Raw genomic sequence first — 288,358 nt, 5'->3', positions numbered from 1 at the left:
GCGTGGCTCTCTGCTGAGGGTGTCTGTGCTCTGAGGTGCAGCAGGGTTTCTGCTGAGCACATCTGGCCACTGGGCTCATTTATATTCCTCATATTCCCTTCAAAAATGAACAGCAACTTCTGACAGATCACTGGGAAAGGGAAGAAGATTCTCCCTGGGAAGACCCAGCACTGGTCCTGGCACGGGTTTTTCCTTTCTCCCCCTTTCCGAGGGGAGCTGGAAGTGATGCCTTGGTTTGCAGAGCACAGGGAGGAGGTTTGGGGAGTTGTATGGAAGCCTGAGGATGAGCAGAGGGCAGCCAAGCCTCCACCCCTCTCCTCATCTGTCAGCAGAGGATCCTCTGTGTGTGCTGTCAGGAGCACATCTGAGTAAGCATGACGAGGAAATTACCCTCTGGAAGGCATTCTTCTGAAAATTTCCCTGCTCTGCAAAGCAGACAAGGAGCAGATGCAGAGGTTGTCATCCAGCCCTGGGCTCACACCAGGCACCAGAGCTTCAGGTGCTTGGTCTGTCTTATGGCACAGGAGAGGAACCCAAAGCCTGTGCTGTACCTGGGGTGCAAATTCTCTGCGGGGTGTTGGGGAAGATGAAACAGGAAAGCTTTATAAATATGATTGTCTGGCAAAAGATTTTGAGAATATGGAAACTATAAGTGAGATTGAAATGAAAGCAGCTTTGAGATACCTCAGTTACTGAACAACTGGAAAACAATGGCATGGCCAGCTGAAGGTGATCCCCTTTTGATGGAACAACACCCTCTGCTTGCAGACAGGCCCAAGGGTCAGAGCAGACCCTACAGCTTGGCAGAAGGGGCCCAAAGAGGAGTTTTTAGGGTTTAAAATATAACACAGTGTGGTAATGTAATGATTCTTATAGGCTGTATGGAAATGCTGTAGGATTTGTATATTGTACTGGATTGGTTAGTGAGAATTAGGATATTCAACACAGAAGAAGATTTATTGTATTGTAATGGGAACCTCACTCTCTTACCCTTTGCTCTCTTACCCTTTTACACTCTTACCCTCTCATCCTCCCAGACAAGGAGCAGATGCAGGAATTGTCACCCAGCCCTGGGCTCACACCAGGCACCAGAGCTTCAGGTGCTTTCCGTCAGGTGCTCGGTCTGTCTTGTGGCACAGGAGAGGAACACAAAGCCTGTGCTCTACCTGGGGTGCAAATTCTCTGCTGGCTAACTGCAGTGTTATTTAGGGAGCTGGATAAAAGCTGAGGATTATGTATCTGGATTTCAGCGTGCTTACAGTGGGAGCTCTAGTTCAGATAAATCTCTAATTAAAGCCCAAGGATGAAAGCACTCCTCCAGGAAGGTATTACACTGTTAATTCTGTTCCTTGCTCAGTTGCACGAGAGAGATGATAGATTGAGCTTGCAGATAGTTTATACTTGTGGCATATGGGTTGTTTGTTTTTTGCAGCTGAGCAGCGTGGCAGCTCTGGGCTTGCTGCTGTGCCGAGTGTTATAGATTGCATTCACGATTCCTCCATCATTCCCCATTTGCATGGACATTTTAGTGCCTCTGGACCTTTGCAGAATTATCTCCCAGGATTATTAATCAAGTCCCAAAACATTAACACATCCAATCAAGTTAATTGAAAGAGATAGGTTTTATTAAAAAGAAATCTAGCGAGGCCTGTAGCCTATATAATAAGAATGTTCTATAGAATCTGATGCAAAAGGAAAACCTCTTATGTGTGATACAAAGCAACTGGAGCAAAAATAGCTGCTACAACAGAGATCTTGCTGTGTTTGGCTAACCTGTGGCTTTACAGCAAATAGCAAGGAATGTCTTGAATAGTTTAATTTTCCCGTCATTTAAAGCATAAGTTCTGTGTGCAATGCAAAGTTATGTAATGCCATCCACAGGGCATCTTCCTAGCAGTTTTCAGGGGCTTTGTATATTTATACACTTTGTGTATCTCCAGCATGAAGGGATGGCTGGGGTGGCTGCATTAATGAAACAGAACCTCCATCCCAGCAACTCAGGGAGAGCCAGCAAATTTATTCACCATCCATTTGCCAGCTGAAGTGTGGGTAATACAACGACAGCTATTTGTGCTGTGATTCCAGCAGTGGTGAAGGCAGTGCCCTCGTTGTCCCCCCTGATTGTGTGCTGATTCAATTCACAGCTTTGCTTTCCTGTGCACCAACAGCCTCAGGCAACGTGTCCCAACCTCTAATGGAGATAAAAGGGCTGGGACAGTGATAAGTCCTGAACCACACGCTTGGTGGGCATGTTTGGTTGAGGGGAGCAGATTAAATCTAATCCCCAGTGAATGCCTGAAATATATATATCTATATATAGTGTAGGCATAGGAGCCTCAGTACGTGATGTGATCTAATTATTTACTTCTGCTGTGTGAATTTACTTGGTAATGTGGATGTAGCAGTGAGACTACAGTGAAGAAGTTGAGTTGGTGGCTGTGGGTGTAGTAGCTAATCTGTTGTCACCTGAAGTTTCCTTCCACATCTAGAATTGTATATTGAACTGAACTGGTGAATAATTTGTGCGCCTGTATCTGATTTCCTTTTTTGAAGTCTCACCAAAGATGCCACAGTTTTGCCACAGTATAGCTCAAGACAGTTGTGTGGAAGGTGGAGAGAAAGCAAAGCAAGTGTGTGTTACTGGTCTAGACTTGTTATTGCATTCTGCCAAGGAGACCCTGAGAAGACCCTGACCAAAACCTGTCTTGTTCCAAAACCACTGTAAGTTACATAAAATGATGTAAAGCACCAGTGTAGACAACATCCCAAACTCCTTCTGCACCATCTTGCATTACTAATGCCAAAGAACATTACATTACATTTTGACCCTTGTGCTGTTTCCTGTTCAAGTATTATTACTTAATTCTCTGATTTCTCATCTAGTAATGCCCTGCTGCAGTCACTGCAAAGAAATACTACATCTAAAGCTTTTATTTTTTTCTTGTTTTGACTGCTTATTTATGACCATTCTTTTACCTTTTAAACTTCACGCTCAGGAATCTAAATTTGGGACCCAAATGAGCTGGAACTATACCCTTAAAGAGAAAAAAGAAAGCCCCAAACCTTTAATAAAGTTACCCTGGCATTGCTGTGTCAGCATCTGTGTGATTAACCTGCCATACAAATGTGGGTGCTACAAAATGAACCTGCTCCAAGGCAGCTTTGATTTGCATGCTCAACACTTTCCAAGTGTTGCATTCATAAATCAGTAAGGTTTTTTTGTGTGTGTCTCTTCTGGGTAAGTGTTTTTCCTTCATTCTCCCCTCTGTCCTGCAGCCCAAACTGTATATCATGGCCAGAGGAGACCTGACTAGCATGTAGATTTAAAGACTGATTTCAAGCCTTAGGTACAACCTATTGCTCAAGCTTTCTAAAGGAAATTTATTTAATATTAATAGCTTGTGGGAAAATAGTTTAAAAAAAAAACAAAAAAAGGAGAAAGTGACCTGCCAGTGCATTATCAGGAAATGCAGCATTAGAGCAGATGCTTGTTTCTGCCCATTGCAGCATGTGGCATCTGAGTTCATATAAGCAGAACCATTAGCAGAATATACCTAAATCCCCTTTTATTTGCAATTTTGCATTTATTTCAGAGGAGCTGAGCTGTTGCTGTTTCAAACAAACATTGTCCCAGGTCTTTCCCTTCCAGATCATTCTGTTTTCTTGGGACTGCCTTGCTGGGGTGCAGGGTTTCTCAGCAAACAATCCTGGTTGTTTGTGGTGGGGAGCATGCTGGCTCTGCCCAAACACTCTTGATGCCAAATTCATTTAAATTGCATGAAGTTAATTGACTCTTTGTTGTGGAGTGGGAATTCACCCCTCCCTTATCGCAGTGCAATGTCCTCATTTGATTATATTGATTAATAGATTTTGAGTTCCTGCAGATCAACTTTCTAAGCAACTTAAAAAGTGGAAGGATCTATTTTGAGAGAGGCTGATCTGAAGCAACAGTGCATTTTCCTATAATTTATCCATATTACAAGTATAGAAACCATGGGAGGGGAACACTGGGACAGCAACTTGGGTCCAGATTCCTTAATCGACATTTTTGGACTGACAAGATCAAGTTCCAGGACAAAGAGTCTGGAAAGCAATATTTTGTAGGTTCCACATCCTGTACAGACTGCAAACTTTAAAGGTGGCTTTAAATGTGAGACATTTGAATTAGAATATGCCTTTTAGTTCCTGAATTACCTAAGGAAAGATGTTGAGCTTTGGGAATTGGCTGGCATTTGATAGCTACAGGTCTGCTTCTCTTCAGGCTCTTCTAAAAGGGGAGGAGACAGAGAATGCATCACATTATGTGTATATATCTATATCTATATCTATATCTATATCTATATCTATATCTATATCTATATCTATATCATCTATATCTATATCTATATATCTATATCTATATCTATATCTATATCTATATCTATATCATCTATATCTATATCTATATCTATATACTTTCTTACTTAGAGCATTGTTTCAGAACAGACAGGAGACAAACTAGGTAAGGTGGTCTAATTAGGCTTGAAACAGGAAAAAGGAGAATATGAAATTTATTTTCTTTTTGTCTTTCACATCTTCCCTTTGCTTTTTTTACCTTTATTTTTCACAATGGGCATTGCCCCATCATGACCTGCAGCTCTGCATATCAACACAGGAAGTGTTACATGGGAAATAGTAAAGCAAGACCAATATTTAGTGCACCAAAGATACAGATTTGCTTTGTTGGATTTTTTTTTTTTTGTGTGTATGTGTGGTTGTTCTTCTAATATTGCTGACTTGTCTCTAGGCAAGGAAGCAATTCTCTCTTTGCCTCAGAAACATGTGGTATAACCTCCTGTCTCACTGGCAGGGGATTTAAAACAACCACTATAATTTACATGATAATTGTGTCACATTTTTTTTACTTCCCATGCAAGTTCCTCCTCATTTTAGATTGTTCTGTCCTTTAGCAAATAGTGCACTTACAGTTGCCTCTGCAGGGAGCTCTTGGCAATCTTGAGTCAGAAATATAATGGAAAAATGGCTCACCTGATGATTTCAAGGGGATTACAGATTTGGGGAAAATAATCTGGTGGATGGGAAAGGGAGGAGAATTCCACCAAGCACGGCTGGAGCAGAACAAGAATTGAACTCTGCCATTGTTGGCTTGCCTGTCTTTTCAGCACATCTTTTCTGCACAGTGCTGCAGAGAGCAGGGAGGCTGGAGGGATGTTTGGTGTTGTCTGAGAGGGAAGGGGGCTGGAGGAATTTTGGGATTGCCTAAGAGAGAAGGATATTTGGGATTGCTTGAGAGAGAAGGAGGTTGGAGGGATATTTGGGTTTGCCTGAGAGGGAGGATATTTGGGATTGCCTGAGAGGGAAGGAGGTTGGAGGGATATTTGGGATTGCCTGAGAGGGAAGGAGGCTGGAGGGACATTTAGGATGCACCTGGTCTGAAGGTGCACAGACAAACTGAGATGTCCCCTGTGCTCTCAGCAGGCTGCCAGCACTTTTCACATCCCAAGTCCACCTTGCTCCAGGCTTTATGGGGAATTACCAGGTTAAAGGGGAGCTCTCCCAACTTGTCCTGAATGGGATTTTTCCCAAGTTGAGCCCTGAGAAGATGCCCCTTGTCAATAGCTGAGCACTTGTCCTGCCTGCAGAGATCAATCACTCTGCCCTGTCCCGGCTCCACTCTTTGCCATCCAGCTTGTCCCCTTTGAAATACAAATGATAGGGATTAGGATATTAGCAGGAGAGCACAGGATGTAATTGTGTGTTGACTGAAATGTTTCTGATGGATGGACCTGGCGAGGTGACACCTCTTATTTATGGAGAGGAGAGCACAGGTACTTGATAGATTTGACAAGAGCACAGTGGCAAAACAAAATAACACTGAGGCAGAATGAGAATATATTTGCTAATGGCCTCCCTCGCAGCTGTATACACTGATTTAATCTCTCCAAAACACTCTGTTGTTTATGAGGCCTGTGGGTACAATTTTATGCCTGACTGAAGAGGTTGCTAATAGCTGCCATATTTGTGTTTAAGGACCTGCAAAGGATTAAGCTAAGTATTTTAAAGCAATGAGCCATAAAAAAGTAATAATATATTGAAAATAATAAACAGTCTTTTTTTTTCAATAATTGGCTGCAAAACTGGTGAACTTTAAATGACAAAACTACTAATTATAAATGCAATTGCTAATCATATATTCATTGGGGAATGCAAATTAAAACCATGGCATAAAGTCTCTAAGGCAGAGACAATAAGGCGCAGAGCAGAACAGCAGGCACCTTTAAAAAAACATGAAACCCTCAAAAAACTTCACAAGGGAAGCCAAAAACATCCCTGTAGGAACAAGTTGTGGTGATTACTCAGGGTTGCTTTGACCAGGACAAAGCTGTTGCATGAGGGGAGAATTTTCTGTTCTCAGTGCCCAGGTGTGAGTCCCACTGGGGACATTTTGTGTCTCAGTCAGAATTAAATAATCTGCAATCCACAATCAGTACTGGGGCTTTCCTTTTCCCGCTTTTGAAGGCTGATACTCTTTCATCCCAGTAACTTTTTCCTCTTCCCTTCTCTCGGAGCTGTAGTTCTTGTGGTTGCCGTCCTTCAAAGCACAGCATCACACTCAGGGTCTCCTCTCTTCTTGAATATCTTTTTAATGGGACAGGTCTGGCAGAGAGGATCTGAACAGATGATGAGAGGAGGAGGTTCCTGAAAGCCTCAATGCTGAGTTATTTTGTGCTTTTCTTACCAACATGTGCCTGGTTGGAGCTTACCAGGGTCCAGACCCCCAGACTCATTGCCTCCTTCCTGCCTTGGTGTGGGGCAGATTGGGAGGTTCTGGAGGAAATCTCTTTGCAGACAGACAATTTCTGGGTATGAACAGTGTCATGTTACTGAATCCAGTGTGAATCCAGTGTAGCTGCATGCTGGTGCACAGAAATACAGGTACAGAAGCTGTCTGAGCAGAGATCCTGCTAAGGGCACAGAACATTCCTGGAGCTCAGAACTGGCTCACACAGAGCCTGCTCTGCTGCTCACATAATCAACATTTCACACAGCTTGTTGATAAAATCTTAGCCTGAACCTACCCCTCAGTGCTGAAGTGTAATTCAAGTTTTGCAGGTCAGGAAGTGACTGCAAGGTCTGTGAACCTAGAACTCATGGAGATGCTGAGGATAAGCCCTGATCACATGTTCAAGGGCAGGAGCCTTTCTCAGGCCACTTCCAAGCCAAAAGTCATCATCTCTGTCCCTGTGCCACCTGCCCAGCCCCAGCCTGATAACAGAGAGCAGCTGATACTGTTTGCAGTTCAATGTTCTGCATGAAATAAATCTGCTGGCTCTGATTTTGAGAGAATCCTGCTTCTCCCTATATCTGTGTGTGGGTATTTCCATGGAAATCCCAGTAATGGCTGGAATTCTGGGGCTTTGGGGCAGGGAGTCTCCCCAGGATTTCAGGTGATGTTAAAAGGAGACAGATCAAACTTTCCCAGTGCTGAAGGCAATGGGGCTCAGCAGCACCCAAAATCCCTGCTGGATTCTCTGTGGGACTTGCACAGGACTCTGTGTCTGACAGGGTGAAAAATCTGGAGGCATTTCTGAATCTGAGTCTCCACCAGGAACATTTGGCTTCCAGCAGAACCTCTATACATGGCTGCACAGGCACATTTCCCTTCCTTGATGAATTTATAAAATATATATGTCTATTAATTTGCTCTTAGGAGCCCTCAGGTTTCCATTAATGACTTGTGTCCCTCAAGAACCTGGCAAAGGCAAGTTTTATATAGAGATGCCAAGTAATAGCCTAAGGACAAGCCAGCACCTCACATGGTTGATCTCCTCCAGGAGATCATAGGGATGGACATTTCTGACGGTGTTCACAGGGGTTCTTGGATGAGGGAAGAGATGAGGATCCAACTCCATGTTTCAGAAGGTTTGATTTATTATTTTGTGATATATATTACATTAAAACTACACTAAAAGAATAGAAGAAATGATTTCATCAGAAGGCTGGCTAAGAATAGAATAGCAAAGAATGATCACAAAGGTTTGTGGCTTGGCTCTCTGTCCGAGCCAGCTGACTGTGATTGGCCATTAATCACAAACAACCAACATGGGCCCAATCTCAGATGCACCTGTTGCATTCCACAGCAGCAGATAATCAATGTTTACATTTTGTTCCTGAGGCTTCTCAGCTTCTCAGGAGGAAAAATCCTAAGGAAAGGATTTTCCATAAAAGATTTCTGCAACATATATTAACAGTCCAAGTGTCTTGGCAGGTCAGTGAGTCAGTGGCTCCTCCTGTGCAGCCCCAAGTGCAGATTCTCCCAGTCCAGCAGCCAAGAAAGACACATCTATTTGTAGTGAAAATCTCTTGGTGTTACATGGTGCTGACAGTGTTGAAAAATGGATCAGGTGCTTAGACACTTGTGTATGAATTTTGGGTCCTTGCCTTAAATATCTACATCAGAAATCCTTCAGAAGAATAAAACCATACATTTCCAGGCAAGACATAGTTGGAAGTGATAATTTTTATTAATGCTTCCTATAGATTGTATTTTGGTATCATTTTTTTATTTCTTAGGAATCACCAGTCTGGGTTACTTATGCCTTTGTAGCTAAAAAGTATTGAAACCCCATCTGGTTTAAATGAAGGTTGGACCACCTTTAGAAGACATAATCAGAAGTCAGGATGGATGCATAGGTAGCAGCTGAGCTTTCAGCACAGCTTAAGGCAGATTTTGTGAGGTGATTTGGGAATCTGGAAGATGTTTCCTGCGTGGCCGCATGTACCTGAGCAGGATTGTGCAGAGCAGAGGCCTCTGGCTCATCCCATCCCAAGGAAGGAGAACAGGAGCAGATGGAGCTGGGGGGCCTGGAGCCAGCAGCACAGAGCTGCAGAAAGTTAATTTTTCAGTGACCACAGGAGAAACACAAGTTTTTTTGTTGTTGTTAATTTGTTAGTGTTACAATTTAGCCTTCAGAGAAGCAATCCAGGGATGTGGATTTGTTTGGCTACAAAGCTCATTAGTGTAGCTCCACTGCACTCCATTGCTAAAGAGTTTCCGAGCAAAACAAAGCAAGTGGAGAAAAAGAAACAGTAAATCCATGAACATTGTAACTCATTAAAAGACAATTTATGGACAGTGGAGGGGTTGAAGGCATTGAATAAATTATTGTAATTGAAATTATTCAGGCCTGTTTAAATTATGGAAGATGTTAGGAGGTTGTTGTCTCAAGCCATCATGCATAGTTTATGTGCAGTGGTTTCTGAGCCCCTCTGAGGTCTCTTACACTGAGCTAAACTGTTGGCTGCACCTTTGTAAACATTTTCAGTCTGTCCACAAGAACATCCTCTTGTGAGGAGGGTTTCTCTCAAAGTGACACACTGGAGGAATCAGTGCAGGGTTTGGTGGCTGTGGCTCTCCAGACCAACTGGAGGAGGAGATCTGTTGCCATCCTACTGCAGGGGTTCCATGCTGGTGTCTCCTTATCACAAAATTTTCATTCCTTCTTGGGGTTTCTCATGGGCATCTCCTCAGAGCACTGCCTCTTTCCCCTTCACAACACAGCCAACTGATCCCAATTCCATTCTCAAAGGGCCACCCCACTCTTTTATAGCACTCTTCTTCTCATTGGTCTCAGCTGTGGCCTGTTAAACTCAGGCCTGCTCCTAATCTTTGATAATTGGTCCAGCTGTAACTCCTTAGGGGTAAGATTACTTTCTACCCTATCTTTATTTTCTTATCCCCCTACACTTGCTTGCTGTAGCATCATAACTTTTTCTACTTTCAGACTTTGCATCTGCAGCTAGTTATCTGTTCATTCTGTTTCTAAGGCCTGCTTTCCAAAAATCTTCTTACCTTTACTATTTCCCACAGTTTTGAGGAGTGGTTGTGCTCACTTGGTTTGCTCGGCCTGGAGGAGAGGGCACTGAGGAGAGACCTCATGGGGGTGTGCACAGAGGGGCACTGAACACAGGTGGTAACAACTGTGCAGGCAATAAAGACACAGGTGATAAGGACACAGGTGATAAAGACACAGGTGATAAGGACACAGGTGATAAGGACACAGGTGATAAGGACACAATTGTCGATCGTTTTCAAGCACAGGCACGGAGTCAGGTGTGTGTGATCTCAATGTCCTGCTGGGGATGGCACAGCCTTGTTGAGGGCTCTGTGGCTGCTGCAGGTCTTCAACCACACCTGGGCATCTCCCAATCCTGCTGGGATTGCCCAGCTGGAGCACATTGGAGAAGGAGGAGCTTTCCCAGCTCCTCCCTAAATGCTGCCTTGTTTGAAGCATGTCTGGTGTTGCTGCTGGATTATTTGGGGTTACAATGATTTTTTTTTTTGGTCTTTTTTTCCTTCATTGAGTTACTGGATCATTTGGATGCCCCGAGTGTGAGCAGCTCTGCAGTGTAAAAAGGTACTTCTGTTTATTTAAATTACGTGTTTTCTTGGAGCACAGTGATATAGAAATGCTATGTTGGATAAAACCAGAGCAGGTGTGCAATTCTGTTGGTTTGGAGGCATTGTGGAAGTATTTGCATATACGCTTACATGAGTCACTCTGTGACAAAGGTGTTTTTAGCAACAGTTCAGCTGCTGTCTGTGTTTTAAGACCTGAATCCCTGAAGTTTAGCTGGCTTCCTCACCCCTGTGGGCAGGGCCAGGGCTGGGGGTCAGTTGGGAGTAAATGTTGGTGGAAGAATGCACAAAATGCAAGGATGTGCTGAGGGAGCTGAAGCTCAGAGTCCTGAAAGTAGGATTAAAGTTGCTCTGTGTTTTTGTAGTCTGTACAGCTCTATTTTCCCCCTGTTCCAGGTTATTCTGTAAATTTTGTGTCCCTGAGATCTTGCACTGTGTATTTTTTGAAGAGGAACGTGTGTTCACCATGTCATTGCCTTTGGGGACCAGTGTGGGGAGTTTCTCTCTGGATTTTTGAGGGGTTTTTTTGCTGCTGCTTTTGCTTTGTGGTGGCTTGGCATCCCCAGACCATGGATGTGTATGTCACCATACTGTTATGTTTAATTTTGCTGTGGTTTGGGGATGCTTAATAAACTTACAAGCAGAGGTGCTGGGAGTGTCATGAAAAAGATGGGTTTAATAACCACTTGTAGAGAAAAAAACCAAAGCAGCTCCAGTGACATCCCTGGCAATTCCCACCTTGATTATTGCTGGCAGAAGGCACAGGGATAAAAACAAGGCTGACACTAATGTACAACCAATGCTGATGTCCCCGAGGAAATGTCACCAATTAGCAGGAAAGCTGCTGCAGTTATCAGCTTAGACAAGATTTGGCTGTGTGAAGTAGGAGGTTTTAAGATGAGCCTGTGACTCCTTCTCCCAAATACTTTTCTCTTCACATGTGGGGATTGGTGAGACAGCACAAGTGAACTTCTTGGTTGCCCTCATGGCCTGGCAAAGCGCTTTGCTACTCTGGGAGCAGCTGTTAAGTGAGTTAACACTTTGTTCTGGTGGAAACAAATCCATTTGTTTTTATATTATAGTATAAAATTACATCTAGGAAATCTCACTTTATGGGTAATTATATGTGGTTCTCTCTCTCTATATATATATGTATATAATGAGATTGAATGACAAAGTCCAACACTGGAAAAGTCTTTAAAAGCCAACATGAAAACCCTGGGAGATGGAGGATAGCAGGAGAAGGATGTGATTTCCTTCACTTTGCATAAACTGCCCAATACCCCATGTTTAATCTGAAACTGGACAGGGAAGAATAGGAGGGAGGGAAGCTGCCATGCCATCTGTAAAAACTGCCATGATAATTTAAGCAGCATTAAAAACCTTTCCCTGAAGCTGTGCTTTAATAAGACTCTCAGTCAGAAGTCAAACCCTGCTTAGTAATTCATTCTAAACTCTCATAATGCATTTATTAGGGTGGAAATGGCAGAAGTGAAGTGACCACACTTGAGGTTCATGTTCAGAATTAGCAAAATTTACTGTCATTCCTAGTTAAAAAGGAAGGAAAATGAGCACAGGAACAGGCAGTGAGTGATATATTTTGTATTTGCAGGTAGCTAAATGGACATTGTTTGAGACATTTTTTGGGCTTCCTTAAAACAGATGCTCAGTGTGAAAAGTTGGCGTTTTTTATCTCAAGATAAAGTTATCAAAATGAGAAATGTTCCATTATAATGGAATTTCTTGGAAGACAGGGGTATGTTTTATCATATTATAGCTCTTGCATCATATTAGATGCTACTTATGTGCTTTATTGAAATCCAAACCTCTTGCTTAATGTTTCTTTTCCAACAATATAAAAGGTTATGATTCACAGCCTCTTGCATAATAGATAAATTAATGAGTTTCTGCATATTTTATTGCTTTGTACTTTCCTAAAAGCCACTAATCTATTTTTCTTGATTATTGGTTATGACAAAAACACTATAATTTTTCTCTGAGTTTCATGGCTGCCAAATTCAGGGCTTTCAAAACTAATTTCTTTAGCTACCTGTTGGACTCAGCCTCATTCTTTTCTCCTTCCTTTTTTCCTGTAAAAACTCTGCCCAGCCAAAAAAATAGTGTATTTTTGTCTGAGTACAGGAGGATAAATTCTGCTTTGGGGTACTTGTGTGTTCTTCCATTCAAGCAGATTTAGAGTTGTGCATATGAATCTCAGGCTCTTAATTACGTTTCTAATAATAGCAACTCCTTGCTATAAATACCCAACTCCTTGAAATTATTCCGGTGTGTTGGGGCTGCAGATGTGACTCCTGCATCTCATTAACCTCCCAATTCCCCACTGGAGATATGGAAATGTTGGGTGATTAGCAGAGGGCAAGGGGAGGAAAAGGTTATTTGTCACTTCTCAGGGGGGATAAAGCACAAATAACAAACTGAGGGAGCAAGTGAGGATGGCTTCAAGCTGTCCTTGTGTCCCCCCTGTCCTGCACAGGTTTGGGGGAGCAAACCCTGCTGGAAATCAGGAGAGGTTTCTGAGCTGGGGCCTCCTCATGTGGTGCAGTTTTGAGTCCAGGTTGTGCTTCAAACTTTATATTTTTTTGTCTCTTCTTTGTTTTGATTTGTTTGCTGAAGAAGAGGGAGATTAGATGGAAAAAAAAAAAGTTGAAATTTCTATTTTTGGTGTTATATGGAGTCATTTAGGCTAGATATTTAAATTACTTGGGTTTTAAGTTAGTTATTTGGAAAAGTTTGGCGTTTCCCAGGGATCTATGTGGTTCACAGGCACATAACAGGCAGTTTTGCACTTTGTGCCAGGAATGTGATTTTAGTAAGGATTGGTGTCTGCACTAGTCTGAACAGTGCTTTCCATGAGTGAAAAGCTACCATAACATTATAAACTCCATTTTTGATACTACTACTTCCTTAAGTTTCTTCTGTTTTCTTTTCTTCCTCAATGGCTTTAGTTCCTATCAAAACAGGGCAGTGATGTGTAAATAAAAACACCATCTTACCCATGGCTGGCAAAAACATATTTCCACTGTGCAGAAGCAGCTATGTGGGCCCTGGATCACTGCATTCCCCACACCAGCTTAAGATGGGATTTAAGAAATGCACAGGTCATGTGCTGTCCTGTGTCACCCATGGGGAAAAATCCTTGGGTTTGATTAGTAAATATGAGATGGGAAGACAAACTCTTGTTGTACCCTGGCAATTATATATTGATTCCATGGCCTCAGAGTGACTGAGCATTTTTATTTCTATGTCCAGCAACAAGTTGTTTCCATGGCAACATCAGCTTTGGGCACCACTGGCATGCCACCCTCATCCCCAAGTGAAGCCCAGTAGGTTCTGAAAGTCCTTAGAAATTATTGCAGCAATAAATTTTTAAAGTTAATTTGTACTTCTTGCCTCCTTTCCTGTGGGAAGGATAATTTATGTTCCAGGAAGGTAATGCATGAATCTGCTGCATCTTCTGCTGCTGTGCCTGCATGGAGCAAAGTTCTACACTCCCTACAAAAAGAGCTGAAAAACTTCATTTTTGTTCACTTTGATGCTTTCCCTCCTGTTTTCTTTAGGAAGAGGGGAATAAACCCAACCAGCCTCATCCCTTCCTGCAGTTGCACCCTTGCTAAACTATTTTTGAAATCTGCAACCTGTTTCTACTCCTCTTGAAGCCAATACTGCAGTTTACAAAGCCGAGTCCCTGTGTTTGCAGGGTGCCAGGGCAGGGCGCAGATAACATCTCTTCTGTTTGCTGTGTGCAGTGGAGATGCTTTCCATCCTGCTGGGTCCTTGTTTCATGGGAAATCTTCATCTCTCCTCACCAGAAATGAGCTGACCAGGCTTATTCCTAAGGCTGCAGTTCCTTTTTTTAATCTCTTGCAGTCAGTTCTGCTTTTACTGCTGAACTTCCAGGCTGTGCTCTTACAGCACCCAGACCGTGCTGTGACTGAGATCTTTCTCTGCATATCAGAGTCCTGCTGCAGAGAGCCTGTAGTCTACATCTAAGAGCTTTATCCCACTGATTGCTGACCTGCTGCCATCTCTGATCCTTCAAGGATGCAAATTTGGGCTTCACAGGTTATGCCTTTTTTACTACAGAATGATTTGGGTTGGAAGTGACCTTAAAGATCATCTCGTTGCAACCTCCGCGCCATGAGCAGGGACATTTTGTACTGTTCTTCTGACCCCATAAAGGCTGCTTCTTTCCTTGATGGGATGGGTGAACAAGCATCATGATTTTTTCCCCAGTGCGCTGCCAAATGCAGCAAGAGAATCCCCATTTTGGTGCCCCTATTTCTAGTGTTGACTGCCTGGAATTATTTACCATTAATGAGTGAGCAGGTATTTGAACAACCTTTCCCTTTTTTCCCCTTTTCTGCCTTTTTGCAATTTTAAACATAATTAAAAGGAGATAAAGGAAACTTGATTTTTCAGTCAATCTGTGGGTGACCCAGCAAAGCACATCTTTTTAATTTCATGCATCAATGAGATGGTACGTCATGCTTTGTACAGCACGACAGCTTGCTACATTGCATAACTCAACATGCTGATGCAACCAGGCATGCAAAATGAACCTGATCCTCAAACCCAGGGAGTTTAAGACAACAAGATCCTCCTCTGCAGCCTGCCTTGTTCAACAAACCTCATTATTCCCTGCCGTCCTTCTTGTTCTTCTTCTGTACAAATGATGGGAGTGGGGAATTTTGAAAGAGATGTTTGGGTAATGGCTGTGGAATGTGAATAATTCCAGGCAGGATTGGGGTTGAACTGATGCAGTTGGGCTGCTCAGAAGAGTGGGGTTGTTTTGGGCTGCTCAGAATACTGGGTCTCTGTGGTTTTGGGTTCCCTTGGGAAGGAGTGGCTGGTTGGTGTTTCCAGAGCTGTGCCAAGCTTGCTTTCAACAGTGGGGAGAGGCTGCAGTTTCCACAGCTCCTTGCACTTCATTTAGCAGCTCTCAGGACTCCTCCAGTCCTACAGAGAGGTTGTGGGTTCAACAAACATCACCTGAATGTCCCTTTCTCCACTGCCCCACCACTCACTGTGTGGCACCAGCTGCCACCTGGCCTTTGTGGCTGAATTCTTTGGTGGAGTGACACAGAGAGGGACATTGCTGCAGCTCTTCTCCTTTTCTGACACCCTTTGATCCACTCAGGTCATCTCATCTGTTCCCATCCAGGGAGGAGAACAGGAATTTTGCTTGGCTGCTTTGCGGGACCCTCTGCAGCCACCCTGAAAGCTGCCAGCACCAAATGCTTGCATTCAGTGCCTGAGTGAAGCACAATCATGAACTTCAGGGAGAAGAAAAGGCAGATGCTGGGCATGAACATCTCCAGTCCCAGGCTGTGACAGGCCATGTGTAAGCCTAAGCATCCAGTGCTTTGCTTGGGGCAAAATTTTTGCTTAATATCTGACGTCTGTCAGTGGCTCCCTGTGTGTTCCTGGGTGAAGTAAAACAGATTCTTCAGGCACTTCTTGCATGGCTGCAACAGTGGCAAGCCCTGAGAGGCTGCTCATGATGACCACGCTTAAAAGTGTGGAAAATGGGGAGGATTCTCTGTTCAGCTTCACCCTCCTGCTTGTGGTCACCGTCACGGCAGCTCAGGGGAGGCCATGGTGACAAGTGGCATTTGCTTATTTGAGGAGTGACAATCAAACCAAGGTTGTGCTTGGTGGCAAAAATTTGCAGTGGTGTGGTTAGGTCTTGGTGGTGGGACCATGACGAAATGCCTGCAATTTAACATAGCCAGGGTGGGGTTTGGGTGACCAGGTGTGTCCAGGTGCTGCTGTTCTGGCAGGAATAAATAAATCCCTTTGCAGCAAGAGCTCCATCTGTTTGTGTAGTACCCATTGAAATTCCATGGAATTGGGATCTTTTCCCTGTCCCTTTAATTTCCATGTATAACAAAAAATAAAGGGGAAATGAGCTGTCTGAAACCCATTTCTCACCTGAAGCTCTGCAACAGCAAATGGGCTCCTCTGCATCACCAGGAATCAGAGAGTCTGGGAGAGGTACAGCAGGACCAAGGCAGCTCAGAGTCCACAGATATTGCTCTTGCTTGAGTTGCTTTGCGTTTTCTCCGAGTGTACAGTGCCCTGTGGCACAATATCCATCCCCACTGCATCTCTAAGTGCTGAGACTTCACATCTTAATTCTGTGTGAGTGGTTTTCTCTCCAGGCTGTGATGCCTCTGCAGAGCAGGAGCCTGATAGCAGCACTGAGAAGGTTACACATTATGCAGGGAAATGTTGATGGTGTATTAAAAAATATTTCCACTAATGGCTTTTTATTTTTGTTGTCTTGTACAATCATTTGAAGCACATCCACTCTGGGGTTCAGTGAGGAAATGCCTGTTTATTTGAAGCTGATGGAGATACTTGAATGGAGGATAACTGGGATCTAGGGCTCTGGGATAAATTGCTCCACTTGTATTTTCTTTTTCTTTTAATCTGGGATGCACATAAGCCACACAGCAATATTATCATCACTTTGCACTTTCCTTAGGAAGTATCTTAATATTCTATAATCCTCTTTGCTACAGAATGGGGACTGAACTAAGATGGAATTATATTTTAATGTAATTCCTCCTGAAACAAAGGGGGACCATGTTCAGAAGCTGGCTAGATGTATGGCAAATGGGAACCAGACAAGCTGTGTAACATCATGACCAGTTTCTATGGCAACAAAAATGTCAGCTATCCTTTTGGCTGATTCTATTAATCCGTGGTAGAGGCACTGATAGTGACACATTTGGAATTTATTTAAACAAGAAGGTGAAAAGATAACCCCAGCACAGCTTATAAACAAGGGGGAAGTTAAGCCACTGCCATAATGCCACCTGACATGGATAGAAGGGAGAAGCAGGCAGTCCAAGGCAGCCACTCAGGATTTTGTCAGAGGAGTGATTAAGCCTTTTATTGAGAGGAGTTTCCCACTATTGTCTGATATTTGATGAAATTTCATTTTCCTCTCCAGGGCTGCCATACCCCAAAGTGCTGCCCCGCGTTCGTCCCTGTGCTGTGGTCCTGTGGCCAGGTAGCCCTAAACTCTCCAAATGGGATGAGCACCTGGGACAGCCTAACCTGGCTGCCTGGTTTGGGGTTTTTCCCCCCAAAAAAACCCCAAACCAAGCTTCTGTCCTGCTTTTATCCACATAGTGGCTGCCTGATGGAGAGAGCTGTAGCGCTCAGTGATTAAAATGCACGGTCTGGCCACTGGAAAATGGAAAAAGCAGTTGCAAGGAGGCAAACCACATTCTGTATTCCCCCTATGTGGGTCAGATATTTTCCTAGGGATACTCAGAAATGCTTGCACTGTGCTATTTCTGCTGGGTACTTTATCCTTTATTCTCCCCTCATTGAGAGAGCTAAATGTTTTCCCACTTCCCAATGTACCATGACAATACAAACTGTATGGTGATGTCGGAGCACAAAATAAATATGGATGCAGATACTTGTCATTATGATAAAACAACATCTTTTCATCTTTATCTTGGAATTACAGGCTCCTCGGGAAGATGACAGTGTCTTGTTATGGAAAATGAATTTTCGGTAGTAGAAAGATATCTTTTAACTTATTCTTGAATTCTTCCTGTTTGCCAGAGGCATGTAGAAAAATTAGCTTCTTTCCCAATTCTTTTGCTGGTTTTATTAAAATTCATAGTACAAAAAGTGCCATATAAAAGTGCTTGGTGTGTGAGAAAAAGAAGAGCTGGAAAATGCAGAGCTGAATTTATTATAAGATTATTAGCTGGCTGCTGGCTGGATTTTTATTTTTTAGTTAGTTAAAAAACAAAGCCATCAATATTTTTTGCCCATTTCTTTTTAAGCTTGTAATGTACTGAAGAGACTACAATATGTATTAATGTACTTCTGATTAAAAAAAAAAAAAAAAAACAAAAAACAAACATTCCCTAATAGAAAAACTGTCAGAATTTTAACTACAATATAGCTCCTGGAAACAGAGTTCATGTGAACTTTTGAACTTCCTCAGATTCAGAAGAGCTTTCTGGAGGGGCATAAATTGTCAAATTTATCCCATACTTCTGATAAATTGTCAAATTTATCCCATACTCCTACCTCTAGCTCTGCCTCACGCACCCCTGTGTCCACTGGCTTTGTTCAGCAGGCTTTGTGTCAAAATTGCACAAATGTGTGATGCTTCCAGCTTTTGAGAAGTTAAAAAGATAAGCAGTGATAACATATCTGGTATAGTGGGAAGCTTGGGTGGTTTGGGACTAGAAACATGTGTAATTATTATCAGCAGTTTACCAAGTTGTGCCTCTTGCTCCCAGGGGCATTTTCAGTGTTCTAGGCAGGTTTTTTTCCCATATTTTTGATGCAGCAGTAGGGGAAGGGAGGTGATGTCACTTGGCATTACAGAAAATGAAGCAGATGTGTCTTAGACTGAACCTGAGAGCTTGAAATAGCTCAGCTTTGTCCTCAGCCAGGGCAGGTGAGGATGGAGCAGCTCAGTGGAAAATTCCGCTCCCTCCTGAGCCCCCGAGCGGTTTCACCTGGGCAGGAGCTTTTTCTGAGCGTGGTATTGATCATTTTGCTTCCTTTTCCCATGGATAACTTCAACAAACTGTACAGTAGGGGAGGTTTTTCTAGTCCTGGTAGCTGTGAAGGAGAAGTGCCTCTCACGGAATGCTTTCCACTCTGCCCATCTCTTCTGCTGGAGACTCTTCCTTGGCACCTCCTCACTGCTCCCACAGCTTGGACAGTATCCTGCCCCCAGGAACATCACTAATCTGTTTTTTTTTAGGATAAACATGGCATTATTTTATGGGATCTAGAGACCAACACTCTAAACCTCTTAAATAACTAAAATTATTCATGATATTCATCCTGGATTAATTGTTACAGCAACACCAGACCTCGTCCTTCAAAGAAGGTGAAGTCTCCAGTGAGGAGGGTGAAGGCACAGGAGTAGAAATTCTTCATTTTTTGTTCTTAAGCAGCACTGACACAGCTGATGTCACAAACATGAGCGTCTCCTAACCCAGGTGGAAAGCAGTTCCAGGGACAGTGGTGGGAAGGATGCAGTGCCTCCTCCTGAAGCCACTGACTTGGAAAACTCGCACACTCACAAAGGCTGACCTTTCGAGGAGTCACAGACATTAAATACAGGACTTAATCAAAAGTTAATTTCACTGAGCATCTAACCTGAGGGCAGGCTCCAGCTCACTGTACTTTGAAGTCAAATGCCTGGCTGGTCCTCTGGTGATCAAAACATGTTTTGAGCCCTAGGTATTAGCAAGGGAAATAGCTGTGGTGCAAAAGCAGATAAATCTTGATTTCAGTCCTTCCTGTACAATTTTGAAGGCATTGTTTGGGATCTCTCCTTTAGTGTTCTTAAAAATAAAGACCCTTGGTTATTCTCTTTGTCAATAACCATAATTCTGATGTGGTAGGAAAAAGTAACTCTGTTTCCATTGCTTGAGTTGTCAGGGTTGGACTGACTCTGTGTTAGTGCACTTGGGATTCCTTGTCTGCCTTGCTCCTGCTCTTCAAGTTGATGAGAAATGGTTTTAAATTTTTTTAGGGCATATTGATGTACATATACACATATGTGTATGTATATAAAATGTATATATGTATATAATGTAAAGTTATAGCTGCCTAGAAATTATATATAATGTTGTAATGGTATATTTTGAGTATCAGGCATTGTTTCAAATCCAGACATTGCTCCTCAATGACCTGGCAGTGGTCAGCCAGATGCATGTCCGATGAGCCAAATGTTGATAGAGGAGCTCTTCAACACACTCTGCCAAAGGACTGGAAATCTGCTCATAAAACAAGGGGTAAACCATTCAAATCTCATGGGAAGAGGCAGAGAAGCATGCTCTTCATGCTCTCTTTTCCTTCTACCTCACAGCATTTTTCTTCCCTTCCTCACACCTACCCAGCTTTAAAAATCAGCATGAAGGAAGCCTTTGCTATGTCAGGCTGGAGACTTGGACTCTTCTTGAGTTGTCCTGAGCTTGTAGTGAGGGTGTTTAAATGGGTTTATTATGGAATAATATAAATGTATTATATAAATAATATAATCTAAAGATTGGATGCCTGTTGCAGTTGCCCTTGTTCAGGCTCTCAGCCCAGCTCTGTTGCACAGGGTGCAATGCATTTACTCAAGCAGTTGATAAAGATGTTTTTCTAAGGCAGGCAGGCACAGGTGTGAGGGCCCTGTGCACACAGATGCTTTGTGTGCGTGTTGGCCAACAAGGAGTTGAATCACAGCAATGTGGTGATGGCTTGCAGCAGCCTGTGCCTCCTTGGAGGAACAAAACCTGTCTTCTCCTCACAGCCAGAAAGGTCTGATCAGCAGGGAAAGCCATTAAATTCAGAGCTGCTACATGCTCACTCCAAAATATGCTCCCTGTTGAATTTCCCTCTGCTAAAGAGAAGCAAGTCGGCTGCGACCAGTCAATAATTTCTCCAAAACTCCTGCTCTTTTGCTGGTACACGAGATACAGCATTTAATGATCACAAAACCCTCCTCAGATATGCTGTTTGGACGCTCCCCTTGGCATCAGCACATTCCTGGGATGGGTGAACACTGGAGGTTTCCTTCCCTCCCAGCACAGCAGGAGATTCACCCCGATCAATGTCTTACCTTTGTGTGGTGCTTAAGGAACTACTGAAACACACTGAAATGAGAGAACTCTGCCTTTAATCAGAGCATGTGCTGGATCCTCATAGGAAATGGGGCAGGATTGGAGCCCCTCCTGTGCCAGCTCTGGGGATTCAGCACAGTGGGAGCAGACGTGCTGATTCACCCTTCCCCGCGCGCGGCGTTAGCGCCCGGCCTCCTCACCAGACTAAAAATGTCTGAGACCACGCAAGACTGCGATACTTCGCATTTTTAGGCAATTGCTGTTTTTGTCAAAACTGTCTGTAGCTTCTCTTCCCCGGTGCAATATGGTGAGTAATGAGCTATTGGAGTAATGTCTGTTTGAAACATCCGTAGCCATATGGCAATGTGGGAGGCGAGGATAAAACAGGGATCAGTCACAAGTGTTTACTTTGAAGCGCAGCTAAAAAGGCAAGTTTTGTGCTGTGACTCAGTTACGTGTTGGATCAGGTACTGGAAACAGTAGTTTTTAATTATTTCTGTGTTTAGTGGACTTTAAAATCCCGAGCACTGAAATTCAGTGTGTGTTAGTCCTCCTGATTGCTCTCTTCAAATCTGCTCTGTGAAACAACCAGACAAACGGGTGCTGCATTTGAGCCAAACCACAGCCACCTAATCCATGGAGTCATTAAAGATTATTTTCAGCACTGCTATGGGCTGTGTGTGGATAAAATGGGGGAAATGTTGCTGAGGAAGGTTAACAAAACTGCCTGGCTGCACTGGAGGTTTTGGGTTGTTCAGATTGAGATGCTCTGGCAAGCGCTTGGCTGAAATTTTAAAGAGCTTAATAACTTGGGCTCCTTGCTGGGGTGAGGCACAGCTGCTCCACAGAAGTGGAGTCCTGGGAGAGTAGGTGGGTTATTTTAGGAACTGAAATGTTTGTAAAAATATCCCTCTGGAGATAAATCCTTATTTGGAATCGGGGAACCTGTACTGCTCACTTTTGTTGAGCTCTGAACCTGCCCTGTCCTCTCTGGGAGTCCTGGACCTCATCTGTCCCCTCCATCACAGGGGTCCCATATTGGAAACCCTTTGGGGGATTAGGGAAAACAACACCTGACAATGAGGCCTTTGGAATCACAGAACCATGGAGTGGTTTGTGTTGGAAGGGACCTTTAAAGGTCTTCTGGTCTAACTCCTTTGCAGTGAGTAAGGACACACCTTCCACTAGATCCCTGCCCAGCCTGACCTTAAAGACTTCCAGGCACGGGGCATCCACCACCTCTCTGGGTCACTTGTGCCAGTTTTACCGCTTCCAAAAAAGTAGTAAAGTAGAAGTCCAAAAAAACTTCTTCTCTATATCAAATCTAAATGAACCCTCCTTCAGTTTAAAACCACAACCTCCTTTCTTATTGCAACAGGTCCTTAGTGGTAGCAAGAAAATATTTTGGTTCAACAAAGAAAACATCCTGTGGTCTGAGTGTATTTCATGTTTAAAATACCTTAGCAGATGAATTAGATTGATGAGCCTGCTGGGCAGGATGAAGGTGAACATGTAGGTGAAGGGAGAAATTTACTGCAGCAATATGGTCTGGCAATTTCCTCTGTGAATATGTTATCAACTGAAGGGATACATGTTGGTTTTTAAAAGGAGATTTTGTAAAAGTGGAACGTTTTCTTTAATGGAATGCTAGAATCCCAGAATGGTTTGGGTTGGAAGGAACCTTAAAGCTCATCTGGTTCCAAGCCCCTGCCATGGGCTGGGACACCTCCTGCTATCCCAGGCTCCTCAAACCTCTTTGCAGAATTGAAGCACAGAAGAGGGGGGAAAAAACCATTAATCTACAATTTCTCTAATACTGTGTGGGCTTTGATTAGAGAGCACTCTGTGTGCTAATTGAATGTTGTCTTCTATTAGCATAATCTTGGGGTTATGTCTGGTCACTGTTAATGATAAGTGACAGAGATGAGTTTCAGAAACTGTTTCATCAGTTGGGAATTGCACCCTGTAAATGCAAGCCCTGATCATAATATTTCATCTGTGTTGACTTATCCCAGTCTTAAACTATTTATGTCAATTTGCTACTGGAAAACATATGGAGTAGTTTAGGTTGGAAAAGGCCTTTGAAATCATCAAGTCCAACCATTAGGATCCTCTTGCATGTGATCTAATTGCACACATATAGTGCAGACATTATGCACTGTGCATTATATAAATATATAAAAAATTAAGGCTTTTTGAAACATAACCAGATTCTAAAATCAGTTTTGATATAAAATTACTTTGTAAAGGAAGCATATTGTATAGATTCTTATATGTACAACATATACATATGTTTTTATAAACTTTAGAACCATGTTTAATGTGTGTGCTTTAAACTTGTAGGACCATATTGCTGGGAGACATTTGCCTGTAATTGTTCACAGGATAAGTGTTTGTGCTCAAAAATCACAGCAATTATAATTATTGTAAGTAGCTGTGCTTCAAAAAGAGCATTTAGGAGAGAAATGGGCTTTTTCCATGTAAGCACCATCTTTATATACATTAAAAAAACCTGGGAGAAGTGGCTTTGTTCTACCAGCACCCAGGTAACTTCAGGAAAAGAAGCAGGAACAAACCCTGCATCTCCCCATCACTCAGTGCTGCACACAAATGTCTTCACAGCTATTTGCACTTGAAATGCTTCATTTGCCAGCTCCAATGTGGCATTTGCAAATGCAGATTAGTGACAGGAGCGCTGTTGGCTGCTGCTTCTTCCTCCTTTCAGATGTGGCTCTTACTGGACATTTCCTGCCCAGACTTGCAGGCAGCAAACATATGGTCTGGTAGATAGTTTATGGAATAACTTGCTGGGAGTTCTTTGACTGTTCCAGAAATCTCTCAGGCAAAGATGCCCAGTTTTCAACATAACATTCCTCTGAAATGCCAGAGTTAAGATATTCATTTGCTCACTGGTGGTGTTGCATTTCATAACGAGAGCTCAGATGGGGATAAACTGTGGGTTAAATTCACAGATAAATATCTCTGCCTTTATGAGCTGTTTGTTTGAAATGCAATTGCTTTCAGGGCCTGTATTACATGAAAAATTACTATATCTGATTAGCAGATGAATTCCACAGCATCAGTAGCAAGAAACAGAGGGTTTGTCCATCAGCCTGAGATTCCAATTCCTGCCTCCACACTGTACTTCTATCAAATGCATTCAGTGCTTGCCACCACGAGGGGAACTAATTCTTCTTGGTGCTTCTGAACTGTGTCAAATGCTCTGAGCATGTTTTCCTACAATTTGAGGTTTTCATAGCCTATAGAAATGTGTAGCACACTGATTTTCTTCTTTTTGTGTTTCCTCTGGCATCTTTTTCATACCCACCCTGGTACATGGGGCCAGGATTCAGTTGATGTCACTGTAGCAGAGCTTGATTTTGCCTGGCACTGTGTATTTATATCAATTCTAGATAAGGATCTGGATTCAAGCTGTGCCTGAATATTACATTTTTTCAATGGAAACACAGCTTCAGGTTTCTCTTCCTCTTCCCTTCTGTTCTTTGGAGCTAGACACTTGCTTTTGTAGGAGGATCAGGTGGTGGACCCGAGTGAGGAGCAGGCCCACAATTAATTTTGGAGTTAATCACAGTAAATTGGTGAATTTTCTGCCTTTCAAGTTTTCACCAAACCAGTTTTTTTGATCTGTCTGGCCCTGTGGGTGCAGAGGGGGCTGGCTGAGTGGTGGGGCTCAGTCTTTGCTGTTTGCAAATCAAAAGGGAAAATGAGACCATAATTTGGAAAATCATTTTGGCCCCATGTCTGTGATCCCGGAGGTCCCAGCACTCCTGCTCTCTTGGCAGCTGCACTTGCCCAGGTGCCAAACTGAGCAAAACATGCATTTTCTGGTGGCTGCCTTATTAATGGGATTTTTTAAAATATGATCTCTTTGCCTGTGTTTCTTGTAATACACCTGGAGCTGGTCCAGGATCACACCTGTGGCTGCCTTTGCTGGCTCTCTGCTTGTTTGATCAGCCCACTGCTGATTCCTGTGGAATATTTCCCAATAAAAACCCTCATGCTCCCTACAGCTCCCTGACAGGAGGGTGGAGCCAGGTGGGGGTCAGTCTCTTCTCACATTTAACAAATGAGGGAGCAAGAAGAAACAACCCCAATTTGTGCCAGAGGAGGTTTAGATTGGAGAGCCAGGAAAATTTAGTTACCACAGGGAAACCCACTTTTATCACCTTTTTTTTTTTTTTAAACATAGTTTTTCAGGGCTCAAGAGAGGTGGAATTTTGAGCATTTTCACTTGCCTGGCATGGCACATGCTGTTGTGGAGAGTTTTGTTTCTGTACCATTCACTTTCCTATTGTTCACCCAGAGAAATCATGGTGCCAGCTCCAGGCTGGGCATCCATCCCTCTGTGTCCAGCCCCTGGCACAGCTGATTGACAAAGGTTTCCCACCTTTCTAAATTAGGCCCTTCCAGCTCCAAATAAAACATTATCAAGCTTTGCATTTCTTTTTCACCATTTACATCCCAAGAAAAGCAGCGAGGAAAATCAGAACCTATTCAGTGTTGTAAATACAGCAGATTATTTCCCTAATATGTTATCCAGCAGTTACCAGCTAAATAATTCAGCACAATTTCAGGTCTCTATTCAAACTGATGAGCTAAAATAAAAAGTGTTGATTAAGGCAAGCACATACCTCAGTGTTGATTGATTCTGCTGGTTTGTTTGGTTTGGCTTTTTCCAAGTAGGGAAGGACTCTGATATATATAAATACACCACTGTTCTTGTAAGCTACATTTCTTTGTGTTGTGTTGGTTTTTTCTTTCCCTGTCATTTTGGTATGATCACTTTAAACCCACGTTGCAAAACCAGGGTTTTCTATCACGAGCTTGTGTGCTCATGATGGGTTTTATTTTAAATCCTACCTTGCTGCTGGAGTTCAAGCATCACATAAAGCAAACCTGGCTGCAGGACAACGATAAAGCACAAGTGTCAGCTCCTTGTATTTTTCTAAAAGTGTTTTGTAATTGAGAATGAAATGTTTTTACTTTCCCTCTGCTGCTACCCCTGTCAAAGGCTGAGGTTTCCAGAAAATGCAGTGTAATCATCACACTTGAGTGACACCTCTGTATTTAACACTCAGTCCCTTGGAGAGCTTGTGAAAGGGGGCATGGCTTTCACAGAATCCCTAAATTATTTGCGTTGGAAGGGAACTTAAAGCTCATCCAATTTCACCCCTGCCATGGGCAGGGACACTTTCCACCATCCCAGGTTGCTCCAAGCCCTGTCCAACCTGGCCTTGGGCACTGCCAGGGATGGGGAAATTCCCAACTTCCCTGGGCACCTTGTGCCAGAGCCTCCTCATCCTCACAGGGAGGAATTCCTTCCCAAAATCCCCTCTAACCCTGCCCTTTGTTTGAAGCCATCCCCTCTTGCTCTGTGCTTGCAAAAAAAGCCAGAAATGTGTTCTCATGGCACACAGCACCTGTGAGGTGTTTGAAGGTGGCTGTGCTGCCTTTGTGGTGTGTCACTGTGCCAAATTAGTGGGGTTTGGGGAAAAGAAACTCTTTCCTGTGATCCTGGATGGCTTCATCATGAACAGCCAACATCCTGGGATCATCCCATTAGCAGACCAGTTTGCAGGGATATAATTGCACCTATTGAACCAGTATTTTTTACTCTTCTGATGAACTGTTCAGGTAATAAAGGTGGTTTTTTTTTTTTTCATTTGCACTGAGATGCTTATTCCAAGAAGCCCTGAGCAGGTAGAATCCAGGTGTAGTTATTGTATTTGTATGTGGAAATGCATGGTTGAAGCACCAGGTCATGGTTAGAACTGAACTGTGTGGTGTCATGCCTTCCCATAACCTGCCTGTTAAATTCCCAAATTAAAGCTTTTATAGAGGTAAAAACTCCCCCAAACCTCAAGGTTTTTAGATATAATCCATGGAGAAGATGTAGGTAAAGTTAAATGGCAATCTGCTTTAAGCACTGTGATCCAGGACTCTGTAATTGTTTCTTTGGGAAGCTTATTTTATGTGGAAAAAGAAAGGAATAACACTGCTCCTTCTGAAATGAGCTATCATTGGTTCCGTAATTAGCCCAATGTTAATCATTAGACAAGAGTTCATCCTAATTTGGGAAAAAAGTCATGTTTTGGAGGCTCAGTTCCCAGAAAATTGATTGAAAAAATTTAAGACTTGTAACCAAGTATTGAGATAAATTTCATTGGTGTTTGCCTAAATTAGAGAGAAAGTAAAATGTAAAAAAATTGAAGTGTTAGGAAAGCCCCACACATGTTCAGTTTAATATTTCTTCATTTTATTTATAGATATAAATGCTTGAAGAATAAAATTAGCAGGTTTTGGTCAGTGTTTTTGTTGTGGAAGCTCTGTCAGTGGAGCTATTTCTGACTGGCACCATTTCAATCAAGTTCAGGAAGCTGATTTTTCCCTGTCAGCACAGATATAGGAAAAAAAAAAGCTGCTACAAAATGATCCCTTTTAATCCTGTGCCATTTTTATGTGCTGATTAGAATCAGGGTAATTTCAGCCTGTGTTGAAGGAGTTAATCTTCCTGATGGAGATGTGAAAAGTCAGAGCCATCTTAAATCTCAATACCACATGCTGCCTTAGGGATCACACTGTGCTAAAACCCCAGATAAAAAGGCCTGACAAAGATTATTGACGGTTTACCTTTTAATGAGCAGCTTGGATTGATTTTCATTTCCCTCCAGGGCTGCTTGCTTTGCCCTGTTTCCACCCATGATGTCATGATTAACAAAAACAACAACAAAGTTAAGGCTTCATATCTGAATAATTGTAGGGAAATAAAGAGTGGCCGTGGCTTTTAAGGGGAAGCTGTGCCAAATCCCATTGAATGTTCAGGAAAAGCCAGGGAGATTTCAGTGAATGGTTGGTGCCTCTCCCAGCAGAGGGAATGCACCTTCTACCAAACAACACCTCAGTTCCTCAGCTGTTTTATATATTTTAAATAACACATCAATCTGCAGATCAGCAGCAACACAAGAACTCCAAATAAAGAGAAAATGCCTTCAAATATGTATGTTATTGTTGAAAAAAGCCATGATTTCTCTTTTGTTTGCCAAGCCCCCACCCCTCTAAAGCCAACACTGAAGGAACTGCCTCTGGCTACGTTCCCATAGTTTTGTTCAAATCCTTAAGCTTCAAAAAAGAGCAGCTCTGCCACCACAAAACTATCATCCCAAAAGCTCTTAAGCTCTGACATCATCTATTCTGTTTGAGTCCTTCCATACAGACCTTGCCAGAAAATGGAAATCCCTTTTCCATGTGGGAGAATGGGAATTTTTAAAAAAACCAAATTCACATTCTCATCAGTATTAAAAATTAAAAAAAAAAAGGAGAGAGAGAGAGAGAAGGAAAAGGGTGTTTTTCCCCAGGCTTTGCAGAACAAAAACCCTGTTTTCCAGGAACAGGATGGAGTGAAGGCTTCCAGGCAGGCAGATGGGAAGCCGGCGGCGCAGAGCTCTGCTCAGTGGAAGCTTTCCATGGAAGAATCCTGATTTCCAAGGGCAGGGGAGCCTTGTGCCTTCTGAGCCTGGTGGGGACGGGGCTGCAGCCCCTGGGCAGGGCTGGACACCCTGCAGGCAGCTCTGGGAGCAAAGTGACACTCTGTGTGTGTGTGTGTGTGGCCATTCTGAGAGCTGGAAGATGGGAATCCAAGCCAGGAGTGAAGGAGCCTGCAGAGAGAGAGGGGTGGTGCTGATCTGGAGAGTTCCACAGGGTGGGCAATCAGAGATGTGGTGGGTAAGAGCTCTTGAGGAGTGGTACTTGTGTGGAGCTGGAGGATGTGGAGCCTCATTGCTCAATGCGCTTGGTCTGTGCATCAGGGAGGATGCTGGATAGAAGATGGAGAGGGGAAAACTGCAGGTTAAACCACTTGAACTATCACTAAAATCCTCATCTCAAACTGTGTTGTGTTTTTCTTGTTAGATTTTTTTTCCTTTTTTTTTTTTTTTTTTTTCTCCTTCAGAAGAAGTTACATTGAATAACTCTGGGCTGTTCTCAGCAGTGTAAAATTGCAATTCCTTAAAGCACATCCTTTACCTATCAAATTGGCAGGCTGGAGGAACAGTTATTCTGCTGCAACTTCAAATCACAGCTCCCAAAATTGATCTGGGCTTAGGTATGTCTTTGTGTGTCCACGCTTATTAGCTTCATCTTGTGATTAACTTAATGGGCTATGGAATTTTACTCTATGCAAATGCAACTGCAAAACCAATTATTGAAAAGTGAAAAATGAACTCTAGGAGACAGTCATTAGACTATTAGAATCCCCCAGTTCCTTTGGAAACGGTGTTTGGGTAATACGTGGTTTTAATACTGAATTTCAAGCTCAGAAAAAAAGCTATTTGGCAATTACATTTTTTTTTTTTTTTCAGGCAGTATGGAAACATTTTGACAGGCCTGCCTGCCTGGTCTACTAAGACCCACTGGGTTTTACGAGTTGGAAAATTAGTCATGGCTTCAATGAAACGTTGTAGTCCACTTAGTAGCCTATTTTCAGGGTCCTTAGATGTACAAGCATCCGTGAATTCAGTTTGGATGGCTGGTGAGTGTAATCCAAATTAGCTGGGCTGGATCCAGCAGCAAGATGCTCCCTGGCTCCATCCTTGCAGGACTAGCTTCCAGTCAAGGTGTTTTGTGTGGGTAGATGGTGATGAAAACCTCCTCTAAACCTGATGAATTAATTTATGTGCACATGGATGGGCTGTGGCTGCATCTATTGGCGCAGCAAGTACATCCCCGCAACTGCTAACTGCAAAATGATGCTGATGAGCCCCCAAACCCCCCAAAACAACTGGATTTGGTCCAGGGACCCCCAGGGAGACTGGAGCCCAATTCTGGTCTTTGTTCATCTCACTTTGTGTGCTGTAAATCACCCTTGGGACAGGGTGGGAGCCCTTGTGTGAGAATGGGGCACCCCAGGAGCTGAGCAAACAAATCAGGGTCACACCTGACCTTTCATTTTCCACAGTGCCTGTGCACAACTGGGTGAGGTGAGAGGGTATCCAAAGGATGCTGGCTGTAATTTAATCAGTTGACATTTAGATGTGCAGTAATGAGTGCCTGTGAATGCATTGGGTGGGTGAATACAAGATACACATCCTAATTTGTCTTCCTTTTGGTTGTAAATTCCCCAGAAAAGAGTCTGGAAGTATGGATGAGCAGGACTGAGATGTGGTAAATACAACAGAGAAGCTCAGGGCTGCTGGACATAGTGTCTTATGTTGAACTGCTTTGAGTTTATTCCATCAGGTAGCTTAAAGCCATTTAAAATATCTTCTATGCAAATGAAGAAGGGAAAAATAAGAATAATCACAGAGCAGATAAAGCATGTATCAAGAATAAAAGGCACTGATAAGGAAGATTACGAAGCAAAGAGGAGGAATAAATATGAGGTGGAAAGCAGATGTGGAGACTGAAGGGGAGGTGAATAAAAGATAGATGGAAATATTAAGACATTTGTCAAATCCTTGAATGTGAAATGTCAGGGCTTCAAGAACTTGTAAAGGTTATTTACTAACTAAGGCCAGAGTGAAATAGTGTGTAACTACATTGATGCAACACAGACATGTGCATGTTCTCTTTGCAGAGTGGGGCTGGTTTGATTGCTTAGTGCCTAAATAAAAAACAATAGTTCTTTGGCTCTTTGTTGCCAGGGAAATGGGAGATGTGTGCCATAAGAAACAGATGTAAATTTCTAAGCTTTTAAAAGAAAGAAAGAAAGCAGGGTAGAGTGGGAGAAATCACAGCAGAAATTACAGTCCTGAAGTATTGAAATATATACTGGAAAACTTAAGAGATAAATTAATGTAAATGACTTGGATTGAGGAAACTGTAGAATTGCATTGTTTTAGGTGTGGGAAGGCTGAAATTGATAAATTTTCAGAGACCCTTAGGCAATAACATTTATAAACAGGCTCTAGAAAAAATCTGCTTTTAAATCTGACTTTGGAATGGGAATGGGAGACTTAAAGAAAACCCCTGAGAGCCTCATAAGATATTATATGGGAAACTGGTTTGAGTTGGAATAATTGAATATCCATTCAGAATTACATAATCACATGCAGTGTTGAATGAATTCTTTTTAGGAATCTGTGTCAGAAGCTAGAAGGGAGTCTAAATGTGTTGGGAGTTTGGTGAAACATCTTTAGACCCAGTAACACTTAGAGGGTGATCCTCCCTGGGCAGGTGTCTTTAACCTGTACTTCAGAGATTAGGATTTCCTTTGGAAGTCTTGAAACAATATAAAATTATTGGTGTAGAGAAGGAATAGCAAAAGTTCCATATATATATATATATACGCACACATATATATACAAAATGTATGTGTATATATATATTCACTATATATGTATATATACATATATGTATATACATGTACATGTATGTAGATATATACACACTATATATCACTATGTATGTGTATACATACATATATCTACATATATATGCTTACATATATACATATATATGTGTCTATGTACATGTAGATATATATATTTATCTATATCTATATATATGTATCTATGTACATGTAGATAGATATATATATCTATCTATATCTATATATGTGTATGTATATATATAGTGATCCAGAACTGGGAAACAAAGCGTTGGATCTGAGGAGGTAAGTAACTTAAAATGCTTTGGGATCCATCCCATAGATTGAGAGCACAGACAGATAAGCAGGCTGCATAATTTATGGTAAAGCAAGATAAGCCTATGGACAGACAAAGAATGAAGTGTAAAAAAATACAGGAAAAAATCTCCATGGCTGTGCAGTGAGGAGATGGAAAAGGAGAAGATGAGCAAGGGATGAGCTGGATGATGTTGCCTCCACCAGAAATGGGATCATCAGTGCATTACAGCAAACAATAAATCAAAGCACGTGTAGCAGAGTGACATTTAAATCAGCTGGAATAATCTGACACCAGCCAAGGACCAAGAGACCTCTGCAGTCACATTTTGGCTGGTGTTGTTCTTGGCCACAGGCCCAGCAGTGTGTGGCAGAGGCAACCACGATGTTCTCCTGAGCTCTAGGAGCCCTTTCCATGTCCTGCCTCACACTGATGTGTGCTGTGGTGCTGGATATTCATTAAAATTAGCCAATTTGTTGTGATGGCTTTGGTTACCCACACACAATTGCCATGGTCCTGCAAAGGGAGAGGGAATCAAGAAGAAATTCTATAATTACACTCCAGACTCTTAGAATGAGATTTCTGTAGTGGCCGAATGTAAATTCATCCCCCAGATGGTTTCTCTCAGCTATTTATCCTCTGAGAATATATTAGCTGTTGCTGTTGCTGTGTGGGGAGTGGGATGACTGTTTATAAAGCACCGTGCAGATAAATCAATAACATTTGCAAATCTGATGAACTCGGCTGTGCTGCAGGTTGCTGTGACCAGGCTGCTCCGTGGTTCAGCACCCCTCACCTGCCTCACAGCCTGCTCCCAGGTGCACAAGGGAGGCTTTGTCCTCTCAGTGATCTTTGATTTCTTTTATTTTTTTATTTAATTTTTAAAGTTAATTTTTTAGTTTTATTTTTAAAGTTTTGATTTCGTTTCATTTTTTTATTTTTGTTTCATTTTATTTTTATTTATTTTATTTTGGTTTTGATTTCTTTTTATTTTATTTTTGTTTTAGTTTGGTGGTCTTTTGTTTTCTTTTTGGATCTTTTGTTTTGGTTTTTTGGGTTTATTTGTTTTGGGTTTTTTTGGTTTTTGGGTTTTTTGTTGGGATTTTGAGGGTTTTTTGTTTGTTTTGGGGGTTTCTTTTGGCTTTTTTTCTTTTGTTTTTGTTTTGGGGGTTTTTGGGGTGTTTTTTGGTTTTTTTTTTGTTTTTTTGGGTTTTTTTGTTTTTTGGGTTTTTTTGTTTTTTGGGGTTTTTTTAGGTCTGGCTTTGTTTTTTTGTTTTGTTTTTGTTTTGTGGTTTTTTGGGGGTTTTTTGTTTTGGTTTTTTGGGTTTGTTTTTGTTTTGGGTTTCTTTTTTGTTTGTTTTGGGGTTTTTTTGTTTTGTTTTTTGGAGGGGTTTGTTTTTTGCTTTATTTTTTGGTTTTTTTTGCTTTATTTTTTTTGTTTTTTGCTTTATTTTGGGGTTTTTGTTTGTTTTTTGTTTTTTTGCTTTATTTTTTGTTTTTTTGCTTTATTTTTGGGGTTTTTTGTTTTATTTTTGGGGGGTTTTTTGTTTTTGTTTTATTTTTATTTTTTATTTAATTGTTTATTTTTACTCTTTAATTTTTATTTTAATTTTGTATCTTATTTATTTATTTATTTAGTTTTTTCTTTATTTTATTGTTTTTAATGTTCTTATCTTTTAATTTGTTTTTAAAAATTTTTTAAATTATTTTATTTTATTTTTTCAGCGTTCTATTATCCCTTTCCTTTTTGGTGAAGCAGCTGCCCAGTACGGCCCAACTCCAACCTGCAGCAGGGTGAATTCCCGTGCTCAGCTTCTCACCTCTGTCCCCTTGTGACAGGTGACAAGGAGGCAGAGCCCTGGCCGTGCCATGAGGGTGACAGTGCATTTCCCTCTGCTAAACACCCATGTGCCTGGTGCCTTCCTTGCCAGGCCCCTCAGATCCTAAAAATAATAAATAAATAAAACTCTGGCCGTGCCATGAGGGTGACAGTGCATTTCCCTCTGGCTGTGCCATGAGGGTGACAGTGCATTTCCCTCTGGCCATGCCATGAGGGTGACAGTGCATTTCCCTCTGCTAAACACCCGTGTGCCTGGTGCCTTCCTTGCCAGGCCCCTCAGATCCTGAACTCTGGCCGTGCCATGAGGGGGACAGTGCATTTCCCTCTGCTAAACACCTGTGTGCCTGGTGCCTTCCTTGCCAGGCCCCTCAGATCCTAAAAATAATAAATAAAACTCTGGCCGTGCCATGAGGGTGACAGTGCATTTCCCTCTGGCCGTGCCATGAGGGTGGCAGTGCATTTCCCTCTGCTAAACACCCATGTGCCTGGTGCCTTCCTTGCCAGGCCCCTCAGATCCTAAAAATAATAAATAAATAAAACTCTGGCCGTGCCATGAGGGTGACAGTGCATTTCCCTCTGGCCGTGCCATGAGGGTGACAGTGCATTTCCCTCTGGCCATGCCATGAGGGTGACAGTGCATTTCCCTCTGCTAAACACCCGTGTGCCTGGTGCCTTCCTTGCCAGGGCCCTCAGATCCTAAAAATAATAAATAAAACTCTGGCTGTGCCATGAGGGTGACAGTGCATTTCCCTCTGGCCATGCCATGAGGGTGACAGTGCATTTCCCTCTGCTAAACACCCGTGTGCCTGGTGCCTTCCTTGCCAGGCCCCTCAGATCCTGAACTCTGGCCGTGCCATGAGGGGGACAGTGCATTTCCCTCTGCTAAACACCTGTGTGCCTGGTGCCTTCCTTGCCAGGCCCCTCAGATCCTAAAAATAATAAATAAAACTCTGGCCGTGCCATGAGGGTGACAGTGCATTTCCCTCTGGCCGTGCCATGAGGGTGGCAGTGCATTTCCCTCTGCTAAACACCCATGTGCCTGGTGCCTTCCTTGCCAGGCCCCTCAGATCCTAAAAATAATAAATAAATAAAACTCTGGCCGTGCCATGAGGGTGACAGTGCATTTCCCTCTGGCCGTGCCATGAGGGTGACAGTGCATTTCCCTCTGGCCATGCCATGAGGGTGACAGTGCATTTCCCTCTGGCCATGCCATGAGGGTGACATTGCATTGCCCTCTGCTAAACACCCGTGTGCCTGGTGCCTTCCTTGCCAGGGCCCTCAGATCCTAAAAATAATAAATAAAACTCTGGCCGTGCCATGAGGGTGACAGTGCATTTCCCTCTGGCCATGCCATGAGGGTGACATTGCATTGCCCTCTGCTAAACACCTGTGTGCCTGGTGCCTTCCTTGCCAGGCCCCTCAGATCCTGAACTCTGGCCGTGCCATGAGGGGGACAGTGCATTTCCCTCTGGCCGTGCCATGAGGGTGACAGTGCATTGCCCTCTGCTAAACACCCTTGTGCCTGGTGCCTTCCTTGCCAGGTCCCTCAGATCCCCAACTCCCAAACTCCTCCCCAGATGGGTGATGGGCAGCAGGTGCAATCCTCTCTGCATCCTGCTGCCTTTCTTGCCAGCTCAAAGGCATCAGGTGCATCCTTCAGACAGCCTGTGCTGCTCCTGAGGTGAATTGTGCTTTTCCAGTTGTTGTGACACAGCTGCACAGTCTGTGGTGTTCACATCTTTGAACCAAGAGCAGCCCAGTTCAATTTGAAGCTCATGGGCTAAATTATGAGTCCTCTAAATGTGACTTGTGTAGGCAGAAATACTCCTCGTTTCTGGGTGTCTGACACACTGGATTATTGGGAAAAGGTTGCTGCACCCACACAGATCAATGGACTGGAGGCAGCGTGTGACTCTGGTGTGACCCACCGTGGATGTGCTGTCTTCAGATCTGAAATCTGCTCCTTGGGGGATGTTTGGGTCTCTGGCTGCATTGCAGTGAGCATCAAGAGCACAGCAGCTCTTTCCTAAATCCTTCACAATGTGCTGGAACACATCTAAAGTGACCCCAGAAGAATTCCTCTGTAGTTTCCTTTAGTCACACACTTTGAATTTAACAGCAGCTCCTAATCTCACAGCGCTGGGGGCGTTCAGTGGGTCAGAGCAGTAGTGGCTCTGTGTGTTCTCCTGGTTGCATTTGCTCTATCAGCAGGGAAGAAAAGTCTTTACTCACCAGAAGATCAATGATTAAATTCCAATTTGCAGTGTTTGGAGCTGATCCAGCGTAGAACTTCTCCAATATTTATGGTGTTCAGCTCCAGGATTTTCTAATTTAAGCTTTTCTGTAGTCTAAGGAGAGTTATTGAGTGTTAAAGCAAACTCTCACAACACTTACCTTGCCCTAAGAGGAATAATCCACGCAATAATATAAATAGTTGTAACCTATGCACGTTGTTTAGTGGTATGACAATCTCTGAAGATGTCCCATTTAATTTGGAGTTAATTCCACCTTCATTGCTCCATGGATGCACTTGAGGTACTCTGTGGAGTTTAATTTGGGTTTTTCTGAATGCCAGATGCAGAGAATTAGAGTAATTATAGAGTGTAACTCTGCTTTTAAAGGCTGTTTCCTTTTTAGAGAGCATAAAGAGTATATAAATTGTTTTAAATGTTTTAGTGGGTATTGATGGCCTGAAAGATTATCCCGCTGGAAACAGACTGCAAGATCTTTGTGTTTCTCTTTGCAAAGATAACATCACCATTACTGAGTCCTTTCTTGAGGAAAAATAAAACAACCAACAAAAAACCCAAACCTTTCTGTGGGTTGGAAATAACATGTATGGTGTTCTTTGGGGAAAATACCATCACCTTGATAGAAATCAAATTCATGCAGTCACAGGAAGGGTTCAGGTTGGAAGGGACCACTGGAGGTGAAGTAGTCTGACCCCCTGCTCAAGCAGGGTTACAAGGCCACATCACTCAGGATTGTGGCTTTCCATGTGCATCTGCAAAAGGACCTGTCATTTCCCTTCTGAAAACTGACATTTGTGCCCACAACATCTCAATAAATGTTGGTTTTCCTGCATTCTGCTGCCTGCTGTGGAATCTTGCTCCACCTGCTCTTAGGTTCCTCCTGAGCAGCAGTGTCAGGGCAAGGACTTTGTTCTGTGTTAGTGCAGCACTGGGCACAAACAGGCAGGAAAGTAAAGCTGGTACTCTTGAATTAGCACAAGAAAAACAGAGAAAGAGGGGAAAAAAGAAAGTTGAGGTACCCAGGTCCATTGGGGTGAACTTTTCAGCCATTCTGCAAGTCAGCTGCCATTTAAATCTGGGCCCACTGCCTGCAGATTTCTTAAATTCTTTAGGTGTGCTGAAGTTTCAAAAGCATTATAGTAAATGGTGGCAAAATACATAAATGATTGAGTTCTCTCCTTTTGGTGCAGTTGAGACTGCAGGGTTTTAGTCCAGAATAAAGGCAGTGGGCAGGAGTTTTTCTTTCCTACAGCTGAATTAATCCTACAGGTGTCTGTGGTGCCTGGGTTTTTGGCAGTGGGTCTGGGGTGTGCAGAGCCTGCTTGCACCCACTGGCCCCAGAGGGTGAGGAGCAGCTGCCATGGGGATCAGGGGGAATTCCTGCACCAAAGAACTGGCTTTCAGGAGCAGCCTGAGGTTTTCTGCACATGTAATCAGCTCCTCTTGGTTTTAGGTGGAGAATAAACCAGAAGGAATACGTATTCCTAAACCTAAATCAAATTTCCTGTGTGAATGTGAGCCTGACACTTGGGTATGATGTGTTTCATAATTCACCTGGGCAAAACCTGGTCCTGGAGCTGCCTCACACAATGCATGAGCTGTGATGAGATGCAGCATCTCCAACAGGGGATTGCCAGGCACTGCCTGCAATGGGAATTGTGTCTGACAGCTTGATATTTCAGTTGCAACTGGCCATACTTACAGTAAAGAGTATGTAATTATTTTTTTTTTTTAGCCTGATTAGAGCCACAAACATATGGCACAGTAGCAGAAGAAATTATTTTGGGTAGTAATCCTTAAATATTTTTTGGCAATCAAATGATTAGGCCTTTCCCAGGGGAAACAGAAACTCCCATTAAAGCACTTTGCTGGCAAGGATTTGTTACTGCTCTGCCACCCAAGACAAGCCCAACCTCCTCCCATCTTCTACTTGGCTGCATGTCTGGGCAATATATTCAGTGTTAGCAGTGCTTGCTGTCACCTGGAGGAAAGTGCAGCACTGTCTTTTTCTCTGCTAAGTGAAGGGGTTGACAGAATTACTTTGGGGTTGACTTACCTATTTTTAAAAAATTATTATTTTATTTTATTTTACCCCCCTTGAAAAATGACTGTACCAATGTTTGTCATCAGCAAAGAGGGAGTGGTGGATTTTTGGCGTGTCAGTAAAGTTTTATAGATCTCTTTTGAAGAAACTGTGAATAGCATGTGGATGTTTATGGATGCAGCTCCTGGACATTGCAGATTAACAGCAGTGTTGTGTTTTTCTGCTCACCCTTGTGCCCAAGGCTCTGTGCCATGCAATACCCTGTTGTTCTGCGGAGATGGGAAGTTCCAGTGGGGCATCCCATGATGATTCTGTCTGTTTGTCCCTAAGGCAGGTGACACATGTGTCACTCCCTCATTATCATGGGCAGCATTGCCAAAAAGGGCGAGCACATGTCTGTGGTCCCAGGTTCTGCAGGGTGGCCACTCTTGCTCCCTGTCACAGGACGATCTCTGTGATGGGCACAGGCAGCTTTGTGTCCTGATGCTGCCTGAAGGAGCTGCTTTATCCCAGAGCAGCAGGGATCTGATCTGAGGTGAAAGATCCAAGTCCAGCGACCCCAAATATCCATGTCGACATTCACAGGGCTGTGAGTAAATTACCTCAGCATCGCAGGAGCCTTTGTAGGGGGAAAACAAATCTAGGATGAGTGGTCCTCCAGCCAACCTTATTTTCCTTCCTTGCTGGCACAGAGCACATTCCCAGTGTTTCCAATGTAAAAGGCTTGCTTTGAAGGGGAGACCTCTGACCTTGCTCTGTAATGCACCGAGCCCTGGAAGCCGTGTTTTGCTGAAAGCTTTTGCTTTTGAAGAAGAAAAAGAGCAAACAAAGATGGCCTGTGGAGTAAAAGCTAAAAAAAAATAAGAAAAGAATTACCTGTCTTTAATGTTTGCTCTTAGAAGTTTTAGAGGAATTTAGGGTCCAAAATTAGGGGTTGAAGGGTTAGTTTGGGGAGAACTGGTGCCTTACAGATGCATGGGTGTTATATCCAGATGTTGTCCCTTCCTGCAGCATTCCCAGCCCTGATCCCTGCTCTGAGCTCCTTATTTACATTTATTCCATGGAAGCTGGAGGCAATTTCACTTTCCATGCCCTGCCAAAGCCTGGCTGGAAAAGGCAGAGCTGGAGCCACTGCAGGAGCTGCTGTGATGGAGGAATTGAGGCCTTGAGGCCTCTTGGGAAGAGCAGGGAAACGAAGCCACATTTATTTGGGCACATGGTGAAGTCTCCAGGCTTTTCTCCTGAAGGTGCTCTGGTTGTGTCCTTAATCTGTAGTGCTAATGAGGGGAAGAGTACAAAGCACAGGCAGATTAGTTGATTGCATTCCCAGGAGTTAGAAGGCTGTGGAGACAAGCCAGGTATCAAAGTTGCTTTGATTTTTCTAACTCATGAAAATGACAGAAGGATTTGTCTTTGCTGATAATTGACCTCAAGCCTGGATCTCTTTCAGGCAAGGAAGGTGCCTTTTTTCCCTCCTCTTTGAGGATAAGGCAGCCATAGTCAAACCATTTGTTTCTTGACAGGCAGAATGGAAGAGGGGGGTATCAAGGTGGGAAAACTCCAACATGTACTTTTCCATCTTTTAACTGGAAACCTCTAAACAAATGCACATGTTCTTATTTTTAATCCATTCTGTGGAAAGGCTAAATGATAAGTTAGATATTAGCAGTACAAAAAGGCATCTCTTCCTCTGAACTGATTTATCATGTGATATTACAGAAAACTCATCACGGGGCATGGTGATTTCACACAGTTGAATGCCAGGACTCATTCTGGAGGAGATTGTGTTCTCCTCAGCTCCTGGCTTGGCAGAGGGTGCTACCCCACAGATGTGATGCAGTGCTTTGGGAAGCTGGATCCCAAATTTAGCCAGCTCTGTGACACTATTTCGCACTTTGGTTCTTAAACAGGAGCTGGGATCAGCTCTCAGAGGCTGTCTTGGGGTAGTTTTCTCCCATGTGTTCAGCAATTTGCTAATCATGGCATTCTTTGGTTCTTGAGTGGGAAGGACAATACCTTTATTGGGCAATGTAAAGTAAAACAGGCTCAGAAGAACACATTGTGCAGGTGTTTATATGGTACTTTCCAGTATGGGGAACGGCAGGACTGCAGAGAATTTTCTTCATTGGCCTTTTCCTCATGTTAAGTAGCTCGCTTGTTGAGTGGGGGAAAGAGACTTGAGATTGGGAAAATGGGGGGGGAAAAACCTCCCAAAGGGCTGCCCAAACCCTTGGATGCAGGAATGGCTCTGAGTGAATGCTGAGGATGATCTGCCAAAGGCAGAGGATGCTTCCTTCCTGTGGCAGCACTAAAATAATGAGCAGCGTTTTCAGAAATGAAGATGTCCAAAGGCTCTCTGTGCTTTGCTAGGAAAGTGCCTGTGAACTAATTTAACTCAATTAATGTTGTCTTGCTCCTTCCCCTCTGCTGCAAATTGGTGACATTTAATTCTTCTTTAGGCTGTGGGAAACACTCACAGTCTGTGGGCAGGACAGATGGGGAGTCAGAACTGGAAACAGCAGGAGGAGCAGAAGCCCTTTGTCCTTGTCAGGACTGGCCTGTTCCTGAGGGTATCCACTCATCCATGGGAAATGAACCTTGATCTTGCCACTGGTCCCAAGAAAACACAAGCTTCTTGCAAGCTAGGAGCAATACACACGTTTTAAATAGGAATGATGATGGAAATTAGCACCTCCACCTACTTTAGGGGGTGATGTTCTCTGTCAGTGACTATTGTCAAGTCCTGTGTCCTACTGGCTGCAGAGCAGGAGAGGTGCTCCAGTTCAGGTTTTATCACCTACACAATTTCAGGTGAGGCAGAGGAAATGTTATTGTCTTACCAACCCAAAATGTGTCCTAGAGTTAGTGGAGTTCTAAAAAAAAACCCCAAAAATTAATTTCTGGATGTTGTAGGGAGTCTCAGCTGGATGATGACAAAAGAGATGCTGATGGCAATGCTATGATCCCTCTTAAATCAAAAGCTGTAAGAGTGGAAAGCGCAGTGACTCACTGGCACTTGCCACCAGGGCCAGGAGCTGCTGCTTCCTTTGGGATGTGGGTGACAAAGAGCACAAATAAATCAACAAGGCTGCATCTTTCTGACGTGTTTCTAAATGCTTCCTGGCTTTCTTCACTTTCTTATTAAGGGAGTGAAGCTGCAGCTCACCCCTGTTCAGGAGGCCACTGTGAGGCCCCTCCTGTCTGCCCTTCTGACCCTCGGGGCATTTTGGTGGGCATCAGGTTAGTGGGGTGGGAAACGATGGCAGGAGCAGCCTGGTTTAGATTATTAACATGTCTTGAACAAAAGAGGGAGGAAAAAAGAAGAGACTCTTCCACCATTTACAGCTCCTGAAATATCACTAATTAGTGTCTGAGGAATACAGACTGCGTGGGAAGTTAGACATTCACCAGGCTGTTCATCTGGGAGCCGTCTGAGGAGCAGCTCCTGCGTGCCGGACATCTGCAGGATTAAAAAAAAAAAAATAAAAGAGAAAGGAAAAGACACAGTTCATTAACCACCAACAACATTCCCCGGGAAGCAACTGGGGGAGCTGATCACTGCCACTAACTCTCACTCTGTTTACCATCAATTAATATTTAGCCTCCCAAATTTGGAGCTCTTTTGTCGGCGCGCCTCGCGGAGCTGCCCGGAATCCGGGAGCTGTGGCTGGCTCTGGTTTGCGTCAGAGAGCCCCAGGAGCTGTGGGCTCGCTGCTAAAGCCTTCAGGGGGCCACTCTATTAAAGAGATAATAGTGCAGATTTGAAAGCTTCAGCTGATTAATTAAATGCAAACACAAGATTGTACTCGCAGGCTCTTTCAAAGGACTCCGAGTCCTTTCCTTAAGTCGGTTCAACCTTGACCTGAGTCAGCGCTTGTATAAAAGATTAAAGGTGACCCATAAAGAGAGAAGCTGGATTTGCATTGTTTTAAACTTGGGTTTCTGTGTTGTTGGAGAGGAGATTTTTTTCCCACTGCGCACACGTGCCAGCTCCCTCCCTTAGGAATGTGTGGAAAATGGCATTTTGTGGTCCTGTTGATGCAGGGGGTTTGGGCAGTGCATCAAATGGAAGTGGGATGAGATAAATTCTCAGCCTGGGCAGTGCAAGAGCTTGACACAAACTGTGCTTTTGGTGATCCAAAATGGCTAAAGCATTAGGTCAGGTTTGCCATGATGTTGAGGGTGGAACACCCCAGAAAAATGGGAATAGCCCCAAAACCACAAGGGCTGTGCCCGTCTGCTTGGGAAACACATTGCCAGCCTATTCATTTGTGTGGAGTTTAATCTTGGAAAATGCTCCATTAAAACTACTTGAGTCTCTTCTGGGACCAGTCAGAGCAGAGTATTGCAGGAAATGTTAATATACTTGGGGCTTCTTCAGACAGAGTTTCATTTGTTTTGTTTTACTGTTTAATTCTGGTTGTGCTCCTTACTTGAAAGGGCTGAGCTCCACATTTTGCATTTGCTGAACAACATGACAGCCTGTGAAGTATGTGACAACGTAGCTTGAGCAAAATGCAGTGGACATCCTAAATTACTGCTTCAGTTATATTTCTGAAGCTTTTTGAACAACTGAGATTTGATCCTTTCTAACTTGAGTTGAACCTTATGAATTGCAGATTACTATTATTTTTTGATCAGAACAGAAAAGGTTTTCATTTTCAGGCCTCGTACATGTTATTTTAGCAGCTATTTCCTAATCTCTAGTTGTTGTAACCCCTTGGACTGTTTAATTGGGTGTTGCCAGGGAGTGCATGGAATTATAGCATTACCAGTCACTGTACTATGTTACAAAGCTGAGTTCATCAGAATGTCCAATTTTTTCCTCACTAAGTTTGTCCCTAAAGACTTCTCTTGAAATTTAACACTTGTCCTTGAGAGTGTGCATGGAACAGAAGTGGTAGAAAGGACCAGATGTAGTGCTATGGAGCTTCTTTGTTCTCCCCTTCATGATAAAGCACAAAAATCCTACATAGTTTAACAAAACTCTGGTATCTGGTCCTAATTGCTGTAAGTAAAGCCCGTGTGATCTAAATGTTAATCAGACTTCTGCATTTAATGAGGGAAAAAGCATCTATTATATGAGAAATGCTCAGGAGCAGGAGCTGCTCATGTTCCAATCAGTTGATTGTGTATTTGAATAGTATTTCCATTTAAATAGCTTTATCGCCCCGCTGATTCCTAAGCACTGAGTCAAAACAAAAACTAACAGCTAAATTGATATTATTACTAAGGAGGAATGAGTAATAGGCAGTAATTCCATACCTGCTGGGAATCCTCAGTGTGCTCATGGGCTGTATAGGTGTAAGGGTGTGCACCAACTCTGTGGAGCTGTTGTGTTTCCAGAGGAGCATCACAGGGATCTAATTCCACCCTACTGAGTCTGTGGCACAATCCCATTAAATTTTCTCTCTGCTGGTTTTCCTGTTGATTCCATGAAACTCTTGGTTGTGCAGTGGGCTCCCTTCCCAGTTCCCCAGGGTTTGGAGAAGCCAAGCCTTTCAAGCAGGCAGGTTGAAATCACAAAGATCCTGCAGGACATGAGCTCGTTTCCCCAAATCCCCTTCACACCCAGAGCCTTTCCTGGGACATCAGCAGGGCTCCCTTGCTCTGGCCACCCATATCTCCTAATGCTCCTGAAAGGATTATTTCATAATCTTAGCCTGTGAATGCAACAGCTGTAAGCCCAGATAAATGGCATTCCTCTAGGGAAAGTCAGTTGGGACTCGTTTTAAGTGCATCCCAGTGGAACTGCATCATCTGTGATGTTAAATGGCATTTGTCTAGCTGGGATTGTGGTGGATTCAATGGAAGTGCCACCTTAGGATCCCACGGCCTCTCTTGATTTATATAAAACAGGCTGAGGCTGAAACCAAGCCACAAGCTTGTGTGTATTTCAAATAATGGCCTTTGGGAGAGTGCCATGAGAAGCACATTTTATTCTAGATATGGCTGCTTCTTTCCAGAACGTGCAGCTGCCAGGTGAGATTGGATACAGATCCAGTTAGGCCTCAGGAATGTTCAGGACCTCTAGGTCTTTCAGGCTGTGCTTTGCAGCTCCCCAGATGGTAAAAGCCAGCTGAGTTATACCATGATCAGCATCCAGTCCAGCCTGGGCCAGAGGATGTCACTCTGCAGCCTTTTCAGCAGGCTCTGTGCTTTGTACTTGAACCAGAGCACTCCTTGCAGGAACACACCCAGGCTTCTGTGAAATGATGGGGAATCCAGCTGCTCCTGCCTATCAAAAATAAAAAATCAGGGACAAAACCTGCTTTTTCTCCCAGATGGGAGCTCCTTCTGTGACATCTGGTGTCCCTGCCCATGTAGGTGGGTTGGAACTAGATTTCTCTACGTTCCCTCCAATCCAAACCATTCTGATCTGATCAGAAGATGTGATACTGAAAGGGATCCATACCAGTGAGATTCAGAGCATGTGAACTTTGCTCCCTGTGCAGAGACCAGTCCTCACTTGCTTTTAGCTGCTGAGGTATTTCACAGGATCTCTCATCATGGCTGCTTAAGAATCTGCTCACATTTTGATACCTCTCCTTGTTAATTCTTCTTCTCTCCCAGCTCCCTCTGGGCCTGCTAAGCAGAGAGCTCCTGTTTGTGTGATACTTCTCTGTTCTCGATGTTTCTGCTCCAATCACCCTCTGCTTTCACAGAACCGTGTTCTCAAAAGTTCAGCCCCCCTGTGCATACTTACTAAGTGGTTGAACACTTATACCATGTTTTAGGTAGTTAATTAATAGTGGCTAAAGAGTAGATATTTCTTCTTCAGGCTATTTCAGCTCTTCAGCAGAAGGGTAACTTGCTTTTAAAAAACTTTTCTTGTTCTCTGGTCAAAAATCATAGAAAGTCCAAAGAAAAAGCATCTGTAGAATCCCAGTTGCAGGTGATGCTGTAAGAGGATGAGTGTTTTGTATGGGGAAAAGGTCTCCAAAAACATTAAATCCTGATTCAGTGTTTTCGACACAGTTTTCCCCTTATCTCCTAGTGTGTGTAGAGCTATAATAATTGCATGGCAAATAAAAAACTTCATATGAATGTTGGTTACTTAAGAAAAAAGATTGTGTTTGAAAATGTGGTTGAAGGTGTCAAAGATGAAGAGAGCACAGCCAGGAATCAATCATAAATGCAGATAGCAGTTCAATGAGAAATAAGTACAGTCATAGGCAAATATCTATATTGTTGGGCTATTTTTCTGACTGGATATTAGAATTTCACTTTGAACTTGGTAGAGAGAAACATTTGCTTTAAATGCTACAACTTAACACCTGAAAATCAATTCTTATACACAACCTCTTTTAAAATGCTAAATGGAAAATATTTTCCTGACATCTCTGAGAGCCACACTTTCAGCAGTAAAGATTGGAAACATTCACTAGGAATTAAATCAGTGGTGAAGTCTAGAGAACAGATTTGTTTGCAGGTTTGAGATCTGAGATGGAAGCTTTGTTATTCTTCTGTTACTAATGATTGCATTAGGAAAGAAAGAAATCCATCTGGGGGCCATACAGGGGAAGGGGAATAAAATGACAGAATGGTTGGCAAAAAACTTCACAACAGCACAAGAAGCTGCAGAGATCCTTTGCACAAGAAGCAAAGAGCAAACAAAGTGTTTGCATGATGACACTGCAGAATTCCCCAGCTGGGGGCTTTCTGCTGCCCTAGCTCAGCTCATCCTTGGGAGCACTTGAAGGTTCCCCTCCAGTGTCAGGCTTAGCACAAAAACTCCCAGACTGACTCAAGAGTGCTGAATTGCATTTAGCTTTATGTTGAAGTGACAATTTTTGCATAGTTTTAATGAGCAGCAGCCCTGGGCCACAAAACTTCAGGCTGGGATGCTTCTTGCTTGCTGCCCTAGTTTGTTTTCATGCCTCTCACCTGAGAGCCGCGTCCTGGAGCGCATTGAACAGCAGGACTGGCATCCATCATGTGGAGTTTATCCTGTCATCTCTCCCCAGGAAGAGAAGTGTGAGCAATGGGGTGTTTTATTTTAATAGCATTGTTGTTTGCTTGGCGGTGTTGTCGTGGGAGTCCCTCCTGAGGCACAGAGAATTGTTTTTTGGATTTTAACACTTCGGTTTCTGCGTCCTGAAGTTGAGATGGGGAGAATTGAGGCTTGGATGCTGCATCTGGAGTAGGTGGGTGTGAATTTTCTCCTGAGCTTTGCAGTTGATTCCACAGCCTTATACTTGCCTTGGAGGACTGTTACCCTGGTTTTTTAAGATTTTCTAAGCCTTCTGATGTTGACATTCTTGTAGTGAACTTTCTCACACACTTTCTGTAAATAACTCATTGTTTTGCATTCCTTTATGGAAGAGGAGAAAGTTGATGGACTGTTGGGTTGACCAGTGTCATTGGAGAGGTGGCACTGTCACCCTCCAATCCGCTGTCACTCTTGGAAAACTATAAATGCTAGAGTCAGAACATAAACTTCCCTTTTTCCCTTCACCTTGAGAACAGCAGTGTGAGCTTGTGTTTTTTTGTGTCCTATAGCGACAGAGACCCTGTGTCTTCTGCTGGGGTGAGCTCTGGTTCTTGGTGGCACATGCAGCCTGCACGGCCACCCTGGGGAGCTCACATCAAGGGAGACACTGAGTCACACATGGATTTGGGCAGGCAGCCACCAGCCCAGCAGTTTGCCTTCATTCCAGACTTCAGGGCATCTTTTAAATACCCCAGGCCAAGCTCGCGGCTTGCTGGGATAGGCAGGGACAAAGCTGTCAAAAGATGACAAAAACATTAGTGTCTTTGGTCTGGTCATCATCTCACATTAGTGTCCTAAAAGAGCAGCTGGAGGGAAGCTTTTCCCACAGAAATGTGAGAGCCCATGGCCACAAGAGAGCAAGTTGCTGGCATTTTGTGTCAGGAGCAGCCACTGACCACTGGGTGTGGGAATAGCTGATTTATTTCTCTGTGGTGGTTCATTCACCAGAGCTTGGTCTGGATCCAGCTACACCATCCCCATGCCTCTGTTTATCTGTCTAAAAATTTATTTTTATATGCATATATAGCACTGTTGATAGATCTTTCACTGTATACATCTTTCTGTGCTGTGCAGCCATGGTCAAAGGGAAGAGCATCCCAAAAAATTGGAAGTGCTGTGGAGCTAAAAGAGAACAACTGGAAAGATATCCAGGCACAGAAATTGGAAAGGGCAGAGGACAGAAAGAAAGGAAAGGTGGAGGAACATCTAAGCACATCCTCTTTGACTCATAGGAAGGCTGTCAGTGGTGGAAAGCCTTGGGAATTCATAATTTCAAACTTTATACTGCTCGTCCAAAAAATTAATGTATCTGGGTTTTATAGGATTAAGCAGTAAAGTTCATTGCTGCTCAATATGAAGCAAGAGGAGGATTTCACATGGGAGAAAAGGAAAAGAACATTAAATGAGAATTATTCAGCAAAAGTCCCAGTTAGTTAGCATGATTCTTGATCAGGAAATGACTAGACACTTCCCTCTTATTAGTAAAATCACTCCATAAAGGTAAAATAAAAAGAACAAACTTTGAGATGTGAAAACAAGAGAAATAAGTTTTAAAAAATGTTTTCCTGCTGTTTCTAGACTGCTTGAAGATGATGAACACAGTAATAACACTAAGATTACTGCTGGGCACAAAGTGAACTCTCACCCAGGCACAAGAGCTCCAGCCAACCCAAACGACTGGGTCAGTAGAAATTAAATCAGCAGCGAGCCCCAGATAATATCTGATGTGGGTTTGTGTCAGGATGGATGGTTTCCTTCTTGTTCTCTCGTTATGACTGATTGCAGCTGCTGCAGGAATCAATATCTGGCCATGGCTGGGCACTGAAATGGGGGAGGCAGAAGCACAGGAGCTTTCTTGGAGGCTTCCCAAATGCCAGCCCCAGCCTTGCCAGGGGCACGGGATCCTCTGCAGGGGCTGAACAGAGGAGCTGTACAGCTCTCAGTGTTGCCTGCTCAGGCAGGCAGTTCATTTCTTTGTATATTCTCATGTCAGAATCCCAAAAGCTTCATCACAGCCCTGGAATTCCTCCCTGGGCTTGGTGGGAAGTGTGTGCAAATCCAGCTGGGTGGAGGGAAGAGCTCCTTGGGGAACCTTCAGCCCCAAGCTTGCTGCAAAGTTCCTTCTGGTGCTGTAGTAGAACCAGATATTACAACTGCTGTGGGGGGAAAGTAACTAAAAGCTTTGGATCTGTTCTTCTCCGAGCAGTAACTGAAATGAAATCATAAAATTTTTGCTGTGTATTTTTAGTAAACTTTCAAAATACAAATTTGGGTCTAAATATTTTAAAAGGGCTATGACAATAACTACATACTTGGTTTTATTTTATTATTTCACTGATCTCTACTTGGAGTCTGATCTGGTGTTTGTGAACAGCAGCAAAAATTGAGTATTCATTTAATATTACTAAGTAAAACCCAGTCTAAATCGGGTGATTTATTGTGTATTCCTTGATCCCTAGCATATCATTTAATGGATTTTAAATCGGGTTTTAGTTCAGAATTTGTGGATCTGCACATCCCTGAGTTTTATTGGCAGGGCTCACACATCCAGGGATCTTCCCCACCTGTTGCCCAGGTTTGTCTCCCAAGACCTTGAAGACTTTTGGGCCCATGTTTCCAACTTCTCCACAGTTCAACAACTCTTGGGGTGTGCTGGATGTGCCTCAGGCTGAGGATAAGCAGAAGCTTAATTTGTTCCAAGTGATTTTCCACTCTTTTTCCTATTGTTTATTATTTATTCTGCTATAATTTATTCACAAGATTAAGTGGGTAAACAACATCACAACTACTTCTAGCTGCACAGTCCAGTGAGCATAATGATGCCAGCTTTAAATGCTGAGCAGTGCTGATTAGAGCTATTACACAAATATTCATTTGTTTGCTTTACCTTTACCACTTTGCTCACATACTTCACAAATTAGGGTATTATCCTTTCTTTCCTCCCCCCCTTGCTGTTTTTGCCATCAAATGAAGGTAATTTACCATTTTTCCATTTGAATTGAAAAGTTAATTGAACTTAATGGCTCCAGAAAAATCAATAATTTCCTACTGTTATTGATATAATGAAGCACATGTACGAGATCACCCAGTAAAGACACAAACCACTTAAATGAAGAATTCAGCTCCACCTTGAACTGTTTAAATTCTCTGTGTGCACAGTTAAGGGAAGATCCTTGTGTGTGGGGAAGCAGCTGTAACTTCAGCACATTGAAGTTATCATGCAATCATTCAGTTTAGAAAAGTCCAACCACAACCCAGCACTGTCACATTCTCCACTAAACCATCCATGATTTTGAGCACTTCCAGGGATGGTGACTCCACTGCTTCCCTGGGCAGCCTGTTCCAGTGCCTGACCAGCTTTTCAGTGAATAATTTCCCCCTGATATCCAATATAAACCTCCCCTGGTGGGAGCTGAGGCTGTTTCCTCTCATCCTGTCACCTTTACCTGGGAGAAGACACAAACCCCCACTGAGCTGCAGCCTCCTGTCAGGGACTTGAGAAGAGTGAGAGGCCTTTGATGGTGACACAAACTGCACAGGCAGGATTTTGTGCTGTTAAACATACTCTGTTTTTCATGCCTGGTTTTATGGAGTAGCAAGAATCCCACGCTGAAAGGTGGTTGGGGTCAGAAATGATCTCGTGAGGAGCTTCCTCAGCTCTGCCACGGAAAAAGAGAAATGGGAGCTGCTTTGAAATGGAAAACCCTGAGGTTTCTTCCCAAATTTAAAAATATATATTTATTTGGGAACTGCCATTAGCTCCTGTCCTGGTTCTGGAAAAGGTTGAATGGTTCCTAGGAGAGTATATAGGAAATTCCAAACAAAACACTTCTAAACCTTTAAATCTGGATCAAAATCATTAAATCCCTAAATGACATAGGAGACATTAATGCCCTTAATTTAGGGATCAGTGTAGTAGAAAGGGAATGGCAAATATGAAATTAATGACATTTAAATTACTGTTTCATTAGAACACAGCTTTGCCACAGTATTTTACTGAATTTAGGATACCCAGAGATCAATAGCAATTCCTTTTATTTAAGGCTCTGGTGACGTTTACTGTGTAATTTTTTAAAAGGTGTTGCTATTTGTGAAAATGTTTTTGTGAAATATTAGTGGAATGAAATGCATTTTTAATTGCACTCTACAGTAGCATTAATTTGGCACTTGGAACTTCTGCATTAATTTGTGTGATGAATGGATGTGGAGAATACAGGACAGACAGTTTCTGCAGGATTTGCAGAATGGAAAAGTGGGACTGAAGTCAGCTCAACACTGAGTGCTAGGGGATGAAGAGGGGGCAAAAGGAGCTGCTTTACCTTGAAAAAATAAGGAAATAATTAAATAATACAGGCTAAATTATAAAAGCTGGAAATTTTTTATTTCTTCTCCTTGAAAATTTTGGTTGGTGCCTTGGTGATGCTTCATGAGCACCATGGTGTCCATGTTACCTTCATTCCACCTGACAAGACTTCTCTCCCTTGGGTTCTGGAGTCCCCCACCAGTGGGATGAGAGATGCTACATCCCAATATATTTACATTAGACTGTTCTGAAAAATAAATAATCTCCATGAAGTAATCCAGTTAACCCCCTCAGAGGCACCAAGGGAGGATTGCTGGCTGGAAACACTTTCATTTAGGAGGCCTTGGTTTTTGTTGCAAATTCTTGGAAGATTCCAAGCAGAATGAATAACTTTATGGAAGATGCCAATCCACAGAGCTGCATTTGAAGAAGGAAATGTTGAAAGGAGCTGTTGAGAGTGGGCAATAATTTCCTGAAGGTTCTGTGCATCCACCTTAGGATGTGGTAAAGAGCACAAAAAACACCGGGAGTGTTTTCTGAGATTGCAGCTGAGGTGCATCGTGTCCAGTTCTCCCCACAACATTTCAGGGTGACATTTATTGGCATGAGAAAAAAAACAAAACAAAGGCTGGTTGGAACAAACCACTTCTTTTTAGCACTATAAAAATTGTGGCTATTACCTTCCCAGCATCCTCTCAGCTAATGGCCTGAAACAGGACCAATATTTGATTTCTACTTGCTGTATTTACTTTATAAATAGATACTTCATGGGCTTCATTCTTTACTGAGATTGAATTAGTGGGTTAAATAGACAGAAATATTTCTTACTGTGGTATACTGATCTCTTAGCATCTTGCACTGACCTGATAACAGGCTAGCAGGAAAGTAAACTTAATTATTTTTTAAGCTAGAGACTGACAATGGAGAACACTGAATATTTCTGAAACCAAGATCTTCTTTTCTGTCATTAAAAAGCCAGGGAAGTCTGAAAGGAGTGTGAGTTCAAGGCACATATCAGTGTGATTATTGAAGGGTTTTCAGAGAGTGGCTTATCACCTCCCCAGTTTATTTACCTGATAAACCAGAGCCTTATGCTTCAAAAGCCCCAGCAGCTCAATCCCAGCCTGGGAGCCTCCTCTCAGTGAGGATGAGCAAGCAGGACCTCACCAAGGCCTTTTGCTGCAATCTGCACTTCAAACCACCCCTGCAAATGCACAGTTTTAATAAAAGCAGGAACTGCTTGATGTGCAGGGGGGTTTTGCTGCCCCAGTTCTGCCCTTTGAACTCGATTTCTTTGTGAGTGAGGGTGATGGAGAAGGGGAAAGGTGAGGGTCTGTGGTTTGGGGAGTGTTGGAGAGGATGCACAGCCCATCCCTGTGAGTGCTGATCTCTGCCAGCCATTGGGACACGAGATTAAGATCTAATTTCAGATGGCCTTTACCAAGCCCAGTGCGAGCAGCAGCAACTTGCAAAAGCAATAAACAGCCTTTGCATTGGCATTTGCACCCAAAAGCTGCTGCTGTCCCTGGAGGTTCTGTCAGGGGTTCCTGCATCCCTGAGCATCCTTTGCCACCATTCCCTGGCTCTCCCTGCCTGTCACCACAGGCTCCTGCTCCAATCTGCACATTAATCTTGATTCTAAACCATCCTGCAGACGCTGCATGCAAATGTACTGAGTGATTCAAATTGGTTTTCTCTGTTTGTAAATGTAGTGTTCTGTGACTGCTCAGGGGCACTTGGAACATATGCTCCTTGATATCTGACATTTTTCAGAATTCCAAGCAAGGGAGGCTGTTTTGAGTGTGGGCTCCTGTGCCCTGTTGTGCTGCTGGTCCTGTGGGAGAGCAGCTTCACATCTGTGAGGGAAAAGGCTTCTTTTGGGATGGGGGAAAAAACCCTCAGTTACAGCCAAGTCTTTGTTCAGGAGGTTTGTGTGAAGATTGCATTACTTATCTCCCTGTTTTCCAATGTCTCTGCCTGGTTCTCCCTGGGCTGGTGATCCAGGGGGTGAACCTGGATGCTGCTCTCAGCCTCAGGTTGGGGCCAAGAGCCCTGGAAAAGGGGCTGGGGAGCAGGAATAGGACAGGGGAGCCTTTTGCTGCCCCTTTCCACACCAGTGACAGTGTTCACAGGGGTTTTCGGATGAGGGAAGAGATGAAAATGTTGACTCCATATTTCAGAAGGCTGATTTATTATTTTATTATATATATTACATTAAAACTATACTAAAAGAATAGAAGAAAAGGTTTAACCTCAGAAAGCTAGCTAAGCTAAGAATAGAAAGGAATGAATAACAAAGGCAGCTGTCTCAGACTCTCTGTCCAAGCCAGCTGACTGTGACTGGCCATTAATTAGAAACAACCACATGAGACCAATCACAGATGCACCTGTTGCATTCCACAGCAGCAGATAATCAATGTTTACATTTTGTTCCTGAGGCCTCTCAGCTTCTCAGGAGGAAAAATCCTAAGGAAAGGATTTTCATAAAAGGATGTCTGAGACAAAACCCCACATTTTCCTGACCTCCAGGTGCTCCTTGCTGCTTGTGATGAGGTTTCTCAGCCTCTCCTTGTGCAGGGATACTCGAAGGCCATTCAGTGGCTCAGGTCAGTGCTCTGCAAGCAAGACAGGCAGAAACAGCTCAAACTCCTCCTGCTCTCATCTGGCTGTCCTGCCTGTCTGCTCTCAGGTGAGGCACCCCTGGGGTACCTGCAGGGCTGATGCTGAGCCTGGTGGTGGTTTCACATCTCACCTAATGGGCCCAGCTGCAAACTGGGAGAGAGGAGGAATGGGAGGGATGTGCTGAGCAGAGCTGTATTGGCTCCTTGTTTTTGGGGTCTTTTCGGTGAGTTTGGTGGGGTTGCCTCCCATGGCATGCTGGTCTCGAGGCTGTTTTGCATTCTCTCTGACGCCCCCTTCCATGTCCCCTTCTCTCACAACTTAGCCTCAGGCAGAGCCATACAGATACAAAAGGAGCAATTTATGAGAACGACCGGTGATTACAATAACAAACAGGTAGAACTTCACCTTGGCAGCAACTGGCCCAACTCTTATTTTCCCCCAAAAAAATCGGCAGATTTTTTATTTATAACAAGAGGAGTGATGTGCTGCTTGGCCACTTCACTGCAGGGATGCTCCCCGTGGGAAAACAGCTTGCACCACCTGTTTGCAAGGCAGCACTGCTTGGTTTCCCCGGCAGCTGAGGGTGCTGAGGGCTCCTGTATCTCCTCTGGGGTTCCCAGGTGGAGTGTGTGGGGTTTGCAGGCAGCAGCCCAGCTTGGTGGCCAGAAATCACTGTGGTGCATGCAGTGGTGCTGCTGGGCTGGACCACAGCTCCCCAGGCCCCAGAGACACTGCCCAGGATTCCAGCCCTGTTCCTGGAGTGCAGGGCTGCAGGCACACAGCTCAGCGCTAATTCCTTCCTCTGAAAGGGAATAAGCACGCCAGCAGTTCGCTGGGATAATTAAAATTCATGTTATCCTCCGCCAAGCTCAGACAATTCTCTGTTGTCAGCACCTCCAGAGGTCCTGGTTTAGCTCCTTCTGGTTCATTTAATGATGTAACAGTGAGAAGGAGAGATATTCCTTTTATTGTTGATGTGTAAGGTTTAAAATTAAACGTCTCTGCTGGTTGCTGGGTACTTTCTGCTACTGCCAACCCCGTGAACTCTTTAAACATATGCTAATGAGCCTGACTGCTCCCATTCCTTCTGTATAATCCATGAAGGAAGAAAAGTCAATCTTAGTCGTGCTTCCTAATGGCCCCTATACGTTGTAGTTAGCACAAAACCACTGTGAAGTGATGGAGATCCAGAGTTAAATGCATGAATTAAGCAGAACCCCTCTGACCACACTCCATTAGAAGAGAAACTGTCTCTAGGGAGACAAAACAAGATTTCTCTTTATATATACATTGTAAGAGTCACCCACTGATCCTCCAGGCTTTTTGAAACATTACTGGCACCCAAGTGATGGGGACAGAATATAATTTATCGATATTGCTACAACTTCCCACCCAAGATGCTGCTTGAATACTGATGTGCTGCAGCATAATGAGGTTTTGAAGGGAGTGTGTATGTTATCCATAGCATTGCCTTCTGTCCTGCACCTGACTCCTCAGCCCTGATGGAAATGTGAAAGGAATTCTGTGTATTTTAACTGTCTGTTATTGCTTTTTATTTTTAACATTGCTTTTAAACATCTTTATGGAGTTTTTCTGGCTTGGCAAGCAGCTGTTTGTTTGTGATTTGCTCAGAAAATAGAGGGGAAATGCAATCCATCCTGTGATGGATAAATGCAAAGGGATAACAGGGTTAAAACCTGGTGCAGTGGCATTGGGCTGGTGGGGCTCAGCCATGGGACACGAAACTTCTGTTCTTACAATGAGAATATTTTCATCTGGAGCACAAGGAATAAGCAGTCCCTGCACAGTCTGTCCCCTCTCCAGTACTGTGCAGCTGTTCCTAGCAAGGTTATGATTGATTACAGCAGCTTATGCAGTCAATGGGTAAAAATAAGAGACTAAGAGACCTCGTTTCCTGCTTCATGATCCTGCAGCTCCACTCAAAACTCGGCTGCTGGGATCAGCTTCTCACCTGAGGGGTTTGATGAGTGCCTTGACACAACCATCTGATCTCAGCTTTTAAAGCTAATTTATTTCTCATTGTGTGTCTTTCTGTGGACAAACAGATACCAGATAAGAACCTGGAGCTATTATTGGCATGTAGAAATTGTGTGTTGTGGAATGGGGTTGTAGAAATCTTGGGAGTTATTTGGATGATGTCTGCTTGGCATCCCTCCCGTTCATGAGCTTTCAGGAAAGGGTCTGCTCTCACCTGTGCTGTTTAGCAGGGTTTGGTGCCAGTACCCAAAACTCTAATGGCTCTTTGGAGTGAAAAATTTCAAAAAGTAAAAGTACAGAGAGGGTAACAGCAGAGAATATTTACTTTTTCCAAGAAATGCAAGAAATTAGTTTGTTCTGTCACAATGATTTGGGCAGACACATTTCTTACTGCCACTCTTTCAAATTCCCAGGAGTGTTCTCAGAGGGATCTCCCATTTCCCACAGGACATTTTAGGATATCCCAGCCCTTCTAATAAAGAAATATTAAAAAAAATCTCTTAATCTATAGTGAGAATCCTACTATACATTCTATATTCCTAAGGATGAGAAGGTTTCTGCAGAACCATCACCCCAGGAGGGAACTCTGCAGATTCCCACAGCCTGAGCCTGCAGATGGTCACAGAGGAAGGATTTTTGTGGTACCTCACTTTGGCTGCTCTCTCACTGTCATGCAGTGAATGAGTTTGCTCTGTAAAGCCACAGGCTTTGCTTTAGTTCTGTAACATTGCCACATTTCTGGGGTTTGCTCTGATATTTGCTCCTCCTGCCCTGCTCTCCCCCATGGTGTTTTGGTTTGATGCAAGTTCTTAACGGGAAAGCAATTGCTCAGGGAAATGTGGTGCCTATCAGCTGTCTGATCACAGCTCCCCATAAATGGAATTAAACTGAGGCTGTGTCAGTGTAAAGGCTCCACGAAGAAGATTTGCTTCATAAAATTCATCTTGCATATCATGCCTCTCTTTGTGTGTAGTGTTCAGAAGCTCACTGCTCTGTTCCCATAATCTACCAAATAATAACAGTTACATCTTACACTTACATCTGCAAATCAATACTCAGGCTCTCGCTCCTAACTGTAATGAAAGTTTGTTTTTTGTGTGAAACAGTAACTTTCATGTCTATAAGATTGTTGCATCCTGTATTTCTGTCAGATTTGACGACAGTCACCTCCTGAAGCTTTAACAAAAGGCAGAAATTCCCCTGGTGCTTCTGGCAATTACACATTAGTCTTTGTGGAGGCAGAAGATTACTTGCTGATTCCTGTTTGCTGATTCCATTATGTATGTATGCTCTAGTACATAATGGCTTGTTAATCCCTGAAAACAGCATGGCTAGGAATATTCCTTCAAAACTGTATTTTGGTTCAATTAAAAAAAAATCCAACAAACCAGCCATCAAAAATGATGAATTCCATAGAGTCTCTTATAACCACTGGGGTTTTGAAGATGATCTCTATCAGGGAACTTATCATTATGGGAGCTGGGCTGTGTGTGATGTGGTGAACTGTTTCCTTTTGAAGATATTAATTTTCCTGCCACCGATTTGATGCAATGTGCTCACAGTCAAGCCAGGCAAGAGTAATAGAGCTGATGAAGACAGCTTGGTGTGTTATTGTGCTCTGAAATAATTCTGTTAGGGTCCAGTCTCTCCCTTTCCCCAGATGAATTCCTGTTTTCTCTTGTGTTTCTGATCACTCCACTGCAAGGCCCATCCAGAGCCCCATCCCCATGGAGAGCTGTGGGATGGTTTGGCCTTACTAAATTCAGATTTTACACCCTCTTTAGGGCATACCTCAGCCTTGCTTGCAAAAAATGCAGTGCTGTATGATGCCATGCTCTGTGAGATGGGATTAGGAGCTGCAAAACAGAATGGCATAGAGGATTTGGCCCTGTCCTGCTTTGGTGCAAACCTCGGCCTGCCCAGCTGCTGTTCCACCCTGTACTGCTCTGTGCAGCTCACAGACCCATGCCTTGGAGCTACCTCATGGAAAAATGGGTACAACAGACACTGAGAAGCCCTGCAGGTTTCCTTGTACCCCTTTTTGTGTTCCTTGTACCCCTTTTGTGTTCCTTGTATCCAGCCTTGTCGCACAGTGAGAGGTCACAGCCTTGCTGTGGGCCTGAGGGGAGGACAGAGCAGCAGAACATCCCTCTGCAATTCCCCTCCTGTTCCTGGGGTGTTGTCCCTAAAACCTTTAATAAACAGTCCTCTCCCTGCAGAGCTCATGATCCAATAGGAAAGATGGAGGCTGTGATGGAGAGTGTAATAACATCCATCTTTGCACGTGGGGAAAAGAGGTGCAAAGAGATGGAGCACAAGGTCACAGAGGAAGTGCTGTGACAGGACCAGGAATTGAATTGCCTCCTCTGGGGTCTTCATCCAGTGCTTTAATCACAAAACACGCCTTCACCTTTGTGCTTTTCTGTTATTTAATCAGCTAAGGAGAAGAAAAATGCAAATTGATTTAATTAAAGGAGAGAGCAAATTTCTAATTTCAGGCTGGATCGTTCTATGGTTATGGAAATTTTGGGGAAAGGAGAGAGTAAGCATCTGTAATTTCTCTTTTCTTGACAGATGTATTTTCATTTACACAGCTGTGCAAAAATTATATTTATATATTTTGTGACATCTAATTTTAGCCTTGGAGCAGATCTGATGTTGGGTTACCAAGAAGTGTCATTTTCTGGCTTGCAGAATAATCCTCCTTCTGGCAAAAAATCCATCCTGTTTCTTCCCACAGACATGGTTTCTTCCTTTTAAGTGTCTCTCAGAATTATTTTATACTCAATGAAGCAAATCCTCCAAAGGCTTCATTATTCTGATGGTAGCATCATCTGATTGAATATTTCAATCATAAAGTCCTTTGGAGAATTTTAGCAGTTTCCACTCGGGATGTTGGAGGCTTGGATTTCTGTGTGTTCCCGAGATTTTGAGGAACTGGTGTAGGAAATTGAGATAATTTCAGATGCACAGAGTTCATTGGGGAGGTGGATGGTAATGTCTGGCTGTTAACTGGAATACAGTAAATCATCCCTTTCTAAAAAAACACAAACACAGCTTCTCTGAGCCCTGGTCAGCAAAGCATTTAAGCACATGCTTAGGTTTAAGCATGTGAGTGTTGTCCAAGTGTGTTCCTGCCATTCATTGCCAATAAATCCAAAGAGCAGTAAAGTGTCACTTGTCAGATCCAGCTGCTGGGGACATCCTGAGTACAGCCCACAATTCCCACCTCCAGGAAAACCTGTAACATTTGCAGTGTGTGCTGCTGAGATTCTCCCTGTGAGCTCTGTCCCGTGATCCCTTCCTCTCAGCTCATTTCCCTTCACATCCCCACTTTGCTGGCAAGCCTTGATTCTTTTTCCTTGTTCATTGAAAAAAAAAAAATTTCAATGACTCTGCAAAGAAATCCAGGTTTGTTTTATTGAATTCCAACAGGAACAGTAATTTCAGGGCTTTCTGAAGGGCTGTGACAGCTCCTTGTACCTCACTGCCTCCTTCCCCTCCCCTGTCATCCCCTGGATGAAAGATTCTGGCACCCACCTTGGCAGGAGGAGCTCCTTGGGCTGACGTGGCCACCTCTGAATTGCTGAGGAATCCTCGGGGAGGGTGTTCTGCTTCTCTCAGCCTCACGTGAGGCTTTATGAACTTTAATGAACAGTATGTAATAAATTTGCCGAAGAAATTGGGTTAGCCTGTGATTAACATTCAGAGTGATGCAGATGAGTGTACCAATGATGGGAACATGTGCTCACATCACGATGAAATGCAGATGAGAGGCCCTGGAGCAAGCCCAAGGATGTGGGCCAGCACAGTTTCATCTCTGTCAGCTTTAATCTGATCTCCAGTGCCACTGCTACCGGCCTGCAGGAGGAACCTCAAACCAGACCTCGACACAACTTCAGTTTTCTGATAGGGGCTACAAAAACATTGCTTTACAACAAAGCTCCATGCGTAGAAACCCAAGTCACTGTCTCTAAAAAACAATAATTCTAGCAGTGGGGAAGAGAGGGGGAAATGGTTGGGAGGTGCCTCTAGGTTTGGTTTGGCTTTTATAAACTTTTTACACTGCTTTGCTGAGCAGCTGTTTCAGTCAATTGAAACCCAGCTGAGCCCATCGTCCTATGACGGCGTCGTTGTGGGGAGCACAGAGAAAAATCCCCCACGACCTCCCTTTTAAATGAAGTGCAAAGTAATGCTGGGAAGGGAAAGAATAAATCAATTTTAAGTGGTAATCTATGAAGTTGGACAGAAAATGATGAGAAATGAAGCAACTGGTCATAGGAAATTGACCTTGAAAATGGTGTTTATCTGGCGGCCGCAGTGGCAGAGCCCCGCTGCTGCTGTGGGCCTGAGAGGGAATTTAAATCAGAGTTTCTTTGCTTTGAATCTCTGTTCGGTTTTGGTGGAGTTTCTTTCAGGACTCTGCTTTCTGACAGCTGTGCCAGCGGTGCAGCTCAGCAGGATTTGCTCCTTTGTGGCAGCCTGGTATTTTGCTGTGTTGCTTGAAAGGCTGCACCAGTTTGGGAGTGGTGGTTGTGGGAGAAGGGTCAGGAGAATCACTGTGGTTGTGTAACAGATACATATGTTAGGGACAGAGATGGTATTTTTACCTGGCTTTTAATTTCCATACAAATAAACTCATTAAAGCGAGCAAAAGGACAAATGAGTAATACATGTCACCTCTGCTATTTTAAACTGTAACACCTACTTACAGCAGAAGGATGGCTATTGCAGCATTATACACATCTTATTTACACTGAGGGGACAGCAGCATGTGGGAGGTGGAATATATTGAGTTTTCACTGAAACTCTAGCAGAAAACAATTGACAGAGTATTTCTGTGATCTTTGTCTTGTAGGGCAGGTGGTCAGGGGTCTGTCAGGTTAAATAAATGCTTTTTGGACAATGTTTTTTCTGCCTTTTTTGTGTACATCAGCTGTGTCCATAAGTGATTCTTATGCAGCTCATTGAGGTGGGTCACTTGCTGCTCTCAGCACCTGCGTGCTGGGTGTCTCAGGAATTCCCTGCCAAAATATGAAGGTACAAGTAGAGTATAAACTATAGAGTAGCCAAGTGCTAGACCTTGGAAATTTATGGTCTTGGTGGCCAGAAAAATAACCTGATATTAACCTATAAACTTTACTGAAATATCAGCAATCTTTGTGTCGGTTCTGATGTGATCCACACAGGTGAGCTCTCTGGTTTGCTCAGCTTTGCCATCACTGACCTCCTCTGCCAGATCATCTCTCAGCAGAAGTCAGAGAGCAAACACAGGCAGGACATTTGTGGGGTAAGAGAGACCAGGACAAAACTCCCTATATTGTGCCTTGTCATAGACTTGGCTTCACACACCTGAGCTTCTCAGAAGGCTGAGGCATCGCTCATTGGCCATTAAAAAATGAGGTGCTCCAGGCTATTCCTTCAAGCAGCAGCTGCTGCTCCTGTGGCAGCACCCACCTGAGCTCTGGGCACCCAAAGGATCACATTCCTGCATGGGACCTTGCTGGAGATGCTCCACTGCAAGGCCTTTCCCTTGCCTGGGAGCATTCCCTGATCCATTCAGTCTGGGGTGAACATTGGGAGCAGAAAAGGGAAACAAAGGGAGAGAAGCAGGGAGGGAACAGAGCTGTGAGAGGAGAGGAGAGGAGAGGAGGGAGCCGCACTCCCAGCAGGGGAAAACTTGGATTGATGAAGCACCAGCCATGCTGGGTTGGTGGTGTTATCCCGGTGCTCGTGCTCTGATGGGAAGCTGACAAATAATAAACCTGAGCCATGTTTTCAGACTGTGTGAAAATTGAGGATTTCGAGGCAAGCCTTCTCCAGATATTTAAAATTCAGAAAGCTTTTTTTGTCCTGGGTCTTGAGATGTTAATAACTTTGACTAATTGTCAACACCACCAATTACTATGACTGATACCTTATCATTTCCCACAATGAGCAATGCTAATTAAAATTGATTGTGCTGCTGTTCTGGCACAGCAGCAAGTTTCCTTTTCCTTTTTTGTTTAAACATGAGCTTATTGTGCCTATTTGGTGAATTAAATAAGGAAAGCTTATTATTCTGATGTTTATTTTTGAGCAGGGGTTTTAAGCCACATTGGAAGCCTGTTACAAGTGTCAAAGAAATAGAGTTTGAATAAATTACATTTTTTGGAGTACCAAAACATACAGCTAATAATAATATTTAGCACTTTTATACTGCAGTGCTTTTTACATGATCACATTTCTGCACGAACGTAACCACTTCTATTATCTCTGTAAGGTGGGCAAACACTGTTATTGCTGTTTCACAGACACTGCAGCAGATATGCCAGAGCTTTGATTCCCTAATAGCAGAGCACTTCAAGCTATTCACTTCAATTAGGTTACAGATCCCTGTCTTGCAGCACTCTGAGCTGCCTAAGTTATAATTTGCAAGACTGGTGTTGCTTGAATTTTATCCAAACTTGGCCTTTTATTTCTTGCTTATTTGTTTTTAAAGCATGGTTATTTATTTCTCCCAAAGGTAGGATCAGGAATCCTTTGCTGCCCAGTGCTGTAAATGTTGATTCTGCCCATGCAGGGCCATGTAGCAGGGATGGGGCTGTGCAGATTTGTGTCCTTCTGGTTTGAATCTTTGCTTCATCAGCTGCATCTCCTGGTCTCAGACCTGTTCTTTATTGGGTAAAAGCTGCTTGCAGGGAGGAGAGATGGCTGAACAACAGCACAGAACTCTGAAACTCCCATTATCTATTTCCTGCTGTACTCTGAATTTAGCTGTGCCTTTACATGAAGTTTTCCATGGGGAGTATTTATGGGATATGTTATCACTGGAAGATGTACCTGGCTTTTTTGACTGTTCTGCTGGTGTCTTCTCCTTAAGTGGCCAATTGCAGTTAATAGCACAAGTCTGTGACCTTATCCTGCTGGAGATTGATTTAATCTGAACAATTTATTCTTTCCATGATCAATATGAAATGAGTTTATATGTAATGGATATAAATGCATGGAATTGCCTGAGATATTCCTTACTTCCTCCTACTTAGTCCATAAAATGAGTCAACAACTTCGTGGTAGTTATTAAAAAAAAAAGTCTTTTAAAGAATTCTTCATGTTGCACTTTTCATAAACAAGATCTCCCTTAGGCTTTGACAGAAAGGGAACCCATGTTTGCCTGCTTGGTGCCTTGTATGAACAGCTATAGTGTGTGTCAATCAAAAAATATTTCATATTTATTGGGAAAAAACTAAGAAAACAGGCACTTGAAAGCAAGACTAAAATATTTATATTACAGAAACACCACCAGCAAAATTCATATCCAAAAAGTAAATATTTCATTCCTGAATACTATTTTTTGGTTATTTACAGCTCCATGACTTTCCTTTGAGCATTGATTTCTTCTGATCCTGATAGGAGTTGGGAGCATCCCTGGGAATCTGTAGAGCTGCTTATGCCATGATGTCTTGAGTGACCCCATGCTGGCAACAAGGGGACCTGGCCAGCAAGGTCTTGTCCCTCACAGTGACCAGAATAATTTGTTTGTGTGGGGAAAATGCTGGAGCAGTGAAAAGCATCTCCCAGTGGAGCTGTGGGGTTTGCTTGGTGACACAAAGGGGGTCACAGCAGGGGAAGCTGTGAAATACCTCAGTGCCAAGAGTGTCCCCCTGGAGCACAGCAGACCTAATTCTCCTCTCATCCCTGCTGATGTCTCTCCCTGGGCCAGGCTGAAGCTGCTCGTGGTTCCTGCTGTGCAAAATCAGAGAGGAATCATGGCTGGATGGCTCCCTCGGCGTAACCAGCTGCATGTGGAGGCAGAAGTGGGTTTTTTTGCTTTCTTCTCTAGTTTCAAATGTCCCCTGGAGTTTCATTGTGAAAAGTCAGTTATGAAAATTGAGAGTGTGAAGGGGGGGAATGTGTCATTTGGGTTGTGATTTGCTGTTAATTAAAGTTTAGTGTGACACATCCTTTATGTCTGGGGATTCCTGAGTCTCATCTCAGTGGCCTGGGTAGAACAGAGGAGCATCTCCATCGAGATCAATGCTCATTATTATTTTCCTCATTATCATCATGATCCTCATCAGTATTTGTTCTACAACACTGGCTGTGGAACAGAAGCACAGGCAGAGATGACCTTCGCTCCTGTTCCAAACCTTTCATTTTTAACAGATAAGAGACTCAGGGGCTGGGGACAGGGAAGTGACACTGAACTGACAGAGACTCAGATCCAGCTACTCAGGAGTCAAAATCAGCCACCTCAAGCACAGCAAGCATTTGATGGTCGGTCCACCTTGTTTTATTGCAAAAAGGAGCACAGGAAAAGATGTATCCCTTCAAGTTAGGGACTTGGACCTTTCTGCTTAAAATGTTGAAAATCAGTTCTTTTGGAAGCTCTGGTACAGAAAGGACTCTTGCCAACCTGGCAGATCATTGCTTCTGGTTTGAGATGGAGGAGGAGGTGTGTGATTTCTGTGAGTCACCTTCTGACAAGCACCTGACAATCCCCCAACCATCCCCTCAGTGCTGGTGATTTTCCTTTTTGCTGATGCAAAAGGGGTCAGGAGGTGGATGGCATTGTTAAGGTTCTCACATGGAAATGGTGGGATACAATCAGACTGGACTTGAGGAAAGTTATTTTGATTTGTTGCCACTTAAAACCCGAGTAGGATGGTGAGAAACAAAGATTAAAACCAATACACCTGCTTCTACTTCTTCTCAGTCCCAAGTCCAGATTTTCATGCCCAACTCTTGTACCTCCTCCCTGCCCAGCAATGCAGGATGTTTGGGAATGGGGGATTGTGGCCAGGCCATAACAGATAGGCTTTCCATAGGAGTCATGTTAGGTTGAAAGTGTTTTGGTTAATTTTTTTTTTTTGGTCTAAATACTTATGTAAGGGTTTTGCTGTTTGTTTTTCAGAATATCCAAGTACAAATAGATTTGTTTCATAAAAGAGAGGGCAGTGCCAATTTATTGCAGAAAACAAACAGTATGCTTATTTTTTCTGAAGATAAGAAGGTTGTATGGCAAGTTGTAGAATTAATGCATCACTTAAAAAAAAATAAAAAATTGAAATTTCTTCCTCCCCTTCCTCTCTAAGTGTTGAGGATCTGTTCAGCTTCACCCCAATCCTCATTTTTGCTGCATTAGAGGGTGCTCTGCAGTTCAAGCCATGCACACCCCTAAGGTTGCCCCAGGAACCTGTTCTGGGGGACGTTTTGGTTGCACCAAAGTGTTTCACACATCAGCTTCAGGAGGGGAAATCGTGTCCTGTTGATGTGTTTGCTGTGTGTGTAAGAGGAGGATTTGGCTGTTGGGGACCCAGAGGAGATGACAAGCTGCTCCCTGTGTGTGAGCACTGCAACCTGGAGGGTTTGTGCAGCACATTGTGGGTGAATGGACAGTGGCTCTGCTTGCCTGGAAATCACCCATGACCAGAGAACTGCAGTGAGGTTTGACCTCTCCTGGTCCTGAACCTAAGGGTGCTCCCTTTGGGTGAGGTCTCTGCTGCTCTTTGCAGCCAGCTACAGACCTAAAGATTTTTCTGCATCTAAATTATTGGGGAGAGGTTGCACAAAATACTTCCCTTCCTGGGAAAGCCCCTTTTGTGATGATAGGGGTGTTTTACCATTATGGATTTTCCAAAACCAGATTACCCATCAGGAACAGCCTCTGCTGACCAGAATGATGGGAAAGCTGTGCTTGGTGCATGACAAATAGCAGGGTGTTGCATATTTTTCATTATTAGCTCTGAATCCATACAATTAGTGGTAGAAAATAAAATAATATTTATTTATCTGTGAAGTCTAATGATAAAATAATAGCCAAGGAAAGTATTGATCCCTCCCTTGACCACTCTCTCCAGTGGAAGGTGGCAGGGGGGGCTGGAATTGAATTTTTGAGGTTCCTTCCAACCTAAACCATTCTGTGGTTCTATGATAAAACAGGAATTTTCATTTTTTCCACCAGTTTGCACGTACCAGAGTTGGCAGTACGTCTTGTATGAACATTAACTCCACCATCCTGTTCCCTTCCCTTCCTTCCACCAAAACTCACCTCTCTTTTTTCCCTTCCCGTGGGTGATGAGAGGAATGTGTGTGCTCAGTGGATAGAAAGGACAAGGTGCCTTCTAGTGACACCAGGAAGAAAACGATCCGGGCAGTTACAGACCACTAAGCCTTTCATTTGTACCTCGTAAACTGGTTCAAATGATAAGAAAAAAAAAAAAAAGAAAACATTTGGGAGGCGCTGATAAGATCAGGCTTATCCAGTAGAAAGGTAGTGTAGGATATGGCTGGAAGTGATAGGGAAAGCCTGGGCTTGATGGCCCAGCAGGTCACTTACAGTCTTTCTCTCTTAATCTCTTGGAAGTCTTTGAACTTGTCAATACGAAAGGAAGAGAGAGGAACTGGCTTATCTCATTTATTTACCATGCTGAAAGGTCTTTGCAAGGCCTCTTGTAGAAAACAGTCAGAAAGACAAGGTGGGTGGGTGAAAGGGAAAGGTAGAGTCAGGAATCAAATCCTGAAGATTAGGAATAACTGGGGGATTTTTGCCATCACAGAGGGTTAAGCCTAGGGTTGCTTGTGTGTTCCTAAATCCTGTAGGTCTCTGGTTTGGGATGGAGAAGAGAGGGAAGGACAGCCAGGGCTGGGGTAGCAAAAAGCCTCTGAGGTCAGTCAGGGCCAGAGAAGGCAGTGAGGGAAGACAGAACAACCTAAACAGTATAACCTCCACCTACACGGTTATACCACCTACACGGTATAACCTCCAGAAATGTGCTGTGTTAATGAGTGGCTTTTGCCCACCCTGTGCTTTCCGTTTGGGTTTGATGTGGTCAAACCAAAGCCTTTGGTTTTGCAGCCCGTGTAGGAGATCCCGGTGGGGATGCCAATGGGGAGGAGATGGTTTTTCCCTGATCCCCTCCCCAGCAGGGTGTGCAGTGCAGGACCAGCTGTGCTTTTTCTGGGCCACAGAAGGGTTAGACAAACACGAATACAGTGTTATCTAAAAGGCCACCAGTGGTGCTCAGCATCGGAGCAGTCTCATTATTGAAGGAGCCCAAATTAAGAGGCTTCATGTGGCATTACTGGGATTTAAGTTAAATTTTTTCCTGCCATTTAAACTCTGTATTTGTTTCTTTTCAACAGCCATGTCTGACTCTCTGTCCTAAACAGAGATTTGGAGTAAGGGTTAAACAAACATAATTTATTTGCATTCCCTGCTGCTCTGTCACAGCTGACTGTGTTCCCTGCACCACTGATTTAAAAGACAGCCCCACCTCTTAACTGATGGAGCCTCCTGCCTCCCTTGCATTCCTTCTCATCCCTCTGCCTTTCCCCACCATTTTTAAGGGAGAAGAACCACTGGATGTCCCTTTGAATTCCAGGGGCTGAAGTCCTGGATGCTGCTAATGAGCAGTGAGAGCCTTTTAAGGAACTGAAACGTTGCATTGTTATGATTTGGGAAACAAAAGCTGAATTAGAACTGTAACACTTAACTATGGCATCCCACTTTATTTTCCTCTAATGCAGGCTAAGCTGCCTTACAGCAATCTTTTAAATGTAATGATTGAGACTATTATAGGAAATACTATACGAAGCAACATTTTTTTTGCAGCCTAAATAATAAGTAGGGCAAGGTTTTAAATGAGGCTAGAGTAATGAATGCTGTACAATAATTTTGATGATAAATTTCCCCGGAGGATAAAGTGGAAGAACAGAAGCAGGCTGTATTTAATCATGCAAAGTTAAAGGAATGCAGACCAACAAATATTTATAGAAAAGTACGGATTTTCTAACCTTTTCTGAGATATTCTTGCCCCTTTTCACCTGAGAGACTTCTCAGAAGTTCAGGTCTTTCAGCACTTAATAATTAGGAGGAGGAATTGATCAGATAGGGTCAAGTGTTTCTTTGATGTAAGAGCGCAGAAATTCCTGCTTCCTCGCAGACTGGAGGACTCGAACAATGAGACATTTGTTTTTCACAGCTCTTCCATTCATCAGCGTCTCTGAAAAGCTTGCTTTGAGCAGATACCCAGCATGGGATGACACATTCTGCAGCTGCTCTTCACCCTCTGCTGACCCAAGGAGTTGTGTCCCACCAGAGCAGGGCACTGGGCAGAGATCCCCTTCTCCCCTTCCCAGGGCAGCAGAGGTGAATTGTGCAAGCACAGTAAGGAGAGCTCTGAACTGCATTGCAGAGGTGACACCTGGGCCTCCATGTGCCCAGCAAGCTCCAAATCTCTGCCCCATCACAGATCCACAAAGGCCATGCATCCTCCTCAAAGGTGCTGCTCCCCAGCTCTGCCTGCTTCTGTTGGTCTTGAGGACAAAATATTGGCTTCAAGAGCTAAGGGACAGCAAAAATATCACTGAGGACACCTGGCTTGGCACCTTCCTGGTTGTTCTGCACCTTCCTGGATGCACTTGTGGAAGGGTTAGACAATCACTCCACTAAGTTAGATAATCACTCCATAAGGTTGGATTGCTTTGTGTTTTTTTTTTTTTTTTTTTTTTTTTTTTAATAACTATTAAAATAGAGTGTTTCAGTGGAACTTCAGCTCAACATCCAACAGCATCCACTCAGCGGAGGCGAAAACCTGCGGGTTTCTGTTCTGCTGATCAATACTTACAGCGTGTATTGATTTCCAATTTAGGTGTTAACTTTTTAGCTCTTAGAAGTGCTCTTGATATCAATTTTCACCTTGCCTGGTGTTCATTACATGCTGAACGTTGTGGCAGTGAGTGAGCTCGGATCCCATCTGGAGGGACGATTAATTCCAGCCACTCCAGGACCGCAGCCTGCAAAGATTTACTCGCCCTGCACAAGCATCGCTATAGCACAAAAAATCTGTGTTTAAGGCAGTGACCTGAGAAATGCTTTCACTCCAGCCTGGCACTTTCTCCTTCACTTTCTCAGCCTGTGTAGTCATCTCTGAAATCATAGAATAAGCTAATAAATAGTGCTGTTTATTATGTCCGTGTTGTTTCGGCGCAATAATTCACAGGCAAAGAGCCCGGGGTGGCGGGCGCAGGTTGCTGGGTGGCTGGGTTTTGTTTAAGCGATAAGACACACATGATAAGCAGCGTGTCCCTGGGTGATTGTGCCTCCAGTAGTGTTAGGAGGCACAAGGTCAAAAGGCTCAGTGACTTTAACTACCTGAGAAGTGCCGCGTAATCCCCGGCAAATGGGCTGTCTGCAATGTCTTATTGCTGTATCACAGAGGGAATTATTTCTTTTTAAAGGCAGCCACACGAATTCCCTCTGTAATTGGCGCAGGGCTGACATCACTGGCTGCCAATCAGGAATCCGCTTTGTCTTGGGTTTTAACACCTTAATTTCAAGTTGCGGTCATCTGAGCAAATGGATTTTGTTAAAATGATGTTTTATCCTCTTTGTGCTCCGAGTCCAATCTGCCCGTTTCGCGCTATGCGTGTGCCTGCGTTGAGAATTGCTCTGCAGTGGCTTTTGTGTCATCACCAGGCACAAAACAGTGGCTGCAAAGTCCTTGCAGGGTTGGTGACATGGAGCCGTGGCCTGGCTTGTGGTGCCCGGGACATTATTTGGGCTCAGAAGCTCCAGGGAGCGAAGGGAGGGCAGACAGCCAGGTGAGCACATAGGGAGGCAGGCTGGGATCTCAAAATAATTGTGCAGCCATCAAATCCTTTCAGCCCGCGCTGTCTTTCCCTTTTTATTGTCAAAGATAACCCCAAAATAATAAAATAATCTCAATTTACAGTTACTGTTGGTAAAATAAGCACACCTAGGTCAGAGCTTTACCAGCCTGAGCAGATGAAGAGCAGGCTGTTTGTCCCAGTGATATTGAGGGGACCACAGGCAGCTGCTGCCCTTTTTGGAAGGGAGAATGAGGGAGCCCAGATGGGAACATTTCCCCCTTATTTCTCTCTACTTTAAGCCCTAGCAGAAGCAAAGATAAAGGCACAGCCCACAGGAATTTCTCTGCATCCCCTTGAGCTGGTTCCACTGTCTTCCAGCTGCTCCTTCAGCAGGGGAGAGGAAATCCTGTGGTCCACCCCAGAGAATGCTTTTCCTTTGGGAAAATGGGAATAGATGCCAGAGGTCATGACTTCTCTGTCTCAGTCTGTCAGTGGGTGGGACAGAGGGAAAATCTGTGAAATCCACAGCCAAGGAAATGCTGTGGAAGTTGCTGTTCAGCTGCACTGGAATTTAGGGACAAAGCGAGAGGCATCCTCACCCTGTTAGAGGGCAAAAATTTGACAGATAGTTTTAAAGGCTTAAAATAAATCTATCTTCATAACCTGACTGCTGTGCTTTTTTCCTTAGGTGTGTTATAGAGGTAATGATACTTCTACAGTGAACTCAATTAACCTTCTGCAGCCTCCCGTGTGACAGGGAATCCTAAATCTTCTGTTTTATGAGTGCATGTGCAAAATTTGAAGCTACTCTGAACTTAGCATTAATAAATGCCCTTTTCTAATTGGTGCCCATTTGTTTGTTTTTCTTTTCCAGTGAGAAAGACATGGTGGCTGTGAATGGAATGTAGTGTTCATGGTTGGGAAGAGATTTCCACACAGGAGAGAGGTATTGTCACTATTACTGTTATTATGATTATTATTTTTAAGAATCTGCTTCTTGTGTGTGGATGCCTTTGGAGTTTCCATTGTTCAGGGATGTTATAAGATGATCTTCACGACTTTGTATTTGGTTCTCTGCATTGTTTTGTATAAATGGACATCATTGCCAGTAAGAATTATTTGATTCTCCTCTGTCTGATACCCAGTGGATTTTGAGTGTCCTTCAGAAATGCTGTGGAAAAAAAGGATGGAAGGAAAAAACTGGTGAAAAACCTGTGTATTTAGGTTTCCACAGCTTGGTTTCCCTAAAAAACTCCCTTCTGCTCTGTGATACATACTGGTAGGTGCACCCTGCATCAGGCCACTCAATAGTGTTTGCTCCTGAGATCTTTGCATGAACACATTCTGTGCAGAGCAAAATGCTTCATCTGGGAGGGAGGATGTCAGCAATAAATGAGAAAACAAGAGAAATGGATGATGGCCCATAATGCAAACCCTATAATATAATCATTGTTGTTTGATAAAAGAGACACTTGGAGCAACTCTCCGTGCCCTGCTAGGTATGTCTGGATTTATTATTCAAAAAGACACAATCAAATCTCTTCATTCCCTTGACAAATGGGAGCTATTCAATTCCGTATCTGCCTCTTATTTATAGCATATAGAGGGGTGATTTATATTCTGGCTGCAGATCTTCCAAAACAGTTTTAATTAGCAGCACTGGCTATTAGAATGAGAGTCCTGTAACTTCCCTGTCATACACATCCCCTTAAAACTGAACAGAAATCTTACTCTTTGCCAGGCAACACTTCTCTTATTTTTTTGGTGATTCCAGCAAGAAAATGCAAGTGTGTTTTAGGAGCTCAGGTGTTGAATTGCTGCTGAGGAGCAGGCAGGGGAAGGAGAGGAAGAAATTTTCATTTATTGGTGAGGCTTGGGAGGACAGGGCGGTGCTTGGGGCATTGGTACCATCAGTGACTTGGGGTTGGAGGACACAGTAAGCCCCAAACACACCAAGGCCAGCTCAGGCTGGCAGCACTGGCATTCTGGGGTTCTGCTCTGCCTTTCTGTGCTTGGAGGAGGATGGATGTGAGCTCTCACCTCGCTGTGTCCCCTGGTTGGAGCGCTGATCCCTCCTCCTGGCGCGTCCTGTGGCACACACACCGATGTTTTTGCTGGGAGCTCTGTCTGAAGATGGAAGCAAGAATTCCAGCACTGCCCCAGCTGTTCCCTGCTCCACAGAGCTGCTCTGGCTCGTGGGCTAATTGGTACCCCTGGGGTTCAGAGCAGAGGCAGGCACAGCACGGGGGGCAGCCCGGCAAAGGCGCCGGTTTGAGTCTCTATTATTTTCACGCATCTGATAGGAATGTGATCCCTTTGAGACCTCAGCCTATCTGTCAAACCTGAGATCAGCCAACAGGTTCAAAAGTTATTTGGGGAAGCAATGAGTGACAGAACAATTGCACAGCTCTTGTTTTTTTCCTGAGAAACCAGGCTAGAAAAGCGCAGGGAACATAAAGAGTATTTTTTGTGCTTTATGCGGTGTGTGTAGCATGCAGAATGCTCTGTTGTTATGCTTCCACTGATCTTTTTTTGACATAAGCAATGCAGTCATTCTGTCTTTGCATCAAATAAGTCTTTGTACTGCTTGTCACCAGCTCACAGTGTCTGTGTCTGTGTGTAAACTCGGTGTTTGCTACATCCCCCTGTCACAACTGTGCTGCTGCCTGCAGCTGGGCGCTTCTGCTCCAGCTCTGGGTGCTTCACAGTGATGCTCTGTTGGTGATATTTACTCTGGAGAGTAAGAAATCCCTACGAAATCTGAAGTTTGAGGCAGAAAATAACATGAAAAGCGAGGACATGAGCACTGGACCTGGTCACAGAGGTTTGGTGTCTTTGCCTCCTCCCTTGGAGGAGGGCAAGGAAAGAAGGCACAACTGAGAGAGAAGGTTGGATGAAGTTCATCACTGCTCTGCCAACACTCTATGTCTGTGGTGCTTGGGAGACTGATGGGAAAATGAGGAATTAGGAAATGAGGACATAGAAAAAAAATCCTGCTACAAGCAAGCCTGAAATTAATGTGGTCAGAAAGAAGGAATGGAAATGATTCCTGCAGTTTGCAATGGGGAGATGATGGGCTCAGCAGCAAGGTATCCACAGGTAATTCACAAATCTGGGAAAAGAACTCAGTTCTTGGGCTGAATACAAGTCAGATTTGTTTTAAATCTACAGAAATTGTGTGTAGGTATTTTATTTCATTTTCTGAGCATATTGATAAAGCACACTGGTTAAGGAAGCTTTCAAATTATTAACATCTTCAGCCTTGTCTTTGAGCCAAGTGAGCAGTATTTGGTGAGCTGTCTTTGGGCATTACACTAAGTGCTTTTCTACTGCAATTCTAATAGAGCGTAGGGCTGAATTTGATAGTGTTACCTATTAGTGATTAGAGAGTGAAGGGCTTTCAGGGTGTCTGTATTGCAGAGTTTGCTTTGGTTGTTAAATTGGGCATTATGCATTTCATAATTTTTTAATTCTGCCTTGAAGTAATTCTGCCTCTTCAAATTCCTCTTTTCACTAACATTTTGAAAATATTTTGGAGGTAAGAATGGGGAAGGAAAAGAGGAGAGAACAGTTTTAGTCATAAACACTTAAACTGTGCATTGCACTCTGTGGCACAGGCTGAACTCTGCTGGAGAAAGGTACTCCTAAATTACCCAAATATTAACACTGGAATTATTGAGCATGGATAACAGTTATGAAATTTTTATGAATCAGTCAGGGTAGCAAAGTCATGGCTGCTTTATAGAGAAAGGTATGATGGAAACATGCAGGAAGATGATGGAGGATTCCATCTCTTCACATTTTCATGGGGTCTTTCATAGGGAAAATGTAACCTCAGAGTACTCAGGGAATGTCCCAGTACCCAGTGACTCCAGCAGGAGCTCCAGCACTGCTCACTTTTAGGATAGATATTTATTTCTCTGAATCTGGGGTTGCTCTGTCAAGATCACTTCCTTTATTCCTCTCCAGCTGCTCCTCTATCAGTTTTCCAGTTTGTACCTTCCCAGCTTCTTCCTTTTCTTCTGCCACATCTATTTTCTCCTGACAAACCCAGTTCTGTTTTACTTTGGTTTTTTTTTAGAGAAAGGCTGTAATATATTTGAAGTGTCTGCCATTAACTTTTGAGATTCAGTGACCTTTGCTAATCAGGAAGGAGGTTTTTTTGAGGTCTACAGGAAGAATTAATCATATGTAAACTGTTTGCTTTAAAAAGTCTCTTACCAAATGTGGGATTTCCCAGGTAGCTTTCAAAAGGTCAGAGGCTGGAGGCAGCAGCTGGAGAGCACTGCAGGAGGACAAACCCTCTCAGAGCAGGTTCAGAGTTAGGGAGAGACCTGTGGTGGCACATGGCACTGGGGAGAACCCATTGTGTTTGACAGGCTGGACTCAGGCCAGAAATTTGGAGCATCTGAGGAAGAAACACACAGAGTGGCACTGTGCTGTTGCACCATGCTGACATTTGCCTGCAATATTCTGCTATTTCAAAAGCAAGTTTTTGTGCTTTCAACAAAATGTTCCTTGGCCCTACAAGACTGGAAACAATTTCTGGGTGAAAGAAACCATGAGAATTTTGGATAAATTCCCAGTCAGCTGCTGGTACAGTCCCTTCTCCCAGGTATCCAGGGAGCTGGAGTCTCTAAAGGAGAAGTTTGCCTCCTGGACCCAGTTTCTGCCAGCTCTTGGTGTGGCAGTTCCTGGTCTGTGGTGGCTCCAGAGCTGCCCATGCAGACTCCCAAAAAGCAGAGAGGCTTTTCCCCACAGTGGGCCTTTCTGTCCTGGATAAACACATTTGATAAAGATCAGCTTGAGGGATTTCACAGTGTAACAACTCCCTTTCTCCTCCAGCCTCTGCAGCAGTGATTGTGGGACCTTCTAGCTCTGGATTAGAAAGGAGTTGATGGAGAAAAGTGCAGCTGTCAAAAGAGGGACAGTCAGTGTCATCAGTGCCCTAAAGGCTGCAGTGTCTTGGTGCGCAAAGGAAAATCTTTCTCTGAATTTTAGAGAGCTCTTCCAAATCCTTTAATGTGGTTTTAATGTGTTTTGCTGTACTTACTAGTGGTTTTTACCTGCTGTGTCTCAGTGAAGCTGATTTTGGAAGATGTCTCGCAAATCAGGTACAGTGCAAGGAGTGTTTGGTTTCCTACATGCAGCTCTGTTGTTCAGCCCCTCAGCTCCTGCAGATGATGCAGTGGAGCCTGTTCTGAACTTGTTCTCAAGGTTTTACCAAGTCTTGGTGAATAATGGCATTTGTTGTTAGAGGAAAGTCCATCTGGAGGGTTTCACTCACAGAAACACACCTTGTGACAGAAAGGGGAGATTTCCAGGCTTCTTTGCCCATACAGGGGAAGCACACAGGTGAAGGGAGGTTGATGACACCCCACCAGCCACTCATTTGCAGTGTGTGCTGTTCCCCAGGGATGGATTCAGGCCTGATCCCAGCCACTCTTCAGAGGAACCTCACTGCAGGATGGCTCAGAGCCCAGGGGCTTCTCCAGCTCACCCTGCAGCAGTGGAGTGTGGGCATTGCTCTTTCTTCCAGTGATGAAAGGACAGAGCTTCCTCCTCAAAGAGTTCATTCCCCAAAACCATTAATGGAAAAGTTATGTGCTAGAAACCCTTCCATCCAATCCAGAACACACAGGAAGTCTGGATATGAATGATTTAAAGACTATGGGAAAGCATAAAGATGTTAAGGTGAATTTACTACTTTGTTCAGCACATAGATTGTGTGAGGGGTCTGCAGTATGAATTAAAGAAAGGTTCCAGCCATGAGATATTACAGTTTAATTCAGACATTAGTACAGCCAGGGAGAAGACAGTAATGTATTGCACATCTAAATAGGATTTCCATACTGGATTGCACCTGTGATCTATATGGGCAGTGCTGCCTCTGTCAGGAGGAATAATGTGATGGGGATAATAGGCAGCTGTGGAAGGATTTACCTGGAGCAAGCTTTGCTGCTAATAGCTGGCTCATATCCCAACCTAACCGTGAGAGTTCATGGTTACCATGTCCTGTTGGATGTCAGGGAGGATGTTCTGCTGACCCTCAGCAGCCCCCAGGCATTAATGAATCACTCACATCTGCCCCTTGTTCATGTCAACCAGCAGCACCTTCTGTGGGACAATGTGTTTAAAAACAAAGGGAATTTTTTTAAGGCAATTTGAAATATGGTGTTGTCAGTCATCTGCTGCCGCACTTTAGTACTGAGGAGGTGGGACATTACAGAGCCCATGTTATCTTGATTAAATTACTCATTATTCAAATAGACCAATGCCCCATCACTTTTTATTAATCCCTTCTCCAAATTGAAGATAGTACCAGTTTTCCTTGCCTCTAGAAATATTTGCAGATGGTACCTAGTCTTTTTAACTGGTTTTTTTTTTTTTCCTTTTTGAGGTCAGCTGTGCCAGTTTCAGTCAAGGCTGGATAAACTTTTAAAGTGCCATTTCTTGTTCTGATTTCTCTAGATCTTTGCTTTTCACCACTTCTGTTTACAGACCTGTGACTTTCCTGGAGCTTTTATTTCTCTTAGAAAACCTGGAGGAAATAGAGGTGACCAAGAGACAGCACTGTGCCTGTGCTATGAGTGTGCTACAAGAGTGCTTCAGCCCTCTGGAGGCTTTCATCCTCCTGATTTTTTAATTTATTTTTTTTTTTCCCAGTTTAAGCATTTGCAGCAATGGCTCTGAAGTAATCCCAGAGCTCTGTCCCTTCCCATTTTTAGGCCGAGGAGGCTTTGCAGTGTGTGTTGCAGGGGCTCTGTTGCACATGAGCAGCTCCGCCAGGTGTTTGCTGCTCTCTGTGCAAACGGCGTTGCTGGAGCCGTGCCGTGAGAACAGATGGGCCAGGGAAGTACCTTGCTCTCAGTGGGTCTGGAGAATGAACTCATTATCCAGCCAGTGGCCTGTCACACCAGCCTCATTTACCAGTGGCTGCTGTAGGAAACAAACCCTGGAAAGCAGAGCCTGGCGGGGTGGGAGTGTGGCAGTGCCAACCGCGACGGTGCCGCTCGGCGAGGAGCTCGTTGGGGATGAGGGATGGGGAGGTGTCGGTTTCCCGGCTGTTTAGGTGGCCTGGAAAGGCCCGGGGTGGCCTTGGACAACCCGCGCTTCAAAGGACGAGAAGAGGCTCCAGATCTTTTCTCGGTCTCGGTGTTTATTAATTGTTTATCTAAAAGATTTTCTCTTGGCCCGACAGAGGTCTGCTCAGCAGCCAGCCATGAGCACACTGCGAGCCCCCGGGGTGGTCACCTATCTTTATACTCAAAATTACGTGTACAATATTTATCATTTTTCCCCAATACCTTTTACCCTTATTAACCAGTGCACTTTTAGTAATAACCAATCCCAAAGTGCCAACATCACCACAGAAGATGGAGGCCGAGAAGGAGAAGAAGAAGAAGAAGAACAGGACACGCCCCAATTCCTCCATCTTACTTCTTTAGACCCCCCTGTACAGAAATCCTAAACCCTGTGTCTTACACTCTAATTAACTTATCCCTTCACTATTTACCCCAGTGAAATCCTCCCATCCTCATACAGGTGTCCTCTCCTGTGTAGGATCAAAGTGCAGCCACCAGACACTTCTGGCAACATTCCAGGACTCCCGAGCCCCCCAAGGGTGGTCTAGGTGTCTCTGCACCTCAGTCCTGAGGTGCTGAGATCCCACAGGGAGGGAACCTGGAAGGGCAGAGAGTTACAAATAGGCATCAAAAAGCCTCATAAAAATGACAGTAAGTGATGCTTTAGGGAGTTAAAAAATGTCATGTGGAGAGGGGCACATTTCAAGGCTGACTCTGAGATGGAGGACCTGCTCCTTCCTGAAAGGTGGCTGTGCTCAGGTGGGGCTGGGCTCTTTCTCCAGGCAGCACTGACAGAAGGAGAGAACACAGTCTCAAACTGCATCAAGGGAAATATAAATTGGATATTAAGAGAAATTTTTTCACAGAAAGGGTGATAAAGTTCTGGAATGGCTGCCTGGGGAGGTGGTGGAGTCACCATCCCTGGGTGTGTTTAACAAAGCCTGGATGTGGCACTGGGTGCCAGGGTTTAGTTGAGGTGTTGGGGCTGGGTTGGACTTGATGATCTTGAAGGTCTCTTCCAACCCAGTCATTCTGTGAATTCCTTAGGTGATACCTCCACCAAGTATTCCCTAAAAAGGCCAGAAAGTATTAACAAAACATGTTTTAAGAGCATGATGTTCAAACATAAAAAGGGACCCAAACCTTCCAGGTTATGTTAGACCAGAGAGGTAAATAAACAGCTTTCCATCTTTCTCCTCTTGAATGCCACCTGGGAAACACCTCTGACTGTGCTCACAGGAGTGTGTTCACACTGCTGTGTGCAGGAGTCCTCTGAGGCTGCTGCTGTGGTCGCTGGTAAAGACACAAAAAAATTTGGCACTAGTTACTCAGAGGAATATAAAAAATGTCAGAGCTGGCAGCAATCTTGGAAAGGGAAAGTGCAGAGTAGGAAACTTTTGTTTATTCATAGCAAAACCCATGAGGATCGTGGGGGAAATTGTTGTTACCCCAGTAAGTCCTCCTGTGCGGGGAGAAGTGGGAGGGCACGCCAGATTTCAATTAGGCAGAATTTTCTGTTTTTAAAATGGCTAAAGACAACAGAAATATGTCCCCACAGGCTGCTCCTGGGGTGTTTTGTGTTAAACTGGTGCTGGCACAGCTGGCACGGCGCTGGTGCGTAACCTTTGCAGTAGGTGAAGAGCTGGAGGCAGACAGATGTTCCCGTGTCCTTGGCTGGGATTGTGCAGTCCCTGCCCGCACAGATGGTCCTTTGGAGCACCCTGGCAGCCTCTCCCTCTGCGTGCCCCTTCCCACCTGTTGGCACTTACAGATCCAGCAGAAGAGGGGCTGGGATCTGGGGAGAGCAGGACAAAAAGCTGCAGCATCACTTCTGGCTGTGAAACAAGGCAAGCTGTGTGCAGTGCATAGCAAGGGAGCCAACAATGAGGGCTCACCCCAGAGCAGGAGCTTTCTGTCCAGAATCCACTCTGGTAATTCACCAGATTGCAGCATGGATGGAATTACAAGGGATTTTTAATTTTTATTGAAAGGGAGCTTCTGTTCTGAGCAAAATTAGGTGATGCTCAATTGGATTTGGTTCTTCTGTGTCCTCAGCTTTATACAGAGAAAAAAAAAAAGGGCAGAGAAGAACAAATTGACTCTGGAAATCACCTCCTACAAACTTGGCTTCAATCCTGCCAGCCCTTCCTATAGGAATGAGCCTCCCACCCACACAGAGCAGCTGAAGTGGAGAAGCCCCTTTCCAGAGGCAGAGCCTTGTCAGAGCAGTTTTAGAGAGGTTTTCAGCAGGGTGCACTCATGCTGCATCCCAGGGACACACCTCCCTCCTGCCTGGGACCAGACATTTGCCCCCTTTCCCCATCTCCCACCCTTTTCCTCTCAGCAGGAATGTGGAGGAATGCTGCCTGATCACTTCCAGCATCAGCACAGGTCAGGGTGGTTTCAGCCCTTCATGCAGAGCTGGAAATAAATCCCAGAATGAGCTCAGACCTCAGTGTGACTCGTGTCACTCCATTCTGCAGGTGAGAAGAGCGTCTAGAAGTGAAATATAAAGCTGTGAGAGCATCACTCAGCACTTCAGACTTCCCTGCTTCCCTTAATGGCCTGTGGGGAATCTGTCAGGCTGGGCAGTGAGCTGGCACAGGCTGGCCTGGCATTCCTGACCTCACCAGCACCACACTGACTCCCAGCAGTGGGAAAACACAGTCATCATTATCTTTTTCCTAATAGATCATACCTTGCAGTTATAAAATGGAGCCCTGGCTCCAGCTGAATTTGAGCAGGTTTGGTTGGAGGGCAGGAGAGCGGTCCAGCAGGGATTTTGGCAGCTGCTGCAGCATGTGGCCCATCACAGCTGCTTAAGGAATAGCACTGTAGCATGCAAAATATTTTACAGGCAGGCACTTTGCAAACCCTGGAAAGTGTTCTACAGATTCTTCTGCAGAGGAGGTTGCCAGTCAGTAGCATGGTTTATTTATTTTGTTTGGTTTTCTTGGGTTATTAAACATGTTTTATTTATAGAGTGTGCTTTCTAGAGAACTGTCTGCGTGCATGTTCTTAAATAAAGCATCTGAGGGTGCTGGGCTGTTGTTTGTGTGTGTGTGGGACCATGCTGGTGCCAACAGGGAGATCCATGAGGTGTGTAGGAGCTCTGGAGGTGCTCAGTGAACTGGTGTGGAGAGTTTGTAAAGAGAGTTTGTGTGTGGCTCCCTGTGAGCCTCACCCGTGGCGCATCCATCCCCTGCTCCACCTCAGCTCCTCACCTGCTGCACCCCTTTCCCAGGTAATTTTAGTGCAGAATCCAGAATTACTAACTCCAGCCATAACCCTTTTGAGCTTAAGCATGGAAGTAACCTTGTGTTGTGAAAAATGTGAATTTGTGCGTGTGTGAATGTTTGCACCTTCTGCTCCTTTCCTGCAGCTCAGAGTGAGACTTTTGTCCCCTTGGCTCAGCTCACACAGGTACCTGTGCTGCTGCTGTCCTCCACAGCATTGCACAGGTTTTTCCCACTAGAAAACATCAACACATGGGGACAGGTGTATCAGTGCAGTGCAGGTAGAAATTTATTCTGGCAATAAACACCCTCCTGCCTTTATCTCCTCTTGTCATCCTCTTAATTAAATTGATATTCCTAAGGTGTATTCAATTTAGGAATTTGTTTTTTTTCCCTGCTGAGAAGCCCAAGTAGAAGGAATTAGGTGCATAATGGAGTGGCCAGCTGGCAGAGCTGTACTGAAATACAATTTCTGCATTTATAGGTTGGGTTTTGTCCTAGCAATCTGCAGAGCAGCCAGTGGGCAAGGAAACCCTGCTTATAAGAGCAATTTCCCATGATTATTAATGCCCTGGAAGCTGAAATCAAACATTGCTAATCCATCACTCACAGTGCTTTGACACTGAGCCATCACAAGGAAGGAAGTGTCATTTAAGTTGTGCTTTGACTGTAATGGGTTTTGAGAAAACTGAGATTATCATCTAGAACAAAAGTCTCCAGTTGGTGTCACAGAATGAATTTAAAACTCTTCCACTCTCTCTGGCCACGTGGGAACTGCTTGTCTCCACACAGCCAGATGATTTCTCTGGAGCAGGGAATTGTGTAGCTGGGGCTATTGCAGTCTGTTAATATGAGCTGTAGATTTTCCGTGGCAGGTTAATTCACAGTTTTCACATCTTGGCATTTCAAATAATTTTAATCAAATAATTAAATTCAAATTATTTTAATAAATTTAATTAATTAATTTTTAGGTTTACAATTTGTTCCAGAAGTAATGCAGTTTGCTGAGATTACACACATTTTCTGCAGTTTTGATTTTACTGCTGTATTCATTTAGCTCAGCAAATTTATAAAACTAATTAAAACAGAAGTACTTTTTTGATTCAAATTGTGAATGAAAAACAAGAATCTAATGTAAAATGACATTTTCAGGGAGATTAAGACCAATTGCAACTCTATGGGTGTTTTACAACTCAGTTTTTTAAACTAAAAGCAATTCTTTTTATAGCATATTCTTGGCATGGTTGTATTGTTTCCATGTTTTGGGATGCCAGGGGAGTGGGAGATTAGGATCTGATGCAGCAGTGTGCTGAAACATGTCTGACATTAGCCATGGAGTTGGTCCTCACTGAATTCCTTGGATTTCTTGTTTGCTGAACGGAGATGGAGCCAGACCCCATTTCAGTCAGCAGGGCTGTGCTGCTCCCCAGCTCTTGCTAGGCCTTGTGTCATCCAGGGAGTGAAAATAATCTGCAATTCCCAGGCCATCAGCATCAGAGGCAGTTTTCCCTGTGCTGGGAGTCCCCACTTCTGATGGGGAACCTGTGGGGTTGTTGGAATTCCTTTGGTGGCACACCACTGTGGGTTCAAGCACCAATTACCACCTTCCAGGTGACAAATCTGGAGGGGGCAAAAAGAGACGATCACTTAATAAATTTCTTATGAAGGCAAATGCCTCATACATAAATCAAGCTGCTTCATTAAAGGGGGAAGTGGGCTGAACAGGGAGGTGGCAAAGGTTAACTCCACACTTGTGACACCAAACCCAGTGCCACTTCTCATGAGTCCTCGCCGTGAATTGCTCTTGCCTGTCACCATCCCCAGCTCCTCTGGCAGCACTGGCATTTCTCATGCCACCTTTCACAGCATCAAAATAGTCTGAATGTTAGGAGAAATCCACACTCCTGATTTGGACAGAGGTGAATGGATTTGCTCTTTTTTCCTGTTCACATCTCGTGAGTTCCCAGTGCCCCCACGGGTCCTGGTCCTGCTGTTCCCCAGCTCCTGGCACCACACCTGCCTCAGCTGTTGTCTGTGCAGGGCTCTGAGCCTGTGACTCTCTCTGGACTCCTGTCCTACACCATCCCCATGTTTTTTTCCTGCTGCTCCAACACTGATCCTTGCCTGCCATCCTCAGTGGCAGCCATGGCTGTTGCTGAGCTGCCCATGTGAAAGGTGTTTTCAGGACCCACCTCCCACTTCTGGGCACCCCTGGGCCTCCCTGCACAGTGCAGGGTGTTTGTCTGACTCTGTTTTGGCTGTCTCAAAGACAGCAGTTTGGATTTTTGGCTGATTTCACAAACCTCTGCATTGTGAATACACAGAGAGAGGTTGTGGGGTGCCCTCAGGGCTGGATGAGGCATCCCAGCTGTTGTCACCTTGTTTGTAAATGTGGTGTTGTGCTCTGTGCTTTGGGAGTTTGTGACCAATGTTGGGGCTCTCAGCTGCTGTGAGAACAGAAAAAAAGCACAGGGAGGTTTTGACCACGCAGACACAAAACTGAATAATTTTTTGGAGCGTTTACAATTGATGAAGATGTGGCAGCAAAGAATTGACACATCCTCCTGACCCCATATGGCTGTTCCCCCTGCAGATCTCTGCTCACGTGTGCAGCATCCCTCTCTCCTCATTTACTCACACCTTGAGCAGAAGCAGGGCAGGCAGGGAAAGGCAGCACCAGCACCAACCCACCATATGCTGTTCCTAATGATTGAGAATGGCGTGTGCACAGTGCTCTCCTAACATATTCCAGGGGCCAGGGGCCTGTGGCACTACAGCTGCTGTGCTTTTATTTCCCCCAGTCCTCTCCCCTTCACCACCAAATTCTGCAGCCAGCAAGTTGAGGATGCTGTTGCTGTGAGACACCTTTGGAAGGCACTTCCATGCAATTGCTGCCACTTAAACCCCTCTGAGCTACACAGCCCAGTGCCAGGGAACGTGGTTATGATCAGGAAATTGCATTTTTCCCCCCCAAACCTCCAGCAATCAGTATTTTTGTTCTCATCCCTGTGGCAGAATCCACCCCGATTTGTGCTTGGTTCCAGTGCTGCTTTGGAGCAGCAATGGGGAGGGACAGTAGAATCCTGCCATTGCACTATTAGTTCATATTTTTATAAAACATCAAGAATTCAGAATATAGCTCTTTTAATGTCTCACTCAAGCAGGCAGGAACATTGAAATGTACATTATCTGAAGCCCAGGAGACAGGCACTAGCATTTATAGTTACAGTAGAAATCTTCTTGCATTCCAAACTCCTCAGGAGAAACATTGATAGCTTTATTCAGAACAATGACACTGAGAATTGCTGAATCATGTTCCCAGAGCATCTGTCCTGGAGGAAAATCAGTGCTGCCATCCCTGTCAAATAATGTCTGGGGTTTATGTGGCTTCTGGTCTGGGAAATGCATCAGGATGGTCCCAGCTCTGCTGTGGTCTCTCTTCTCCCTCATTTTTAGTGGAAGATTCACTCCCTTTCTGGTGGAAGTTTCCTTGCACATGGCAGGGAGTCAGAACTAAAAAACTAAACACCTTAAAAGGTCTTTAAGGTGCTTAAAAGGTCTTTAAGGTCCCCTCCAACCCAACCCATTCTGGATTCTGTGATTTTTGGGGAGAGAAGCTGTCACTGAATAAGTCAGTGAATTTTTAGCATTAGGTTGGCAGGGATGCTTAATAAAAAGCAATAAGGAGAGTTTGCCATTAAATACTTTATTAATCTGACAGTGTTTATTTGTCATATTTTTTGATACAGTGGAGAATGATCTGGCAGTAGTCAAGCCCTGGGTTTAGGTGACCTTGTGGTGAATCTTGGCCATTTTATTTTCCTGAGTGCTTGTTTCATTTTTATGGAAGAGCTCTGAGGTCCCTGTATGAGCTCCACAAGAAGTAGCAAGATTCTGCTATTACATTAAATATAAGACCTGCTACGTGTTAAAATAAAGTGGAAGCCTGCATTAAACTGGCACAAGGCAGAAATTAACCTCATATTCTGAAAGAGGCACTGATGCCATGCAGAAAATAGTCTATTTGGAGATCATTCTGCTGATATTTTTCTCAGCTATATCCTTTTTTTTTTTTTCTGGAGGGGTGGGGAGGAAAACAAGCTCTCGGTGGCCGAGTTCATTTTCTCCCGCTGCTGCTTTTTTCATTGAAGTCATCATAATCCTCCATTTGTGACATCAGAGTTACTGGCTAGCCAGATAATTATGATTTCACAAACTGAAGATTATGACCTTCAAATGAGGAAGGCACAGCGGGGAGGACAGATTCCTAAGCAACAGCCATCAGATATTTGTGAAATATTTGCAAAAATGTCCTTGCAGTTTAAAAAAAAATGAGGGAGAGAGGGCAGGAGAGAAACATCCAAAAAATATTATCAGCAGAATGAGTTGCCAGCCAGCATTTTTTTCCCCAAGTTTTCCATTTGGTGCCCATGATTCTCTAACCTGTCTCATTTAGCCTTAATGAACACGAGACATTTTTTTAGCATGCCATATGTGCTGTGGTCCTTAGGAAAAAAAATATATATCCAAATAACTTATTTTTTATGTTCTGACTCTACCCAATCATAATTTACATTTTGCACAGTTTGATGCCCATCTGCAACGTCTTTACTATCAGAAAAGGTAATAAGAAAGGGAGGGAAAAAACCACAGGAACATGTTAAACGACTGACACAAGAAAACCTGGTTGGGAGAAAATCATTTTTGTCCCTGTGTAAATAAGTAGCTTGGAAAATGGGTTGGATTTGTGGCTCCAGCGGTGGGGTTAGCTCCTGTATCAGCAGTGGCTTGAGAGGAGCCACAGCAGTTTTTGGGGAGTCTCTTGCTCTGTCAGGGGGTGGTGATTGTTTCCCCCAGGGATGGGGAGGATGAGGAGCAGCCAGGCATCCTAAAAATGAGCTGAGCTGTGCCTCAGCTGGATCCTTTTTTGTAATTTTGGGGCAAGCTATTTAATGACCACAAAGTCCCCTCATGCAAAGCTCCTTGCAAATATTCCATCCTGAAAAGGTGAAAAGCCTTGAAAGGACATTGCTTCCTCTTCCATCCTCCTCCCTGTCCTTTCAAACACCAGGATCATGTGTTTTACCCTTGGAGCCTGGCAGAAGGAGGAGGAAAGGAAGGAGTCACCAGAGGGAGGTCCCAAATAGCTCCAGCAGCCCATTTTCAGTGTGTGGCTTTGGGGCTGATGGGGTCTCAGGCATTTCAGGAAGGTGCAGATGGATTTGAGCCTTTCTGATCCTCCTGTTCTGCTGAGCAGAACATTGTTTTATTAATTAAAAACAATGTGAATTGTTTTTAATTAATAACCAATCCCAGTCCAGCTGTGTCAGACTCTGGTCAGTCACAGGTTTTTATTATTCAGTCTTGTCTAACCTTCTGGTGTCTTCTTTTTCTTTAGCATAGTTTTAGTGTATCATTTCTTTTAATATAATATCATAAAATAATAAATCAGCCTTCTGAGAGCTTGGGGTCAATTCTCATCTCTCACCTCATCCTGGGGCCCTCATAACACCACAATAGGCCCCGCGCTCACCAACTGCAACAAATGATCCCAATTAATTAGAGTTAGGAAACAATCAGCATTCTCCAAACAAATCTCCAACCACAGCAGTGCAAATTAGTCACATCAGGCCACTGGAGAGATGGGATTTGCCCAGGCCAGAGCTTGGCCTCTCTGCAGCCCCACCTTGGCTACCACACAGGGCAGGGCTCTGGACGTGTCCCACTTCCCATATTTTTCTAATATCTACTTTTTCCTTTAGTAGCTGAGTCAGAAAATGTCTCCTATCCCTTGTTTGGAATGCTACCAGTTCAAGAATGTTACCAGTTCAATCATTTTGATACCAGGAGCTGATGGGAGCTATTCCAGCCCAAGGAGGCCTTCAGCTACTTCCTCTGGGATTGTACAAAGTCAGAATTGAAAATGGATTGCAGTAGTCAGAGCAGCCTTTGTGCCAAGCTGCCAAGGGTTTATGACTCACAGATTACTTAAATTCAGCAAGTGACCAAAAAAATAGCAGCATTTCTTGTTTATGTGACACAGAGAAGAGAAATTCCTGGTGTTTACAGGAACTCCCAGAGCTCCACTAGGATGTGAGGGGTGAGGCAGGGAACTGTGATGGAGCAGCTCCTGAGAGGAACCATGCATGTGGAATCACAGAATGGGTTGGGAGGAACAGCTAAAGGCCTTCCAGTCCAATCCCTTTCCATGAGCAAGGACATCTTCAACTGGATCAGGTCACCCAGAGCCTCATCCAGACTGGGAATGTTTCTGGGGATGGAGCTTCCGCCTCTCTGGGCAACCTGTGCCAGTGTCACCAAAACTTCCTCATCTGTACATTAACCTGAGTGAGGCTCTCTGTCCAGGTTTCTTGACATTAGGGGTAAAATTCAGGATTTCTCCATGGGTCAAGAGCTCTTCCATGCAGCCAAAGTCACATCAGACTCTGTAAAATAGGGATGGGATATTTTTATGTAGCTCTGAGCTTTAAGGAAACTTCCAGTGCAAGTGATTTACTGGGGATATTCCAGAGCAATCACAGCTAATTTAACCTGGAATTCTGGAGCCTGGAATACCCCAGTGTTGTCATGAGGGCTGCTTTGCAAAGCAGGGAAAGAGAGCTGTATCCATGTGGCCAATTTACAGTCAGAAGTACAAATCCAATCCAAATCCTTCTGTCCCAGCTGAATCCGCAGCAAAGTGCTTCTGATCAAGACACAGCCTAAATAACTGTTTGTATAAAATATTTAGGGACTAATTCCTCATTACAGATGCTTTGGGAAACACTGTAAACTGCTTGCAGACAATTGAAAAATTAAAATAAAAATGGAAGGGAATTATTGAATATATTATTCAGTGCACATGATTTGACCAGCTTTAGGAACTGCAGTGTTAAATCATGAGGCAGAGCATCTGGAGTGAGTAGAGAATTAGTAGAGAATAAAGGAGCAGCAGTACCATGCCAGGTACCACAGGAACAAGTGTTTATATCAAAACAGAATTAATGCAAAGTTGTGGCTTGAAAACATGGAGAACATTCTGAGCCTCCCTCCTATGGCTGGCCCTGCTCAGAGCAATAGAGGTTAATTTTTTTCCTAGTTAATAAACAAAAAAAAACCATTTACTTCTTCAATTTCACTTCTGCTAAACATGAACCTGTGGCAGTGAACTGAAAAAACAAGAGAATAAATAATACAGACAAATACATGGAGGAGTTCAATTATCATTTTCCCCCATTGAAACTGCCTTTTAACAACTACATCTTCTGACTGACAGCTTATTAATACTAATTATACGAGATATATGCAATATAACTAGTGCACTGGTACCTTCAATTATCTTGCCTTGTCTTCATTCCTTCCCCTGTGCTCCCATCCTCCCTTTTCATGCCCCATAACCACTACCTGGAGCTGCAGCTCAGAGCCAAAGGAGCAAAAGCCTCTCATTTCTGACAGGGGCAGGAAAGAAACACACAAAATATTGTGTGTGTTTGTGATGCTTTGTGGGTGCTCACCAAGGGGAAATTCCAGCCTTGGCAGTGGTGGAAAATGCTTGGAATGTTTGGGGGAGTTCTCTGTGGAAGTCCTGTGAATTTCCTGTGAAGTTTTAGCAGTGGGACTCAGTGATTTTGGAGCTCAGACTCAATGGTCCTGGAGGTCTTTTCCAGCTTTAGTGATTATATTCCATGACTCCAAGTTCCATTGGAGGTCCTGTAAAGTTCCCATCCGCGCTGTTTCAAGCTGACCCACCCTGGTTTATACATAATTTTCACAGCTTTTCCACAGCTCAGAGTAACCCCAGGGGAATCTGTGCTGTTTGATCCAGGCTGGCACTGGCTCCCCACTACCAAAACCTCAGCACCTGATCTGCAGCAGCTTTTTGGGAGAGCTGAGGCTGGAGCAGCACTGACTGAGCCAGGTCCTTGCTCAGACCAAGTCCCCAGCACTGCCTCAGTTTTGTTTTAATCCCTGCTTAATGAACTCTCAATTGCTTATGCAAATCAAAGCAGTGGAGACACTTAAAGGTTATTTATAATTCCTGGAAACGTTATGAAATCAATCATTCCAGCTTTTACAGCTTTTACAGTGCCATTTAGATATCTAACTTTTTCCATTACATTGCTATAACAGTTTATGTAAGAAGACAAATATATTTTGGTTTTATTTTTTTATATAAGCTTGCTGATTGCTAGAACAACTATGACAGCTGACATGGAAATCAGGGAGGTTTTGATTAGGCTTTTCTGATATGCAAATGTGTGTAAATGAGTTTTATATATATTTTTAATTTTTTAAAGTTCTATTTAAAGAGCAGGCAACAGTATCCCACGGAAATTAAAGAGTGAGTCTGAGAGGAATGTTCATTTGGGACTGACTTTGAGATGTCCTGAATGGTGCTGGGAGGCAACATAGGGATAAACAGGATCACCAAATACCTTGAGGTTTATTTCAATAGTGTTTTTCTGTGGGTTTCATTAGGAATATTTTTACCTGGTGCCCATAAGGAAGCGCTGCTGGGGTCCTGGGGAGCTGAAGATGCTGCAGGTGATGAGCAGCCCCACCTGGGCAGGTGCATGGGTGTTGCTCAGGCTCTTGGTGGCTGCAGGATTTCTCCCAGCTCACAGCAAATCTCTCATCTGTCCTCTGTAAAAAAAACCCATAATTTTTACTGGTTTAAACCAAGCATTTGGCTCACTGGACACAGAAAGCTGGCAGTGATTTCCTGCAGTCCATCCTACTCTTGGTATTTTGGATCCATGAAGCTTCCAAGTGGTTTCCAGAGTGTGGACACCAGGCTGAAGAGAGGAATAGTCTAATTTTGGAGTCCTTGTCACCTCTCTTTTCAGGTTCAGCCTCAAAGAGCCAAGCTGAGGTTTCCAAATACCAAATCTGCTCTTTTGGAGCATCTGCCATCTTCTGCAAATCCCACAGCTTTGGCTCACAGGGCAAACAAAAAGCCAGGGTGGAGGAGTTGGATCCAAATCTCCCTTTTAATAGGGAGATGTGGCTGGGGATTCTCATGGCTGGTCCATCCTCAGCCTTGGATCTCCCATTTGTGCTGTGCCCTGCTGGAATTTCTGTTCAGTGTGGTGGAGTTGTGTTAATTCACCTGTTTTCTTTCATCTTTTGAAGTAAATTAACAGCTATTTTAGCAGTATCACGGTATATCTGTAACATTTATTTTGAAAAGGAAAAAGGGCTCAGAAGATTACCAAGGTGTCCAGCTGTGATAATATTACCTGCCTTGTAAAGTGCCCTAGGTGACTCTGAAGATGTAAAGCAAATTGAGGATTACATTAACTTCCTCCTGACTTGCTCAAATTATTAATTCAGTATCACCAACTATCAAATAGAGTAGGGTTATTATTTTTTTAAGTATAAATGAATAACTGTGGTACATGGCAAAGTACTGCCTGCAAATAATTAAAACCTGTTTTGATTGTATCTGTAGTAGAGGTTGGTATGTCTTTTTTGGGTTTCTTTTAGTGCTTTCTTTATAATATAAGATTATAGCAGCCTGTATTCACATTCAGCTTAAATAGGCAGAGGAATGAGTGCTGCATAGCAATGTGATTTTGTAATAGAATAGTTTTACCTTGGAGATTCTCAAGTTTTTTTCAGTCTCTTTGCCTCACTGCAGGGCAGATTTGTCACACGTTGCTCAGGGAGAAAAAACCCTGTTCCCTTCCAGAGTTGGTCAGTGGCAGAAACACATCCCTCCTTCCAAAACATTTTAGTCTAATGCATAATGTGCAGTTTTGGAAAGCTAATTCTCCCATTTTCCAAAGAGACAGTTTGTATGGTTTATCAGTTCTATATATAGAATAAATACACATATATACCAATATACATATATACCACTAATGCTGGGGTTGGAAGGGGCTCTGCTTGGCTTCTCTGCATCAGACATTCCTTGGAGGGGATTTGCTGATTTAATCTTCACAATTTTAAGGGGTGCCATTGCAGGGTGAGTGCTTGAGCAGTGTCAATAATTCTCTTCCTTCAGTCCTGCCTTCTGCCTCTTCCCAGAATCCTGAGTTCCAGGGGCTGTGGGAGCATTGCTGGGCTTCTTCTTGGAGCTCATGGCAATTGCAGTGATTTAGAACAGGATGCTGACTCACAGCCCACATTAGCAAAGCTGGAGTGGATGGCACAAAACTGTATTTAAATCTTCTTCAGCTCTCATGTTCAGGCTGAAACATTTTTCTCTGGTGGAGATGTGGCCTTATTGATTATTCATTATTTCCTAACCTTGATACACTGGAGCAGGGAGTAGAAAGAAAAGGTGGGGATGGACAGGAGTGGCTTATATCCACCATGGTTTTGGGATGGATCCTTCCCAATTAGAGATGCTCAATCCAGACACCTGAGGCAGGAAAGGGAACTAAACATTCACCCAACTGATTAAAGAATCACAATTACCTGTTGGGGCATGTGAAAAACACCAATCACTTGTTTTTGAAATTTTAGAAGTTTAATAGTAATAAAATTGTTATAAAAATAGTAATATAATTAGAGTAATAAAAATCTGAACAATTGAGATTAGGACAATATGAGACAATAGAAACAAAGAGTTATGGACAGTCCAGGTACCTTTTCTGGGCAAAATAAGCCTGAAAAAGGACCCACGTTAACAGAGGATTAACCCTTAAAAGCAACAGCCTGTTGCATATTCATACACCTCATACATGGTGCATAAATTCCATTCAAACACAGGATTCTCTCTGGTCAGTGTCAGCTTCTTCCTCTTAATCCTGATGGCATCTTCAGACCTGAGCGATATGGGGAGAAGTTTGTTTCTTCTGATAATGGAGCAATAAATTCTCTTTCTCTGAAAGATTCAGGTGTCCTGTGGCTGCTGTCTTGCTGCAAGTCCTTTCTTTAAAAAAGTATCTTACGTAGCATAGTTTCTATTTTAACATTATAACCTAAAACTATATTTAACACACTACTTAAGAAAATTAATACAGCATAACTTTCTAACATAACACATATAATAATAATTTTATTATTTGTGAAAAGCCAATCATAAAATACGCATTTTTCACAGGGCAGAACCCTGCAGTGTTTAGCCCCAGGATTGATACAGAAATACATTTTGCAGCTCAGGTTCCCCATTTCCCCATTGGGTGCTCCCCATTCCCAGGGTGTAGGACTGTGATGCTCCCACACAGTGAGATCACTCCTCACATTCCCTTCCCTCTCCCATCCATCAGCAGCAATTTGAAATGGTAAGAGCTTTTCTGTAGTATTTCTGTTAATCAATAACCAACCGAGCTATTAATTTTCTACTAATATATTCTTCTTTAGTGTGCAGGGAGAGGAAACTCGTTGATTACCTGTGCTGACCCTACCCAGTGCCCATGAGGATCAGTGCAGAGATTTCCTTGGATTTCAGGGGGTGTCTGAAATGCCCCATTGGAGGTGGTGAGAGATGCAGGAAAAGCAGGAACTCCAAAACCTCTCTCACTGCTGTTTTATCACTCCAAAACCTCTGTTCAAGCCCTCATCCCTGCAGCAGGATGTCAGCTGGAAAATTCAACACCTACGAAATTCTGCAGCAGCAGAGCTCTGGTAATGAGTTTTGCAAATAATTAGCTGCGGTGCCTCTTTGTTTTATAGAAGTGCAATAGTTGATGAACTTGCTATGCCACAATTAGGAGCTCATTAGCAAACAAAATTCAAGGGTAACAAATACCTTAAGGGGATGTTTTTAGGAGTATTTAATGGAATCATGAGATCAGAGGAAGATCAGCGAGGAAATGTAAATTCCTGGAGATGCTATACACCTCCTGCAGGACCGGGGACAAGGCAGGGTCTGGAAGTCAGGACTAAAGCTCACTGAATTCAACAGATTTTACATTCACTTACAAATTTTAGTTCTTTTCCATGTCATGAGAAATGGCACTGCGGCCCCATATTATTTTTCTCAGCTAGTAAAATCCATATTTGTTTTCTATTCTGTTATTTAGTTTGAAGGTTTCAGAAAAAAGGTGCATTCTGTTTGCTATGCAAGACATACCTCAGAAAATAGCTCTTTCATTTGTTTTGATCTGTTTTTCAAAATATTTTTCAGTATCATTGACTAAATAATCCTAACAAAAGTATTCCTGAGCTGCTCACAAAGCAACAGGAGATACATTCCATGAATCCACGTACCCTATCAAAGAGTATTCCTGGGAACTTTTTGCTATTGTTTCTAAGCTTATTTACCGTGTCATTTTCTGTGGTTAATTCACCTTGTCTCCAGAAATCCATCCCTCATTCTCTTTGTAATGGATAAAGCAATAGGACAAAGAGAGCTGGTTTTTACCCTTGTCCCGAGAAAAAACCTTTCAGAAAATGATAATGGGCTCTTGACAACCTGGAGAGCTGGTTATCATTGGGGAGAATTAATCTCTGCCTTGATTGAGAACACCTATGCCAAATTAGGAGCTACAATATCCATCTGCTTGCTGTTATCTGGCAATATAGATTTACTGTGACATTTTGGAGAAGGAGTAAGAAAACATATGAACAACTGCTGCGGTTCATTAGCCCTTTATTGGTGAAGCGTGGTGCTCAGGGCTGAGAGAGGTGCAGGGAAAGACAATCCCTTGGCTGGAATCATTGCATTCATGAGGCTGTGGAGAGCATTCCCAAGGACAAGCTTACAAATGAGCTGCTGCTTTTTGTTCCCTGACTGTGAGGTTGTTGTGGTTTTTTTTTTTTTTTTTTTTTTTTTGGTGGGTTTTGGTGGATTATTTTTGTTTTGTTTTGTTTTTGTGTGTGGACTTGTGGAATTTTTTGGGGGGTTTTTTTGTTTGTTTGTTTGGTTTTGGGTTTTTTAATTTTTTTTTGTTTTGTTTTTGAGGTTTGTTTTGTTTTGGTTTGTTTTTTGTGTTTTTTTTTTTTATTTTATTTTGTTTGTTTCTTTGGGGTTTTTTCGTTGAAAGTGGAGCGATTCAGCTGCAGGAGATGGGAAGAAATTTTGGGGCGCATCCAAAATCCCTCTGGGGAGCAGCTGCTCTGGACACCAGTCACTCATGGCAGTGTCAGGCAGATGAAACAACCTCACCTTTCCTGCAGATCCTTTGCCACCAGAGCAAGCCCAGGGCAGCACCACCAGCATCCTGCCTCCCCTGGTGTTTCCACTTTAATTTCCAGTTTAATTTCCAGTTTAGTCTCTTTCTCCAGTTGTCACCACCAGAAGCCCTTCACTCGTGGCAGGTGTCTATGAAAGAAAATCCATCTGTGTTGTCACTTTCTCACAAGTATTTAATTTTAATCCACTCTGGGGGGCTGTTGCTTAGGTACCAGCACACAGGCTGTTGATTTATTTGCAGTTTTAAGGCTCTCAGAGTCAGGATGTTAAAGCCCTCCAAAGCCAGCTCCCTCTTCATATGGGAGAACCTTTGGAAATGCACTTTAGGTTTATGACACTGGCTTGGCTTAATTTAATTTATGGTTCACTTAACCGATTATTCAAAATACCAGATGTGACAGACAGTAGATCCGGCTGAAATATTACCTCACAGGCATGCTCAACACATAGAATCTGCTCTCCATATGGGAAGGCAGGGAATGTCCCCCATCCCCATCCAAGAGCAATCAATTTGGTTTTGAAAGGAGACCGAGGGGAGACAGGGTCCCTCATTTCTCCTGTAACCTTTGCAGCAGCTGATGTGAGAGCCAAGCCCAGGCTCTGCTGCTGCGTGAGAAAAAATGTGAACTTCTGAAAACGCCAGAGGCAAAGGATTTGTCATGTGTAAAACATTTGTTGCTTAGTGTTTGCTGATGTTAAAGTAATTCTTAGCAACTGTGAGAAGTACAGCAAAGGCAGACAATAAAATAGTGGCAGGAATGTGGAACATCCCAAGGTTTTGAGTGACTCTTCTGGTGGCTGGGACTGTCTTTGTGAAGTGAGGGGCTGGACACAACAGTGTTGGTAAAAGTGAGTGTCGGTCACAAATACTGGCTGAATTTATCAATCATGGAATTATTTGGATTGGAAGGAACCTTAAAGCTCATCCAGTTCCACCCCTGCCATGGCAGGGACACCTTCCACTATCCCAGGTTGCTCCAAGCCCTGTCCAGCCTGGCCTGGGACACTTCCAGGGATAGGGAAGCCACATGGTTGGCTGGGCAACCCATGCCAGGGCATCCCCACCCTCACAGGGAAGAATTTCTTCCCAAAACCCCACCTAACCCTGCCCTCTGTCACCTCGAAACCATTCCCCCTTGTCCTGCCATTCCACGCCCTTGTCCAAAGTCCCTCTCCAGCTCTCCTGCAGCCCCTTTGGGCACTGGGAGGTGTCTCCAGAGCCTTCTGTTTCCCAGGCTGGACACTCCCAGCTCTCCCAGCCTGGCTCCATAGGGGATGTGCTCCTGTGGCCATTGAGCTGGGGGAAGGTCCAGGTGCTTTGGGAGCTGGCTCTTCCTGACAGCACTGGCCACCAGGTATGGACAGAGGAGTCCCAGCAGCCCCTTGAGGCCTCTCTCCTTGTCTCTCACCCCTTGCATTTATCCTTTGGAGCAGGATGATGTGTTTAGTCTAAACAGGAGCAATGGAGACATGATTGATTCCAGAAGTGCCTCCAGTTCAGCAGGCAAGAGCTCTCTCTCATTTTGGGGAACATCTGATGCCCATCAACCATGCTTTTGAAGTTTATGGTCTGAGGTTCCTTCATGTCAGGGCAGGACCTATCTAGGGCACTCCTCTGGACCTTAACTATTAAAGAAAGATTAAAAATTAAACTTCCAGTAATGCAGGAGCCTGAACTTTGAACTCCCCTGTGTCAGTGGAATGTTAATCTGATCTCAGCAGTACCCGATAAAGTCGATCTGTCTTCCTTGCCTGGTTAATTTTTAATCATTTCTATGGATAGAAGGGCTCTGGTGGATGGGACTAAGAGCAGGCTGCCTTATCCCAGCCCTAAATCCCAGCATGGAATGGGGGAACAACGTGAACTAAACTCCTCCCATTATTTATATTCTGTTTTCCACCCTGTGTTTGTTCACCCAAGCCTCGCTATGTAGGTGTGTTCTCCCAGCTGATGTTCAAGGGTAATAGTGCACACAAAATCTGCTCATGTGCACAGGTTCACAGGATACTGTCAGGCTGTCAATGGGAGCAGTATTTCCTAGGTCCACAGCAAATGTTTGTGGCAGTGCTGACTGGGAAAGAGGAATGATCCATTCAAAAATAAAACCACTTTTAGCTCCGGTTCTACGTGGATTCAGTGCTGTATCCAAAGTGCTCCTCTCAAACTTGATAAAAATATTTCAAATTAACTTTTATAGCATTATTTAAAAGATAACATTTTGCTTTTGCTGTTGGTGAATTTTGCAACGTTCCTGTTGTTCTGCATCAACACCATAAAGCCAGTGAGGGTGTCAAGATTAATGCTCCGTGTCAGCACACACTGAATGTGCTGAATTTTATCATCAGTGGGAAGGGAGGGGACCAGAGATCTCAGAGCTCATCTCCACTACATGGACAGCCCCAAATTATAGTGCTGGGATAACAGCAAGCCTGGGGTCCCAGTGACACAGGGCCACTTTAGCCAAAACCACTCCAGACCCTCCCTGCTCTCCCACCCTCACTGCTGGAAGGGAACGGGGTGACTCTGTCGGTGCCACTGGGGTTTTTTGTGGATCCAGGCAGTTCCCATAAAAAAACAGCCAAAGTTCCTAAAGGGAAAGGTGTGTTGCTGATGGTCAAGGGATCTCAGCAGAGAAAGTCCAAGTTACAGAGTCCTCAGGTAGCTGCAGGTGGGGAAATATTCCCTTAAAAATGGACTTTCCAATATTCCCTTAAGAATGGAATTTCCAGAGTCTGAGCTGTCCAGCAGCTGAAGGCCTCTCAAAACCTAACCCCAATTAATTATCTGAGTGTAGGAAAAAGATGGTTCAGCAAGAAAATGTAGACAAGACAAGGCAAGATGCTGCAGATGCAATACAGAGAACAGATGTGTGCACTTCTATCCCTAGATTATCCCAACATCTGCATAACTCATTTGGGCAGCTGTAACCTGGAATGACGTTGAATTCCCATGTTTTTTCCCAAGGTAGGGTGGTTAGAGCCCTCAGTTTGCCTGATCTCAGATCATGCCTGTCTGCCCAGTGCCCTTTGGGGGAGCTGATTCTGTCTGGCAGTGTTGGAGGTGACAGCTCTGTGGAAATAATTATCAGAAATGCAAATCAACACAAGAACATTTTTTAATACTTTGTGCCTGGAGCTGTGCTAAACTTAGCAGTGATGAATAAACAGCACCAGCATTTCCCCTCCTTGAAAGGACAAAGAGCTTCCTGGTATTTGGGATGTCTTTGGTACTCAGTGTTTCTAGCCCTGAACATTTAATAACGTGAGCAGGCCCTCAAAAATTAGTGAGATTAATAAATGTTGAATGTTTTCATTTCTGAGCCTTGGAGGTGTACTTAGCTAACATCTTCCTCTGCAGCTGAAAGGCTGGGAAATTACTCCTGGTTAATGATGGTGAGATACTCAGGTAATCACCTTATTTCAGGAGAGAGGTTTTCAAATAAACTCCAAGAGACTCATGATAAAATAGCAGGAACTGGCTATGTTGAAATGTGAGCCTCTACCATTAAACCATTTGCTCTTAATTGGTTTTTATTTGCAATATTGACAGCTTATCTCTTCTCTCTATTTTACCTGTACAACTTCCAGTGACTGGCATAGTAAGGTATAGAATTAGCTGAAGATATAATTTGGTCCTCTCCATGTAAGATTTCCAAACTACACCTTAATTTTTTTAGGAAAATTAAGGTGTGTAAGACACATAGCCAAAAAAATCCAGACCTAAACTTGATTTCCCCTGTTTTAGAATGAGAGATTTATGTGATGCAGCCCAGTGGCCTGGCTAAAAAAAGTGGTGGGATACAACTGCATGTCTTTCAACCGAATCCAGTTTTTGGGGAAATAAATAAATTAAAAAATAGGCAAATAAATAAATAACTTTTCGTTTCAACAAGGTGACATTTGCTGATGTTCACTTATTTAGGAGACACTCATTTATGCATGTTTAATCTTCACTAATGATGACTCCAGGGCAAGAAATGAAAATAAGTGCAGTTAATAATACGTGTATATATTATTAACACCTTTACTGATGGAGAGGGTTCTTTTTCTGGTAGATAAATGTAGGAGCAATTTGTGGGAGAGCTGAGTGGCTCAGGGCTGGCAGAACCTCTCTAACTTTCCAAAATGGGAAGAGAAGGGACATTTGGATAGCAAAAAAGTCTCAGCTGATCAGCTGTTAAAACCTGCATGAAAAATATTTGTAAATACAATAATCAGCCTATGTTTTGGAGTGCTCTGTGACAATGAAATTACATGTATTGTTGGTATTGTTACACCCTGATTGTGGCTGGCTTCTTCTCCTGCCACACAAATACTGAGAGGGATGCAACCCTTGAATTCAGTCCTGAATGCTGACAGACAAAACTTATTGTGAATATTAATGTGCTTTCTCTAATCATCCTGCTATTTTTTTGTGTAATTTACTCGATCAGGGAGTTGGAATTCCCTCCTAGCTGTTACAGATTCAAGCATTTATGCAAAATCCTCCAGTCTGGAGATTTACAGTGGATTATCTACAAATATTTGAATACATTAGTGCAGCCCTTTAAATGCATTCCCTTTATTTACATACAGAACAAATAACAAGCAACTTGAATGACAGCACTGTAATTCCATCAAGGAGCTCGTGTCCTGAGAAACCACAGGAACAAACTGTTAAGAGGCCCAGGGGTTTGGTGGAGCTCTGCCTGGAATTACAGCTCCATAACCTGGATTTCATTCATTTTTTTTGTATTATTAACCAAAAAAAAAAACAAAAACCATCAAACGCAAAAAAAACATAATTTTATAAACACTGGAGTTAATTGTATTTGGAAAAAGGAAGAGCTAGAGGAAGGTGGGAGTGGCATGATTTTCTCTCACCTCCTTCTATCACAGCCCAGGAAAAATGAAGTATTTTCTATATCCATCAGTGTAGCAGCTGATCTGAAAGAAAACACTGGAATCAGGTTGTTGATGAACCAAGTTTTGTTGATATTTGGGGGAGTTTGAAAAGCTCCTTTCCAAATGAGCTGCCTGGATGGAGGACAGGTTACCCTGTACCCATGTTCTTTTTGGAAGTTTATATTATTTGCATTGCCTGATGGGGCTGCTGCACTCACACTCAGTCCCAGATTTTTGTGGTACATTGCGGGGATTGATGTGGGAAGAGCAACCTGGGCTTGGTTTCTGTTCCAAACCTTCCTCTGGAAATAAACAAAAGGAGAATAAAATAATAAAATCAGCCCCAAAGACTTGCTGGCTTTCCTCTGTAGCCAGAGAGAAAGGTTCCTGCTGATCCCAGAGGTAAAGCCCTAACAGTTTCCATGGAATAGTCAATTATCTGTTTCATTGCACAAGCCAATATCTTTTCTCAAAAAGATGTATGAGGGTGTTTAGTCATTCAAGTGATCCATCTGGCTGAGCATTTGGAGATGCTCCTTAACTTCATTTATCTGGCCCAGGAGTGGTGTCCTTGAGGCTCCTGGGCCAGGTGGGACTGTGCATGTGTGTGTGCCCTCTCTGCAGGGACAGGGCTGGTGACCTTCAGCTCCTGGCAGCAGCAGGGCTGGTGCCACCACCATCAGGCCAGGAAAGCCTCATCCAACTCTGGATTTAAAAATTGCTGCTGCAGATGAGGGCTGAGTGTGACGGTGTTCATAGGGGTCCCAGGATGAGGGAAGAGACGAGGATGTATACTCCATGTTTCAGAAGGCTTGATTTATTATTTTATGATATGTATTATATTAAAACTATACTAAAAGAATAGAAGAAAATGTTTCATCAGAAGGCTGGCTAAGAATAGAAAAAGAAAGAATTATCACAAAAGCTTGTGGCTGGGGCAGAGTCCAAGCCAGCTGACTGTGATTGGCCATTAATTAGAAACAACCACATGAGACCAATCACAGATGCACCTGTTGCATTCCACAGCAGCAGATAACCATTGTTTGCATTTTGATCCTGAGGCCTCTCAGCTCCTCAGGAGGAAAAATCCTAAGGAAAGGATTTTCCATAAAAGATGTCTGTGACAGGCTGAGGGGCCACCAGGTGCTGCCAAGGAGAATGCAAAGAAGCCCCCAGGCAGCAGATCCCTGACAAGACACCTTTGTTTCCTCCAGCAGAATCTGATCCTAAATCCTGATGGAGTCTGGCTAAAGCCCTGCAGTGTGAGATTGTGCTCTGCCTTTAAATCCCCTCTGCTGGTAAAACACACATTGCAGCTCCATGATCCATGTCTTTATCCCTGTTTCCTTTGGGTAGCACCTCCAGCACAGCTCAGTCCCGGGGGAAGGCTCTTTCCCACCTTCTGCTCCTGCTTTTGCACCAATCCAGCAATGAGGCACCTCTGGGAGAGGGTGGCCAAGCTCTCCCATAAACCAGGGAATTGGGATTGCAGCCTGTTTGGGTCAGGCATCATCACCCATCGCTGCTGGGCACGTGGTGAGATGCACCCCAAAGCCTTGCGCTGCAGAAGGGGAGGGAAATGCCCCAGGAAGGTTCTGGATCCCTGGGAAAAGCCAGAAGGATGCTTGGGGATGAGGCAGGACCTGTCTGAGTGCCAGCTCCAGGCACTGGGAATGTCTGACACAGGAGCAGCTCAGGAGGACACTGTATTTCTATTAAAAATAAAACTCAAATCATCATACACTGCAAAGTTTTTCCTGACTTATATCTGCATTCACGATGCATTACTTGATCAGGCACATTCACAGCATGCAAAGCTTGAGCACACGTGGACATTCTTATAGTATAAGAATCTTTTGTATTTATGACCTAGATGTTGCATATTTTTGTGTTTGGTGCAAATATATTCTTCAGAAGTATAAAGCTCACTTTTGTTTTTATAAATATGGAAATGTTTGCATCCTCAAAGAGCATTTCCTGCAACACAAGGAAATTAAATCAACAGTGTAATATTTTAATTACTAAAATGTTCAGGCGAAATTCTGTGTATTTTTCTCCTGGGCTATTATCCAGCTTTACAGGACAGGACATTAAAATAATAATTTACCTTTATCTTTAAAGGGAAATTATTAATATTAAATTAAATTAAGCTTTGGTTCCCACTTGCTGCTTTTTGAAAGTTAAAATTGCCACTTGGCAATGATTTGTTCTTCTCCTCTCCTCCTCTTTCAAAGGGAGGATTGCAAGAAAGTTTAGCCATGAATGCATTTCTTAGCAAGTGGAGTTATATATTTAATATAATCCCAAACAGATTGTCTACTCAAACACTGTTCATTAAATGAACTGTCTGCAAGTGTGATTTACAGTGCAACGTGGTCATGGGAATGTCTGTGTGTATTTAATAACTGCACAGTAATAGCTTATTGGCGGGAGTGGTAATTCGATTTTGGAGTTTTATCTTATTTTTGAGTTTCTGGACCGTGAAATCCTGCTGTCTGACACACTTTTCCATTGCTTAATCTCCTGGGATTTGTGTAAAGAACAACAACTTTCCTCCTTACTGAAGACACAGTGCCCTGCTGTGTATTTTTTATTGCCACCCCCCAGTGCTGCCACTCACAGAGCCCCTGTCACATCTATGGGCTCAGCACTGCTGTATAAAATGCAGTGATAGACCAAAACAGACCAAAACACTGACATTTAATGAGCTAAGAGGTCCAGTCAGAGAGAAGATAAAATCTTCCAGCATTGCATAAATGGAAAAATTTTCAAGGATCATTTTCTTCATAATCTGTTGTGTTCTGTATTTAAGTTTCTGAGCTTTCCCACTGATTCCCAGTCAAAACTCTCTTATTTAATGTACTTAAGGAACTAAACCAGTAATTCTTAATCCACACAGAGACTTGCAAGTGTTCTCTCCTCCTTGTGGCTTGCAAGTTTGGCAGGTCTACCCCTGAATCAATCAGAATTTTACTTGTTTGTGTTTTCTGAACCTTTGAGAAATGATTTTAGAACCAAATGTTGACTTTTTTTTTTTTTTTTCTCTGAGCAGTGCCTTTGTACCTGCAATGGGGTTACTGGTCTGGGGGGCTCTCCTGTGCCTGTGGAGAGCTCTGGGTCATCACATAACATTTGAGATGTCAACTAAGACACACTTTAATTCACTTGCCATTTATGTTGGTGTCTTTCTGCCCAGTGGAACTCTATTGTGCCCATAAATACATGTCTGAATCAGCTAATTATTCATCAGGATTGGAATTGAAATCTTGCTAGCTTTGCCCCTGAAATCACACTGTTTAAGATTTTAATTATTTAAAATCATATATAAATTGTTGTACATACAGACTGCCTCCTGTGCACACTACTCTTTTGATAACTGGAAAATTAGGCCAGAAAGGGAAGAAACTACAAAACTGGTGAGATGATAAGAACCCAAACTTGTGTGTCTGATGGCAAGAAGTGAGGGAGGCACTGATGGTTTGGGTGGAACTTGATGACCTTTCTCTCACTGTTCAAGGATTTTAAAGACTTCCTCCATTTTTTGGTGTTTCTTTTTTACTTAAAAGAGTTGGTAACAAGAACCTAAGGGGTTGGTGAGTGGTAAGCTGCTTTTTGTGCTTGAGAAGTTTTATCAGTCTTATCCTCTTTCCTTTACATGGGTGTCTGTTGTATCTTATCTGTACACAATAATAGTATCTAGCAGGCTGGGTAACTATTTGATGCCTATAAATGTGTTATCTGTATGCTCAGAAGTTTTCTATCAGGGAAGTGAATGGAAACTGCAGGAGCTTTGTAAAATTGATGCTGGGTTGGGGGAAGAAGGAACTTGGTAGCATTTCCACTGCCTATGCTGCTACCACACACTGAGTCATCTCTGAAGAGTCCTTGTCTTGTGAATTCTGGTTTTTACCCTTTAATTGACCCACAAAAGGGCTCAAAATCATCAGGGCTCTATGGCAGCAGCCCAGGCAGGAGTGGGAATCCTCCAGAGCCACTGGACCTGCAGGGTGGGCAATGTGCACAGCACAGTGTATGATGCTTGTACCTCCTGCCAACAGCTCCAAATGCTGCTGTTCAACAGCTCCTGAAGTGTTTTATAGTTAAAAATGAGAAGGAAGAGTGAGAATTCAGAAATCTGGTCACCCAAGTGCCAGGAGAACTGCTTTGCCTCTTTATCTGTGGCTAATGGATTTCAATATGCACGAGTTTCAAATATGAGGAGAAAACGCTGTCACAAAAAGCATCATCCTGGTACTACTTTTTCTTATCCTTCCCCTTCATTTTCCCTTCTTTTCTCCTTCCTTTTCCTCTCTTTTCAAAGCCATGTGCAGCAGAACACATCTGATAAAAGCAGCAGGAGCTGCTCTTTGGCTCTGGAGAGGACCAGCTGCCCACAGAGAAAGGTGTGCTGTGGAGGGGAATGGTGACACTGAGAACTCCACTCTCTCAAATTAATTTTGGCATCCAAGGAGGAGGGGAAAGGCCATTTGCATGAGGTTTAATTGCACCAGTGCATGCTCAGCTGAGCTGGCTCTTTCATGCTGCCTTTGCACTCTGTCTTCCCACAGTGTCACCCAGTCCTGGCCAAAATAATTTCTTTGATCCTCACCATATTGACTCTGCTGCAAGGCCTGGGTCTGTCTGTATCTCTGTGTACATGGAGCACAGTGGGCACCCAGTCCCAGCTAATATTCAGTATTTGTCAGAGAGCCTCTGACTCCCTCCTCAGCCATCCATCCTGCTGCTGTTCCTATTGATCATCCTCTTCTTCTGGCATCCATGCACAGAGCTGGTTTGCTTTTTAACTGATCACAAAATGAAAAACCGCCAAAAAAAAAGAAAGCAAAGCATTGCAAAATAAACACAAACTTGTCATCTCTTGCTCATGTACTGTTGATAAATGGGTTTTTCCTCATCCCTTAAAGGCTGTTGTGCCATGCCATAACAGCCCCCAAATCATTCCTCCCCACTTCTCCGTATCTCACCTGTCTCTAGGTCCCTCAGATGTTCTTATCTTAATGGAATTTTTCCTTGCAACCCAGGAATTGCACCAGGGGGCTCTTGCACATGCCAGGCAATGCCTCAGCATGCATATTGCAGCCCTGCATTGTCATATGTTGCCATAAATAGCTCTCACAAAGAGTCCATATTTCTGCAGAGATTCGCCTGTCAGCTCCTAACAATGGGAGCCGTTCACAATGGGAAAATAGAATACCAGCTCCATCAACCTTTGACAGACTAATAGGGGTTATTTGACTTTCAATTTTTCATTATCAGCTTTGGCAGCCACAATCCTCGTGTTGAAAAATACAAACGGATGCGCACTCCCAACAAGGAGGAAGCAGCAGCTCCCGGGGCCGTGCCACGTGCCCAGGGGTAGCGCAGGGCAGGGAACCAGCTGCTCACATGCCAGCGCTTCAGAGACCTCAGTGCTGCCCTTCCCTGCCCTGCTGTGATGGCTGGAGAAGAGTGGGGTGGTTTTCCTGCAGGCTGGGAATGTTTGGGGCTGCTCAGGCTGGAGAAGAGGAGGTTGTGTGGAGACCTCACAGCACCTGCCAGCATCTGGAGGGGGGGATACAGGGAAGCTGGAGAGGGACTTTGTGATGGTGTTCACAGGGTCTTATGTTGAGGGAAGAGACGAGGATCTGACTCTGTGTTTAAGAAGGCTTGATTTATTATTTTATTTTATATATATTAAATTAAAACTATACTAAAACAATAGAAGAAAAGGTTCTCATCAGAAGGCTAACTAAGAATAGAAAGGAAAGAATGATAACAAAGGCAGCTGTCTCGGACTCTCTCTCTGAGCCAGCTGACTGTGATTGGCCATTAATTACAAACATCCAACATGAGACCAATCACAGATGCACCTGTTGATTCCAGAGCAGCAGCTAACCATTGTTTACATTTTGTTCCTGAGGCCTCTCAGATTCTCAGGAGGAAAAAATCCTAAGGAAAGGATTTTTCATAAAAGATGTCTGTGACAGGACTTTGCATCAGAGCTGGAGTGACAAGACAAGGAGTAATGGGAGCAAACTAAAAGAGAGGAAATTTAGGTTAAATATATGGAAGATGTATAATAGCTACATGAAGGTGGTGACGTTGCCCTGGCACAGGTTGCCCAGAGAAACTGTGGCTGCCCCTGGATCCCTGGAAGTGCCCAAGGCCAGGCTTGGAGCAACCTGGGATAGCAGAAAATCTCCCTGCCCATGGCAGAGATGTGGAACAAGCTGATCTTTAGGTCCCTCCCAACTCAAACCATTTTCTGATTCTATTGCTGAAAATTCCCTCAGCTGAGTTTGCTACAAGGCTGCTCCCTCTGCCTTGAGGGCTCCAAGTCACCTGTTCAGAACCTTAGCACTGAGGCTCATCATCACTGTCCCTCTGCTCCCCGGAGTGTCCCTTGTCCTCACTTTGTCACCGTGTCGTGCCTTTGTAGAAATTGCTTTTCTTGAGAAGTGACATTGTCACAAGGCAGGTGCTCTGGGCTGTGCAGAAGGTGAATCACTCAATAAACATTCCAAATTTAGCTCAGATTTGCCCGTGGCAAAAAAAAAAAAGAAATCCCACTTGAGAATCAGAAATGCAGAGGATGTTACTCTGCCTGTGATGTGAAAAGGTGAATATTTACACCAGGATAACTGTCCTGGAGTCAAATCTGGCAGCAATAAAGGACAATGAGCTCACTTGAGGTCACTGATTAGCACCAAGTAATTAGGCAAGGCCAGCTTTATGGGCCCTTTGCAGGACCCAAACTGGCTGTTTAGAAGGGAAATGGGACGTTAACCTTTTTCTTGGGGAACATGCAGGTGGAGTGTCACACATTTTAGTAGTTCCCTGCTGTGCACAGGTCAGTGCCAGAGGTGCCCAGCCCCTGTTAAACAGCTGGTTGCCCAAGCTGGGTCGGAGTTTGGACATGGGAACATCCCATAAACAAGAGGTTTTGTGCAGGTTCCAGTCATGCAGGTGGCAGGGGTTGATGTGGAATCACACATCAGACACAGCTGTCCCTGCAGAAGACACAAAGTGCAGCTGGAAAGTTCCCTGCAAAGGTTCTCCAAGCCCTGCTGAGTATCCACTGCCACAAAAGACAGCACCTCAGGGAAAATGATCTAATAATGGATTTACAAGTAGTCAATGTCCCTCTAATTACTTCAGAATCAGTACCAGCAGTAGGGAAGAAGTTTTCTAGCATGAACCTCCATGTAATGCAGCAAGAATGGGCTGGCCTGAGGACCTTGGTCCATTATCCAAACCTAAATGGTGGTGGCTTTGTATCTAAGGGAGGTTCCAACACATTGAAATACAAATAACTGCATGACTCTGTTCAGAACATAGTCTAGCACTGGCTTACCTTTATAACTACAAAGGCTTACCCTAAAAAATCACAAATTACAGGAAAACCTGCTTTAATGGGAACCACAGTTAAAGATACTCGAGGACCATCTTCCTCTACGGACAACAGCTTAGAAATGGAAAATTTCTTTGTTGCCTTCTGACTGTGGCACAGCAGCTGCAGGGATTAATTGAACTCATGAAATCTATTGATTTTCTGTAGCTGTTATTAAAAAAAAAAAGGCACTTTTGCACCCTGTGAAAGGTATGACTATCACTAAATTGTGTGCAATAAACCAACAAGGCTCCGCTCTGTTGAGAAACCCCGAATCCCGTTAGCCTCCTAATTTTTATTTCAGAGCACAGAGACTTGTATTGTGTTACTGAAACTTCTGAGACAGCCCTGCTGTGCCATCAGCCTCCTCTCAAGTGAGGAACCAACGTGATGCCAGCATCTCCTCTGTGGATCAGCAGGAGAGATGCTGGAGGAGCCACGAGGAGCTCTCACTTCTGCAGCTAAACCTGTTCAGCATCTCTGCTGCTCCCTTCTGCATCTCCATGTGAATTCCCATGTGGGCACCAGGAGAATGGAATGGAATTTAATTCAGGAGGTTTGAAGTATTCCCCTTGAGAGAAGACATTGAGATTTTAGTGCTGACCTCCCTGCTGATAGTTCAGTGAAAGCAAAGCTGCCTTCACCAAAGTCTTCCCCACTCCCAGAGTTTCCAAGAGCTGCAATTTGTTTACAGCATTGAATAATTGCTGTAAACTAATAAAAAATTACCTCCACTAATAACAGGAGTGAAACCAAATCGTAGGATGTGTCTGGGGCTCATTCTCAGATCCACAGCACTGAAAATAGATTGGTACACAAGCATCAGTTTTTATTCTCAAGCACAGTTACATTTACATCAAAACTGAGTTGTATTTTAAGGCCAGACCAAAATTCAAAGATGGCAATGCGATATTTTTCATCTGAGAATATCTAAAAATATTTTGCTTATATATGTTGTCATGTGAAGTGGCACGTGGTGGGGGTGGCAGCAATCCATATATTGCTTTAAGGCTTTCTTACTTATTTCATTGATGAGACCATAGATTGTGTCACCTCTGCTAAACAATGGAATTAAATAAATCCCATTCCCCCTAAAAATTTCTCAAGTTCTTTGCTAGCAATGTGCATGATGATATACTATAAATAAATTCCTTTCTGCTTTTTGCAGTAACTAGAAGGGATTTTAGAGCACATCTGTTAGATTTGATGTCCCCCATCACCACATGCACACCAGTTTCTGTTTGCTATGTTTTGTGGGAGTTTTTTGTTGAGTAGTTGCTAGATAACTTAGCAGGGAAAGTGCTTTGCAAATTAAGAAGTACAAAATACCTGCCTGGTGATCACTACTTTAAATTAATACTTTAACATCAAATTCTGCAATGCATGCCCAAGGCAGCAGGAGGGAAGGAGTCCAGAGCCAGTCTGTGTGTTGTATGAAATTCCAGCTTTTTGGCTTGAAGTTTTCTTTGGTTTGGGTCAAAGAGTGCTGTTTTATTTCCTTTAATTCAATGCAAAGCTTAGGAAAGGCATATATATCTTTATTAGGACTTGAGGCACTTCCCTATCTGGTTCTCTAAAGACCAGAGCTCAGCTTATGGCTCCCATTACACCTAGTAGGAAGTGTGTGAGTAGGTAAAGAGGAGCAAATAGACTTTGCTTGTGTTCCAGCACTCCTGATGGAGTTTTGCGTGTGTGGCTCCTTCAGAGGAAGCATCAGCCTGTCAGGACTGGCATATTTGGAGTCTGTTTTTAAACATTCCCTCTCCAAGATGCATTTTCCCCATTCTTCACTGTATTATTAGCTTGCAGCCTCAGAATTTGCCCCTTTTCTAGCCTGGCAAGTTGGGCCATAGCTGGCAAACATGGCAATGGCTCACAGTTGTTCTGATGGGATGGATACCAGGGGGTGAGAGGCTCAATGAGGTGCTCTGGTGCATAATCCCCATCACTGATGGGCACTTGGAGTGAGTTTTCAGCAGGATATGCTGTGTCCTGCACTCTGGCTGGAATTAATACCCACAAAGCTGCATAATTTCTTGACCAAGAAATTGGTCACAAGCATCAGTTTTTATTGTTGAGCACAGTTACATTTATATCAAAACTGAAAAGACTGAATGAGCTATCAGTGAAAACCTTTCAAAATCCACTTTAATAAGAGCCTGTCTCTTCCCATAGAGTGCCAGTGAGAGCTGCTTCCAGATATGGTGTGGGCTGAATTTTGGGGCTGGTTTATTTTTGTGTGGTGCTTACCTGAGCCTGTGGAGTTTTGGGCTGATGGACAGGAGGAGGAGGAGCACTGGAAAAAAGGTTTTTAGGAAGAGGAATGCTGTCTAAATGGTGTTAGTGATGGAAAAATGAATGGAAGGAAGGGCAATTCTTGCATTACCATGGGACCCAGGCTGAGGGAAGCTTATCTCAGTGGCAGAATCATCTTTGTCCTCTGTCAGGGCCCTGTGCTGGCTTCCTGTACCTTTGCTCCTGAGCTCACACCCCGTTCCTGTGGTCCTGCATGCCAAAGGAGTTTCCTAATGACACAATTCTCTAATTAAATCCCAGGCTGTGGGGGAGATGAGCTGTGCTCTTGTCCCTGTCCCCTCCTGGCAGCCTGGGCTGGTGGTGGCTCCAGAAGATTTTGCCCAGCTCTCCCTTTGCAGCAGTGAGCTGGCTCCGGAAAACACCGGGGCTGGCTCAGGTTTAATTACCATTAAATTAAGGCAGCAGTTACAGCTTTCAATTGCACATTCCAAATGAAGGGAGGGTGGGTGTTAAACTTAATGACCTGAAGGAAGCTCTGAAGGTGCAGGAGTGGGGGATTGATCTGGGGACCTGTGGTTTGTGGGGCCAGGAGGGAGCAGTGCAGTGAGCCCCTGTGTCCCCCTGAAGGCCACCCTGAATTAATCCAGCCGAGCTCAGGAAACATCCCCTTGTGAAAGGCAGGTTCACAGAGTTGAGGAATGCACTTCTGCTCTCAATAAATCATTTCCAGCTGTTATTTACTCTGCCTATTAAAATGCAACATCTCATTTCGAGTCAAAGCTTGCCCAGCTCAATTCCCAGCTCCTGGATGGTATCATAGCTCCATTTATTTCATAAAGAGGCTGCAATTATGGAACTTCAGTGTCCTGTGTAGGGATTAATCAGCTGTCATCAACCTGTGCCCTCTCCTTTCTTCTGATAATCTGAACAGATCAAGTTCCTTAATTTTTTTCACTTTTTTTTTTATTCCTTTAATCATTCTTGTGGCTCTTTGGAGCAAAACCAAGCATGGGGACAGCACTGCTGGTTGCAGCTGTGGTTGCACCAATTCACATTAACAGTGTGATATAATCTTTCTATTCCCATGGGGCTTTATTCTGCTGACACTGTCAGGGAATGCATTAGACCCTTCACTACCATGGCAATGCCTGCTCTTGATTCCCAAGTTTTTTCTGTATTTTAGATTCTTTCTTCTCCAAATAGACCCTTCCAGCCTGTAAAAGTGCTGTACTTGCTTTGTTCCTGGGATTCAGTTTATCCTATTTCCTAATTAGGATTTAGGACTCATTCAGTAGCAGTACTGTGGAGCACATAATGCTTGCTTGTGTTGATCTTATCAGGTTGTTTTGAATCAATACCTTCTCCACTTCATTATTTACCATTCTCCTAATCTTTGTCAGTCATTTGACATTTTTATCAAATAATGTTTTCGTATTTTCTCCCAGCTTGTTGATAAAAATGTTGTATAGCTCAGGGTCAATTACTCAGGGTGCTTGCAGGATCTCATTAGAAACACCCACCACTCTGAGGATTCCTCTGTGGAGTGACTGAAACACAGCAAAATCAAATGAATTGATTAGTGAAGTGCTATAGGAAACAGTGACAATTAGGGAACTGCCACATTAAACAGTGCTGTGCTGGTAGAATTCAATGTGAACCACGCAGTGCATTGTTTAATAAAATATTTTTTACAAACTCAGAGAAAATAACCTCTGGGTTATTCAGTTGTTCTGGGCTGTGACTTTTTAAGGTAGAGTTTTTATATTGGAAGAAGCTTCAGTATCAGCAGTGCTGGGATTTTTAAAAGGTTGTGGTTAATTTTTTTTCTTTTTGGCCTTTTTTTCCCTTGAGGGAAGAAGGATTCCCCCTCATGGGCAGAGCTGTAGGAGGGGGAATTTCTGTATTGTTGAATATAATATTTCTGTAATACAGAATGTATTGAAATGCATTCTGTATTACAGAAATACAGAATGTATTTCTGTAACCAGCAATGGGAGGGTTCCTCAGAGAGCTGGGCCGTTCTGATCTGCTGCCTCCTGTCTCTGTAGCAGTTTGTGCTGAGCTCCAAGTGAGGTGCCTGAGGATGGGGAGACACCTCGCTAGAAATGCAGGTTTCTGAGCACTCCCTGAATCAGGAATTAAACCAGGACAGCAATCTCAGGGGAAGTTCAGCACGTGCAGCTGGGTGGTTCTTGAGTTTTGGGTAAAACTTCCTTTGAGTGTCAACATGGAAACCATTAACACTAAATCACAAACAAGCACAGCTGATGGGCAGGGTCTTGTCAACCTCATTGCATTTACATCAGAAACTTTGCCTATTTCAGCCGTGTAGATTATGGGATGTGATTTTTCACGCTCTGTAATATCAAGGCAAACCCTACCAAGAAAGCTTTGTTGCCTCAAGACTAATGAGGTTGTAAAACTCTATCCATAAAATCAGAATAATAGTATTCCCCTGCATCACAAGATTGCTGTAAGTACATATGTATATTCTGCACTTGCATGGCCTAATAATGTGAGAGCAAAACTTCATTTATTCATGTGAAGGACAAGTTTCTTCAGTGTACAAGGTTACAGGTAAAATCCCAAGGTTTTCCACCTCGCTATGTAAATAGAGAGGAACACCTGTATGATTCATTTTATACAGTGAATAATACAACAGCAATTATTGCTGAAATCTTTATTTGTCTTCCCACGCAGTTATCTGCTATGGTTTCTTTTGTGTGTTCTCATTTGTTTAATTAAATTACATTTGGTCTTTCCAGAGTCCTTTCTGTCCCTACTTGTTGTGGACATTTATTAATAGTGTCACTTGGTTGATAGTCTGTTAATTTTAATCGCGTCTGAATTTGATTAACTTTGTCTATTTACACTTCAGAGACTTTTCCCTGAATTCAGAAGGACTTGCTCCCTCTTCCCACCGTTAGAGCAAGGCCAGCTGTGTGTGTACACGGTGCAGGTGCTTTAATGGCACTAATTAATCAAGAAGCAGTGCAACAGAGGAAGGAAAACATCACAAATTCACATGCAGAGCACCCTGAGTGACCCACACTGGGAGCTACCCTGGCATCAGTGCAGCAGAGAGGCAAACCAGATCCATGACAAACCATTAGCAGCTGCTCCTTTGTGATGGTGTTCACAGGGGTCCAAGGATGAGGGAAGAGATGAGGATCTGGCTCCGTGTTTCAGAAGGCTTGATTTATTATTTTATTATATATATTATATTAAAACTATACTAAAAGAATAGAAGCAAGGATTTCATCAGAAGGCTGGCTAAGAGTAGAAAAAGAAAAAATGATAACAAAGGTTTGTGGCTCGGACTCTCTCTCTGAGCCAGCTGACTGTGATTGGCCATTAATTAGAAACAACCACATGAGACCAATCACAGATGCACCTGTTGCATTCCACAGCAGCAGATAATCAATGTTTACATTTTGATCCTGAGGCCTCTCAGCTTCTCAGGAGGAAAAATCCTAAGAAAAGGATTTTTCATAAAATATTACACTCCTTGGCCACCCCCCCCCCCTCTTTGCCTTTAGGTCAGGTGAAGGTTTAAAGCACTTTTAAAGCACTTTTAAGGCACTAATCTCTGGTGCTTTAGGTTTCTGAAACGCTGTGATCGAGCAGTGTAAGCACTTAGAAAACCCCAGTCACTTCTGGACATGTTCAGTGCAGCAGCATCACGTCAGTGTTTAAATGAGTTTTGTCAGCTCTCAGGTGTCTGGTCTTTTTCTCAGGGCAGCAGGTCCTGCTCTCTTACCTTGTTCAGCTTTTAAGTTTCTGGTGCTTAGAGTTGTTGGAGAGAAACTTTCAAAACGTGGGCTTGAAATACTCAAAGCCCTGTCTGCAAAACAGAAGTATAAATATAAACACTCCAATGCATTTGGTTTTAAATCCATGATTTAAAAACACTCTGAGAGGGGCTGAGAAAAAGTTGGAGGGAGCCATGGAGAGCCCTTGTCTCGGGGACATGGCTTGTTTGGGAACTACCTCCAGGAGTAACTAGAACCTTGTCAGGATGGAGGAATGCAGCAGAGCATGTCTGTGTTCAGTTCCTCTGGAATTTGTGGTAGCAGCATCTCCTGCACACGATGGGCTGGGTCCCCTGGGTAGAATTTGTGTTTCTGCTTTGGCTGCCAAGCAACATGAACAGGGCACTTTCTTTAGCTGGTTTTGAAACAAGGCAGCCAACTCTCCTTTTTAATCCATTTTTATTAAGAATTCTCTAGGCAGGACACTCAAGGCAGGGCACATCACAAGGGGCTGAGCCTCTTGTGCAGGACAGAGCTCAGACACGAGGCTGAAAAAAACCCACGAGTGGTTTTTTCCCCTTAATGTTCCCCTTATGTTAAAATTCACTGTTGGTTCACCTTGATCTCTATCAAGAAGAAAAATTCTTCATTCTTATCTCTGGATTTGTCTGTGGGGTTTAGGAGTTCAAGCACCTCACAGCCCAAAGGATTGTTGCCCAATAAATCAAAGTGTTTCTTTATATTGCACCGGTGAAGAGAGTGAGAAGAAAACAGGTTTCTATACCCCTGTCTCTTCAAAGAGATAATGTGTAATTATTAAGAAATGCTGTTGCCAGTTGTTGCCTCCTCTCTCTCCCAGTGGAGGCAAGGGGCAAGGATCACACACAATCACCTTTCCTCATTTTATCTAACAAGGGTGAAATTCCACTGTCAGGCATATTTTCCAGTTTAAGTCGTGATGTACAGCAGATTGTTATGCATGATTATAAAGCCTAATAAATTTCTCACCATCTCATTTTCCCTGGCTGGTGGAAGTCAGGGATTAAATGCCATTCTGATGGGTGCTAAGGTGGTGAGGAGGGCTGCACTCACAGCCCACAGCACAGGACTGCATCTGCCCCTTAAACTGTGAGTCAGGAATGTGTAATTTGTGTCTGCTAGCCTGGTGGAGATTTCCAAATTCCCCAATTTCCTTCCCATTTTGGGAGCTCACAAGCTGTGGGTGTTTGGGTCCATACTGAGCCTGGCTTGTGGGGCTGAGCAGAGAGACTGAGGCTTGCTGCTGGTACAGGAGTGGGAAATTAGGAGCCCATGGAATGATTATTCAAGGAGTTTGGCTTGCTAAATGCAAGATGAGGTTCCATGGTCACTTTGCTCCATCATTGATTCTGATTTCACATCAGCAGCTGATAATCTGTGAGCAATGCAGTGTCTGTCTGAGTTATCTGGAGTATGAGGCACTGCCTGAGGCAGGGACCTGTTACTCCTCCAAAATTAATAGGAGATGAATTCTGAGAGCAAAATGGACGAATTAAGATGTGTGAGGGCTCCATTAGCTGCTCCTGGAGTGCTGTAATCCACACTGGTGTTGGCTTTCATCACAGGGAACAAAAGCTTCTGTGGTTTCCATACATCACCAATCCTGTCTGCATTCAGGGCTCCACCTGCCCTGTCAGGACTTTTCTTTTTGCAGTGTGTGGTAGGAAATGTTTAATGTAGAGATGATCAGAGTGGGAGCCTGGAAATATTAGTGAGACAGTTACAAGATGAGGTTAGAAACGTAAAATAGTGAGGAAAAAAAATACTGTGATCTTTATGTAAGTGTGAACTGTTTCAAAGACACCTGAGAGTTTTTGTCTCCTTTTCTTGGAGTTAGAAAAATTTAATTGAGCATCTCAGAGGGTGACCAATAAATTTCTGGACTACTACATGTTGTTGAATTGCTCATCTTTGCCAACCATAGAGATCCACTATGCTAACAAGGGACAGGCTATAGCTGGGATTTTGCTCTACCAAGTTCTCAGCATGGACAAGGAGCAATTGTGGTTTCTGTGAGAAGCCCAGCCTGGCTCAGCTCAGCACTGTCAGATTGTTTGTCTCAAGGGAACTGTTGGGGAGACAGACATTTTCTATTATTGCTTTCCCAGTGTTAAATTTGATTTGTTCTCTTACCTAGCTCTTGCTACAGAAACCAATCATGCCCTGATTTACTCCCCTTTCTTTTTGGTTACACAATCATTTGGAAAGAACACCCCAAATGATCTATTCAGCTTCAGACTGGCACAACTCTGCTGAAAGGTTGGAGTCCTTTAAACTGCTCTTTTATCTCCTTCTCCTCTCTCTCATTCTCTTTAGGTTACTTAAAACATCAGCCAGAAAAATACCGCTGTACCAGTGATAACTGGAAATAAAAGTCCTATTTAAACCAATGTATCATAGCAAGCATTCAATTTCAATATGTGAAGCAAATCCATTGTAAAAGGAGGGGGCAAACTGGGGTACAGCTGTTGCAGAAACTGAGTTCTTGGGGTCTGAACAACTGAACTGGAAATGCACTTGGAGGGAAATTTGTGGGAATGAAATGGAAGCTGTGTTGTAGCAAAATGTACTATTCAGTACATCAGGGAAAAACCGTACCACTAACAAGTCAAACCACCCATATTTCTGGCTAATCCTGACAAGCAGGAGCTGCTATTAGAAGAATTTGAAAGACCTCAGTGGAATAAGGTCACTCTTCCCATGGCTTCCATGATTCTTTGTGTGCTACATGGGATTTTCTGAAATACAACTCCTTGCCACAACATACATATGTCTTAAAATTTTTCTCCCTTACCATTTTATGTCTCCATTAGTTCAAATCAGTTTCTGATCACTTAAATTTCTTTCTGTACTAACACAGGGTGGTTTTTTTGCTGGGATGTGTTTCCACCTGAACTGCAGATTTTTGAAGGATCTTGCATATGTTAGATTCCACATAGTCAAACTTGTGAATGCTGCTGAAATCACTAAAATATTAATTCACAAATATGGATTTCCTGAATGCATTTTGCACAGCCTTTAGCATGGGTCACATTTACACTGAAGGGCACAGGACAGACCTGAGTAAGTTTTAAGGCAAATCATGAAATGGTAACATCATTTACAAAGGAAGCTGTTAACTGATAGGTTGGAGAGGGAGAAGCTATTTTGGTTCACTTATCCCTATAGATTTATTGGCAAATGCAATCTAATCATTGCTTGCAGTGCAGCTCCAAAAGGAGGGGAAAAGGGGAAAAAAAGAGGCAGATTTTTAGAGCTCAACTTTATTTTAATAGGTTAGGCTGGTGCAAACCTGTGTGATGCTGTTTCGGATGAAAGGACTGAGATCTAAAAAGTCTCTGTTCTGTCAAACTAGAAAGGACGTGAACTATTATTTTTGACACAGAGGGGAAGTAATCAAATATTTAGGTCTTTTGTTTTCATTAACCAGAACAGGAGGATAAAAAATAGATACCAGAATATTCCTTTTGATTTGCTTCAAGAGTAAGTGAGGCATAGCTATTCATTCTTCTTCATTTTCTCTCAGAGATGGGAATCAGGAGCAGGGCTGTCCTCCCGGTTGTGCTCCAGTTTGTTGTGGAAGGAGCATTTTCTCTGTCAGCTTAAAGTATCCACGCAGAGCACTTTGTCTCTCTCTGTCTCTCTTTTATTTATATGAATGGTTTTGCAGCAGAAATAAGTGCTTAAGTGCAAACTTTTTTTCTTTTCCCCCTTGAAGAGAAGATGAACTGCATGTCAGTGTGTGCAGACAATGGATGGAAAACAAACAGAATTTGTTTTGGAGGTGTTTTCGTTTACGTGTTCTCAGAGCCTGATGTGAAAGTGCCTTTCAAAACACCACAGACACGCCAGCTTTTGTGCTTTAAATGAAGACTGAAATTCTGTGCTTTCCAGGAGAGCCATTCAAAAGGGTGAAACAACAATTCCCATTGATCCCTCTGCAGGAGGGGGTTTTATAAGGATACCCTGATCCCCATCTCAGAGGTGGAGAAACAGACAGAGACAGGCAGAGATTTTTGCAGGGGAGCATAGCAGAGGGCAATGGCAAATCCAGGAGCACATCCAGGTCTCCTGAGTCACAAATGAGATGTGGTTAAAGCCTGTGCACAGCAGAGCCTGGGCTCTAATGCAAGGATTTATGCAGGAGCTGCTGGGATGCACATGGCAATATGATAATGGTTGGAATGGACAATTGTCCCACTGGCTGTCATTGAGCCATCCTCCAGCATGGTTTGTCTGCTCAGCAAAGGAGCTGTAAATGAACTCCTTTGTTTTTATTCCTTTTGTTTGAAGACCTTTTTAACTGCAGAAATCATCCTTATGATGTCAGCTGGGAAAGATTAACCCAGTATGTTTTTTTTTTCTGAAGGTGAAAAACCACGGAAAATTGCCTCAAGAAAATTACAGACTGTGTCCTGTTAAAAAGCCATTAATGCCTAAGGTGTTGGGGGAAAAGGCTTTGAAATTTCAAATATACTGGATGATTTTTTCCTGGCATTTAAAGAAATGAGAGTATGCTGATTATTTTCTCCCTCGGATTGGCTCTTGTAGGTTTGGTCCAATATTTCTTCATTAGGTGAGAATTAAGCATTACAGAAACGTACACTGTTTTCTTGCTGCAAGATATCCCAGACAATTCCTCATGAACAGAGAATTCAGTGGCTTACAAATCATGTAATTAGGGGATTAAAATGTAAGTGTAAAAGGAATTCTGAGACTCAGGTAACAGCTGGAATGAGCAGGTTTCCTTTGCAGTGTCTGTAGGACATTGTCAGAAATAGGATCCATCTGACTAAAGGTGTAAATCTGGGGCTAAGGATTTTTCTTTCTGCATGCCAGTGGAGAAGGCCTGTTTGATTTAAGTCATGGTTACATGGATGTTTAGGGAAAGAAAGTTTCTAATAGATCCAAAGTGCATTTCATACCTGGCTTTGTGATTTGTATCAACACCCTGACTTGCACTCAAAAGCAAATGGGGTTCACTGCAACAAAAGATGGATTTATTAAGAGAGTGACCAGAATTGCCTGTTATTGGTTTGGACTGTTTAGCAGTGATTTATCCATGGGATAGCAGGGGAGAAACCTTGGGATAAAGGTATTTTAAGTGTCTGCCATTGATGTTATTTTCTGATAAGCTGCCCTTCATGCTCAGAAATGATGGAATGTTGGCATTCCTTTGCTTTCTCTTGGACTGAAACAAAAAGCACCTAGATAAAAGTTGCTGCATTTGAAACATATCTGAAAACAAAGCTGATGAAGAAGCGATGACATTTATTTTTTTTTTAGTTCTGTACCCTGGCACCATGAAAAACATGTTATCAAGCATCACTCTCCTCTGTGAGGAGAAGCAGCTGCTTGATAACCAGTGGCATGTGAGGACACAGAATGAAATCTTCTATCCTTTGGGCTGGGTTTACCAAGCCATATCTTCGCTGACCCTGTTGACTCTGGAGCAAGAGGACACAACCAGCTGCCAGCAGTTCCCTTCTGTGCCTTCCCAAGCTGCTGTCCCCAGCTGGGCAGCTCTGGCTGGTGTTGTGTGTCCTCCCAGGCCTCTGCAAAGGCCAGAGCAGCAGCCCAGCTCACCCTGCCACGGGGCTGGAGTCTGGTGTTGTGTGAGTGCCACTGCCTCTGTGCTTGTTCCTCTGGAGGAGGCAGTCACTTGAACTGCTCTAGCTGCAGCTCATGCCTTCAGGCAGGCTCTGTCTAGACCCATAATTGTTATTTTTTAGTCTTCAGACCCTTCTCTGCATGATCTGCAGTAAAAGGAGATGCGCGAGTATAATGATCTGCATGTGTACACAGCCAAATTCTTCCTTTAATTGTGTTAGTACAACCCATCCATTGAGTGCACTAAATGCAGGGTGAGCTCTGCCCTGGCACATTTGGATTTGGACTGCTGATTAGCCTGCAATACATATTTCACTTTGCCACCAATAGGACCTTAACCTCACTTAAAAAGAATAATGACAAAACAGCCCAATTATCAGTTCCCAGAGTCCATTACTGAGGGGGAACCAAAATTACCCTTTCTGTTAAAACAGCCCAGTTCTCTATTACATTTGCATTAAAAAAGGGTCTGAGATTAGGTTGCCTTTGTGTTAGGCACTGTAGGAACAAGTAACAAGAAATAGGTCCTGGCCCAAAGAGGTTACAGTGTAAATTAGACAGAAGTGCAGAGAAAGGCAGTGGCTTTCATTCATTCCCTGTGGGGAAATGAGGCACTGAGTGTGTTACACTGCAGAAAATGCACAGAGTTAACTGAGAATGAGCTACCCAAGCCCAGATACCTGTCTCATACTGCCTAAAGGGGATGCACACAGTGGTCTGGTTATTTTATTCCTGGAATTGGGACTCTGGGATACTTGAGTGATGTGGATGTACACGCCCTCATTTGGGAGTTGTTTGGCTTTCTACGTGGCTGCAGCATTTGAAAAACATTTAAAGAGATTAAAACAGACCTGCACTGCTCTTCTATCTCTGTCTCCTTGCAGGGAAGCACAGAGCCCCAGAACCCTGAGGCCTGTGGTGATGGGTTGGGTACCCCTGCACTGCTGTCCCTGGCACAGACAGAATTTTGTGTCCCTTGGAGCTGCCCATGGCAGTGGACAGTGGGGATCCTGATTCCCAAGCAAAAGAACTGTTGGGAAGCAACAGCATTAGAGGTTAAGACATCTTGGCTTCAAGGAACCAACATTTTTTCTGTTTTGTCAGAAATTTGCTGATGAGCATTGTTACAAACCAAGCTCTGACTGTTTCCAAGGAAGTTGCCAGCAGGCAAAGGGAAGGTGGGAAGAAGGCAAGGATGGCTTTAGCCACCTCCCTATGTCCTGTCCCCCTTGCCAGGACCCTGTCTGGGGCTCCAAAGCAAAGCAAAGCTGCCTTCAGCTCCTGGTCCTGCCCTCTGCACCCCTGATCTGCCTTCCACTGAGGCGATGAAGCTAAAAAATAGCAATGTGTCATAGAACAGCAGCAAGATTATTTCTGTATTTGTTTTCTTTCCCACCCACACCCAAACCCTTTTCTCTCCCCTTGTCTCCCCTTTCTGTGTCCTGGCTGAATTTCTGTGTCTTACATCAGCTTTTGTATTGCTGGGGGGATAATGCAGCCCTGAAGTAATCGCTCATTTCAACACCTTCCTATCTGTGTCTCTAGTTTGAATTCATTTCCCAGCCTACAAGAATGGATTCTGAATCTTTACAGAATCTCACTCCTTGCTTGAACTACAGTGGTTGTGTCTTTCCTTTTCCTTTTTGACTGCCTTCTTTGCCTCAGAACATCCACGGGTAGAATCCTGACTTGTATGAATTTATTGGCAGCCGGGCCAAGGGCTGCCCTCACGTGTTTGGTGAAAGACCTTTGCATAACTGCTACAGGAAGAACTGCCCATAAACAAGGGCTCTGAAGAGCCTGGAGCGCAGCCAAATGGGGAAACAAGGCTGTTATTGGCATGATTTTAATCACGATAGACAATTAGCAAAGCTTAATTATATTGAGAAAGAAAATCAGAGCGAGCGGCAGTAATGAATTTTCCCACTAAATCTCTTGTGCTTCAGAATAAAACCAGCTGACCTATAAATACAATGAAATTAGAGGAGGTGTTTGCCCACATGGCTTAGCTTTGTGCTGCCTGGGCTGTGAGCGAGTCCCTTTTCATCATCTTTCTCTCCTGCAGCATTAATTCTGGGAACAGAACTGCAGTTTAGCCATTTAGATGACACCCAGTGTCAATAGGCAGCAAGAGGAAGCTTTTATTTATTTTTTTTCTGTAGCTCAACTTGGTAGTATTAGAAGTTAATAGGCTTAGAGAGCCAAGGATTTTTAAAATACTGCCGTTAGCTAAAATAAATATTATTTAGAACTCACTAAGTGGGTTATTTTTTAATATTGTGAAAGTCAGAATGTTTCCAGAGGATTTTCTGGCTACAATAAAAATACTAAATTGAGTACTATCAGCCTTAGAAGATTTCAAAGAAGATTTCTCTTGTTTGTGTTGGTAACCTATAGACCTGATACTTGGAGAGTGAAAGCATCTGGCTTAACTCAAGAGTGCTATTTAAATCATTAAACCTTTTAATAGCACCGTAATAATGGAGCTTATAAAACAAAGCAGCTTCTGGTGAAAGCACAGAAACCCCTGTGGGTAATTTTATGTTGGACATCTTTAAATGCAAACTGTGCTTTGTGGAGGTGTGAGCAGCTCTTTCTCCTCTCTCTTGTAAAGCCTAGGAAACCAAAATGCACCTCAGTGGCCAACAATGGCCAGGTGGGTGCAGAAAAGTGACCTTGACAAAGTCCAAACTGCTCACAGAGACCTGCAGGGTGGCAGATGAGTGAGGACAGGGGTGTTTCTGCTGAGGGTGCTGAAAGCTGAAGGTTTATTTGGGTCTGGGTGGCCTGAGTGCATCTCCACCTGTTCTGGGGGTGGCAGTAATGAAGTTGGAGGTTTCTCAGTCCTCCACTTCCATAGACAAAGGTTTGTATTTTCCAAGTGTTCCTGATGCCTTAAGTTTTAGCTTTTATATTTTCAGATTCTGTGCTGCTTTAGTGTGTGGGTCTGAGCTTCACATGAGGGGATGGTGAGCTCTGTGCACAGAGCAGGGAGACAAAACAATTCCTGCTCCAGCTGGGCACCAAGGACAAATGATCCAAATCTCAGCCCCAGAGCACAAACCCCGTGGGCTGGAGAGAGAAAAACAAGCAGGGTGGGACTGCCTGGGCTAAAGCTGGAATGGGACAATGAACTGCAAGGTGCAAATGGAGCAGAGCTGATCCCAGGGACAGAGCCCGTGCCCGCTCGTGCATTTTGGGGCCATTTTGGTTCATCTTGGGTGCAGCCCTGGCTGGGCTCTGGTGCTGCCCAAGGTGGATCCATGGAGGAGACCCTTTCAATAAATCCCTGCTTTATTCTTTAGCTCTGTCCAGCCTCTGTTCCAGGGCATCTTTCTAAGGCATCATTCCCATGAGCACAGATCTGTGATTCCAGTGGGAAGAACAGAATGAGGGAAATTTTTTGGGTGCACTCACAGCTTCTTCACCCCATGCTCTCTCTGCTGCTCTCCCATTTGGGAATCACACTTCTGGCTGAGAGATAAGAGATGTCTGTCACTGCTGTGCACATCCCCACAGCTCTGTGCCCCTCCACAGCCTGAGCCACAGCAGTGCTGTGCTGGTCCCCCCTGCACCCAGCATGGATGTGCCTGAAACAGGACCACAATTCCCAGTCTTTTAGGAATTCTCTTCCTGTCCCTCTCCCCAGGGAAGGTGCAAAGTGCTCAGTTTGTTTGAAACCAGAGAAGAAGCAGGAAAAGTATGTTTGTATTTTTCTCTGGATGTGCTGGTGCTCCCCTGCCTCAAACTGGCTTTTCTGTTAAACTCAGATTTCAGTCTTCATAACAAGTTACCTGCAATGTACAAATTCAGATTGAACTGAGATATTCAAATCCAAGAAATTTCACATCTCGGGCTTCACTGTAGAACTCTTTTCAATTTGGCTTTTTCACTCTTGTCTGCAGAAGGGAGTGAAGATCTGCTTTGTGCTGCTCTTGCTAACAGAGATCCTGTTAGCAAGTCATCCAATTTTGACTGGCAAGTCAGATTTCCCCAAACAGAGGAAAACCAGAGAAAGCCTCTCTTTCCAAGCCATTTCTGAAACCCAATTAACTCACTGGAATAATCTCTAACTCTTCTTGTTAGACACTCCAGTGCCTAAGCAAGGAAACAGAGCAGGATTCTTGTTTTTTTTGTGGGAAGGCTGTGAGTAGTGACAAACAAGTTCTTGCCTGTGGAAAAAATCTTTTACAACTGAAAGAAAAATGTTTTAGCATTTCAAATAGCTAATGCTCTGAGATCAAGTGAAGTTCTTTGCTTTAGGAAGTGAAATGAATCTATTTGACGGGATATTTTATTAATCGGTTTTAAGTTTCAGCAGTTTAGTTTTACATTTCCATGAATATTGTAGTATCATAAGAATTTGTGATAATGTTATTGGGATTATTACATGCAAGTCACTAATAGCAGAAAAGATGTAAAAATTCATTGCCATCATTGAATTTAGAGCAAAGTTAAGTCAGCCTAGTTATGTGTGATTTGTGTGTAGCACTGTCTGGGCTGAAACAGCTCAAAGCCTTTCATCTGCACTTGGTTGTGTTGTGGTGACAGCAGCATTTCAGTTGTGGAATCACTTCTGCTCTGTCTCACACCACAGCAAATCCTGTGGAGCTGCCCAAGATCCACAGTGGACTGGGAGCTCATTTCTTACAGGCAGTGCATTATAGATGTTTTCCATCTGTGGTTAAGAATGCAGAGAAAATGTGAAAAGTCTAATTTTTACTGTTTGTTTAAGGCAAAATCAGACAATTAGTAGAGCAACATGGAGCTGCTTGTTGCTACCTTTCCTGCAGTCCTTTGTTCAAGTGCCCAAGTTCTGAAACCTGAATTAAAGCTGAAATTATGAAAGCAAGCAAGAAAGAGGAAAATACATACACAGCTCCCTCCATCATCCTTAGCTGGACTGCTATAGCTTCTCTGACTCCTGGGAAGCTACACCACTATTTCTCCAGCTCAATATTTACACATTGGGATGTGCTAAAAGCCCACAAATATCTAAAGTAACACCTGATGTACTTCTCACCTGTCCTTCTGAATTAAGGTGTTGCATGGGCACTGATTCTCTTTCTTTCCATGAAGTTTCCGTACTGGTATAAAGATGGATTAAGTAATTGCAAAATAACAACCATTTACTCACTGGGACATGAGCACCCCAGTCCTGCTATGGTGCAAAAGGTTGATTTTTCCTCTGTGTCTCCAATGATACAAGCAACTGAAAGCAAAATCTTTCTATGTCCTGTCTTTTACCTGCTAGACTGATCTATCTGCAGTGAGTGTCTGCCTCCAGCTGACTTTGGGGAGTGGGAAAAATTTTCCTGCAGCACGGTTTGGCTTTTGAAAATGAGGTGAAGCGAGGAAAATTGTTTGTTTGTTTTTGTAGTAAGACGTCCCCTAAAATATTTATGACCTTTTCTTTGTAGGCTCCAGCCCTTTGTGCTTTGGATTACACACTTAAGAGCTAGGCACTGGTTTTGAATGCCTAAATCAGCCTTTTTATTGGCTTCTTGTCTACAAAATGGAATAACGTGTTCTCTTGTGCAGAGGTTAATAAACCCTTGTGGAAAGCTTGTATTCCATAATGCTGAGTGCCTGGAACAGTGAGTGGGGGAATGAGCAATCTCTTCCTTCAGAGACAGTCCTGGATGGCCTGCAGTGAGAGCAGGGATTGCAGGGAAGTGTTCCTGCAAATCTGTTTGGTGAGGAGCAGCCCTTCCATGTGGAACCAGCCTGCAACCGTGGCATGAAAATCCATGTCAGTTGAGCTGAGTGGAAATTGTGTGAGGAAAAATGTTTCCAAAGGTCTGGACCTCTTCTCTCTTCTGGCTTCTGGCTCCTCTGTGGCCAAGAGACCATTTCAGGTTTTTGTGTGAGGTTTTGGTTCCTTTTCCTTTGCTGTGTGGAAGAGCAAAGTGCAAGGGGGTGAGTGCAGGGTTGCTTACTAACCTGTATTTATGGAAGTGCACAGAGGAGGGGAAAAAACCCTCAGCTACCATTTACACATGTCTAAACCAACCCACATTCCTGCAGCAGAACCAGATGGAATAACTGAATGATCACTGGGCAAACAGATCAGCATGGATCTCACCCCTGGTGATGGAGAAGGATTGATGTCGATGCAGCTTTACTCAGAATCAGGGGCAAAAATGACAGAAGCATTTCAAAAGTTTATAATTGTGAATTTCATGCAAAATAAGACCTCTAAACTCCAGCAGACTGGAGTTTAGAGGTCTTATTTTCAGTAAACCTTCCAAGTAGGGGCAGATGCACAAATTCTGCTTGTATCTTTAGCAGTTAAGGAATTAATGCAATAGCATCCATGCATTTAAAGGAAGATCAGTGGTGGGTGAAAGCAAAGGAACATTTTTTTCTTTTCTTCTGTTTTGGTCAATGGCTAGGAACTCTCATTTAGCTAGAGGAACTCTCTGTGAGGTGCTGTACCTGTAAGTGGCAGACTCCTGTCACATTGTGGCTGGCACCCCAGGTTTGCCATTTTGAGGAAAGAAAAGAACCACAGCAAACCTAAGAACAGCAGCAAATCCATATTGTCCTGCTATGCTTTAATGTCTAACAAGGACTGGGGAAGAGGGGGCCATGGGTTAATTATGCATTGCACAAAAAAGGAATTTCCTTTTAACAGTGAGGTTTTTTCCTAATTCCACAGAACTTATTAAATCAATGGAGAAATGCCTGCATTGTACCATTCATTTTCTGCCCTCTTGTTTTCTCTTTAAACAAATGAGTCTCAATAATATAAATTTGGCATTTTGAGAGAGCTTTTTGTGTCACTAAGCACATAGAACAAGTGTGTGCTGTCCTGGCAGTCAGAGGGCAGAGATGGTGCTCTTGTCACCTTCTGGGAGCAGTTTTGGGTCAGGGCTCACCTGTGGATGCCTTGTGCTGGCTCCTGTCAGTGCCTGTCCCCCTCTGTGGTGTATCCATGGTGTATCCGTGGTTTATCCATGGTGTATCCATGGTTTATCCCTGCCTTTCCCTCGCCTCTGTGGATTCATTTCCCGGTTGTGCTGCTCCTGTCTGTCCAAATAAACCTGAGTTAATCCCAGCTGGGGCAGGGATGGTGTGGGCAGGACTCACCGGGGTCACAGCTCCTGCCAACTGTACAAGTGGGCAACTTTATTTTTAGCATATTCCCAGCCTGACTTATCAGTGAAGCACTTTGAGGTAACGACTTCAGCGTGTTTGATGTTTGTTCATTTTGAAAGATGTCATTTTAAGAATTTCTGCAAGTTTCAAAGCTGCCCTGTGGGAGATCTGTTCCATGCCAAAATGTCATTTCAGATTCTAAACTACATACTCCCTCATACTTTCTCTTTATAAATGTTTCAGAGTACCTGCATTTTTTATCATTGCACTTTGGTGTGACCTGTGAGTTCCTTGTAACTAACCTACAAGGCCTGTCTGGGGGAAGTAATAGAATTATTTTAAATGAGCTTTTTTTCCTCTGTCAGAAGGTAAAGCCACCACCCAATTATTTCTTCCTCATGCGTAGATATTTGTATTAATATTTTTAAAAATGCAGTGTTTATAGTGTCACTCATAGGTCTGTGTTAAAATTAAATCAAATTGTCCTGGGAAGTGAATGCTTAGTTTCATTTCTAACGGTTGTTAGAACCAGGCCTTATTTCTTCAGCAGCAGATCAAACTCCTGATATTTTCTGCAAGTCATCAAACTTCATTCCTGGGCCAAAATTATGTGTGAAATCCTGCTTGATGGCTTTCCTGGCAACACTACCACTCAGAGCAAACATAAAAATAATTATTAAAAAGAATATTTACAGTGAGCACCTCTGAAACATCCTCTTCAATGGGAAACACCATCAAGAGGGAATACTTGAAATGTTCATTCCAATGCTGGTAGCATGGGGAGATGAGCATCAAAGGCAGGTGTGCAGCTCTAGAAATGGAAATGGTTAATAACAGCACAAAAATGGAGTAATTGCAGGTGTGATGACCATGAATCAGAAGGTCTTTCCAGTTCCCAGCTCCCCAAAGGTGGATGGGAAGCAGCAGTCCTTGGGATGCTGGATGGGTACAGAGCTGAGAAAGGGGTTTGAGCTGTCCTGCAGCACCTGTGGAAGGGCACTCAGCCACGAGGCTGGGGATTGTTCTGCCACTTCTGATCTCTCCTGTTTAAAGCCCTTCCTCTTCCCAACAATAAATATTCATTGAGCTGAAGGGCAGGGGAATGAGAGGTGGAATACTTGATTTAGTGAGGGCATGAGCTTAAACCTGGAGTTCTGTTATCTCAGTCTCTCTCATATTTTGATAGAATATTTTCATCCTGGGTCTATGAAATCTTTGCAGAAAGTGTTTTGGACAAACAGATTTCTGCACAGCCTCCAACAAGTTTTTAATGAAAATGTGGAAAATGTGTGCAGGTAATGAAAACGTGCAGTGTTTTTAATGAACCACATTGTGCAGGTTAACACGAACAGCTAAAAACTTGTGGGGAGGGCAAGCCTGAGGGAAATGAGTTGTTGTGTCAGTCACCAAGGATCACAGGGATGTAAACTCCTCAATTTTCACTGGGGGTGTCTGTACTGTGCACAAGGAAAGTTAAACCTGCTCTTCCCACCTTGCTCAGGTTTTGCTTTTGGGATTTTTTTTTATCCCCTCCACAAATACCTTTGCCAGGATTTCTTGGTGCACAGAGCCCTGCCATGGATATTGCCTTTCCACTGAGCTGTGCATGAGGTGCTATAATAAGATCTGATAGTCATATCTTTTTTTTACAGCTACAAAGTCATGAACTCCAGGGCAGTATTTCCACCTCACAGCAGGCTTCAATAGAGCAGTGTAATACCTCTGGCAGCCTTGGGCTGCTCTGTTAGGAGGAACACTGGGTGCCCCCGACAGTGCTGATTTAAGCTTCACAGTTAACATTATTTTTAAGGACTCAGGACACAGAAAAGCTCTGAGAAAAACTGGTTGCTCCTGTGCTCTCCCCACAGAGCTGACACTGAGTATCAGATGTCACAGCAAACCTTCCCAGGCAGTGCTGGCTGAAATTGTTCAGAGCTGTCCTGAAAAGCAAACAACTAATGGCTTAAAATAAAAGATGAGAAAAAGAAATTTCTCCATAATTTAGCTGTCAGGAGAAAGAGATTCTGGTCTTAAGACTAAAGAGTTCCTGTGGAAAATGTGTTATTTTTGTGCTGAATACGTTAATTTAGTGATGCTGTTGGAAACTAAAATCCTGTAACATCCACCCTTCCTTTCATTTAGTTTCTTGATGATGAAGATGCGTGACCCTTCCCACCACTCCCTGCCACCTCCATTTCCCTGGCTCTGCTCTCATGAGGATGTTTTCATTGCCAGTGGGAAGGTTAATGAGCAATTGGCACTGATTGCCCTTTTCCAGGCCTGGGAAGGGCAGAGCCCCACGGGATCAGGGACACCTCCCTGGGCACAGAGAGGCCAAAGAGCAGAGATCAGCATCCCTGTGCTTGCCAGCACTGCTCCCTCCCTCCTTCCTCCACCATTTTTATCTGCAGTGTGAGAAAGAATGAATTACCCACAGCAGTCACCCCACAGCTCTTTGTTTTGAAACAAATGTTTGTGGTTAAAGTTTTTTAACAAAGGGAAATCAGTAAATATGTCTGTCAGTACCTTGATGACAAGGCAGTGATCCCAGCCAGCAGAAATTCTCTTTTTCAACCAGAAATACTCTGTCCAGCTGCTTGCAAGACTTTATGTGAGGCTATATCAAAATCAGTGGCTGGAAAATGATGAAACTGTCTTGATGATATCCCTCCACAGGCCTGGAATAACACAAGACAACAAGGCTTGTTCTGAAGTCAGTGACCAATTTTTGTTTAAAAATGGCTCTTTAAACACTGAACAAATTTTGCATGAGACAAAGCACTGAGGAAAATGACAAGTTACTGTTTGTGTTGAAAGATTAATTTAATTTGTATTCAGCTGGAAATTAAAACATTGAGTTAATATACATTTAAAATGTACTGTTACCAGGAACCAGAGGCAGTGTTTTACTGTTTCTGTAGCAAGTGTTTGTAATCTAATTAAGAAATAATAAAAATAAACACAACACAAGAAACAAGAAAGCCAGAGGGAAATGGTCAATGAGAATAGATGAAATTTCAGAGAGTGTTTGCAGTGAACTTACAACAATAAAGGGAAGCTTGGGAAACTGAGGGGAGTTACTTTTCCTACAAACCTATTTATGGCCCAATTCTTCCTATTTCCTGGTTTTTTTTTCCTTTTTTTGTGCTCTTCAGATAAAGTCTGCATAATGCTAAGAAACCATAGAGCTTAGAGACCCATGAATGGTGTAAATCAGGACTGTGGTCGCAATCAAAAGCTGGGTTTGACTGCTTGGTTTTTAGAACAATAATGAGTTTGTTGTGCACAGAGCTGCCTGTGCAGAATGGCTGCTGGGGTTGATGATGTTTGCCCACCCAGAGCAGCTGGTGGGGCCCTGTCCTGGCTCTGGTTCTGTCTGTCCATCCAGCACTGCATCCCCATTGCAGCTTTTCCCCCCAGGTGCTTTCCTGTCCGTGCTGCTCCCTGCCAGGCTTCCCTCCCTCATCTCCTTTTCTGCTCATCTCATCACCCCATAATTCTCTTTTTCTTCATTCACAAGTCAGAGATTAGAAAAATACACTGGTTGCTGTCAAAACACACGTTCCAGGCTCCCTTCCAGCCAAGGACTCCCAACTCTTTGGATGGTTATTCCTCAGGGCACAGGTCTCCTGTATTTATTGGGACAAACTCAGAGGGAGCCTCTGGGTCTCAAAGCCACAACTTCTGTACTTTGTCACAGTGTCTGGGTAACATATTCAAAATTCCTCAATGCAAGCACAAGTTTAGGTGAAGAAAGTCACCCCAGAAGCTCTGGTTTTTAATTTAGAGCCATTATTTGAGAATGCAAGTGACATGAAGATGTTCTTTTCAAATACTTGTAGCTTTGAAAGGATGCAGAGCATCTCAAGTGATAATTAATATATACAAAATTGCAGAACTCCAGAAAATGGCTAAGACTTGACAGTATCTGCGTTCATTGAGAAAATAACTATAAAAAGTTCTATAAAGAAACATTTTTCCTTATATCATTTTTGCTTATATTTTTCCTTATATATATTTCCTCATATATAACATCTTCTAATCGAGATGTTAATTAATAATGCCTGCTAAAATGTAAACATATTTAGGAACTATTATTCAGAAGTCCTGATGTCTTTGAACTTCATGATTTTTGAAAGTCATTTGAATACATTCCACTCTTCATCAATCATAGCTTCTCTTGTTCTGAGAAGAAACCAAAAAAGTCAGTGGTGAATGAATGCTCTGTAAAAATGGAGAGGAAAGGGCTGAGAAAAGAACAGCATGATTGTACTGCCTTGCCACTGCAGCACATAATGCACATTGTACTTTCAAAGGGAGAGAAAATAGAACTTTTGGCAGGCTCCACCAGAATAAGTAATTTAAAAGCTATCACAGAGCTATCTGACCAAAACCACTGGGTTTAATTATGCTTATGGGGGAAAGGAATAAAACCAAGAAAACATTTTGGACAGATTGGGTGGATTCTTCCACAGCTGATTCTGTTGTGAGATGGTCCAACAGGAGCTCATTTTCCTGCAGTGTAAGTTATGTTTATTGTGCATTATCCCCACGCTGGATCATGTAGCTCATATATTTTGCTTTATGGGACAAATCAGATAACAGTTTAAGGCTGAGGGCTAACTGACTGTATATATCCCCAGCTGGTTAAACTGCTGGTTGTCACTGGGCATCTTTCATGGGAAAGGCAATTTCAGGAGGATGAGATTCCATCTCACAGAAGTACCTCAAGTACATTTTTGCACTTGCTCACATGCAGTATTTATTTCATAGCTATCTATGCAGAAGATAAATGTGAATGATACAATTATTGAAAATCCCTCAGCTTGCTTGTGCCCTGTGATTCCTTTCAGCTCAAAGGTTTCAAATGATCATCCCTTACAGAAAAAATGATAAAAATTAACTTGGTTTTCTGTAAAAGCAGTTTTGTCTATCCTTCAATATCATGTTGCTGGAGAGGATTTCATAGTAAATGTGAAATGTTTATATTTGATACCCCACAAGCAGCGTGACAATTACCAATTTTTGCTAAATCAATGCCAGCAAAGAGGTAATAGTAGATACTTTATAGCTGCTAAGTTTAAAATAATTTATTAAAATTAAAATATATAAATTGGATATCTTTATGGCTTTTCTTTACATGTTTAATTGGATGTTGAGAAACCAACAAATGTATTTACAGGATAAAAAGATTGTGCTATGAAGAGAAAATTGGCTGAAAGAAGTAATCTTTAATGCATGTCAACAGTGACATAGAAAATGTGAGGTTGTGATGTTATGAGAGTTATGTTGTTGACTGTGTTACACTGATATAAAGTTTATTGATTGTATTAAATTCTAGGTTTAAAATGCTCTCCCTCCTGGCTGTTGATATGTGCAGCATCCTTCCTTTTCTCATTTTCACTTCTTTATATAAAGGGATGAAAATGGGGCAGTGTCTGTTTCAGTTCAGCTGGTCTGGCAACACCACGGGGTGGATTTTGTGTGTTTTCCAGAATGAGAGTTACAAACATTCTACCAGGTCTATAACGGCAGAATACTTCATAATTATTCACCTCACATTCCTTTCAAGTGATCCAGGTGTGCTTTAGAATCATCACAAAATCCCAGACTGGTCTGAGTTGGGAGGGATTTCAAAACTGACCTAGGTCCAGGCCCCTGCCATGGCAGGAACACCTTCCACTGTCCCTGCCATCCCTGCTTGGATGCTCCAAGCCCTTTCCAACCTGTCCTTGGGCACTTGCAGGGATTCAGGGGCAGCCACAGCTTCTCTGTGTTATACCCAGCAGTATAACAGTGACAAAAGACAACACAAGAAAGAGATATAAAGATTTTTAGGTACTTAAACATACTGAGTTAGACAACTTCCATTTCCAGGGATGGTCACAGCGAGGATGCTCAGGCCTGCAAACTGCTCCAAACCAAGGCTGTTCCAAAGCAGCCCAAATCTTAAAAAAAAAAAACAAAGAGGCAATGAATTGAAAACCTGACATTCCCTGTTTCCCTGGAAAAATATCTTAACACACACAATCTATTTTTCTACTACTTTAAGATGATATCTGTGCTGGTCCATGGGCAGGATTTTGCCCTGTGTCTACCCAACACTGCAGATATATTTTCCTCCCATAACCCTGTGCTACTCTGCTCTCTGTAATTGTACTGATCCATAGCATACTGTTTTTTTCCTATTTGACCTTTGCTTTTCACTGACATTTGCAAAATGTGACTAAGTTGAAACCAGACTAAATAGATGTTAACAGCAAAATCTTTTTGCTGCTGTTTCTATTAAAAAAAATCTATTTTCTAGAACTGCAGAATGTGAGGACAAATGCAAAAGTTCTGATATTTGCCATTACCACAGCACATCCAAATGCAATTAAAGGCATTGACCACTTGCTTATTTTTATGTGCTGATTTACACAAATCTATTCAAAGTAACGAGAAGCCCAGCTGGTACAAATCGTTACCAAATGCCTTTCGTAGCCACCTTTAGCCAGAGAACATTTGTTCTACGTTAACTGAGAACAAACTGTTTCAAATCATGCTGCAGTCCCTCAGAAGTATTAGACACACATTTATCTACTGGTTTGAAAGGCAAAATTAATTTACATGCTTCTCCAGGAGCAGATGTGTGTTCTGACATGTCATGGTACAACCGAGCCCAGCGTCTCAGTGCAGCTCCACAGCTTTTGGGTGGAGGGGACATTTCCTCGCTGGGTAAAGCAACCTTGGCAGCAAAAGCTGCTCAACAACCTATTTATTAGTATCTGCACTCCTCCCCTGCTGTTATATTAATATAATGAATTGTTCACAGGTGCTCCAAATGAGGTTTAGATGATCGCTGGGAGCTTTGTTACTCAGACAAGCCAAATCGAAAGGAGCAGATGCAACAGTCCCCCAGCAGAAGTACAAAGTATGACTTAATGAAGGTCATTCTGCACATTTTGGCCTTGGCGACCCTATGAACAATCAGACTGTCATTATTTTACTGTTTCTAGACAGAAAAGTGATTGCTTCTTGCCCACTTGCCTTGATTTTTTTTTAGTTGTCTTTATTACATCATTGGGAGCTCTTAATTGCATTTAATCCTACTCTCTTTTAGCTAAAATGAGATAGTTCCCATATGATTGTTGTTAATCCATGCTCTAAGTCATGTTTGAGCTTTAATGCTCTTCTTTGTGGCGATGGTTAAATCACAAAATGAGTGTATTCAGTGTATTCAAGCACTGGGCCAGGTGAACAGACAGTAAAATGGACATTCCCAGCTGGATATGCAAAATGGGGAGAAAAGAGGAGTTGGAAATGGTGCCAGATGCATGGGCTGAACATTTCCTGCAGGTAATAGTGATGCTGTCCTAAACCTGTGGTTTTCTTCTCTGTCGTTGTTTGGTGGCAGATACAAGCCAACCCAATGCCATTATCCCCAGAAGGCCTGTGTATGCACTTAGCTTTGTAAATGTTGATTTGCTGCATTAAAAGTCTCCTCAAAGGCTGTGCAGGAGCTGCAGAACCTGGGAGACAAGGAATTGTCACAGATGTTTCTTTAGGAAATGGAGGTGTCAGCCTAGCAGAGACCTGGGTCCTTCCCCCTGACTCTGCCACAGATCTCACTGGGATTTTGGAGAAAAGCTCATTTATCCCTATTCCTTATGATGGAAAAAGGGGTGAGGATTATTTTTCTTAGTAGCCTTTTTAGCTGTGTTTAGTTCATGCATTTCTGAGATAAGGCTTTTCCCTTGCTTTATGTCTTACACTGCTCATCATAAAGGGATTGTGGTCTCGGCTGGAGCCTCTCAGTGCTGTAATAATTGCAATAAATGTGAGGGCTACTGCACCCAAAGTGCTCCTTAATGTCCTTCTGCCCCCAAATTGGACCAAGAAGAGGCTCTTTTCCTTTTTTTTTTTTTTTTTCCATTTTAAAGGGAATGCACTAAGGTCACAACGTGCATCAAAGGTCTGTCTCTGCATCACTCAGCCCTCCACCAGGCAGGCTCTCTAACATGCACACTTTGATAGTTCAGTGACAGATCTCACCAAGGAGAAAGGACAGCATTTTAACCTTGAGTACACACTGCAGGAGAAAATTGCACAGGGACAGAAAAGCCATGTACAACTCCTGTGCAATGAGCCGAAGAAAAGGATCTTCATTGGGCTTTCCATCTAGAGGGGCCTTGGCAAGGAGCTGCCAGATGCTGTTGTTTTGTAAAATGTGGGGGTTACTATGCATTCATAGTGCTGCAAGGGGTCAGTGCTGGAATTCCCAAGAGGATAGCACTCCTGCCCACAAATATTACTGAGGAGAGTGAGATTGTGGTGCAAATATGAGCATAATATTCTTAGTTCTCCCCAGAAGAGACACCAGCTTTCTCTTTCCCATCCTTCTTTGCTCCAACAGGACACCCTGCATTCAAGATTAGGTATAACCTAACTCTTGGGTGGGTTTTAGTGTGAAAAATGTGTGTCTGGATGCTTTTCTGGCTTGGGCCTTGCCAGATTGTGTTTATATAGGTTTACACTGGACTCCTGGGGGCAGGTGTCTCATTTCTATTGGGCTTGAGGCAGAGGTCACAGAGTGGAGCACAGAAGTAATTGTTGGATCCAACCATGAAAACTGCTATTACTTGGTTTCTCTGTGACATCTGTTACATCCTGTTGTGCATGTGATGAGAGGCAGATTTTGTTTCATTTCAGAATCTGTTGGTGAGCATGAATAGTATCTAAAATTGTTGATGGCTCATCAAAACACACATAAAAGCCATTCTTCCCGAGCTCAGCTTCAGGAGGTGTAGCAAATCAGGGCTCTACAGCATGAGGATTCAGTTCCCAGCCTGTGGCAGAGGCAGAGCTGGGAGTAGGTGTGTCAGCAGACTGCAAAACCCCCTGTTGGAGCAGCAAAGGAGGAGCAGCAGAAGTGGGAGGGTGCATTTATGGCTACCTGGCTACAAATACCAGCAACTTGCGTTTAATTTCAGCAGATTTTCCCGGGATCTGCACATTCTCCCATCCCAGCTGGAGGCAGGGGGGTTGTGTCCCCAGCACAAATATGGACAGCGCCAGGCAGGGCTGGAGCATACGTTCCCACAGATTTGGGGTTGCCACGGGGCCGCGGGGCTGGGGGAGCTGCTGCACAATCCCATTTTCCCATCCTGGCATATGTGCTCCTGGTCACATTCCGGAGCGTTTTACAGCTCTCCTCCTTCCTCATCAACAGGCCAGATGGATCTAGTCTTGCCTACCACCCACTCCTGAGCTGTGCTGTTTATTGACATTTGTCACTCCCAAGGACTTGTGTTTGAGCAGAAGGTAAGTACTCAGTTGGCTGCTATAGGTCTTTTGTAATTCATTAGCTATTTAATAAATTTTTGACTTTTTTTTCCTTTCTAAAGACCATGTCTATGATTTATTTAAGTCGTGAGTGAAAATATTTAATATCAAAAGCTTTGTTTTTTAAACAATATGGATTTTCCCTGCTCTGAAAGCTGACAAACGTCTTGGTGTGCTTCAGATTTATTTTTCTGTTGAGGAAACAAGCTCGTTGTAAAGGAGATATGCATGGGCAGATGTTGATGAGAAATGAAGGAACCAGAAAGGAAGGAGCTATTTGGCTTAACAATACCTCAGATTTCTTTTTATTCTGTGTGTAACCTTGATTCCATGGAACTTGTCTGGATCCTGATGCTGCTGGCTTGGGCAGTTTTGTTAGAGGTTGGCACAGAGATTCAGTCTTTAATGCACAAGACACAAGAGAGCCTTCCAAAAGTTGCCATGATGTGTGTGTTTAGCATCTAAACCTGGAATTTGGCCCTCACGTTGGGATGAAGGGGTGTCAGTGAATTCCTCACTTTGCTGAGTGCTATCCTGATTTGGTGAAATACCATCTTAGCCACAGGAACCACGTATCTGAAAAAGCATAATATCTTCTGTGTATATGCTGTGTAGTCTCAAACTGGACCTTAAGCATATTACAGCTGCCAGTCTTTTAAAAATCCCATTTTTAAATGTTCTTTGAAATTTTCCTGGTTTTGTGGCAGTGAATGAGGACTCAATAAGGTGGTATAGATTCTGTCCTGGTTCTGTCATAATTTCTTATTAAATGTGAATAAGAATGCCAGGAATGAAAAAAGACATAGACATTTAGGAACCTAAATTCCAGTGAGTGCCAGTGAGTAGTTTTCTAATATAAATAAATAGAATGTATTTGAGATATTCTTTTAAACCTCAGTGTTTTGGCTCAGGCTAACGTTATAAACTCTTTCAAGTGAAGGATTGTCTTTTTAGATAAACAGCAAAACCTCTTTAGAAAGGAAGCCCTGATCTAGTTGACACCTATAAATTTATTACAAAATAAAAATACTTCAAACATCCTTCATTTAAATTGTTATTTGAAGATTTATATTATTGCATTGAGTTGCTATGGTGGCACTTGCAATTTCCATTCCTGCCTGGAAAGCGTAAAGAGAAAAAAAAATATGAATAGCAAACATCAGAAAGTAATGATTTGTCATGTTTTGAAATGTATTGCAGAAATATCAACTTAGGCAAATATGTTTGGCTGAACTCTGGCATGCTGCCTGGAGCTGAGGCTTCCAGGCTTGTGCAGAGCCTCAGTGTGTGCAGTGCCTGGGGATTGGGAGCTCCAGGGTCCAGCCTCCCTGCTGGACAAGGGGGAAATGGACATCCCAGAGGGGCTTTACCTGGACATCAATTTCATGGTGCTTTTCAGGGGTCCCAGAAGTGCTGAGATCTTTTATTGGAACTGGCACTTGTTACTGTTGAGACGCGTGTGGAGGTCCTGAGTTCAGCAGCAAGTGAAGCAGCCCCACTGAATTCCTCAGTCCTTGGCCCAAATGTATCCCACAGCCTGAAGGGTGGAGTGGTCAGTGTCAGCTCCACTTTGTCATAGAACCATGGAATAGTTTGGGTTGGGAGGAATTTTAAATATTATTTCTAGTTCCACCTTGTGCCATAGGCACGGACACCTTGCACTATCCCAGGTTGCTCCAAGCCCCATCCAGCCTGGCCTTGGACACTTCCAGGGATGGTCCAGCCACAGCTTTTCTGGGCAACCTGTGCCAGGGCATTCCTACCCTCACAGAAAAGGATTTTTTCCTAATATCCCATCCATCCCTGCCCTCTGGCAGTTTGAAGCCATCCCCCCTCATCCTGCCCCCTTGTGCTCTCATAAAATCAGCAAGCAGCAGTGGCAAAGGAGTCAATAATCAGCAGCTGTTAAAGAGGGATTATATCCATCCTTGGATGGTTCTGAAATGGCAAAAGGGAACAAATGTTCCAGAGAATGGTTTGGGTTGAAAGGGACCTTAAAGTTCACCTCATTCCAACTCTGCTGCCATGGGCAGGGATGTCCATGAGCTGGACTCAGAGACATAATGAGAGAGTAAAGGAAAGGTCAGGAATGAAGTGTTAAAGGCAAAGAAATGTACAGGTTACTATTTAAACAAGAGGTTTAAAAATGTATTATTATTAAAAGGAAAATGATGAAAAATTGATTTCATACTTTGAGATATAGCTTTATGTAGCAGTGGGCTCAGCTAACTCAAAATTGGGCTAAGCAACTTCCAGAGGAAGGTGTCAGGAATCCTTTCTAGTGCCTAACAGAAATAACACATTAAATCTTACCTGAAAATGCCTTTTTCAGCTAGTGCTTATAATACCATGCTGAGGGCATATTTCAGGATGAGTCTGAGGTTAAAAAAACACCTACTGAGTAACCAGTGGCACTTGCTTCAGCACTTGAGTTTTCCTCAGAGGTCTTCCATCCAATTATTGGCCAGATCCAGTGATATTTAACTTATCAGATCTGACAAGAGCGGAACCCAAAGTAGACTGACTGCCTAAACATTTATTTGTGTCAATGAAACGTTTAAAACTCTCTGCTCTGTCTAAATATTTAAAAGGAAATATAAAGAGGAAAATGTAATGTGACATAAGAGGAAATGAAAAACAACCTTACTTGCTGAGGACATTCACTACACACAATTGCTGTCTCCTGAATACCTGTTATTTTGGCAGAAATTGAGGGGAATGCAGCTCCAGATATCATGTTCTTCTGTCTCTTTTTAACAAAAAATGATTTTTACAATGGCAAGTGGATCTTTTGCTGTCAAAATCATGGAATATGACAACAGCCAAGATCTTTAGGAACCTCTGAGACTGAAGTTTCCAATTGTAAAAGCTACATCTAAAAATGAATAAATAATGAAGATAAATGTGTACTTAGTGAAAAGAAGCTGCAGTATTGTCCAAACCAGAGAGCTTAAATGTGTCAGCTGCTTGTTAAAGTAGACAAAATCTTAAGAACAAAGTATTAAGTTTTTTTTACTGGAGAAGTGGAGAGTTTAAACTTTTCAACTCCCCTTTTATTGTCTAACCCAGAGTAAAGCCAAATTTTGGAATTCTCTGTGAAGCAGATAACTTCTATTTTCATAGTAGAATACATTTTCCTTAGTAGGTACCCCTTGCTTTCAGTTTATGTGTATTTAAACCAGCATGGGCACTCTGCAAGGTAATGCAGAACCATGTGGGCTTTCAGGATGTAAGGGATGCTGAACATTTTCTTCACCTGTGAAGTTCTCCTAGAAAGGAGTTTATTAAATTCTGAGGTGTCTCTGCGTGGATCATCAGTGGTGTCTGGGGGGAATGAGAGAACAACAGAACTCAGAATGTGTGCATAAATCATGCTCTTAGCAACATGTTCTCTGTTGGAACCTGACACTTATGTTTGCAAAAGCAAACCCTCTCTAAATTAGTTTGCAGTTAATTGGCTGTGAAAGGAAACGCACCTTGCCAAAAAGGATTTGAAATATGAAGCAGTTTGCATTTGTGAAGGAGCTGATCGCTGTTCTTGGAGAATCACAGACTCTTTCATGGGCATCTGGGAAATAATGTGGTTCATAATCTCCAGTGCTTTCACAAATTCCATTATTTGGCAGGACAGGCATCTACTTGCTGCCATCTACTAGAAGATAAATTGATTTTGGAGGGGCAGTCCTGGACTGTTTGTTGGAGCTGCTCATTTGCAGCTGAGGAAAGTATTTGCAGCAGGGTTAGTTCAGTAATATTTTGAATATGTGAAGGACACTAATAGGGGCTACCAGATAGAATTACAAGATCTTGTTTCTATTTTTCCTCCCAGGACTCAAAATTGAATGAATGGCCACATATATAACAATAATTAGTGTTTATGTATGTCCTTGCCTGTCTTTGGGGTCCTCCCAAGCAAGCATTCCTGGAGAAATTCTGACAGGAGGCTTATGATGTACATGTGGTAGAGATGGACATAAAATGAGTATAGGTGGACTTATCCAAGATCACAGACTAATCAGGACAAAGCTGACATCTGAACCAAGCTCCTGAATCTCTTTCTGCATGTGTAACCACAAGATTTTGCAATCTTTGTTGAGATGCATGAAAGGAAGGTTTCCCCTGTGACCAAACCACAATGCAGTAGAGGGTTTACCTTCAGAAACCAGTGATGAATCTCTGGAACATTCAACACTTAATGCTATTTTTAGCATTTCCACGTGCTGGCTTTTAATAGAGAGAGGTCAGTGATATTTTTTGGGATAATTCATTTTCCATCAGATTTCACTGTGGGTGCAAGAATTATCATAACCTATCAGTGACCTGATATGTCGCTGCCAGAAAATAGAGCAGCTTCCCATTTTTCATGAAGAGCCAAATTTTTTCTACACAGATCTTTTTTGGTGGGCAAGAGCAGTGTTCAGCAATATATTCTGCTCAGTCACCTGAGGTATCTCTGAGGAAATATCCCAAGGGATCTTTAGTGGAATAAGAGAGCTGAGTTTCTTTGCATTTGAGAAAACTGAGGATGAAACCAAATCATGATTAATTCTCCTGCTGAATGGCAAAAGGAGCTCACTGTGTGGCTACAGCAGTAAGGGATGGGCTACCATAGTTACTGATAATGCAGCAGATACTATTTTCAGTCAGTGCCTAATTGCCTTAGAGGAACTTATTAAACTGAAATCACTATTGTGTGAGGAGCTATTCACATAGAGGATCTCCAGAGTGATCAAGATGATCCTGCTGTGGGCTACAATATAGATCAGTAAATGTGAAAAGGGGTTTTGTGAGAAGGCTGACATCATGAGAGCTCACTTGGCAAGGAATGGGTCTGCACGTTGTGCTGTATTTTAGTAAGATGTTAATAGCAGAAATAATGGCTCTCTTTTAGATATTAAATTCCCTCTTCAAAAATCCCACTTGAATCCTGCAAAGTGTAACATTATGGATCTTTCACTTCCAGATTCTTTCAAAGCACCAACAAAAACTCAGTCTCAGACGTCCCTCAAAATTTCTCTGTACTATTATTTGGTAGCCCTTTGTAATCAGCACAGCTTGAGATACCTTAATTAGTTTCATGAAGGTAAGGCCTGTATTCCATCTTAGGAAATGTCCATTTCTCACTAATGCCAGTGGCTGTCACACATGGGCACTCACAAGAGCCCTACAGGGTTTTTGGCCAGTGGTTTGCCATTTTTGCAGGATGATGCTGGCTTTACAGTGTGCATTCTGCCTGAGCATTCCATGTGAGAAACCTACAGGCTTGCAGCTGGGCAGCGCTGATGCTGATTAACTTGCCTCTGAGGTGAAACTGGGAAGTTTTTTGATTACTCTTCTCCTAGGGAGTCAGAAACTTTGACTGTGAATTATCAGCAAATTCACTGTCAACAATTATCCTGCAAATTATCTCTTATTTGCAGGTAAACATTTTTGCTCTGTGGGGTGCACTGGTTTACTAGCAACTGCAGTGCTTATTGAAATTGGATGGTATAACAAATTACTCAGCATCCAGGTCTACAGCTATCAGTGGTGGATATTTTAATGTTGTTTTGAGGCAATTCTTTAAAAAATTTGTACAGTGCTCTTGGCTGGAAGATTGAATTCATCCTTCTCTCCACTGATGCATATAGGAACACTTAAAAATATTGTGATCATTGTCCTGTTAGTACAAATCTATTCATGAGCTCAGCTGATCCTACTTTCCCTTTAGTTGTTTTAGCAAGTAACAAGTGACTGAGAGCTGCACAAGTGACTACTGCAAAAATAGTTGAGAACTACACTTTTAGGTTTTGATCTTCAGCTCCTCCAGCTGTTCAGTGGAAATGAAATTTTTGGCCTACAGGTCTTAATATGTAACTTTTAATGGTTTATCACATAATTGGTGATGGCAAGGTGCATCATCAGAAAGGAGAATACAAGAACGATGAGTTTAAGCTTTACAGATAAACACACATGAAAGCTGTCAGTCTTCCCACCAAACTTCTTTGCTTCTTGATCGTGTTTTTCAGTAGAGAGAAGGAACTGTGACCAAATATGTGTTCTCATGTGAGAGTTTGTGTTGCAAAGTTATGGCCTAAAAAATATTTTACATTACACCAGAGCAGATTGCTTATGGCAACTTCTGCATAATGAAGGAACACAATGAAGAACTGCAGCGCATATTGCTCTTCAGGTCTGTTCTATTTTCATAGTTGTTGTTTTTTTTTAAGTAGAAAATTGCATAGTATAATTACAAGTTCATTTGCATTCATATTACAAGCTGTGAGCTAGTAGTCTTTTATATTTAAAAAGTATTATTAGCAAGTGTGACTTGCATCCATACATTTCAGAAATGAATGGGAATGAAGTTTTATACTACTCCAAGTCCCCTCTCTACTTAATCAGCTGCCAGCAGCCCTCCTGTAAACTCCAGGACCTCAGTGAGGCCAGCAACACAATAAATGCAACTTCATTTTATTGTGCACTGGTCAAAGGGTAAGAACAGCTCAATTACTGTTTTCCCCCAAAAAATTGCCTTTTGGGAACTAAGGGCCACCAATATTTTATTTGGCCTAATACATATAGACAAGCATGTCTCCTCAAGGATGCTATTATTTCCTAATGAAAAAAATTACTTTATTCCTCCTTTAGTTCTTTGTCTTCCTAGATGGTGAAATTGTCATCAATAGGAAATTTTGCTGCAATGAAGTTGACTACTTACTTCTTTTAATTCACATTAGAATAAGTGGGTTCAACTGAGAATCTGACCTTTCATTTCTGTAATAAATTGAAATGCAGAAAACAGGTCTATAGTGAAAAGCTCCATTGCATCAACTACTCCTATAAATGTGGCTTGAATTCTGAATTTTTTATGTTGTAAATGTTATTACATGACGTTATCTTTTATGCTTAATACCTAATGTGCTGCAGAAAGAATGATTGAGGGAGATGAAACTGATAATATTTGAGAATGTTACCAGATCTGTGCATGTACTTCCAATCAATCTGCTCACTCAGCCTTTCCCTGTGCTCCCTGCCCTGTTAAGTGTGTTGCCACATTGGTTCAGCTCTCCTGCCTGTCAGGTGGAGGTAAAATAACCTGTGGACATCTTTCTACCTCGTGAGCATCCCGGTGATCGCTGCCCGGCTGTCATCGCGGGGTGCGCACATCAGCAGCTGGGTACCGGCGTGTCTTCAGAACATCTCGCTGTGATTCCCGATCAGATTCAATAATTTCTAATGGTCTGAGCCCTCTTCTCTGTCAGCCCAGGGAGACGTGGCCGCTCAGCCCCGGGGGGTGAATCAGATCTATCTAGAGGCTGCAAAAAGCTTTTCTTTTAGTCATTTACCTCGGTTAGCGAGAGCAGCGCTGCTTTTATGCATTGATTGGAGATAATTCTGGTGAAATGGCAATAACCTGCCAAATGGACTTCTCTCTGTATGTAAATCCTTTCGGGAAGTGCATGACAGCCTCTGTTTTCTATGGGTCTCCGTTTGTAAAGAAGCTGTTATCACAGAATAAGTTTAATGGGTCGTGAATTTTGTGTTGAAAGGAGAGTCTCTCCATGACTTCTGATCCGCCTGCAACAGACCTATTGGCTCGGCAGCGAGTGCATTAGGCTAAATATGCTTCCTCCATTGACTCTGAAGGTAACAGCCCTAAATGCCTCATTAAATTTTCATGGGTGACTGCGAGAAGCCATGAGAAAAGCAGCACACTGGTGGCGGCGGCGGGGCCCCCGGCCCGGCCCCCGCCCCGCGGCCGTGTGGGGGGAGCCGCGATGGCGGGGCCGTGCCCGGGCTCCACGCGTGGGCAGCGGCCACCCCCGCCCGGGCTGCCCCGCTGACCGCCCTCCCTGCGCTCCGGGGAAGCCCTGGAGCCCCCGGGGAGCCCCCGGTACCGATCGCCCCCCGGCCGTGCTTGAGCGCCGTGCTGCGGACGAGGCGGGGGGGTCTCGGTGCGCTCTGCTCCGCTGGCCCGCGGGGCTGCCCCGGAGCCGATGAGAGGCTCGGGACGAGCCGACGCGCCGAGCCCCCCCGCCCCTAGCGGGGACAGCCCCGCCAGCCCCCTCCTCGCCCGGCCCCCTCTCCCTGCCCAGCTGCACAGCGGCGCTGAGACCCCCAGCCCTGGGAGAGGAGGAGAAGGAGGAGGAGGAGGAGACCGACCCCTCATCAGCCGCGCTCCTCCACCGCACACCTCCCTTTTCCCCTCCCTCTGGCCTCAGCGCCGCGCTGGCGGGGCCGGAGAGGGCAGGCGGCGCGGGAAGGCGGCTCTCCCAGCATGGACGGGCCATGTGTATCCTAAGGAATAACAGCAGCTGCTGCGCCCACGATGGGGAGCAGAGGAATGCGAGGAGGAGAGGGCTCGCTGGGGCAGGTGAGAGAGCCGGTCCCTGCTCCCCTGCGCGGCGGCAGGTGCGGGTTTGGGGGCTCAGCGGGGCGCGCTGCTCCTCCTGCCAGCGGGGACCGCAGCAGCATAGAAGGGCAGCTTTTCTCCAAAGGAAGTTAATTTTTTGCCCGTCCTTCTCCCCTCCCGCTCGCTCCCGTCCCTCCGAGGCGGGGAAAGGGCTGGAATCCCCTGCGAGTCGCGGGAAGTTGCCGGCTGCGGTGGGAGCCCCGTGCGAGGCTGCCCCACAGCCAGCCGAGCTCTGGGCAAAGGGCTGGGGGCGCTTTCGCTATCCCCCGCAGCGGGGCAAGTAAAAAAAAAAAATTTAAAAAAATCGAGGAGGGAGCCACTGACGCGATGCGGCTGCGGGATTCCCCCCGGCCACCCCCGCCGTGCTGGGGGTCCCTGGGATGCGCCGCTCTGGGGAGCCTTGGCCGCTGTCGCCCCGCAGCTGGAAGCGCCGATCGGTCGCGGTAGTGCCGCTTGCTGTGGGAAGCGCCCCCCGCTGCCGGGCTGGGAGCCGGTTGAGGGCTGGGATGCGGCTCGGCTGCGCCGGCGCTGCCCTGCCCGGGAAGGTGCGGCAGGGCCGGGGGACGCCGCGCTGAGGAGAGGCGGGGAAATGGCGCCGGAGCGGGGCGGAGGGGCCGCTGGACGCGCGGCGAGCGGGGCGAGCTCGCCTTCCTCAGCCAGGGACCCTCTGGGGACCGCCCCTGGTCCCCGGCCAGCAGATCCCGGCCCGCAGCCTCCGGCCCCCAGCCGGGAATCCGCTGCCAGCCCCCGGCGCTGCTCAGCCGTGCGCGGTCCAGGGCAGCGGGTGCAGAGTGACCGCTCGCGTTAGGGGTGCTGCGGGTTCATGCGGCTCTCCCGTACAGCCCCTACTTCAGGGGAAAAGCCGACACTCCCCCTGAGTGATCTGAGTGTTTCGGAGTGCTTTCCTCTCGGGGCTGTGCACCGAGTGACCAGGAGCAGGTAGCCGGGAGTGAAAGTTGAGAGCTGCGGTGGGAGGAAGGCGGGCACGGGAGCTGGTGCCAGGCTGGATCAGGAGAGCGGTGACAGAGCCCGCAAGGGCCGGCAGGACGAGCACGGGTCTGTGAATTCCCCAGAGCCGGCTCTTCCTTTGCTGTTTCACACGCTGGGAGCTCAGGTTCATGACCGGCACGTTTGAAATGCCTGCTTCTATGAATGGTGAAGTGGGATGCTGGGACTAGTAATCATAGTAAAGAACAGTAGATAACAAAGGTGGTTTCTGGGCTGGAGAGTCCTGGAGCTTGCAGACGAATGGGAAGTTTTTAATTTCCCGACGAACTTCTGCTTCATTGTATATTTCAAACTGGTTAAGTCAATTTCCAGGTCTTTCCCCGCAGTAGTTTTAAAAGCAAAGTCCTTGGAACTCTTTGCCATTTGTCTAAATTCTGAATGCATGTCTGAAGCATTTAATCATGTTTATTGTTTTCAGCCACTCAAACGGAATAAAAATTACTTATCGTTGACGAAGCTTATCTCGCAAGCTGTTTCACAGTATGTTTCCATTGCAAGACACAGCGCTGTGTTAAACTACTGATGACTGTATTGTTTATTGTTCTTTCATTCCCCACCCTCACCCCCCGTAACACCAGTATCAATCTGTTCCTTACTGCTCTACACAAAAATAATGGAGGAGCAAGTTTTCACCAGTTTGGTGTTTTCACTCGGAGCTGAGATTTATGTCTTTTATATTTGCTCTTAAGCTGTTTTTCATTCAGTGTGCTAAAGGCAGCTGATGTATTAAAAAAGGAATCAAGGCATAAAGCTAAAAGGGACTTTCAAACTCCTGAGCTGAAACTGTGCATGGAATTAGTGCTGGATCCACAGCATTATTTATTTGTTTATCCACATACTTAACACCTTGCTGAAGCATAAGGTTCCTTGCCCCTTTGTCATTACCATTTGATGACATTACACAGCTAAAATGCACTATTCACACTGGTGTAGAAGTACAGATTTATTTTTTGGAGTGTTTTGATCCTGGTCTGTACCTCATAGGTGGTTTTGCTGCACTTTAACAGTATCTCAACACAGTGATGGAGGACACCATCATGTTTTCTTGTAGGATTACCTTTGGGACCTTAGTGACTGCACACATCAGTGGTTTCATCTTAGGAGGATTGAAATTGATTTTCTTTTTCTTTTTCTTTTTTTTTTTTTTTTTATCTCAGCCAGTGAAAGACCCTGTGTATGTCCTTTGACCCATGGCCTCACATGATGAAGTGAAACCAGTAGTGGAGGATGTAGACTTGAAGTAGCTGCTACTAAAAAGTAAAAGTATCAGAATGAACCCCTTCTCCTGATCATCTGGTGTGATTCTTTGGGCAAGGCACAATTTTTAAAATTTGCAAAATTTGTAAAGCTGCTGCATATATGTAACAAAATAAATTTAAAACATGAGCATTATGATACTTTTTTTTCATACTTTTGATGGGTCCTTGCTCGAGCAAAGGAAGATTGACCATTCCCTCTCACCCATAACAGGCCTTTGTCTCTAAAGTATTTTTTATTTCAAATTTTTGCCAGGTATTTGTGTTCAATTTAGCAACAGCCAAGCTCAGCAACTAAATATCAGTGAGGTGGGAGAACTTCTATTTTTTACAACCCTCTTTGCATTTTAAAGTGATAGCAAATACTAGCAAAGAGGAACACGATTTTCTAGATGTTATAGTTCAAATTAACTTTCCCAGTCAATATTTAGTCAAGGTCTTGATGGTTAAAGTTAACTGTCCAAGTCAATGTTTAGTCAAGGTAATGACTTGGTTTTTATAAACACTACCCAAGCATTCTTGCAGAATTAATCAGAGTTGCTTGCTCAGCCAATTACTTAGGAATAAAGCTACGTTATTACTTGGTCTCTCATATGTCCTGTTCTGTTTGGTGTTATTTCAGCAGTGCTTGCTTTCAGCCCTTCTGTGGCTTCATTATTACTGCACCCAGCTCTGTGTTTAAGGCATTTCTTTGGTTTTGGGAGGTAAGGGAAGTCCTGCACTAACCTGTTTTTATGGGTAGGAAGATGAGGTGTGGAGATGCCAGGTGCAGGCTTCCCAGAAGGAAGTGCAACATGTAGTGCAAAAATAACATTTCTTTATGTCCAAGAGCTCTTCAGGAGCTGTGCTGAGCAGCTCCTTGTGCAGTGCTCAGGAAGAGATGAGCACTTGGGATAAAGCAGTCATTAACAATGTATGGAAACCATTTTGGTGTCTGGGACAAAAGTGATGAAATTGAGAATTGTTGGCATTGGTACTTAGAGTGAAAGATGGAAGCATGTTGTGATCTGGGAAAGAACTGGAAATCTTTATTGCGATTCTTCATTTCTTGGCATCCCTTTAAATGGGATCTTCATTCTTCCAGGATGGCAGTTCAGTCTCTTAAACTGTCCACAGTCTGGACTTCCATTGTACCAGTGGTTCTTTCTTTCTTTCTTTCTTTCTTTCTTTCTTTCTTTCTTTCTTTCTTTCTTTCTTTCTTTCTTTCTTTCTTTCTTTCTTTCTTTCTTTCTTTCTTTCTTTCTTTCTTTCTTTCTTTCTTTCTTTCTTTCTTTCTTTCTTTCTTTCTTTCTTTCTTTCTTTCTTTCTTTCTTTCTTTCTTTCTTTCTTTCTTTCTTTCTTTCTTTCTTTCTTTCTTTCTCTCTCTCTCTCTCTCTCTCTCTCTCTCTCTCTCTCTCTCTCTCTCTCTCTCTCTCTCTCTTTTTTGTTTTTTTAATTGTACCACTTGCAAATGCATTCCCTGCAATTACATGGGTATTAGAGTAGATATTCATTAGGATTTTACTAATCTGAACCTCAAGTGCTGTTCTGCAAATTTGCCAGCCTTTGTAAGGCAGTGCTTGACTTCATCAGCTGCACTGTTTTATTATGAGTATTTTGATACAGTAGAATGAAAAGCATATATTCTAAACCAAGTAATTAATCAGATTGAAACATTTTCATACTTTGATTTGTCACAAAGAGAGGCTGCAGCTCTATATTTTTCCCTTAACACAAGTTTTTGCCCAGTCTAGCTGCAGCCAAATGAAATTTCATGGTGGTGATTTAAGAATTTCATCCATGAATCAATCTTCCACTTCTGTTTCAAGGCAGCAGAATTGTCACAGCTTAGAGAAGGTGAGTAAGCTCCAGGAAAGGTACCTGTATCTGTGTATTTAATCTTACACCTCTGTCAAACACATTAAGTGTTTCGGGTGTAAGGAGTGTTCTAGATTCTTAACTTTGTTTATTTAAGTGGTTCAGCCACATGCACAAATCGTGTCAGAACCCACCATTGTGAGCCCTGCTGGTGACAGTGGGGTCTGTGGTAGATCTATCTCAAAGTGCTGCCATAATGAAGAACCAGACCAGAGCAAGACCTGTCAGCTTCTGTCTCTCAATCAATATATTGTTTTTGTGGAGGGAGAGTGCAGCTCATTCCCTGGTGCAGAGGCTGCTGTGTCCCAGCTGTGGGGAAGCAGCTGCCCAAGCCCCAGCCCTTCAGACAGCTGCACGTCCTGAGCAGCCCCGTCCACAGCAGAGCAGCAGCCTTGCTGAAGGGCTGCTTGTCACATCTGGCTCTGCCTCAGTCCTCTCTGAGACATGTGGAGCTGCTGACATGAACTTATGGCCCTTGGAGGCGTCAAGATTTCCTTCAGTTACTCATGGGATCAGGGAGAGGATGGCTGTGGGTGAGCTTTTGAAAATCAGTGTTCCTGAGCAGAAGCCTGCTGGGGGAGCTGGCTCCAGGCACTTTCCAGCCCGTGATCCTTTGCACTTTCTGCAGACAGTCATTCCATTTCTCTTGGTTTAATGAGGATGCAGAGGCTACTTTTCTTCAGGGTATTTTATCTTATCTGTTTATTTTTTGTCTTACGTTTTATATTCTTATCTTAAGGATAAGAATATTTTCTTAAATTTTAGATGTACAGAAGAAATTCTTCCCTGTGAGGATGGGAAAAAGAGAAACTGTGGCTGCCCCATCCCTGGAAGTGTCCCAGGCTAGGCTGGACAGGGCTTGGAGCAACCTGGCATGGGGGAAGGTATCCCTGCCATGGCAAAGGGTAAAACTGGATGAGCTTTAAGATCCCTCTCAACTCAAACCATTCTGTAATTTTATGATATGTACCACATTAAAAAATAGGGCAGTTGCTGGTTTTTTTCAGTATTAAATTTTGTATGTCTGTGTGTATATATATACATATATATATATGTATGTGTGTATATATATATATATGTATAAATGCAAAAATTCATTAGCTGCCCTTTTCACTCCATAAGGGTTTCTCAGGTCTCCAGGTATTGCCAAGCAGTTACACTGAGAGATTCCCCACCCCTCCCACCCACAAATAGTGATTGCTCATGTGGGCAGAGGAGCATCAATTTCTTGAGAGTCTTTGCAATTCCCTGAGCCTGAAGGCAAATGAATAGAAATTTAGTGGACCACCTAGTTCTTGACTCAGAATTCTCCAAAGAGGAGTGTGACCTAATTTATATTGTATTGGAACAAATAATCCTATCATGCATGTGTGCTTGCTGTTTTGTTTTCTTTTAGCAGGCATATTGCTGTCTTGCAGAAACTTCAGGTTTAGATGTTAGGCAATGTCCCTGTGGTTTTGGGAGGTGCTTTTCCTCAGTGAGTACTTACTGGAAATTTACTTTTAGAGGATACTTGTGAAGAGGAAAACAATCAAGACAGACTCCTAAGGCTGCTAGAATTATTCATACCTGAATGTGAATGTGTACTGTTGTTTAGTGCTGAGGATAATCAAGAGTCCTGTAATACAAAGTCTCCTCATTATTACTAAAGATGGAGCTGGAATCTCCCCAAAATGCAGTATAAATATCTGTCATCACACGCCTCTGTGATAGGGTTCTGGTGGGGTTTGATGTGGGTGATTTTAGGGTTGCTGAGGGTGTTTGTTTGGGCCAGATTGTGTTGAAACTCACTGGGAGCTGATCAGCATCCAGGCATTGCAGGTGTGGCCTCTTAAAGCAATTCCAGGTGTGCAAAACCCTTTTAATGTTATTCTGTAGAGAGTAGCACCCATCAGTCTGTCTGTCCCAAGATATACCCCAAAGTTTGTCAATCCATCTATCGGTGTTCATGGTTTGGGAAAGAGCTGTCTAAACCTGCACAGGTTTATTTTTGGGAAGCTTAGGAAAGTTTTGAGTCTGCAGAATTTCAAGATCATACCAAGAGTTACCTGAAAACAATTCTTTCCTCTTGAATTTCTTGAGGAGCTTGGATTACTGTGAATCCAGTTGATGCAATACCTGTTTCATTGTTTTCCTTTTATATAAATATTTTCTACCCTACTGGCAGAGCAGTTAGAGAACAGCAGGCATCAATATTGGATGTTTCTTAACCTAAAGGATTGTAATTTTTTTTTCAATAATTGAAGCAACTGAGGGGAAAATTGTGAGTGATCTTTTTTTACACCATGAAAAAAGAAAAAAGCTGAATTTCTGTTCCTTGAGATGCAGCTCAATAAACTATGCTAAAACAGCAAAGAAAAAGAGCACTTGAACTTGTTTAACCTTTCCAGGACCTGTCAGTCTCTGCCTGAGACTGGCCTGAACACCTTTGTTGGCATGTACTTTTTGCCAGATTAACATGGATTAGGTCACTTGAATTCTCCCCTCATTGAGTTCATACCTTTCCTTTAATCTTCTCTCATAGTATCTGTCAGGATTCATGGGGGAAAGAAAAGCTTCTCCTGCATTTGGGATATTTTAAACAAATAGTCAACATGAAGAATTTGTTTTAGCTTTATTTCCTTGTGTAACCTTTACAAACCAGGTATTTCTTAAACTCTCGTGTTCTGTTTGTGGCTGTGGTGGAGTGGGAGACTCTGCTCCCTTGGTTTTGAGGTTGGTGATGATGGGCACACTCATAACTTGGTGCTCTAGAGGATTCCTGGCTTAGGAATTTCCAAGTAGCTCCATAGTTAAGCCAAGCATAAAAGTAATTAGGAAAAAACCCAAAATACTTCTAAATTTGATACGCAGGAAATTGCACTGCTCTTCAGTTCATCAACAATCAATGCAGCAAATATTAATATTTCAATTTTCCCTTTCATTCTTCTATGTAAAAAAATACACACTTAATTTAGTTTTATTGTTCCTGCCTTTTGTGTCAGTTTTTTCCTAGCCCTGAGGCTGATCAGCAAATTCAAATCTTTTAATGGCAAGGTCAGATGACCTGTTAGGTGTTCATGTCTTAAATTTTAGCAGCTATTCCACAAATATCAGGAGTTTCCCAGCAGGTGGGTTTTCCCCCTGCTTTTTCAACATAATGAAGGTTTTCCCATTCTAGGATTTTAATTTCTGTGAATGTGCATACATTTGGAAATGTGTTTGTTGTGCCACAGCAACACTGACAGCATCACTTGGAAATGTTGTGGCCCCTGTTTGTGGTTTTAAAACACCTGGTAGTTGTTTGCAATAAAGACTCCACTTTTTAATTGCACTATAATTAATACAAAACAAATCAACAGGAAGTGCTACTTCACACAGCGTGTTAACAGTTAGTTCAAGTTTAAAAACAGTAAAAAAAACCAACCATCAGTGAGTTCAGGAAAGATTATTTTATGAATGGGGTTTTTCTTTGTGGCTGCTGAAGTAATCAAATCTCACATTATGGCTTCAGGACAGTTTTCCACCCACCATCCCTGTGTGATAGTTTTTTATATACTCTGACCCATTTTTCTTCTTTCTGAAAACAAGAGAAATAAAATGTTAGAGAAGTCCTAAAGAGGATAACAAATTGAATTGACCACTTACTGTTCCTGGCACTCAAATTTTATGGTCCTTACCTCCCTAGTGATGGAGTGAGCTATTCACCAGCGCTGCGTGACAGTTGCAGCTGATGAAATTTGGTAAAGTTCTTTCAAATCAGAGCCACTACACTGATTTCCATCACATGAGGGCTTGTCCCCTGTTGCTATGTTACATTTGTAGCAAATGCTAATTGAACTTGGTGCATACAGATCCTCAGAGAGAAGTGAGAATTGTTAGTGAGTGAATCCCACTGAGCCAGGCTTCAGTTTCTGGATTTCAGTGCGGGATGCTCCCAGAGATAACATGAAATCCTCTTTATGCTGTCAAACAACACCAGAAAAATAACTCTGCTGCAGCCTCCAAACAGATCTGAGACTTCAGTACTGCTTGAAAAAGAACAGCAAGTGATTTTCATAAGGGAGTTCTGGTTGCAGCTCTTTGTTTCCTTCATGGCAGGGCTGTTGGTCCAACAAAGTGCCTGTATGTGGTTGTCCCTTTTGAATGTAGAGTTTCTCATGTTTCATCCTTGCATAATTTGTTCTGTTGGATTCTCAGGTGAGGTGAGGAGATGGCAGAGGGAGGGATCTCCAAGGGATGCTTCTGTGCCTCAGCAGTCCTTGTAGAAGCAGTCCCTGAGTTTAATTTAGACACAATTCCTAGTCCTGAGAGCTGAAATTTAGGTGAGAAGAGTCCTGTCCTCACAGGGAGCACAAATCTAGGGGAGCAGATCATGCACACATCAAGCTTCAAAATATTGCTCAGGCTGTGCAGAGAAGTAACTCAGTTCTTTATTGCAAAGATCATCTCTAGTTCAGAGAACAGACTGCAGGTGACCCGTGCACACTGTGGGTGGCTGCTTCTGCTAATCACTGTTTTCAGATGGAGCTTTTTGGTGGAGATGGGAAGAAGGACAGTGCTGAGAAGGGAAGCAGCACACGTGGAGTAATTGGTCTTGTGGTTCTGGGAACACAAAAATAAATTTTCCTGATGAAGGCAATGTTGATTTTCTTCTTTGTGGCTGAAAGTGTGTACCTAATTTGCAGTGTAGCCAATGAGTAAAGCAGGTATAACACCAATTTTAATGCTATTGGATTGCCTCTAAGACTTTTTCTCATTCTGGTGGACAAGGATTATCTTTGGCTGGCTGCTTCACAGTGATTATTTAATTATTAGTTTATTAAGGAGACTTATTTTGAGGTTGAATGATAGTGAGTATATTATCTTATTTTCATAGGTGTGCATATATTTTCTTGAGAAAGACTGACACTGGATTTTTCCAAGACAATCAAAGGTTTGATTTATTATAAGAAACAGGCATCCAGAAACCACCAGGAATTGTGCTGATTTAGTGTATGTCTGGTTTCTGCTCCAAAAAACCTCCACATTCTGGAGATCAGTGTAGGTTCAGTGCTGTGTATTCAGACAACACTGGAAAAAATCAAAGGAATTGAAACAAGGATGTCTGGAGGATTCTTTCCCACTTGGGGTATGGGCATTGCAGGTCATAGGTGAAAATTTTCTACTTAAGACAAAGTTATAATCAGGAATAGGCAGGAATAGAAGTTATAAGCAGTCATAAGCAGGAATAGAAGTGTATATATATATATATATATATATATATAAGTACATGATAGCTCTGTAGTTCTAACATTAATACAGCATGAAAAAGTTCAGCCTAGAGTTCCAGGAGGTGGTTCAAGAGCTTTGGTCACTGCTGGCACACTTCTGTTTGGCTGCATCTTTATCATTCCACTATCACTGCATGAGATAAAATGCAGACATGACAACATCTTGTGTATTAAAATTGCTGAGTCCTAATTGTTCCAGCAATTGCTTCCTGTAAGGAGTTGGCCACGCTGGGTACATTAGGGAGAGCACAGTGCTAAATAGAATGAATTGTGCATTCAGATGTACTTTAGCTTGTACTTTACTTGCAGAAAGTGGAGAAAATCTTGTCTGCCTGTCTTGAAAGTAAAGGGGATAATGTCTGGAGGAACAGTTCCAATGCTTGACAATTAATAATAGCACTTTGAAGAGAAGCTTTTAGCAGAAGGAGAGCACATAGGTTACAGATTAGTACAGAGAACAATGTAATTTTTGTGCTAATATGTTGAGATCAAATAACTCATTAATAGGAGAATAATTTATAAGGATGATGCAAGTAGGAGAATAAAGTTCTTCTAAATATTAATCTACTGCATATATTATTTATTGTTGTAATAAAAGGTTGAGGAGTAGACAAGGGAGACTGAAATGCCTTGCAGTTTCTAGTAGAGTTCACAAAGTGCTTTTTTAAAGGAAATTCCTTAAAATGAAGAATGCTGGCGTGACCTTTTGGTGAGGTAGTGGTAATAACTTGTAAAGTTTCTAAATGCATCTCTGTGCAGTAATGTGAGAGGGAAACTTCTGAAGCAAGGTTCTCCTCTCAGTCCCAGCTCTCTCAGCCTTTCCCCCCAGCAGAGCTGCTCCATCCCTCTCATCACCCTGGTGCTTGCTCTGCACTCACTCCCACAGCACCACGTCCTCCTGTGCTGTGGATCACACATGGCAAGGGAAATCCTGAGTTTTGGCACCTGTAAAAGAGTGTTACGACCCTCCCACCTCAAATCTCACATGCCAAAGGTTGTTTTTTTAAAGACCTATTATATTTAATGCTTATAGCCTTAGGAACTGTGTTAGAGTGTACCCAAAATTTAAAAATTACAATGGGAAAGCAGCTCAGGGAAGAGTCAGGGTGCAGAAAAGAAACAGCTGCTGTTACAGGTACAATGTGTTACTACTCACAGCTTACCTTTTATCCACTGAATAATTTTATATTTAACAGCAACTTGTGAAACAGTCTAATGATGTGTTAATAAACTGGAGTGGGACACATTTTAATTGTCAGTTTTTTGAAAGGTTTTTTATCTCCTGACCTACTTCTTCAGGAGCATGAGTAGATGATTAGGTTATGTATTCTATTTTTGAACACTCTTTTTGTAGTACAAAGCCTGGCGTGCTTCTGTCATTCAAAAACCTGACATGACTCTGAATCCCCTCCTGTGATAATTCTGATTGATCACTGAGGCTTTTAAGGCACTAACACCACCTGTAGAAGAATTCTTAGCATGTGACAGAAATGTGTCTTGCTTGTTTTGGAGAAGTGGAGTTCACACATGTTCACAAAGATTTTTAAAACAGCTCCTTGTGAATTTTTGCAATGACTGTAAGTCAGACTGTGTGTAATGGAGAATTCAATCTTTATATTTTGTGAAAGCTTTTTCACCTGTTTCTTGTTCTTGTGTGATATTCTGGCCCCTGTTGATGTTTGAAAGATAATTGCCACATCTCAGTGAATAGTATTGAGTAGAAAATGGCTTTACTGATATTTTTCCTGGAGTTAGTCAGAGATGCTGTTCCTGCCATTAGATAATGTTCATATATTACTGTTGATATGCATGTAGGAATGTGTTGTGCTTAACATAAATAAAACATTGATTGCCTTCAGTTTTTAGCTGTGGTAAACCAAATGTTTTTGAGCTCTGGTTTAGTGCTTTGCAGTGCTGTTTGTAGTTGTAAATCTCACAGGAATTCTGTCCCCCAGGGATCCACTTTTCCTCGTGCCCAAGTGAGCAGTAAAAAAGCTTTTGCCCTGCACAGAAACCTGTAAGTTCTGCATGTGCTTCCAACTTCAGTGTCTTCACCTCTGTTGGACTTAGGTAGAAAATGTAGCATTACTTTCTGAAATGGCCATCAGAGCCTCCTAATGAGACACTTGGATTTTTTTCCTCCTTTGACAGAATTAAATGTTACCTATTAACCATAATGCTTAAATTGATGAAGTGTAAAACTAGTGAAATGGGTTACAGGGAAAGGAAGTGAAAATATTATGAACCATATTGCCCTAATTTATGTCTTCTTAGAAAATCCATCTAATGAAATTAAGTATTTGGAATAATTCAGAGAATGATATTCAACAAGAAGTACAGCAGTAATGGTAGGATGATCTTGCTTTTAATATAGTAAAGAAGATACAACTCCTTTTCTGGGGAGGAACATCAAATCCTGGTGTGTTGAGATCCAGGTGCATCATCAAGACCAGGTTTTCTTTTCCCATGGACCTACACTATTTTGTTTAATTGAATAGCTGTGACAGCAGTTTCTGTGCTTTTTGTGACCTTAAATAGAGGCAGATGAGGTGCCAGCTCTTCGTGTGAGTTCTTCATCCCAGTTTGCTGATCCTTCTCCTTTGCTCATGGCTCCTGATCTGGCTGCAGCTCCTCTCTCATAAATGATTGTCTCCATCCACTGCCCCTCCCACGAAGCTGTTTTTACATCTTGACTCCCAGACTGAACCTCCCAAGTCCTCCATTATTAAACAGCTCTCACAAATTCCTCTCTTCTGCTTCTTGTGATACAAGACTTCCTGTCACAGTCAATCCCTTTTTTCTCTGCTCTGACTCGTCTGTTTTATGCATTCAAGACTCAGCAGCTTGCTGGGTGCCTTGATGGAAAGATGAACCTCTTGCTGTCACTTCCACTGCTCTGTGTAATTTCAGTTCAAAGCAGTAATTAAAGAAATAGTCCATTTTCCAGGACAGTGTTTATAGGAATGTGAATGCACATTTTAGTTCCTTCTGGAAGCTGCAGGAGTGGTGATAGCATAGAGGGAATTTTGTATAAAGGAGTCATCCTGGACAAATGTAAAATCTCATTTTTTAATTTTAAGTAGTTTTGGACTTGGGATTTTTGGTTTGTGGCTTTTTTTTTTGTCTGTTTGTTGGCTTCTTTTTTGGTTTTGGGGTTTTTTTTTGGGGGGTGTTGTTGTTGTTGGTTTTTTTTTTAGTATTAGCAAGAAAACCAGATCTGTGATACGAAGACCAAATCTTACTCCCAGTTTTAAAACTCAGCAAACTTTTCAGATATAAGTTTTCAATTATTATTTAACGTGGTCAAAACGCAGTATTTCCCTACAGCCTAAATTTTGGAAATGATTAAACCCATTCATCCCTCACATCCTGAAAATCACCCCACAGCAGATGCACTTGACATGTAGAATTGTAGCCTGAACAGTTAAAAATCTGCCAAGTGATTAAAGGGAGTGAGAAGTGTCAGCCAACTTTATCCACAGGTGGTGCTTCCTACCCTGGCTTTGAGTAGAGAAAATGTAAATAAGTAATTTATTTAAAGGGAGTTATTTAGCAATGTTACTGTTGATAGCTACATCATAAATAAACTGCTCAAAATTTTGGTGAAATTTTAGGCCTTGAAATCAAAGATGCTGGAAGAGTGGATTTTGTGCAGATGATGTACTCACTGAGATACTCTGGACTGTTGGTTTAGTCAATATAAAATGTGCTTTATCTGATGACTCCTGTGAGACAGAGCATGAGGGTCATTGATACCAAGAGTTCTCTTGACTCTTGTTAATGGGGGAGAGAATTGAAACTGCACTGGTGTTTGGCTTCTTATCTTCCTCATGATAATCATGGTGTGTTTAATGGAAGTACATGTCTGGAGGATTTTCTTTAGGTAAATGAGTTTGAGGTTTTGGAGTTTAGAGGGAGGAAGATGTGTAAATACAATATTGCTCTTCTTGGGCCTTTATTAGAGAATTCAAGACATGCAGATGCCAAGTCAGGGAGTGGAAATGTCATCCTTCAAAGACACGTGAAACTCAAGGACTGTGATAAAAGTGTTGTGCACTTTGAGGTACTTGAGTTACAAAGAAAGCTTGTAGTTTATGGAATTATATCCATGAGTCTTTTAATATACTCAGGTTGTTCTTTATTTCCTGTGGAGCATTGCAGAATTCGTTTCCCTGGAGGTGACTGAAGTAAGGCTGGAAAAAATCCTACCTGATCTTTAATAATCCTTCACACACATGGTAATGCTCCAGAATTGTACTATCATTGGATAATTTACTCTTAAATCCTTTCATCTCTGTGCTCCCACCTTAAAAAAAATCCTTCAGTGTTCTGGGGAGCCAGGGATTGCACACTTGAAATACCTTGGACTTGTTACCAGTTCAGTCTCACCTGCTTACACTGATTTATTGTGATTTTCTTTTTTTTTTTCTGAGGGCAAGACTGAAAAATACATTTCTGCCTTTATAGTTAATAGATTCAGGAAGTAATTTGCAGATCAGGAAACAATGGATCTCATATGATAAAAGCACTGCCTAGGTAATTCATAAGGAAGATAAACTTGTGTTGTTAAGCTTGCACATTTTACTCTTATTTGTAGGCCATGTATTGCTCTCCTGTGCTTTCCACCATTAAGCAGTAACACTATTGCATTAGCAGAAAACCACTGCTGCTTTGACTGGCTTTCAGAGCCACACACAGCACCAGATAATGCATTTTACTGAATTATGAAGAACTGTGCTATTTGTTTATAACTGCTCACTTAGTTATTGCTCTCAGGGCTCCGTGTTACAATTTAATCACTTCCCTGCATCTCTGCAGCTCTCCCGGGCTGGTGGGAGCAGCGAGGGTGCAAAGCAGAGTGAGTGGCAGCTAAGTGTTTCCATCAGTCAGGATGCTGATTTATTTCTGCGAGGAGGAGTGTAAAGGAAATGAGAATGGCTGTTTTTTTGTAAGTGATGTGCTGAATAGTCATCAGTTAAACACTGGAGGTCACACATAAACACTGAAATCTTGAGAAAGGGAAAAAAAAATAAAAACCTGGAGTGTGTCTTGTCACCCTCACTGCACGCAGGCTTTGGGAAGTGTGTGATGCTCAGCATGCCCTGAAAAGGCAGCACAAAGGAATCCTTTCACTTACAGGGTTTTCCTCACAAAAGAAGGGATATGAAGCATTAAAAGGCAGGGTGTTAGGAATTCTTTATTTTCAAGTTGCTATACATATTTGTGAAGTAACTGTATTCAGGATTCTGGCATTGCATTCTGCATTCTGGACCCAAAGAATTGGAATAGGGCAGGTGGCGTAAAAATCTGTGCAAATGGATCACTTTTGGAGTTAGAAATATAATTTAACTTGAGCAAAAATAGTAGTAAAAACATTGGTGGAATGTTATATCTGTGCTTTAAAAATATTCATAGGTATGCCTGAGATAGGAACAGATACATTAAAGTTTTCATTGCCTACTTTGAGGCAATAGAAATAATGTAATTTTATGTCCTCCTTAAAGTGCTGGTTTTAGGAAAAAATAATTCTTTTTAGATAGTCAAAACAATAAATATTCTATAGCAAGCCTGGCAGCATTAGATGATGTTTACAGGAGATAGAAAATTCAACTTAAGTTTTTTGATAATGCTGTATAATTCCTTCTCTATTCCATCTGAACCCATACAGATATAAAATCCAGAGGAAACCAGCAGATAGTTTTGAAAGAAATTAGGTCTTTCTAAGATTTTAAACCTCCAGAGCCCACTGAAAATCTGTTCTCAACAATTCTTGCTTTTGTAGCAAGGAAGATACCTTGGCTCTCAGGAGACTGCTTTAGTGGGGTATTCCCTAGAAAGCCCCCTGTAGCCTAGCCTACATTTCATTTTCTTTTTCTAACCTAAATCCTGACGTTGTCAGACACTTTCATAAAATGCATGCACTAAAATTTGATGAAAAAATGTGGCTACACAGAGAAAGAACTACTTTAGGAGAAGCTTTTAGTGCTGACAATAGAGAAAGTTTTTACTGTCTCATGAAAAACTGGAACTCTGACTGCAGGGGGACAGAGGGGAACTTGCCTCTTGGTCAGAGCAGGAATCTCTGGGTTTGCTGCTAAATGCACTCAGGGGAAGTGAAGGTATCTGCAGGATAAAATAATCAAATATAAAAGCAGCCCTTGCTATTGCAGAGACTGGATGGCAGAGAAGAAGCCCCACTTTTTGATTACACTGACTTCTGGGTGGTTTATGCATCCAGATGAATTGATATTTCTTTTGATGGTGCCCATTAAGACACAGATTTTGAGGCCTGTTTTGTCTCTTTCACAGGGAGAGTGTATGATATGTTGATAGATGTATGAGCATGATAGTTTTGGAAGATGAAGGAGAAGAGAAAATGTGCTGTGGGCAGAATATAGCTACTTCAGCATTTCTTTTCCCTCCTGTCTTTTATTCCTGAGCTAACAGTCCATTCAGCCTGAATACAGATTTATTCTTAATGTGTTCAACTGCATTATTTAGCCCAGCACTGTAAGCCAGATTGTTATCCGTGGAGATGGAATTGCTAAGTTGATTTAATGGAGCTTTGTTAATGTGGAATTTCATTTCTATCTTGTCTTGGATGTGTCCATTGTCGCTTCTTTGTGTTTAGGACAGTGTGATTTTGGCCAAAAGGCACAGATTTGCACTAAGAGCAGCTCTTTAGCTCCTGGATACCTGCAAGGAGGCTGTCCAGGAGACTCTTGCCTTGTGAGGAACACTTAAATTTGCTATTAATGCTGTAGTGCCTCTGTTTGCAGCACTTGGAAGTGGAGCCCTGAAGGAGCAGAACTCTGTTGTGCTCTGTGGCTGTGAGCAATTACTGAGAAACACAGAAAAGAAAACCTGAGTGGTTTATTCGTAACCTGCTCAGTGCTGCATTCCTGACTCCTGCACGGTTGGAATGGGAACCACCAGTTGAAAACACAACCAACCACTGGCTCTGAAAAGATCTGCAGTGGTTAAAAACACTAAGAGAGAGAGATATCAAATAGTTCCCTGGAAGCATATGGGGAAGGATTACATGAAAGAGGGAATTTGCAAGCCTGGAATGTGTTTTTCCCTGCAGTATCCATTTCCACTTTCTGTGAAATGGCTTTCAATATTTAGGTTATTTCACATTTTGTTATAATCTCTTGGATGGAGATCAGATATGAGATTTAGAGTCTGAAAACAGGTTTGAAATGGTTCTTGATGGTGTCAGGAATATTTGCAAGGTTTTAGCAGCTGATATGGTTCAGATGAGTGGGTAATACAAGTAATAACATTTATTATCTCTATTGCTATCCCATTCCCCAAAACTGTGGAGGTGGACTGGAGCCCTCCTTGCCTTCATTTCCCCCCATGGTGTTAGGCACCGTATCAAACAGGAAAAAAAAAATCCCAAATTATGTTTCAGAATGCTTGATAGTGGAGACATTTGCAGTTTTCTGATTGGGAAATAGCAGAATGATGTGACTCTGGTTCTGAGCTAGTCAGTGGTGTCACTGCTCAAATATCAGCATCTTTTACTCTTTTCTCTCTCATTCATTAAATCACACAACAAATGACATATTCAAGATGAAATTTTAACAACAAATAATTGGCTTTGGAGGAGTCTCTGTAGCCCAGAGACATTTTGGTTTGGGAGGACATTTGGACCTGCCCCTTTTTTGGCAGCAGTGTGTGGTGATACAGATAGAAATGGGATGAGCACAGGTTATTAGTGGTTTAAGAATATTATGTGTGATAAAATCACAACCTTCCAGCTGTCCCACCTTCCTCAAGCAATGCATCCCCTGATCCTTTGAGGCCTGATCTGATGCAAGATAAGAGCAAATAAACTAAGAGCAAATAATCTTTGGCTACTGAGCAAAGTAATGCTCTCACCTGACTAGAGTGGGACTTACATGGGCACTTAGACTTTCTGTAACAGATTTTTTGCAGCATCAGGCTCCTGTTTGCAGGATCTGGTAATGCATTTCTTAATTTCTGTTGCCTGTGAAATGTTGAACATTTAAAGCTTTCTAGTTTCTCTTTGTTTCTCCATAAAGTCTGTTTTTTCCCAAATTATTCTGTCTCCTCAGAGCAGTCTTCAGCTAAAAGTGAGGACAGGTTTGCACCATGAGCAGTTCAATGTCTTGAAGCTGAGATTTGTGTTAGGGAAAATATGATGTGATGCAAGGACAAAAGGTAGTCTTGCACAAATTGCCTTGTTTGTGCCTAATTAATGTATTTCTTTCCTATTAGTTTCAAAGGTTTTATTTCTAGTCATGAGTTTAATGCACCCATTCAGTGTTTATATTTATGCAAATGATCATTGTGTCACTCAGGTTGCAACATTAAAGAAAAAAAGCCAGATATTTTACATGCCTTTGAGTATTGAAGTGATTGCAATTACCTACATAAAAGGAGTTGCTTTATTAATTAATTAACTTGGAGAAAAATGTCTAGTGACCCTCTGAAGGAATATCAATAACTGAAACATTAATTATGTAAATAAGATCTGCCTTTACTGCTCATTATTCATCGTTTAACATGAAAATTGCCTTTTAAAATAATGCTTCATTCATATATTTCAATAAATGTCTAGTCTGCCTGGCTTGTCACTTGCATCTAGATTTTGAGTCAAAAACTGTAGTGACATCAGTACAGACCTTGGGACACTTCCTTTGAGCCTCCAGCACTCAGTTCCTGATTGATGGGCTGCCATTTTTTTAGAGGCAGGTTCTCTGAGGCAGCAAATGCCCTTTGGGAATGAGTTTTGCAAAATTCTTGTCTGGAGAATGAGGACAGCTGCATTTCATGGGTGAGGAAGGAGAGGAAAGAAGCAGCAAGGTACTTGCAGAGCTTTTTTGAGTTTCCCATGGTTTCAGAAAGTAGGCTGCAGGACTAGCCCAGCTCCAAGTCCTGTTGAGTTGTGGAATTGAATTTTTCACTGAGTCAGAGGCAGCAGTGAAATAACCTAAATATTGAAAGCCATTTCACAGAAATGGCTTTTGCAACAGGTAATTCAATATTCTGGTTTTCTTTTTAACCAAGGCAAACAAATACCACAAGGAAAACAAGGTTAGCCCACATGGTTGGTACTGTGATCTTGTGCATCGGTAAATTTGCTGGTCCCTTTTACATTTGGAGGATGTGACTGAATGCCTCCTGGCAAGTGCTGCAGGTGATTTTGTACAGTTTATGAGAATCCTTTCCTTGTAAAGAGGAAGAGCTCTGCTTTTTTGTTTTCTAAAGTTTCACCAAGCGTGTTAGCAAATTCTGATGAAGGATTCCTGGAGGTTTTTATTCCTTTTCACATCCCCAAAGACAACACACAAAGGTTTCCAGGGTTACTTTTTGCTCACGTAGCTGTGAGTGCACCTGTAAGAGGAGAGAGAGGAAGCGCTGTGTTGTATTCTCATAATCTCAAAGGCTGTGCTGCACATAATCTTGAGTGTGCAGACAAAAAATAGTAGCTGTGCAGTTGCAGAAAATCCTTTACTCTCCACTCCCTGAAGAGCACCTGCTTATGAGCATAAGACTTTCAGATTCCCTTTTTTTAATGCCTCAGAACTCGCTTTGCCCATAGCAGGAAGGGCTGATGAAGAAATCCGTGTGTCCCCCTCCCTTTCCCTTGTAGCGTGATGGATTGTGGAAGTCCTGATTGAAAATTCTAATCACAGCCTTGCAGTCCTTCAGATCACAACCCCTGACAGTTGATTCACTCCTTTTCATGCCTGCTGCCTCTGACTGCTCCTGCTGCCTCGTCTGCATGAGTCTATCATTAGCACACGAAGCATGATGGATTGGCCAGGGTACCTCTGTCCTCAGAACCTGGGAAATGCTTCTCTTCCAGAGCCAAAGAACCTGGGTGTGACATCGGCATGAATGAGAGAAGAAAGTAGTACAGTGTTGGAGGTGCCTGTTTGCTGCCACTGTTTAGAGGGAAAATGATGCATTATGGGGACTGTAAGTACCTGGCCTGTTTGCTTGGGGTTTGGCTCCTCGGCTGTGGAGCAGTGCATGAGCTGAGCCTGGCAGGTGCACAACTGTTTGGAAATCAGGGCTGTAAACACTTACAAAATTCTACTTGAAGTTCAGCCTTAGATGAGTTATTACAATGACCTGTGTGGGTCGCTGGTGGTGAGAGAGAGACGGTGAATCTTGTATCTTGATCAGAAGGCTTATTTATTAATATATGATATAATACATTATAGTTATACTAAAAGAATATAGAAGAGAGGTTTGCAGAGCTGCTAGCTAAACTAAGAATAGATAGAAAAGAAATCCATAACAAAGTTGTGGCCAAGGACTCAGTCCCCTGGCTTGAACTGATGATTGGCCCTTAATTATAAACATAGAAAATGAGCCAATCAAGGTGAATCCTATTGCATTCCACAGCAGCTGATAATAATTGTTTACCTTCTCTTCGGGGGCCTCTGGCCTCCCGAAGACGCAGAAATGTGAAAGAAAGGATTTCTGTGGAGAAATGTCTGCGACAATGAGTAATGAAACTTAGATGATTAATGAAATCATCTAAGTTTCAGTGAGATCTGATGGCCAAGCTGATTACAAATGATCATTATTTTGATACTGACTAGGCTCCGCTCACTTTGGTGGATTCTCTTCTCCAGACCCCTTCAACAGGAAACTTTTGCAAATGTTTGCATCTTGCAAATGCTTTTATTCATCTGTGTGACTTGGCATTTAATGTTTCAGTGAACAAGACAGTTAAGTTTTGGCTCCAGTGAAAGATTGATAGGAACAATTTTCGAATGTGGTATCACAACAAAGTGAAAATATGTCATGTTCAAATACTGAGCTCTGATGCGTCATGTGGTCTTGTAATAAATGAAATAGCACTCCCAACCTGACAGATGTGCAAGAAAACAGTTTTAAATTTATGATGATTAATTTTCAAGATGAACTGCAATGAAAAAAATTGTTAGTAGATACTTAAAGAAGGTAAGGGGAACCAGCTTCCTGAAATGAGAACAGGCAGGTAATGATAAAGCTGCCTTCACTTTTATGTTTTGCTTTCCAAAATTTTAGCAGTGGGAAAATTCATATTCTGGCTGCTGCAGCTGGCATTAACAGCTACTCATGCAAGTGTGACATCCTATGGAAATTGCACTTCTTGGATTTGTGCTAGTTTTGTGCTGGTTGTCTTGGAAGTAGGAGTAACTCAAAGCAGAGCTGAAGGGTTTCTGCCTGGTGATTCTTTCAGAGCCATCAAAATAAAAAGGCACTGAACTTAGTGAGAAAACAGAAGTAGCTTGATACTACCTTCTAAGAAAACCAAACATTTCTGAAACTCAGCATGTTTGTTCATTTTGAGTGTTTGCCACTTGAGCAATGACTTTATTTGTCACTGGGACAGTTAAATGTAAAGCATATTGTTTGTTAATAAACTGATTACTGAAGCATTTTTAGGCAATTTCAGGCTAAAACCAGCCCCTGATAGACTTTAGTGAAATCTACTCCTGCCAAAGGCAAGAAGATAAATTACTGCCCATCCCCAGCAGTAAACTCCATTATTTCAAGGAACTGTGTCCCAGTGAGGCCAAAACTGAGCTTTCCCATTGGAAATGGAGAAAAACAGCCTCAGAAAGGATGTGGGCTGTACTTTTTTCAGAGCAGGAGTTCAGCAGGGGAAAAAAAATCCTAAGTGTCAGTGTCATGTTATTTTGAAACAAACAAAATACCTTTAAAAGGAGATGTTTTGTTTGTCATTAGCACTATAAGCTTGTACATGGGAATGTTCTAGGTTGACATGTTGTGTGGGAACCCCCAACAATTGTCTGCCAGCTGTTAATTTCAGGCACTCTGGGAACAGCTGGTCTATAGCATCTCCTCATATCTGATCTTTCTCATCTTCAACAGTGTTTTCTCTGTTAAACACACTTGATGGTTCTAGATTTTTTTCCCTTATTATCCGAGGGAAATTATAATTACTATAATTATTTGGGAGAGTGGTTGTGGAACTCAAGACAGTATTATATCTGTGGATTGCAGTTTAAGTTCACTTACTATAAAGTAAAAATTCTAGAAGCCATTTTGGCTGTCTGAAGATAGATCTGAATGCACATATCCATTTCTTTTTCTGCAGAAAAACTTGTCAGAAGAAGGTCTCTGCTGGTGCCTATCAGGTCCCTGTCTTACTGTGCCCAGAGGAAAGAAAAACCAAAATGTCTGAAGAGCTTAAGGATCCAAATATAAAATTAGTATAATAAGTATAAAACTGTCAAAAACAGGTGAGGTGTATCAGGAAATGCACAGTGTATTGTGCTTGCTGCCTTTAGTGCACTTCGTAATGGCTTTCATACAAGTTGCTTTAGCCCTTATTCTTTATTATCAGGAATTGTTTTTATCCACTAAAATCTTTTCAAAGAATAGCCAAGATCATGCTGAAATTTGATGTCTTTGCCTCCAGCTAATGCCAGTGTCTGTGATGGAGGGAAAAACTTTATTTAGTAGATGCTTGAGAATGCTCTGTCCCTGCTCTGGAATTGCCAGTAATCCATTGAAAATTCACTTCTACCAAAACCAGAATTTTTCCCAATCTTATTTTGTTTTTTTTTTTTTTTTTAATGAGAATATTCTGTGAGACTTCCTTGATCAGCACTGATCAGTTGTACTGTGGCATTTTTACAGTTGGGTAGAATTCAAAGTTTCTTAAGCAGAAATATTGGCAAACATTGGAGTGTCGTGTCAGTGTGTTCTGAGATCTGTTAGCACCTGGCATGAAGTGACCTGAGGAATGTATTAATTGCTTCCAGTGACAAATTGATTGTCTCTTTTTATGCAGTTTCTGACAAGTTTAGCTCTCCAATAACCTGTGGTTATGTGCCCTCTGAGTTGATGAAGCTTGATAAGATTTGGAGGTTAATTCAGGGAGCATTTGAGTTGTACTTGCCATCGAAGAAGTTCCATTTATGATGGGCTGTGTTTTATTTTAAAGTGTGTAAAGCTTCATTATCATGGAAGGATTTATATTGTCTGTAGTTATACACAAGATCTAATGGTCTAAAGGCATGAGAAATGTAGTTTTATTTTTAAAAATATTATATTTTTCAGTTCTGTGTAATAAATATACTATTTACTATATATGCAATCACTATAATTCAAGTAAGTAACTTCTTAATAGAAAATACTCATCAAACTGGGTTGATATTTGAGATCACTACTCTGAATCCTGGCAAGAGGTACCTAAACTCCATCCACCACAATGACTAACATTTTGGCATTTACAGATGAGCCTTTGACTTTACAGTTTGTCAGATGTGATCTATGTATCCTTGGCTGTAAATACCTGGAATGTGGAAGATGAAGCTGGAATCTATCTGTGCATGCAAATGTTTGCTTTTAAATTTCACTATAAATAATTTCCATATCTTAAGGTAGTTCCCCATCTGTAATGTGAGTTGCAGTTGGTACAGTTATTGGATTATATTGGAATTATTAGTTATTAGAGTACTAGAACTAACTTGAATTAAAGATTGTTTATGAGTTTTGGACGTTAGGTAGAATAATGTGATATGTACTTTGGTGAGATAAACTAAACTATTAGTGGAGATTTTAGTTTTCCTCTGAGACTGGAGAAATATTTTTCTCCTAAATACTGAGTCTAGAGTATTTTATGATGGTGTGCCTATAATGAATCTTTCAGTTTGTGGATGGAGCTGCTCAAACACACCCAATAATAAAGAGTGCCAAGAAAGCTGAATTTCCATCTTGCTCTGCCACTCTTAGGTGGGAGTGACCAAATCACTTTTGCAATAGGTAATTCAGTATTCTGGTTTTCTTTTTAACTTGTGTCTGCCAAATGAAGGCAGACTGATCAAAAGGCACATTGTCAGATTACATGGGAAGTCAGGATTTTACTTCCCCAAGAAAATATGGGTTTCCCTATTGCCCATTTTAAGTCCAGTGCCATACTTTATTAGGTATTAAAAATGTGATCTGTAATAAAATTGAAAAGAATGTATTGTTATGTTCATGTTTTAAGCAGTAATGGCTGTGGCTTGTCTGAAATGGCCTAGACTTCATTTTAACATCCAGTGACAAAGTGGAAAGGCTGTACAAACGTATGGTACTTTAATTAATGGGGGCAATACTGAGCTTTGAAAGTCCTCTGGAGCTTTTGTCTCTGTTGGAACATTGTGCTGTGAATCTTCCCTAATAGTTAAAGCAAATGAAGTAAAATAGCCTTTGGGCTATTTTGTTACACTGTGTTGTTGGAGGAAAAAAAAAAATTAATCCTGTGCCATTTTGCATTTGCTGTCTGTGAATCAAACTGTGAAAGCTAATTTAAAAACTTTCACACTCGGCTTGAATGAGGACTGTCAGTGCTTGGAGAATGTCAAATTGAATGCAATTAGCTGGAGTTGGGCTAGCCTAGATAAACCCATCAGCCTCCGAGTGCTCAGCCTTAATGACTGCTCTGATAAACTAACACAGAGGTTACAGGAAAGAATTTAAAGGCGTGGAAGTCCTGCTGAAAACTTGCCCTGTAGAGAAGAGGTCTTTGAAACCAAAATAGATTGTACACCAAGGGGCAGGGAGGTGGTGAGACCCTGTGAAAGTTAAATACAGCACAGGGGAGCATCCAGGAAAAGGAGACAAAACCACTGATGAAGCTGCTCAGGAAGTGTAAATACATAAATTATTTGAGTATTTGTTAATTGTTAAGCAGCAAGTTAGCATTTGTGGCCTCTGGAGTAGTTGGGTGTCAAAGGATTTGTAGAGGAGGCAGCTGGTACAGCTGTGGTGGAGTGAAATCTTGGAATGTTTCAGGGAATGGAGGCACTGCTGCTGTTCTGGGTTGGGGGAATAATGGGGATTTGAAGGTCATCTCTTAATTGTATCTGTTCATCAAATGCTGCATCGACCTGTAATGGGGACGTGGGGTCCCAGCTTGTGGATAAGGTGAAGTTCCATGCTTGGTTCTGTGTGCTCAGAGTGACTTCCAGATGGGATGTGAGCTGACTGCAGGTGCTCAGGAGCCAGGGAGTTTAGGAAAAAGACTGGAGCAGAAGTAGATGATGAACAGCTGAAGTGGTGAGAAGAGTTACCTACAACATCAGCTGCTAATCTAAAATGTAATGACTTCCCTTGGAAGATGGGATGTTTGCCAGTCAGCAGACTGTGGCTTTTGGGATATTATTTTTTCCACTAGAACATGTCAGAAAATGTGTTTGGAGCTCATTCAGAACATTCCTTTTTTCTTTTCTCTCCACTTTTTCTTGGAGAAGAATCCCTGCAGAGTTTTATCTCCAGGTGCTGAGTGAGGTCTTAGCCCAAGTTATTCCCTGAGAATTGTGAGTGACCCCTGATTTTCCTCATGGAGAGAGAGCCCTGATGGTAAATTGAAAAGAACTGAATCTGTAAATTAGCATTTTACATGTCATCCCTTCTCACATGAGCAACATGAATTGTGCAGACAACAGCAGCATTTTTAGTTAATGAGCCCAGCCATGAGCACTGTTCACATTTAACATATTTACAGGGGGTAGCATCCAGTCAAAAAATTCCATTAATTTTTTTTTGCATGAATATTGTGTGCATGAGTGCATGCATTTATGTGTGCATTTGTATGTATGTGTACACTATTAGTGTATGCAGTGTTAAAGCATATAGAGTAATTCAAGAAAAATCACTGAGGAGGTTTCATTAGGCATGTAAATGTATTCAGCAGAAGATTTGAAATAACTCTTTAATGGAAAAAAGGAAAAACTGTGCCATTTGACATGAGAAATCTATTTAGAACTATACTATATGCACAGTCTGTTTTCTGCTTTCCCTTTCTTGAAATTGTTGCCTGAAATATTATGGTGGCATGCAAAGGCTTGAAGTTTAATTTTAAATTTAATTTGCCTGAATGCTGCCAGGGTATTTTTACATAGACAATAAAATTGCAACTTGGTAATATTTGGCATTCAATTTCTATAGAAATGGCATTCAGGATACAACTTTGGGCCCATAAGTAAAATAATATGAAATCACACACATGTTAATGATGATTTTAAAATATTTTCAGGCCTATGTAAATGTAATTTCTGCCTTGATTTTGTTAGTTTTATGGGCAGCAGGGGAGAGAGTTTGTAACAGTCATATATATGTATATTTAAAGCTGTGAATGAATTTTTTTCAATCTGTTAATCCAAATGTTCTTTAATGGTTAAAAATAGAATCAAATTACTTCATATAAAAAATCAGGGACTTATTTACTCAGCTTCAGGCAGAATTATTCTTCCAGTAATATTCTGAATGTTATTGAATAGAGTGCTGGAAGGTTACTGTGCTGCTGAAGGCTGAGTTTCCTCACCTGTGATTGCTGATAACCTGGTTGTCCTTCCTGACTTCAGTCCTGATAAGAATGCCTGTTTGGTGAAAAAAGCCAACATTTTAATGGCTATTACAATATGAAGTATTTGCCTTGAGGTGTTCAACATCAGTTATCAGTGTAACTTTATCTTCAACCTCTCTGTCATCATCTTGGACAGAACAAGCCCTTGAGCTGGGCCTCCTTATGGGGAATGCACCTGAAATCAGCTGGCTCAGGGCTGAGCCTGGTATTTGTTGTGTTCCAGAGGCGGTGTCACATCCCCAGTGGGATGTAATTCATGGGAAGGACCAGAGGAGATGAGAGGAAGACTTTTTTTCTTGTTGAATGTCACATTTCCCATTATTTTCTGATGTCTTACCACTCATGCAGATCCTTGTACTCATTTAACTGCTTAAGAGTTCCCCATCTGAATAATGAAAGCCTTTTTTTTTTTCCCTTTTCCCTGATATGTTAGCCTGGCAGTGGTTTGGTGGTTCCTTTTTCTGGAAGTGATTCCTTTTGCAGAGACCCTAACTTTGATCAGCTGGGCTTTTATCTTGCCTAGGGTGTGAGGTCATCATCACAGAGGTTACATCACAGTGGGGATCCTGTATGGATGTCCCTCTGCATGGAATTAGGATTATTTCCCAAAGGAAATCTTTGGTTTAAAGATGCACCATGAAGTCTCTGTGTGGTTGGTTGGTTTTATTTAATAAAACAGTGCTCAGTAATGTAGTATTTAATGAAGTAGTGAATGCTCTGAGCATTCCCAGCTCAGGGCTGTGTTTTGTCTTTCCAAGCTCTTTCTGACACCTGAAAGAGTGTCACAGAGACCTGAAAATCACAGTTAGAATTGAATATCCAGCTTTCCTTCCCTACCCTGTTTTTCCCAAGTCATGTTTGAAAGTGAATCCCTGCTGCCAGACCCAAATCCCATATTGCTGATGTCACTTTTGCAGGAGTAGGTGCTGAGGGAATGCAGCTTTGGAGCTGAATTCTGGAAGGTGCTGCTGTGTGGTTGTTGTACACCTGTGCTGCTGCCTGCATGGAATACTCACACACAAAGAAAAAAAGAAGTAAATGACTGTTCCAGAGCCAAGCACATCTGTAGAGAGGCTGAATTTATCATTGTCCAGGTGGAATGAAAAGTTGTGTGTGCAGTCACAGAGTAACTTCTCTTTTCTCGTGACACCTTCAGGCCCTGCTGGAGGATCAGGGTCAGGGCTGTGAGCTGAAGGCAGCCACTGTCTGTGGTCATCGCTGGCTGAGCAGGGCAGCAGCAGGAGGAGGAGGAGGAGGAGGAGGAGGGATGATCTCACGCCTTGGGGCAGCAGGACAAGGTCCTGGAGGCTGAGCTCTGTGTGCCATTGCTGCTGTGTGTTTCATGCAAGATGTCAGCCCTGGCACTTCGCTCTGGTAAAGGTACAAGGAGCTAAACCCTAAACTCATAAAGGGAAATATCACTCATCTTTAACACATTGTGGTTACCAGACATCCCTATAATTAAACCAAACATCATCAGTAACCAAATCTCTCTTAAAATAGTCAGAAAGACTGATATATTTCTTGTCAAAAGTATTAGGTTTAACTCAGATTTTATTGGCATGTTTTGGGCTACTGTAATGTGCATTTCCTTGGTTGGACTACCTGAGCTAAGGGACTAAGTACCTTTAATTTCAGCTCCTGTGTGGGTGACTGTAGCTTCTGTGTACCTGTGGGTTCCAAGTATAAAGTGTTTTCACAACTGTGATTTAAAATAAATCTAGAAAATTCTTCTAAGCATTATTTGCAAAAGAGGCAATCTTTTTAGAAAATTAAGTGAACTTTTCTTTGCCAATGTGATACCGTGTCAGTCTCTTGTTGATTGGTTGATTTTTGTTTTTTAATTTTTAATTGACTTTATTGCTAGGCACTCTTTTGTCATGTTACTATGCCCAGTGTAATATGAATCATTATTCTGCTATTCTTGTTGTGGTTTTGATAAAAATATATCTGAGGAAGAAACCCATTATGCATATTTTTTTTTAAAAGAAACATATCTATGCTCTTATTAAAATTAAATAATATAATGTATCTTAGGCTTCTTAAAATCTAAATAGGATGAAGAATTCATTGCAGATGATCCTGTGGAAAGGCTTTGCAAGAGGAGGGCAATCAAGTAGGGATAATTAGAGTTACTGTTTAAATATGCAGAAAGCACAAAGCTTATCTGAAAGAGCAGAGTGAAGTGTAAGTACAGCGTAAGACTCACGTAAGGATGATTTGCAAGCAATAAAATCACACCTCCCTGACTTTGTAAGTACAAACTAATAAGCAGTATTTAATAATGGAGACTGTGATAGTGTGGGATATAAACCCAGTGGAATGTGATTTTACCATTAGATCTTACCTGAAGGGGATGGATTGCTTTAGCACTGACAGAGTGAGGATTACAGGCATTTGGAATGTGCGTGCAGGAAGGGATGAGAGTAATTGCTCCAGATAATCTCTGAGCGGTTAACTCCCAATAATGATGGGGAGTTGCTGGGATTTCTCTTCCCGGGTTTTACTTCTTCCTCTGAATCAGCCTGAAAGTGGGAACACCTCTGATGGGACTCCTGTGATTTGGGAAGGTTTGCTGCCGAACAGAGTTAATGTGCTGCTAAGAACAAATCCTCCTTGGCACAGGAATGGGTCGGATGGTCTTCAAGTTCTTAATCATCCCTGATTTTGTAACTCTGTCATTATTTTCATTAATTAACTTGAGTGGGTAACACAAACATCACGCTTCTTCCAAAATTAATATTATTACTGCCTGCCATTTAGTCTGTTGATCTGAAAATAAGCCCAAACCAAAATGTTCAAGTGTTGCATAGGCAATAACTTCATTGAACGTGCATTTATCTGAATGGCTTTAGTTGGGCATCATCTGCAGCCCCACCATGCACTGAGAGCCTGCCTGGTATCACAAGCTGGGCAAGGGCTTTGGGAGGCAGGAGCTGCTGGAAATGCTGGAATCCAGGAGCTGGTTCTTCCCTGGGGCTGCCAAGGGTGCCCTGCTCAAAGGAGAAAGGAGCTGGGGGCCTGACTGCTGGAATTCCTTTGAGTTCCCCTGGCCCTTTCACAAGGCCATGGGTGCTTAACCCATGGTCCTGGCCGCCTTCCAAGTGGAGTAATTAAATTCTGCATTCCTGAATTCCCTCTCGTTTTAATTGGATTTGGAATTCTTCACCTTTTGGCTTTAAACTCTCCTGGCAAAACAACTGTTTCTCATTACAGCAAGGGCTTTATTCACATCAGCCTATATTAGCCTTGAATGTAATGTACATTGCTTTAAGTGTGCCAGGTGTTTCAGGAGAGCAGTGTACAAGGCAGAGCAACATTTTACTTCTATTTTTAATTGATTTTCTTGGCTGTACTGAAGTGTCCCCATTTGATGGTTATTCCTGTTCACTCTCTCAGTTTACAGGCCTTGTTGGGACTGTAGAATCAAAGGCAATTCATAAAAATATTTTAGATCTTTGCTGCATCCAGGAAACCTTCTGTTTGCCTCTGTGTGCAGCTTTCATCTCTTTTGTGTAGTCAGTGAAATCTGGGGCATCGCTGGAAATTCAGTTTTTTACTGTGTATCCAAATGTTCACCTGATCATGGAGACTGCTCGGCACTTCAGAGGAACCAGCTGGTAAACAAGGGAATCTGTGCTACAACTCCCTTAAAATATGGCTTGGTTTCTACTGTGCCAGTAACTTCTGTTCATGTACTGGAGCCTAAATAATTGATTTTTTCAGTGTGTGCCACAGCACAACGTTTTAAAGGCTGCCTGGTCGATGAGTACTGTGATTCTGCAGAAATTTTAATTAATGAATAGGGATGTCCAAAAGCTGTAGGCAGTAATGAGAGTGACTGCTTGGTTTAAATCTGGGAAGGTAATTTCTGGACAGGACAAATCTTTGATATGGATAGAATTCAGATTTGTTCATGGTTCACCTGGCCCTACTGATACCTACACTAAGAACTTGTGAGCAGTGCTGGCTTGCAATCAGAACATGTTTTTCCCTGGCACCTAAAATGGAATTCTGTTAGTCAATTCACATTAGCCAAGTCTGAGGTCTGTGTCTGGTTGGATTTGTTTGCACTGGGCTGATGACAGAGCTCTGTTTGGCTTTTTGTTTGACCTGGATATGTGTATCTTCCTTAGTGCTGTCAGTCTGCTCTTAGGCTGCTCAGTGAATACTCCTGTTACTGAAAATCCAAGATCTGTATTCCTTTATTAAATTATAGAGTACATTACTTGCTCCTTTAGTATTTACCTTTGGGCATTAGGACTCTTTTTGCTAGAAAATAACCTGGTACAGGGTTTTGCTGGAGCTTCTGAAACCTCTCTGAAAGAAAAAAAAAAAAATCATCCAACCACATCTGGGAATCCCTTAAAAAAACAAGCAGTATTAATGAGCACATCTGCATTTTTTAAATATAGTATATTTCATGTAAATGATTGCACAAAAGTCTTTATGAGTAGGAAGGTCCCACCTGTGTTATGGACTATAAATTCACTTTGTACAGCATCCTGTCCCTTTTCTCTGTGTGAATTCCAGAGGACAGCCCCAAACTGACAGAAAGCCTTTCTGTTGTGGACTTGATTTTGTTGGTAGGCAGAGAGGGCGGGCAGAACCAGCATCCTGTCTTTCATCCTTCTGGATGGGGATTAATCATGATCACAGCTGCAGAATAATGCAGATCTTAGCTGGGGCTGGTGAGGGGGAAGGGATGGCTGTGGGGGGATCAGAGGACATCTCCTGTCTTCCCTCCTGCCCTTTATGAAAGAGCTGGAAGGAGCAGATTCCTACCTCTTTTTATTTTTTTTTTAACTAGTTAATCTTCCATGCATCTTGTGGTTTTTTCCTTCAATCATAAAGAATGCACTCGATTTACTGTAAAACACACACACACAGAATGTTTGCACGGCTTCCTTGTTTCCTTGATGAAACATCAGGCACGGGGTGCTGAAATTCTGCTGGTTCAAAGGCACACAGATTTACACCAGTGACTGTTACTGTGTCTCTGTAGGCAGCCCCGAAATGCCTTGCAGGTCAACTGTTCTTGAAATGGATAAAAGTGTGCTAATTCCTTCAAGGTAAATCAGAAGGATTATGACATCTAGGAAGAGGAATCTGCCAGGCAGTTCTGAAGCAATATAACCAGGACTGACCCAACAGCGTCTCTAAAGCTTCCAATAAAATTGCCTGAGGAGTCTGCCAAGAAGCCAGATGCTGCTGCTGGAAAAATACCTTCTGTAGCTTGGCATTTGTCCTGTAATTGCTTCCAAGAGAGAATAAACTGTAGCATGACAGTGGAAGGTGAATGGTTCCTCACCGCATGCTGCTTGGTGATTTTTTTAAATATTTCGAAAATAAGCATTATTTTCTGATGTGCTTCCACTCATGCAGATCCTTGTACTCATTTAACTGCTTAAGAGTTCCCCATCTGAATAATCAAATCCTTTTTTTTTTATTTTTCCCTGGTATGTTAGCCTGGCAGTGGTTTGGTGGCTCCTTTTCCTGGAAGTGATTCCTTTTGCAGTCCCTAACCTGATCAGCTGGGCTTTCATCCTGTTAGGGTGTGAGGTGCTCATTTACACCTGGTTATGCCACAGTGGGGACCCTGTATGGATGTCTCTCTGCATGGAATTATGATACAGCAAACACAACACCTGGCCCACACAGTTCAAAGGGTTAGACAGTTGTGTGGCTTTGCTTTTGCTTTTAGTATGTTTTCCAGTTGTGGGAAGAGCACTGTCTGTTATTATTCAGAAATGCTGCTGAGCTTATCTCTAACCACAAAATGCCTGGAAATTTTTTAGGGAAGATGCTTCCTTTCTTTAACAATGGTTAATACTCCTAGTGATAGAAAGCAGAGGCATTTGTGGAGCGGTGTGTAACCTAACCAGATAAAAATGAGATGAGAATAGATAAGTGATTCCAAGAAAAGTATTTATTTGAAATTTCTCCAGGAAAATCTAGCAGCTGTCCTCAAATACTTCTGCTTGGTATCATGGAGGAGCCTGCCTGCTGTTCATCCCAGCAATCCTGAGGGATTGCATTCAGGAGTGGTTTGAAGACTGAACTATTCAATTAGAATGGTCAAAAGTAATTCTGCAGCTAAAACTCATCGGAGAATCACAGAATGCCCTGGTTTGGAAGGGATGTTAAAGCTCATTGAGTTTTAACCCCTCTGCCATGGGCAGGGACACCTCTCACTGTCCCAGGCTGCTCCAAGCCCTGTCCAGCCTGGTCTGGGGCACTTCCAGGGGTGGAGCAGCCCCCCCTTCTCTGGGAACCTGAGCCAGGGCCTCACCACCCCCTCAGGAGAGAATTTCTTCCTAATCTCTGCTCTAAACCTACTCTCTGTTAGTTTGAAGCTGTTCCCCCGTGTCCTGTCACTAAATGTCCTTGTGAAAAGTCTTCCTTGTGGGTTCCCTTCAGGTGCTGGAAAGCCACACTTAGCTCACTTGGCAGTTCAAAATACTGATATTTGTCAGTTGTGAACACAAATGTAAAAGTGATTATTGCCCGATTGTGTGAATTCATACAGTCCCTGAAGCTTCTTGCTTTTTCCCTTTGCTGTGCTAGACAATGAACTTTGGTAGGAGTCAGGTGGTTGAGTTTGGTGTCATAAAGCAAAAGTCCATTTCCAGCAAGGTGAATTCCTTTGATCAGTTCTCCCAATACTTAACAGTCAAGGGAACAAGGGCTGAGTGTTGAAAAATAACAGTGAACAAAGATGCTGGCAAAGGGGCTTTTTGTTATTGTTGGCCTTTGGAGGGTTTGCTTTGCTTTGCTGTGGTATCAGGAAGCTTCAGAGAATGGAAGGGCACAATGTACAGGTCAACTCTTGTGGCTGGACCAATCTCAAAGGAACCTGGAACAGTTGGTGCAAAATTCACATCCTTTAAGAAGGTCAGTGTAAGGCATCACTCCAAACTTTACTTCAAAGTATAGCTTAAGTTATAGTGCTGTTATTTTATTTAAAAGGAATGAGAAGGTGAGTTTCAGTTCAGTCTCACTTGAAATACTAAGAAAATGATCCTGAAATTGAACAAGAAACAGAGCTGAATCAAGATATTTCTGTGAAGGACAGGAGCTGAACAAGATTCCTGCAACTTGCCACTTCAAAACATGCTGAGCTGTCCAGGATGTGAGATGTTTAATTCCATAACCTTTTCTTCCAATTAGAAGACACAGATTCTGATTGTGAGGAATTTGCATTCCAGTATGAAACGTGGTGTCTGACATTGCTTTTACCTTCTCCCTGGTGATGCTCCTGACTGCACGCTTCTCCCTTTCCTCCAGTGTGATGATTGCACCACTGCACTTTAGTAATCATTTAACAGCTCTAATTACAGAATACTGTGTTCCCAACTGTGTACTTTGTCCTCTTTGCCTTCTTAGTCCCTGTTTCTTTGGTGCTGAGAGGATCACAAAAGAGCTGTTCTTCTGCTTTGCAAAAATAAATTCCAAAGGCCCTGCTTGGGTAACGTACAGATCTGCATTTTCTCGTGGCTTTGGAGTTAATGACACTGAATTTTAGCCATGGAGGGGTTGGTTTGTCTGCTCTTGTTTGCATCAGTCATGCTGGCATAACTTCTCTGACACTAATGCAGATACACCAGCATGAAATTGGTGTAACTCCAGCTCCATTAAAATCATTGGAATTAGCCAATATGAGTCAATGCAAGGCCATTGATTTTGTGCTGGTGTGACTTTATTGACTTGGGTAGAGGTGAGGCAGTTTCTGCTGCCGGGGCTCGGGTCACAGGCAGGCTGTGCCTGTGCTTGGAGTGGTTGTGACTTTGGTTTCTGGTTTGCTCTGGCACAGCATGATCAGAAATTCCTTCTCTTTTCTGCTCCAGGGTCAGCAGTGTGGGAATCTGGGAGCAGTGAAGTCCTGGAGTAGAACAATTCCTGTGGGAAAAGCATTAGGTAATTCACTGAGCAATCTCTAGTCCTATCTGAATGATTTCCTCTGTTATCTGCTATGTGGTATCAGAGGAATGATGTGGAGTTTTTAAGCCTGCTCCTTTTTGATGTGATACCCTGCTAAAGCTTACAAAAGCACTCTGAGTGGAGTTTTGAGTGAGAAAGTGCATTTAAAGGAATGATGAGTGCTGTATCTATACCCCAGCACACTGGGTTTGTTCCTGGTTTTCAGCTCTCTGGGCTGGAGCTGCATTCCATGGGCAGAGGAGATGTAGTTTTTCCTGAATTCAAATGCCATACCTTCAATATTTCAAAAATCCTTTAAAGCAAGTCCGTGTCTTCTATTTTGCCTTTGTTGCATGAGTGCTGCCCTGTATAATAGAAAATAGAAACTGGAATATTAAAATGAAATGTTAGTAATTTGCCATTAAAAATGTTGATGAAATCAATTCATTCCTTTGAAAAGCTTCTTTTTAATCCGGTCAGCATTTTCTGTGAGTAGAAAATTCACAGCACTTCTGGTGAATAATTGGTGGAGTGGAGTGCAGTATTCACCACGACATGGAGTGATTTCCAGGAGGAATTTCAGTAATTATTCCTGCCATCGTTGGAATACTAATAAAAATCTTACTTTAGAAATGTTGTATAGGTCAGTTTTTTGCCAAGATGCTCTTCAGTGGTGAATCAGCTTCAGTGGTGCTGTTTACCCCATCTGAGAGACTGGGTAACATGCCTGCAAGATGCCCTAGAGACAGAAAATGAAGCATAGTTTAAACCACAATAACCTTAATAAAATGTGTTATTAGCCTAAGTTACATGTAGGATTTTGTTTAAAAAAGAGCTTCTTGTTTTCAGGAGATAAGAGAAGTATTTTATGAATACAGTCAACTACAGCATTTAAATACTAAGGGAAATTAAATGCTGTGGTTGGAGTACTAGGTATTTTTCTGATATTGGATGAATTAAAAAGGGTTATTTGGCAGTGTTGTTCTGGAAGACACTACCGACATAGTACAGAAAACTGCATAAAGGACATAAAACTGTTCCTTTATCAATATATAGAAAATCAGGGATGGAGGGAAATACATGCTGATTTTAGAGCAAACAAAACTAAATATGAGATCTGGAGGCAGCTGTGAGTTTTAAAAGCTGTCTAATTTAGGGAGTGAGTGGGAGATGAAGGGTGCTGGGTTCCAGGGGAGGGTTTGTAGGGGAATAAATGTTTGTGTAGTATCTCAGTTTGTGCATGTCAACAGTAAAACTCCTTTCACCTTTACAGGCTGCAGAAATACCAGTAAAGAAACGGCAGGAAAAGGCAGTGCTCGCATGGAGCGCCATGAAAGAGACTCCTTTGGCTTTGTCACTGGAAGCAGTGCATTCTGCTCTTATGGGGGAAATGGCAAAACAGAGGGGAGGGACAGACCCACGAACAATCCAACAGAGGCTGGGCAGGGCAGCCAGAATTCCAGTGCACAGTCCTGATAAACACTTGACAGAATTTGCTGTAATGGAGCGTTACCGGCAGCTCTCCTGTTTGCTTTTGTTTCCTTCTCATTTTCTCCTCTCTGTCAGTGTCTCAATCTCTCTTTCACCTCAGCTTTGTCCTTTTCTGGTCCTTACTTGCAGGCCCTGTTAGCTGCAGTGTATCAGTGGGTTTTGGATCAGTCCCTTGGGTTCCTGTTGGAATTAGTGCAGTGCCTGCTGTGACAGATGAGTCCTCTGATGTTCGCCAGCCCTGACCATTGGGGAAATGAGCTGATGAGTACAAAACAGTGTGAGCAGCACCCGAGGATTTCCTGGCCCTTCTCCCTGGAGGGTACAAAGAGCACTGGTGGCAAGGATGGGTTTTCCATCCTCTCTTTGTGTGTGGTCCCACTGCTGTTCTCTGTTAGGCTTTGAGGGCAGGTGGGAAGTGGGTGAGTAACATTTTCTCCCAGGATTCAGACCCTTACACTTGAACTGGTTTTAGTTTTCCAGGATCACAGCACTCTTCACTTCTATTTTCACTTACACTTTACCCTTTCAGTATGTTTGGGCTTTGCTTAACACTTGTAAAACCACAGGCATCAACATGATTATGTTGGGAGCTTTGGAGGAGAAAAAATTAATTGCAGGACTCCAGAGGCATAAAAGTGGGAGCTAAGGATGGGAGCACAGCTTTTGTTTTGTCAAACCAGTGTTTGGGAGGTGCCATCCTCTTGTCAAATCCCACTTTGTGGCTGTGGAGAAGTTAAATACCTAGGGAATGCCAGGGCTTAGTTGCAAATCCTTTCTAAGACTGCTTTTCTTTATATAAGCAGATGGAAACTGCTTTCAGGGGAGGGAACTTCTTAAGTTTTGAAGTCCCAAAGAAAATTAATTAATTCACGTATTTGAAAGCCAGAGGGGAAGTATTATGATCATCTTGTCTGACCTCCTTCATAACTTGGGCCAAGGGAAGTCTCCTAATAACCCCTACAAGAGCTCACTGAAGCGTGGTTGAAAAGACAAATGATTTGACAGAAATTGTTGTTTCATAGGCGTGTGGGGGAGGCGAGTGGAGCTTGGGACTAATTTCCCCGTGCATAAAGGGTCCAACCTTTGTTAATCCTAACTGCAAAGTGAATTTACAGAAATATTTCTTTGCTAAGGCTTTAGGTTTTGTGCTGGCGTAGGAGTAATAGAGAACACAGGCTTAAGAACTTCTCCTGGAATTAAGAGCCGGTTAATTCCAGAATGCGCTGATTGTGTTCCTGCTGTAGCCACTTAATAAGGCCACGGAAAATGTCAGTATTTTGTTAAAACGAAGAGCTCAGAATCCTCTTTAGGAAAAGCTGAGGCATGCACATAACACTGCAATAGCTGGAGCAGTAGCAAGGCACACAAGGAGATTGTTAGAGTGGATGGATATGTGTAAGATGATGGATTTTTTTTTTTTTTTTTTTTTTTTTTTTTGGAAATGCAGCTAACAAAATTTTGCCTTTAGAGCAGGGAGAGAAATGTGGCAGAAGTGATCAAAGCAAATAGCACCTCATTGATAAAACACATGCTGCAGTACTTCCCACAGTTGGGAGGAGGCTGTGGTATTTAACAACGGTGACCTAGATTGGTGGAGACAATGAAAGCTGTTGCAGTGAGGAGCAGATTGACTGCCATTCTCATCTGGGTAATAAACGGCTGAAATATGGACAGTGCATGGAAGTTTACTAATGTGACTTACATAAAGACCCATACTTTTGGAGGAATTGTCTCAGTAGCAAATTCAGTTTGAACTATGGCTGGTGTCTGACAGATGTTTATGTGCTCCTTTACAAAGATACCTATTACTTTATTCAAGGATCTATGAGCCTGCGAGAGTATGACCTGATTAGGTTTGAAAGTAAATCAATATGTGAACCTGTCCAAAAACAGGCATGCATTTATTTTAAAAAATATTACTCAGTGGGATAGCCTCGAGGGGATATAGCTTTTCTGGAGAGTTTCAGATGAGATAGCAGTCATATGTTGTTACTTTAAAATATTCAGTGCCATTCAGATGCTACTATTTCAGCTGTCCTGTTGGAAATAGCTGACAACAGGAGATGACATTCCTGATGCTTTGTAGCCACAATGGCCTTCTAAGACATTAAAACTTGCTTAACTACGGACCCCAGGGGTATTTGGTATTTTTTTTTTATTTTTTAATAAGTGGATCTATTATAAATATATCCGTTTTGCAAAGTGGCTCATGTTAGTGCTCCTTGTAGAGTTATGCAGTTAACCTTTGGGTAAATATAAATCCAAATTCTCGAAAAATAAACTGTCAATCCAGCTGTGACTCGAGAGATGCTTTAAGTAAGTGCCATTGAGCTGTAAAGGCTGATGCATCCCTACTGTGCTGTAAAACTAAATATTATTAAATTGGGTTGCGGGCAGGGGGAGGGGAAGGAGATGGGGGTTGTGAGGGACATCTGTTCTGCTCAGAGCTCCTCTCTCTCCCCGCTCGTGGGGGGATTTGAAGCGCGAGTGAGGAGGGCGAGGGCGTTCCCCCAGCGCTGCTCCAGCAGCTGTGCCTGGGGACAGGCGGCTCCCTGTCCACGCACCCGGCCAGAGAGCTCCTGGAAACCTCACCCTGGGAGCTGTTCCCTCCCTGACCAGCCTTCATTTGCTTTGTCCTTTCCTGCTCTGTTCTCAGCTGAGAGGCTTCAGCGAGATGCTGTTGGTTTATTCAGGTCTGCAACACCAAGCAGGTGTGTTCAGCAAGCGCTGCAACTTCAATTTGTGCCTTGCTTGATTTTTTTTCCTCCTTTTTTTTTTTTTTTTTTTTTTGCCATGCTGTGCTTATTCAGATTCCACAGAGTGGGGAACAGGGAATTTTGTATTTCAAAATCAGTTCAGCAGATTTTGAAAAGCTATCTTTGAATATTCTATAATACACAGACAGATTTGAAGAGCTTATTAAAGAAAGCCCCTGACACACTTCAGCAATATTAAATCACTTCAGACGGTGCATGGCAGTGTAATGTTACTGAAGCATTTTAAAATGTTAAAAGAGCCTGGATTTGAAAGTGCTGGTGGCTTCACAGCCCTTACTGTGAAAAGTGATTTAAAGTGTCAAAACTATTCCAGTGTTTGCAGTCTGTTACTTTCTTAAATGACAAAGAAGGGACATTAGTAAATAACTCTAACTGCAGTTAATCTCTGGCCATCTAACCAGCTGATATGCTGGGTTAATATCTTTATTAAATGCTTATTTAATAAGTGGGCAGCTGTTCCAACAGGCCAGATGGACTTCTCTGTAATTGTGCTAATAATGGGAACTTTCTCACAAAAAGAAAGGGCAGTAAGAAGATGCATTTGGTGAGGGAGCATCCTGACAAATGGCTTCAGGACAGTCTGGTCCTCTGCCCTCGACAGACTGGCTGGAGTAAGTGGTTCATCCCTCAAAGCAGGAAGGACCAGCAGTGAGAATTGGAGCAATGGGTTCTTTTTGGCTTAGATGTTTATTCTTTGTGTGTTCTTTGCCTCCAAAGCTCTGACATCCCCAGTCCTCCCTCCCTCATCCTGCTCCAGCACATTCCTGCTGTGGGTTCACACCTGGGGCATTTTTGTCCCCAAGAAATACATAGCTTTCTCCCTAAATGTTATCTCTCTAGATGTTATCTTTGTACACCTATCCCATTTATATTTCATGGGTTTAGTTAACTATTTTCAGAGATCTTTGCAAGAAAGATTACTAGATGGGTGTTAAAATTACAGCTTTGTTTATGTGGAGACAGAGTCTTTTATGCTGGAAACATTATCATAAGCAAGAGGATTGGCAAAGTATGATGTTCTCAGAATGAGGAATGAATTAATTTTTCATTTGTCTTTGTTCAAGTAGGAGAATGAGAGGACTGAAACAGAATTGAAGGAGTAAAAATCTGTACTTACTCGCTGGCAATATGGAATCGGTGCATTTGAGAATTGAGTCTTTGCAGATTTTTTTGCTATTGGTGACATTTCCAGCATTGGAATACTTCCTGCATTGTGGTCTGTGTCCTCCAGCTGCTGGTCCAGAAGTGCTGGTCTTCTCTACACCCCAAGCAGTGTGAAGGCATTTGGATATGCCAAAACACTCAAATATAGATGTTTGAGATAGGCACAGATAATCATGTTTAAGCATCTAAAGTCATGGACAACTGGCTCAGTAGATGGAGAACTTCATGTGTTCCTCCCTCGCAATGGTTTGGCTTTTTTATTTTCCTTTCATGTCTTAAACCCAGAAAATGACTGTTCCTTTTTGTTTCCTTCCCTAACAGCACTCGAAAGGAGTGAATGAGATGAACTGTTTGGGTTATAGTATCTGAAAGGCTAAATTATTCTCTTGGAGAGACGTTCTAAATGAGCCTGACCGAGATCCTGGATCTGTGTGAAGAGGACTAAGGATATAGGATGTCAACTGAGACAGAACTTCAAGTGGCTGTTAAAACCAGCACAAAGAAAGACTCCAAAAAGAAAGGTAGTGACTCATTTCTCTTTATTTGTGTGTGTTTTGTACTTTAATCAGCTCCTACATCAGCCACCTTTGGCACATCTGTGGCTCTTCTGTTGTCTGTGTGCTCAGTGAAAGTGGGATTTGTTTTGTACCAGTGGAAGTCTGCTACAGAAATATGGGGTTTGATTCTCTGACATAAAAAACATATCCTTTTGAAAGATGAGAAAAAATTAGCCTATTATTTATGGTTCACAAAGAGAAATACTGTTTTTAAAATTACTCAACAAAAGATCACTTTTCTTTTTCTCTGCTGACAAACACATTTTCTTCTAATGGCTTTTTGTTCTGCTTTGTTTTGAACTAACCAGAGCTCAAATGCACTTTCTGTTCGTGGAGTTTGAATTTTACTGACCCTTTGTGAAGTTAGAGAACTCAGTAGCAATCTGTGGAGAGAGTATTTAATCTGGTAATCTGGTATGTGGAAATATAAATGAGGAGGAAGAAAACTCAAAATTAAGGAGAAGCTGTGGAGAAATGCATGGTTGATTAGTTCATATTTGTATTTACAATTTTGCCTCAGACTGTAGAGCAGTTCTTTGGAGTGCTGAGTGTGAGAAATGGGACCATATGAATTTGGTGCTTATCCTTATTTAAAGATTTTTGGTAGGGATTTTTCTCCTCACATTTTTATTAGTACTTTTATTGCTTATGGTTTTAAGTACAGATGAACTTGGAGCCCAAGCCCTTAAATTGTGGTGTTAGCTCTTGCTGCTCTGTGTAGCCATATTTGGGTTTTTTTTTAAGCATTCACATGAAACTGAGATTGAAAACAGATTTAATATGAATTACTCAAATAAAACTAAAACAAAAAGAAAAGAATCATATTAAATAGTTTTAATACACAACACAACAAGATTTGAACTTTCATGTGAGCTCTAGAGTTTGTAATTCTGTTTCTTTCTGTGGATGTGTCATTTAGCCATTTACTTCTGAGCATTTTTTCATTTTCCTAAAACAAAAAAAAAAAAACATCTTTGCTTATATATGTATAATGCAATTTTAGTCATGTATAATGCAACTTTATAATGTATAATGTAAATTTTACTCATAGTAAACTTGAACTGCTGGGCAGAAATACCATTTACTGCAGCAGTTCTACCAAAACATTTACTAAGGCCTTGTGTTCCCTTTGGCTTTTGTATCAGAAATCTTTATCCGAGAGTTTGGAGAAAACACAGCAATTAAAAAATTTCAGTGTTTGTTCAGGAAGATAGTTTAAAAACCTTATGACTGCTCTAGGCCTGCACTCACAAATCAAAAATGATTCATTTAAGATTAAAAAGCTCCAGTTGGGAAAGGCAAGAAAAGGGGAACTTTGATGTAAATGAGAATGTGATCTAAGATGTTTAAGGCAAATGAAGTTAAAGTGGTTTGGTTGTGTGATCATTCAGTTTTTGGGGGCAGGCAGGAAATTAAAAAATGTCATTTCTTTGCAATATGGATAACATCTTTTTGATGTATGTCTCCTATGTTATTTCTTCTGCTGGAGGCTGAAACTTCTGATACCAGCAAACAACTCTTTTAGGAACTTGATATTTATGTTAATAAAATATTCAGCATCCAACGTGTAAAAACATTTCCATAAATCACAATAGCTGAACACTTCTCTGCCCAAAATCTGATTCTATCCCCCGAATGAAAATTCTGAAAATTACCTTCAGTGCTGAGGGGGAGAATAAAATATGTTGTGTGGCAGCGATGTGAGAGTCTGGAGAGCTGGAAGGGACAGGGAATGGCAGTGGCACATCCCAGGATATTCTGAATCAGCGCTGTCTGTGCAGTCTGAGCCATCCCAGGGCTGGGGCAGTGAATGCTGCACACAGACAAGGTGCACAATGCACACAGTGTTTGCTATTCAAATCCCACAGAGCCACAGTCAAAAGAAACTTGGTGTGCTCATTTACTTGTCATTGAGTTGTACGCACTTCCCTGTGTTCCAACAAAGGAGCCCTCCTCTCTATAGTGGCAGTGATGGACACGTGAAAAACAGGGATTTTTTTTTCCCTTTTTTCCCCCAAGTTCATTAACTGCGAGCAGTGGCAGGTAGCAAGTGCTAACATGAAGTTTTTTATGTTGCTAATCAATGAGTTTGATTATGCAATGGAACTGAGTATTCCCAGGAAATCAGTCTTTGCTGTATCAACAGAAATTTCAACTGTGGTGTTTTTTATTTTTTCAGCTCAGTGTTTTGTTGCACTTCTGGAAGAGCCATGCATCCCTCTCCATCCAGAGCAGGGACAGGCTTCTTTTGCTGTATTATCCACTGTTTTGGTGGTTCTCCTGCCTTCTGCAGTTCACAGCACTGCATGGAATGTCTGTCCCACATTTGTATCCCACTCTGGAGCTCTGGGGTGACTCTGAGGGGATGAGGATTAGTGTGGAGATGGAGCATGGGACTGGGTTCTTTCCTGATCTCAGCCTAAATCTTCTGTGTAGAGTCAGCTAAATCTTTAGTTCTCTTCATCTGCATAAATATCCAGTAAGGTGGTGTTTGTTATGTGGAGTGTTGAAATAAAACAAAGCTTAATTCCTAGCATTTGTAAGGTGTATAGATATTAAAAAATATATATATACTTTACATATAGATGTGTATATATATATATATATATATATATATATGTATATATACACTTTATATATAATATATAAAGTATAAAGTGTCAGATAAATGTGAGCAGCTCTTCTTACTGATGTACAATGCCCAAAAAGAAAGCAGTGACTTGTACATTTGTGGTAATAATGCCTACGTTGAGTTAATACCACTGTGATGTCATGAGTTAACAATTTAATAACCTGGACAGGTTAGGAAAAAAAGTCGAGGAGGAGTCTAATGATATTTAGTGAGTGTGAATGCAAAGTCTTGCTGCTGGGATGGACTAACTCCCTGCCAGAAGGGTGGAATGTGTGGTTGAAGTTTCCTTAGGATTTCATATAACTGATTTTAGGCTCTGTTGCATGGACTGCTGACTTTTGGGTGACAGGGAAATAGTTTGGTTTGTGCTGCAGATGGGGCAAATGACAATGCTGGTGCAAAGATTTGACCAAATATTTCTTTGATGTTCTGGGCACACACAGAAGACTCTTTCTGTGGGTACACGCAGAGCAGTTCCCTTTGGATCACTTCTCTTTAGGCATGGTTTTTACAGCCATGAGCTTTGAGGTCGTGTCCAGCTCTGCAGTGTGTGCTCTGTCACCTGAGCTGGTTTGGGAGGCAGTGTCAAGAACTTAAATACAAAACCCTCTCTGTTTGCACAGAAGCACAGCTGAGGAGCTCTGATGTTCTGTGGCTAATTCAATATTTACACGATCATATCAGACTGTAATTTTGTATGTTAACATTATCACCCTGGATAACCTTAAAAGCAGGCTATTGAAAAATCAGGTACAAATTTTGCCTTGCATTCAGCCCATACTGATCTGACAGATGCAGGGTTGGGTGGGCTCTAGAGGTGCTTCCTGCTCACACTCCTGGCAGAGGGATGGGAATTTTAACTGGCCTGGAAATACCATTATGGGAACAGAAGTGAGGCAGGCACCTCCCTTCCTCCCCAGATTGTCACTTTTTCCTCTCTGTGCTGTGAAGCGCCTTGTCCCTTGAGGAGCAGCGTTTCACCCTGACCTCCAGAGCCCCCCTTCCTACACTTTATTCCATTTTACAGGCTTACAGTGCACTAGGTGTTATTAGAGGAGATTATATTTCTGCCATCCCCCACCTCCAGCCCTAATCTTCATGCCGCTCTTGCTGATATCTGCTGGTAACTTCATTGTAATTATCTTTATTGCTCACATTTTAGAAGATATCCTGGAGAGGTTTCATGCTGCTCTCTGAGTGGAAATGGTGAAAAATTCTCAGGAGGTTTAGAAAGCTCAATTTGAGGACTTTTTTTGGCGATACAATTTTTTTTTTTTTGGTGAGTTTGCCAGAAGTCATGTGTTCTTTAAGAAGTGTTTAGAGAATTAATGGTATAACTAATGCTCTTAAATGCTGATGTTATTTTGTTTGTTTATGTCATCTGGTTCATTAAGAAGTGGATAAAAATTGTGCATTTTTATCGTTCAGGATAGGAAATTAGAGTTTTGTTATTAGCCAGAGTGGTTAGAAACATAAACCATGTTTGTCTTGTAGTACATGGGGGAAAGGCCTTGTTGTAAGTATGTATAGATTATTGAATCAAATTGAAAACATTTACTTGAGCCTATCAGAATTAAAATTGATTTAGAAACCTCTCTGGGGGAAATGTGGTGCATTGATGTTGAATTCACAGTGATAACTGCCTGGGAAAATCCCTTCTTGCAAAATTAGCGGAACAGAAAAATTGAAATGGGAGGTCAGTATAGAAGTGAGCTAGGCTACCAAATTTTAGCACAGATCTGTGTCTGGGGAATAAACATGGGGACTTTTGTAGAGATTTAATCTCTTCCTCTTGCACTTAAATTCTGTAATTTTTCTATTTGAACCTTAGGGTTTGTTCTGCAATTCAATATCTCATTGTATCCCCGTTATAAGACTCCTGAGTCAATTTTCAGAATGACAGGGGCTTGTAAAGAACGGGAGCACATTCAGAGAGGAGCTTTGGCACGTTGGCACTCAGCATGATGGTGGTTGATGCTCAGCTCCCCTTGGGTGAGATTTTCATGTTTATTGGGTTTCCAGAGCGTGTAGGAAGCACGTGGGCAGCTCAGGGCAGGCAGGGCGCCAAGCTGGGGATTGCTGCATGCAGCCAGTGGCGATGGGACATCCAGGGAGGGTGGGACGTGCTCTGCTGGGGCTGGAGCTCTCCTCCTGGCCTGGAGCTGGGCGCCGTGTCCAGGCTGGATGGACACCCCGGTGCCCAAGCCCTGCTCCAGGAGGGAGAGCTGGTTCCTGCCAGGTGAGGAGTTTACACCAGGGGGGTTTGCGTGGCAGGGCTGGCTTGGAGGTGGGAGATGGGAGTCTGATCCTCTTGGGATCACGATGGCAAAAAGCTTAATTGTCCCGTTTTATCTCTCCTGAGTGCTGATTAAAAGGAGAGCAGGGGCTGCAGGATCATTGGTGTGCAGTCTGGGCCTGTGGCAGAGCCACATCTATTTCCTGGGTCTTTTAAGCACTAATGAGAGGCTGGGGTCTGTCTAACTATCTAAAGGAAAACCTTTGCATCCCCAGGAGCAAAACTCTTGTCAGACTAAGATCAAACAGGAGCTACCTAGTTAGTTTAAAAGCCTTTGGGGATAGGAAGCCTTTAAACGAGGTTACGTTTTGTCATTGTCAGTTTCCATCAGAGGTGCCTGATGCTACCTCAGCCCTGTTTTGGGTTTCTCAGACCTCATTTGAATCCAGTTTTTCATTGCTAAACCCCAGAGTGGAATGGAGGTTTCTGATGGATGTAAAAGTTACAGTTTTGCTGACACACAGAAATCTTGGTGCAGTTTTTGCAGCTGTGTTTCCAGGTTGGAACTTCAGTTTAAATGAATAACTGCTATGATGGTGGATTACTTTTTAAATGAATTGGATAGTGATGGTGGATTACTTTTAAAATTAATTAGTTTTAGAAACTTTGTGATCAACTGCCAACAATTAAAACATCATCACCATAATGAGGCATTTCAAAATGTCACATTGCTATAGGTTCATTTAGTTTTCTGATTATGTAGCTAAGATTCATGGAATCCAGCAAAATTTAAATCTGATCTAAAGAGTAATGAACAAAGTAGCTTCTTTCATTGACTGAGAGTGGATTTGCTTTGTTTCCTTGCAGTAACTATGAGTTTTTCAATAATTTATAGATCAAGTAACAGCAACATTAATTGATACACTAATTGTGTCCACATGCCTGCCTTTAACAAATCTCTTTTGTGAAATGATTACTGACAATATTAATTGCACCTCTTTTGTGAGTTGATATAAGTTATGAATTCATTCTCAAGTTGAAAGGGGGTGGGAAAATCATTAATTTTGACATTGTGTAGCTATAATTAACAAGGGTTATCCAATAACCTATCATCAATTAGAGAGCTCATGAATTCTGTTTTAAATACCATGTACCAAAGGGGGTCTGTGGTTGTTAATTGAAGGATTCTTTGGGGGTGATGGATGTTGTCTCTTATTGCAGATATGATGTTTATTGTTGTATTTAATTGAGGGAAATCTGCCTAAACTAAGGTTGGGGCTGGTGTTCCTTTGCTGCTCCTCACCAGAGGAATCAATAATCTGTTGAATATTAAGAACAACGTTTCTCAAGAGCTTCTGTTACAATTTCTCAATGATTTAACAGCCATCAAAGCATTTCAGTTTAAAGGAGTAATCAGGAGCTCAATGCAGTGCATATTCCAGAGAGGATTTGAGTCGTGTATCAATCCATAAATGCAGGTGGGTGTTGCTGTGCTCCAGTGCTCTGCATTGGGGGACCTGCTGTGAGCATCACCTGTGCATCCTGTGCTGTACCTTGTTTCTTCATCCTCTTCTGCTCTAAAACCACCCCTGAGATTTGATTGAAATACTGAGAAAGTGGGGCTGGGGCTGATAAGGAAGGAGAACTTCTAAACAGGCAAATCAATTCATTTTCAGCAAAATTTTTTCTCTGCTTGCAGTCATTGAAAAGAGTCTCAGCAAAATTGCAAAATTCATGCAAGAACTTTATTAAATGGAAACTTTTGTTTTAGAGAGTTCAGGGAAGAAAATTCTATTGTGTAATGAATAACTGAGCAGGAGTGACCTAATTCATCCAGATTAGTAGCTAAAATACCTCCAGAGGTTTGGATAAGTAGAAGTTTCCTAATATGGCTCACAGAAAAATATTCTACAGGGACAAGTATGCTGGTGATGATAATGTTTTTGTAGCATTCTTCATCCAAAGATATTTTCTTGCCCAATAAATATTAATGAATAACATTTCTGTCAGCATGTTGCACTATGTGCATTTGGGCATTTGTAATTTTCTGAAACATTTTGCCTTTTTCATCAACATTATTAGTACTACTTGCAGAATTTCCTATAAAATGCAATAAAGTGTTGCTCACCTGTATAATACAGATTAGAGGTATCAGCTGTGTTGATAACTGCTCCCATTTTGCTGAAGGGATATCAAAGTAAATTTGGAATGTTAGTTTGATCCCACTATAAATTGCTCACTAATTTTCCCTGAAATAAACAGATAGCACTTAGCATTGGTGTCTACATTATTGTAGTATATAGTTTTTTACATTACTAGGGAAAATTCCTCCAATCTTACATAATTTTATGTACTTTATGGAAAATAATGAGCTTTCTTGACCTATGTACATATAGGGGAAATGCAGATTGATTTCAGTGGTGATCAGATCCTTGCATCAAGAACCAGTGCTGATCTCTCATTTACTTTCCAAAGATTACAGCACAAATCAGGGCAGAGCTTGGTGTGTAATCTGAGGATCCTGATTCCTATTTTGTTCTTTAACCAGCACATTTCACTCTCTCAGTGTTGACATCACAGTATTTTCATTAATCAGCTTGTGAAGAAAAACCTTTGGAGGAATGTACAAGTTAACAGACATGTACAGGGATTGGTTTGTGTGTTTAACCAGCCTGAATTAGAAGTGTTTATTTAAATCTGACCACTTCTGGTTAAGAAAAAGTCACCCACAGAATTGGTGCCATTTTGAAATACTGTTACAGAAACTGTAAGCCCTTCATTCATGCCTTGTGGTATGTTCCTCTTAAAGAGCTCAAAGAAATATGTAGGGAATTTGGCCACGTAATAGGCTCAGACTTCCTGTGATAAATATGTCAGGGCAGACATTCACTGTGCTCCTCAGGAGTGAAGAAAAGATGTGGCTGTGACCCTCACGCCTGATTCTGTGTATAGGATCAATATGGACATTATTGGTCCTCCAGAATAAAGGTAATATATTATATATACATAAAATGTATTTGGGTTGTCAAGTGATAGAGTGGATGTTCCTTGTGAGTCCCTTCCAACTCAGCTTATTCTGTGATTCTGTGAATGTGTTGAAGCATCACATTTCTCTTGAAAGTGAATTAGAGATAAACATGTCCTCAGAAATAATGACATCCTATTTGTATTATTTTTATCTGAACATTATTATAGATAATAGCTAGTGTTGGTATAAGGACAGGAAAAGGAGCATTTCTCTGCTTTTACATTTGCTTTGTTTTGCATGTGTGACAATATTTAGTTTGCTTAACTATGTAATGTGTCTGTGGGGGTCTTTTGCATGAAAAATAAAGGAATGCTCATTGGGATCTTTCCTTCTGCTTGCAACAGGAGTAGGGGCAGAGCTGATAGCCCAGGATTGGGATATCCCACTATTGAGCTAAACCTGAGAGCTGCCAAAGGCCATTTCCAGTCTGGTTCTGGCTGTAAAACCTCATGTGGAGATGCTCAAATTCTTGAAATGTTTCTGCTTTGAGCCTCCTGAGCAGCCAGAGCCTCTCCCCAGAGCCTCTCTCCACAGATGAGGATCAGTGGGGTTGAAATCACTTCTGATTTAGCCACTGTGTTTATCCTGTTCTCACTGCCCAGGCTGAAACACCAAACCCAATTATCACTTATTTGCAAGCAGCAGTTCACCCCCTTTATTTACTCCAGTATTGGCTTTTCCCAATTCCTTTTATTTATGCAGTTGTGCAGTGCAGGAGAACAGTTGCCAACACAATATCCATTATTATTCTGACAAGAACAGAGTAGCTTTCGCTTCCATTTCCCAGAGACAGCATTACTCATTGCTGCAAAACAGCAGTAAAAACAGGAGAAGGAGGGTGAATTGTCTTTTGGCAGCAGAGTCCCAGCACTGCCTGTCCTTGCTCCCAGTAGATCAAGTTTGAGGTAGAGGTGGGAAGGATGTGTGGTCTCTCTTTGTGATGGGGCAGTCAGGGATGAAAACAAGCTGTTGCTCCATCAATACTAAAGTCATTAGGAGTGGAACCAAAGAAATTTGCATTACTGTGTTTCCAGCATCTTCCATTGGGGGTAACTGAATCTGGTGAGCTGCAGGGTTTGGGGGGATTTTTCCTCTCCCAGATCCTCCTGCCAGTGGCTCTACATATCCTGCAAAATTGTCCAAAAGCACAGATAGCTCCAGCCTTGACTTCTAAATATTAACATTTCACAGCAAATTCTTCTACAAGTGACAAGAGCAGCAGCTTCCTCTGGAGCCTACTTTAAAGTCTACCCTGCCTTAACCACCAGCAAATGCTGAACAGCTAATCTGTGATCTATAATTACACCTCTTATGCTCTTAGTTTAGTTAGAGGGAGAATTGAGTAGTGAAAAGGATGATTCAGGGAGTGAAATGAAATTAAGTGCAGTCTTTTGAGGTTAACTATTAATTTCATTTTAAATATAAAATTGCCTTGGAAGTAATAAGAGGGTAATATTCACACGTCACAATAATGTGCTGATAACTGGGTGGAAGGCAAAAACACCAGTAGTAGTTGGACGAACCATTATTTTTTTTGCAGCCTTGTGTTTCCTGTGTAAGTTTTAAATTGAATTCAAATGTCCAAAGTCACATAAAGTGAATTAAATGCACCAGGGAAATTGGGTGTACTCTGAACTCAGGCATGGCTTAAGTTTAATCTTGACATGGTTACCTTGTGTGTTCAGTGTTTGCTGTATTTAATAGTGTAGGATATTTATGGCTTATAGTTCTTTTTATAAATTGCACCTATTTGAAATGCCTCTTTAAAAATCATGTTCCCAGCCCTTGCCAGTAAAATTGGCTGTGGAAGAACACAGCCTCTGCTGTGGGGAGCGTGTCAGAGGGATGGCCGTGCTCGAGAGACACTGGAGATCAAAATGAAAGCTACCTACAGAATTCTTTATCTCTCCTGCCTATTTTCCTTCCCTGTGCTAGACTATAACTAAAGCAATCCATTATATCTGTGCCTCTGTTTAATTGCATTAAAGAAATGCCGGGGCTCTAAGGTTAAGCACTAAAATTCTAAGGAAGCAGAGCCTCAAAGTTGCCTGTGTAAGCCTCATTTAACATCCCTTCAGGATACACATTTTCATACAGTTTTTAATGAGCTGAGCTCATCTTGCTGTTTCCTGGAGACCTTTGTCCTGCTCAGAGAATGGAAGGACAGTGGTCAGGGAATGAGCTCCATTTGGGGCACATTTTGTCTGTGCTTGGCACTCAGGATGGAGCTGATGCTTTGTTTGCATCACACCCCAGCCTGAATGTGGATGTGTGGCTATTGATGGGACCTAAATCTGAATTCCTTACATCTCAGAGCAATTCCTTTCATACATACCTCTGAAATAAGTTTAAAATGAATAGTGTGAATGACTGGACATCAGTGCAGCCCTCAGAGGAGTGCAGTCAGAGCAGGATTTGGGAGGGATTAATTGGGCAGAGGAACAAATGGGAAGAGACTGAGAGTTGGTTAAGATACAGATGCTTAACATGATCCCAGGGTTAGAGCTGAGGGGGATGAACAATCTGAGCTTTATTAGAGATTATCTAACTCTAAAATGATGGAAAGGCCCATACTTTGAAGCTCATCTGCATGTGCATGTGTTAATGAGGTCCAGGATAATGCTAGTTAATAATAATTCTTTTTAGGCCAAGTCATTTCCTACAAGACAAGTGTAGGTGGTCCCACTCAGTGCTAGATATTTACTTCAGTGAAACAAACACAGTCTGGGTGTTCAAAAACAGTTTGAAAGGAGTCCTACCAACCTGAAAGCTCACTTTAATGCTAATTAAAAAGGGGTCATGTCTGGGGGTTTTTTATGCAGACATATTTAAGAAAAACAACAAAGATTCTGGAGTCAGATCTCATGGAAGAAATGAACTTCTATTTTATTGTGTTTCAGAACCTTTAGGATTTTATCTTAATTTCATCATTCATTTTAAATTATCTCACAACCATTTTCAGGGACATGGTCATTTAAGCAAATAAAGATAAAGTAAATATATATTTCATATATTTAAAAACCTAGTAAACTCTCCCAGTAATTTCTTAACTCAGTAATTCCTCATATTCTATTCAATGCATAAACTGCTGGTGTACTGAAAAGATTATAAAGATAAAGAGGAGGTTTGGGTTTGGGTTTTTTTTAATCTTGTGGTGGAACCAATTATTTGGGGTTAAATGTCCATAGAGAAGTCAGATATTGGATTTTTAGTATGCGAAATTATTGTGTGTTGATATAAAATACTTCACGTTTTTGTATTAAACTCCTCTGTTTTTAAGACAAAATTTAATTACAAAAAAAGAATTTTGAGGGGAGATTTATTAGTCTGTTTGGTAATGAAGCAATCAATGGAAATTTAAAGGTGCAGTAAGCACTTCTATAAACACACTGTGGAAAATGTATTTCCTGTTGCCTATTAAGATTGACAGATAAAGATGTCACTTGTAACAAGTAACATGACATTTGCTGCTGGAGTCCAGTTTTGTAGTAAAATGTTCCCAACAGAGGAAATATGAAGCCTTGAAGTTGTGAAAAGTGACTTGTTTTTCACCATTTACTCACAGTTGGGCTTCCAGGGAGGTTCTATGGACATTTAATCTGGTTTTGAATATTTCATAACGAGGAAGCTCATTTGGAACTGTTGGCCAAGACAAGAGGGAGAAAGTCGGAGCTACACCTTGGAGTGAAGTTATCAAAGAGGACTTTTATCTTTTATTAAATTTGTGCTGTGAATATGTGAATATATGTTGTTTTCCACAGCTGGATCACAGGGGAATGCTCTGGTTGGAGAGTGAGCTGGGGGAAAACACCCCAAAGGTGCATCTCTTCATGTGTTTTTTCACGGATGTGAGGTTATCTTCAGAAATGTACCTTGAAGCTCAAGTGAGTTCACTGACCATCAGATGAACTCTGTGAAGGCAGCCTTACATTTTCTGTGCTTTCTTCTTGCTCTGTTCCACACAGGCTATCTCCAGCTGATAAGGCTAAACTATTACAACATCATCTTTTATTAATGCCCCATAACCTCTGCAGGCCAGATTTTGTAGTTTCTGTCATTTCACACTAATTATATCCAAACACAAGCTGATTTACTTTTTTCTCTCAAAGCAGATGATGTTTGGAGGAGGCTGAATTCTCTAAGGTTAGTAATGAAGTTTCCATTTGAAGCAACCCAGTTCAAAGGGGGAAAATTTCCCCTTTAGGTTTAGAGCAAAGGTTCTAAAAGCCTGAGATGTGAAAATAAAGAGGCACTAGCTATAAATACCTTTCAAATTATGTCTCTTTAGACTTGCTGAAATGTGTGGTTAAGCTTCTTTCTAGCTGCTTTAAAATATTCAAGGTTATTGGCCTGCATTAAACTCAAAACCCTTTAGATACCTTTTTTTTTTTTACCAAGTTATTCAGAACTGACAAGTGGAAAGATTTGAAAATGGGGGTCTGTGAGGAGAAAAAAAAACAACAGACTTGAAAGAAGGACCTGGGTGTTTTCTCCCAAAAAAAGTTTTTAGTATTTTTACACTCAAAAGTGAATTATCTTAATTAGTAAGTGTATAGCACAAGCAGTTCCCTCTTGCCAGTGCTGTTTATATAAACTGAGCATCCCTGGAATATGGATATTTAATGTCTAGAAAACATTAATATGCTTATGCTGCCATGACCAAGCCAAAATATTCCAAGTGCATCACCTCTGAAAGTTCTTTTGCCAGCATTTGGAGCAGGATCTTCATTTGATCTGCTGTGTGTGATGGGCTTTGAGGTCTGAGATTTCATAATCAATATGTTCCTGTTCATCAGAATTTCATCTACTTAGATACATCAATTTACACATTTACTAATAGAGGGTAGTATTAAGTGACTGCTAAGCCAATATTGTTGAGGGAAACACTTTTCTTTCATGAAAATTTTAGCTTTGAGTCTGGAATTCAGCCATTAGATGTGAGAGTGGAGTGCAGCTGGAGCAGCCTTGCCCCAGTGAGTGCACAGCTGGGCCAGTGCTTGCACTGGCAGTGGAGGGATTGCTCCAAGTGATGGTGTTTCACACACAGGTTTGGAAAGGGAACTGGATCACTCCAGGGCAGTGAATCCCTGCACTCACTGTGTGATTGGACGTGCTCTTTGTGCTCCCTTTTTTTTAAAAAAAAACACTAAATGGCGTTTGGGGTGGGAGGATTGTGCAAAAAGCAGCGAATCACTGAGTAGCTGCATCCATTGGATCCTGCAGGTTTTTTTTCTGGTGTCGGACAGAGGTGTGGCTAAAGCTTCATATGACTCTTCTTTAATGTACTTAACCTTTGTACCAGAGGCATTTTTATTCATTTGGTGTCTAAGTACAGCAGGAGATTGGAGCAGCATTGCCAACCTCTGCAAATGCTGTAATCATGGGATTAACCTACTTCAGAGCCCTGGGAGCACGCTCACTTGGTGAGGAGAGCAAGAATGTTTTCAGCACTCTGAGTTCACTGCCAGGTTTTGAAACCAAATTCTGCTCCTTTTATTTGTGTCTCAAAGTGGAAGGTGCAGTGGAAATGATTGTTCCCTCTCCTTCCATTCTGCTTAGAGGAATGAGAGTTTCTTGTACATTTTCTGTGCCTCTGTGAGAAGGTTTGTATTTATTTCTGCTGTGCATAGACACAGAGATTTTCTAGCACACAGATTGTTGTTTTAGGAAGAGGAATGAATGGCTTGATATATCCCAGAGTAATTTGTCAGTCAGCTTTGGGTTTCCAGCTTACAACAGCTTATAGTTATTACAAGCAGAGCCCTTTCAGCATTTTAGGCACAAGAAGTGAGTGTAAAAGGCAGTGCTCATGTGCATTGTGTACAGTTTTCATTTTAGAATGGAATCTTTCATTTTCATTTTACAATGGATTCTTTTCCATTCTGAAATGAAAATTCTTAAGATTCCATTCAAAAACCAACCTGATTCTTTTGTTAGACACCCACTTAAAGAAATTTAAGAATGGTCAGGTTTGTTGCCAGCTGTCCGTAACCTGATGCTTCTTTCCTGCTTTTAACCTCCTGCAAATGAAATTTCCAGATTTCCTAGACTGATTTTGGGGGTGCTGCTGTCTGGGAAAAGCCTTGTGAACTTGTGGGTATGTTTAGAGGAAGTCACACAGAGCAAATGGGCCAATAAAAGATAAATTGACCTGAAAATGGAGACTTCAACGACGCAAGAGTGAGAAAGGTGAAGGAATTGTTGCTATTTTTAATTACTTTTCACTAGCTATGGACCAGCCCCACAGAACTCAGTGTATGGTCACAGCACTGCATCTCCACCATGCTTTAAAAAGAGAACAAATTGGCATCTTGTTTCTAGACAAACAATCCCTGCTTTCCTTCCAGTTAATTTTCAGTGAAAAGAAGCAACAGCCAGTTTTCTGGTTCTCATAATAATAGCAAGTTGGCAGCAATGGTGAAGAAGGGAAAATTCACGCCTTTGCAGCTAAACATTTTGTTCTGAACTGTATTTTAATTACAAAATGTCACTTTGTGATAAATGAAGCTTTCTTCTTCTAGCTGGTTTCAATTAAGTTTTGTTTTAAAAAGGAAGAATAGGTTTTAATAAGGCTCAAAATACATAAAAATATTTCATTTTGACTTTAGTAGAACAAGGAGGATTTTAATGTTGAATCAATATCGAATAACTTGAAGTTATCTTGGCTGTGGGCCTTGGTTTCTTGCTATCCAGGTTGCTTTTTTTACTGGCCAGGGTCACCAGTGGCTCCAGTGGGTGTTGTTTACCTTTCCAGATGCTGAATTACTGCAACCCAGATGCTGGCAGGAAAAGTCAAACCAACCTTGCACTTGGGGTTTCTCTGAGCTTAGAGATTTTATGGAATTAGTCTCACAAACATGGGCTCACTTCATGATTAAGGATTTTGACTTAAAGGAAGAAGCTGTTCCCCATAAAGAAAGATGTGGGGAATAAACATCTTTTTGTAAAATCACATTTCTAATCTGACTTTTGAAGTAGTGGATTGATCAGAGGACAATTTACAGATATATTTTGTCTGGCTCCTGTCTGATGTGTGGTGTCATTCTTTAAGATCCAGAGTGAAGATTCTTCAGGAAGATTTCACATAATCAAGAAATCTACCACAAAATGTTCACACTCCTGGGACAAATTAGGAGGAGAGGATTAATTTTTAGTTTGCCAGAGCTGCCCCACTTAAAGCAGATTTGCTGGGGACTCTGCTTTGTAATAATGCAAAAGGTCTGCACGTTCAGTGGGGTGGGCTCAGCCTCTCAGTTGTGTCAAAATAAATCTGCTGAAATCAGTGCACACAAATTCCAGGAAGTTACTAAACCAAGACAATATTTTAAATTACAGTTGTTGTTAGCTGCATCCAGTATGGAAATGTCTTTTCCTAGAATTTACACTTTGAAATGATGTATTCACACACTTTCATTAGTGTGTGAGTGGTCTGGTGATGTAGCTGAGGGCAGGGGACGTGGCAGTGATTTCAGGAAATTGGGTGGCCCAGCTGCCTGTCCATGGCACAACATTTAGATAAACAAAATTAGGGAAAAAATAGCACCATCCTCAAGATGAAGGTTTGGGGATTTTTCCCCACTCCAGCTAGACAAGAAACCCGCAAAATACTGCAGAGTAGACAAAGCTGCAGATTGTCTAAAAGCTTTAAATTCCAGTTACTGCTGGGGTCTGGGCACTGCATCAGCCACATCCAGGCTCTTAAAGGAGCACTTTGTGGAGGGAATGTGATTTTCTCTTTAAATAAAGCCTGAAATGAAGCTGGCTCTCTAAGAAGGAGAGATTTTAAATATCTTGTCATTGTGAAGGGATTTTAGTCCCCTGGCTGTAAGAATAAACATATGTGACTCCAGGTCTGCTGCTTACAGGGTGGGGAAGGATTCTTGGAAGGAAATAAATTAATGTCAGTGATTTCTCTGGTTATCTTTTAAATGTAAATAAATGCACCTTTCAGTGTGAGGTGTCTCTGGTTTTCAGAATGGTCAACACAAAGTGTTTTGTAGACGTGGCAGTTTAATGCTGTGAAAATCTTCTGGCAGTAAGACAGATGTGGCAAACCCCTTGTTGGAAGGGCTTTGGAAGAGGAGCAGGTAAGGATTTAACACCCAAATAGCTGCTGAGCACACAGGCACACGGTTTTCTTTGTTAGTGAAAAAGGCAGGGTGGCTGTGGAATGGGAGGAAATGGGAATGTCTCTAACATTTTTATTTTCATAGAAATGGAAGTTGCTACTGAGGAGAAAGGAAAAGCTGCTTCAGAAATGCAACTGCTGTTGGAGTTGGAGCTCTGTAAATCCTTCTTGCTCTGAACTGGTTCAGGTTCTTCACTGTCCTGTTACATGACCATATTCACAGAGAGAAACCTTTGTTTCTCTTCTTTTTCCCCTCAGTCTCTGATAAAGATGTACATCTTTCTATAAACACATGGAAGGCTGTAAATATTTCCACCTCCGGCAGGTAAAATACGCAGCGCGACACAAAACACAAAAATATTTCTGAAGCAGTTTTGCCTCCCTTCGTTTGGCAGCACATTGTCAGGGTGTTCTAATGAATCCAGCCTGCAGCAGGAGCTGCTCTCTTCCCAGTTTTCCCTTTATGAGTTAACAGAGAGAGAAAAGTAGGGAAAGTGTGTCATTGGCATCGGGGAAAACGCCAGGCGGCTTCAGGGGCAGGTGTTGGATCTGCACAGCTCTGGAGGTGCCAGGGAGCCTCCAAACCCACTTTGGACTCTGCTTGTAGGAAATTGAGAATTCTGCCCAAGGCAGATAGAAAGGAAATTTGGGATTGAACAACTTCCGTCAAATGACTTTGGCAGAAAATGCCTTTTTTTTTTTTTTTTTGTCTTTAAGTCCCAAAAGGCACACACAGAAATCATGTCATCCTTGTTTTAGGTTTCTTTTTAATTTTTCTTCCACTTTTTTTTTCAGCTGTGTGGCAGATTTAGGCTGTATCATGCTAGAGTTTTAAGGAAGTTCTGACAGTTTCATATTTCTGACTTGTCTCCCTTTGAGGGATGCTGTGATGCTGAATCAATTGCCATAATAACTGGTCTGTAATTTCAGGTATTTCCTTAAATTATTTACAAATATTCTTGCAGCAAATCAAGCACTTTTAGTGGTGCATTTTTCCTAAACTGAGTGATTGCCTTGAAAACATCTGCTTAAATTTGTCACTTTATACTAAACATCCCCTGCATGTTGAGAATCCTTTGTAGTCTAAGTACACCCAAATGGGAATTTTTTCACCACTATTGGAACTCTAATCGCACCACACTTTGGTTTTCTTCAATTCCTTTTATAGTCTCAATCTAAATCAAAATTTTTCCTTTCAAAATTTGATTTAGTGGGATATTCCTGAAGAATCTCTGTTCTTCCTCACTTCCCCATCAACACTTACAGCCCAGAAGTAACTTGGGAGTGTGGGAATTGCAGTGTTTGCAAATGCACAGGCAGAAGATTTCTCTAATACAGCTGTTAGGCTTTATGGATTTACCTTCATAAATAATTAACCATAATCCTAAATGAAAAACTGTTTAGATTTTTCTTTTCCTTAGGTGGGCTTTCAGTACATTACTTCAAGTAAATTGTCTTTCAGTGTCTTCTCAATTTAATTTGTCTCACTTTAATTACTGCACTTTGGCATCATTACAGTATTTTTCCCATTTCTGTCTAAATATAATGTTTCTGCAATGCTTTTCCAGAGGCTGCAGGTAAAGAGCAATTCCAGCAGTGCAGAATAGAAGGTGATGGTGCATAAGCAGTGCCACAAGGATGAGAGACAGATCAGAGCAGTTAATGGAAAAGACCCAAAGCTTTAATTTTATGAATTACAGGAAGAAGCAGTTTGTAATCTTGAAACAAAGTTTCATATGGTTATTGAAGTCACAATTTACACACTGGTCCACCACCAGTCATATCAGTATATTTGTTTCAAGGATGGAAATATATTGTTTTCCTGCAGTGTCAGGAGCCTCACTGAACTGCAGCATCTATTTTGATTTGCCTTGTATTTTTTGTTTTATGGGCTCCTTTTTCTGGGATTTTCTCCTTAATTGGTTTAGGGAGGTGTTGCTAGGAAAGTGCAAGGGCTGCTTCTCTGGCTACATCTGAGAGGCCTTCTACAAACCTGGCTTGCCCTCCATGGCCTCAGTTATTCCTTCCTTTATTAAATCCCTCTCAATCCCACTCACACTTCCATCCTTGCTCACAGCAGTCTGAAATTTGCCTGAGAAAAAGTTGTGCACATTCTTCCATAACAGATTTCCCATGAAGGTTTCTAAAATTAACCTGTTTGGAAAATAAACCTCCTTTTGCTACCATGGAATTGGAAATAACCTGAGAGAAAGATCCTTAAAGTGGTTTCTCTTCTCTGGACTTGGACTGAGAATGATTTTCAGGCATTGATTGTTTATCAGAGAGGGTTTATGGCAGCTTGAAGGGTGGTTTTAGTCTTCCCTCACCTTTGCACATTGTCTAGGAAACCAAAGGGAGGCTTGGGGGTGTTTAATAATGCTGGGCTCTGCCAGTGGCTCTGTATTTGTGTGATTATGGAGTTCCAGCGCATCCACAAATGGTTTGGATGCAATATAGAGAGGAGAATTAGTGACTGTGAAGGTCTGGCGAGGGTTGAGAAATGTCTGTGCCGTGTGCTCCTGTTACTCACACAATGCTGGGTCACTTCTGCCATCAGGTGTGTTGACACTGAATAGAAAACCACTTTTCCTGCTTCCCTTTGCACTTAGAGAAATCAAATACAGAACAATGAGATCACAGCTGCAGAAAAAGGGAAGATTTGGAGCAAATAACAAGGATATCAAAGCAAATTGCATGTATTGCTTTAAAAAGCACCTGCTTTTTAAAATGGGGTCAGAGGATTTTGAGCTCTCTTAAAGCCACAATTTAAAAGCCATGACTTGTGCTGTTGGTGTTTTCCCACTCAGTGTGGGTAGTATTTATAGAACTGTTTTTTGATTTAGTTCCCCTGCTTGCAGTAAATAAAATTCAGAGGAAAATCCCATGTAGGGATGGGCACAGAAATAGCCTTTTTGCACAGAAAGCTTGACCCAAGCAAGGAGTTTTCCAGCAAACCTTTAGTGTACAAGGAGGAAAACATATTGAACAGTAAACAACTAAACACAGGTGGGATTAATATTCAGATACCCCTGTTAAAAACAACACACTGTGGTAATATTTTGATAAGCAAAGAACACTCCAATTGATGGTAATGAAGTGTGTGTCAACAGCTGCTCCCCTTGCAGGATATAGGCAGGTATTTTTCCATTAATTTATTTCACCAGAAATGAAAATATCCTTCTTCTTCCCTTTCTCTGGAATGGAGAGGGCAGATGAGTAGGTATATTTAAGAAGTATTTTTGAGAATTTGCCATACTGGAATGGAATGCTAATGTACGTTCTAAGGTTTCCATTGCTGGACATATTTTGGAGAGACTGAAACAGAAAATTAGTAGAGATGCTGTACACATCTATAAATACTGCCTATGGAGGTGGATGAGTGTCTTTTTTATCCCACACCTCAAAGTACTGTACAAAGTTTGGAACTAAATAAAGATGAGGAATTCACCAAAATCACATGTGATTGTGAACAGTGCATTTTGGAATTTTATTTTAGAGCCACTTTTTAAAAATTAAAATGAACCTGCATCCATCAGTGATGGGGAATGAATGCAATAATAATAAAGTAATCAGCCACCACTGAAATGCTGCCACCTCTCAGGAAATGGCAGCAATTTGCCTGTGCTGCAGCACATCACAGTACCATCCCTCATTTTAATATTTGATTTCCAAGATTCATGTTCCTGATATTTATGACAGATGTAAATCTTGGAAATCCAGAGATGTAAAATTATGGACTCCACACCCAGAGTCAGGCTTTTGTGCTTCTTAGCTACTAAATAACATCAGTTAAAGCAACAAGGATTGTTCTGTCTGAGCATGAGTCTCCCCGCATGTTAGGTGGTGTCTCTGATGATCTGATAAAAAGTTCTGTGGTTTGTCCTGTAAATCAGTGAAGGGCAGATAAACTACACCGATTTTACAAAAGAAAATGCTGTTTTTCTGTAGTAAAAGATACCAGCCAAACTCCTGCCTGTAAAGCCTTTTCTCCTCAGCAGAGGCTCCTCTCTCAGGTGTTTGTGAGCTTCAGGCATTTCAAGCAGCTCTACCTGTTCTTATAGAAGCACTGAGCACTAATGGCTCTGAAAGAAACAAGGTTTTCACTGACTTTCCAATCTCTAGCATGAGCTAAAAGCTGAATTTTACCTCACTGTCACTCAGCTTCACTTCTGTGAAGGATCCTGAGCTGGATGTGGGGTGACAGTTCCAGCAAGATGCTGCTGCTCTGGGCGGTGCCACTCAGGTTCTGTCACTGAACAGGCACAGGGGAAATTGCAGTTTTCTTTTATCAAATATGAGAGAATTAGTTGTAATTAATAGAATTTCATTGCAAAGCCATTTTTAGGTAAGCCATTAGACACTGCTGGTGGAAAAGCTCAGCCTAGTTAAGTGTTGTTATAGCAGTGCTGCCTGCAAAGTTAAGAGAGCTTTGCTTGAAGCTGAAGTCACTTGTAACTAATTAATAAAGACAAACTTTTGCTTCTCAAAAATTGTATTAAAGTACTCAGAATTAAGAAAGATGTGCCCTTTTTTTAGCAAACTCACCTAGGGGACATTCACCTGGATTTCACTTTGCTTGTTACAGCTGAATGCCTAATCTATATTTTTCTGTGCTATGTTGATTTGGTTGGGTTTTTTTGGTTTTTTTTTTTTTTTTTCCATAAAGAACGGGCTTTTCCCTAGCAGTGGAGCAGTTTGTGTTGTAGTGTAGACATTAAAGGGTTTCAGTTGGGCTGAGCTGGTTGCTGCTGGAACTCAGAGTGCAGGGATGGATTAAGATCAGACAAAGCTGTGTGAAGCTGGCTGTCAGCTACGCTCAGACTTCTGACGGGGGATGTAAATTATGCTCTGCTGCAGCTCCCTTAGTTAGCTGATCTATGGAGTGAAATTGAACCTGACTACCTGGGCTGTTCATCTTTCTTCTTGATGGAGAAAGAGGTGCCAGTGGCACTGAGCAGGGAGTACCAGTGCAGAGGGAAAAGCTCAGGCTGGGGGAGATCAGGATGTCACTGACAGCCTGTGGGACACGGGAGTGATGGAAGCTCCCTCCCCTCTGCTCCTCTGCAAGGGGAACGTTGGAATTTTAAAAAAGAATAGGTGTAACAGAATGGCTAATTGAATTAAAATGCCTTTGATTAAGAAAAATGAAACAAGGCCATTTCATGGTGTAAGCCCAGCTGGTAACTAAGCACAAAAAGAAATTATCCCAGCTGAAACCAGGACTGCCCATAAGACAAAGCTTTCTCACAGGTGTGATGGCAATTAATACATGTGTAGTACTTGGAAAAGGAAGTGAATATGAAGTTATTACTGAATATTATTTATACCTTAAATTTGCCTTCATCTTTATTTTTAGGTGCTTTTGATTTTGTGTATGTTGTGAGAATGAGGATATAATTCTGTAGACTTTCAGATTTTACTTTTGCTTTCCAATGTGCTGTAAAAATTATCCTTGAGATTTTTAATCCCAAAGCAGATCTTGAAAATCTGTTGGCTTTGGTTGTTCCAATTATGAACTGACATAGATTTCAGCAAAAAGAGGATATGAGCAATTTTGTGTTAACTGAGTCTTTTAATCTCTTATGTGTATTATTTAACAGCTAATGATGAACATCTAATGGTGTTGCAACTTTTCTCACAGTGGAAACCTTCACTTGATTCTTTCCCCACTTTCTGGCTTCCCCTCTTCATAGAAGTGATGAAAATTATAAAATTATAAAATTACATTGTGAAAGTAGAAAATTAACCTGACATGATTTTTATAGAACTATGGGCTTGAAACTCCTTGGGCAATGACAGAGGTAAGGTCTGGACCATGCCAGAAGTTTACTAAAATGCTCTTAAAACAATTTCAGTGAAGCAGCATATTAGCAATGGGTAGGTGCTCCTGTGGTCCAAGTGCAGGACTGAAAGTTCTCTTTAATCTCTGACCTGTTAATTTAGCTGATTTCTTCTTAACTTTTTCCACCATACAGAGAAAAATTGCCTATCCCTTAATGCCAACAGGATCATGGCACATCTGGAGAATGGAATAAATAAGAAAAGTTGCAAAAGTTCTATAATGCCATCATGCTGCAAGGGATTAGAGTCAAAAAGATAGCAGATAGAAAATACACAAGAGAAGCTGGATAAAATTAGGCTGGTTAGTGCAGGGAGTTGGAAAGATAAAACAGATGCTTCTTGCCAATAGATGAAAGAAGTGAAGTGAAGAAGTGAAATGAAGAAGTGAAATGAAGAAGTGAAACCTGAAGAGCAGTAAAGTTAGGTTACAAAAAAGAGAGATACCTGCTTCATGGAACTCACTGCTGCAAACTAGAAGTGCTGAAAAATTCCTTATTAACAATGGACACTTACTCTGAATACCTGGATAACCTTATTATTATGGTTTGGCTTTCATCAAGGCACAAAGTCCTGTGCAGTCCCATCCAGAGGAGCCTTCCTGAGTGAGAATTTTGCACATCTCCTGACTGAATTGAAAGGCAAAAGGTGTGCCAGCCAGTGAGGGAGGGAGTCAGGGAGGGGGCAGCTGTCAGTGTTCACATGCTGGGCTTCATCTCAACGTTAAATATTAAAAGGTGCCCTCTCCCTTCCCACATTGTGCATAAGTTCTCTGTGCTGGAGCTGGGAGGAGCACAGGACAGAAGTTCAGGCAGGGAATAGCAGCCTGTGGTTAATGGGATCCTTGGGCTGTGGGTGGGAAGCTCATCCTTGTCCTGTGCACTCCTGAACCTCAGTGTGAGCAGAGGAGCAGCCAGCAGCAGCACGGGGATTGTGTTTTCCAAGTGCTACTTCCCTCTTAGAACTTGTTTTAAACCAAGAGATGCCAGTTCCAGCATAGGAGCTTCTGCAGTTGTTAGCCAAGTCATTATTCCACCTATTTGAAAATCCAGGGGAGTTCACCTCAGCGCTCCCGCACCTTTCAGCGAGCACGTGTGACTTTTTTTTTCTGAGATGTCTCATTAGCAGGCTCTTCTCCTGTGCCATCATTTTCATTAGGCAGCATTGTTGGAGGCAGCTCTCAGAGGCTGAGCCCTGATTTCAGCGCACACGGGAGGGAGCCTCGCGTGGAGCCAGGCACCAGCACCAGAGCCATGGAATGGCTTCCAGGAGTTATCCTCGTTTTTCTGTAGCCCCACAGCTTTGTCTGATCTTAGTCCAGAGTCATTAGTAACAAGCTGGCCTGAAAATCCTGTTTGTCAGCAAGGGTAAATGGACCCTGTGAGGTTCCTGCTGTTCCCTCGTGGGGCAGCTGGACAAGTACGGCTTTAGCATTCACAGGAAATCTTTGAGACATAAGAAACAGTAAAATTGTCCTTTTATAGTGTTCAATCTTCAATTTTGCTGTATTATTCAAAATATGAGCTGGTAGAGGATAATGCCCTGTCTGGCCTTGCTGAGAGCAGGTGATATAAATGAGCTTTCTTAAGGCTGAGGAATTTTGGAATGACAGCCCTAACATAAACAGTGTTAAAGTCTGCTTTGTTCTTCTGATGAGATGGTGCATTTATTTAACTCAGCTTCAAGGTAAAAAAGCTTAATCCCTACAAGCTGTTTTAGCAAAAGCCCCAAATTGGGTAATTCTCGTGTGACAGGCCAGCCTGCTGAGGTTGCTGCCACCCTGGAATTTCTCTGAGCCATAATTAGGAAAAACTGGGTTAATGCTGTTTTGTAGACTTGAACAGTGCATCTAGTGCTGAGTTTGGGGCTATCAGTTACCCAGCCCCTCTGTAAGCTTGGAAATCATCACTTTAGTGATTGACAAAAAATGTACACAGGAATCAGGATCTGCTGCACTTACTGAATGAAGCTGATTTGTCTTCCTGCATTGGCAACATAAAACTTTCTTAAGATCATTGGATTGGGAAGAACTTTGAGTCTAGTCACACTGATAATTATGCATAATATATGTAGTGCTTATCAGTCTGTTTTTCCAGGTTGCTGCAGGTGTACAGAGCTTTCAGTGGAAGGTGAGAAGTTAACATCTTAAAAGATCTCTGTTTCCCCTCCACACCTGCCTCTAATTTGCATGGCAATTGAGGAAAAGTGAGTCTAAATGAAAATAAATGTTCTGTTTCTAATTTTTGTCTCTTCCTGGAAGAGGCAGGCAGGAGGAGGCTGGCATATTTGTCACACAGATTGAGGAAAACCCAGCTGGGTTGTAGCTTTGTGTTATTTGAAATGTCCAGGGTTGGTTTGCCTTTGAAATGAGCAAGTAGAAGATGCTGTATTTAGGGCCACTGTTGTAGTAATGTTTTTAATGGGGGTTTTGGATTGGTTTGGTGGGACACATGCTCCAATCTCCGAGGCTCTGCTTGTCCTAGGGAAAAGTTTTGGAGTTGGAACTAGCGATACCTGAGATCAGGATGGAGGAGTTCACATCCCCAGCTCTTTTACTGGAGCAGATCTGAAAGGGAAGGGAGGTGATTTTGGGGTACTCATGGGTGAGAAGGTGGCTGGTTTTTGGGAGGGGATGCCATGGAGATGCAATCCCTGTGGTGCCCAGGCTGCAGCAGGAGCTGCCCTCCTTCCCTGCCCTGTGCTGTGGGGGAAAGCTGCTGGCAGAGAGGCAACAGGAGAGGCAATTTAAAGAAGGCTTAAATTAAACTCAATCGGGCACAGCAGCCCTGAGCTGAAGGGCCAGATCCTGTGCCTGGTACATGCACTGAGCTCCCATTTCTGTCTGTAGCTTTGGAGAAAACAATGTTGGCATCAGAGATGTGAGCAGAAAGCCGCCGTTTCATCCCTCCTGCGTGTAATTTCTGACAGGTTTTTTCCCCCCCCTCTCTCTTATATCCACTGTTGTTCGGTTTCTTCCCTCTTTGAAGACTTTTCCATTGAATTTTAAATCTCAAGATTTAAACTGTGTGTAGACATAATTGTGTCTCTTCCTATTTACTTACTCTTGCTACTTGTTATCCGTGCAATATTAGCGATGACACTTTTTCCTAGGCAGGGTTGTCAGTGACATATTTTCATATGAAAAAAGGGGAGCAAAGGAGGAGTATTTTGAATAGAAAACTTGACTTATTTCAATAAAAGTAGGCAGGTGGTGTGTTTAATATGTTAACCTCCATTCTATGGATTTGTTTTACAGCCCTTCTGTCTTGAGATGGTAAAAGACTGGAAGGGAATTAAGGAGACCAAAGGAAGTCCCTTGACATTTTTATGTGCTGAAGTAACAGGCAGGCAATCTTGCTTTATACAATGCTGTCTTCCTGGGTAGAACAATTAGTGTTAATGTGGTAATGATAATTGTTTCTGTAAATTATTCTTAATTAACTATTTATGTAATAAGACACTTAAGGATCTGTATTTAACAATTTTGAGGGGTTTTTTTCCCCTGCTAATTGGCTTCCCTATATATTTCTTTCCTGAGCTAGTGACTGCTTTCTGTTCGTTATTAACTGTGTGACATTCAGGCTTAAAATTTGGTATAGATGATCCTTAATTAACACAAAATGGTGCATAAATGATCAAGAAACAGGTGGGTTCCTTCCTTTTGCTGTGTTCTAATTGCAGAGTGCTGTGTTTTCAGGGAAGTTACCAAGCTGTAAGACAGATCCCAGCTTGTGGGGCCACTGTTCCTACCCAGAATCATCACCCCAGACTTTCAGCAGGTGCCTCCCAGATGTTAAACTTTATTATGTGCCAGATGTGGAAGTGCCTCTTTGGGAATCTTCTGTATACAGCTGAGGAGATAAGAGGAAAGGGGAGAAGTGTTTGAGACAAGAGCTTCAGGGCAGCCAGTTTGTGGTGGTATTTAAGCAAGCAGAGAGTAAAACTGGATGATCTCCTGCCTCATTTGGTGCTGCCTGATCTATTTTGTAGGAGGTTTGGAACAAGGTAAGAGAGAGGGAATAGCCTGCCATGCCATGTGCTCTTTAATTAGTTCCTGTTGTTCGGGCTTGGGCTTTCCTCATCTTGAAAATGTCACCTGCTGCCCTGCTCTTTCCTCACGGTTTTTTATTTTTTTTTTCACTTGCCTCTGTGTGAAGCATATACCAATATTTTATGTACATAATTGGTCTGAGTTTCTGTATACTGCCTAATATAAAGTGCACATTCTCCTCTTTGCTGTGGTTTATGTTTATTGCACTCACTGCATTGCTTTATGTGCACAGTGTGCTTATGGAATGTGTGGTGCAGGCAGAGAGATGTTATATTCCATTCTTAGCATCATTAGTGCTGTTTTCTTCACCAATTTTCATCAAGCTATAGTTTAATTTAATTCACTTCATTATTTTGCAAAGTAGCTCTTATCTGTTGGATTTCCCTTCTGTTGCTTTAAAAACCAGCAATGTCTCAAAACAGGGAGAAATATTTTTAGCTTTATTTTTCTTTTTTTTAAGCATCCTAGGATTTCTGTAATACAGCCAATCAGTTAAAGCCAAATACTGATAGCTTTACAAGTTAATTAGCACCTCAGTTCATCAGCACTCACACTCAAATTAATACTGGAGTAAGCATCTCAGAATCTCATCTCCCATTTGCATTTAGTGAAGGTGATTTTGCAATATGTTAATTTTTATTGTGTGCAGAGCCTGTTTGATTTTCAGTGCTATTATTTTTTGACCTATTTAAACTTGGGGCCTAAAACCTTACAGGAATTGGCTTGTTTGAGCTTGTGTGAAGAATATGGACAATTCAGTCCATTGCTAGGATTTATTCTGGTTAAACAGCACTGACTCATTATTTGCTTACCCAGTCACTTGGAAAGTAGGTGATTTTTTACTATTTTGGGTTCTTTTAAAGTGTTTGCAGCTTAGTGCTCTTGATGTAAATAAAAGGAACTATTAGACTAAAGTAGGAAAAATAACTTTAACCTAATCAAGCCCTAGTTGTCTGAATTAGTAACACCTACAATAATTAAGATTCTCTGCGAAAGTAATAAGCTAATTATGTTCAAAATTAAGGAATAATCATCATATTCAATCCATTGCATCTTTAGATTTTTCACTGCATAGGCTTTTCTTTCAGAGGCTGAAAGAAATGGTGGGATGAAATTTTTACACTGGTGGTGAGCTCTGGTGTATCTGAGGACAAATAATTGAAACTTAGAGGGTTGATATTTTGGGAAGAGTACAGATAATTACTATTTACTGTTGTCTCCTCAGCTGCAGCATTCCAAGAGAAAGGAGCTCATTTCAATTACTCTTTCTTTGGAGATGCTTACTGAGGGAACACTTCATCAAGGGTAGTTTGCTGCTGCACAAGACTTTATCCAGGTGCTGTGGGAAGGCAGGAGCTTCTTGGTGGTCCTGCTGCTTGAGGGTCAGAGGAGGAGAATCCTGTGAGTCACACAGATCTAATTTTACATCCCTGCAGTAGTGCTGAGGGCTGAGTGTGCTGCAAACCCACCCATATTGCTCTGCTGGCTAAAAATCCCCACTCTAAGGAGGAAATTATCCCAAATACCAGCACAAGGACTTGGAATGTATTGAAAATGTGTCTCTCAGGAGCACTGCTGGTGTGGGTCTTGGTTTTTAGGAGCATTCTTCAGGGGTTGTAGCCATGTACTGCACCATTGTGACTTCCTTTGGTGTTCTTGTGGCAGAAGTAGATGAGATCTGGGTTTATGGGAAGCATGGCAGGTGGGAGAGATTGATTGGCTGCCTGCTGGAGTAGAGACTTTCATCAAAATTTATTGAACAGAATACAGGTAAATGTTTCTTTCTTTTAATCAGGGTTGATTAAATTACAATCAGAAGGATGCCTGTGCTCCCTTAGGCGCATCACAACCTTGTTATCATCTCAAATCCATCCAGCCTTTCAAGAGGGGGTTCTATTAGCTGTTCCTAATCCCCAGGTAATTACTGTAGACCGAGAGATATTTGCAGAGAAGGTTTTGAGTGAGGGAAAGGGGTTCACAAGACATCCCAGGCCCGAATGAATTCTGTGACAGGAATCCCTGCTCCGATTTCCAGCCCCTGGCTCCTGAACCCTCCTGGGCTGTGTCCCTTTGCTGGGCACAGAGCAAGATTTCCTCCTTTCCCTGCAGGAAAAGGGATGATTTGGATGATTGGCGCCTCTGCCCTTTTATAAAGCAGCTTCATGATTGCACGAGGTGGGAAACGCAGCAGGATCATTAATTCCTTCAGGTTTCCACTTTCTTTCATTGCAGCTGCCTCCAGAAAAAGGTTCCTGTTTTTTTCTGAGCTTTCTGTATTTCAGAAATCAGCAGATTTTGTGGGCAACTTTTATGGCAGTGACAGTAAAACAAAAGCAGGCAATCAAACCTAGACTGTTTTATGTACTTTGATGTTATTCACTTGCTAATACGGCACTCCCTAAAAACCAGACTATCTGCTCACACCCTTTCCAGTTTTAAAGGAAAATGCCTTTGCTACTGCAAACAGAGAAATTAATCATAACTGGCTTGTTCTACAAAACACACTCTCAGAGATGGGAAAGGTCTGATTTTTTTTTTTTTTTTTATGTTTTTCCCCCTCAAATAAGGAAACTTAAATTACTTAAGGGACTACTTAGCTTCCACTGGTGCAATTAGATTAACATAGGAGGAATTTTGATTTATTTCCAGAAATGAATATATGTTTCTAGGTCAGTAACTCTATTTAGAACAAAAGATCTAAAGGTTTTTTCCCCAAATAAATCCAAATGTAGTGTTTGCTAGGCTGCTCTCCATTTGAATTTCAGTTTAATCTTCATCTTATTTTATTCCCCTTTTCTTGATAAATGCAAAAGTGTTAAAGTTCAGAAGAAATACATGAATTTGGGAAGGGATAATAAAATGATGAAGTCTGGCTTATGGTAATGGTTCAGGGTGACTGACTTCATCATTTATATGTTCATATAAATAAATAAAACAATATATAATAATATAAATAAAACAATATATGTTTACTAAGAGTAAAATTGAATCCAGACCAGTAGAATTGAAAGTTAACAGTGAAGCCATGAAAGGCAGGATGATATTGAGTAATTGCAAAACAGATCCAGTTCAATGTTGATAACATAAAACAATCCATATAGAGGAAACAGAGTAATACGTGACTCCCTTTCAGGGAACCAAAACCAGATTTCTGGATTTGACCCCTTGTATGCAATCTGGAGGAATATATCGTATTTATCAATTGAAACAAAATGAAACGTGCATTATGTTGCTGTCTGTGTGTATCTGATTTGGTAAAATTTATCTGTTGACAAACTTTATAACAGAATTGTTAAAGCTCAACCTTTTGAGAAATGAAAAATCCAAGAATTGAGCCACTCTTCAAATATTCATGATGCCATGTGAGACTGAAAATTAACTAGTGTTACTTATGGAAAAGTAGCCTCTAGCAAACTCTTAAATGTAAATTTTGAGGAAGTTGTGTGTATCTGTGGTGGTTAAAAATAATCTTACCCATTAGATGTTCAGTAGAACACACCTTCTCCTTGATAACTAAGCTGCCCAGGGGGATGTATGGTAGGTGTTGGTTAAAAACCAACCTTAACCCCTGAAAATGCCCCAATTTTTCCTTCCCCCCAAGAATCCCTTGCTCAGTCCTTGAACACCAGATCAGGATCCACCTGTGGAACCTGCTGCCTGTCACAGCCACATTTGTCTGCAGTTGCAAAGATTTATGACTGAGATATTAACCCCACAGTATCTGAGTTTACAGCCTGATAGTTAATTATTCTCTGTGTGCCTTGTGCTGTAGTTCACATGTAAACAGGGGTTGGAAAGCAAAACAATCCCCCACAGCAGAATTGGGCATATCCTGAGGGCTGTTCTGTTTCCATCTCAGGAGTGGGATGCTCTGTTCCTGTGTTTGAGCTTCTTGGAGGGCTTTAAAACATGACCTGCTGTATCTAAACATGGTTTATCTACACTGCCAGTAATGCAGTGGAGTCTCAATACTAACCTGGAATGGGGTCTAGGCTCTTTTTGCATTTGTGGTTGATTTTGTGAACCTTTTTTCTTGCTAGCGATGGCAGCAGAATAGCTCTACTGAATTATGGTTATTTAATCAAAGTCTGTGCATTATTATACAAGTCCCTTCATTCAGCTTTGTCCTGAAAAACTAACTTTTTTAAAATTTGCAATGGAATTGAGTGAGCTTCTGATACATAAAATCCACTTGTGCATCCTGCACCTCTGTCTAGTGTCATGCCAATGTGAAACAGGAGTTGCCTGTCCAGCAGGCCTTGCTACTGGAAGCCAAAGAGATTTTCTACATCAGTAACAAAGGAATACAAAATTCAGAATCCTTTCCACCAGCTCTGATGCATCTTTTGTAGTGGATCCTGCAGATGTTAGCTTTCCAACATCTGTTTTTCCTGGTGTTTCTTTCCCCAACATCTTGAATCACAGTTGAGCTGGTGCCGCAGCACCAGCTTGGGACCACCAGACTTGCTGGTTTAGCAATTACATCTGGTTTTATTCCAAATTATGGTTTTGTCCAGCTGTCTTTTAAAACCATTCCTATGAGTTGCTAGGATACATTTCTAAAAGTGGAAACTGTGTTTACACCACTTCAGTGTGAAAAATCTTTGAATATCACTTACTTCTTGGCCAAGGCTTCATTACAAGGCACTGCTGAAGTTTACCAAGTTCTCCAAATTGTCACACAATCCTTTTTCTTTGTTTGTGGTAATCAGAGAAATACATGGCTGATTGAATGGGTCCTGTTTTGTCTGCTATTATTGACTCCTTTGCTGAGCAGTGGCATTATTCAGACAGATGTTTAGTCAGCTCAATCCTGACCAAGGCCAGTCCTGCATCTCTGTGACCTCCCCTGCACTGGCTCCAAGTCCTTCTTATGTTGAGGGCCCCAGAGCTGGGAATCAAATCATCTGAAACTAAATCAAAGCCACACATTTTCCTAAGGAAAGTTGTAGGCAAGGAACTTGAAAATTGTAGAAGTGAAGGATGGGCAGCACACACCACCAAAAGGCAGTGGCAGAGTCTGCCCAAGTTCTGCATGATTTTTAAATTTCTGCTTGTCAAAATATGATTCCAAGGATGAAGTCTTCCTCATCTTACAACATCTGCTGTAACTTGCCTTGTCTTGCATTGTTAATTTTTCTAAAATGTGAAGGGTTTTTGACAAAACAGTAGTCTCCTTACTATGAAATCTACACAGTAGAAATAGGTTTTAACACCTAAATTTATATATTGATCAGCCATTTCAGGCTCAGTGTTGATGCTTTTAATATCTAATAGGGTTTTTGTGGGGGGCATCATGTAGGAGGGTGACTGAAGAAAGAACTGGCATTTAAACCTTGAAAGAGTTTTTCTTAAATGATAGTTCTGAGATTAGACTGGTTAGCCACCATTGTCATTCTTTCAAACCAGCCCAACAGGCCTTGAAATAAATGCTGTGGATGTGATCAACAATCAGATTACACTGAATGCCCACAGACTCCACCAGAAAGGTCTAAGGGAAAACAATTACAGATGAAACAAAACATAGCATTTAAATCCCTGCTTGAGAAGCAGCCACACAAAGGAAACACAGATCGTGGTTTAATTACCTGGGTGGAAGAATCTTTAGAAAATTATTATTAGCACCTTGGCAACTGAAAGCATTTAAAAGTGTTAATGCCCCCCCCTTTTCTTCCTTTTGATTAAAAAGGTCACTGACAGAACACAGCTCTGTGCATACTCCAGCACACATGGGAGTGATGGCTGCAGTGATTTTGTGCAGCTCCTGCAGGTGTCACAGGGCTCAAGAACTGTGCATAGCTTCTTAAAATGGCCCCCACAAACACATATTTTTATTTAAAATCTTATAAAAGGAGCTGCATGGTTGGTGAATATCATCCTCCCATGATTTTTTCAGGTGCAGCCTTTCCAGCTCAGGTGTATCACGGCGACCTGATGGTTTGGTCATGCACAGAGGTGACCACCAAAAGGTTTAAATGCTCTCTGCTGTTCAGGGGAAGCTTCCAAACTGATGAAATGTAAAGTCATTCTTTCCATTCTGTCCTGGAAGTAAAGAATCTTAGATACAACAGACACACATTAGCTGTTGCAGGTGACTGAGGAGGAGGAGGAGGAGGATGTGCACATGGCCTCTGTGTCCTTTGCACCTCACTGTGGGCATTGCTGGGTGCTGCCTCTTTATTTTCACTTCCCAGTGTGGTGCTGGAGTGGCAGGAAAGAAAACACAGTCAAGGCAAGAATTAGGCTCATCATTTTTTCCTCAGGAATGGTGGTGTTATACAATTTCCATTGTACCTCCTGGCAGTGTATTAAAAGATGGAGTGTGGGCTTAGGCAGCATTTAGATGGGGAGGAAAGTGAAAAGATTTTGCTTCTGCCAAGCCTTTTTTAGGATATTTAATAGGGATATGGTGGGTACAGTGTGGAATCTGACATGTGGGTGGTGATAAAAGCAAGGACTGGTAAAAGCAAGAGAAATCCACAGGTAACCTGAATGCTGCAGCAAGGTGAGTGCAGTGAAGAAAATGAAGATCCTGAAAACCTTTTCTTTGGTTGCAACAGGAACCTTGGAGTTGTTATTTGCTCTTGAATTTATGTGACCAACTGGTCAGAGGTGGGCTCAGCAGGGTCGTGAGGTGATTCCCAGAGAAGCTGTGGCTGCCCCATCCCTACAAGTGTTCAAGGCCAGGGCTTGGAGCAGCCTGGGACGGTGGAGGATGTCAGATGGGTTGGTTCCATGAATCTATGAACTTTTCCATCTCCCTGGTACTGCAGGAGCATTGCCTGCAGCTTGGAATTCATGGTCTCTCCCCGGGAGGAGTTAGATCTTGTGGAGCATGTGGATGATGACATCCATTGTGAATCCATCCCCCTTTCCTCCTGGTAATCTCTTAATTTTGATGGAAAGATTCTCATGCACTGAGGGACCAGGGAAGCCTGGTTTCTTTGCTTTTCATGTTGATCTAAGCTCTAAGGAAAGACAAGGCTCGAGTGAGGCCTCTCCTCAGCACATCCATCCATTGCATGGTTCTCTTCCATTGCACCATCTATTTCCCCCTGCCTGGTGAAGTGCTAAAATCATAATACAGATGGGACATGACTGAAATTGGCCCGAAGCTTCACGTGTTAATCCAGGCACGAGAAGGGAGGAGGATGGGGGTTTCCATTGCTCTGCACATTCCCACATAACACCCAGGGAGTGTCTGGCTGTGTTCCTCTTGTTTCCTTGAGAAGCCAGACTAAAAATAACAGCAAATAGGAAATGAAAACAATTCTGTTACTACATAGTACATTGCAAGGAAAAAACATTCTCCACGTCTCTGGATTAGCAGAATGTTTGAAGCTGTGATAACCCAGTTGTTAACAACCATAATTTAGATGTGGGTTGTTTTTTTTTCCTGCACATAAATATGACTTATTTGAAGTACGTCGAATTAGAAAACTCATGAATAAATATTTTGACATAATCAGAATTATATGGCTGGAAATTGACCTACTTTGCATGACAGATGCTTGAGAATCCCCCAGCTAATAGCAGACTAACCTGGCACAGCAGTGCCCGATCTTATAATATTCTAAGCTGCATACAGACATTAAATTATTAGATTGTTGGGTTTTTTGCACGGAGATTAGACACAGTCAATTTTGTTTGTAAATGAGTAAGTTATAAGCAAGTTACTGAGGAGGCCTTGGGGTGCAGTCCTGAGAAGGATTCCTGCATCATTTGATCAGTGTTTTCAGCGTGGTCTCAAAAAATCTGTCAGAGGTAGAAATAGCAGATCTTGATGGTATCAGCAACCAAATAATGAGAGTATTACACCAAATAGACAGGTCTTTTCAGAAGATAAGCACAACTGCAAGAGGAATATTAATAATGTTTTTAAAATCTGGTAATATTTTGATGGTGTAAATAGAATCTACTTTTCTCCCTGCAGCTGCTCCTTATGCCAAGTGTTGATTTCAGTAGACTGATTTTATCTGTGTGTCCTTTCAGTTAATATGACAAGGATTTTCTGTAGGTTAAGTTAACAGAGAACTCTGACCTTGGGAAAACAGTCTTCTCAGTTTAGGTTTATATGGATTCTTGTAAAAAAATAATCTTCTTTTATTATTTTAACAAACACAGGTGATGAAACATTTTAGGTGCTTATTGCACAGAATAGAGTTTTCAGGCTTCATAAGTTTTTGTTGTTCAGTTCTAGCACAAGTAATAATAGTGATTTTATTTGTAAAGTATCATGCTTTTTATTTTTAGTGGGGGAAAAGTACCTTTTTCATGGCTCAGTTTCAGAAAAGCTAACCCTCCTTTTATAAAATCCATGCAATGAAAAATAATAACATATTCCATTTTAGTAGCCCCTTTATTTGTTTCCTGGTTGTTTTCTCTGTTTTCAAAGAATGTCTGCAGATGAAGTGGACTTTGTTCAGTCTTTTTTCCTCAAGGTCTTCAGGGGAATGTTTTGCTCCTTTGTAATGAACCCTTGTTAGCTCAAAGGTAGTAGAACCACGTGTATAATATTGGCAGATCTGTTCTCTTCCAAGCCTGAAGCAGGGCCAGGCTGAGGCACAGCTCCTGTCCTCTATCTTGATTTGCTCCAGCTGCTTAGAACTTCCTGGAATTAGGTTAAAGTGTCCCTTTAGCACCCATATTTCTTCCAAAAAGGATGCAGTTCAGTCATCCTTGCAGTGCCCAGCTGCCAGACCCTGCAAGCAGAGACCCCTCGGGTGCTGCTCAGCTGGGGATGGAGCTGCTCCTTTCAGGGAGTGAAGGCATCCTTTTAAAAGAGAGTCCTGTCTGCAGGACACTGATTTGCAGCTGAATTGGGATTCTTTGGAAGCCTCACCCAAGGGCAAGAGACAGAGGTGATTACTTGGGTTGGTCACAGTCGCTGCTTTAGGATCTTCTCTCTGGCTTGCAGTGTTTGGAGGAGGGTTGGCAGTGATTTCTTTCTGGTTGCTCTCCAAGTGACCAGCTCTGGAACACTGGACTGCTCTGCAGGTGGCTCAGCAAATGTGTTAAAATTTGTAAAAATTTCAGCACTCAACTTCGTTATTTTGTCCTGCTTCTTCTCACATACCAGTAGGCTTTTTGGATTCAGACATGGTCACTTGCGTCCTTGTGCCATTACAATTCAAACCATCTACTCAATAGCTGAAGAAGTCTCCAAGTTTTCCCAGTTGGGGAACGTTTCCTTTTCTCTTACTTGACATAGAGTTGGCTGGTGGAGCTTGCTGGTTTGTTTTTATTGTATTTCCTTACTTTCCCCACAATTCACTCTCAGTCTCCTGAGCTCCATCCCAAACACTTTGGCTCCTTGGTGCCTGCTCAGTTCCAGGAGCAGAGGAGCTGTCCTGATGTGCTGATCCTCCGTGGCTCTGCGCACACCAGAGATGTGCAAACCCCAATTCCTTACCTCTGGAATCCTGCCTGGCACAGGGGTGTTTTACTCCTTGTCAGCAGTTTGCCCAAGGGTGACTGCCAGCAGTAGTCTTTTCATTCCTGCCTCCTGCTGCCACTTTGACAATAGGAACGGCAGCAGGAGGCAAAAATGAAAGGACCAGATTGAAAGAAGCACTTTGCCACTGTTGTAATTTTGAAATTGATGGCGTTTTTTAGCCCAAAGTCTCAGGAAAAAAGCTGCTTTCCTCTTTGCCTCCTATTGTTTTTCCAGCAGGGAGAGACATTCTCTGATGTTGCAGAGGCAGTAGGAAGCCAAAATGAAAATAATTTTCTTCCTGAAACATTGGATAACAAAATGTGAACAATTTCAGCAGGGAAAGAGTGGTTTGTTTTTTTCTCGTTGAATGCCATGTGGTGAATACTGGTATTTCCATTTGACTACAGAAAATAAATAGCAGCTGCTTTTCTTATTGAGTTAATGTGATCTTAAGATCATTTCTAGACACCTGTTTACCTTGGGGTTTTCTTTTTAGCATGACATTTTCATTCTTTTCCTTTTTCTGCATGAGAATAGGTGTTGTAGGGTGGGTGTATTGTTCACTTTTGAGGCCATGTGTTGCCTTTAGTGCCATGCCCTTGGAGCCAGCTTTGTAAGGCAGGAACTTACAGTTCTGCACATTCCGGAGTTGTGTTTTACACCAATATTACCAGAAATACTAATAATCCAGATGTAATTCCCAGGGCCACTAATTCCCCTGGAAGAAGGATGAGGATTGTTCTGCAGTTTCACTGACGTTTTCTGCTGGAGTCTTTGCTCAGTGGGGTCTGAAGTGGTTCTGGGGTTTAAGTGATGTGGGAGGTGGGGCTGGGGAGCTTTAATGCTTCAAGAGTGACCTTCACCTTCTCTTCCTGAAGAACAAGTTCTGTGATTTGGGCGAGACTATTTTTGCTGGGAAGGTGATGCTTTGTGAAGGCTGCCCTAGAGCAGAGGCTGGACAGAGTTAAAGAATAAAGTTGGGATTTCTCTAGGAGGCCTCAATGGACCCACCTTGGGCAGCACAAGAGCCCAGCCAGGGCTGCACCCAAGATGAACCAAAATGGTCACAAAATGCACAACTAATCATGAGATCTCTCACTTTTGTAAATTTTGGTCTGTTTGCATATTGGAGTTCATTGTCTAATTCCGGCTTTAGCCTACAAAGTCCCATCCTTGTTTTTCTCTCTTCAGCCCACGTTGTTTGTGCTCTTGGACTTGACGTTTGGATCATTTGGTCCCCAGCTGGAGAAGGAAATGTTCTGTCTCCCTACTCTATGCACAGATCTCACCATCCCCTAATGTGAATCTCAGAATTACACACTGAAGCAGCACAGAATCTGAAAAATATAAAAGCCAAAAATTGAGGCATCAAAGGAAATCAGTGGAGGAGCACAAGCCCAGCCCCCAGAGTGTGCATTTTGCAGATGTTCCCAGCCTGGTGTGATGCACGTTCTGCAGAGCACTGACAGCTGCCTTCGTCAGGATGAAGTTCTGCATTGACACAGGGGATGGCTGGGAGGGGAGAGGGGGGCCTGGCACCACCCAGTGTGGTGCAAATCCCCATTTCTGTGCCTGCACTCAGCCCTGGTGCGGGGGGACCACAGTGCTGTGACAGGAGAGGCTGAAGTGTGAATCAATGAATGGCTTTGTCCTCCTGCTTTAGGTGTTACAGGCTATTGCTCTTGTCTTTGGGGACTTTAGTGGCTGTAATTAGTTATCTTGAATGGAAAGATTTTTTTCTCTTATTGAACGTGTGAGAAATTTGGGAATGTTAATCAGCAGAGCATAACTTTTTCTTAACTTGTTCTTTTTATAGTCCTGGGGAATTAACATTTATTATAGGGCAGCACAGGAAACTGCTATTTGTATGAAGTGAACTGAGTCTCCATTCTTTCTCTTTCTTTATACGTTAAAAAACCTAAACTTTTTAGTAGGCTCATCAACAGAATATATTTTGTAGGCTTTGAAGTGTAAATTGTGAATTTGTGTGTCTCATAGGACTTTTGGGTGCCACATGTAAGCATGTGCATGTCTGTGTCCTGGATTAGTAAAAGTCTCATTAAAATTGTTCTTGAAAACTGTATAGTTAAACCCAGATATAAGGAGACACATAAAAACATCTTGATTATTTTTTTTCATGAGTTCTGAGCTCTTACAGTTCTTGCAGGATTAAAGAGGAGTCAGGGAGATCCAGCAACTCTGCGGATCTTGTTGCAAGTTCACATTCCAAAATAATTAATTAGATGCTTATCTGTAAATGATCAGTATTCCTTATGTTGGCTGATTTTTCATCTGCTTTAAGGTGCTTCTCAGTGCTGTGGTGGAGCTTGGAAGGAAAAGCAATTCTATCTGACTTTGCTCTGCCCCAACAAGTTCAGATTAGGTTGGGAAATGACACGTTCTGGGTTATTTAGCAGCCCCTGTGGACTGGGCTCTCCTTGCTGCTTTGGAAGTCGTGTACAGAGATTTTGGCAGCAGATGGTATCAGCTGAGTGCCCCATTGGGACTGTTTTGCTCGTTCATGTGAGCACAGCTGTAACAGGTCCTTTGGCTTACAGAGTGCTTGGGCTTTTGCAATGCCCCATCCAAATGCAGTGCACATATTAATGCAAATTAAGGATCTCTGTAGCATCAGTTACCTTTTCTTAGCTGGTTTTAGCTCAGAAACAACTACTGACTCCCAGGCAAGTGGATAAACATCTGATGACCCTGTTTTCCCAAGGGCTTTATGCACCTGACATTTTGATGTCTGTTTGATTTAAACATTTACCCAAGCTTTAAATCATTGGGTGAGCAAAGATTCCCAAACTATCTTCTGTCTCCTAAGAGGAGAGTCCACAAATACCTGTCTTTGCCCTTCCCCTCTGGTTGTCCATAAAACATAATTTTAATTCTCTAACAGCAGAAAATGGACTGCCGAGTTTCCCTGGTTTCACTTTTGGTCATTCCCTGGGGCTTGCTGAACAAGGTTAGTATCCTAAAATGAAGTTTTATTGCAGGGTCTCGTTTCACTTTAAATCAATGTAGAATTTGGAATTTCAGCTGCTTCTACACACAGTCTGCAAAAGGCTCCTTTACAAAATGACTTTCAAAGATTTATGAAGACTTGCATGGTACAGAGACTGAAAGGAAGTTTAATTACATTCAGCTTTTGGTCATTTCTGTGTCTGAAGATGTGCCCATATTCTGTCATCTCAAAAACCATCTAAGAAAATAAAATTGATCAGTGAGCCTTCTGGCTAAAAGGAAAATGAGTGCTTTGTCATCTGCCCGTGGAGCTGGGTGCTCAATCACTGCCTTCTCCCGGGTGCTCGGCCCAGACTCTCCATCACTGAGGTCTGTCCCAAGTTTTAATGAAACATTATTTTATACTGAGGCCTCCTCTGTAAATAGCAGAACCCTTCCCTTGACATACTCACATGGACTTCATTGTAGTATAAATAGATAATTTAGTCCAGCCCATGGAACCATTTTGCTTTGGAGATGGCAGAATGTGCATCATGTTCATCTTGGATTAAGTGTTACAATAAAAACTTGACAAGTGCAGTCACTGTCACTTGATGAACAACATCTGCTTATAAAGCTGATCAAGGACAGCAAATAATATGGGAACATCTTATTTCCTTGCAGAGGAGACTTGTTTCTAGGAGTGGGGCTGTGTAGGTGCCTTCAAGTACAGTAATTCTCAGGCTAATAATGCCAGAAGCCATAAAATCTCTCAGTTTGAGGTTTTGTGAACGGCAGCTCTGAACGATTGGGGACCACTGCTGAGATGATAGCCTGAATGATGATTGAGTTTTCCTGGAGAGCCTTTATCTGTGCTTAAAATTGGAGGTAATGTTTTTAAATTAAACCATAATAGAAGTTCATTGAGCCTTCGGAGTGGATTCTCTGTCCCCTCTTTACGTGGTTTATCATTTTCTGTGGAAGTATGCTCAATCTTTTTGTTCAGGACAAATTGTGTTGCTGTCAAAACAGGGCATTAAAAGCACCCCAGAACAACACCTTGCAGACTTTTTTAGGAGATTTCCTGTCAACTGATGAAAGGAGAAGTTTGCACTCAGGTTGTGCTCATATACTGTGACCGAGCTTTTGTACAGCCACTTACATAGAAAGAAGTGCTTATTCCTCACAAAAATTTAACATGCTTTTTTGGGTGATGTCCCCATAAACAGGTTGTATTTCACTCCATCACTAAGTTTTTTCAGCTGCTAGGGATTAGCCTTAATCACTGAGATAAAGTGTGAAATCCAAAGTATGTCTTAATTTAAATTAAGACAGCAGTGCTTGATGTCATGAGCAAATCGTGCTGGGACTGTGCTCTGGTCACTTGAGATGAAGTATGGATCTTGAAATTAAACTCTCAAGTATCTGTCCTTTTTAAAGAAAAAAAAAGAGTTTAAAATGGCTAATTGCAAGAAGCTCATTTGAGAAATGTTGGTAGAGGAAGAGAATGCTAGTGCTGACATGAGAAGGTTAAATTTTGAGCACACAGACTGCTAGGTGCAGTGTAGTTTCTTTTCTAAAATGTTACGTTCAAAGAGAAAAAGGATTTTATTTTTCTGTGGCAGATCTGTGGATGCCCACAAGAGGGTTGGGCAGTCGTGCTCCTAAAGACAGTGAGGAATGACCCAGCAACGCTAAGTTTCCCAGTTCTAGGAGAAAACTGCAAGAATTAGATTAACAGATGCCAGGAGAATCTGAGAACTTGTTGGAGGTTCTCAGCTTTAACCCCACATCAACATTCTGCACTGAACTTTGTTATGGTTATGAAGAAAGAATTGCTGGGTTTGTGATATCATGATCCATCCCTTTGTGTGATGGATCATTTTGAGCCCTCTGTGTTGGTCCTGAAGTTCTGTGAAGGCACTGAGGAAAATGTGCTGTCAAGGAGAGTAATCAGAGTTATCTTCATGATTCCTTTTAGTTCCTGCTGTACTGAAAGGCACATTTAATTGCATGTGAGTATTTTCTCTTTTACACCTGCTTATGTGCTTAGGGGCTTTTTTCTAGTGAAATCTGTAGTTGATTAAAATTGCTGTGAGTTTTCTTGGGATAATTGACACCCAATGAACCTGTGCATCATGTGTGTGTATATGTGCAAATAGATAAGATTATGCATGTATATATATGTGTTTAGGTGCATATATATGCACAGCTAATGGGAAATACCTTTCACTTAGCAATTTATTTAGGATTCTTCAGTCTGTGTGGCATCTTAGAGGTCATTCTGCACCACAGTGTTTTGTATTTTCTGCTGCGTTGATGCCATAAAAACCCATAAAAATGCTAATTGCCCCAGGAAGATGTAAGCTGTTTATAAGTGTGTATGGGATTGTTTTTCAGCCTTGTGATACAGGAGGAGGTGTTATTTCAGGTTTATCATTTGAATGTGTGCATAATTTCAATGGCTACAAGTTTGACAGTTTATTAGTTAGAAAAGAAGTAGAAAAGAAAAGACAGCTCTGTGTCGTTCTTCAGCGAATTGATTGCCAGGAGCATGTTATTGACTTTGGTGATAATATCACTATATATTTTACAGTCGTAAAATCAAGAAATTCAGATGATGCCCTGAGGGCTTCACACATTTAAATAAAGGATATAGCCATTTCCAGGGTTATTGGTTTAGATTAGCGGGTGCTGCGAGGAATGCTGAGTGTTGTGGCAGGACAGAAAGAGCAACAGTGCTCTCACTGCAGAGGGGCTTTGCTTTATTTTATTTTTCTATTTGTGAAATGCACTCACTTACAGATCCCCTGGGAGGATGAACAACATTTGCTCTAAACTTTAGCATATTAATACAGTGTTAGCTTGGTGTTGTGTGGGGCTGAGAGCTGAAATCAGGTGTAATCCTTGGCTTGTACCACGAGTGAGGATAAATGAGGGAGCACTCACAAAAATACACAGTGCCTGGGAAGCAATCCTGGGGTGAGCTGCAGGCTTCAGAGCAGCGTCAGAGTCACAGAACTGACACAGACACATCTGTCCCTCTTGGTGGCAAAAGTGCAGCTTCCCAGGGAGCACCAGTGCCTGCTGCTGGGCACAGGGAGCGCCTCTGGAATTCAGCTCGGGCTGCTCCATCCTGCATCTTCCACAGTAGCTCCTCTCCCTCTTGGACTGCCTGCCAGCCACCCCTTGGGACTGACTGGGCTTGAGGCACAGGGGTTGAGCACTTGGGGTTTGGGGCTGTCTCCAGCTTGCTTGAGGGAAGCCCAGTTTAATTAAGGTATAGTGCCTTGAATAAAAATGATTGATTGCGTTCCAAACCTTGTTTATGGACTTCTACAGTAGCTTTAGTGAGATGGATAAAGTACCTTAATGCTGATGATGCTGCTCAGCCTCTCTCCACTTCATATGGGAGCTTGGGAGCACATTGCATCACCCAGCTCTGGGCATTTATTGTTCTCTTAAAAGAGTGGGAAGGTCCAAGTGCAATGTCACAGCTCTGCAGCAAAGGTCATGTTTCCCTTCTCACAAAGATGCAGGGGGTCCAGCTGGAGCATGTATGGCTCCAGGGTGTGTGGTGACATTCACAAAAGTAGATAAAAATGAAATAATTACTCTTACATTTACATTTTAAGGGCCTCTGAGGATTATAAATCTATACACTGCAAACAAAACTTTCCCTGGATCGAGATCAGCACCTTTTCTAATTAAAAGTGATCGCCTTTTTAAACTGAATTTGTGTGACTTCTTAGTGGGTTTTTAGCCTCTGCTTTTTTTTTTCTAATTTTTTGGCATGAGAATGAAATTTATTTTAATTTTGATAATCTTGTTCCATTTTGGATTGTGAATTGCTTGTGTTGAGTTGGGAAGAAATACCCAGGTTATTTCTTATGTAAATTCTTCTGCTTATGAAAAACAGACTATGAAAGCATTTTAGGACAAACCGTTGGAAAGCACCCATTGGTCTCAAATAGTTTTGATACAGACATTTAATTTAGGATCATTTTAGAATGATGTAAAGGATAATGGTGTAAGTTCTTCTGAAGAAGAACTCTGAGGAGATTCCTCCCTGTGCAGGGGGCAGGTGAACAGCTACAATGGACATCAGCTGCTTACCCAGAGTGATTTGGCATGGGTACTGCTCTCTAGTGAAGAATTGCTAAAGCAAGATTTCAGGAAATGCGTTGTGGAGACAGGAGTGGTTGTCATTAAACAGGGGCTTCTAATTATGCTGCAGATCATGGCCTAGTAATGATTTCTGATCTCAAGCCTCAGTGTTCCATAAAACCTTCACAGATGACTGTCCCTCTTTGAACCATGGAGATGGTACCTAACCCCAAGATGTGGCTTCACAGTATTGAAATAAAACTCAGCCCTGGCAGTAAGTGCATCCCTGTATCCAGAATAATTTTCCTTCCAGAGGCTGGGACCCATCCAGTGTGGTGGCAGGGATGGCTGGAGAGGCAGGCTTGATGGCAGAGCTCCCCTGATAAAAGCAGAAGCTGCAAAGGAGCAAAGCTTGACTCTGCTTGTTACATGGAAGGAAAGATTCACTTCCCTGGGTGTGCTCCTGGCATGGGCACAGCCTCTGGTTTAGTGGTTTGATGTTCTCACTCCCCCTCCTCTGAAGCCTGGGAAGAATTACAGCCTCGTAATTCAGGCAGCTCTTATTTATGCAGTTTCAAATACTGAAAGAACCTCGTTCAAGAGCTGTCATTAAAAACCCCACCCTTTTTTGTTTCAATGATGAGATGTTTATGACAGTCTGGACTATCTACTTTCCAAAGTGTCCAGGGTTCCAATGAAATATCACCCTCCCAATAAATCTCACACACCTCATGGGTGCTGTAAAATCAGCTGCACTGACAGCATCACGTGGTAATTTCCCAGGCAGGTACGGAGTTTTCACCTCCAAAATTTGGGAATGTGGGTGAATACAGACCAGAGGAGATGTGGGTGTGTGCTGAGGAGTGGTGGCTTGCAGATGGCTGGCCCACAATATAGGGCAGTGTGCGTGTGCACTCTGCGTGCTCCGCACGGGACATATGCTCTGGGCTTTCACGGATGAATTTGTGGTCTCCAGCAATTTGCAGCTTCCACCGTGGTTTCAAATATCTACATCATTTTCAGGCTGATGATTTTTCCCAGTCATTTATCCCAAAAGCACTTCATCCTGCCTAATCTGGGTCATAATTGACATGGGACTCGTGCCGAAGCAGACACGGCCGTAAGTTGTGTTTGAGTGGGCTGTTAATGGCAGGGATTAATAATGCAGTAAAACACAGCAGAGGCTGAAACGAGTATAAATGTTAAAATAACAGATGAATGCAGGGTCACAGTCACGACTTGGACCCAGAAAAGACTCTTGAACACTTGACATGCTCCTGCTGTCAGCTCACAGCTGCCTTTGGCTCTAACGGAGGCGTGAAGTTGGAAATTTCAGCTAAGGAAGCTGTTGGAATTGGATCGTGTTTATTGCAAATCAACAGGATGTCTTTGCAAGTATAAAAGACATATGGAAAAGTCCACTGTTATTGTTGTACTTTGTTGTGTCTCCAGATGTTTTGCCTCCTGCCCTGCTCCAGAGGCTGAAAGTTGGAAATGGTTTTTCATTGTTTCTAGCTGATGGTGCCAACATCTGCCTTGGCGTTTCCCTGGGGAACGATGTTAGCACTGCTGAGAGTTTCTGATTCATCACTTGTGTCTCATTTGCCTTTTTTTTTTTCCTTTAAATACAAGATAATGTCAGAGCATGAAGTTTCAGCCCTGCTCAGTTATTTTGAGGGGTGAGAAGAAATCAGGGGAAACACTTGGGTGGCTGCTGAACTATCACAGCAGCACTTCAGAGCCTCCTTATTTTTGAAAAGCTGCAAATGAGGCATTAAAACATTGCTCTGAGCTGGTGTTTTTCATTGAAAGAAATAGTATTTGTGAGCTCAAACATACTTGAAGATCTCAAAATGCTTAAAATAGCTCTGTTTTCTTAATATGCATTTAATCCATCATTAGTTCCCAATGCTTGACTCTGAGGGGAAGAGAACCAAATGAATATCTTCATTTGGAAGTGCTCTTTGCTGATCATATATGCTCATAATGGTATTGTAAAGGCTTAATTCCACAGTTTAGAACCTAACTGATTGATCAATTTGATAAGTGTGTAAATTAGCAAAGTTGGCTGAAGTGTTGACTGCTAATGAAGGTGCTTTTAATAGAAATGCAAAACAAAATAGAATTTTTCCCCAAAGCTTCTGTACTATTTCTTATCAGTAAACAGCTGTACAGTATCAGATCATATTAATCTTCATATACTAATAAAATTTATTATATTAATGATACTATTTTCTTAGTGCTTTAATCTGACATTTAAATAGGAATGAGCTCTGGAGAAAGTTTTTGCCAGAATTCTCATGTGTAGACTAAGACTGGTTCCTGACCTGTTTCCCCTTTATAGCAGACTCTGATTTCTGGTTCATTCTTTTACATCAGCTGGAAGAATCTGACCAGAGCCTTAGGTGGCAATAGTGTAAATTTTAGCAATGTCTGTCCATGTTTAGGGAAGGTTTCTTTTGAGAAATCTGTTGGGTCCAAGAAAATGAAAATTGTGTAATATCTCACTGTTCTGCCTGCTTCTTTGTGCTTTGGCTGTTGTTTGTTTGCTTGCAGTTATTTACAGCTCAGTCCTGGGTTTTTTTGAGATCCTAGCAAAAAATTCCACAGGCAGCTGCAAAATATATGTTTAATCAATTTTAGGAAGACTGATTCCCTAACTAACATTTTTCTTCCAGCTGAGACACAGTAAAAACTGTTCTGCAGATACTCAGGGAAGGGGGGGAAAGTTTTCCTGACAAAGATGTCTTTTTTGTGGGTTGTTGTGGTGTCATGGTCATGTGGTTCAGGTAGTTTAGGTGCCTTGGTGTCGTGGTTTAACCTCGGCTGACAACAAAGCACCATGCAGGCACTCACTCCCCTCCAGATGGGGGGAAGAAAATTGGAAGGGTAAAACTGAGAGAACTTGTGGGTTGAGATAAAAATAGCTTAATAGTTTAAATACTAGTACTAGTACTACTACTACAACTACTACTGTAATGAAAAATAATTTAATAGTTTAAATACTACTACTCTACTGCTACTACTGTAATGAAAGTAAAATAGCAGAAACAAGAGAGAGCTAAAACCCAAGCATCTTTATTAAGAAACGTATTTTTTGCCTTTTTTAAAGCTTCTTAGAGTGAGCCTGTGAGAGCAGCTTTTGCCAGTTATGTTATTTCTGTGTATGTTTATGTGCAAAAAGAATAGAACCAGGAGTTTTAAAGCATCAGTATTCTACAAACAAAGAATACAATTTGGTATTTGGGTTTCCACCTTCCAAGTGTTAATAGTGTAAATATTGCTTTTTGTAAGTCATTTTGTAAGGAAATAGTAGCATGTTTCTGTTAGAGTTTTGTTTGCAAAATGCAGAATTCTCCTGTGTATTGGGATTAGAACTACTCATACAGATCACAAGTTTTTTACAGAATTCACAAGGTTGGAGAGAGACCTTCAGGATCATTGAGTCCAACCCATGCCCTGACACCCCAACTAAACCCTGGCACCCAGTGCCACATCCAGGCTTTGTTAAACACACCCAGGGATGGGGACTGCACCACCTCCCTGGGCAGCCATTCCAGAACTTTATCACTCTTTCTGTAAAAAACTTTTTCCTAATATCCAACCTGTATTTCCCTTGGTGCAGCTTGAGACTTTCAGATCCACGAGCTGTGATTCAGGTTTATCTCTTAGTTCTGTAAAAACCTGATTTGTGTTCTGGAGATTTTGCATGGCAGCAGTTCCACTGCGAATTCCTTTGCGGTAGCGAGGCCAGAAGGTTTTATCGAATGAGCATTTCCTTCTAATTCCACTGAAATATTTGGAGTTAGACCTGATTTGCCACTTGGCTGTGCTCCTTCACTCGTTCCTCCTTGCCCTGCTGTGGGTGTCCTCATGTGCATGTTGTGTTTGCAGGTCAGGATCGCAGCGAAGCCACTTTGATAAAGAGGTTCAAGGGTGACGGCGTCCGCTACAAGGCCAAGCTGATCGGGATCGATGAGGTTTCTGCTGCCCGAGGGGACAAGTTATGCCAGGACTCCATGATGAAGCTCAAGGTGCAGTGAAACTTTTCAATGTTACAGTCAAATTTAGCCTGAACTTGCACTCGTTCTCCTTTCATGACACAGAGCCTTAGTCTGGTTAATTATGTATTGAAATCAGTCAATTTTGCATGAACTCCTGCCTGGTGTTGCTTATCCTGGTTTAATTTTAATACATTATCTCTGAGTTCTGTAGTTACTCCGTGATTGACACCACTGCAATTTGTCCACAAATTACAAACAACACACTGCAAATTGAATAATTTTATTATGCAAAAGGGGAAGTAAATGACTGTGGAGGAAAATGGGATATCAGAGCATTTTCTATGACATTTCTAATCAACTACAGCACTGCCTCTGGCTGTTACCTCCTGTGAGTGACGGGTGTAGGCAGCCAGACTTGGGGGGAGCTGGTGTCCTCCTGGGAGGAGAATGTCTTGCACCAGCAATGGAAGGGCTGATGTGTTGCAAAATCAGGCAGTGCACTGAGAAGATGGGGCATGAGAATGTAAAGAGGAGTCCCTGGAGTTTTGGGGATCAAATGAAGCCATGGCAAAGGCAGATTTGGGTTGGAGTGTAGATAGAGTCTGAAGTACCAGTGGTGTCCAGGATGGGCTCTCTGGAGCTGACAGATATCCCTCTATGGCCCAGTCTCTCTCAGAGAATGAGATTTCCTGTAGGAGTCGTTCTGTCCCTCACGCTGGGACCTGTGGAAGAGCTTGAGTCACTGGGAAGGAAAGAAGGAAGGAGAGGTTGTGTTTTCCTGAGTGCCCTGTTGGCTGTTCTCTTCCCATCTCCCCTCTGCATTGCAGGGTTACAAACCAGGTCTAGCAGCAAACCCTCTGCTGCCTTTCCCCTTTTATTTCTCTTTTAGTTCTCTCCCAGCCTAGAGAGCTGATGGATTTCCCATTGCTGGTTTTTCAGGAGGAGAAATCACTAAATGGTGTCTGGTGCACTACCAGCCCACAGGGTTCCAGTCCATCCAGGAGGAATGAGTGACTTATTAGGGAAGCAGCATGGGGTGACACTCAACTTGTGGTTCAACAACCTAAAAGCAAGATCTGGGAGATAATTTACAAATCACTTTTATGGCAGGCAGAAATTAATCCGCTCCAAAAGTTGCTCTGTTGGCGTGTGACATCAGCCACAGTATTCCTGCCTGATTTAAATGTGTGCTGGGTGTTTCTCATCATTTCTCATCCTGGCACTGTGGGGAGAGTTGTCACTGTTCTGCTGCACAAACCTTTTTGTCTCTCTCTTCCACGGATTAATATTTCCACATTTCCCAGGTGCCTAATACCTGTTTGCAGGTGCCAAGATTAATCTAAACAGTACTGGGAAATGGCTAAAACTTTAAAGGAAAGGAGTGTGAGAAATTAATTTTTGAGGGCAGAGCATTAATTCATGGGTTTTGGAAACCCAGTGTCCTAGCCTAACATGAATTTGAGGCCACCCATAAAGTCTTTCAATATCAGATCCTTGTAATGGCAGCAGTGAACATCTTAAAACTTAAGTTAATTGTTCTTGAAACACTGGAATTGCAGAGAACCAGATAAAGTCTAAATATTTTCATTTCATTTAGGAGTACAACTGTTTATATTTGATCTCAGTTCAGTATTACTGGTCAGGGCAGGCTTCTGGAAACAGAAGTTACTGTTATCATTCTGCTGTGGGACAATAATGCATGAGATGGTATCAGCAAGTTCTCTTACAAAGTAAAGGTCTGAGATCCTGAAAAAAAAAAAATTACCCTCAATAGTAGTTTGTCACAGCACAGGTGTAGTTTGATTTTTAGAATAGTTTTCTTCTAGAAAAATCTCAATTTGCTTGTACTAGATGAGTGTGAAGTAAGCTAAATTCATTGACATTTTCTGTCCTCTGCTGCTTGCTGGTTTTTTTTTTTTTTTTTGCTATTTAAAAAATAAATAAATAGAAGAGCTTATAGCTAGGAAAAGTGTGCTAGAAATGACCTTCAGCTTCCATGAAAACAAATTTCATGGAGGATTAGCTAGTGCAGAGGTTGGGAGTGGGAGGACATTTGAAATGCTCTCTGGGTAGCATAAAGAGATGTGGTACCTTGAAAAAAAGGAGAAAGCCAGAAGTAAGGGGGGGGCTGTTCCTGGAAAACATTTAAGTTTTCCTAGAAAAGGGGTGAATTGTCCACAAGTAAATCTGTGGCACCTGGGAGGGTCAGGAAACCGACTAAAACTGCTCTTTGTTTGCACAGGGAATTGTTGCTGCGGCTCGATCGAAAGGAGAGCATAAACAAAAAGTCTTCTTAACAGTTTCCTTTGGGGGAATCAAAATCTTTGATGAAAAGACAGGGGTAAGTTAAGTTGATTGTGTGCTGAATCTTTCCCTGGTTCCTTTAGAAGCATTTCCTTGCTGGGCAGTGCAATCTCACTGGTGTAAACACACATAAAGCATCTCAGAAATTTGATAAAGGGTTATCATCCCTTACATCACTTGCAGAGTGTACCTTCTGTATTGTCAGTGATACAAAAATTACATTTTGTATAGAATGAGAGGTAAAAGATACTGGAAAATTTGAGGTTGTCTCTGTGAAGCAGCAACTTCCTCAGCAGTATCTGGTGGAACAAGTTGCAGAGACTTTCATGCCTTACACAGTTTCTGCCACAGCAATACCATGCTTGATTTTTTCAAATTGCTCTAAAAGAAGAAACCTAAGCAAAACATTACACTACTTGGATAAAAAGCAACAACACACAAACTGTTTTAATCATAATTAAGAAGATTTTTACAGCAGTTTAAGCTCTGCCTTGAATTTTAAAAAGGTCTTGATTTAATCTTTTGGAAGATTAACTATTTAACACGGTGCCAGAAATAAAACCCTACTGATGATAGATGAAATTATCTTTGCCAGTTAATTTATATTATTAGAAAATCAATGTCATTGAGCTCACTGATACATAATACGAGTAGTTAGTAATGAAAAGCTCATTTGGGATGTGTTGTGTAAAGTATCCATGCAAAAGCTGTGCTTCAGAGGGCATTGCTGGGGTTACAGAATATGGGAAACGTCAGAATTAGGGCTGTCAGTGCAAATTGCACCCCAACCACAGTTGTTTTCCTGAGATTAAAGCTTTTTTATGGGGGAAATAAAAAAGAAGAAAGAGAAAGTCTGTTCCTTTTGCACTTGTCTCTGAATGTTTCTCAAACACTGGAATTTTTTGCCTAGAATAAAGAGGGAAGAGAGGACTTGTTTTAGAAACAAAGGTGTGCTTTATTCCAGCTGCCTCTCCTGCACACTCTCCTGTCTGCAGAAAGCCAGCTGGGGACGTGGGAACAGTCTCCTTCATTTCATAGCTCTGACATCCCACACTCTAAATCTGACATAACTATATCATCCTTATAGCAAACCTGTCACTCACCCACTGAGGCTTAGAATGGAACCCTTAAATCCACCTTGCAGATGTCTGCCCCCGAGCTGCCCGAGTGATGGGCAGGACTATTGAGTTGTCCTTCTTGCAGCAGGGCTGTGACAGAGCCGCGTGGGGAGCTTTCCAACAGCGGTTTTTACGCGTTGTTGTCAAAGCAGGAGAGTCGTGCCTCCCATGCCAAGGGTTTGGAGCAGAGGTGCACAAAATCCTCTGCCAGGTCTTCACAGCCACCATCCCTTGGGCTTTTTTCCCAGCTTGGGTCTCTCCTCGTCCCACAGTTTCACACCCTTGTCCCATTAATTCTTTGTCTCTCTCATCCAGCCTGTCTCTGCTTTGCCAGCCTGCAGTTGTCATCTCGTTCCCGTTCCTGCTGGAAAATCCCAAAAGCTGGCAAAACTAGGGGTTGCTCAGCCCATGTTTTTGGATGGGAAGAAGCTGTAAAGAGCTGGAAAAAAATTATATTTCACTCACACTGATCTTCCAATTTCCATAGTAAACTTAAGAGTTTATGAAGTTTGGAGTTTGGTGTTGGCTTTTATGCAGCAGGGAAGAGTCTGGATAATCTTGCATTTGCTTTCTCCTCCTTTAACAACCCTCCCTGTCCCCCACAATGCTTTTCCCCTTGGTTGTATTTCCATGATTTTGGAATTCCCAAAAAGGTATTTTGGAAAGATTATTTTCCTTTCTAGAGTGTCCTTTCTTAACTTCTACCACTGTCTATTGCTGTCACGTCTGCCCCAGCTTCAGCCCAATGTGATAGAAAAGAATAAAAATATTCAGGAAAAAAAAGTGGGCTTCTTCATGTTGAGTGTCTTGTAGGCTGCCATTGGATTTTAATTTATCATAATAAAAAATCAATTTGTAGCTCAAAACTAGCAAATTTTTTTTAAAAACTGGCAGTGTCATAGCTGACTTCATCCAGATGATTTAGGGGAATTGCTCCGTAATTCGTTACAGATGAAGGGCTCTGGTTGGGTTACTACTGAAAATGATAAGCAGGGTTTTTTCTTCCTCTACTTTATAGCACTCCTTAATATGTTCCAGACATAGTATTCATCAAAAAGTATTGATTTTAATAATGGTATTATTCCAGCCATCAGGAATTCTGCCCTGTGAGTAAATTTATCCATGAAGGAGATTGAGTTGAAGGTGGAATATCATTTGGAAAGAATATATCTCACCAAGAAAAATGCAAGAAGGATTTTGCTGTGAGTCTGCACTGTAGATGCAGTCCAATATGGTTCATCTACAGCACTGCAATAGAAATAATAACAATCTTTCTTACATTCCATCATTCCATGCCAGGGATTACCCTAAAGAGGTCCCTTCATTCCACTTTCCAAGTACTTGTCAGTGTGTTTAGAACATGATAGCAAAAAATTGTATTTAATATGACTAACAGGATGTTCCCCTGTTGTGTGTATGCCAAAAATTGTCATTACACATCTGGTTTGACCCTATTAATCTTATAAAAGCACCTTTTTTTTTCAGCTGTCAGATATTTTCCATCCATCCATCCCATTTGCTTTCTCCAGATAATGATTGCTAAATATATGCCTTACCTGAGGGATGTACATTTTCTTTTGGTTTTTACTGTAAAAAAACACTACCATAATTATTGCTGAACACAAGACTTGCTCTACCCAACTTGAGAGATTTCCTTGCTGCATATTACATGAAAATAATTTTTTTTACCGTTTCTTCTGTCACATCCGTCTTGGCTAGACCTCAATACTGCAATATATGCTTAATTTATTTTATGGGAGTTGTTTTATATCTTCAAGTGCATGATCTTCAGACAGCAAAAATACAATTGCATTGTGTTATTTAATATTCTCCCTTTTGGGGTGGGACGTAGAGATTGGTGATTTGCTAAGGAAGCAACAAAAGCCATGGCTGTGCATATGGAAGGAAGTGCAGATTTTGTGGAGGCCCAGCAGTGTTGTTTAGCTTTTCCTGGATGTTGTTTTGTTAATCACACACATCAGGCCATCTCCCTGTGATAGCTCAGTGATGCTTCATTGGACCTGTGTGACTAATCTGGGCTCTGTAAAGAGCCTGTAATTGTCTCATTGTTTATTTATGTGGCCATAAATCTCTGTTTACTTGCAGGTTCCTTTCCAAAAATGTATTTGAAACTAATAATTAAATCCTCTGAAAATGCTTGGGAAAAGATTTCCTTCCACCTCCATGCAGTGAGGTGTGCTTTCAAACTCTTGTTGTCTCTAATTGCAAAATGCTGCCAACTTCAATGGCAAGCCCCTAAACTGTGAAAAAGAAATGAGATAAAAGCAAGAAATTACTATTTGGCTCTAAGCAACAAATTCTTTCTGTTAAAGTAAATTTTTGTAATTGCATGGATTGCAGATTGCCAGAGTATGCTGTAAAATATAGCTCTTTATGAGGTATTGTATAGCTAAATTATTTATCTGGATTCCTCCACTGGCCAAAAATCAGGGTAAATCAGTGTCAGTATCTTGTTTATTTATGGGAAACACCCTAAACAGATGGATTGTAGCCCAGTTGATGAAAATGACAGTCATCTCACCAATTTTTACCTATTTTGTAGCACCCCAAAAGTGAGTTTCGTTTGCATTGCCTATTTTCTTTCAGAGATGCTGGCCCCTATCCTTATTGAAATAAAGCTCTTGGGCCCAGTCTGTGGGATTGTAACATTTCTAGGAATACTCTGGTGAGGTTTTGGTATTTATTGCACAGAAGTATTGCAGTGTGTTACTCATATTTCATGAATTTGATCTGTAGCCATTTTCTTCAGGCTGACAGTGTGAAACCCAGGAAGGAAAACCATGTGTATAAATACATTTATTTCATTTTAACTATCTATTCTTGTTATCTATCAACCTTCATTATCCAACCTTCATTATCTTTGCTGAGAATTTGATTTTATTTTATTATCTTAGAGGGTCTACCTGCCTGAAGTGGTGTTACTCAGTGCCTTCTTACCTGTAGCATTCTGTAAAAAAAATTAATTTATCTCCACAGAACTGGTGATGGTGCTTCTGCTTTAAATCTTAATGACATCCAAATAAATAATACACGTGGTGGGAGGTTATAATCCTGTTGTCCTCAGAGTGTTCTGTTTAACTGAGATCTTGTCATGGCTCTGAAATGTTCCAGCCAATATTTTGGATGCCAGCATCTTGCCCATCTTCCTGGACCTCTAAGCTCTCTTGACCTTACAGTGCAGATTTCTCAAGTTAAGCATTTCCCAGCATATTCTGAAGCTTTATCAGATGTCTGCTGATAACCCCTGGATTTGCTGCTCTTCCCTGTGCAATGTGAGTGATGGTGTTAATTATGCTGATAGATTGCTAACAGGACAGCTAAACTTGGCTGAAAGAGAATTTTAGCAGGATTAAAATTCTCACTGTTGGCAGAAGAGGCCTCGTTTGAAACGTACCAAAGGTACTTCTTGACTTTGCTGGAAATCTGTTGGTTCTGGCATCCCTGGCCAGAAATTGAGGTACAATCCTGGATCTGCAGTTATTCCTTGAAGCACATGTGCTGGAGCAGATGAAATGTCAAACTGTCACAGTCTCTTTCACTGAGCGTCTCTGAGGCTTTAAAAATAGAAATAAAGGAAGGAATTAATTTCTCCTGCTCTCTCCTCGCTCCGCAGCGAGCAGGAGAGATGGGGTGAGGAGTTCACTGAGTTTTGTGTTTGCCACAGGGTGGGATTGGCCAGGAGGATGCTGGTGGTCCCTGCCTGGGGCTCCCACATTGGGGTTTGTCCCTTTCATGGCTCCAAAACTTGCAAAATTCCTCTCTCTGGCTGATCTCAGGTGCAGCCCTCTGTGAGCATCTTCCCCAGCAGCTGATCCCACACCAAGGCCTCTCAGCTGATCCCCATTGCTCTTGTCTCTGGGTTTTACCTGTTTTCCTAGATCCCCTCCTGCAGTTTTCATCTGGGATTTCCTGTGTGTGCTCTGTCCTTGATATCTATTTTTTTTCTCCCTGCTGTGCTTTTTACCAGAGTTATTTCATTTGCAAATATAAATTTGGTTATTGTGTGGAACCAAGTGATGCCAGCTCTGTCTTCTGCTCCAGTCTTGATGTGTCTCTCCAGCCCTCTCTCTCCTTGCATGTTTAGCCAACAGCTCAGGCTCAGTAAAGCTAAACCAGGCCTTCTAATCCTGACTCCCAGGGGTCTCTCTCTGACCTCCTTTTCTCTGAATCTTCCCAAAGTTCCTCACTGTGGCTGATCTCAGGTGCAGCCCTCTGTGAGCATCTTCCTGTGATAAATAGGTATGATTCGTGCTGATAGAAATTGAAACAGTAATCAATATTGATACAGTAATTAATATTTGAGAATAATAAAACGGTTTATAGTTAAAAGTTGTAATGCCAAAGAAGAGAGGGAAAGGAGAGGCTCCACCCCCCCCCCCCCCCCTTTTCCCAGCAGATGTTCTCAAAGACCACAAGAAAGAAGCTGAAGATACAGTTGCTAAAAATGACCAAGAACCTGGTTGGGTCCAAGAAAATGTTAATTATAAGAGAGTTATTGCTTTGATATGTATATGCAGTGATACGTTAGTCTTGGCTTACATTGTACTGGCTTGGTGCGCATGTGTAACCCAAAGGTGAATTAAAAGACGACGAAGAAGACTACAGGGCCTTCATCAGTGACGACCCCCAAAGACTTGTGCGACCACCAGACCGAGTGGTGGCACATGCGTAATAAAAGTAGTAATGAAGGCGGAGACGGAAAAGTGACAAACCGAAAATAGGAGGAGATGGCATTGACACATGGCATATAAAGAGTGACTTTTACTTAACAAACTTGTACGTGAAGTGGCAAGAGTCATTGAACTCTGCCCTCCGTACCCCGCGGTTGTTTTTGCTTATGCACTATTATTTAAACCAAATTATCCCTTGTTTATATATTTTCTAAACTATTTAATTAAAATTGTTACTACTTTTAATATTGTTTAGCCTTTTTATGATGGGATAATTACATAACATTCCCCATCAGCTGATCCCACACCAAGGCCTCTCAGCTGATCCCCATGGCTCTTGTCTCTGGGTTTTACCTGTTTTCCTAGATCCCCTCCTGCAGTTTTCATCTGGGATTTCCTGTGTGCTCTCTGTCCTTGATATCTTTTTTTTCTCCCTGCTGTGCTTTTTGCCAGAATTATTTCATTTTTAAACATAAATTTGGTTATTGTGTGGAACCAGGTGATGCCAGCTCTGTCTTCTGCTCCAGTCTTGATGTGTCTCTCAGCCCTTTCTTTGCATGTTTAGCCAACAGCTCAGGCTCAGTGAGGCTAAACCAGGCCTTCTAATCCTGACTCCCAGGGGTCTCTCTCTGACCTCCTTTTCAGAGAGCTGAGCAAAATATCAGCATCATCTCTTATTCAGCCCTGTACATTCAGCAGTGTTTGGCTGCTGCTGTGTTTGCATTGCCACACCCAGGGTTCCTGCAGATCTTGCAGAATTCTTCTCACCTGCTCTGAAATACAGCATTTACTCTCACACTGGGAGTTAAACCCAGTCCTGCCTCTCTTCATGTCGTGTCTCAATTGTTATCCCTTTCTTTGTCCTTGACAAATTTGACTTTTATTTTTGAAATCCATTGTGACTGCCAGGATTGCTGCCTCAGCTTGTTCTTTTGATCATGTCACACTTCCCTTTGCATTCCTGGGCTGGATCTGCCTTCTCTCTTTCATCACCCCATTGCTGAATTGGTTTTTTTCCAGCCTCTTCATGGCTGCCTTTATTCCTCATCAGCTCTTGAGGAATCAATCCATAGTACCAACTTTCACCATTCATTTATTCAGTTTTCTTAATAAGTGACTCTCAAATCCTTTCCTTCTCTACCCATCATTTTTTGGAGGAATTCTTTGCACATATTCATGCAGTACCTCCTTGTTTTTTCCTTAAAATACTCCCATGCTAGAAGCTTGTTTTAAACCTGAAGATGCTGAGGAGCTATTGCATTCCTGCATCCCAGAGATGTCCCAAGGGGCATCTGGCCTTTAGCTCTCAAAGGTTACTATTTAAATATAGATATATATATTGTTTAAATTGTATAAATGCATAAAATTTAAACTTGCTGGGATTACCTTTTAATTCTTTCTTTCCTTATTTTTTTAATCAGTATTATCTATTTATAGGAACTTTTTCTGTAAGAAATGTTTGGTCTTGGACCCTGCTGAGGACTTGCAAGGGCTGCAGTATAAAAAATATTGCATACTAACAAAAAAAAGCAATAACTGTAAAAGAACTAAGTCAGATTTTGCACATAGAGTTGAAAATGGTGACATTTGGGGCCTTTTTTTGTGCATTGTCCACAGCTTCTGCCTGCAGAAGATCCCTCTGAGCTGACTGGGAGTCATGCCCTGCTCCCTGACACTTTCCATCTTTCTGCTTGTAAATATGACCAGTAAAACATGGCATTTACTGTTCTACATGCAATAAATGTGTCTAATTAGAATATGGCAGAGGAGAGGACTTAAAAATCTGTGTATGATTCTTAAAAGGTATTTATAGACCCTGGTACTTCAGAAAGGGAAACAATAACACATTTCATGGACATGTGGCAGCTAGCAAAATGTAAATGTCAGAAGAACCTACTTCCTTAATTACATCCCTTATTGACTATTGTAATTCATTCATTATTGGCCTTCCAAACTGGGCCCTGGGCAGTTTGGATGGTTCACAGTGCTCCACAGGGATTTTTAATGGCCACAAGCTTCTGGATTTCTCTTCTTTAGATGCTCAGTTTGCTGGATGAGGGTTTTAAAAGCCTTAGGTATCATGGCAGTGCTGTTACTGTGGAAAAAAAGAACCCAAAAGGCAAAATGTGGATGTGATTGTGCATATTGTGAAGTCTTGGGGATCTAGAGTTTGGTTTGAGGGCTGAAATTTCTCTTCTTTCACCTAGATAAGGGAAAAGCTCTGAATTCAGTCTTCTTGTTGTCAGGATATGCAGAAACTGCCTTGTGAGAATTCTGACCCTAATGGGCATGAAGATAAAATAAAGCTATTGCAGACACATTATCCACACTGAAATAATTTGTGCAATTTTGTTGTAGCTGTATTTTTTCAGTGTGAAAAGGGTAAAAAGTTGATTGCTTTCAAAAAGGCAGAAAATGAGATTTTATGAGTTTAGTGATAGTCTCATTTGGCCTCCTGATGTTTAATCCAAGCACCCCAGGACTGAGTTAAGAAAGGGAAATGCTGCTTACATGCATGCTGCATTATGGTATGGAGAATCTCACTGTTACATAGTTATAACAGTGATAAATAACACTTCCAAATAGTAAATATTAGGAATATTAATGTATTCCCAATTACCATTTGGCTTCCATTGCATTTGGGGGTGGGTACTCTGTCTATAGAGCTGCTGTAGTAAAAATTACCATGCCAACACTTCTGGTTTTTACTAATTTCAATGTTTGATATGCTTAACCAAAATTTGGGATGGATTTTGCTAAAAGTTGAAAGTCAGTGTATTTGTTGTTATGGATCCTGTTATATCGTGGAGCTGCACAGCATCTCTTCCCTATTGTCCCATGGCAGAAAACTCCAAGTATACACTTATATTGGGAATTTTTTTGCCTGTATTCACTATTCTTTTGTGATCCAGATAAATGAATCTCCAGCAGAGCCACATTGCTTTTTCTCCAGCTGCAATTTAGTCTTATTAGAAGAGCACCCAAAATACAGAGTTTGCATGCAAGTCCCAGTGGTTTTAAGCCAGGTTAATGCATCACACAGCAGAAGAAAATTTCAGGCCCATTTTCAGCACACCTGGAATTACAATGGCAGGATTTCAGACTGCTTGGGAAAGGATTTAGCAGGAGAAGTGCTGACATAATAATAGCACAGGCAGCTGAGATGCTCTGAAACCTCCCTGGAGAGCAGTGGGGGACATTCAGCAGGTGCCAGAACAGAAAGTTACATCCCCCCCTTTGAAATCCACTCGTTTTTTCCTGGAGATAGCTGGGAAGCATTACACCCCAGGAGTGCTGGTGATTTTCCCTCCTATTCAGAGCATTTTTATCTGGTGGGCTGCTCTGCAATTTTGTGTTTGCCCTGGTAGGAGCAATAGCACTGTCACTGCTCCTGAATTCCTGTGGGTTTGTGGGCTCTCCTGTTGTGGGGGCAGATGAAAGGGGGGCAGGTGTCCTTCACTGTCAAGGGTAATTAGAGGGGGAAACTACAGGAGAGGATTGGTTTTAAATGTACATGGAGTTTGCAGGGTGATGGTAATAGATATTTATTGGAAGTAAAGTCATTGGGTGATGTTCTGCCTTCAGGAGCACAGGGAAGTCAGCAAGAGCATTGTTCACTCAGATAGTCCATGGGAATCAGCAAACACCATTTTTATCCCTCTTAGTTTATGTAATAAGGTCCCTGTGGAAGGAGAAGAGGAAAGGCCACTGCCACTGGATGCCAAACACAAATACCTGCTCTCATCCCTCTCCTTCAGTAGAACAAGCCATACATTTCACACACCAGTAGATCTTTGCTTAGTACAGAAACACCTGCTCATAAAAGCTGTCCTCCCAAATGAGATCCCTGTACTGCTGACCTTTCTGGTGGGTGCTGTGTGTGCTCAGCACGTGGCAGCCCGTGTGTCAGGGGATCCCAGGGGCTGGAACAGCATCTCCCAAGGTGCTCCCAGCACGTGGTGCCAATTGTGGAATTACAGCGGTGCCTCTTGTGTCCTTAAATTGGAGCATCCTACCTCTCTCTGCTGATAATACTTCCTAATCCTTTCTGGTTGCCATCCTCATTCCACATCATGAAACTCCCAGTGAAACAGGCAGCAGCATTCCTGCTGGCTTTAAAGGCAGCTCTGTGAATAGGTGAGGCAGAACACTAATTAGTTGGAATGCCCTGACATTTAAAGCAAATAAGAAATCTGGGTGTCTAAAAATATTGCATATGGCTCCCAGCCCTGGCTCTGCATAGCTCAAAGTACTTTTTTTTTTTTTTTTTTTTTTTTTTTTTTTGCCTTTTAGATAGCCAAAATATGGATTTGAATCCAGTTTTTTTATTTTGTCCTTGCTTTTAAAAAGGCTGAGTTGGTTTGTAAAAGGTTTTATGTGCAGATCTTTAATTAGCCAAATGCTTTCCTGTGAGTGACACAGGAACTTGGAAGTATTTTAAAGTGTAAATGATGTGTGAGCATAACCTGTGGATGCACAAGGCTCAGTGCTGAGCAGTGCTGGGAGTGCAGAAATGAGTAAGTTCAGGTTTGATGGAGAGAAGCAAAGACAAGATGTGTGCAGGAGCTGCAGAGGGGCGAGAGTGAAAGGAATAAGCAGGAAACAAGGCAGCATCCACAGCTGTGAAAGGCTTTGCTGCCTGCATTTCAGTAAAGGGTGAGGGCAGCACTGCCAGGGAGCTTTTCTGAAAGGCAGATCCTGTGTGTGCCAGGACAGAAAAGCAAGGCAGGGAGAGAGAAAAGCCAACAGAGCTGATCTGTGCTCTCAGCTGTGTGGCCAGATCTGAGTGTGGAGAGTTAATCAAAGTTTGCTTTTGGAGATTTCAATTAGCAGCAGAAGACTAAAACCAAACATTCATCCTGCTTTACATGAAAATGAGCAGGGAAGAAACAACTCTGGGCACTACAATATGCAAATGGGAGCTGTAGGGATTGCTGTTAAAAGGTACCAGGGCAGAGCTTAAAAACAGTGTCCACTGCCTGAGTTAAAATATAGAACTCCTGGAACATGATGTGCCAGGCCCCTGCCTAGGGCAGCTTCAGGAATTCCTACCTTGGGATAATGCAAGGGGAAAAGAAAAAGAAAATAAAGGAAAAAATTACCTGCAAGTTCTTTATTCTGCTTTAGAGTCTCTTTGAGGTTTGCCTTTTACATTTTATTTTATTCTTATCTTAGGGCTCAAGTGCTGCACACACACTTGTCATGTTGCTACGGATGGTTTATATCTGAGGTGAAGAGTCTGCTGTGGGACCTGAACAAATGAAGGATTTATTGATGAATGATCCCACTTATGGGATTGTCTGAAGCTTGCTTATACGTGCAGATGTAACTCAGAGGAAAAGGTTTCCTCTCCTTTTTTCTGTAGGGAAACTGAAAACAAAATGGTTTGGTCTTTATGACCAGGATTCATGATGGTGTTTCTGGATAGTAAAGCTCATCACTACAGGGTCATTTTTGGTGAAACACAGGCACGCCCCAAGTCCATCACCAGCCACTGAAAGCAGTCCATCATTGTCTTCTTGTTTCTGTACCTAGGCTAATTTCTGCTTATGAAATCACTTCTGTGTTTGAACAATACCAGGATGGTGTCATGTGAAATTCCCAACTGTTTTGCATCATTTTCAACTGGCTCGTGAGCACAACATACTGGTTGTACACAGCTTGTGAATTCATAGAATCCTTTTCTGCTCTTTTTCTTCCCTGTATCTGTGCTTTCTCTCAGCTCCCTTTAAAGTCTTACTAAATTAGGGAGAGTATCTGGGAGTTAGATAGATAAATATAAAATAAATCCCTCTTGTCCTTTTCCCCCTTTTCCAGTAAAGTTTCTTACATTGTGCAAGTAGATTTACGGTCCAAGGAAGTTTCTGTTTGATGACTATCCAGTGCAACTTAAATTTGAGTATGGTTTTTGTGATCTTTTCAAGCTCTGCTTTATAGGGGTTGCATGAGAAATCAAGAGAATCAGTGGCTGCCTCTCACTGAGGAGTTTTTCAAATCACAGGCTACAAGAAGAGGGTGGCTGGTAATGCTTGCTGAATCTGAAGCAGTTAAGATCTGAGACAGCTAAAGCCAAAAAAATTACTTCCAAATCTCCCAGGAGTTGTATGAAAGAATTGCTTGTGCTGTTCATGTAAATCAAAAGCGTTTCAGGAGGGTGAGGAATATTGGTGTAAAGGAACAAAAGAAGCTTGTAAAAAGTAAGGGCTGCTCAAAGGACATTCACAGCTCTAAAGATGAACACAGTAAAAATATGGAGAGGTTCAGTGCAAGAAACTGTCTCATTACAGAATAATGTGCTCCCTCAAATTCAAGATTTAATCAATGAGTCCTACAGAGTCTATAAGGAAAAAATACAATGAGTGCTGCATTTGAGCTCTATGGAAGCTTTGGCTTGAGAGGAGAGGGCAATACTGGCATGTTTGTGGCTGTTTTGATGCACTGACCATTTTGCAGAGGGTGGTGAGGTGGGAGCTCAGGGGGAAAACACTCGGATGTGTTACAGCCCTGGGAATCCCACAGTGAGCACAGAGCAGCTGCCATCCCAAAGAATGTCACAGTGACTCACGGGCAAGGGCTGTTCCTTGTGCAGCACACTGAAACAGTGAGATGGCAACACAAAACAGTGCCCTTCAGCTCCTTGCAGGTGGAATTTGGGGCACTGCTGAGCTGATGGGGCCATTGACTTCAGTATCAAGCATGAGGTTTGCTGATTCTTGCGTTTGCAGTGCAAATCCTTTGCTTTAACCATCCTGATAGAGCAATGGCTGTGTCAGATGCAGAACAATAAGGAAATGGTACAAGGCTCGTGGGAGGCCCAGCATCTCAGCTTCAGTGGAGCACATCTGTATTTCCAAAGCTCTCTGAAAATGTTTCCTTGCCCTTTAGGATTTTCTTTGTCCCGGAGCAAAATTTGCAAGTGCGTATTTAAAAGATAACTTGGGCTTTGTAGTAATTGGACAAGGGTTTCGAGTTTTAGCTACTTTCACTCCTGATAAATAAAAAGTTGAAAAGCCTTTGAAGTGAAGAAGGAAAATTTGCCACATGTGTGTTCCAGTTTTGTTTTGCCCCTTTCCAAATTCATATATCTAATAAATGGATCTTCTGCATGAGCAACTTAGCATTTGCTTCTGAAGACAATGACCAATAACTAAATTCATATCTAGTCTTTGTCAGACATTATTACAAATTATGAGAGCTGGACAGAAGTTTATTACCTTAGTGCTGTTCTCTTTTCACAAATTAGGTTCTTGGAGCATCCAGGCAGCTCAATATCAGAGATCCATTCATCACAATTAGGCTGCTGTGCTGGCAGAGCCATGTCCTGCTGCCTTAATTGACTCTGGGGCTGGGGACAGGGCCACACCAGCTGAGAGCATCACTGGGTGTGTCTGTCACAGAGGCACCCACAAGGGCATTGCCTTTGCTCTCTCTGGAATGTCCCACTCTGGCTCCCCACATGAGATAAAGCCAGCAGCAGGATGCTTTTTTCATCAAGCAAAGGGAATGGTGAGGATTAATTTGGATTTTTTTTTGGCCCAAGTAACCTTTTAAGCTCTTTTTTCCTGAGTCCAACCAAACAGGCTCTTACCTGGGGTGCTCCTGGGAAGTACTTGCCTTTATTTAGGACGGAGTGTACAGGTAGAGCTTTGTGTAGCATGGACTTGAGCAGGTTCTTATCCTCACACAGGATCTTGCTCACTGACTCTCTCCCTCCTGACTCAGCTGCTAAGCTCAGGAAGTCACATAATCTGGGTTTCTTTGCTTCAGTCTCCTCGGCTGCAGGAAGAGAATAGCTCTTACGAGTTTGTTATTGTTATTAAGAGGAAATTAAATTTACACTTCTGTGGGTGCTGTGCTGTGTCACAGCCAGACGGCTGCCCCCCTGGAGGGACTGAGTCTGCAAGAGCTGGGGCTAAATCTGCTTTGATTCTTCTCTTTATCTGCACCATATTTCATGTGCCCCTTTGTGCTACACAGACCAAGCTTTGATCTGCATATAATCTCCAAGTGAGCTTTTTGTGCCAAGTGTTTTTATTGCAGAGCTTGTGCACTGAGACGCCTTTTAGTAGCTGGCACTTGGAAAAGTCTTTCCTCAGGTTATTGCCTGCAAAATCAGTGTGTGTGGAGGAAGCACGGGGATTAGACAGATTTATTTTCTTCTCATTGTGAAGCCATCCATACAGGCTGCCATGTGAGAGGGCCCTTCAGGCTTGGGGAACACTCTGGAGGTTACATTTTCCTTTTCTGCTCCTATTCTTGGGGTGGGGTATTTTTGCAGAAGGAAAGTCCATAATCTGTTGTTCAGCCTACATTCCATGAGTGGCTCTGGCTCATATTTAGGACTGGACTGTTCATTTTCAGTCTCCTTCAGGGGGAAGGGTTCAGCCCCCACTCCATGTTTTTTTTTTCAGTTTATGCTCTTTTGTGACCAAAACTGATAATCTTGGCCAGTGCTGGGAAATGCCTCCCAATACTGAAATATCCATAACTGCAAGAGGTTTCCAGTGGGTTTTGCTTTTCAGTTTTTCATATGTGACACTTCTTTCTGGAAGCTGAATTGCAATGATGTTTTGTTTCAAAACTCCTTGCTCTTCTTGTAGGAGTTCAGTATCGTGATAATTTGCTAAGCCTAAACTCTACAGCTCTCTTCCTTTCCTTGATCAAACCTGATAAAATTTTCCACATGTTGCAGTAAATGTTTATATAACAGATTTTTTTGGGCTATCAAGTGTTTCCTCACACTAAGCACTATCATATTTAAGGCAGATTACAGTGATCTGTCATATATTGTTTGTTCTGTCCCCTGTCCATGGGCAAGTGACTGAAGTGTTCATGACAGTAGGGAAGGGCTGTCAGATGGGAAAGAAGATGTTTCTCAGTCACCCTGTGCTGTGTCCAGTAGTAATTTGCAGGGAGTTTGAAGTTGTTGGCAGCTGTAGCTCTGAAATGACACTGAGCTGTCTCCTCTCTGCTATTTCACATGAAACTGAGAATTTTTGCAGTGGTTGTTTCATTTCCCCATCTGCTCATCCCCTGCCTTATCTCATGGGGCTGATGTCTTGCCACCCCATCTGCCATCCAAATACCAAGTTCCAGAAAACAACACAAGAAAGTTTGTGATGCAAATGCAATTTATTGATGTTGTTTTTCATTTCACTCTGACATTTGAGACATTTGAGACTGTTGGCTTTTCCTCCAAATTGTGTGTACACAGTCCCACTGAAATGCGCTTTTCTCTAGAGGGAGAGGAGGTGGAAGGGTTCATAACTGCTTGAGAGGTATCCATGCACCTTAATGGGTACCAGGGAAAAAAATCTATGTCAGGAAGAGGTTTTGGGGGTTTGGGTGGTGTTTTTTTAGCTGTCTACATAGAGGGACTGCTGTCCACCTCTTAAAACTTTCAGAAGTTACAAGACTAGATGTGACAGTGTTCACAAGGGTTCTTGGATGAGGGAAGAGACGAGGATCTGACTCTATGTTTCAGAAGGCTTGATTTATTATTTTATGATATATATTACATTAAAACTATACTAAAAGAATAGAAGAAAGGGTTTCATCAGAAGGCTGGCTAGGAATAGAATAGCAAAGAATGATAACGAGGGTTTGTGGCTCGAGCTCTCTGTCTGAGCCAGCTGACTGTGATTGGCCATTAATTACAAACATTTAACATGGGCCAATCACAGATGCACCTGTTGCATTCCACAGCAGTAGATAATCAATGTTTAATTTTTGTTCCTGAGGCTTCTAAGCTTCTCAGGAGGAAAAATCCTAAAGAAAGGATTTCTCATAAAAGATGTCCGCGACAACTGCAATCAATTTGAATTGATTGATTGATTGATTTGAATCTGCAGTAGAGAATTCAGGTGTTTCATGTCATGGAATAGTTTAGGTTGGAAGGGGCCCTAAAAATCACCTAAAACCCAACCGTGATGCCATGGGCACCTACAGAACTGGCAGTCCCAGTTGGAATAGAGGGGACTTGCAGCATGGCTGAAACTATGGCCCATGAAGTTATTTTATTATGAATCCATTAAGGACTCTGCAGTTTGCTGGGTAACTGAGGTGTTCAGGGAGTTTATGCAGGCAAAACATTTTATTGCTTGTTCCAGTGTGAATAGGCAGCAATAGGCTTGGTCCTTGTGCATCCCACATCCCAGCATCCATAGTGGAGCTCCCAGTTGATCCCAGCTCTCTGAATCCAGGCTCAGCCTGCAGTTACTCCAGGTGAGAGGCTGTGCAGCCCCAGTCCCTGTGAGACTCGTCCTGGTGGATGCAATACTGTGTGGAACAAGCCTCCTGCTTGTGGTGGGGCAGCTTTTCCAGGAGGATTTGCAGCTTGCAGGATATTTTTTTGTTGTTGTTGTTGTGGCTCTTAACACTGTGCCCCAGGCTCCACTAAATAGACAACCTCATTAAAAGAGAAATAGCGATAGTAAAGCAGTGACTTTCTCATGCCATCTAACTCACATTTTTGACATGATTGCTGGACCCTCCAAGTACTTAATTGATTGACTTAATTGATTTAGTGGCACTGGAGGCTACAGCGTGGAAATAAAGGGGCAAGATGAGGATAAGGGGTGAAAAAATTTATGATAGGTGCCAAGCAGCCTGAGGGAAATTAGAAATGCTACAGATCTCAGAGGCAGCTAAATCAATTCAGTGTGATGTACAGGGAGCGACCTGGGGGAAGAGGAGAAGCAGGGGATGGAATGGAGAAAAGGAGAGGAAACAATGGCTGGTGGGAGACACCAGAGCAAACTTAAGGGGAAGAGGAAAGGCAGCAGGCTTGGTGCAGATGGATATTTTGGACTTTTGAGTTTAACACCAGGCAAAAACATCTTAGTATATGAATAAAATATAACAATGTCATTGTGTTTAGCCTAAGAAAAAGAACTCATGCATCACAAGAATGTCTTGTTAGCCAGTTTGAGACTTTATCTGTGCTTCCATTTAAAATCTCCAACATTTGCAACAGTGACTAAAGTCACAGGAGACCTAAAATAATTTGGAGGCTGTGGATTTTGTTAACAACTGAAACTTAAATGTTAAATTACTTTCTAATCTCTGCAATATGTAATTGACTGTGTTGAACCATAATACAAATTAAGTCTTCTCTATAATTTGTTCTGTCGTGCTGCAGTGCTCCAAAACAATTTGGTACCTCACTTAAGGATTGGTAAATTATTTGTAGCAGCTCTCAGCACAGACAGAATAAAAACTTCAGATATTGTTGATGGAATCCATCAGTATTGGCATACAGGGGTGTCAGAAAGACCCATCAGTTGAGAAATAATTACTTTATGTTCTTGTGGCCACTAGTAACAAGATTCTGATCTTGCATTTTATGGTGGTGAATCTCTCCTGACTGCAACAGGAGCCCCATTTCTGCCCTTCAGGTGTAAAAAGTCAGGCACTCAGTAAATAGTGCTTAGAATGGATCATTGGAATATGTAGAAAGGACACATGAGGTGAACTGGGGGCTGTGAAAACACAGGTGTGTTTATATCTACAATTGAGTACAGATGTGTGTGTACCATTGCATTTCACATGTGTGTTGTAACTCAGTGTCCCTCACACAAGTGGAAAGCTCTCCCTAAGCACTCCATCCAGTAAAATACAGAAAAGAATAATTGCAGTCACCTTTACTTAATTTCTACTTCTATTGATACAGTGTGTAAAATATCATAACCATTGGAAATGTAACGATTTTTGAACAGTGAATGTGGATTCCCAAATAAATTGGAGAGTCTCCATCTGCTCTCTTACCTTGTGGGTGATACTCTTCCATGGTAGAACAATCTTCAGATTTAATTCCATGAGGAAGGCATCTGATCACAGTTTAATTTCAGTGCAGAACACTGCCTGGCAATCAATAAAACAATGTCAGAGAACTTTGATTTAATAGGAGCCAGAGATAACGTTCCCTGTCATATGCAGAATAGAGAGATGGGAACATTTCATTTCATCCTAACAGATACCATGTAACTTGGTTTTCAAAAAAACCTAATAAATCAATATCCCTGTATTATCTAAGTAAGATCCCATCATTAATTTTAAACGCTCAGCACGTCAGGAGAGTCTGAAGTGCACCTTCAGCTGAGCCCCGTTCTGCCTGCAGCCACTGGCAACACTTAACTCTGCCACGAGCAAGCAATCTTGATATGGGGACATTAAGAGCCATTTACTGTGAAATGAAAATGAAACATGCCCAGTCTTTTGTTTTATATGGAGCCATCCATCTCTTGCAGGCTGCCTCTCCTTTCAGATCCTGCCCTGAGCACCCTCAGCCTTTTCCCTGCCACACACAGACATCCGCCCTCCTTCTGCTTTTTGAAACTTTAACTTTCTCTTTTCAAATTCCAAAAATAACTGCTTGTTTAGAGATTGCCTGGATACCATGCTGGTTTTCAAGATGTGCTTTTTCTCAAAGCCAGCAGGAATCTGGACCTCCAAAGAATTCTCTGTGAGGCTTTGCCTGCTCTCAGAAATAGCATTATCCCTAGATGATACAAGAGTAGGTCAGTATATCAGAAGGTAGGAATTGAAACTAATAGATTGTTTTAGATAAGCTTTACAAGGACGTTATTATAAGTGGAAATACTTCTCTATTACTTTGATGATAAAATGCTGTTTAGTGCAAAGTGAGAAAGATTGTGGCACTACAAGAGATGCTTCTAAGAGCCTCAGATTCATGTCCTGACTCTGGACAGAGTTCGCTCACACAGTTAAAATTAAGTCTTTTTATTATTACAATTCACCAAAGTGGGATTTTAAGTAAAATGTGGACTTTTGCATTCAGCATTGATTTCCACTTGAATAATTACATTTACATTCATTTTCTGAGGAAAATAAGTATTTAGAGCTGCGTTACTGCTTGAAGTGAAGTCTCTTGCACTGGCTGTTGCTGATTTTTGTGGAGATAAGCAGGTCTGGTACTGATTCCTTGAGGTATTGGAGATCTCAGCTGGAGCTCTGCAGATCTGCCTGGCCTGGGAGTCACCCTGTGTGAAGCTACAGGTTTCTGCAGCCCCTGCTTATTTCTGTACCAAGAAATACTGATTCTGTGCCTGGGATGCTGTGTGGGTAGTAGCTAGGTAATACATTTTTTAAATTTAATTATATTTCACTTAAAGATACCTAGAAAAACCATCAGTGGAAGGTTTTAGTCAACCTACTAAAGCAAGTAAAATTTGATTAAATTTTGAGGAAAAAAGAGGCTTAAAGAGTTCAGATATTAATTGGTTTTCATATCAGAATGTGTTGGGAGCCAGATAAAGTGGTGAAGGAGAATAATGCTGCTTTTTAATCAAACATTCTGATGGATATTCTCTCTTGTTGTTTGTTTGGTTTTTTTTTTAGCTACTCCAGCATCACCACGCAGTTCATGAAATTTCCTACATTGCAAAGGATATCACAGACCACAGAGCGTTTGGATACGTGTGTGGAAAGGAGGGAAATCATAGATTTGTGGCAATAAAAACAGCCCAGGCAGTAAGTATCAAATCACTGTCATTTTCTGCCATGTAACTCAGCTGAAAAGCCATTTGTGAGGAGCTGTTCAAGTGCCTGATCTTGGGTTGTTTATGATTGTGCTAAACTGGTCACAAGTGTCTGTGTGGATCTTAAATAGCAAATTAATGGAACCAGCTTGGGCAAAAGGGAATGTGTTTCATTGTTCCCAATTTTTTATTATGTGTTTTGTTATAATTAATTATTGTTTACCTTTCTTGCTAAGCTAGACTGGATGAAGATAAATTTGCTTATGTTCCTATACTCATGAAAACCCACATTGTGTGTAGTCTACTACACACAATGTCTACTAATGTAATTTCAGTGGGTGAGAAACCACTAATAAATATGCCTTTACATTCATCCATGTGCCTTTTATATTCATAATGCTTTTTATATTCATAACTATAATTATCATTAATTTTCAAGCATAGTTAGTTCAGTGGGAATTAACCCAGGCGTGGGTGCTGCGATAGAAATTAATTCTCTATTAAGTTCCATTGTGGAGGTGCTCTATCAGCAGGATGGGATAAGAGGTGTTTATTTTCCCCTAGAGAAATTCTCCACCCTCTTTTTGCTTCCTTAGGCTGAACCTGTAATCCTGGACTTGCGGGACCTGTTTCAGCTCATCTACGAACTGAAACAAAGGGAAGAAATGGAAAAAAAGGCACAAAAGGACAAACAGTGTGAGCAGGCAGTATACCAGGTACACCAATAAGCTTAGACTACTGCCACCAAAATGTGGGTTTGGAGTTTTCCCCCCCAGAGAGGCTCTGAGCATCCTCAGCACTCCTGCCAGCAGTGGGTTTGAGCAGTGCTGGCTTCCCAAGGAGCAGCGTGAGCCCAGCAGCCATCCCGAGCCCAGCCTAGGATTAAACTGAGCTGAAAGCTGTGCCTGGGGTGTGCTGAGCCTGGTTAGAAACTGGAAATGATCCCCTCATTTCCTGCTCAGTGTTTCTTCTCATTCAGAGGAAAACTTTAATGAAGGGTGGCTGTTGTAAGCCAGGTTTTAAGTGTTGTAAGTCAGGTTTTAAGTGTTGTGAGCCAGGATTTAAGTGTCTCATACTTTAGGGGAGATTCAATATACTTCTGAATGTGCGTGTTTGAATCGAGTCAAACAAGGTGCAGATTGTTAAACTCGGATGGAATTGAATAAAGTTACTTTGTACCATAATGTGACTTTATCTGTATCCTAAAGAAAGAAAACTATGAACTTACCTGCCCATTTTGCTTATTCCTTTGCTGTCCTTTAATTTCTGAATACAGTTCTTTTATCTCTGCTGTTTATGCTCTTTGCTTTTACTGCCTGTCCTCTTACTTTGCTGTAGACAATTTTGGAAGAAGATGTAGAAGATCCTGTATACCAGGTAATTTCTGAAGCTGTATGGCCTTGGAGTTTCAGAAATGACTAGATACATGTTATCTTCAAACACAGCCAAAATCTTGAACAAGATGTTTTGAAATTTATTGAGAGGTCTTGTGAGAAACCTTTAAAGCCTCCACAGAAAGTAACATATTTAGAGATGAAGCTGTAAGTAATAGCACAATATGTCTGTATGGAATGGAATGTTTCAGCTGGAGTATATTAGATGAAATAATGCATGGAGAAATATTAGATTAAATATGTCATAAATGCTACTTTAAATGTGGCTTGTGTATCCGGATTTTAAGTTTCAAAATGAGATTTGTCATTATTTTTTAATACAAACTCTTAACTGAAAAGGGAGCTACTCTGCTAATTAGGGAAGATGGCATCTTGTCCTCATAGTAACAAGCTGACATTTTGTTTTTGTTTTCTGTGGAGCCAGAATTTAATTCAGAGGGTGAATATTTGGGAAAAAAAAACAACAGTAGCATTGATGTTGTAACACACTCCCTTGTTGGTGTTTGAGCAATGATTTAATAATAGATCTGAAATTTAAGTCTTGCTCCATCCAAGAAAAATGTCTGGGAGCAAAGATGATTATCAGAAATGTGTCAATATATTCATGTCCAATACCTTGCTGAGTGTGAAGGAGAAAAAGATGTAATTTCATTCTCGTGTTTTTGTGCTGAAACAAAATATGTGATAGTTTACTTTTTTTTTCCTGGGGATTCTGTGTTCTTCCACTTAGGCATATCAGTGGGAGTCACACTGAAAGGATCCAATTCAACCATTAGTGAATATTGAACAGTGCCTAAGGTGCAGCAAGGAAGATGATAAGAGTCAGGATGCCCTAAATTACTGTTCAGCTATTATAATGTCAGGAGTTTTGTTCTGTACTCTTCACAATAAAGCAAGAACCTGAAAATGAAAAAGTGTTGTGCCAGCCTTTTGCCACGTGGCCTGTTCCACACACACCAGCCCGTTCTGCCAGCTTGGATTTAGCACTTTTATTCATAGACAATAAATATATGTGGAAATAATTGCCATTATGTAAAAGAGGCAAAATTCACGTTGCCTTCAGAAAATTAATACTGGGCCACAGGCAGTCTCCCTGGCGAGGAAGAATTAGGGAGTTGCTCTAATGATCATTAAGAGGAGATTTAGGCCTGTTCATTAAATATGAAACAACCTTTCCTGGTGCCTCCCAACAAACCAGTTGTCCTGCTGCCAGCCTGTGCTTTGAAGTTGTTTCTTTAATGCGTGCCTTTGTTTTGACGTGGAATTCCAAACGGCCTTTTTCCCTTCTGTTTCATCTCTGACTGTCCCTCTCTGGCGCTGCTGCCATAGTACATTGTGTTTGAGGCTGGACACGAGCCCATCCGTGAGCCTGAAACGGAGGAAAACATTTATCAGGTATAAAAACCTCTCCCCTCGCTGAAAGTGCATCTCATACATAGCTCATAGCTCGTAGTTCTCATCCATCACCAAAACTGTCTTGGCATTTCATTCTGGTGACATTATCTGCCCAGTCACAATGTGGTTTTTCTGTTGTTTGTCATATCGGCTTCTGCGAATTGATATTAAGTTTGTCGACTCACAAACTTTTGAGTACACCATATGAGGTGATAAATGGAGATTTTCTCTTTTTTTTTCTGTTAATTTTTTTGAAATTTTTTACACCTATTCTGAGAAACATGCTGAAGATGTTTTGTTGGCAGGCCGTCCAAGCAATTCCTAGAAATTTCAGTGGTTCTGCTCTTGTTTCTCTTGTCTAACCAAGGAAAAAACTGAGCAAAACCTCAGAGCTCTCAAGGGATATCCCCCCAGACCAGGGAAACTATTTTCAGAGTGCATATGTTATGTTAAAGCCCAAGCTCACATTCTTCACACTGACAAAAAGCTGCATTGAAAGCAATATAAAATAATCTTTTGTCGTTCAATTTATCCTCAAGGGATCGGTACGAGGTTTATTAAAATATAATGTAATTCATTTTGTATCACATACTAGAGGCAAATCTGAGGATAGACAGAGATCTTTGTGTGCTGTGAGAAAATTGTGATGGAGGAAATTGTTCAGTGTGCAGGGGAAGGAGTTTCAAGCAGTGATTAAGCATTTCATCCAGCTGGACTAGAGGTTGATCTGCTTATAGGAAAAGATTGTGAGGTAGGCAGGAGCAAGGATAGAACAAAAAGGAAAAGCATCAAGTAATGAGAAAATGTAGGAAGATAATAGAAAAAATAAAAGGCTTGTGCTTTATTTTAGGCTGTAGGCTAAAATAAAAAGCTGATTGGGAAAGAGAAATGCAAGTTAAACGTTAGAAAACAACATCTTATAGATGCCATCAGAAGGTCATTAATATGAGATTCATTTAATTTCTCCCTGCTGCTCCCCTGGCACCATGCACACTCAAAAATGCAGCTTTTTGCATCTCCACACCAAGACATGCAAAGCTCTCACTCAAGGTGAGAGTCTGCCTAAGGCTGAACATTTTCAGTGTTGAAAGTTTGGTTGTTCTCAGCAAATGTTAAAAAATTGCTAGTCTAGTTGTCAGGTTTGTGCTAGAAACAAAAATCCCATGAGAACTAGATTTGAGGGGAAAAAACGGTGATTGTTGTTCATCAAAGTGTGGAGCTTTTAGTGACACTTCAAAGAATTAGAAGGTGGAAGGAGGCAAAATGGGGCTGTTGCTCCCAGTGTTCGTAGATCTTCCAGCAATCACTGGTGGGTAGGGAAGAAGTTGGAACTGTGTTTTGAGGAGTAGCCCAGAGAGCTGCAGGACTCCTTGGGCAGTTTCTTTTCCATAAAATGGAAATAGAAGGTGAAAAGCAGGTAGTGAGACCTGGTCTCATCTCAGGGTACTGCTGTTACTGTCCTCCAAGTCACCAGAAAATTGCTCAAGGCTTCATTTGACAGCATCTGGATGTGATGAAGTGTTTCCTCCCACAGTAGTCACAGAAAACACCTGTGATTAATGTGCCATACTCTGGATCTTCACAGTCTAGCATTGTCCTCTCTGTTTACTACTTGCGTACAGCAAATGCTGAACTGGGGAGTTGGGAGTCATTTTTTGGTCTCTCTGTAACTGATGGATGCTGAGGTGTCCCAGCTGCAGACTGGCCCATAGCCATGAGCTTCCCAGCTCCCACGGGCTGCCTGAGCTCTTGGCTTCCACAAATATGGGTCTCCACACCTCAGGTTTTACACTCAGATCCTGACAAAATCGTTTCTCTTACAAGATCTTGGTCAGCTCATAACCATCAGGCTACTGTTAAAAACAAAATTGAGAAAGATCCTCTTTTATATTTTTTGTGCTTTTGGTTGATTAGTTGGGTTTTTGTTGTTGTTTTTTTCTTTCTTTTAAATCTGATGCATATTTGTGGCAGCTTCTATTATTTACTGTGAAGCCTTCCTCATAACAGACATTGTTACACATACATCTGCTCAATAACCTCACACAGCCTTGCTTCAGCCTCACCAAACATTTCTGCTGGTGCTGCTCTGGCTTTTCATTTGCTGGCATGCAACAAATTCATTTCTCCCTTGGTGTCAGAGATTCCCAGCCCGTGGGGAATTGCAGATGAAAGATACGTGCAGAAAGTGACAATTTCTATTTCTTTTTAGCATAATAGAGGTCACAACTTTCTTTTTAAGCATTCTTTCTCTGTCTGTCACCTTTCTTTGATACATTACCCCAAAGAGTGTCTGTGTCTGCTCTTCTAATATTATCTATGTAAGTTGCTATAATTTGTTAGGCAAGGACTCAATCACTGAGCACATACCAACCCTCAGATTGCTTAATAGCAGCTCCTCTGCTGTCTGGTGTTCTGGAGAGGTAGAAATGGGATTTTGGGAGGTGGTTTGGTGTTTGTGTGGCAGCTCTGGTCTCTGTGGAGAGGAAAGTTCTGCTCCATGAGGAGTTGACAATCTGAGATTGAGGGTTTAGGACTGTGGTGCTTTTATTGCTGCATGATGCAAAGACATCCAGATGGTTCACAGCTTGTCACAGAGACAGAGCTGACAGCAGAAATAGAGCTGGTACCTCTTATTGGTGCTGCTAATCAATGGAAAAACAGCAAATTCCTTGCAGCCCCCAGAGCAGGCAGAGATGCAAACAAATGTGGTGGTGAACAGCAAGAAAAGACAGCAGGTCAGGCAGCACTGAGCTGGGAGGGAGAAATGGCTTTCAGGAAAGTTCCTCTGTCTTCATGTGAGATGCAAGGAGCTCTTCTCTGAGGATAAATTGGAGTAGAAAAAGAAGGGTTGATGGTGCAGGGAAATGCTCAATCCACAGCTCTGGATTAGGTCCAGATTGGGATGACTTCACAGAAGGGTTGGAAGGAGGAAGAGGAGAATGGCTGAAAGGGAAAGATTTTGGAGAAAACAGAAAAAAATGCACACCAATGAAAGTTCAGAAACAGTTTGTCTTTCCATATTTCTCCTCCTTTTGTGAAGATCCAGCTTTCCAGTGACTTCCTAAATCAACCATTCCTGCTTCCTGCTCTCACACTGTCACCTCCAGCTCTCTCTCTTTCCAGACTCTTACTGCCATGGCACTGAATTTTCACCAGTTCCACATATCTGATGTGGTACTGGCTTTGGTGGAAGTGGCCAGAGAAAGCCAAGGTTAGGAATAGAGGAGATCTTCCACAAAGTTCATTCAGTTTCTTTAAAGGTTCCTGACAAACTCTTCAATGTGCACCGAGTTAAGAACACAGTTTCTTGTGAATGCTGTGCAACAGTACAGAGATGTTTTATACAGAATAATAAATGATAGCATATCTCAATGAATAAGTAACATTTCACCAGTCTGAGAATAGTATCAGAACCTTAAGATACTTATTGTATTGTAAAACAAAAAGGTCGTAATTTTATCATATTTTCAATATCATCTCATTGACCTGTGAGGTTTCCTTGTTGTCTGAAATGTAACTTTTGTACTCTGAGTGCCTTGTTTGGTGGAAAAGCACCACTGATGAGAACAGGTTACTGTTCTTTTTGCTTTTGCCATTTTCAGTGGACACTCAGTGCTTCCAGGGAGGAAAGGAAATATAATCACAAATTATAGAAATTATAAATATGCAAACAAGTGGTCCTTGGGTGAGCACAGCCCAGTACTACAGAGCAGCTGAGTCTCCATGAGCAGGTTATGAATCCCCTGGGTATAAATCATGACTGCTGGCTCAATAAAGGCTCACACAGAGTTTTAAGTGCATTGTCCCTGCCCATCTCTCCTGTGTCAGGCCTCAAGAGGCCTTGATTCCTTAGGAAAATTGCAGCATTATAACCAAATATTTCATAGAGCAGCCACAAGGCCCCATCACTGCAGTATTAGGACTCTTTTTAAAGATTACATGAATTGTGAGGGAGAAATCTGACACAAGGTAAAAACATCTCTTACCCTCACCTTGTTAACTCTGCTCTGTGTCTCTGGGGAGATGATGCACTCACCTGACCATAACTTCCATTGCCCATCTCTAACCCCCAAGTTAAAGAAAAACAACCATTTAAGTAGGAAGGCGTTCCAAGTGCACCTGGGCTTCATGCAACCAGAATTATCTGAGAATGGAAATCTCCTTTCTGAACACTGCTGGGCTGTAGAAAATTCAGATAGGTGTTTTATTTCTTCAGTATTTTCTCCATTAATGGTCCTACTTGGATAAGAAGGGAACCATCCTCGATTTCATTAATACTAAAAATTAGTATTAAATAAACTACTCATTTAGGTACACCCTGCGCATAAATAGCAGTTGCTGTTTTCAGTTTTTCATCCAAGCTGCTTTTGTAGTGACCTCAGTTTTCCTTTGCTGTTACAGGTTCCTACCAGCCAAAAGAAGGAAGGTGTTTATGATGTGCCAAAAAGTCAACCTGTAAGTGTAAGTATCTCCCCTATTTATATACAGTAAAGGAAGTGAAATTTTTAGCTTCTGTGGCTTTTATTGTTGTCTGTAACATTTAATACATTTCTTCATGTTGTGACTTTTGTCAGTGATGTGTTATGGGCTGGTGGGGACTGTGATGCTACTTAAATCCATCTCATTCATTGCTTGAATCTCCTTTCTGTCTTTTCTAACTCATTTTTAGGCAAGTCACCATTTGTGAATGTGTTATTTGTGGTTAGGAGTTGACAGCAAGCCTTCTGCCTGTTAATGCCTGAGGTGCTGCCTGGTTTTGAAGGGTTCCTCTGGTACCCAAATGTGTATTGTTTCTGTAGTACTCTAAGTATACAAGAAACTAAGCTTAATTCAGCTCAATTTTTTCTGTCCTGTACCTTGCTTGGGCAGGTAAAGATTTTAAAAATGGGCATAAAATGCTGTTGTAGCCAAAAAAACACCATTCCCATTCTGTGTGTTGGCATTTTGAAACAGTGCAGCATTTATTCCCAAAATATGCAAAGAATGGTAACAAGTGTTTGAGAGAAGTGACAGATGCCTTAGAACAAGGTGTGTGTTTGCTGAAGGGTGGGTTATGCTGTTCTATATGAAGTTGTGATATAAATGCCTCAAGAAATTTCTGGATTGCTTTGGTTACACAAAAAAGTAGTATTTCTGAGGAACTGTGTGAGAATGGGAAAAAAACAAGAAAAAGAATTTCAGAATTTCAGAATTGTAGTGGGAGAAACATGGGGAAGATGCCTGTGTTTAAGAGAAGGAGATTTTTTTGCACCAGGATGTGGTGACTTGCACAGTAACCAAGATGTGGAATAAAAAGAGAAAAATGCTGTAAAGGAGCTGGATGGGGACCTGGACTGTGACACTTCTGGGCTTTGCACAACCAAACAAACCAACCCTGCCAGAAATATTTCACCATGAGCCAGTAAGAACAAGGAGGCATCTTCATGTTGCCTGCAGAAATCTGGTGCAATAACTCACATTGCATCACTGATTGAGGGATTTGTGGGCATGGAGTAGCAGTTGATTTTTCACTTACTTCTCGTGTAGTTTTTCATATAGTTCAGTGGTACAATTTTTCTGCTGCGCTTTTTCTGTGACTCTCTTATTATCCCTTCAGTGATGCTTCAATTTCACTCAGGGTACAGTGTGTAATTTAGGTTGTTGCAGCGTGGCTGGGTGTGCAGTGCTTGCAATCATGTCTGCAGACACTCTGGAACTACTCTATCCTGTAAATAGCAGATATGAGATATAGGACTCATGGAACCTACTCTGTAATCATCAAATTCATTTAATCTGCCATCTCCATGAAGCTGGTTGCACCTTTTTTTTTTTTTTTTTTTTTTTTTTTTGCTAGTTCATGGTTAAATTTAAAGGGATTAAAGCTTTTTCTCTAATCAACTTCTGTACATTAATTAATGAAGAAAAGGAGAAGTGGAAGAGAGAGATAGCTGAGATCCTGTTTCACCTTTTTATATTAGTATGTATTAAAAGAAAAAAAAAGAGCAATAGCTCTTAAAATTAGCAATTTAATATTCCACTGCCCATCTGATTTATTGCTTACCCTTCCACACGTGAGACTCTCTGTCATTGAGACACTTGCCATAATTTTGTTTTCAATTTATAGCTGTCATTATTATATAAACCTCTAAAATTCAATCTGAGGGCAAATAATCAAGCTCGTGTACCTGCTTTAAACGTGTAAGGACACTTCCTTTATTAGGAGGTCTTGCTTTCGGTAATTTCATAATGGATGAATGAAATGAGGAACTTTTTTGTGGCTCCTGATAGGTTTCAGGCACCATGAATTCTCTGTGCTGACAATACATTCAGCTCTCAATAACAATGCAGCAAGTTTTCGTTGAATTCAGGCTGAATTGCCCACAGGATCTGGAGAGAGATGGAGTTTCCATCTTGGGATTGTTTTCCTCTGGTGTGTTCCCAGGCAGGTTTAGTCTCTGAACAGAAAAGTGAGGGATATTGAAGTCATCCAGGTGTCCTCCAGCCTTGTCTCAGTGGAGAGAATTGGTCACTTCTCAGGTTGGATTGGCCTTGGAACAACCTGCTCCAGTGGGAGAATTCCCTGCCTATGGCAGGGGATTGGAATAAAATGATCTCTAAGGCCCCTTCCAACCCAAACCATTCAGTGATTCTCTAAATCTGTAAAATTCCTCCCATCTCTCAGGTGGAAACAAATGTACAACTGCACATTTGGTGGTTCTTTTATGGCTGAAGATGAATTTTACATGAACTGCTGACATGATGGCTTCTAAACATTAGGTTTAGGTGGGGTGAAATCCACCACAGTGTGGAGGCTTGAGGGCAGAATCCCCATTTCAGAGGCTGCTTTGGAACTGGGCAGTGTAATTCACACTGATTTTCTGTAAGATACAGCTTCCTAAGGCACCAGAACCATTTGGGCAAATATTTCTCCATGGATAGGGGATCCCACTGAGGCAGGTGTGAAGCATCTCCCTGGTGCTGCCAGGGAGAGTTCAAAATTGTGTATTCATGTGTTTAACAATGCTGTGCCATTGTGTGAGGCCGTTTGTCAGCGGGTGTCAGAGTGCTTTATGGCCTGGCTCCTCATGATCTCTGATATCAAATAATGTAAATACGGAGCAAATGAGGCAGAAAGGAATGAGCCTCATCCCAGCATTGGAACGGACCCACTGAACTCAATTATCAGCAGTGGCTGCTTGCCAAGTCACTGCTCTGACATTGGGATGGAAAAATTTGCTTACTCAATGTAATTCTGGTGTTTCCCCACCTCTCTGCTGCATCCCTTCCCAGCAAATACTGCTCTCCCATGGTTTTCTTCAGCTGAGCTCCAGACACACACTTTCCCTGGAATTCAGTTCCCTCCCAGTACCTCTCTCTTCCTCTGTATTAACTCACATTTCTTGAATTCATTCTTATTTTCTCTCTGCTCTGTCCTTGGCCCAATTCTCCCATTCCCCATTCACTGAGAGTAGACATCAAGACAAAGAAAGCAGGCTTACCCTAAATTCTTCTGTTAAGTGGTGCATGCTCCACTTAAAAATTCTAGTTCTGTGTGTGAAATTACCTGTTCTAAAAAAAGGAAAATGTTTAATGATCTCTTATTGTCATAATTTCCCTTCGTCTCCCCATTAAACATCCACATCAAGTTCTACCTGTCACGGTGTTTTTAGTAATAAGAGTCAGCCTGTAAAATACCCTTCACAGAGACTGTCAGTCACGTCACAATAAAACCTTCTCTCCCCATCAAAGTGTCTAAACTCTCTGCTTAACAATTTCATGAAGGCTTTCAAACAGCTCATCTCACTGCTGTGTAAAGATCCAAGGCATCAGAGGTGCTGCCTCACAGTGCAGGCAGGCATTGGGCTGGTGCCAGATGTGTGGGGAATATCAGACCAGGCTGGAACACAAGGGAGGAATTCCATGTTTTAGGACATGGTGTGGGAGGAGCAGATGAAGCTGGACCTGAGCACGCTCGGGTTTAGAAGCCACAAGACCTTTCTGGTGTGTTTGGGAAAGCTCAGCTTTGATTCTGGCTGGGATTGCAGTGCTATTCCCACAGCTGGCTTCTCCCCGATGTGGTTTGTTGGGGAAGATGAAACAGGAAAGCCTCATAAATATGATTGCCTGGCAAAAGATTTTGAGAATATAGAAACTATAAGCGAGATTGAAATGAAAGCAAGCTCTGAGATATCCTAGTTACTGAACAACTGGAAAACAATGGCATGGCCAGCTGAAGGTGATCCACCCCTTTTGATGGAACAACACCCTCTGCTTGCAGACAGGCCCAAGGGTCAGAGCAGACCCTACATCTTGGCAGAAGGGGTCCAAAGAGGAATTTTAAGGGTTTAAAATGTAACACAGTGTGGTAATGTAATGATTCTTATAGGCTGTATGTAAATGCTATAGGATTTGTATATTGTACTAGATGGGTTAGTGAGAATTAGGATATTCAACACAGAAGATTTATTGTATTGTAACAGGAACCTCATTCTCTTACACTTTTGCTCTTTTATGCTTTTGCTCTCTTACCCTTTTGCTCTCTTACCCCTTTATGCTCTTACATTTTTACTCTCTTACCCTTTTTACTCTCTTACCTTTTTTACTCCCTTATGTTCTTACGCTCTCACCCTCTCACCCTCTCTTCTCTTGGGCCTGCTCTGAGCTGTGGCTGCAGCTCCCAGCAGGGCCCTGCACCCAGGCCCTGTGCAATAAACCCCAAATCCCAGCAGGGCCCTGCACTTGGCCCTTTGCAATAAACCCCAAATCCCAGCAGGGCCCTGCACCCAGGCCCTGTGCAATAAACCCCAAATCCCAGCAGGGCCCTGCACCCAGGCCCTGTGCAATAAACCCCAAATCCCAGCAGGGCCCTGCACCCAGGCCCTTTGCAATAAACCCCAAGTTCAGACCTGGCTTCAGAGATCTCTTCTCTCTGTCCATCCCAACCATCCTGCCCCCCAATGCTCTCACAGTGGCTTTGCAGAAACAGCTTGCAGGCTGCTGATGTTGACTTCAGCCTCCACAGTCAGGCTTCCAGAATCAAATTCTCAGACATGAGGAGAGAGGGAGTGTACAGTCCTGGTCTCTGGCCATCTGTGCTGGGAAAACTGTCCAGTTTTATTTACATTTGCTGAAAGAGACACCTGTGTTCCAATGTCCTGACTTAGTCACGCCCAGTTAAACCCCGTGGATGAGGCTTAATAGTACAGTGTGGGACATGCATTTTTAGCAGGTACAGCTACTTGTTGCAAAAACTGGGAAATGTATTAGTTTGTTGGGACAATGTCTTGTGGCCTGGATTGATGATTTGGTGGGCCTTTGTTTTTTAGGCAGAATCACAGAATGAAAATCATAAAAAGACTTGGATTGGAAGTGACCTTAAAGATCTGTTTCAGCAGGAGTGCTTTCACTAGAACAAGTTGCTCCAAGCCCCATCCAACCAGTTTTTGGTTTTTTTTTTTTCTTCAGCTATCTTTTCTGGGATATTTTCTTGTTAATTCCTTAATAAAAACTTCAATGGCAGAGGAAGCAGAAGCCAGGTCCTCCTCCCTAATCTTCCCAGTTTATAGCATCGTCAACCTGAAGTGATGAAGTTCTTTCATGTGTTCACCAGCACCCTCTGTGCTTGGGAATTCCATTATCTTGGGAATGTGTAGCCTGGGAGCAGTGTGGGCCTGGCTCCAAGCTCGAGTCACTCTGGTGGTCTCTTGATTTATTAGAGTCTGTCAGAGAAAAGTGGTAATTGAAGCATTTTAAATACCATTTCCTATAAGAGTAAATACCCCAAATACACAGGGAATTCAGAATTAAGTTCCCTGCAAATGAAGAGAAAATAAACAGATGAGTAAGCGTCTGTTTTGATCATATGAAGAGTTCCTTAATTTAAGGGAAGCTATCGAGCAACAGTGGAGCAATTCAATTCCCTCAACATGCCTCAGTAATCTGGGATGTCAATTATATCCCACAGTCCCAATTCTTCAGCAGTGCAGGATTGACTAACAGGATGTTTAACCAGCACATCCAGACCTTCCCAGTCACCAAACAAAGGCACCTGGACAGTTGGGAATGCAGTGAAGCTCAAGGCTGCCCTGTAATTGGGTACATCACACCCAGGGCTTGGGTTTGTAGCTTCAGGAGAATTCCCTGAAGGAGAATGGTTGTGATCACTAACTCAGAGTTACCCTGTCAAACAGAAAAGAGGAACTTTAAACAGGAGAATTCCCACATCCTGTGGGATTCTGAGTACTGGGGTTTTACCCTGTGCAGTGTCAGATTCCCAAAATGCCAGGATTTTGGGTAAAAATCCATCAGTGGTTTTATGGCAGCTCATGTTGCTGACATGACCTGCGCTGGTTGGGAATTGCCTCCATCACTGGAAGTGTTGGGTGGGGCTCTGAGCAGCCTGATCTGGTGGAAAAATGTCCCTGCTCATGGCAGGGGTGGAACTGGATGAGCTGCAAGGTCACTTCCACCCCAAACCATTCTTGATCCCACAATGAAATGTTGACAGCAGCCTTGAAATGAAAGGGTTGTGCTCAGCTGTACCTCCGTGAATCTGGGATGGTGACAGCAGTCTGTAACTGGGAAAGTTCATGGCATTTGAGGATCTTTGGGATCTGCAGGAAGCTGGAGATTGCAAAAACATTGACAATTTTTTCTTGATACACATTCTTCTGTGTATTCTTTTTAATTGGGAAGTAATTGAGCAATTCTTTGTTGAGTTCCCATGCCACTTCATTAATTCAGCAGTAGTTTTACAGGAAAACAATGTCTGTGGGATGTTTTTGGGATGTCTCAACCTACCAGACGCGGCTTGACTGATGATGGGTTTAGTCCTGATGCTGACATGCTCCTTCACTGTGGTTCTAATTGGTTTTTTTAGAATGAATTGTGGTTAATTAGCAAGCTACTTGCAGCTCCTGGAGCTTGTAGCAATATCAAGAGTTGTGGTGTAAGGTGCAAACAACTGGGGCTCTGCTGAGCTGCAATAACCATTTGAACCATCAGAAAAGTTATTTGTCATAGCCAAATCTTTGCATGTTGAACTGAAATAAGATAGAAAATCTTTAGCTTGACCAACCATTTGACTTGTCATTAGACTTCCATGTAAAATCCATGTCAGGAAAAGGGAATTGGAGATGCAGAGAGGCTGTGGTTGGGTGATTCCTCTTTGGTCTGCTGGGCTGTGTGGTGTAGCATTCACCCTGAGTGCAAGAAACCAAATGTAAACCCCTCTGCTGCCTTAAAGGAGTTGAATAGCTAATACCCAGCTCAAAGGTTAATTACTAATTGCTGCTTATTTGCTATATTTAGTATCCTTCATACTCTTTTTTCTTGTTGAGCTGTGTAGCAGAGTACAAGTTAATTACCAAGGGGTTTTTTCGTGGTTTTAAGCACCATCTTTGCTCCATTCTCTGAGAATACAAAGCCACGTTTTGTGAGATGCTATTTTATCATCTTGTGTGCAAAAGTACAGCAGTATTAAGCAGGTTTTCTCGTGCCATATGTCAGTGTGGATCCTTTGCTGCTGGTGAAAAACAGACTGAGTAGCAGAAGTTGGGTATTCTGTCTTGATATGTGTATGGGACTGAAAGAAGAAGGTGCTTCACACTCATGGGAGCACAAGAGCCCTGTTTTAGATTTCCCTTTTAAATTCTGAGCTTCTGCATTGCTTAAAAAGATGTTTTTCAGAGGACTTGGTGATCAGAGGGAGTACTGGAGTGGATCAGTTTTATGTGTTTTATGAAAGCTGCAGCTCACTTGTCTCTTATCCTTATGGGTGCCTTCCTGCTCAGGATATTCTGTGATTACCATTGCTTGTGCACTTTGTAGTTTTCTCCAGCTCCTGGACAATAAGTTATTTTTTAGTGAATAGTAAAAAGTGTCACGAGGAATTCTGCTATAGGCTTGGAGTGGTTTCAAACTGCTCCTGGCTTGCTGTGGTGCTGCTTGCTTTAAAGACCAGATTTACATATTTTGTGTTGGAAAGATTTACAGGATATCTCACCTGCCTGTCTAGGAAGATGGAGCTTTCATGACAGGATTAATGTCACTGTGCTGCAAGGATTAATTGCCCCTCCTCCGCCCCATCCTGCTCATGAGGGGCTGGTGAGCTCCTGCTGGCTGAGATGGAGGGGGTTTCACATCCAACCCCTTTGGGAGCCTTTTGAGAGAATTAAAGCAAGCTTTTGCACCACTCTGTGCAGGAATCCTCACCTGGAGAAAGACCTGGAGCTGCAGCATCTCTCCAGGCTTCTGGTGCTGGAGGGTGGGGGGGGGCAGACAGGGCAGCAGTCAGAGCACAAAGTGATGAACTGCTGGCCAAAACTCTGAAAAAAGCATTCTGCTGTCATTTAAGGAGTGTTCTCAAAGTCTCTGGAGTTCTTTGAGTGAATGGACACAGCTTTGCTCACACTTTCCTCTCCTGGAGCTGGGGGGACACAGGGTCAGCTGCAGGAAGGTGCAGGGCTGTATCTGCTCCTGATTGTGCACAGTGATATTGTTACTTTGGCTTTGCCTTTTCCCACTCTTTTATTTTCTCTCTTCTTCAGCTCTGTGATGAGATGAGGGGGGAAGAAGCATTCTAGGCTGTTTGTGAGATTTTTAAGTGACATGGAATTACTGGCTTGTATGGAGCTTCTCAGTCATCTTAGACTTGATTTTCACAGCCTGCTGTTGTTTGTGTCTGCAGAAATGAAGTCTCCAGCACTACAATAAATGTTACCTGAAATTTAACCTTCTGAAGTGATAATATCTGCTAAGTGTGTGGATGGATACAGATATGTACAGATGTGAGGGCAGTATATTCCCACATATATTTACATACAAACTATAGATTTCAATACAACATGAGTTGACTCATGGAAATTTCAAAATTGCTATGAAGAGAAAATAATTACCCTAATTATGTTTACATTGATGTTATAGTTTCCCTAGTTAGAGAAATGTGTGGTTTTTTCTGTAGATACTTGGTTTTAGAGCTTTTGTCTTCCAAAACTCAATAATTCTTTTTTTTCTCTGAGGATGTTAAATCCCTTCTTTCACCAAGCCAGGGAAAAGTTCCATTAATGTAAGCAGGATCAGAGCTCACTGGGTATGCTTACTGCTGAATTAATAAATATTTAGGAAAATAAATAGGTGTGTCACAAGTGGTAAATTGCTTTATTCACCAGAAGATGAGATTTAGCAGAAATGTATGTTTGCCCCACATCCCAGCAGCATTCAGACTCACTGTTTTGACTGCCTGATTTCAGATCTGTGCTCACAGCAAGATGGAAAGGGTTTTCATTTCAATGCTGAAGTCAATAATTATGGAGGTTATCATTTTCATGCTCAGAAATTCATGTCATTTTCATAAATCATTCATCTCATTTCATAAATCATGCTTTACAGCTGGAGAATGGAAACTTATTGCTGGACATTGATGAAAATCTTGTCTCAGTCACTCAGGTAAGGTTGTGACGCTAAAAAATATTTTAAGGAAATATAGCTGAAATCATCTATAGGAGTAATGCAATTGGAAAATGTTCAGCTTGGGATTAACTTCACTGGAACGTAGCTAATATCAGATGTGAATAATCTTAATGAAGCATAAGGGGTGAAATCAGTTCTGTAGTGACAGTGAAATCACAGAAATAAAAGATAAGTGCTTGGTGTCCAGGATCTCATGTGCTGCAAGTAGATAAAGGCAGCTCTGTGTCAGGGATGATGCATTCATTTATTCAGGCTGAGAACTGAAGAATGAGAAAAAAGACTCCTGAACCATTTGGGACTTTAAAATGCACCTCCAAGGGTTGCTGTTTAAAGCTCCAGTCAGTAAATGAAGGTGTTGTGTTCCCACTGAATTTGTGTTTACATTCTCTGATGTGGTTCTGTAGCTCCTCTTGTATATGATGTTGATATTCTGTAAAAAATAATTCCCCTGTAAATGTATTTCTTTTTCCTGGGGAATATTGTGAGTGAGGGTTTATTATAACAAAGTGCTGTTGACTTTCCTATCACTCTCTCCAGCTGCCTGTTTAGAAATGTGTCTGCAGAGCTTTAACAGAATTATATCTGTGAAGAATATCCAAAGATCCATCACCTTGAAGAGCTCTGAAAAGTATTACTATTCCCATTATCCAGGAGTATGGAGGCACTGGGATCTGAGTTACCACCTTTCAGATGCATGTCATATAATCCAGAGTTCAAAAGTATACTGACTATCAATTTCCACTATTCCTGTGAAACCTGTACTATTTTTTCCACAAAAAAAAAAAAAAATGTATAGCTTTGCACACAGCTGAGTGTACCCTGCCCTTCCCCATCCTCCCTGGCTTGCTCATCTGCTCATGGAAAGGACACAAATATTCCTTGGGAGCAAACAGTGAGTAGTTCCCAAGGGGGGCAGGAGAAGGGCAGGTTTGGGGTGCTGCTAAACAAGCAGTTTGGAGAGTGAGGAGAAAGTGGCTCTTGGAGTGTTTCAGTGTCACCTGACACCTCTTGAGTCAGGAGTGCCTACAGGAGGCTTGAAGTGATTTCCAAATGAGCGCTGCTGTTGTCATATTCCCACTTTCCTGGGCATTTTAACAACCCTTGCCTGATGTGTTTGTGCACACTGCAGAAGGGACTTAGGCTGGGTGTGTTGCTTGTTTAAGTTTTTTTTTCTAAAGCTACTCCTGGCAGTATTTTCCTTCATTAGAATTGAACAGAGCATTAAAATTGGTGTACCTTATCCTCTTTTTCCCTTCTGCATTTCCATGCAGATACTCAAAGGGATATCTAAGCCCATAAGAAGAAAATGCATTGTCATAGCACTAAAGCAATGTGATTATTTTAATATAAAACATAATGTGAGAGTATGTGAGATAATTCATGACATGAAGCTGAGAATCAACAGAGCTGCTCAGACAAATTCCAGTTCTAACTGATTGTGGTGTTGCTTTTGTGTGTGAAAGCAGAGAGTGGATTGAAAAAAAAAAGTATAAACTATTGGTATGTGTAGTCTTACTCCTTAAGGGATAATTTTTAATGGAAGGTTAAAGGCAGGAAAAATTTTTGGGGTTATCTTGATCTCTTGGAAGGCTGTAAAGCCTGACCTGCCAGTCTGGGTACTGTCCAAAGCATTCAGGGGCTGCTTTAGCAGGACAAGACTCAGCTGAATGTCAAACCTGCGTGTGTGACAGGAGGATCCAAGGTTTATGTGCCTAAGATGGGAAGGAGATTCAACGAGCTAAACTAAGATTTGCATTAAATCTTGTTCATAATGAGCATTGTGCCTTCCCACATCTTGTGGGTGTGATACTGGGAAAACCAGTGAGAAAGGTAGTGAGAAGAAAGAGTTCTGGGTTCTCACCAAAGTTTTCCACCCTGATAAGGGTGGTGGATGGGGTTTAGGTTTCCTGCAGAGCTCTGAGGGATCTGTTCTTTAACATCCCTGAACTCCAGCTGAACTCGCAGGTGGGTGGGAGGCAGTGAAGTTGCTCTAGAACACGTGAAGGAGCTTTGATTATGCAGCCACTCAAGTTGCTTCTTATAATAAAGTGTGTTTTCTCTTCTGGTCCAGTTAGCCAGGCCTGCATGGGTGACCTGTTTTGAGCTCCCAGTGAAGGGCATCCCAAGGAAATATTTCTAACAAGAATTAAATGTACAGCCACAAACTCGCAATAACCCCATTGTGCATCCTCCTTCAAGTCCACTTATCCAGGTCACACCTGTCCCATGGGCAAGGGGAAATCAGGCAGCACTTCAAAAGCCCTTCCCTTTGTATCCTGCTGGCACTCCAGTGCTGCTGCCATGCTGTAAGACCTTGAAGTGAGGGTTTGGAAGAGGAGCCAGGGAAAAGGACTGGCCATAAATCATGCTTGGAGCTCACTGATGTTAAAGACACAGCAGTAATGCATCCAGTCCTGTTCTGAATAGTTGTTTCATGTTTTATTCATTTTTTTTTCACTTTGGAGAATTCCCTACAGAGTTGTTTTACAGTGAGTTGTTGGCTGCTTGGGTCCATTAGCAATATTAAAATCCCACAGCTTGAGCCTGTGTGCTTCCTCCGTGTGGGACTTCACAGTTGAAGCCTGCAGGACTTTGGGGAGGTTGATCTTGTTTGCTGTTACCAAGATAACTTTACAAGTTGTAACTACTTAACTCATCGTTTCTTCTCCTCAAAAGATAAATTGAATTATTTTTTTTTTTTTTTTTCTCTTTACAGGCTGTTACCCAACTAGAGCTTTTTGGGGACATGTCCACTCCTCCTGATGTAACCTCTCCCCCAGTGAGTACTCAGGGAAACTGCACTGTGTTTTCCCTGCATGCCATTTTCAGCACATTTATTGAGCACATTTACAATTTGTGTCCTCAGCCATTCCAGTGGGAAGGATTTCAAAGTAGCTTTTAGGTCTCAGGAAAATGAAAGTGAAGTGAATTGAACGTGCAGTCCTTGCTTCACAATGATGTGCAAAAATACCTTTGATTTTTATTTTTCTGCTCTGGTGTTAAATGTCACATAGGGTGCAACCTGAGCTGCAGATCTGCTTCCCTGTGTTTGTCAGAGGGAAATGCTGCACTGCCCTCTCACTGCTCTGCAGAAGATCCAGTTACAGCCTCACATTTCATGTCTCTGGATCCACCAAGCACAGATCCCAGAGCTGCTGTTAAAGGAGGGAAGGAAAGACATAGAGAAAGAGCTGGATGTCTTTTAAGGGCAAAAAATAATGTCTCAATGTGTTTTTCAGCATAATAAAATAACAAAAAAAATTATATGAAGCTTTAGAGCCTTGCATTAAGCTGTAGGGAAGTGTGAATATACTGAGAAAATTCAGGTGCTGTGAGGTCAGGAGCCTCAGATCTCCAGTATGTTCTGGATCTTGTCTGGGACTAGATGTTCAAAGCCCTTTCTGCTCATCCTCAGTTTACTCAATTGGATTTGGCTTCTCCTTTAATGTAGACCTATGATTCTGGTCTTGTTGGTTAATTAGAAGAAATATTTATTCAGTTTTCCATAAATCCTGTAGATATTTCATTTACCTTAATTGTTAATAATAACTTAAAAGTTAATGCCTTGATCACTTTCCCTTTTGTCACCTAACATCTAAAATCACAAGTCTGTATATTCTGGAGAAAGAAATTATGTCAATATTTTGGTTGTGATGTATTCCAGGCAAATTTCACCTTAATTTTTTTTCCTCTGATAGAAAGTTCCTCCATTTCTTTCTTTTTCTCCCATCCCCAGCAAATTCCAATGCTTCTATTTCTATTGCTTCTTCCCTTCTACATCTTGCCATTTTTTCTTCTTTCTCATTCTTCACTCCAAACCTGGATTTGTAGAGCTCCAGGTGATGTGACAGCAGAAGCTGGAGCTGATTCCTCACCCTTGTGTTTTCTGCCTGTCTCCCTGCAGACTCCTGCTACTCCAGGTGATGCCTTTATCCCATCTTCATCCCAGTCACTCCCTGCTAGTACAGACATGTTTGGTTCTGTACCTTTCAGCACTGCTGCTGTACCCTCAGGTAAGGAATGCGCTGGAATTAAAGCCTGGAATCAGATTTGGGGATCAGTGCCCAGCTCTGGTTTGCATTTCAGTACTTGGGGCATTGATTTTAGCAGGGTGGAAGTGGGGAAGACTTTTGAGGTCTGTGTTTCAGGGCAAGGCAAAGCAGGGAGTACATTAGTTTGAATTTGCCTACATTTTTTAAAGCAGAAGCCAAAAAAGTCACTGGGAGTTGAAGCATTGTTCAGCCTCTGGATAACAGAACTTCTAGGTACAGGACAAAGAGAGGAAACAGTTTTTAGTTAAAATTTTGGGGGTTCTGTGTGCAGCAGTGAATATCTTCTGTTCTCTCCAGTGAACAGAGGCTGAGAATTTGATTGCACTTCAAGGTATTCCACTTTGTCAAATCCTGGAATGTCCTCGGGACATCTGTTGGAACAGAAATGTATCTGAGCTACTTCTCCTTCCACCCAGGGCCTAGGTCTCTCAAAATTCACTTCCTTATTTTTGCATTTTATTGAGTTTTGGGCTTTTCCCTATACAGTATAGCAGCCACCCTTATGTTTGTGATTACAGAACTGTCACAGACATCTTTTATGAAAAATCTTTTCTTTAGGATTTTTCCTCTTGAGAAGCTGAGAGGCCTCAAGAACAAAATGCAAACAATGATTATCTGCTGCTGTGGAATGCAACAAGTAGATCTTTGATTTGCCCATGTTGGTTGTTTCTGTTTAATGGCCAATCACAGTCAACTGGCTCAGACAGAGAGTCTGAGCCACAAGCCTTTGTTATCATTCTTTCTTATTCTGTTCTTAGCTAACTTTCTGATGAAGTCCTTTCTTCTATTATTTTAGTATAGTTTTAATATAATATATATCATAAAACAATAAATCAGCCTTCTGAAACATGGAGTCAGATCCTCATCTTTTCCCTCATCCTAAGATCCCTGTGAACACTGTCACACAAAACAGCCTAGAAATAAAGCAAGGAGGAGAAGGTATAGGAGGACTGGGGAAACACTCGGGTTAGAAACAAGAGTTTTAAAGCTATAGCAGTATTAAAATTGAGAGGGAAGTTACATTATGCAAAGTATTAGTGCTAAGTATTGAATTTAAATGTGAAACAGCATATCTGTAAAGCACAGTACTTGTATCAGTGGAACATAATTATGTTAGGTAGTTTAATTTGTAAAATGTTTTACAGGAGTTTTAGTTTCAAAGCACTTTGTTGTTGTTGTAAATAAAAAAGGACCAGATCCTGTAATTCCTACACAGTCAAACTCTTGGTAGCTTTAAAGGAGGCTTCAGGTCTGACAGGAAGCAATTATAATTTTGGTTTTAATCATTAATTTCCTCGTCAGCTGGAGGGGGTTATTTTAGCCTAATACCTGAAGCAGTTTGTTGTTAATAGATATTTAGTGCAGCAGAAGCTCAAGATCTTTTTGATGTTCTCAAGTAATTGGGCAATAACCAAGTGTGAGGGTTTTAATCTGGAATCATCTGGGTTGGATTTTTTTATTAGTAGTAGTAGTAGCAGCAGCATTATGATGCAATTTGAGATGATTGCTTTGCAGAGTCCACCAGCCTGTGGTTCTGAGTGTGAGTACTTGTGCAGTGCTGTGAATTCAGTGTTCTCAGTTTTCTCTCTGAGTGTGCTGCAGCTCTGCACGTTTCTGATTTATCGCGTCGCTTTTCCCGCGTGCTCACCACGACACCATTATAACCTTCCATCCCATTTGTTTCCCCCCCTCCTGCTCTCTTTATTCCCCAAAGGTTATGTTGCCATGGGAGCTGTCCTGCCCTCCTTCTGGGGACAGCAACCCCTCGTTCAGCAGCAGCTGGCCATGGGTGCCCAGCCTCCAGTCGCTCAGGTGATGCAGGGAGGACAGCCCATCGCGTGGGGCCAGCCCGGCATCTTCCCTCCCGCCCAGCAGCCGTGGCCATCCGTGGCTGGCCAGTTCCAGCCCACTGCCTTCATGCCCACACAAACTGTTTTGCCTTTACAAGCAGCCATGTTTCAAGGTACCATTGCTCCCATAGCCACCGTCCCGCCCACGAGCGATTCCAACAGATCGAGTCCGCAGACAGACAGGCCCAGACAGAAAATGGGAAAAGAAATGTTTAAAGATTTCCAGATGGCTCAGCCTCCACCAGTGCCATCAAGAAAACCGGATCAGCCTTCCCTCAGTTGTACCTCAGAGGCCTTCTCAAGTTACTTTAACAAAGTTGGGATGGCACAGGAAGCAGATGATTGTGATGACTTTGACATCTCTCAGTTAAATTTGACTCCTGTGACTTCCACGACCCCATCTACAAATTCACGTGAGTATTTATGTGCCTTGAGCCATCCCTTTCCTCAGACATGACTGCTCTTTAAAGCACTTCTGTCTCTTTTTAAATTCCAACCCAGATACTGAGAACCTTCATGCATGCTCTGGCTTAAGAGGTCATAGAAATGAACAGCACAGATAGCTACAGTCTGAAATTTAATTTCTAAAATTAAATATTGTAATATTTGTTTTGTGATGGGAACATGCAGGCTGGTTGGCAGAAGCCCATGGCGTTCAACCTTACAACTGGTTTCACTTATGTCCCATCCATACTTCTCAGAAATTAGGGGATGGGTATTTATTTTAGTAGCTTGATATGTTGGACACATGGGGAAATTCATTGGAGAGGTGTAAAATAAGCTTATGGTGCTCATAGCATGGCAATGGGGATTTCCTCTTTTCAGCAGATTGCTGAAAATAGGAATTCATGACATTCACCAGGGGTCGGTCAGAGACCTGTTTCACTTACCTGCCACAGGACAGGTGACTCACACTTTCCTAAGGCAATGTAGTGGTGTCTCCCAGGTTCATAAACACATAGGCCAGATGCAGCCAAACTTAATCTGGAAGTTGCCAAATGAAATCAAACACATGGGATTGATAATGACAACCGTGCCCAAATTTACCTCCTGCAGCTCCTTGTTAGAGAATGATTCTCAGGATGGTGAAAAGTTGAGGGATGTAAAACTGTGAGCAAATTTTGTGCTGAAGTGTCTTTTTGAAGAAATCAGAATAATTGTTGCTGTTGCCTTAATCCTTGTTTAGCTCCCACCCCTGCACCCAGACAGAGTTCTCCATCCAAATCATCAGCATCTCATACGAGTGACCCTGCTGCAGACGACCTCTTTGAAGAGGGGTTTGAAAGCCCAAGCAAAAGTGAGGAGCCAGAGGCTGTGAGTAGCAAGAAGGTTTCTAAATCTTCATTGTCTCCTTTTTAACTAGAAAAGATAAAAGCTGATTAAATGTTTTTCTGTAGTGTCAGAAACAACTTTTCCAGTAGGGCTGGGTGGTGCTTGTGGGGGAGCTGCAGCCAGAATTCCCGTCCTGCTTTGGGTTTGACAGCTGATAGCACAGCATTTCTGCTGATGTGCACTAACCCTGCATACAAGGAACCAAACTCAGAGCTCACCTGTAGAACTGTACATGTTAGATGTATCCAATCTGCTCTTTAGCACACCAGCAGTCACTTCACTCATGGTAAAAAAGTTTGGGGTAAAACAACAAACATGCTGAGGCTGTAGAGAAAGATGTGAGAGTTTGTGTGTTAAAAGATGATGATTGGTGTTGTCTTGCACATTCTTGCATCCCAGTTGCTTGCCTAGCTACGTTCCTCAGTGTTCTGGCCCTCGGTATGTGATTTCTTTGCCTTTATGGACCAAAGCAAGAAATGTTATCCAAGCAATGACTGTCAATCAACAGGTGTCAGGGAGGGAGGAGCCCGAGTGAGCCAAAGACAAGAGGGGATCGATACAACAAAAAGTGCAAAATAACCCAAGCTTGGACTCTTTGCGTTTCACATGGCTTTCAGGGCCTTTTGCAGTTCTGGTTGGCCTGATCCAGTGCCTTCTGAAGCCTGTGGCAGCTCCTGCCTGGGCTCCAGCAGGAACTGGTGAGGCCCTTTGGTGCCTGCAGCAGCTGTAGGAAACGCTACGGCTTTGGAGAGCGGCGAGGCCTCACTCCCTGGCTTTCATGAGATAGGATGTACTTGTTATGCCCACAGCATGAAAATAACCTCCTGTTGACTTTTCACTTGCTATTGTTGAGAAAAAAAGGTGTTATGTTCTTGTATTCTAGCCTGATGGGTCTCAGGCCTCCTCCAACAGTGATCCCTTTGGTGAGCCAACTGGTGATACTATAAGTCCACAGGTCGGTAGCTAGATAGCACAGGTTGGGGTAGGTATCTGTCCTTTTTTTCTCTACACCTTGAGGTGTTCACTTACTCTTCCACCAGTGCCTGCCATTGCTTTCATGGATGCATGGTTTTCTTTTTTTTTTTCCCTTTTCATCTCTTGCGTTCTGCCTCTCCATCCTCCGCAGTGTATTCCTCGTGCTTGGTGGTTTGCATGGCTTTTGCCATTCACTGAGTGTTGCAGCTTATGCAAATATGTGTGTTTCAGCTGCCTGCATGCTTGAAAGAAATGTAGACTTATTTTACTTTGTGTTCAAATTCTGAGGGCAAATAGGGAAACTGAGCCATTATTAACGACATGTTAGGCGGAGCATTTTTTTTATCAAAGCCACCCTTGCCTTCAGTCAGATGTAACCTATTAAATGGAATAAGACATCTTACCCATAGACATAACAATCATTAAATAAAATTATGTAATGATACATGAATGTCTCTACCCTAAATCAATGGGATAATCAGTAGAAGAAGCACGTTTATTATCTGCATGTAAAAAATATTGAAATGGGTTTGTGTATTTTTATCTCTAACTGCAAATTAAAAACATCTGAAAATTATCATCATTCATATTACCATTGGCATACTGATGTTTTAAAAATTATTCATCAATGTAAGTCATTTAAACCCAGACAGACGGGAAAGAAGATCTGTTCATCCTTTGTGTTACAGAACACGTAGAAAATGTGGATGCCTGTGAATGCTCTGTGATTTGTTTCAATACAGTAAATATATTTTGCCAAAAAAACAGTGGAGCTACAAAGTTTTATGAGTGCTGAGCGTTGTTATTCCATCCAAATACTCTCTAGTGTTGCTGTTTGAAGGATATGTTTCATTATCTTCTCCCCGTCTGCCCTCCTGCTTGGTATTGCCCAAATACATGATCTGATAGGGCTTCTGTGCTCCAGCACAGAGCTCCTGGAGCAAATCCAGAGCAGTGGGAGAACCCTTCCCATTTTTGTACATAAATTCCACCGGGTTTGCCAGTGACTTACCCATCCTCAGTTTAGTTTCATCTCCAAATTAATAGTTTCATTAGGAGTCAGTTTACTTTGTGCATTAAATATGATTTTAAAAAACCTTACGGTAACTTAGCTTTGATACGCTTGGGAATAATGGGGTTCTCTCTTAACAACATGTGGTGCTGTGAGAGGGCATCTCCCCCTTCTGTGGCTTCACCCCTGCTCAGCTCCTGGGGCTGCAGCAAAAGCAGCATTAAGCTTTGTGTCTCCTTGAGTCCAGGAGTGACAGTGTGAGGAGAAAGGCAAGCTGGGGTGAGCTGCTCCAGCAAGAACATTCATTATTTACTCCAGTGAGAGCTGCTGCTGCAGATGGATAGTGCCACTTGATAATTTGGCTGTGCCTTTGCCTGCCCTTGGCCAGCACTGACATCCCCAGCTATCCCAGCTTCAGGCCACTCCAAGAGTTCTTTCCTACATCATGAAAGAGGATTTGCCCTTTATCTGAGTCCCACACTCTGGAAACCCACATACATCTGTTTATTATGGTTTATCACAGGGTGGTTCTGCAATTCAGAGCTACCAGGACAGTGTATTAGCAGTGGTTGCATATGGTTTTGCTGCATTTTTAGTTAATCCCTGTAGAGCCTCACATTAAATATGTATAATTCCCTGAAATATATGCTGGGAAACGTTAACTAATGTTCCTGATTATTGTATTACATTAATTCCTGAGAGCTGTAGGCAGGAAGAGGAAGCTGAACAAAACAGAAAGCCTTTCTCCAGTGAGGTTCCACTAATATCATTGTGCCTGTGTGCAGAGGCATTCAGCAGCAGCCTGTAGGAAATCCTCTTCCCAAGGCCAGCCCAGCTAATTCTGAAGCCTGGTGTCGTCAGAGCAACGGGAAGTTTAATCCCCATGGAAAATTATCAATTCAGGACTTACTGGGGAGTTGTGTATTGAGCTCTGCATTTGGAGGGAAACTTAATGGGGAGAAACATGTCGTGCAGAAGAATCACAGTCTGCATAAAAGCCACTTTTGTGGCTTAGATGGGAGATTACTTTGCTCTTTAGAACATGGTTCTTACCCAAGAACTGCACAGTAACAACTCAGCTGAATGGACCTCTCAGGAGGGCATTGTGTGCAGAAATGTCAAATCTGTCTGCTCCCAGATCTCTGAAACCAGCTCTGCCCATACCATGTCTTTATTTATCTTGATGTATTCAGAATATCCACCTGCCTGGTTTTTTGTACCCTGATCTTTCAAGGTACCATGGCAATTTGGTTTTTTGGTTCCTTCTGATACTCTAAATTATCATCTGGTTACTGTCTTCTTTTCTCCTATTTTTCCTCTCTTCCTTTTGCAATCTTCCACCTCAGCTCTCAAAATCTTCATCCTTCCAGAAGCAGCTGTTTCTAGAAGTCGCTCTTCCAGAAACAGCTATGAGCTCTTAGTAGGTAAATGTGGCATTTTATGGATATATTACATTTTTGTCCCTTTATGGTTAAAGATAAGAAGCAGAAAGGCTCAACTTCCACAGGTGAAATGAGATTAACTCTTTGCAGAGCTGTTTATTGTATTTGGTTGTTTCCCCTTTCTTCATGCATGCTGTTGAGGACAGATAGTGATTATGCAGAAGTGGTGAAGGGAATACAGAATGACTGCCACCTTCAGATTATTTATGTTTAATCCCCACTGCTGTCTTTAGATTATGTGGGGAGTATTTGAGGTGAAAGGAGAGAGAGGGAAAGAACTGTTTCTCAGCTGTGATCCTAACCAAATGTCTTAAACATTTCTTTTTGTTGACATTTTGCATTAAAGCAGGGAGTTTGAACAGAGGAACAAACGCAGCTCTATTGAGCTGCTGCCCAGCTCAAAACTTGCACTGGCAATCATTCATGAGAGATTCTCAAGAAACCTTCAAAACATTTGTGGCTAGAGCATATCTCCTTGAAAAAAAAATCCTTCAGTTGTTCTGAGAAATGTGTGCAGACAATTAGGAGCCCTCAAAACGTGTCACACCCTTCACAATGCCATCAGCACTGTCAGGAGAGCAACAGTTCATTAGAATATTTGTCTGTCAGCTTTTGGTGGTGCTTTGGTGGCCCACTGCCATCATCCATCTTGGAGCAAGTGCTGTGCTCAGTGAGAAGTGTTCCTAAAAATCTTACTCAGCTCCAGGATGGGCTGCTGTAACTTTTATTTGGGCTGGGTTTAGGAAGTGGACAGGAAAAGCAATTTATGGACAAACTTTAGGTTACCTGGGAGCTTAGTGAGCCTCAGGAGGGAATATCAAGCTGATTCTGCATCCTCCTCTTGCTTCTGCCACTTTTCTGTTGCACCGGGATTCCAAATAGGCTCAGAATACTAAAGGCTGTATTTGCATGACCTGTTCCAGTCTTTCACTTGGCTCAATCAGAACTGGATAAAGTCCAAAGAGAAATTCCTAATTGCAGGTGACCTTTTCTTGCTGTAGGCTCTAAAGCTGTCATTCTCTAGCTAAAGACACAGGGCTGAGGAGGACTGGGAACCTGAGAGAAGTAGTGTTGGAAGGGGATCACAGGTTGGGAAGTCCTGCTTCACTCCAGAGAAATCCTAAAATTAACATTTCAGGTCTGCTCAGTTGGTTGTTCATGTTTCCCAGAAATATGGAGAGGCATGAGCAGAGAAATCCAGGCTGTTCTGTGAACAGGGGCATCCTGCAGGTTTGCCCTCATCTCCTTCAGGCTGCCCATTTCCATGTGCCAGCTCTTACAAGGGTTTCTCACCTCTTCAGTGCCACCAGCCCACCTGAGGTCACCTTCTACCCTTTTATTTCTGCAACTTCTTCCTTTAAACAAGAGACAGCATGCTTTGTCGCTGTGTTCTTCCTGATTTGCAACCCAAGAATTCAATTTAGCGACAAGCTTTCCTCGTTTCCTCCATGATGAGGTCATTTAAAAGTTCCTTGTCTTCTGCACGACAACTGATTTTCAAAATTTACTTGTGAAAATTTAGCATCTTTGAGACTTCTGAACAATTTGCTTCCAATTGGCCATTAGGTTCGATTGTTATGAAGGAGAATTGACAGATAAGTAGATGGAAGGATATGTGGATGACAGATCTGTAGATGGAAATAATTCTGTGGCTACTGTTTTGGGAGAGGGGCCCAGAAATAATCAGTGTTTCTTGGCTGCAGTTCCTTTTTACATCAGGACTAAGATATGGAGCAGGTTCATCTTTTTGAGTAGTTGTCACTGCATTTTCGTTTCATGGATGTACAGCATCCATCTTGCTACTAAAATGACAGAGATTTTTAGAATGCTAATAATTAAACTGGCTATTTGAAAGTAGGAGATATTCCTAGGTAGGTTTATGTTAAGAACAGAGACACTCTCCAGGCATAATCCTGAAGTAGAAGCCTGCTGTATTTATGCTGCTAATGGAGGATGTAAGAAAAATAACCAAATATTAATAAGTAATAATAAGCAATAAATAAAAACAGGTTGTTAATGGGGCATTAGGAATGACCTGTCTTATCACCAAAGATATTTAATTTCGTCCCCGCTTGCCAACTTTACTTTGTCCTATTTTGCCTACGGGTCAGCATGCAACAAACCAGAGAAGATGCTTCACATTCCCACCCCCTTCACTTGCAACCCCAGCACAAGATGCTCATTCTGTGTGGCTCTCCAGCACACTTATTTCATGAAACTCTCTATCATTTGAGCCTGCCCTTTCTGATCAGTCAGCCGGGACTGAAAGTGGCTGCAAAGGGCATGGAAATGTGTTCAGGCCTCACCTCCTCAGCTGAGAACATCTTGCCTGCAGCTCTGCACAGAGCGGGTGCCTCGCAGTGAGCAAAGGACTGCCAGGGTACAAACAGTTTATTCCTAACCCAGAGTTATGTTTTGTGAGTGAGTTCACCCCTGCAAGCCCCAGTGGGTGCTGAGGCTCTCAGGAGATGCTCTCCAGTGATTCTGCTGGGGAGCAGGTGTTAATATCTTCAAATGGGATGCAAATTTACTTATAGCATTTGCGTGATGCTATTCTAAAGCATTAGTACACTTGTTGCCTCACACAGTAGTGGACTGCATCAGAAATGGTGTTTGCTGCTGTCTTGTCCCCCTTAAAATTGGAAAGAATAAAGTGATTTGCAGCATGAAGTATTTCTGGAATACAGCAGCAAAAAAAGAAAAAGTGCTTCCAGTTCTTCTCTTGGTTTCTCCCTGTGGGTTGATGAAAGCACATCAGAATTTTTTCTGGGCCAGTTCAGCAAGGAGAGCTCTGTAAAATTCGAGTGGTTTATGTGAATTAGAAGCTTTTTCTGCTATTTTATTTGTTTCTCTCTTTTTGTTCTGACAAGGACCAATCCTTTCCTTCCCTCTGCATCTGTTCCTAATGCCGTGGTAGAGGGCAGAAAATGCTGGTGAGATGCTGTAAGAGTTAATGCTCACCTGCCTTTTCATAACATGCCCTGGGACTTTTGTGTGGATTATGTAAAAAAAAGGGAGGGTTATTTCTGCTTTCAAGACCCTCCAAAATAGTGCCTGTCACTGTGAGAGGAGCTGTCCATGAGGCCAACAGCACTCAACTCTCCTTTTGCCTTTTCCTGTCCCTTTCTACTCTCTTTTCCCCTCTTGAGTATCAATATTTTACAGACACCATTTGCATTGTTGGGCTAAAAGCATGCTTGAATTGGCTTAAAATAATACTAGAAAACAAATCTCAGGCATTGACCAAAACCCTTTGACTGGGAAGACTGCACACAATTACTGCAATTAATTTCTCATTTAGGCATCTGAAGGGAGAAATCAACTGAAAGGAAGAAGCAAGAGCACACTTATCATGCAAAATGCTCTGGTCTGCTGGAAGAGAAATTATTCAAGTCAGTGAGAAATGCAGGCCTTTGCCACATCAGGTGTTTGCACAGATAAATGTTGGGTACGAATCAAAGAAGTTTCTCACTGTGAAGGCTGTCTCAGGCTTGTTGGAAGTGCTGTTGATGATGAGGAGCTCCTCCTCCTCCTCTTCCAAGGGTATGGAGTTCAGAGGCACCTTAGGACACCTGTTACTTCAGCACTTCTGCATATCTGAAGGATATTTGAGGACAGCTCTAACAAGCAGACTTGACATTTTGAAAAGCTCTTTTTTTCCCTGAAGGCATTTGAAAAACTGACGTCTTTTGTTCCAAAGGGATGTTCTCCCTCCCTCTCCTTTTCTTCTCCTCCTTCCTTTTTTCACTTCCCTTTGCAATGACCTTAGGTTCAGCAACTGCCTGAAGAATGGCCTGGTGTGTGTCAGGTTCACACATTAATTAGTACAGATTTTCTCTGAACTAGCTGTGATAGATCATTCTGCCAGCTCCAAGCCTGCACGTGAAAATTGGCGTAGGTAGATTTAACTCACAGTGTGTGAAAAGCAGTTATTTACTCTCACTCATCTCCTTTGATTACCTTCAGTTTTTCAAGGTCACAAAATGTATTTGCTTCTTGCTGGGGATAATTTCAGCAGCATTTATTTAATCATTCCAGAGGGTTTCTCTCACTCACAGTGCTGGTAGCATACTCAGAGCTCCACATGGGCACGGGGTGGGGAACAGAGTCTGCAAGCTCCAGAAATGGAACATTTTTGGGGAATAAAAGACAGATTTCCTTGGCATGGAGGAAACAGGTTGTCTTTTGGATTTGTTGTGTGTTCCTGCTCTCTAAGGCAGGACAGGGCACTGGGATGGGCAGAGCCTGGAGCACTGGCCAGGCACCCAGAGCACCTATGGATCCACCTTGGGGCTGTCCTCCTCATCCCAGCATCACTTTGACAAACAGTGATTAAAATCCTGTGCCATGCCCTGGCAGGCCTGTCTGTGCTGCTCAGTGCCCCATGATTTGCCAGCCTTCTGGGGTTTTTTTTTGCTCAAAAGTCAGCTCCTGCCAATGCTGCTGTAACACAAGTTGATTCTGCCTTGGTTAAATTCAACATTGTGGCGTGGTATTTGAATATTTATCAAGCTGGGGAGAGTTAATGCAGTGTGGCATTAATTAGCCTTTCTGCCTGTCTTGTTCCTTTTTTAGATGTCATTCTTAGTTTAATAAATTAGTTTCTGGAAATGAAGTAGAGTGGATTGCAGGGTCCATGGATGGTTTGCTGCCCACCTTGGCCAAGATGAACGCAGTGTTAAGAAAGCTCAGGGTGTGTCATCTATGGAGCAACAGCTGAAGAACATGGCAACTTTTCCCCCCTCCCACATCCAGGAAATTCCCAAGAAAGTGTTTGTTAACGAGTTTACATGCTTTCCTCCCAGCTTTAACAATTGTACTAATGGTTCCACAGACTCCTAATCAAACTGCACAGGGCTCCTCGTTCTTCATGGGCCACTCATGTTGTTGTTTTAAATCCCATCACAGCTTCATTAGCTCAGCTTTCCGTGGAAGTTTCTGTTTGCAAGTGGTTTTCTCCTGAGTTGTGCAAAACCCACAGTTATGTTCTGCTGTTGTGCTGCCGGGGGGAAACTCAGCCTTGTACATGGGCTGCAATTCCAGGCTCTGTACTTCCAAACATCCAGCCCTATAAATTATCATTTAATTCCCTCATATGTCCATGCCCAGCAGTGAGGGTCAGTGCATGGCCAATGCTGGAGGAGGAAATGGATAGAAAATTCTCATTTTCTGATATAATTCCCATTTTTTCCACTACTTAGCCAGGGTGCCACGATCGCTCAAGGCAGCACAGAAAGCAAACACTTCCTGTGGGTTTTGCCTCACAGGGTATCGCTGCTCTCAAGCAGATGTAAAAATGTTCTGAAAATGCTGTCTGGAGACATCTCTGCTCATTTTATTTTTGTTATCCCCAGGAAGCAGAACCTCTCTACGCGCAGATTAACAGACCTAAGAAATAGCATTGTTACAGGCTTGTGGTGCTCCAAGACTCAAACGAAACCCAACAACCTGGCAGGCCTTTGGCTTTCATGCTTTTTTCCGATTGATTTTGTCTGACAAAGGAGAGAGTTTGCCCTCCTGGACTGGCTCTACGAGTGTTCCTGATGTGTGTTTTTGGCAACCTATGGCAGCACAAAACAAAAACTCTCCCTGCTTCTCATGCCACGAGTGCAGCCCCGTCCCCACAAGTGGTGGGTATCCAGACTAGGAAATCCTACTCCTCGGTCTTCTTTTAAACATTTGTCACCTTCTGTGTGCCACCTATAAATAATGAACATCTGAAATTTAATGGGTGTTAGACATTCCTTTTCTTTTTCTTTTCAGCCAAAAGCAGAGTCTGTATGTAGCAGTGGCATTATCATTCAACAGCCTTTGGGGCACGAGTCGGCACTTTTTATGTCACGGTGACATGTTTTTCATCTTCATTTACATCAGGCTGATCCTGGCCCTTTTTTTTTTCCCTATGTAGACATATTTAAACAACAACAACAAAATACTGGTGGTGTCATTTTTTTTCTTTATTTTTTCCTTTTTTTTTTTTTTATGTATTTCTTACTCTGTAGTTTTGTATGAGTGACAGATCTAACAGTGAAACACCTCCTGCAGAAATGGTTCCCAACTTGAAACCACAGGACAGAACTCGGTTGTTTATCCATCCTTGACTGAAAATGTTGCCAAATGGACCTTTAAGTTCTAGCACATCATGAGGAAGAAATGCTGCTTTCTGTTGGAATACTCATGTTGTGGGTAGAGAAAGGACATGGAGTCCCACTGAGGAGAGACAAAAGAGTCAGTATTTCCTAGGAAACTCTAAACAAAGTGCAGAAAAGGAATATTTTTATTTCTTCAATATCTTGCTGCTGTAATGCTATGCAGACAAGTGTTTTCTTCTCTGTGTGCCATTTTTGATGAAAAAAAAAATCATTTGCCAAATAATACTGGTATGCTTCTGGTTTAGGAGTTTGGATGAAGCGGACTTGACAAATGGGACAAGGACGGCATGGATTTTGGAATAACAAACTGACTCTGTGATCAAAATTGTTCATCTTTATCACTTTTTGTACATCAGAAAAAAAATCAAATGGGATTTTTATTTTATAACTTGAAAAAAAAATCTTACTGTTAAACTCTTGAAATGTTTAAGGGGAAATGGCTTTAAGGAGTTCGAATGAAAATTGCCATTTTTTTTTGTAAATATAAATGTTATGAAAATTCTTTTACTAATGCCATTACACAGTAGAGAAGGTAGCAAGTTGCAGTGCTTGGGAGGTGTGGCAAACCCAGTTTGTGGTTCTCACATCACATATGTTTTTTCACATGCTTAACAATAATGGGCTGAAGCTCAAGTGCATTTGCCAAAAGCAGTCAGCTTGTCAGCAACTAGTGAAATTAATGGGAACACATGATTTTATGGTCTAGCATTATCACATGGACATAATTCCACTTACAAGAGATCACTTTCCATTGACGTTCCTTTGAGCCTCTGCATAGAAGTCATCCAAGTGTTTACACGCAGAACAAAAAGAATTTAAAACTTCCTTTTTTTACATTTATGAAGCAAAAAGTGCAGTGTTTGGGTTCATACGTTTAGCACATGATTTTCATAAAGAATCTATATATTTTTGCCCTACAGAGAATTGTTATACAGGTCAAATGTGTTTTCCTGATGTTCCTATGCAGTTACAGTGTATTGAATTTAGTGGTTTAACACTAAAAAGAAAAATAAAAAGAAGAAAAAAAAAGGAAAAAGGTTAAAGAAATCAAGGATTAATCAGTTTTTAGGGTTATTGTGGAGATTTTGTTTTTAAATTGACACATTAGGATTTACATTTTTGTCATGACTAAAATAGGCCTGGAGTTATCAATGTTTTACTTTCTTTCATCTCTATTATAAGCTAAAAATGGTTTAGAAGGCAGAATAACTGGGGTGATGATTGTTGGTGTGTGCAACCAAATCTCACAACACAATCCCATTCTTTTATTTTGAATTAGAGAAATTAGAGAAATGTGCATTGCAGAATGTATGTGAGTGAGAAATTAGCTGTGAATAGACCTAATGAACCTGCAGAGAGGAGAATTTTATCTCCATCCACGGTCATTTGATGCTTGTTCCTTAGTCATGTGCAAACAGCTCCGTAGCAAATCTTGTTTTCCCATTGAAATGTCAAGTTTTCTAACTGGAGGAGATAATTTAAAACTTGGTGGATCGAGTGTTTCAGGATTAAAAGCAGAGGTAAAAGCGTTTCTGGAGGACCCTTCTGTCAGAATATTTTCCTGATTTGCACAGTGGTGCTACTTTCTTCCTCAGCAGCTTTTTTTTTTTTGGGTTTTGTCCTGCGCATGGAACCACAAACCCAGTTTTGGTTCATCACAGCCATTGGAGGTTTAGTGTCATCAGTGCATTTCCAGTTGTGGGGTGAAACACAGAGGAAAGAAGAGCTTGCTGTCTCAGAGGATCACATTTTTGTAGGAAGCAGATCCCTCATGGATAGGTGCCAAGGGAATGAGGCTGGAATTCTGGTGTCTCTGGGCCGTCACCACGGACCTTTGTCTTACTTTTGCTCATGAATAAAAGCAGATTCTGGATTGTCTCGTCCTGTAATCGTCCTTGTCGTGGCTGGGATGCTGAGCTGAGAGGGCTGCACTGTACCAGTATTGTAGATAACTCCAATATCCAGCTTGTGCAATTGTTTAACCCCTCATCCTTCACTAGCACTAAATTCGTCACTTTAAATTTACAAACCAGGGAACCCCACCAGCCATCCTGTTACCATACCCCCCGTAGCTTCTTGATCTTTACCTGTCATGAAAAGATATTTTGATAGATCGTAGTCATCCGAGAGTCTGATGGAACCTTTCATCTCAATAACGTACTGGGCACCTTCTTTGCAAAAATGTTTACTCCGTGGTTTTCATTCCGTTTTATTTCTGCATTCTGACACTTATTTTTTTAATAAAGATGAGAAAGATAAAATGACTGTTGCAGTACATTTCTAAACCTACTTTAACTTTACCTCAGATAACGACCATTTGTTAACATCTACAGGCACATTATTTTTAACTTTCTGTGTAATGCATTCAGCAACAACAACAGAAACCAACAAATTTTTAGAGATTTTCCATTAATTTCTGTAACACACCATGTAATACTGTTATGAATAAAACCATTAAAAAAAGGTGTCATTTCAGTAAGTTTGTTTCATAGCTTGTGCTCCTCTGGGATAATTCTGCCAGACTTAAAATGCAGTGTTTGTGTCTGGCGTGGCCTTTATTTTTGACAGTGGAAATACCTGGGAAAGGAGAAAATCCTCAATTTGAGGAATAACTAATCTTTAACACCAAGTGTTGCTTATCTTGCAAATGTGTAACTTGCTGATTTTAATTGCTGCCTCCACTTTTTTGCCTCTTTTTGGGTGTTTTAGGATGAGCATCCCAAAGCAGCAGGTATTTGTATCACCTCCTGTAAAATGCCACATTCCTGGGACAGCCAATGCTGTGTGATGCTCCCAAAGCTGGTTTATCTTTGTGGCATGAAAAGCTGAAATTAATTTTGCTCTCTTTTTTCATTCGAGTGGGATTTGAAATTAAAGATGTGCATTTAAACATGACAGTTTTGAAAACAGAACTCCCCCAAAATTTCCAGTAATGTGCACAAAACTGATAATAAAGCTCAGCTGAGAAGGAATTTTCCCATTCTCTGCCAAGAGAGTAATGCAGTAAAATTTAAGAGTAAGAAAAATATGTTTTATGTACAGGGAAAGAGAGAGGTGTGGATGTGTGCACATATATTTTATTGTATTTCTACTTTTTGAAGTCTCATGCCCTCCTTGAAATGCCCAGTAGGTCATGGTGAAGCATTCCTTGCCTTTGTCAGTAAACATTGTTGAAATGCTTGGATCCCACCTGAGAATAAAGGTTATTCTGCTGTGGTGAAAGCACTCCAGTGTTAATGGCATTTTGATTTGTGTGTAGGTAACGGGACCCAGGTGTCCTTGGAAGGAAGAATGCAATCTCTGGTTTTCAACCAGCTACAAAACATCAGCTTTAATAAGCCACAGCTAAGTGTGGATTTATATTAAAATGCATTTTTACAATGAAGGCTAAATCTGGTCTTGTTGATCTTCTTCTGGTACCCTCACGGTGAGGTTGGTTGAAAAATCAGAAAAATTGGCTCGTGTTGTACAGCTGTTGTGGAAACTCACGTTAAAAATTCAGAATGAGCAGGTTTGAGGTGTAACCTGGCAATGGTGAGGAAGAGGAATCCAAGGAGGGAGGGAAGGACCTGTTCTGTGTGCTCAGAAGGGGTAAAAATGTATTCTTTTTGTGCTGTAAATCACATTAACAGTGCTGTAACTCAGAGTCTCTGTGTTTTATATGAGAGTGCCCACCTCAGACATGCCCACTTCAAGAAATGGTCCCAATTTAACCAGTGCTAATTAAGGCCATGATCTCCTGCAGTAATGAGAATTTCATTAGTAAACAGTTTGCAGAATCAGCCTGTGGTTTTCCAGCAGTGAGAACGTTGTCAGATCTCTCCTTTCCATGTCAGTGGCTTTGGGAAAGCAGCTGCTTGCACAGACTGGGAATATGCAATTTTCACTCCCTCACACTGGATTAAAGGCTGTGTTTTCTGTGCTTTAATCTCTGCTCACTGACAGTTGCTGCAACAGAGAAGGTAACCTCTTCCTGGCTGTTCTTTAGGTTGTGAAATATATTTTCATGCACTGTTTCCTTTTTTCTTTCTTTGCTTTCTGAAGAACTCCTTGTCCTGTCAGGTTCATATTTGTTGCTTTCCTGGCTAATGCTGTTCTCAGTCAGAAGAATGCCGTGCCAAAGAAATGAAAGGGGATATCTGTTGGCAGTTTTGCACAGGGGTTTGCATCTGTTCTCCACAATTCCCTCCCTGAGCCATCGTGGGATGCTCACAGAGCTGAAGGAACACAGTGGAAGTGCAGGAGCAGCTCCTGGCTTCTCCTTCTGCTCCTCTCTGTGCCATCCTGGGACTCAGCCTCCTGCTCCTGGCTCTGGGCTGGTGTTACTGCTGCAAAAACCATGATTTGTAAGAGTATTTCTCTCTTGTGCTGAGGTCTTCCATGAATTCTTCTCACACCAGTCTGCTTTTTAGGATCAGCCCCATTAAAAACCTTTATTATGTTGTTTTTAAATACCCCAGGTAAGACTGGCATGGGGCAGAATAAAGAGATGGATTTGGTGGGGTTTTTTTCTGCTTTTACTTGCTGTCTGAAACTGAATTACACATTTCAGCTGATGACAGTGAGGAATATGGGGAGATATCCTGATAGGATTTCCTGAGGAGCTGTAACATGGCCTGTCTCTGTCTGAAATTATCCTACTGGAGGCAGGAAATATCAGGTCTATTAGTGAAACAGCTCTCCAGCTATTAGTTTTTACAGCTTTAAATAGTCTTATCTCAGTGGATGTGTTTGCCCTGTGGCTCATCTATCACCCTAAAATGTTTTATCAGCACCTGAAAAAATCTCAACGAGAAGAATAGCCTCAGATGTTGCCCATTCAAGGGGCTTTTAGATACAGAATTATTTTTTAAAAGGGTCTTTTTAAAATCTGATATTATTTGCTGGCTTTTCAACCCTGTTTCATAGCTCCTATGGCACCACTTCTATAAATACTCCTCACCAACAAAGAAAGGAAATCACAATAGATTAAAGGAAAATCAGGTTAACAGGCAGCAATCTCTGCCCATTCAGCCTCAGACATTTGTGAAAATAAAGGATTAGGAAGAATTACTGCCAGGTACTAGCTGAAAAAAAAAACCAACAAAAAAAAAACCCTTTTATGTCATCTTTGTCTTCTCTAACAGTTATTAGAGGTGTAAGAACAGCTCAGTGTCAGAAGTGATCTGTATTTGAAACGAGCAGAAGTCACAATGATGTGAGATGTTGCATTTTTTGTAAATTTTGTACTGTTTATTTGACACACAAATCATGAGAACCTTTTATTTTTTTCTTTTAAAAATGCTGTTTCTGGTTTGAAAACAAGTTTGTGTGTGTTTTGTCTTGAGGTCTGATGGAGAGGAGATGGAGACATGGAGGGGTTTTCTTTGTCTTACCCTCTTACATCACTTTGGAGCTTTCAGAGTAGGTGAACCTGTGCCAGATTTGCCTCAGTCATAATGAGACATTATTTTTATTGCAACAAAAGCCAGAGGAGGAGAATTAAGTTCAGCAAGGTGAGTTTTTTATGTCCAGGGCCTTCCAGAGACCAGCCTCACACCAGAAAATAACAGTTTTGGTAAAAAAAATGGTGATGCAGTGGGTTTGTTGTAAAAATGTGGAAGTATTCTTTGGTTGTAAATTCTACCATAATTTGCCACCTTATTTTCTTCACAATTAAAATTGGTGGGAAGCTTCTTTTTACCTTATTTGAATGAGTTTTTCCACAGAAGGAAACACATTCTGAGTTCTGAAGCAGGGAATAAAACAGTTTTCTCAGAGGAGAAAAAGCAACTTTTTGAAAAGTGCACTGATAATTCTGTAAACAGCTCCTTGCTGGCTCCAGCCTGATCTTCCTTTCAGCTCTGATGTGTTTCAGTTTTTCTTTTAAGAGGAAACTGCCATTTAAAGAACCATCATGTTTGGTGAAACTGTAGAGGAATTATTTAGAGGGAGCAAAGGCTCCCAAGCTCGGGATGTGAACTCTGCAATGGATGTGTTGCACTTGCAGGCTCCATTTTCATGGTGGGAATTTGATTTCCAAGTGTGATAAATCCTAATTCAGCAAATTAGAGAGATGGTTTGGCACTTCAGCTCACCAGAAAGCCACAGTCAGCAGTGGAGAAGGAGCAGCAATGGAGAAGAGGACAACAGTGGAAAACAGACAACATTCCCCCAGATCCATGGACCCAAGGAAGCAGAAAGTGAACTGTGCTTGCTGTCGTAAATTTCATGTGTTAGACCCACCTCTAATTAAATCAGGTTGTAAATTATGTGTAAATCCTGATGGTGCTTTTCAGTTCTCTCTGAAAAATATGTTGAGCTGTAGGAAATTCTGTCTCTTGGGTCCCTGCTCCTGTTTCAGCCTCACTTCTGGTAATTCACCATTCCTTCTGTTCATTCAGGTGTGTTCATTCACCTCTGAGATGAAACAAAGAAAACTCCACATGCTGGGATCACTGTCATGGTTAAAAGTTCTATCTAGAGGGTGCTCTGTGTTTGTAATCTTGGTTTATCTTTTACTGATGTTGAAATATTCGATGTGTGCTGTATTTCCCAGCCCGCAAAGGTCTTGTGGATGGAGAGGTCTTTCTGTAAGTGGGGTTTTTTTTTGTTCTGTTTTCTTTTTTGTCATGGACAAATGATTAACAACTGAATCAATTGTGCCAGAGGTTGAGCAAGCTGTATCACACAGGCACATCTTGGGTTCAGGCTGGGGCAAAGTCATTTGTAAGAAAAAAAAATCAGGCACAAAAGGCAAACAGAAAGCTTTGCACAGCCCGAATCGTCTCCCCCAACAGTTTGTCCTCAATGTCCAGAGGGCAGTTTATCACTGTGCTCAGTAACTCTGGGTTAAAAAAGGGCTGCCTGAAATACAATTTTTTTATTTGGAGCAGATTCCTACAAGGATTCGGTTAATGTGCCTCTCTGTGTTAAATGTTATCATCAGGCTGCCAAGCCAGAAAGATGTCCCAGCCTGTTGCTGATGTTGCAGAGATGTGGCTCCACAGGCAGAATAATGTCATATGTAAGGTAACTGTGACAAATTAAGGTGTAGCACTCATCCAGGTAATGGCACTGAGCTTGTTGGGTTTGTGTCTTATTACTGAACATGAATCATTATATGTATAGCACCCATCATTGCCATGCTGAGCAAATTAAAATGTATTTACTCTTTGTATCACCA

General features: G+C 42.2%; 1 protein-coding gene across 2 annotated transcripts; it reads left to right on the top strand.

The window, feature by feature from the left end:
* Positions 1-71,191: 71,191 nt before the first annotated feature.
* On the top strand, positions 71,192-280,944 carry DAB1 (DAB adaptor protein 1). 2 transcript variants are annotated; one of them, XM_058808615.1, is made up of 16 exons: positions 71,192-71,429; positions 179,887-180,086; positions 226,419-226,558; positions 228,771-228,869; positions 248,001-248,132; positions 248,737-248,856; positions 249,479-249,517; positions 250,864-250,929; positions 255,331-255,390; positions 264,298-264,354; positions 267,095-267,157; positions 268,283-268,391; positions 270,145-270,693; positions 271,467-271,594; positions 272,496-272,594; positions 280,396-280,944. In XM_058808615.1, exons 2-15 carry the CDS (start codon positions 180,020-180,022, stop codon positions 272,577-272,579), a joined length of 1,713 nt encoding a protein of 570 aa, XP_058664598.1. In that variant the 5' UTR covers positions 71,192-71,429; positions 179,887-180,019; the 3' UTR covers positions 272,580-272,594; positions 280,396-280,944. The 2 variants fall into 2 exon arrangements, with proteins under 2 accessions (XP_058664598.1, XP_058664599.1); XM_058808616.1 differs by lacking the exon at positions 264,298-264,354.
* The last annotated feature ends 7,414 nt before the right edge of the window (positions 280,945-288,358 follow it).

Source organism: Ammospiza caudacuta, chromosome 7 (assembly GCF_027887145.1).
Source record: "Ammospiza caudacuta isolate bAmmCau1 chromosome 7, bAmmCau1.pri, whole genome shotgun sequence".
Classification (NCBI taxonomy): Eukaryota; Metazoa; Chordata; class Aves; order Passeriformes; family Passerellidae; genus Ammospiza; species Ammospiza caudacuta.
This window is presented reverse-complemented; position numbering and strand designations above follow the sequence as displayed.

Coding starts and splice junctions, on each gene's coding strand:
- DAB1 (XM_058808615.1), top strand. CDS start 180,020: ATGTCAACTGAGACAGAACTTCAAGTGGCTGTTAAAACCAGCACAAAG. Junction 226,559..228,770: donor ACTCCATGATGAAGCTCAAG/GTGCAGTGAAAC, acceptor TTGTTTGCACAG/GGAATTGTTGCTGCGGCTCG. Junction 264,355..267,094: donor ATCTTGTCTCAGTCACTCAG/GTAAGGTTGTGA, acceptor TTCTCTTTACAG/GCTGTTACCCAACTAGAGCT.